Below are 243,793 nucleotides of genomic sequence, written 5' to 3'. Positions count from 1 at the left end.
TGTGTTAGCTGTCCGATGTCTTTTCTCAGTTTTTCTATTTTGATATGTAGCCTGTGTTGCCATGCTGGTTTTGTGGGTTTCTTCTGTGTGTTGGTTGGTTCTGATCTCTGCCTAGTGTGTATATTTAGTGTAGTGAGTGCTCCTATATATACCAGTAGTTGTAACTCTTCCATAGTTGTGTTTTCATTTATTTTGTTGTGTATGATTGTGTTGATAGTTTTTATTGTTGTTTCGACTTGTGGGGTTATTTGGTGGTCTATGCAAGAATGGTCTAATGTCTGTATTTGTGTCTTTGTATTCTATATATGTTAGCTGAAATTTTTCTTCTATATCTAACATGTGTGTCACTTCACGTTCTATTTGTACTTGTTCTGGTGGCTGCCTTAAGATTTCGTTTTCCTCTGATTGTTTAATTGGTGTGTGTTGTTCTTAGTTTGTTTGCTCTGGGATGTTTGAGTCCATTACTGTATTTTCTTCTTCTTCTGATTGCACATTATTTTGTTCGAGTATTTGTTGTACTTGTTGTTTGATGTTTTCTAATTCTGACTGGGGTATCCTGTTATTTTTTATTATTCCACGGATCTGATCAGCTAGTCGTTGTTCTGTTAAAAATTTTAATTCTGGGTATCTGGTAATAAATGTTGTGTATACTTGTGATCTGTATCCAGTTGTGTTGGTTCCTAGGTTTGTTGCTTGGTAATAACAGAACATGAGGTGTTGATTAACTTCATCTGACCATCTCATCCTCTGTCTTTGTTTTCCTTCTAGGGTGGTTGCAGGAAGCATATCCTGCAAAACACCTCTATTTGGATTTAAATCATTTTCCAGTTGGCTAGCAGTGTCGTTACCATTGTGGGCGGGCATAGGGTTCAAGCGTCGTCCCCGACCATGACGGCGCTTGTCCGAGGCTTCATTAGTTCTGTCCTGAACCAACTAATCACACTAGAAGGGGGGTTAGCCCTATTAGTGGTTTGTTCTTTTCGTCGCCTTTTACGACTGGCAGAACATACCGGAGGCCTATTCATTTCCCGGGCCTCCACGGGAATTATTATTATTATTATTATTATTATTATTATTATTATTATTACTTCATTCTGTCATAGTTTTGGAGAATTTTATTATTTTATAATAATTAAAGGTTGTAACTAAAGTTACAAGATATATAAAAAGGAACATCATCTTGTACAAAATATTTATTCTGTGTTTCGTATAAAATGTAAAGAAAATTTTAAGTAGCAAACATCATATATTCCAATCACTTTCTTACAATATTCACAAATTAATAAGGTCCCAAGTTTGAGTCTTGGTCCGGCACACAGTTTTAATCTGCCAGCAAGTTTCAATATTCACAATATTTCCACAAATTCAGAACTGCAATGAAATTGTGAAAATAAGTCAGAACCACATATCTAGACCAATCTCTGTTGACCCATAACAGAAAGTACATGGCACACTTACAACTTACAAGATGCAAAACTGCTTACAAGTAAAACTGTAGTAGAATAATACAGAATACAGTTTCATGATGTAAACAACACACAGCAATAAAGGATGACAACTGCCAAAAATCAGCTGTTTTGGGAAAAGGATGATATTTTCTAATTTTTAAACAAATAGTTGATATTTTCCTTTTTCTTTTACGTGTAAATATAGGTTATATTTATGGAAGTAAATTTTGACAGTGATCTGGCATTTTTATGGGAGCAGTTTCTTTTTGAATATGGAATTTATTAATGGAAGACCTTGTTCCTAAAATGCTGAATGATGAAACTGTTTTTGATTATCATTTGATGAAACTGTTTTTGATTATCCTTTTCCACAAACTCTGTTGTACATCAAAGTTTATGACACAGTAAACAAGTACTATTAACATGACAACAGCTTCACAGTCTACAATGATCTTATAAAATCACATTTACAGTTACCAAAATATAAAAGAAAATTTACAGGAAAATAAGAAAACAGTATGTACTTAGAAAAATATTTCAGGGATTGTCTCTTGACACAGTAATAACAGTAAGGAAAAATAGCCGCCAATATTTCCTGAGCTTCCTCTTCATTTTCTTCCAACACACAGCATAACCACAGTTGTCTTCTACGTCTTCAGGCACTTTGTAGTTGTTTCCTCACTCAGTTAGAGTACAAAATAAACATCTGACCACAAAGAAATAGTGTAACTAGTAATTACAAGTATACGAGCCCTTTGTGGCTGTGAGTCGAGTAGGAACTTTCCATGATGAAAGCATTATAAATGCCTTCAAATTTTTTCTTCAAATAAATAAATTACTTAATACTGGTAACACAAATTCCTCCCACAAAATGTGCCATTATTTCATGTCACACTTTCAGTCTGTTGTTGATCATATGCCTATTAGAAGAAAAAAATTAATAAGTTTCACTAAATTCATTGCAAATGAAAATATTGTTATGTACTTACAAATTTTACAACAGGTTACGTCTCATCAATGAATATGCATAATGGACAGAAACAGGACAGTATAATTTCAGCATTATAGGCCTTGCAAATTTAGTTCCTTAGCAATATATGACAACTGTCATGAAGTGTTACAAACAAAAATGAAATTCATGAGTGGAATAACTCATAAAATATTGAAAAGGCAACCACTGACGCATAGTGGACAGATGTGAGGTGCATAGAAACGTAGCAGGAAACAGTATTCATGCTAGCTTTGGAGCTTTTGCTCTAAGTGGGTTAGCTTTCCTTTATCTTACACATTAAACACACACGGAAGCATTTCTGGCTGTATATTGAATGAAAATCAAGACAAGGCTTATTTTTATTACTGAATGATACAATAATATTATTTTAATTTTCAATAAAATAGTAACTAAAAACACTGGATTTAACAACCTGAAGGTGGTACTGAGATGTAGAACAGTCCATTCAGTATTATACGCATTGAAATGAAAGGAATGTCAAGTAAGGCTAAGCAGATAGCGTTTAGAAGGCAAATAACTTAATTTTAGATCATCAGAAGAGAAATCTGTAAATTTGGTGAGTAAGGGTAGGTTTTATTCCCCCATTTCTTTCACCAGTTTCAAGTTTTGCATTGTGTAGCTCTTATTTTACTTCTACACCTCCTGATTTTTAACATTCTGTTTTCTCTTTATTCTCTTGTCTATTTATTTTGTTTTCTCTATCTTCATACAGTCTCACCCAAATGGGTGTCAAGGTTAAGATACCATAATATTTTGATGAATTTCATACTCATTATCTTTGGAAAGAGACACAGAGTTTAACATTCACTGAAATGCCCCCACATTGCCTCCTGGCTAGAAATTTGAGAACTTTTCATCAGTCCAATTTCTTGTTTTCAGTTTTGCTTATTTCATCATTTCTCACTTCTCTCTCTCTCTCTCTCTCTCTCTCTCTCTCTCTCTCTCTCTCTCTCTCTCTCATTTACAAATGTCTGCTTGTGTCTGTGTATGTGCGGATGGATATATGTGTGTATGCGAGTGTATACCTGTCCTTTTTTCCCCCTAAGGTAAGTCAGTTGGTAAGTCACGTGGGTGCTTTCACACGTGGCTCTGCCTTTGATTGTGTGCACCTTCCGGGTTACAGGACTGGAGTAGGTGGTGGTGGGAGGGTGCATAGGACAGGTTTTACACCGGGGGCGGTTACAAGGGTAGTAGCCAGAGGGTAGGGAAGGTGGTTTGGGGATTTCATAGGGATGAACTAAGAGGTTACGGAGGTTAGGTGGACGGCGGAAAGACACTCTTGGTGGCGTGGGGAGGATTTCATGAAGGATGGATCTCATTTCAGGGCAGGATTTGAGGAAGTCGTATCCCTGCTGGAGAGCCACATTCAGAGTCTGATCCAGTCCCAGAAAGTATCCTGTCACAAGTGGGGCACTTATGGGGTTCTTCAGTGGGAGGTTCTGGGTTTGAGGAGATGCGGAAGTGGCTCTGGTTATTTGCTTCTGTACCAGGTCGGGAGGGTAGTTGCGGGATGCGAAATCTGTTTTCAGGTTGTTGGTGTAATGGTTCAGGGATTCCGGACTGGAGCAGATTCGTTTGCCAGGAAGACCTAGGCTGTAGGGAAGGGACCGTTTGATGTGGAATGGGTGGCAGCTGTCATAATGGAGATACTGTTGCTTGTTGGTGGGTTTGATGTGGAAGGACGTGTGAAGCTGGCCATTGGACAGGTGGAGGTCAACGTCAAGGAAAGTGGCATGGGATTTGGAGTAGGACCAGGTGAATGTGATGGAACCGAAGGAGTTGAGGTTGGAGAGGAAATTCTGGAGTTGTTCTTCACTGTGAGTCCAGACCATGAAGATGTCATCAATAAATCTGTACCAAACTTTGGGTTGGCAGGCCTGGGTAACCAAGAAGGCTTCCTCTAAGCGACCCATGAATAGGTTGGCATACGAGGGGGCCATCCTGGTACCCATGGCTGTTCCCTTTAATTGTTGGTATGTCTGGCCATCGAAAGTCAAGAAGTTGTGGGTCAGGATGAAGCTGGCTCAGTGAGGCCCTGGACGTACCAACTGACCCGCCTACACTGTGAAGCTTTCTATGTGGGAATGACCAGCAACAAACTGTCCATTCGTATGAATGGACACAGGCAGACAGTGTTTGTTGGTAATGAGGATCACCCTGTGGCTAAACATGCCTTGGTGCACGGCCAGCACATCTTGGCAGAGTGTTACACCGTCCGGGTTATCTGGATACTTCCCACTAACACCAACCTATCTGAACTCTGGAGATGGGAACTTGCTCTTCAATATATCCTCTCTTCCCATTATCCACCAGGCCTCAATCTCCGCTAATTTCAAGTTGCCGCCACTCATACCTCACCTGTCATTCAACAACATCTTTGCCTCTGCACGTCCGCCTCGACTGACATTTCTGCCCAAACTCTTTGCCATTTAATATGTCTGCTTGTGTCGGTATATGTGTGGATGGATATGTGTGTGTGTGTATGCGTGTGTATACCCGTCCTTTTTCCCCCTAAGGTAAGTCTTTCCGCTCCCGGGATTGGAATGACTCCTTACCCTCTCCCTTGAAACCCACTTCCTTTCGTCTTTCCCTCTCCTTCCCTCTTTCCTGATGAGGCAACAGTTTGTTGCGAAAGCTTGAATTTTGTGTGTATGTATGTGTCTGTTTGTGTTTCTATCGACCTGCCAGCGCCTTCGTATGGTAAGTCACATCATCTTTGTTTTTAAATATATTTTTCCCACGTGGAATGTTTCCCTCTATTATATTGACATCTTTGTTTTTAGATATATATGCTTGGTCCCTCCCTCTCAGTAAGCAATATTTGTCTCTCTTTCTCTCTCACCCACACCCTTTTTAAATCTGAGTTATCACTTTAAGAGTACATCATTAGCTCTATTCTGTATATAGCTTTGCATGATTTCCATTAAAAACCTGTATGTCTCTGCCCATGGTTGAGCACAATATCTCTTTAATCTTCATGTTCTATGAATTTCATTGCTGGTTTGCAGTTGTTCCAATGACCTGCTTCAAGACTTTGAATAATTGGAAAACTCTAAAAAACTCTTAATGCTGGTATATCACTTGAAAAATAGGGCACACCAAATGAGATACATCACAGGGTATTTGGATATAAAGCAGAGATAATACTCAAGGAAATGTCATTCCTATAGGACTGCCAAAAAGAACATGTCTGGTTAAAATTGTGGAATATAATCATATGGCTCTGGACATTCCACTGAATGCAACCTGTATGGTGTCAAACTATGCATCTACATGTAGCAACATTCAGGCAAAATGCATGAACATCATTGTGTTAGCTGTGAGAATAACACACTAGAGGGAATAAAGTTCATTATAGTATTGACTGTCACTTGCAACCCATGTCCTTAATTATCTGCTGGATGTATTCTAATGTCTGTCTTCCTCCACAGTTTTTGCCCTCTGCAGCCTCCTCTAGTACCATTGAAGTCATTCCCTGATGTCTCTACAGATTTCCTATCATCCTATCCCTTCGTCTTGTCAGTGTTTTCCACATATTCCTTTCCTCTCCAATTCTGTGCAGAATCTCCTCATTCATTACCTTATCAATCCACCTAATTTTCAACATTTATCTGTAGCACCACAATTCAAATGCTTCAAGTCTTTTCTTTTCTGGTTTTCCCAAATGAAATTTCTTTCTCAGACTGAGGCCTGTGTTTGATACTAGTAGACTTCTCTTGGCCAGAATGCCCTTTTTGCCAGAGACAGTCTGCTTTTGATGTCCTCCTCGCTCCATCTGTCATTGGTTATTTTGCTGTCTATGTAGTAAAATTCCTTAACTTCGTCTACTTTGTGTCTATCAATCTGATGTTAAGTTTCTCATTGTTGTCATTTCTGCTACTTCTCATTACTTTTTTCTTTCTTCTATTTACTCTCAATGCATATTCTGTACTCATAAGACTGTTCATTCTGTTCAGCAGATCATGTAATTCTTCACTTTCACTTGGGATAGTAATGTCATCAGCAAATCGTATCCTGAATTTCAGTTCCACTCCTGAATCTTTCTTTTATTTCCATCATCACTTCTTTGATGTACAGATTGGACAGTAGGGGCAAAAGACTAGAACGCTGTCTTAAATAAATTTTTATTCGAGCACTTCGTTCTTGGTCATCCATTCTTATTATTCCCCCTTGGCTCTCGTACATATTGTATATTACCTCTCTCTCCCTATAGCTTGCCCCTATTTTTCTCAGAATTTCAAACCATTTTACATTGTTGAACACTTTTTTCAGGTCAACAAATCCTACGAACATATCTTGATTTTTATTTAGTCTTGCTTCCATTATCAGCCTCAACATCAGAATTGCCTCTCTGGTGCCTTTACCTGACCTAAAGCCAAACTGATCATCATCTACATATCCTCAATTATCTTTTCCATTCCTCTATGTATTATACTTGTCAGCAACTTGGATGCATGAGCTGTTATGCTGAGTGTGGGATAATTCTCACACTTGTCAGCTCTTGCAGTCTTTAGAATTGTTTTGATGATATTTTTCCAAATGACAGATGGTATGTCACCAGATGCACATCAGACTCAGAGTCTCACACCAACATGAAAGTTGCTTTGTTGCCACTGCCCCCAATGATTTTAAAAATTCTGATGGAATGTTATCTATCCCTTCTGTCTTATTTGATCTTGAGTCCTCCATAGCTCTCCTAAATTCTGATTCTAATACTGGATCCCCTATCTCTTCTAAATCGAGTCCTGTTTCTTCTTCTATTACATCAGACAAATCTTCCCCCTCATAGAGGTCTTTTCACCTATCTGCTCTCTCCTTTGCACGTAATACTGGAATTCCCCTTGTACTCTTAATGTTACCGCCCTTGCTTCTAATTTCACTGAAGGTTCTTTTGACTTTCCTATTTGCTGAGTCAGTCCTTCCGACAATTATTTCTTTTTCAATTTCTTCACATTTTTCATGCAGCCATTTCACCTTAGCTTCCCTGCGCTTCCTGTTTATTTCATTCCCCAGCGACTTGTATTTCTGTATTCCTGAATTTCCCTAAACATTTTTGTACTTCCTTCTTTCATCAATCAGCTGAAGTATTTCTTCTGCATCTGAAGTATCTCTTCTTTCTAAGCACACATCAAACACAACAACTTTCTTGCACAAAGTTTTCTTTCAGTTAAATCTCAATACAAAATCTGCATTAAAATTTTTTATGACATGCCTAATGCATCATCTGTTTCATGTACATTCAATTTCCAGTCACCCAGTTCCATATAGCAGCTTTTGGGATATCCTTCATGTGCATCATCTTGAAGAGAAGTACAGCCATATTGAATTTTCCTGCTAATGTCGTAACTCAGGAAAATGACGACCAGGCTCCATATAAATCTTCTCTAACTATACACGAATTTATGTTAATTGTAAACTGACCAAAAATAAAAGAATTTTGTGATGGCACAATATTCCGGCCTATTCATCTGAGACACATATATGTGAAACAGCAACTTCAGAAATTGAAAATTAAACTATTCCACAGGTAAAGTTTGCACTGACTGCCATTATTGGACAGCATGTTCCACCATTATAATAATAATAAAAAGAGGCTGTTGATGTAAATGCCATCTCTGTTCTATGCTGTTAACCTTTCTCATCCAATTTTGATTTGTGAATAATAAACAGCTAAAATGATGGTCGTTAACTTGGCTAATAGTTAAATATGATGGAATTTTTAAACAAAACTGGGTGTTAATTTTTGAAGAAGAATCTTAAAATGAAGTTGTATCAGTTCTTACCTCTTTTGCCACTTGTCTTAACTGTGCTTCCATTGACTTTCCTGTCTGTTCAACCATTTTAGTGAAGTGTCCATCTGGTATTTGGAGAAGCACATGTGGATGTGCATATTCCTTTAAGAATTAACAGTTGTGATTAGTAGTATGCCTTTTAACAACTGAATTATGATTTCAGTAATGCTAATGAAATGATCCCAATTTTTTTTAAAAAAATGGTGATAGCACAAATTTATTCTTCTCATTACTACAAGCTCCTGACCTGCTTTCATCACACAGATGTCTGTTGTCCATATCATTACCATTAGATTCTAATGTTATATGTTTATTTCTTCATGATCTGATCTATAATAATGAGAAGGACATACATTTATCTAGGTCTCTGAGTTACCCAAAGCTTCTAATCTGTTTGATATATACACCATAGGCCTTCAACTGGTGGTGTTTCAATAGACGTTGTTAAAGCTAGAAACAAAATATTGCAAAACAAACTAACAATGTTTTACAGAATGTCTGTAGTGGAATACAATTTCAAAAACAAGAACAAATCTGCAATTGCCTATTTTAGAAGGAAGGTGACAAACAAGATGTTAAAAAATCAGTCTCCTCTGCATAAAGCATGAGCCATTCACTAAATTTTCATCTAGTGCATGGGACGGGGGGATGACATTAGATTTTAATCAAATACAAGAAAATGCTTATATTATAAATGACTAAAGTGAAAGGTACTATTAGCAACTCATGAATAAAATTATAGAACAAAGTACAATAATGAGTATGAATTACCACTTGGTGTGGTATCATAAATTCTGGTGAAGCTTTTGACCCAGCTACGGAGAAATCTGTACTCAGAGGCCTTGTGAAATAATTCACTGATTCAACTTAGATTAGATTGTAGTACTGAAGAATATACAGATAAATATTACTGCTACCATTAAAATTCAGCAGGATACTGTTCTCAGCAGTACTGGAGGAAGTTTTCAGGTTTTTAAACTGCAAAAGTGGGAAAGAATATGTGTCAGTGGATCATACCTGAACATGTTAATTTATGTATGGTGCTGTCTCTAGTGCAGCCAAACTTCAACAATTGATGTAAATATTGAAAGAACGTCTGAAAATTACTTACAGTATGACAAATGTCAAATAATGTATGACCAACATATTGACAAGAAAGTAGTTCAATTTCACAATGAAGCCATGGCTCCTGCTAATGATGTTTTGTACTTAGAGATTAGATGTTCAAGGAAATAAGCAGAAGAGTAAAAAACAACCTGCAGCACCTTCAGTAAAATAAATAAGGTTTTCAAATCTAAGCTATTTGAAAACAAAGCTTTACAGTCCTTGTATATTGCCAGTCCTGACTAGTAGGAGTTAATGTGAAAACCATTCTATTACTGACAGTTACTGTGGGAGCAATGGACAGATTCTTGTTCAGAATTCATAGTAGAAACAGAGAAACCAACCAGTATACAACACAACAGACTGAACAGTAGAGACAATTACATTTGTAATGAAAATGTAGTGAAGAAGGGTGCATCGAAAAGTCTAGAAGAGTTTTATCCAGCAGCAACTGTCAAATGGACATTGAAAAAGATGGTATGATGACAAAATCTCCAATCAACATCTTATCATTTCTACTCTTGGCTGCTGATGAAAGTGGGATATTATTACTTATAGATATAAATAAAATAGAAAGAAACTTTCCACATTGGAAAAATATATTTAAAACAGAGATTCCATGACTTACCAAACGGGAAAGTGCTGGTAGATAGGCACAATAAAAAACACACAAACACACATGCAAAATTTCGAGCTTTCGCAACCCCTGGTTGCTTTGTCAGGAAAGAGGGAAGGAGAGGGAAAGATGAAATGATGTGGGTTTTCAGGGAGAGGGTAAGGAGTCATTCCAATCCTGGGAGTGGAAAGACTTACCTTAGGGGGAAAAAAGGACAGGTATACACTCGCACACACACACACATATCCATCCACACATATACAGACACAAGCAGACATATTTAAAGACCAAATATAAATAATAAATAAAAATGAAAATATAAATATAAATAAAAAATAATAAAGACCAAATATAAAATTTAAATATGTCTGCTTGTGTCTGTATATGTGTGTGTGTGAGTGTATATCTGTCCTTTTGTCCCCCTAAGGTAAGTCTTTCCGCTCCTGGGATTGGAATGACTCCTTACCCTCGCCCTTAAAACCCACATCCTTTCATCTTTCCCTCTCCTTCCCTCTTTCCTGACGAAGCAACCGAGGGTTGCGAAAGCTCGAAATTTTATGTGTGTGTTTGTGTGTTTTTTATTGTGCCTATCTACCAGCGCTTTCCCGTTTGGTAAGTCATGGAATCTCTGTTTTTAATATATTTACAGATATAGTTTTACATCAAGAAGATAAGAAGAAATCATATCAATATATAAGAAACATGAGCTCATAATCCAGATAAGAGTAGTATACAGTGGCTAAAATAATTCCACAATATTCTAAAAACAATCTTTGTTAGCACAGAAAGTGTTTGATGTAGGTTGGGAACAATTCCTACACTCTGAAGCTTCAATAAGTACTCTTAAACTGCAGCATTTAATGTATATGAGACTGCTCCATTCAACAACACAATATGATTTTCCTTGATCCATTCTGTTTGTTGACGAAATTAATTGAGTATCACTTTATGTGGAACTCTTAATTATATTGTCATACTGGCTATCAGAACTGATGTGGTAATCAGGGGCAGTAAATGAATTTCAATAGTAAGCATGTTTGCACAGTTTTTATTTAAATATATAATAGCTTATAGCTCAATGATGGACACACACAAGCTAAAACAAATTCCAAAAGTTAATATAAACCAAAGGAAGCAGTAGTTGCCACCTTAAAACAACATTAACATAATGTGACACTAACACCCACCCTCAGTGTTAACTATCAGTGTTACAAAAACTAGGTTAGAACATTTAAATAAGTCCCAGCTACACCATAAATTTTTTAAAATTTTATTTTATGTAGTGGCCTCACCAGAACATCAGCTAGTAGCTTATCTGTACTAATGTGCTTAAACACAACTTTCTCAGCAGAAACATTCATCCTAGCAAATAAAATTTTAACATCTATATGCTTAAGTGTATGATTGAACTGTGGGTTCTTGCAAAGGCTTATTATTAGCATATTATCTCCAAAAAATAAAAAACCTCTTTGACTGCCAGAAAGGCTACAATACAAACAATAGTGAAATTTTTAAAAGTCCTGATTTAATTGTCATCTAAATCAGGAAAAACAGAAATAACTTTTTATTTATGCCCAATAACAAAAAAATATTTATTCTATTAGAAGCTGGGTCACTTAAGAAAACTGCCATATCAGGTACCAACTCAGCAAAAATCACTGCTCTAGATACTGTGTGGGCTTGGTCACAAATCGTGTACTAGTTTCTTTTTAAATGAATGTGGCAACTATAATTTTCAGTATGTTCTCAGATTCCACAACTTGTCTGATCTCAATCTCTACCAGTCCCTGATTTTCAGTTGACTTTATTAGGTTCCCAGTCCCCTACATCTATATCTGTTTCTACCCCATTACAGCTCGGCATAATTGGTTTCATATTTCTCCTCATCCCTTATTTCAATGATATTTAATTTTAGTGACAGTATCACACTAACTGTCTTCCCTGTCCTACTCCATGCTGCTCCCCTTCTCTCCTGTGTGTCACCTGCTGCTGCTACTCTAGCTTTGCACGCCTGGGAACTATCCCTCTTCTCATATTTCTATTCCTTCTCACCTGCTGTTCTTCCTTACCCATTGTCTCTTCCCATTCACTATACCCATCCCGTACAGCTGAAATGCAGCATTCTGAGAGAGAATGGATATATGATGTGCTTGACTTTGATACTTGACCTATAGACAACACCACCTTATGCATTTGCTATCATTTGAAGAGCAGTTCTCTTTCCTCATATCCATGCATAGCTATCCCATACCACAATAGTTGTCTGTAATAATTTTTATGTTGATTTTATTTGACATTGGGTAGCATATATATGAAGATACTGAAAGAAAGGTTCTGTATATCACAACTGAAAAAAAAAAAAAAAAAAAAAAAAAAAAAAAAAAAAAAAAAAAAAAAAAAAAAAAAAAAAAAAAGATTAATTGAAAATATTGTGACTGACCATGTTAGAGCACTGAAGGACCTGAATATATCAGTAAGTTAACCCTTAAATACTATGGATGTTGACAGGAACACAATTGCTAAGGGGTCTCTCAGGCCACATTTTTATTTTTTATGTATAAAGTCTCAGTTTTGGTGGGTATATATTTTCTTGACTTTCTGTTGTTCGTTACACTTCTTGGAAACTGACTTTATGGAAATTTGCAATTTTTAAACAATACAGAACTTAAAACACTTTGAAAATTAAACGACAGCAAGATTTGCAGTTTATTTTCATTTTATATGTTACTAAAATAACAGCACACAGTTACCTCTCTAGCTAACTTGCGGATTATCATCAGGGAGATAGTATTACAGGTTCATAACATGACTGTATAAAAAGACACATTTCAGTTGTGACAAATTGTTTTTGGAATCAGCTTTGAGTTTACTACTCATTATTTCAGCCTTAGACCGAGTATTCCACCCCATAATTCTATCAAGGGAGAAATTTTGCCAAATTCTTAGCTTAAAAATCAAGAAGAAAGTATGTATTCTTCTGATGCCCTGAATCAAATTTTAATCACTTTCAGCTGCATGCCTTTCACGCAGACCCTCCTACAATTCTCCAACCAAATTGGAACACCACACTGTTGATGTGGATACTTTGTTTTCCACTTAAAACAAGGACAACAAAAGGCTGATGTTTTTCATTTATCAAAAAATTATTTCTGTATTTGAGACTAATATCTCCAAAACAGCAACTTTTCTCTGAAGCTTTTCAGTATCTGTTGCAGTCCAGGCAGCTGAAAGACAATGTTGAGTCACCTTGTTCTTACGTCACTTAGCGGCTTCTGTTTTCTCTATCGGAAACATTTGTCTGTTCTTACCGAAGATGCACACTTCTCCATCGTCATCATCTGTCACATCTTCATCACTTTCATTTTCCTTCTCCGAATTAGTATTGTGATCACTAAATATTCAAAATCAGGATCAGTATCACTGTCATCAAAGTCTTCATCTGAGAATTCATTGAGGTAATGTTGAAGCCCCACATCCATCTTGCATAGAAAACACTGCATAAAAGGTCTAGCTTTCCTCACCATGGAGGAAGGGTAACGTTCAGCAAAAATACAACATGCATACCCTATGGTTTGTCACAGGGGTGTGTGAAATACTGCAAGAGAAGAAACTGTAGCCATCTGAGAGACCACCCAGAGTAGTTAAAGGGTTAAAAACATAAAGCTTCTCCACACCAGCCCGAAGTTTTTCATTTCGATAATCGGTAATCTAAAGCTTGCTGAAAAAGACAAAAAATGTCCAGTATGACAAATTTCTGTAAGATTACTCACCACCATTCTCCCAGAATCCATCACTAGAACTTTATCTGAGTCCATTATAGTATTGAGCCTGTGCGCAATAGTAAGCACAGTGCAGTCCCTGAACTTTGTTCTGATGGTCTTTTGTATAAAGCTGTCAGTCCTAAAAAAAAATATTTCACACATTACTATTCATGGTACTCTACACAATGGCACAGCAAAAGAAGACATAAATACTGGCACAGGAAAAGCAGAGACAAATATTGGAAAAGTAGCTTTTGCCATTTTTTTGACATGGGCTCTTACTCATTTCTCATGTATAAGGGGTGGTCATAAAGCTACCTCAACCTCAAGCTATGATTATGAAACTTGGTGAAGGTGTTAGTCCTTCTCTACATATAAGGTTTTTTTTTTTTTTTTTTTTTTTTTTTTTTGGAATGATGAATGACTTAGAATAGACCTCCATTTTAGAAGTTTGCATTCTGGCTGTTGAGAAATTGTTCCATCTCACAAATTGCTTCTTTTCATCCTGTAAACACCTGTCAGGCAGTAATTCCTTCATCTGAAGGAAGAGGAAGAAAACATTGGACATGATGTCAGGAGAATACAGAGGTAAGGCAAAATTTTATAGCCGAGAGAAGCAGTAAGTGGGACATGTCCTGTACAGAATGACCTGGGGTGTTATCATGAAGCATAACCAACCCCTCAGACAGCTTCCTATGATGCTTAGTCTTGAGAGCTTCTCACAAACTTGATCAGGACATTTTGGTACTATGCTCTTGCGACTGTTTGCTATAAGCATTAGCTTTTAGTGCTACACCATGGCTGTCCAAAAAAACACTCAGCCATCATCTTGCCCAATTATGTCTGGGTCTTTGCCTTTTTCTGAAATAGTTAATCTATAAGTTCCCACCATTTGTTTTGTTTGTTTCTCTCATGGTCATAGTGATATACACAGCACACAGCCTTAGTGATTAGGTGGCTAAAGAAGTCATCTGAATTGGCCTGACACAACTAAAACATTTTTGCTGCTGCCTTACTTTGATGAGCATACTGTATGGATGCGTGCAGTCACAGAATCCAGCAGACAGTGAATTTTGTCATGTTCAAAATGCAAGGCATTGAAAACTGCCTCCATTGTGATAGACAGGTCTTTGAGCAGCAGGGTCTCCACATCTCTCAGAGACACGATCTGCCATTCGTTCTTAATCAGACTTATTTGACCAAAACGGAATCTCTCTGTACCACCTAATCACTCCGTCATATGATGGTACATTGTTGTTATATATTTCCACCAACACAACTTGGACTATTCCACAAAGTTTCCCTTTAAATGCAAGAAATGAATTATCACACAATACTCCACTTTATCAATGGGCTGCACCATTTTTTCTCACTCCTCTAGCACCATGCTATGGGACTTTGTCATGGGGATTTCAATGTTAACCAGACAAGAATTTGCAAATAAACAAAAATCAATTATGTAACTATTTAAGGTGATGATCAAAACTTCAACTCCTTTCCTATACCCAACTTCAAAGCGTAAAATCAGTAATAAAACATAGACCGTACATGGAAGAGATGAAGACTGTCTAATTAACAACTGGCAAGTTACAAGGAACCACAATAAAAATCAAAGAAGTAAAAGTAGTTTTTAGGAAAAAAAAAGATTGTGTGAGCGGTTGTGATATCATTTTCTGTTTTTATGTATGGCAACCCTGCAGCAGCTGCAGTTGTCACTAGTAAAGCAGGTCCTTGTTTCATTTCAAATTCATACTTTTCTCAGTTCAAGACATACTCATTATTCATAGTGAACAAACTGTTGTTCAGTACAAGGATGGCTTTAGTTTTCTATCTGTTTGGAAGTCTATACGTTTGATGAATTTATATGCAGCAAATTGAGAATCTTCAAGGATTCCTCCACAATGTGATATATTTAAAATGGCACTACAAAAGTTATGCGAGAGTGTACAATCCTTACATCACTTAACTTGAATTACACCGAGGTGACAAAAGTTATAGGATAGCGATGAGCACCTTTACAGGCGGCAGCAGTACCACACGTGCACGCGAGGTGTGAGAGGGCAGTGCATCGGCAGAGCTGTCATCTGCACTCAGGTGGTTCATGTGAAAAGGTTCCCAATATGGTTATGGCTGCACAATGGGAATTAACTGTCTTTGAACACGGATAGATAGTTTGAGCTAACCGCATGGGACATTCCATTTCAGAAAGCATAAGGGAATTCAATATTATGAGATCCACAGTATTAAGAATGTGCTGAGAATACCAAATACAGAAATCACCTCTCACCACAGGCAATGGAATGGTCGACAGCCCTCACTTAATGACTGGCAGCAGCAGTGTCTGTGCAGAGTTGTCAGTACTAACAGACAAGCAGCACTCTGTGAAACAGCCACAGAAATCAATGTGGGATGTACTACAAATGTATCTGTTACGACAGTGTGGCAAAATCTGATGCTAATGGATTATGGCAGCAGATGACTGGCACGAGTGGCTTTGCAAAAAGTACAACATCGCCTGCGGTGTCTCTCGTGGGCTCGTGACCGTATCGGTTGGACATCAGATGACAGGAAAACTGTGGCCTGGGCAGATGAGTCCTGATTTCAGTTGGTAAGAGCTGACGGTAGGGATGGAGTACAGTGCAAACCCCACAAAATCCTGAACACAATTTGTCAACAAGGGACTGTGCAAGCTGGTGCTGTCTCCATAATGGTGTGGACTACACGGAATGGAATGGGTCCTCTGGAGTTCGGCTACTTGGAGAACATTTGTGGTCATTCATGGACATCGTGTTCCCAAACAGTGACGGAACTGACAAAACGAGATTTTCACTCTGCAGTGGAGTGTCTGCCGATATGAAACTTCCTGGCAGATTAAAACTGTGTGCCAGACCGAGACCCAAACTCGGGACATTTGCCTTTTGCGGGCAAGTGCTCTACCGACTGAGGTTCGAAAGAGAGCTTCTGTAAAGTTTGGAAGGCAGGAGATGATGTACTGGCAGAAGTAAAGCTGTGAGGACGGGGTGTGAGTCGTGCTTGGGTAGGTCAGCTGGTAGATCACCTGCCCGCGAAAGGCAAACGTCCCGAGTTCGAGTCTCGGTCTGGCACACAGTTTTAATCTGCCAGGAAGTTTAAATGATGGAATTTTTATGGATGACAATGTGCCATGCCACAGTTGTTCATGACTGATTTGAAGAAAATTCTGGACAGTTTGAGCGAATAGTTTGGCCACCCAGATTGCCCGATGTGAATCCCACTGTACATCTATGGAACATAATCAAGAGACCAGTTCGTGCAGAAATCCTGCATCGGATTTTCAGTAACTTGATGAGTCCATGCCACGATGAGTTGCTGCACTATGCCAGGCAAAAGAGAGTCCGACACGAGATTAGGAGGTTTCCAACTTTTGTCACCTCAGTGTATTTGGTGATCATTACTCGTATTTATATTTATCTACTTGTTTGCCTACAGCACACCACAGAGGACTTGTTTTCTCATGAAGACAATGCACCAAACCCATTTCTCCCAGATTTTTTTGAATGGTTTGAGAAAACACCCCGGACTCCAAGATATTTGTGTGGCCTCACATCACCTGACTTCAGTCCAACTGAGCCCTGTCAAAAAAGATGAGAACGCATTACCAACCAATGATTTTTAAGGCATCACTTGTGTAGTCTGTGTCAGGATGACTCCCCAAAGCATTTGATGTTTAGTGGAGTCTATGCCATAACATATCATCATCGTCAAGGTGAAACGGGATGCTACACTTTACTATGGAAAAGTGTCTTTAAATCTGCTACACACATTTTTTTCTTCGAGTACCATCATATTTACATTTACTATAACTTCAGGATATACAATATCACCACTGATGGCCCCTCCAATACTGAATGCTTCATTTCCGTTGTAAATTGTATGCTGCATGACGAAAAATAAGGTTTTAGGAATTATTCTATGGCTTCTTTGCCTGTATTCATATGGCAACAGCATAGAAATACTTGAAAACACAGCCACTTTAGGATGGACTGGTCTTGTAAATGAAAATAAAAAGTCAATACATTCTGTACTAATCTTGTAGTATACATACTGTGGATCAACATTTGCTGTAGCTTCGTCAAGCACTAGTACTTTATTATTTCTAAGAATTGCTCTAGCAAGGCATATCAGTTGTCTCTGTCCAGCACTAAAGTTGCTTCCCCCTTCATTTACGTGGAACTCCAGTGTATCCACAGCATCTTTCAGTTCCACCTAAAACAAATAATCACGTTAGAATTGATAAACAACAATAAGCTTACATCTGAAATAAAACCGAAAATGTATTATTCCTATAGAGATACACACTGATGTGCAAAACTTAAGTAGAAAAGTGATGTTTTTATGATGTGTCACTGTCAAGTAACATAGCTCAGTGGAACTTGGACCACATAGGAAGAACTGCTACAGTATAGTAGAGAAGGTAACTGAAGATATACGCAATGAGATGAGCAGAAATGACATATCATTCAAAGACAATGATTACACTGAAGTCACTGTGATTTATGATGGTCCCCAGGACATTACAAAAGGTAGACACAATTATTAATAATGTGTGTGATAACCACAAGTGGCAGCTCCCATGCTGGCTGAAAGGTTGGTAAGAAGTTCCTGTGGAAGGGCATCCCATTCCTTCTCCATTGTGGTTGACAACCGCTGGCTGGTGATTGGTGGATGTGGATATGTTGCAGTACATCTCCCCAGTGCCTCCCACATGTGCTTGATGCGATTTAAGTTAGTGGACTGGGCAGGTCAGTGCAATCACCAAATATCCTTTTGTTCCATAAGCTTCTCCACCTGCAGTGCTTCATGTACTTGTGCACTGTCATCCATAAAAATGAAGTTAGAGATGAATGCAGCCCTGAAGAGGTGCACACAGGGAAGCAGTACAGTGTCACAACAATGTTGACTGATGAGTGTACAGTATTCACAGATTTGGATGTCACTAAGCCTTCGCAACATTATGCCTCCCAACATCATAATACCTGCACCACCAAAACGATCATGTTTGACAGTGTTCCTGGGTGCATTACATGTTCCAACCTTTCAGCGTATCTGGGTGCAAATGGACCCAGGAACATTTTTGAAAATTATCATTGTGGTGGTCCAGGTGTTATAGTTTGGGGACGCATACTACTGCATGTGTGTACTGACCTCCAAATCTTTGAAAACTGTACACTCACCACTCAACTTTATTGTGACACAATACTCCTTCCTCGTGTGCATCTTTTCAGTGGACACTGAGCCCTGACTTCATTTTTATAGATGTCAATGCATGACAACATCAAATAGTGCACGTGAAGGAGCCCTCGGTACAAAAGGATATTTGGCAAATGGCCTGGCCCGCACACTCCCCTGGCTTACACCTCATCGAGCACATGTCGTTTGCATTGGGGAGACGTATTGCAGCCTATCCACATGCACCAATGACCGTCCAGGGTTTGTCAACTTCATTGCTGGACGAGTGGAACGCCCTACCACAAGACCCTCACACCAGCCTTGCGGCCAGCATGGGAGTGCACTGCACGGAGCGGTCCACGTTTTATAAAAACTATTTTACTTGCCAGTGAAACATCATGAGAAAGTTACTTCTATCCTTATGGGTTTGTACACCAGTGTAATTACATACTGTGTTTTACCAATTAATGGAATCACACTGGTAGTAGAATATTGTAACTTTTGCATGTGTGATACATTAATACTGGCTTTGCTTTCATTTGATGCACCTTAAGTATAATATTACATGCACTGATAGAATATTATGCTTCCCTAACACTGACTAAAACAACAGAAAGTCCAGGATGAAATAACAAAATTCAAAATGATAGATTGCTACTCGCCATGTAGAGGAGGTGTTGAATGAAAGACAGGCACAGTGAGTCCTTTAGTGGCAACATTTAGTATTCAATTTCATTGAGTCTGTTTGTGATGCAATGCCTCCTCTATGTGATGAGTACCAATGTATCCCTTACACATTGTTGACTAACACTTTAACGAGACTTAGTATCTGTGAAATGTAAAACTACTGAAAACTAGGAAGAAGAATACAAAAACAAACTGCAGGGCTAAACCTACCTCTTCCAAAGCATTCCATATCTGGTGATCTGGAAATTCCTGAAATGGATCCAGATTGTATCGAATTGTTTCTGAGAACAACACTGGTTCCTGAGGAATAATCGAAATGCGTTTCCTAAGATCATGCAAACCGACAGATTTAGTATTTATGTCATCAATGTAAATGGCTCCTTCCAGTTTTGCTAAACGAAACAATGCTGCAATGAGTGAAGATTTTCCAGCTCCTGTTCTGCCAACAATGCCCACCTGTAAAAATATATACTGACATTGGTGCACAGTTAAACGATATCATACCAGTTACTCTTTGTCTCCTCTAGTTTCAGAAAGTGAGAATGATAATCAAAATGACAGACTCAGATTTTACCTTGTGCCCAGCTTGTATAGTGAAATCAAGATCTCTTAAGACTGGTGGTTCTGTCGGAACATACAAGAGACTTAGATTCTCAAAGCGAACTTCACCCTTTGTAGGCCAGTGGACTGACGGTTTCTTTCCTAGAATAACATATAAAATTATTTATGGAATACAGCAGTAAATATATTAGTTTCGTCTGCAAATGGAAATAATAATAAATTTTGCTGCTCTTGAAAAAACATATTCTACATGTTACATTCATTCTGCACCAATCTACAATGTTGGAAAACAAAACGTGCTATACACCCTCAAGGATAAGATCATTTTGTTGAAAAGTGAGGTAAGAATAAGTTCATCATTGTGGGAGCGAATGACAATAAATTCAGATCAAATGAAACACACATCACTGTCAAGGGCGCCCCAACAGTTGCATCAATATGCAATGTGCCACCCCCACCCCTTCCTGTGACAGCGATGCAGGCATTTATTCTCACAAGCAGGCATTTATTCTCACAAGCAAATGACCATAAAGATGCCAAATGCCATCATTAGGTAGATTGTCCCACGAGTCTTGTGCCGTATTTTGTAATTCAGCAGCGGTCCTTGCAGGCCACAGAGAATGAGTGCATTCCCACTTCATCATGTTCCATACTTGTTCAACAGGCATGAGATATTCCTATCTTGCTGGCCAGGGCAGTTGTTGCACACCATGAAGACCACATTGCACTGCAGCAGCCAGTTGTGGATGTGAACTGTCATGCTGAAAAAGCACGTCACCTTCCTGTTGAAGAAATGGTAGTAGCACAGGGCTAACAGTATTTGCAACACGGTGGGAACTGCACTTCACCCTGCAGAAACACCAGATGTGAACGTGAGTTGTAACTGAAGGTCCCCCACGCCACAAGGCCTCAGATGGGACCTGTGTGTCACGGGAAAATACAATCTGGAGTAGGCAACTCACCGGGTCTGTGCCATACATTTGTATGTCCATCAATTGCATATAGACGGAACCTACTCTAGTCACTGAAGTAAACTCTTTCACAACACGAGTTCCCATGATTGGTGGTGCTGTAATGTCAATGGTAACCCGACCAAAGGCACACATAGTCTTAACCCTGCTGCAAGTGAATATTTTCTACTGGTTCCTGATAACTTAGCAGGTGCAGCATGTGCCTATACTTTGTGATGTTCGGTCAGCCACAGCTGCTCGCACAATTCATTGATCTCAAATACGCCTATACTACACGGATATCCAGAACCTGGTCTACAGTTGTGAGAATGTTTCACATACCACTTTTGAAAGCAGCAACATCTCACCAACACACTGAGGTCAACATGTGCAGCAATGTCCATCCAGTTTCCTTAAGTGCACAATGTGAACCCATTCCAGTGGCCAAAGCTGTTCGACAGGAGTACACACTCATTTGAAAACACTGTCCACCTCTAAACTCAGCACAATTAATGTCTGCAGAGTCAAAACAGAGAGGCCTCCTGAGCACCATCTGCCGCCCAGTGACCGTGGTAAATGATTCACGAACCCTGCAACCCCTCAGTGTGGCCACATTTTACTGTGCTGCAACTGAACACAGTCCTTGAGGGTGCAGCATTTTTTTTCCAGCAGTGTATTTTTCCAGTGAGATACTAATTTAACACACATTTCATAGGGTAATGGTGAGTATATATTAATTGAAACAACCAAGTGATGTCAGTCTTAGCAGTCACTGATAGAAACACACACAATGACAGCAAGATTAATACCCAAAAATAAAACAGTATAAGAAAGATAAAGAAACAAGGTAACTAGATAAAGCACGAAGAAAGGAATGTAATTGACATGGATTAGCCACCAGGGATCCACAATTAATTGATGCAAGCAAGGAATCAGTATAAAATTTTTGTCTTTCTAGTTGACTGAGGTAATAAGAAACATCAGCCGTCTTGTGGGTCAGACTCATGAAGAGAAGTCTGAGAACTTCATCGGTTCAACTCAGTGAGAAAGTGGAGAGAGAGAGAGAGAGAGAGAGAGAGAGAGAGAGAGAGAGAAGGAGGGGAGGGAAGGGGGAGAGAGTTCAGTGACAGAAAGGTCTGAAATTTATTTTAAAAACATAGGGGATATGCTTTATACTCCAAAGATATAATTATAAAACCATAGGTGATATACTTCATTAAACCCAATGAGTCTATTTCAAAAACACAGGGAATATACTTTATTAAATCCAAAGATACATTCATTGTTGAAGAAAACTTTGTCCTTGAGTGTGCACATAATTATACATGTTCCAAATTTTTAATTGTCACAGTGACGACACACGATGCTTTGTCACACAACTGCTGCAGCTTCAGCATCAGCAGTGTGAAAACTCTTCATGCTCTCTCCTCCTATGCCCTCTTCTTGACCACTTTCACCAATACTCTTCTGCACACATCTGATTATTTCTTCATCTGTCACACAGTTTTGTTCATTCAGCCACTTATTAATGTCATCAGCATCAATTTCTCCTCCTCATGGAAGCTTGTGGAACACATCAGTACGCAAAGTATGCAACTGATGACTCCAAATTGAATGGCTCATCACTGTCTCTCAGTACTGGATCCAACTTTGCATCAATGGATGGCCACACTATTTTCCAGCTCTTCACTATGGTATCGTCCACCCCGATAGCTGAATAGTCGGTGTGACGGATTGCCGTCCTAGGAGCCTGGGTTCGATTCCCTGCTGGGTCGGGGATTTCCTCCGCTCAAGGACTGGGTGTTGTGCTTTCTTCGTCATCATTTCATCCCCATCTGGCGTGCAGGTCGCCCACTGTGGTGTCAAATGTAATAAGACCTCCACCGAGGTGGCCGGACCTGCCCCGCAAGGGGCCTCCCGGCCAATGACGCCAAACGCTCATTTCATATCAATATGGTATCACTCTCTACTTTATCCCGTGCTTCAGCTGCTTGGAAAACATCATCACTTAACTTGATTGTTTTCCACATCTTCAACATCTTGGTAGAGTCATCTTCACATTTTTTCATTAAGGAGACAAGAAACGCATGTTGATAATGATGTTTAATTTATTTCAGAATTCCCTGGTTGATGGGCTGAATCAGGGCTTTCACACTGGATGCAAGAAATAGTATTTGTGTACCATCAATATTTAGAGTCACATCAGAAGGACTACTGAGAGCATTGTCAAAAATAAGGATAGCTTTCAGTGGAAGATTTTTTTTCTTCTTCAACTTTTTCCTCACTACTGGTACGATTGTTTTGTGGAACCACCGAGAGAATGTTTCTCTGTCCATTTATACTTTCTTCTGAGTGCAATATTGCTGCAGTTGCAATGTGTTTATGTCAGTGTGTCAAAAACAATTTGAATGTTGGGATCTCCCTATCACCATGAGTGGCTGACAATGATTCCCATTTGTGTTACAACCTGCCATTAATGTTAAGTGTTGTTTCTGTTGCTTGTACCCATGAGCTTAGTTCTTGTTCTTGGTAGACAACATTATTGAAGGATGCATCTTGTAAAAGAGTCTGGTTTCATCAGCATTGTACAAGACATCAGCAGTTAAATCATCTTCCTCTATTATCTTGTTCACAAACTCATCTGCACATTTTCCATTAGCTGAGTGACTTTTCCTGGTGATTGTCAGCTGCCCAAATGCCATATCTTTTTTCCCAGTTGTTGGTCAGTTCTCACTTGCTGCAAACAACACCTACTGCCAAGATGTGTATTAAACACAGCAACTTTTCCTTTACTATCAGGCCACTGACTGGAATTGCTTTGCTACATTGTTGTATGAACCATGTAAAACAGCTACATCCAGTTCTTCATTCTCACTCTTTTGTATAACCTTCTGTTTTCACAAGCCACTATCCATTTGAACTGCATACTTGCATACTATCTTTTTGATGTCATAAATAGTTACTTGTCCAATATTGTGCTCAGCAGCAATGGCTTTCTGTGAAGAACCTTGGTTCAACTTATCTGAAATTTTAATTTTCTGCTTGAGGTCTAGTGTAATATCTTTCCTTTTAGAAGACACGACACTGAACAGTAAAGAACATCACAATTTCAAATACGTATAGCACTGTTTAACATTGTAATTTGCTAATAATACTGTTGTGTACAAAAATTCATTGTTCTGTGCCATTTCCAATGTGGTCCTGATTACTGAAATTCTGGACCACTGTAAGCCTGATTAGTGACAGCTTAATGTATTCAGATATTTAACAAATTCACTGTCTCGTCCAGTCATGGAGAGATTCTTAAAAAAACATATTAGTCATGGGAATGCAATACCAGTATCAACAATGTTACTTCAGCCGTTACCTGGTTCAGAATCAAATGGGCCTTCCCTTTCAATATTGTTATACTGCAGAACTCTTTCCACAGAAGTCATCTGACTAACAACTTCAGTCAGCTGCCGAATACCATACTGCAGCATTCCAGTGAGAATTAGTGACTGAGCAATAGCAAGTCCTACAAAACCACTCATAGCACCTGGAAAATAAAAAGTTTGAATAAATAACTTGTTTTATTTGAATAAGTCGACTGTAATTACAAATAAGGTAAAATGCAAGAAGTGAAGTACATTTATATTTCAGACTTCCCAAAAATTACATGTTGCAACTCGAATGTCATTGATCAGCCCTAAAATGCTGTAAATAGCACAAAATGAAAACTATACCTTGAAGGATTCACTGAACAGTAAGAAAGGTTTTGTATTAGAAGCCATAAAAAATTACATTTACATGAAAGCTTAGTTTCTACTACTACCAGTGAAGAAGAGGTATTATTTTCATTAGAGATGCGTATCATTCTACATCAGTACTCTGCAAACCACAGTAAAGTGTTACCAATACTTAAGTAAGTCTTCATTTACACCAAAGAGCATGTATAGTGTCTCTAAGAGCAAATATCTCAACTGAACCTGCATGAAACCTTAGTTTTTTGGTTGCCAGCTCTGTGTAACATAATTGTGACCTCTTGTTAATGACATGGAATTAGCCAGTTTTACGATTATAGTAAATCTTCTGAGTGGAAAATTTGACAACAAGCTGATCATTTATAAAATTACTTATGGGTTTTTTGTTTAGAAGCATGCAGTCTTTTACACTTAAGGCTGTTATAAGGCTATATGACAAGTAGTACTGTACTGTAAATCTGACTCTCTATTTACATATGTAAAAAATATTTTCTTTGAAAGATACCATTGTAATCATGTGATTATTAAACTAGTAATAAGAAATAAACAGCACTATATTGTGAAACTGAGGAGTTAGTAACTGTTTTGGAAATAGCAGCTTTCTCAATAACTTACTTAATTCAATTTGGATGACATAATCATGGATAACATTAAGTAGAACAATGATAGTTTATTGTTAATAAAGTATACAGATTAAGTTTCTATGATGTATACTTTGTTCCACATCCCTGAAGTTTCTCCTCCTTGATGTAATCTAGGGAACATGATGAATGGAAGAAAAATGCTGAAGCAATATTTAATTTTATGTTGAGATAAACCATGAGTGAAATTTGAGACCTCTTGGATACGAGACTTAATCATCAAGTTTCCATTTGAAATACATTTGCAGTAACTAAAACAATATTTCATGCTGAAGTAAATGGCAGCTTGTAACCACATAGTCACAATTGTCTTGCAGACAAGTTGTCTGCCGACTCTTTCTTACTGGAATAATTTTCCTTCTATTATCAAACATATTTACACTGGTGCCAGTTTTTCACTATTAATGGTTTGTGTTTGTCTTCTGTATAGCCTCTCTATATATAATTAAACATGACAAACTCATAAAACATGTTATTAAGCCACTTAATAAAGTTTCACTTTTGTAAGTAATTGAAAAGTTTCTTTCCCCCCCCCCCCCCCCCCCCCAGTAACCCATTTTGTTACTGAAAATAGAATGACTGACTTATTGTATGAAATGTTGCAAGTTCAGTTCTCTGACTGTCACACTTGCTAACACATGTATATAAAACTAGTTAAGTGGCAGTAGGCTGTATTAGTGTTACAAAATGGACTGTGGCTTTGAAAAAGAAGATAGGAGTGTTTCTGGATTTATTATTTTGGAAAATACTGAATTCAATTTATCTACACTGAGATGTGTTTGATGATTATGAGCGGGAGTGTTTTTCCCTGAATGAAAATCTAAAATCCATTATAACACTACAGGTATGTAGTGAAATCAGAAAAACTGGTTATCAAATGTGAATATTGAAATATTTGGTGAGCACAGGGTATACCACTGAAAACTAGTCAGTTTCTTTATTTTTGAAGAACCATCTAAAGTGATCCAGATTTATGCAAAACAGTCTTCCTTATTTGAGAATTTGTAAAATGCCAGCCATATATGATTGCTCTCACTGATCTTGGTAGCAACAGTAATCCTTGGACAGCTTGTTAACCAAAATAAACTGATAAAGGGAAATTTTCAATTCTATCTCCCCCCCCCCCCTCTCTCTCTCTCTCTCTCTCTCTCTCTCTCTCTCTCTCTCTCTCTCTCTCTGTGTGTGTGTGTGTGTGTGTGTGTGTGTGTGTGTGTGTATGTGAGTGTGTGAGGGGAGGGGGGGGGTGTTTTGTGTGTGTGTGAGGGGGGGGGGGGGGGGTGTTAAGTATGATCACTGGAAAGCAAGTAATCGAATTTTGTACTGCAGAATCAGCTATGTGATGTATGCTTGGCACTGCTACTAAATAAGCTACTATTCCATCCCTATAAAGAGACTGTGACATGACATCCCTGAGATAACATCTCTTACACTCTTATTGCTATAGTACAATATCAAGATAACTCATAAAATCCAGTAGTTGTCTTTTATTTAAAACAGCACATTAAGGCACAAAGCTACAAGGAACAGCCGACTTCATTTATTTTTAAAATAACAACCAACTCTTATTGCTAACAATGCACACCAACAGCGGCCTTGCATTAAATGGCACACACTGCTTTTGTTTACAGTTAACTTTTTCTTTCAGTCTAAACACACTCCCTTAAACAAAACACTATGGTGGTATCTCACAAAACATTTGTAACCATGTCTCTGCAAATGTATATATTAAACAAAAAAAAGATTTTAATTTCAATTAATCATCAAGTTTTCTTACAGCCTTTTAAAAGCAATACTTTGAAGGGGTTTAGTTAGAACGTCAGCCAGTTGTTCTCGAGTTCAACAGTACTGTACGATGAACCAGCCATATTTCAATTTATCACTGCTGAAATGATACTACACATTAATGTGTTTGCTTATTCAGGATTTTATCACTGCTATTCCACATTGCTTATCCACACAAAGTGTCACTTCCATATTTTTATTCAGCAACTATTCTTTGAAAGTCTTCCAAATTTTCATCTCTTGACAGCATTCAGTTACAGATATGTATTCTGCTTCAGTAGTAGATAATGCAACAACACATTTTTTCTTGTAGCACCGAGTGTTTAGAGCATTACTGAACAAAGATATATATCCTGAAGCACTTGTTTTATCTTTCTTGTCACCTGTGAAATCTGTATCACAATAAGCCAATATCTCTTGTTCTTGTTTCTCTGTTGAGTAGAATATTCCTCTACCTGTTGTTGAATTAAGGTATCTTCAAATTCTCTTCAGATTTTGGGTGTCTGCTTTCATAGCTCACTGCATATGCCAAGTCCTAGTCTGTTTTACACGCTAAATACAAAAAACTGCCAACCATTTTACAACGCGAAAATTGTGACTTTGCTGCACTGATTTCTTCAATTTCTCCTTGTGGTGAAATTGGAGCCATTACAATGTCACATTTTTCCATTCTTTATGTTTCCACACAACTTCCTTAGCTTTTATTTTTCTTGATGAATATTGATAGTTTGATTTGTTCTTTTGATTTCACATCCAAGATACAGTTTTGGTTCTTCAACAAGTAATGTCAATTCACTAATAGCAATGTCAACATTTTTCTTCAGTTTTTGCTGGAGATTTTTAATTCGACAGGTGTCTTTTCGAAAGAGAATCCCATCTTCAACATCTGCAGCAAGAAGCATTTTCTTCTGAGTATATGATTTTTAAACACAATGATCAGATTTCAGTTGAATGAGTTTTTTATTCCTAAGAAACTCGTTCATTTTCTTATTCCATTGCAAGGCTGTTTTGACATCAAATAACATAATTAGCAAACCTTCTTGAGCAGCAAGTGCAAATAGGAATCTCAGGAAATTAGTTTGTACAATGTAACTAAAAAATGTTTTTGCAGCTAGCCTAGCTTTGTGCTTTTCTTTTCCTTGAACATTCATTCTCCTGTAAATATTTCTTTTCCATAGGCAGTTTCTTATTCACAAGAGTCCATGTTTTATTTTTCTTCAATGATGGTTTTTCTTCATTTATAACCTTTATCCAGTTTTCCTTGCTTTCATCTTCAGTGCATTCCTTGTATGTAAGTATGATGTAATCTTCATTTATCTTTGATGAAATTATTTGGCTGCTTTGTTTATGATACTTTTTTATCTTCTTCTGGTCCACACCCGGTGGCTGAATGGTCAGCGTGGCAGATTTCAGTCCTCTGGGCCCAGATTTGATTCCTGGCTGGGTCGTGGAATTTTCTTCGCCCAGGGACTGGGTATTGTGCTGTCCTCATCCTCTTCCTATCATCCTCATCAACTGGAGGTCACCAAAGTGGCACCAAATTGAAAGACCAGTACCCGACAAATGGTCTGCCCGAATGGGGGCCCTAGCCTTACAATTAAATAAATCTTTTTCTGGCTTTTAGCTTCTTTCTCCATCTGATTCTTCATTAATTTCTTGTTCTTCAAATCCTTCTTTTCTCTCTTCTTCTTCTTCAAAGTCTTCTCTTTTTTCTTTGTCTTCAATTTCCCCCCCCCCCCCCCCCCCCAGTTAGATTTACTCCTTCTTTTTTGATTTCCTCTTTTTCATCTTCTTACTGATGTGAAAACTCAACATATCTTGCTTCAGAAAATTGTTCAGTCTTAGGATTCCGTATGGACATAGCCATTTCTGTATACAGGCTGCAGTCAAGTCCGTCTAGCACCACATTTTGCTTCAAACCTATGAATCAAACATCATGGTTCTTGCTTTGTTCATGAGAGCAAGATTTATTCTTTCTGTCTTACCATTCTGTCTGACGAGATTCTTTAATTGTGCAGCCACTCACAATACTTTGTTTTATACCATTCCTTAAAGTCAGTACTTCTGTATTCTCCTTCTGTGCCACATCTTACTTTTTTCTGTCTTCAGAATGAGCTTCCTTTCACTTACATGTTCCTTGTTGTGGTCTTCTGTTTCATTTTTTTTTTGTTCACAAAAGATACACTTTTAATAAATGTGTGTAACCATCAAGACAGGTTAAAATTTTTCCTTCACTGAGATCAGTTGCCTTGCATACCTTACTGCATAAATCAATGTGAATACTCTCAAGAGGCCTTGTTACTCTGTGCCACACAATATTGAATGGTTATCTTACTATTTTGCCATGATACATGTTTCACCACTAGACACGCCCTCTTCCGCAACAATTTTGTCTGTTCCATCACACAGTTCTCGTATTTTTTAAAAATAAGTAAAATTCAAATGTCCTAGTCTTTCTTGCCACTGAATGGTTTTCTTCTTTCATGCCATTAGTGCTGCTTTTTTATAGTCACTTTTCATGTTAACAAAATACAGTCCGTTTTCTGAATTGTTGTCTTTCAGAATAATGTCTCTATCTTTCAAAATCTTCACCTTTTTCGTCACTCTCTCTTTTACGGTAAGGTTATTTACTGACAGTAAATTTCTTGACAGTTCAGGGGGACATGTGACACATCTGTCAATGACACCTTTTATGAGTCATTCACAACAAGATGTGTTCTACATAAAGTTTTCATTTGCAGTCTTAATTTTTGTACCTTAACAGCTCTTCATATTTGACATAATTTCCCTTTCATGTGTCATGTGCTCATTACTTCCACTGTCTACATCACACTTGGTATCTATTTTATAAATTTTCTTTTCTCGCTTTTCTAGTACGTCTGAAAGAAAAACTGTCTTTGGTAATTTCTTCATATTCTGGTGTTTCTCTCTGTAGTGATATTTACCACATGTACAATATTGTGTTTTGTTCTTATTATCACTATGTTTGTTTTTGCACTCACTTACATAATGACCTGAAGCTCCACATCCAAAGCACTTCACTGATGTCTCAGTTTTTTACTCTAATCTGTCTTGTTGTAGGCAGCATCTCTGATCACAATACGTACTTCTTTTTCATTTTCCTTCACTTTATCTTCTTCTACTTGATTTCAGGTTTTCCAATGTTTTCTACTCCTTTGCTAGTAGAGTCTTTTGCACTTCCAAAATGTTTATATTCCTCAGGCAACTTAATTGATACCCTTTTGACTGATCGTATTTCGTTAATATTCTGCCCCAGGTGGTCCAATCTGAATGCTAGGATTTGCACTTTAGCAATATTGAACATCATATCTATATTTCTGTTCTATTCAAAGTTGTAGAATGCTCCAAGTGATTGTGTCTTCTACTCTCCATGTTCTTCTGATGTATCTTAATAAGTGTATCATACACTTCTTTAGTTGTTTCACAACTAAAGACATGTGTTTTAACATTAATATCTATGGTTCCCAAAACGTAGTAATTTATAAGTACGTTATTTTGGTCTCACTCAGATTTTTTATTGATACTGCCTGTAACATATCTGCCAAAGTACTTTGGCATGGACATCACATTTATTTCCAAATCCCATAACAGAAAACTTGCAACAACTTTTAATTTTGGCACACAGTTTACTGCTACATCTTCTACTGACGAAGCTGTATTTTATACACATGATACAGAAATCTTCGTGTGAGCAACTGTATCATGAGGTACAATCACAACAAATGGTTTTAATTATACACCATTAAATGGTAACTCATCTGGAAGAATTTTGCTGAATAGGACTCCAGCCATGAAATCATATAGTTATAAACAATATAAGAAATAATAATAAGACCAATAATCAATTCATAAGTATATCTTCAAGGAAAATGATGTTTACCTGTGTCTATTGTCAAGAAGCTGAGTATCACAAGTGAAACAAATATTGCACTTATCACGTCAAGGCAGAAACCAAAAGCTGTGTTAGCAGTAATAGTCATGTACCATGATGATGTGTGCAAATCCTATAAAACAAAATTCTACCATTAGTTGTTGCTATTTCCCATTCCTTCAGTTACTGATAAATGCTGTGAAATTTCAGTCTAACTGTCAATGGGACTATAAAATTTAAATTCAAGACAATAAAATTACATATATTATAGACATATGAACACTGTATGATGCCAACAGGAGCACAAAGAGAGCATTGTGAGAAGCATTTAATGAATTTGAAAGTGAAATTTGCCAAATGCTCTGACTAAAAATCCTATGAGTTATTGTCTTACATAAGGTCAGTGAATGGATTGAAATTGTCTATTCAGTCACTCGGTGATCCTACTGGCACCAAAACAGAACATAATAGAGACAGGACCAAAATGCTGAATTCTCTCTCCTAAAATATTTACACTGCAGATTGCAATGTGGTTCCTCCATTCAACTCCTGCATGAATGACAAAATCGCAGATGTTGAGAGAAGGCATCACAAAACATAAAATCATCTAAAATTACATGACAGTCGAAAGGGAACTTGACCTGATGACATCCCTATAGATACTATGTGAAATAACTATATACCTAAATATTTCTATTATCTATCCCATTCCCTTAAATGGCACAAAATGCATATATTATATCTCCAGATTTATTTACTCACATTCAAGAATTCATCTATGGTATAGAAGGAGTTGTCAAGGAGGTATTATTTCAATTTGTTTTTGAAACTATTACTGCTGTCTGTCAGACATTTTATTTCATCTGGTAATTTATCAAAAAGTTTTATAGCAGCATATTTTACCCCTTTCTGTGTCAAAGATAGGTTAAGTAAAGGATAGTGTAGGTCTTTCTGTTTTCTGGTATTGTAATCATGAATGTCGCTGTTGATTTTAAACTGGTCCATGTTGTTGAGAAAAAATGTACTGTGAAGCAGTTGTAAGAATTCCTAAGCTTTGAAACAGATGCCTACAAGATGGACGACTATGAATCCCACACATTATTCTAACTACTTTTTTTTGAGCAGTGAATACCTTGTGCCTAAGTGTGGAGTTGTCCCAGAATATTATTCTGTATGACATCAGAGAGTGGAAGTATGCAAAGTATGTTAGCTTACTAATTGCTACATCCTCAAAATTGGCAATTATTCTGATTGCAAAAGTTGCTGAACCTAGTCGCTTTAGGGGATCCAAAATATGAATTTTCCAATTAAGATTCTCATCTATATGTACACCCAAAAACATAGTATGCTCTACCCTGGCTACTGACTTTTTTTTGATGTGTTATGTTTATTGAAGGAATTATACTTTTTGCACCATAAGATTGGATGTACTGTGTTTTTTCAAAGTTCAGAGCAAGCCCATTCGCAGAAAACCAATTAATAACTTTTCCAAAGACCTTATTTGTATCATTTTCTATCGGACTTTCTTTTACTGGATTAATAATTATGCTTGTACCATCAGCAAACATTGTCAGTTCAGCATCTTGTTTCACATAAGAAGGGCGGTCATTCACATATATCAAGAACAGGAGGGGACCCATGATCGAATCTTGTGGAACACCTAATGTAATTTCACCCCAGATGAAGTGGCAAACTCCTTTGAATCACTTGAAGCATATAAAGAGACTTTTGCTTTCTGTTCTGTAGATGTGACTTAAACCACTCATATGCTGTTCCATTTATACTACAGAATTGTAATTTCTCTAACATAATGTCATGTTTCACACAATCAAAAGCTTTGGATAAGTCGCAGAATATTCCCACTGGCGATATTTTTCTATTTAAAGACTCTGTTATGTGGACAGTGAAATTTTATATTGCTGTCTCAGTGGAACAGCATTTCTGAAATCCGAACTGTGATTTACTAAGTATCCCACTACTGTTGAGATGGCTAACCACTCTTGAGTACATTACTTTCTCAAAGCTTTTGAAAATGCTGTAAGCAAGGATACTCGCTGGTAATTATTGACATCTGTGGTTTCCCCCTTTTTGTAGAGAGGCCTGACAACAGCATATTTTAACCTGTCTGGAAGAATACTTTGAGTCAGTGATGCACTACATATGTGACTCAAAATATCAGCTGTAATTGCTCCACATTGTTTAAACAACTTGTTAGAGATGTCATCTATTCCAACAGAACATTTATTTATCAAAGATTTAATAATTTTCATTATTTCACAAGAGGTTGTTAGATGAAACTTAATCTGACTAAAATTTTTCAAAACTCACACTTCCATGTACTGCTTGGCTTTTTCTTTTGAACTAATCTCATCAATTTTTTCTCCTACACTTAAGAAGTGATTGTTAAATGCATTGGCTACCTGTGTACTGTTGGTTAAGATGGTCTCATTCTCTTTTACAGTAATACTACCCACCCCAGTCATTACTTTTCGTATCTCCCTTCTAACAACATTCCATATTGATTTGATTTTATTGCCAGAGTTGTTAATTTCTTCTCTAACATACATATTTCTTGATTTCCTTACAACTTTTCTCAGTATGTTACAATAATTTTTATAGTCTAAAACTACTTCTGGATCTTTACTAGTTTTCTTTTTGTTTCTGAAGACACTTTAATACCTGTAGTAATCTAAGGTTTCTTTGAAAAGTTTGTGGTGTTACATTTAGTAATTTTCTTTGGAAAACAATGATCAAAAAGTGATATAAATTTATCAAGAAATATGCTGCATTTATCATTAGCATTTGGCTTATTATATACATCTTCCCAGTTTACATTTCCTAAACTTTCTCTGAAGTGACCTATAGATACCGGTTGAGCACCCTCACACTTTTATTTAATGGTTTCTGAAGTGCAGACCCTGAAGATTGATGCCATGTTCCTCAACTTCCAGAAAACATTTGATACAGTTTTTCACTGTGATTTGTAGAACAAAATACAAGATTATCAATTATCAGACCATATTTCTGACATGATTCAGGACCTTCTAGCAGAAAGGACTCTATTATGTTGCTCTTAATGGGACAAAGCTGACAGGCGTAAAGTTAATTATGGGGGTACCTCAAGGGAGTTATGGAGCAGTTAATATTTAAAATTTGTATCAGTGATCTAGAGAATAACACAATAGACTCTGTGGAGCTTTAATTGTCAATGCTGTTGCCTATAAGGAGGGCTGCAGTCCCAAAAGACTGTCATGAAATTCGGAACGCCCTAAAGAGGACTGATGAGTAATACACGGACCGGCAGCTGACCCTGAATGTAAATAAATGTAAGATATTATGCATAAGTAGACAAAAAGATCCACTACTGATTGTTTATACTATCAGCAACAAATCAATGGAAACACTTACTACTATAAAATACCTTTGAGCAACCATGCAGAGTGATCTAAAGTGGAATGACCACATAAAACTAATTGTATGAAAAGCACATCCCAGGCTGAAATTGACTGGAAGAATCTTAATAAAATGTAATTATCCACAAAAGAATTGGCTTATGGAACACTTGTTCGATTGATTACCAAGTACACTTCATCAGTCTCAGACCCCTCACAAGTAGAATTTATAGAAAAGATGTAACAAAGAGCAGTAGATATTGTCACAGAATCGTGTACTCAATGTGACACATTACAAAAGAGGCATTATGTATTATGGAGAAGTTTACTGTTGAAATTTCAAGAGTATACATTCCAAGAGCAGTAGAGCAACATATCACTTCTTCCCATGTAAGTATCACAACATGACCTTGATTAGGAAATCAAAGAAATTATAGCTCATATGGTGCTTTACTGACAACCATTCTTTGTACATGCCATTCAGGAAGAATTATGGAGGGTAAAAAGATAGTAGTAAAAGAAGTATCCTCCATCACATACCATAATGTGTCTTGTGGGTTACAGTAAACAGATATTGGTTGCCACACAAACTTCAGATGTAATATGAAACTAACTATATTCTTTTTCCATTTTACAGAAAAAAATTATCTGTAAATAGCAAACAGCAACTTTTGATATGAGGTTTCAAAAAAGTGACTTCTGCAGCTTCATCACTGAATTGTTATTGCTGTGAATTTATTAGTTAATTGGCAATGTTTGGTTAGTCTTTTCCTATCTCCAGCCACTTCTTTACATCTTCCTCTGCTAACTAATGGCACATGTGGCATTTCCTCCATAATAGCATGAACAATGCCTAAGAAAATGGTGCTTTACAGTTGAACAGGAGAAAATGGGATGTTGCAGTGGGGAAAAAAAGTGAGAATAATAAAAATATAACAATAGTAACATAAAAGTATAAAATTGGGACAAACACAATGCTAAAAAAAACAGATGCACAAGACTTTGCCCTACTGAAAGAAAGCACTGTTATTGCACTGGAGTACCTAAAGTTGATAATATGCCTAACTACTGATAGGGCACACAGCAACAAAAATGCACATTGTTTTTGGAATATTGTCGGACTAATCAAAACTTTGCAGAACAATGGTCTTTCAAAGCAGTGTTAGAATGATAAACTTTTCAGATATTCAGTCTGAGAAAATAATAATAAAAATGAGCTGTGTTAATGGATCAAATTTAGTTACTGAAGCTAATGAACAAATTAAAATACCAACAAGGTGGGAACCCTGCATTAAGATTGCAGTTTATTAGGTCTACACCTATAGATTATATAAAAGCCTTACCTGAAGGGTGTCAAATTCCTTCACAACCATTTTCTCAGCTTTTGAAGACCTAATAGTGGTAAGGCCATTTAAAGAAGCTGATATATACGAAAAAACAGGGCTCCGAGCTGTGAAAATGATTAATAGAAGCTTTACTAATAATGCTGCTGTTAACTATGTTTTAAACTAACAACAATGACACAAAATATGTTTAGAAAAAAAAAAGATCGGTAAAGATACAGTAACATGACTGTGGCACAACACAGAAGTCAAGACTCAAAATACTGAGCTACAGTGCAGAGAGACAAGAAATGTTTCTCTGGGTCTGTTAGTGAAAAATTCTTCGGGACTGAATATAAAAGCAGAGTGAGCTTCTTATAATAACACTACATCTTTAAGGAACTTCAACAGCACTAATCAATACACTTCTTATATATTTTTCATTATCGATGAAAAGCAAATTTCTGTTTTATAGCCTTCAAAATCTGTTTCCTCATTTCAGTTCCAATTTTGAATCTGTATTCATTTTTATTGTGTGTTTTTAACTTAAATGAAAGCGAATCCCATTTTGTCAGATAAATGTTCTTCAAGGATGGCTATGGCTTGCTATTTATGCCATATTTCAACTGATTTGAAATCTGTATCATGTTACTTGTTGATATGTTTCATTATTACATAGGGTTCAATAGGTGAGACTTTATTTGCTCTTGTTAAAGGCCTAACTATAGGAAAATGATTAAAAAAAGAGTGAAAGTAATATGTTTGAAAACTGTCCAAACTAGTTTTATTTTAATGATTGATATTTACAGCAGATGAAGAAGCATATGCACTGTTTTGTTATTTTACTTACTGGTTCCTTCAAGTCTTTTGATGTCCTGTGCTGTTCGTAGATAAATTTCACGCATTTTGTAAAACAGTGGACCAATAATTAAAATAATTACTAGGAAATAGTAATTCACAATCACAACCATAACAAGAATTCCAGTCATAACTAGGAAGATCTGCAAAGGAAAAAAAAGAAAAGAAATTAATGATCAGGATTCTATTTTACCTGAATACAGGGTTTGTAATTATGTGAATACTGCAGTGTAAAACTGCATTAGGATTGAAAATGTTTACTTACCAAATTACATTATATAAAAATGCACACAGTAATACAAGGAAACAAATTAAATTAAGCTTTCAAAGTAAAATATTTTATGAATATTTTGAACATAATGTACTTGTAATTAAACTAAATTTAAAATATTAAAATTAATTGTAGATCCACTAATTCAGGAACAACTGGTGTTTTTAGATATACATAATGACTGCTGTTCATCTCCAATTGTTAACTTAGTATCTAAATAACCAAAACACTATTTATCATATAACAAAATAAGTTATCCATGTGTCACAAGAACAGAGACCTCCTTACAATGAGGAATGCTACTTAACATGTTATTAATTTGGTTCTTCCGTACTTAAATCTACATAATCAAAGAGTTTATTTCTAAAAACAAAGATGATGTGACTTACCAAACGAAAGCGCTGGCAGGTCGATAGACACACAAACAAACACAAACATACACACAAAATTCAAGCTTTCGCAACAAACTGTTGCCTCATCAGGAAAGAGGGAAGGAGAGGGAAAGACGAAAGGAAGTTGGTTTTAAGGGAGAGGGTAAGAAGTCATTCCAATCCTGGGAGCGGAAAGACCCACCTTAGGGGGAAAAAAGGACAGGTATACACTCGCACACACACCCATATCCAACCGCACATACACAGACACAAGCAGACATTTGTAAAGGCAAAGAGTTTGGGCTGTCTGCTTGTGTCTGTGTATGTGTGGTTGGATATGAGTGTGTGTGCGAGTGTATATCTGTCCTTTTTTCCCCCTAAGGTAAGTCTTTCCGCTCCCGGGATTGGAATGACTCCTTACCCTCTCCCTTAAAACCCACATCCTTTTGTCTTTCCCTCTCCTTCCCTCTTTCCTGATGAAGCAACTGTTGGTTGCAAAAGCTTGAATTTTGTGTGTATGTTTGTGTGTCTATCAACCTGCCAGCGCTTTCGTTTGGTAAGTCACATCATCACCTTTGTTTTTAGATATATTTTTCCCACGTGGAATGTTTCCCTCTATTATATCCATAATCAAATAATTTGGTGATGGAGTAGCTAATAATGTATTTTTACTAATTTTCATCTGAAATTAATAGTCATTCTTAATTTCTTGATTTTAGTCTGATAGTATCTGGAAAAAATGTTTTAGATGAGACTACAGTACTCCACTCTAACCTGTGGACAAGGGAACTGCAGGAAACAAGGATGAGGGAAATGTGAATAATTCAAATGCATGTTTCCAAAAGGAGTGTAATTTAAAGACAATTTGTAAAATGCAGCACGCAACTGAATCCAATGTTGACTACACATATGGGATCCAGATAAACTTTCACTTCTCTTCATTATGTTTGCAAGGTGTCTTACTTCATTTACAAATAAGAAGAATGAAGAAGGAACCAGCAATTTTGAAAGTTAGACTGTCTCAACTTTTTATATTATTGTTGACCACAATGTGATATGTTAGTCTAATCTTTAAGTTTCATTATATATTTGAGGCACGCCCTCTCTAACATTCTAACGTTACTGTCTGATTCATTGCTTCAGTTGTGTGAAAGGATGGTACGTCATTTTTATCATTAAGCCAGAAAAATTTCCCACAACAAAACCATTAATATTTAATATGAAAGACTCTGAGAAGCATATCCAAGTATCACCAAACCTTAGTTGTATTTGTTGCTAATCAGCTTCAGCTCAGCTGTGTTATAAATGACTACAACTCGTAAATATGAACATAAAGTACATCATCTGAATGAACTGCAAAACAAAGGTATATAAATTGAATATTGGTGTGTTATATTACTGCTGAAAAGCATGCTGATGGGGGCTTTTAGGTAGTATTTATGATCCCAGTACAGTTTTTAACTACCTGGAATGCACTATTTAATTTACGCATTACAGTTTTAGACAAGCAATTTGGGCCCAGTAAAAGTGTCTTTGTAGATTCCTGGAATTTTAACAAGCTTCTCCAAACCTACAACACAGTAATACTGCATACACAGTATGTTTACAGTGTTACCTGTGTGGCATCAAGCATAGCTCTTGGCAGCAATTCATCAATGGCTCCCATGTCTTTGGAAAAACGATTCAGTACTCGACCTACAGAGAGAGTACAAGTACTTTAGACAACTCAAAACATTTGTTACTGCTTCAGTAATATTATTGTAAATAAAAGCATGCTAATAATACTAAAGGTACAAAAACTTTCAAAGCATTGTCTTCTTTTGTTCATGAGGTAATTTTCATTCCTATTTCTTGTTTCCCTACTGTCTTCCACTCCTCTTCTTTTTCTTCACTTCATTCTTCACTCAATTACATGTGTACAAACCAAAACTTTTACTCTCGAAAACAATCAATTATCGATGAAATTATTTAATTCGATTGATAAAAAATCTACTCACCATGCAGCGGCCAGAACACACACATAAAACAGTCTTTTATGTGTGTGTTCTGCTGCTGCTTGGTGACTAGATTTTTTATCTATCCAATTAAACAAAACTTTTACTCTGCAGAAGTATATAATAAAATGAATTTTCGTGAAAAATTGTGAGCCAAATCATTATCTGAAATCAGATCTTCGCTTATCATGGCATTTTCTTCGTGAATTTAACTCGTCTGAGCAGCCCTCTTGGTGAGGCTAAAGCCTTTAGCCTTTCTGTAGCATTGTATATACCTTTAATTTTCCAAGCAGGTTCAGACCGGTGCAATAGCTTTCTGTTTTTGATACATTCTATGGTTATGTCATTCTTTCATAGCATTCCTATCGTGGGTGCTAATTATGCAAGGCATATGGGAAAGCTTCTGTAGAATTAGCTATGTGGGGTACAGAGAGGTGGAAAAAGTGGGAAGGAAGGGAACGAAGAGTTAGTAAATTGGTCAACTGCAAGGACATCACCAAAACATGAACTCATCCCATGGGGAGAACTCTCTAGGGTGGAAAGAAGTGAGGGATGTAAATCTGATTTAATCCAAAATATTTCTCATGAAACACCTGTTTTGAAACTAAAACATATTGGTTTAGTATTTTTCCTACCTCTTGCTTCATTTCTTGCTTTATGATTTTGACAAATATTTAATACCAACCAAATACACTTACATTCAAAATTTTTTGTATATTCTTAGCCTTTATTCTGGACTGCATGGGCATCTGTATGGTATGTAAATACATGTCTTAAACCATTCACAGGTCATTATAATGAGTGAGACAGCTATTACAGCTTTGAAATGCAACAGAATATTCCTGTACTTTTTGAATTTACTACTGTGTATTGTTGTCACTTGTTTGTGTGACTGGATTTCTCATACACAATCATTCTTGTAATTTCACCATCTGTAAATAATTTCCTTTATAAGTACCTCTTTCTAATCATTATAATACATTTATATATCTCTGTTCTGCTCCTCTGTTATGTATTCCATATTATTATTATTATTCTATTATGATTATTAATTTCCTTTCTTGTTTTTCAACTACCCATTCCCCCAATTTCCCTCACAGTCTTATAGTGCATTATTTTGATGGACTGTTGATAAGTAAAAATTAATGTAAAGCTAGTAAACATAAAGGAACATAAAGGGGAGCTCAATGTACATAATTGTGAATATATTTATCTTTTGTCAGTCACATTTATTTGGGAATATTGCTGAGTGTTTACCTTCTGGCTATATTTCAGATCTGCAGACACACCTTGCAATTTGCTTTCTTTGCCTGATATGAAATTTTGTACTCAGTGTCACCATATCTCAGTATTTTAAAAGAAATAAAATATGTGACGCACACATCAAATTACATATTGCATAAGCAATGATAGATTAGTAATTTAAAAAAATAATTTCCTTACCTGATGGATTTGTGTCAAAAAATCTCATTGAACCCTTCAGTATGGCATTAAACATCCTGTTATGTAGCCCCTGTGATGAATTCATGGTGACTTTAAAGAAGACAAATGATCTATATGTTGTAATAAATACACTGCCCGCAATACATATAGTGTATATAATGATGTATTCATCTCTGGTGAAGGATGCAGGAGTCACATAATTTTTGTCATCTGTTTCATTCATATTCAATTCGGAAACTTTTAAATTTTCAAATGCCTCTGGCTTTTTTCCATCAGTTTCATTGTAGATTTGAGAGATGACCTCTGTAACACTGTCACCTCCTTCAGTATATACTGAAGCTGTCTGGTTCACTGTTTCAGCCATGTAAACAGGCTCATTTGCTTCTGTAGGATTAGTAAAGTTTTGATAGTCGGGTGGTGTTGACAGTCCCGAAAGAAATTTAGCAGGCAGATTTTCATTTGTGGTATTAATAACTTGTGCCAGTTCAAATGACATTCTCTTATTCATAATATCCATTTTTAGCTGCTCTTGGTTTGTCCTGAAAAGAAATACAGATCACAAATATTGGTCTTATAAATTAAGACTTGGAAAATAAAAATGGAAACTAGAGTGAGGTAAAAGGCAAACAAAATGCCAAGAGCAAAGCTTATAAATTACTGCTGTACTAATAATTTTTGGATGGATAAGAACATTTGATATGAGGAGCACACTGACAGATTTGAAATTATTATCTTAATTATCATTATTCAGTCTTGTTTGAAGTACTCTCCTTGAGTTCTATGCACTGCTGCATCAGTTTAAATCACTAAGTGAATTGTATGTTTACATTATTTTTAAATGCAAAAATAACTCCTTCTTGATGCTAAAATTGATGCTAGTTAATGGTTTCTTTTACTTTCTGAAAGAAAGTACAATAAACACTGTTGTGTTTTCCCTGTCATAAAGGAACTTGGTCTGTGAGTAGCTCTAATACCTTAACATATTTTGTCTTTCTATAAGGGCCAGTCAAATGAAAGAGTGATACACACAAAAAGTAAGTAAACTGTTTATTATTTCAAAAGTAACCACCATAACTATTCATTATTTATCCCACTGCGAGACATGTACAGCTGGGCACATGACCGTTAATCCATTAATTGTTAATTAACAAAGCTAACTTTTAGAGTAATGTATTAACTATTAAGTTAACTGTATAGAATGTTAATGGATTTTTTTAACTTATGCAAACTTTCTCTGTGTCCATTAATCATTAATGAGGTACCTACTATTTATGACAAAAATGATGCTGTAGAAACCATGTTCTAACAAGTTTGGGTCATGTAGGTGTGTGGCTATGTTGGGGTGTATGCAACTGATGTAAACAATTGAGTGCGAATGACGATAACTGGGTGCTGGGTCTCTGTTGTTGTTTTTTACTAAGTTTTGCATGAAGTACTACTTTTTGTTAGTGGACTGACAGTGGAAAATAAATCATGGAATTGGATTCTAGCTCTCACAACAACCTAAAGGGTGCCTAGTGGTAATACATCTGTAAAAAGTATAGCCCAAAATCTAGTCAAAATGTGTCTAGATATATCAAAAGACTCATTCACTGATGTAGTATTTCTTGGAGGACAGGTTTTAGTACATTTATTTATTAACCATAATATCCCTATACCCCTGATAGCTGTACTCAACTGACTTTTATCTCTGGGCAAAGACATTTGGTCTCTTAAACACGTTGATGTGAATGAAGTAAAATATGTACCTTATGTTACATACTATTTGATTTTCCTGTATTTCGATTCTTCTATGATTTAACATTGTTAACCAAATAGTTATAAAACTAAATGATAGAACTGTTTTTTTATCTGTCTTTGATGTGCTACCTACACTTCCCCAACCAAAACATTTTATTCAAGTTTAGGTAATATGTTGATTTCACTTAGTAATTTCACTACAGCCACAACATAAGCTTTTCTGTTATGACTTAATGACTAACAATTAACTTTAACTTCTGATAAATCTCCTATAAAGTAACATTTTAACATTTAAAAGTTAACTCTTTTAGTAATGGATTAATGATTAGCAAAGTTGACTTTTTGATTAACATCACCCAGCTATGGATACTAGATGGTCAATGCCTTCATGGAAAAATGTTTGTAGTTCTCTTGGAACTGTGATTGTACCTTGGAATCCACCTCTTCATCTGAAACAAATCGATGGCTTTGTGTGTCATCCTGTAGGTCTCCAAAAATTTGGACACTGCATGGGGCGAGACTGGGACTGTATGGAGGACGTGTAAGGTTTTCCAGTGAAACCTCTGCAGTTTAATAATAATAATAAAAAAAAACACATCAGCTCTAGAACAGTCATGATGATCTTTTTCTTTGACTGCAAGTACCTGATGATCTTTGACTTACAGGAACACAGTGGCACAATTGATGCACAGTGTTACGTGAACACTTTGCAAAAACTGATGTGCACCTTCAAGTCCAAACACACAGGAATTTTAACAGAGGACATCATTCTGTTGCAGAATAATGCCTGCTCACATGTTGCCGAAGTTATTCTGCGGGAAATCCCTTATGCATCCTCCATATAATTCCAACCTCTCGCCATATTTTTGGAGTCTTGAAAAAAGAAATTTGTGGACACCAATTTGCTTCAGACAAAGAGGTGCACACCTGGATCCAGTCATGGTTCTGCAGGGAACCGAAAACGTTTTCCCAAGGAGGCTTGTCTCAAACTAGGATAAACGAGTTAATAGTTATAGTGATTACATTTAAAATAAAAAAAAAATGGTTTATATATGGTTTTCCAACTCACTTTCATTGAATGCCCCTTACATATGTGCTGCTAATGCATTCCCACACAGCATTCATGCATTCCCACACAGCATTCTAGTAGTAAGTTGTCAACTGCATTTCATTTAACTGATTGATGCTGCCCATCCCACTTCTGTCAACTAATGCAAAAATACTTCTTCATTACCAAATAGTTTATGAAGATACTAACCAGTAAGTAACCCAGTAATCAGCACTATTGGATGCAAACTGCCCAACTGCAAGAACAAATACAAGCCAAGCAAGTAGCAAGTAGCTTGAGCCAGCCCTGAAATAATCTCTGTAGAGGGTCTTGTTCAATTTGCCTCTTTCTATCATCTCAGCAGTTTCTTCTGGTTCATCACCCTCTTCATCTTCATCAGGTACAGAACTCTTAAGAAGAAGAATAAAGCAATTAAAAAACTACAAATATGATTTTTGTTACATGTGGAACTGAAAGATAAAGTAAAAAATGTGTAAAGCAGTTACACAAAAATGGCAGAAATTAATAAATGTAGTCACCACAATTAGTTCAAGAACAATAAATAGAATTTGAATATGCAGAATGTTCTTTCCAGAACTGCTTTATTTACTCCATTCTTAACGCAGTGTTACTTTCCAGATACATAATTTCATTTTAAAACCCATACCATCATATTTTACCAAAGCCAAAAGAGTATGATAAACACTGAGACATAAGTCAGGAATAGTCACATACCTGTTCGCCATGTGTAGTAGAATCCAGAACACTGGTTTCAGTTTAATGGTCTTGAACAGAAAGGCACTATGCCACATAATGACAGACTCACCAAATTGGAAGATACTGTGCTCATAAGAGAGCTTCAGTGCCTAACTTGCTCTCTGATAACCATGTGAAATAACCAGCATGTAATTGCAACTTATACATACTTCAAACATGTGACAATGGTTCTCTTGCACCAGCACCTACATGTTATTTTGTTAGAAGATGATATATTTGGCACAATGGTTTTCTTGCACTGTAGCAAAATCATGTAAGTTAACATGTTTGATCATAGGTTGTTTTTGTTTACCACTGAAATGAGAAAAAGATAGTGGACTGTGCCCTATTTATCTGCAGCTATAACCTGAAACAGCTGAGAGTGACACAGTCATCTCATTGTTGTTGATATTTGAAGTTGATCATAGTGATGATAGTATTACTCAAACATAAGTATTTATTGTAGCCTCATGCTCTTACAGACAATAAACAGCTATTCTCTGAATGATTTTGCAAGGGTGTTCTCTGTTGTCCAATTCTGATGATATGATGATAATCAAATGCAGTGAGATCTTGTATTTTGCTTGTCCTCCTAGTGAATGTTATTCAGACTGCCAATGCTAAACCATGTGACATTAAGATCACTTTTCAGATTGCACTATTCCATTAGGTTAATCCCTCCAATATGAAAGCTGTCTCTTATTCATTTGCTCATCAATGTACAAATACCATTGCTGAGTATACATACAGTGATTTGAATGTTAAAGTACCGAAACATTCATACCTTCAGATGACTATATTTGGTGTTGTTAATGGTTTTCCACATTATAATTATGGCATAGTTGAGAAGGAGAAATATAATATTAATATCAGAAACATAATACCTGAGTATATTATATGCAACAAATGTCAAATTTCTTGTACAAGTATGATAAAGTATGACGCTGTTCACAGTGCAAAGCAAACTGAGTTCACATTTGTGAGCTGAGTCCCCTTTTCATCTAATTACCCAGCTCAATAACCAACCAGGAGCATTGCTACTGTTTACCTTTTGATGATCACTCTAATAATCTTGGATTTTGTGGGTTATATGTTTGTGAGAATGAAACAGAAACTGGCAGTTACTTACATAAGTTGATACAACTGACATTTGGTTTTTCAAAAGTTTGGCTGTTACTGCTTCCTTCAACTTCTCAGTCTCTTCTTGGCTGCTGACAAGCAAATTTGAAAAGTCAGATTTATTTGTCAGAAGCTCAGTGAATGTACCCTGATCTTCTATTCTGCCCTGAAAGAAAATCATAGTTCTATGTCAATTAAAGCTGTTGTTTTAAGTTTAGGCATTTATCAGCACAACAAAATATTGTGTTGAGAATAAACAATATGTTAAAGTAATCAAATTCTGTATTAATACTGTAATCATTAATTACTCATGGTTCATGGAATGCTGAAATTATAGTTTTTTAAAACTAAAATGGAAAAAGGATTATGTACGAATCTGGCAGTGTTCCCTCAATGAAAAATAATCAAGTTTTGCATGACTGATGATGATGATCATATTTTTGCAGGTAAATGTTCAGAGAGAAAAAAAAGCTCCTCAATGATACTGTCTCCTTAAGAGGCCACCCTGCTGACAATATCTATAAATTGGAATTATTAACATTTGGATATTGTTGTTGTGGTCTTCAGTCCTGAGACTGGTTTGATGCAGCTCTCCATGCTACTCTATCCTGTGCAAGCTTCTTCATCTCCCAGTAACTACTGCAACCTACATCCTTCTGAATATGCTTAGTGTATTCATCTCTTGGTTCCCTCTATGATTTTTACCCTCCACGCTGACTTCCAATTCTAAATTGGTGATCCCTTGATGCCTCAGAACATGTCCTACCAACCGATCCCTTCTTCTAGTCAAGTTGTGCCACAAACTTCTCTTCTCCCGAATCCTGTTCAATACCTCCTCATTAGTTATGTGATATACCCATCTAATCTTCAGCATTCTTCTGTAGCACCGCATTTCAAAAGCTTCTATTCTCTTCTTGTCTAAACTATTTATCGTCCATGTTTCACTTCCATACATGGCTACACTCCATACAAATACTTTCAGAAATGACTTCCTGACACTTAAATCTATACTCGATGTTAATAAATTTCTCTTCTTCAGAAATGCTTTCTTTGCCATTGCCAGTCTACATTTTATATCCCCTCTACTTCAACCATCATCAGTTACTTTGCTCCCCAAATAGCAAAACTCCTTTACTACTTTAAGTGTCTCATTTCCTAATCTAATTCCCTCAGCATCACCCAATTTAATTCGACTATATTCCATTATCCTCGTTCTGCTTTTGTTGATCTTCATCTTATATCCTTCTTTCAAGACACTATCCATTCCGTTCAACTGCTCTTCCAAGTCCTTTGCTGTCTCTGACAGAATTACAATGTCATCGGCGAACCTCAAAGTTTTTATTTCTACTCCAAATTTTTCTTTTGTTTCCTTCACTGCTTGCTCAATATACAGACTGAATAACATCGGGGAGAGGCTACAACCCTGTTTCATTCCCTTCCCAACCGCTGCTTCCCTTTCGTGTACCTCAACTCTTATAACCGCCATCTGGTTCCTGTACAAATTGTAAATAGCCTTTCGCTCCCTGCATTTTACCCCTGCCACCTTCAGAATTTGAAAGAGAGTGTTCCAGTCAACATTGTCAAAAGTTTTCTCTTGCCGTGGTCCATATGTAAAACTGCTTCTCCTTCCTGACGTTTCATTGCCTACTGCAGGCAACATCTTCTGAGGTGAGTCGCCGACTCACCTCAGAAGATGTTGCCCGCAGAAGGCAACGAAACGTCAGGAAGGAGAAGCAATTTTATATATGGACCGCGGTAATTCAGCCCGTAAGTTTTAATTAATGAAGACGCCGGCCGTGAAAGCTTACATGTTATGACTAGTCAAAACTGTTTGTGGCATTAGTCTTGTCAATATATAATTTGGAATGATCTTATCTAGGGCAGATTTAAACTGATATTCACCAGAGATACATCAATTGTGTGTTAGAGAATAGATTACATCAGAATTTAGACAAGAATGTCACAGCAAATAATTGAATAATGGTCAGTAATGTTGGGTAAAGAGATACAAACATTTATCAGGGGAATTTCATTCCATTCTTATTTAGTCATAAGTCACATAAACACCGCTGAAGCTGGCCAGAAATTAACAGTTTTCCAGATGCCACCTTGTTTTGCACACAAACACCTCTATGTTGTAGGACCACAAACGGTCAACGATATCTGCTCACAATAATGGATGATTTTACGCACTGGCCAGAGGCAGTGCCGGTGGACAATATCTTTGCAGGAATATCCCCGTCTGCATTCGCACTGGTATAGTTAGCTAAGTCCGGCTATCCGCTGCACATAGCTACCGACTGTGTCCAACAATTTGAATCAGATTTTTATGCCCATCAGACAAAGCTCTATGATTATGTACACTTCAAGACCACTAGCTATCATCCTACCAGCAATTGAGCGACTGAGCAATGGTATCATTCACTGAAGGTGACACTCATGTGCCATGGAAATTCCTGGATGTCTACCCTTCTTGTAATTCTCTACATCTACATGCTACTCTGCAAATCACACTTAAGTGCCTGGCAGAAGGTTCATCAAACTACCTTCACAATAATTCATTGTTGCTCCACTCCCATACAGTGTACAGAAAAAACTAACACTTATACCTTTCCGTATAAGTTCCGACTTCCCTTATTTTATTATGAGAATTGTTTCTCCCTATGTAGTTCAGCAGCAACAAAATATTTCCTCATTCAGAGGAGAAAGTTGTTGATCAAAATTTCATGAGAAGATCCCACTACAATGGGAAACACCTTTATTCTAATGATGTCCACCCCAAATCCTGTATCGTGTCCACAGCATTCTCTCCTCTATTTCTCGATAATACAAAACGCGATGCCCTTATTTGAACTTTCTCAATGCACTCTGTTAATCCTTTCTGGTAAGGATCCCACACCATGCAGCAGTACTCCAAAAGAGAATGGACAAGCATATTGTAGGCAGTCTCTTCAGTAGATCTATTGCATCTTCTAAGATTTCTGCCAATACATTGCAATCTTTGGTTCACCTTTTCCAGAACATTTTCTATGTGCTTATTCTAAATGAAGTTGATTTTAATTGTAATTCCTAGGTATTTAGTTGAATTTATGGCTTTTAGGTTTGATTGATTTATCATGTAAATGGAGTTTAATCAATTCCTTTTAGCACATGTGGATGGCCTCACACTTTTCATTATTTAGGGTCAATTGCCAATTTTTGCACCACACAGATATCTTAACTAAATCATTTTGCAATTGTTTTAATCTTGTAATGACTTTACTAGACAATAAAGGACAGCATAATCTGCAAACAATCTAAGACAGCTACTCAGACTGTCTCCTACATTATTTATACAGATAAGGAACAACAGAGGGTCTATAGCACTACCTTGGGGAATGCCAGAAATCACTTCTGTTTTACTCAATGAATTTCCATCAATTAGTATGAATTGTGGATTCCTTGATAGGAAATCAAGAGTCCAGTCACATAACTGAGACAATATTCCATAAGCACATAATTTGATTACAAGCTGCTTGTGAGGCATGGTGTCAAATGCTTTCTGGAAACATGAAAATAAGGAATAAATTTTGTATCCCTTGTCAATAGCACTCAACACTTTGTGTGAGTAAAGAGATAGTTGTGTTTCACAAGACTAATGTTTTCTAAATCTATAATGACCATGTGTCAATAGACTGTTCTCTTCGAGGTAATTCATAATGTTCAAACACAATAAATGTTCAAAAATCCTGCAGCATATTGACATTAATGATACGGGTGTGGTCTGTAATTTAGCAGATTACTCCTACTGTCCTTCTTGAATACTGGTGACACCTGTGCAACTTTCCAGCCTTTGGGTACAGATCTTTCATCACATGAACAGTTGTATATGAGTGTTAAGTCTGGAACTATTGTATGAGCATACTCTGAAAGAAACCTAATTGGTATACAATCTGGGCCAGACGACTTGTTTTCATTAAATGATTTAAGTTGCTTCACTACTACAAGGATATCTACTTCTGTGTCACTTAAGTTGGTAGCTGTTCTTCATTCGCATTCTGAAATATGTACTTCATCTTCTTTGGTGAAGGAAATTTGGAAGGCTGTGTCTAATAACTCTGCTTTAGCAGCACTGTCATCAATAGTATTTCCACTGCTACTGCACAGAGAAGGCATTGATTGTGCCATGCGTCTAGTATATTTCGCATTTGAATCTCTTTGGATTTTCTGCCATGTTTCAAGACAAAGTTTCACTGTGGAAACTATTATCAGCATCTCACATTCTCCTTGGCTTACAAACCACAAAGAAGCCAGATGTGGACTCTTCAGCTGTGGGACTGGTCTATGGTGAAACATCAAGTCTTGCTGGTGAATTTGTCAACACCAGTTCTCTAGAAACATCAACACAACACTGACCAGATTTCCTATGGTGGTTAAGAGCCCACATTAGTCATGTAATGCTCTGGGCAGACAGTGTCAAGCAACCATTGTAGCCCTCCTTGCACTGACCCATACTGTATCTTACGAAGAGGTACACAGATGCTGGACGTTATGGTAAATAGCAAGCCCACAACCATTTCATTCAAGTCTTCGAATGAAGCTCTTGGGAAATGGTTTTGAATTCATGACATCCAGGAACATACAGCAATGTATGACAATATCATTTATTTTTGAGAGATGCATATGTAGGTATAGTGGAATGCTGAAACTGGTACCGGTAGTCAGAATAAAATAAAATAACATCTCAATTGCACAGCTGTTGGCAAATGTCACTGTTAATTACCTGACCAGCTGACATACCCTGTACATCATGAATCAACAGACTGATTTCACTCAACTGTATCACGCTTTCGTACATTTTCCATCAAGTGCCACCATCCATAGCACCACCAAGACCTCAGCACCTTCCAGCACCAGTGCCACAATCTCCAACACAAGTGCAGCAACTACAGGCAAGCACCTGTACTTCCCTGCCCGTTTTCATGACGATGCTCCACTTCAACTGAGGAGATTGACATATCATATGCTATGCATGTTGCATGTTGTTATTGTGGCCGTCAATCAGGATTAATGCCAACCAAAGATGTTATTTGTATTCTGTGGTGTAGTTCTGTTAGTGCTTGATGACAACTGAATCGTCACTGGCAAGCAGCTTCTGCACCAACTGCCAGGGGTACTGTGTTATTATATGTCATTATGGTTTTTCTATGTGTTGTTTATTCTTTGGTGTGTGACTTTTAAATGCTTTTATACGTTAAATGACTTTTGTTCTGTTCTTGCTTACTCCCTCTCCTGGTTAAAGTAGTGGTTAGTTACTGCCGTATTGTCTATTTTCACACTCGGGAATGATTTTGCTATTGTGTTAAGCATTCTTGGCCAGCTATTCATCACTGTAATGGTTTGCTTGTTTGTCCTAGATAATCAAGCAACATTATTTGTAAATATAGAATTTCAATCAATTGCAGTCTCTAGTTTTAGAGTGAACACAGTATTCAGAAGTCAGTCAGCCAAAATTAAGGTGAACCTGACCCTTTAAATGAGCTAGGAGAAATTGAGTAACCAATTCAGTTCTGTTTTTTACACCATATACAGGGCTATTACAAATGATTGAAGAGATTTCATAAATTCACTGTAGCTCCATTCATTGACGTATGGTCACGACACACTACAGATACGTAGAAAAACTCATAAAGTTTTGTTCAGCTGAAGCTGCACTTCAGGTTTCTGCCGCCAGAGCGCTCGAAAGCGCAGTGAGACAAAATGATGACAGGAGCCGAGAAAGCGTATGTCGTGGTGAAATGCGCTCACATCAGTCAGTCATAACAGTGCAACAACACTTCAGGACGAAGTTCAACAAAGATCCACCAACTGCTAACTCCATTCGGCAATTGTATGTGCAGTTTAAAGCTTCTGGATGCCTCTGTAAGCGGAAATCAACAGGTCGGCCTGCAGTGAGCGAAGAAACGGTTGAACACGTGTATCTGGACATGCTGGAAAATTGGCTCATGCCACAACTGGAGACCGACAGCACCGACTTCATCTTTCAACAGGATGGTGCTCCACCGCACTTCCATCATGATGTTCCACATTTCTTAAACAGGAGATTGGAAAACCGATGGATCGGTCGTGGTGGAGATCATGATAAGCAATTCATGTCATGGCCTCCACGCTCTCCTGACTTAACCCCATGCGATTTCTTTCGGTGGGGTTATGTGAAAGATTCAGTGTTTAAACCTCCTCTACCAAGAAACGTGCCAGAACTGCGAGCTCGCATCAACGATGGTTTCGAACTCATTGATGGGGACATGCTGCGCCAAGTGTGGGAGGAACTTGATTATCGGCTTGATGTCTGCCGAATCACTAAAGGGGCACATATCGAACATTTGTGAATGCCTAAAAAAACTTTTTGAGTTTTTGTATGTGTGTGCAAAGCATTGTGAAAATATCTCAAATAATAAAGTTATTGTAGAGCTGTGAAATCGCTTCAATCATTTGTAATAACCCTGTACATGAATTTGCCAAGCCCAGAAAACTACAGTGACTGTCTCCATCACAATGTCAAATTACTGCACCCCTATCACACTGGCCTGACCATGTAAAGACATAGAACAGTGGATAACAAAGTGACTGCATCGATTTAAGAGCTTTTCTTAACTTCATATGTGTGGTCTTTGAGAAAGTTTGTTTATTAAGATTTGTGGCAATTCAATTAATTTGGTCATATGAATATATTAGTGTGTGAGATAATATGAGATTATAGATGCTATTTTTGCTAATGTGTTGTTATTGTACCACAAAGAACCCACAAGTTTTCTGTTGCATTGAGACTCATCTATCTACTGTTACAGTCTGACGTAGCTGATAAAGAGCCTTGTCCTCCACATTTTGTTTTTAAATGTAGACAACACTGGTGGCCGTGGGCCTGTACAAATCAAACCACTCACAGTGTATCCCTGAGCAAGTGATGCATGAAGTGCTCCTTACATCCATAATTTCAGAGGCTAAAGGCAGGCCACAGTAAAAGTGTACTGAGATCCGTATCTGTGTCCATGATGTGTGTAACTTTCACTCAAATAACTAGCAGCAGACATGGGCAATTTTAAACAGAAGATATACAACATCACAGTGCACAACATGCCAAACTGTTTATTTCACTACAATGGTGAGAATACTGTCTCTTCAATATGACAGCTACGTCTAATTCAATTTGTTATCAGTATAACACAACCTGAAGTGATCCACAAAGGTGCATTCTTTGTCCAATCCTGTACATGCTTCATGTGAGTGGCAGTCAACACTACTTAAAATGAATTAATTGTGCCTTCTATTATTACACAGCAGTAAACGATAAAATATCTCATCTTACTGTAGTCATATCTCCCTTGACTTTGTGAGCAGCAATTATATTTGTAAGCTTGTAGTCCCGATTCTATTTGTAAACTTCCATTCTTTATAATAGTTAAATATCTACATTTCTCCTAAAAGCAGTCTTGCATTCAGAGAATGGGTGGTGAGGAGCAGATGCAAGATTGCTGCATCATCATGCCAGGGAAGGTCCTAGTGGAGGTGGTTTGCCATAGCCTTCCTCCAATGTCTTATGAACTGTCAAGTACATATCAGTGACAAGTGCTTGTGCAGTGTAGTGTTGAGTTCATGTTCTTATGAATGAAAGAAAAGGAGAGGGTGAGTCCTGCTGCTGGCACATAGCCTACTTTTCTGAAATAACAACAAGGGAGCTGTCAAGCTTCACATCCCCATCTAATGAATGGATTACCTTCAACAGTGTCTCATGCCCTTGCTTTAAGAGACACTGCAGAAAGATTTCAAATGTAATCCACGACATTGGTACAAAGATTGTTGATCACAAACTTTATGGCAAACTCTCCTCCCCTGGTTAAATAGTGGTAATCAAAATTTTCACCAGCAGGATTCGAGCAGCTTACCTCCAAGTTGAGTGACAATGGACAATAATGTGTTAGTGACCTCAGCCATGGAGGTGCATACATTTCACTTATTGCAGCTTTAAATAAGTGTAACCCTACATCTAACAGTAAGAAACACAGATACATCCCATATCAGTCCCCATAATATGTGCATTCACTTTACTCATGAAACAAAATAATTAGTTTCAGCATAGCAACAATCATTCCACAGAAGTTGCAATTGCAATTCATTCTACAGGATTTAACTTATTCTGGATATTATTCCAGTTTCCTAGTGATAGATTTAACAGTGTGTTAGCCATTTGCCATGTTTGCTGCTACTAAAGTGTGCAGAATGGACAGTGGGCAGTTTGGTGAATGTGGAGAACTGCTGAACATTAGCAAACCATGTGGAAATAGCATCATGCAGATTTTTCAGTGGCATTTATAGTGCTCTTTAGCTCCTGAACAGTAATGAAGACCATATGGGCAAAACCACTGGTGAATTCAAGTTAGCCAAGAACAAAGAGTAGCCTGTAACAAATTGGTCTACGGAACAGCAACATGGGGAAGACCAACACCTGCTCAACACAGCTCATAAGCTCCCATGTGTATTGGTCAACAGGCAATTTCACCTACATACATTGGCAGCAGCCAGTCTGCAGCAACAGACAGTGTGTGTTGGTAGCAATGCTCAACCTATAGATAAGTGCCCAGTCAACATGACAGTTGCATGATGGTGATCATTTGTAGTGTTTGCAGAAAGCACAAATAAAAACATTGGTAGATTACATTCGACGGCACTCGACTAAATAATCAGACAGCACAGCAGTAATATATAAAAGCAGATACTGAACACTTTATCATATGGAAGGAAGAATGTTAAAATTGAGACTGCAAACGTTGCAACTGAAAATGCCATGATTAGCAATGAAGTGATCTCTCCAATACACTAGAAGCTTACATAACCAATTCTTTAACAACAATGTAAGGGACATGTTGCAAATTCAAATGCCATGGTTAGCAATGAAGTGATCTCTCCAATAAACTAGAAGCTTACATAACCAAGTCTTTAACAACACTGTAAGGGATAATGCACAATATTGACACTTCTCTATCAGAGGAGGAGATGCTACGAGTACTGGAGTGTAACATGGCAGCAATGCCAGTAAGGGGATATTATAAGAGGGCCATTCATGAGGATGCTGACATCAGGCCCCAACCAGTGTGTGCAGATACATTCAAATCACAGCAGAGGCCATGCTACATTAAATACACAGTGTATGGCACCTAACAGAGCCTTACATTTTCCCAGGGCTGCACTGCTATAACTATTTGCATTATGGACACTGTAGCAAGCAATGCAATAGCCAGACAAGAAGCAGTCAGTTGTTACTAGACATAGTGTTAACATATGTGAAAATAGGCATTTCCTGTACGAATACACAGAAAATGAGATCACAACTCCATGGATAAAAATTTCCTTGAGCACTTAGTGCAGAATGGCTCACAATAACATCGATTATCAAGAAGCTCATGCATCATATGAGAATAGGCAGTATACAAACATGACAGCAATGCTGATGACCAACATGAAAGACTCTACAATATTCCCTCCATTATCAGTGCTGGTAGCTGGCCAGCCACCTCACCACATTCAGCAACCATGGCCCCCTTCAGCAGCCCAGCAGCCGTGGTGACGCAGCATGCAGTGTCCCCACCAACTCCTCTACCACAAAGGAGGACAGCCTCTTGGCTGTCGATGACACATATTCAAGATGTGAAACCCTCAATTTGCACATGGCTATTTGAGGTTTTGTTACTTTTCCAGATTTTCTGATGATGATTAGGCCTATATTGGAATGCATCATTAAACTGGTTAGTCACCACAAAATCTGTGACTCCTATATATATTTTTTGTAGTGTCCATATTAGCACTGTTCTAACAGTTAAAAATTGTACCTTATAGCTTTGTTTCTGGACCTAAACAGTACCTATGATAACATAGAGCTCTCAGTGCTTGCCACAAAACTACGGGAACAATGCATATCCTACACACAATACCTTTTCTCAATGATTTGTTGCTACTAATCGTACATAAAGGGAGTATAGGAAGACCACAAACTACAAGTCTGTGATTGCTGCAAGGATCTGTTTTGACACCTCTTCTGTTTAATATCTACACACTGACTGACATAGAATATTCTTAGAGAAGGTGAAAGTTCAGCAACATGCAGATGATACCTGTATTTACATGGAAAGTACATCCGTCGAAGAATGTAAATCACAAATGACAACCACACTGCTTGTGCTTTGTGCTCCAACAGTAGCTGTGAAGAAATAGACAGGATATATCCACTGTTAAATCAAGGAAGGTGGACACAAAACATGTGGCTATGAAATGTCAGATGGCTATTAGTATATTCAGAGCTATGACAGAACCTTGGAGGGATTTGAACATCGGCACAGCACAAACATTTTAACGCACGACAGTATGTCCAATCATTGACTATGGGAGTGTCTGTTATGGATCTGCACCTGATACTTACCACAAGAGAATTAATAAATGCCAATATAGAGTGCTAAGACCTTGTTTGGGAGCAATATGCTCTGCCTATACCAACACACACTTGGTTGACCGCATGCCCTACTGTCCATCTATGCCAGCAGTACCTCTGCACCAAATTTATTCTTAAAAGGAATCAATATAAATCTAACAATATGAATCTGAAATCAATCATCTCAAAACTAACCATAGAGTGCTTAACTGGACACTTCTGGATCACTAGAACTCTTCCTCCCCTAGCCTAAGCATATTTAGATGCTGAGGAGACTTCAAGAAGATCATAAGAGCACCTAGACACAGTATTATTATCATTCCATTCCCATTGAAATTGTCTAAGGTGAATGTAATAACTGACCTTGACTTGAACAATGGGACTCATGGTAACAACGGAACTTTGGTGCAGTTTTTAAGATAGTAGCCGAGGCAACATATATTTGTACTGACTACCAACAGAAATAAGTATCATGACCACGAAACTTATTGTGATACTTGAAACACTTCATTTCTCCTCACAGATAACAGCACCTCTATATTCCCTAGTCAGTGACTATTAACTGCTCTAACAGTACTTCAAAATTTCAGCACCTGTTTGACTGAAAACCACATGGTATACAGGTTGGCCAAGTATTGGAATACACCACCTGGACTGCAATCCTAACTACAGATTACTGATATGTCCTACACAGAGGCATGACACAAGAGTTGCAGGGGGAATGGGAGGAAACGACAAGACACAAAAGGAAGGAATGTGCAACAATCTACCCTTCGGTCCCCTAGTCTACAAAATTTCAAACAAATTTAATGCCTAGGCATCTTGCTTCTCAAATGACCAGACTCAATTCAACCATGCATGTTTATGTAACCGTTTTCAAAGGCTTCCTACTCTTGTGGAGAAGAAGTGGATGCATATCACCTTTTCTTTGAGTGTCCCAGGCAACATGAATACACAACAATCCATTTACAACAACTTGTGAGGCTTTCTCATCCAGTTCCAACCTCTATGGTGGCTTTGTTAACAGCTCAGGATCACAGACTTTTTAAGGAAAAGTACAGATTCACTGTTGACATGGGAATCCACATCTAAGACCAACAAATCACTGACAGTGGACTGCACAACACTGTTCTATAATATTTGGTTTTACAACGATTATACAGTATTAGTCTATTTGTAATTATCTAAGTTCTGTCTGCAGTGTGTGTGTGTGCATGCAAACAAATAAATATTCTAACATTAATTTTCTATCAATATCCTGTATGAACAGACTGTATGGTGTAAGGTAAAGATCAATAAACAGTTGCATTGATTAACAATAATTAGAGGTGAAACATCTTACATTTCTGAGTATGACTATCTGCTCAGCATCCTTTAGATACTGCAGCTGGTGAGTGGCCAGAATACGTGTCTTTGTAGCCAAGTAACCATTGACACAATCCTGAAACAGTTGCTTCCCAACATGTGTGTCAACTGCTGACAGTGGATCATCCAGTAAATATATGTCAGCATCTCTGTACACAGCTCTGTAAGTATTAAGATATTGGTTTACAGCAGTGTGTTCTAACACAATACTTAAAAGTATTTCAAAAGAATTTATAAAAAATTTTTTTATTTCCGGTAAAATAAACAGTGATTCAGGCATCCTGTGCTTTATTTGTGAGAATACTTCCCTTTATCACTATCTCTGACATAGAACCTTACTTTTTAACAACACACTTAGGTCACAGTTCCAGAACCACTTTTTTCACAAATCAAATAATGTAGGTGTAGTTGACTGAATGGAATAGCTACAGACTGCACACAAACATGAAAAAGCACATATTTAGCATTGTAACTGGAACAAATGTATTATAAGTAACAGAAACAACACTAACATCGAAATTTTGAATAATAGAAGTTAAATGCAAGAGGTGGAGTGTAGCAATGGTAATATGAATCTATACATCTACGTACAACACAGAAACATTATAAGTTGATTAAAATAACTTAGTAATTGACAGACTGCATGGGCAGGGATATTGTTCCCAGCTTGAAGCCAGCCACATTTGATAATGCTCTGTAAGTTCCTGCAAAACAGGTGACACAGTGAGCATGTGGAGCTCGAGAAATAACTATGATTCACCGGCAGCTGGATTTTATCACTTGAATTTTTGAAACATCAATCACAAAGTTATTTTAATTGAGGTATAGCAAAAACAACTTCATCCACCAGGATTAACTAAAAACAAAGGAAGTTTCATAGCAGTACTCTGCTGATTACAAAGTGACATAAAAATAGATACAAATTTAATGGAGGTTGCACCAGGCACACACTTGGAGTCCTAGCTCAAGAGTGGCATGACAAACTCTAACTTTACACTTTGCTATAAATATGAAATGTGTCTGAAATTATTGATTGTGATGAGCTAGTTAATAAGGTTGCATGACAGAAACAAAGAAAACAGTTTATGGAATTTCTTCGCATATCTTGTCTATGTATCATTTTTGATCAAATTTCTGATTTCACTTGCATTACATTAACCCATTGATAAGCTTTTCATGAAGAAGAAATGAGGCTGTCGAAGTATTACATAAAAGTAAAATGAAGTTTTGTGTGTTGCACCAATTCTTCCATGAGTATTCTTTTGCCAGCTTGAAGGCTCTCATGTTCCTTTGTATCTGATCCTCAGTATTTTTGCATTTCCACACTAGAAAAATCGCTATGGCTTAACCATATCTCAAAAACCTGCTGGTACAGTCCGCTGAAAGCTGTGTGAGAAGAACTGGCACAAAATAATAAAGAACACCTACTCTTATTCTCCATAAGCTACCTTATGGTGTATGGTGGAGGGTACTTTGTGCTCCACTGTCACTTCCCCTCTTCCCTGTTCCAGTTGCTAATGGTGTGTGGGAAGAATGCCTGATCAGGTCTTCCATATGTACTTGCATATTAATGTCCCTTTTTTTTCAACTCATCAAGCTGCCTGCCACACATTCCCCTCTTGCACCAACATCTTCATGTCAGTGTAGCACTTGCATCCACCTTTATTTGTTGGATATATTAAAATTTCTGTCTTCACCTAGTTTACCCTCTTCATTTCCATCTAGTACCATGGAAGTTATTCCCTGATATCTTAACAGAGGTCCTATTATCCTGTCCCTTCTTCTAGTCAGTGCTTTCCGCATGTTCCTTTCCTCATTGATTCTGCAGAGGACCTCCTCACTTTTTATCTTATCAAATTTTGAACATCCTTCTGCAGCACCACACCTCAAATGCTTTGATTCTCTTCTTTTCCATTTTTCCAGTGACCATGAATCATGTCCATGCAATGTTATGTGCCAAACATACATAGTCAAAAAGGTTTTCCTTAAACTAAAGCTGGTGTTTGGTACTAAGAGATATCTTTTGGTAAGGGATGGCACTCTCTTGCCTGTGATAATCTGCTTTTTATGTCCTCCTTGCTTCATTTGTCATGTGTTATTTTGCTTCCAAGATAGCGAAATTCCTTCACTTCACATTCTTTGTAGTCTCCAATCTTTATATTAAATTTCTCGCTAAACTCATTTCTGCTACTTCTATTTACTTTCATATTTCTTCAGTTTATTCTCAATCCATGGTGTGCGCTCATTAAATTCTTCATTCCTTTCAAATGGTCCTGCGATTGTTCCTCACTTTTACTGAGGACAGCAATATCATCAGTGAATCTTATTGTCAATATCCTTTCACCCCAAATTTTTATTGTAGTCCTGAACCTTCCTTTTTTTGTCATCACTTCATCAATGTATGTACTAAACAGCAGAGGCTAAAGACCAGTCCCTGTCTTATAGCCTCCTCTTGCAATTTTTTAATGGTGTGTCTTCTATTACTAGCAAAAATTGGCCTTTCTTCTCTCTCAGTCCTACTACCAATGGCATTTCCTCCCACAACTCTGTCTTCTATTTCTTCACCTCTACAGCATTCCAGTCACCCATGATTATTAGATTTTCGTTTCCTTTTACACACTGAATTACATGTTCTTACACATTCAGTATCCTCATATACTTTTTTCTATCCTCCATCTACTGCTTGTAACATCAGAATTTACACCTGAACCGTCATGACTGGAAATTCATTTGTTATCAATTGTGATGACTATAACACTACCAACAAACTGCTCACAGTAACTCACTCTCTTCCACCTTCCTATGATGAATCCTACTCTAGTTGCACCATTGATATAACCCCATATCCATCTGGCCATAAATAATTATCTTCTTTCCATTTCATTTCACTGACACACAATATATCTAGACTGAATCTTTACATTTTCCTTTTCAGTTTTTCTAGCTTCTCTACCACATTCAGACTCCTGAGATTCTGTGTTCTGATTTGTAGAGTGTTACTGTTTCATTAGTTAGTCAATCCTCTCTCCCATTGGCAGTCCCCTCCCAGAGATCCAAATAGGCGACTGATCAGGACTCTTTTGCCAAATTCATGATGAAAGATGCTGTTCTGCTGTAAATCTTCTCTTTCCTTCCTCAGTCCTAGCTGGTAAGGTTCTTAGACTACAGAGGAATACCCTAGTACTGGTGAAACTACAATTTAATAACCCTCCGAAGGTGGACTCACTTCCTGATCTAGCATCTGCCTTTCATATCATCAGTTCTATGTAGTTGTTTTCTTTAAATTACTCTTTGCTCACAGTCCAGATATTTATTGGATGTGACTTTTACCAGTGATTGTCTGGTAGTTTAATCAAACAGTAATGGTTTTTTCTGTCTATTTTTCCAGAATGAAATACATTTGTTTACTTTTAGAGTCAACTGCTACTCTCTGCACCAAGTTTCAATCCTCTGTGTGCCTTCCCGCATTTTTATACAATTTTCTTACACTGCCACTTCTCTTTATACAGAGACATCACCACTGAACAACCTTGTGGAACTTCTCACATTAACCAGTAGACCATGCATGCATATTGTGAATAGTAATGGTCCTATAAAACTTCCTTGGAATATACATGAAATGCTTTTACATGTGAAGATTTATGTCAGTTAAGAGAGGCATTCTGTGTTTTGTTTGGTAGGAACTCTTCAATTAAATCAAAGAGATGAACTGACAGTACAAAAGCTCAAATTTGTTCATTGGGCTACTGTCTGGAACTGTGCCAAATTCCTCCTGGGACTGGTATCTACTGTCTTCTAGGTCTCATGGATGGGCAGAACGAGTGGTTTCACAATATTTTTGTCTGTGGATCCTTTTTGATTCCTACGTAGGAGATTATCCGTATCAAGAATGATTGTAACGTGTGAGCACAAAATATACAAGATTCTATGAAAGATGATGTCAACAATACAAGCCTATAGCTGTGTGCATCCTCAAAATTGGTAATGACATGCACATTTTTCTGGTCCATTTGCAAAGCTTTGTTCTGCCAGCAGCTTCTGACAGACTAGTTACCTCAGGAGTTCCCATTGCTTTACATCTACTGAGCAAATGTCACTGGTGTTCTCTCCACATTCATTGTCATTGTTGTTCTTTCCACAGTAACCTAACTTCATTTATTCTGGTGTTAGTGTGATGATTAAAATGAGGAGCAGTAATACAATTTTCTCAGTTAAACAATTTTGGAATAATGAATTTGATATTTTGGCCTTGTCTCCTCCATTTTTGTGCCACTATGCTCACTGAGTTACTAGATCTATGCCTTTGCTCTATTTACTGAGTTGTTGTAGGACCAAAACTTCTTAGGGTTTTTTCCCCCAAACTAGTAGATAGAGTTTTACTTCCAGGTTTGTAGAACACTCCATGCATGGCTCTCCTTATGCTTAGTTTGTCTTCACTCACTATTTGTTTGTCAACAAGGCTTTGGTTATGTTTAAATCTGGGGTAAGGTTCAAACTTCACATCCAAGTTCATTACAAAACTGTATGAATCTCCAAGCCACAGGACTGTGATTGATTCAGAGAGAAATGCTGCAAAACACCAGTCAGCTTCCACCCTATGTGGAAGCCGAGCGCCCACAGAAACCGAGGATGGCCTCTATACATAGGTGACAGCCAACATTTGTACCAACATGAGCCATAATTTGCAATTGACTGCACCCATTACAATCACTGGCAGAGCCGCCTCTACATCTTGAAAGACCCCATCCCTCGACCCCCTTTTCCTCTTGGAAATAATTTCTCAGCCCAGTCACAAATATCGTTTGATACTGATATGATTCTACTTCCACTTATAAGTGATGGTGTGATACCAAGTTAAATGCTTTTCAGAAGTCAAGAAATACTGTATCTTCATGACTGCCCTACTCCATGACTTCATGATGTCTCATGCAAAAAGTTGAGTTAAATATTCCTTGACTAACATTTTCCAAATCCATGGTGCTTATATGTACATTTGTATATGTATTTGATAAAAAGGAAATTGGTACTACATTTTAAAGTAAGATGAAAGTTCCAGTTCCTTAAATATAATTTAACTTAACTGTAATAGTAATAAAACCCAATATACATTTATTTATAAGACTTGTAAAAAGAAATATTTACATTAATAATAAGATGTTTTGCATATTAAATTACTGTTACCTTGCTAAGTTTATTCTTGCTCTTTGTCCACCACTGAGAGAAACTCCTCGTTCACCTACAATTGTCTTGTCTCCAAATGGAAAGAGTTCAAAGTCTCTTTTCAATGCACAGGCATTGACAACTTGTTGATATTTTTTGTGTTCATAAGGCTGTCCGAACAAAATATTCTGCCGTACAGAACCAACAAAAAGCCATGGTTCTTGAGAAGCATACGAGACGGTTCTGTCAAGTGCCAGTGAACCTGAGCTCAGAGGTAACTCTTGGAGAATTGCATGAATCAGTGAGCTCTAAAAATTATGAGATGAATGAGTAACAAATATATGAATATATTTTCAATTAAGAGACAGTTAAAAAGCATATACAACGCCTCTTCTATAGCCTTCATAAATATCATTCCGTGTATATTGTAAACAGAATGTAATATTAAAATTTTATCGGTAATTCTGATGTGGAAAAGGAAGCATTAAAGCCTGGCAGTTTCTAATGCACCTGGGGCCATGATCTCATGCATCCTAGAGGGAACACACACATCTCAGGGAGTGAAATATGCACACAAGTTATTAGACACAGTAAATTCAGTAAACGACGCATAAAATTAAATTCAACAAGGGAAAAAATGTCACATCAATTCTGTGTGAGCCATGGCTGAGATCATATTAGTTAAAAACACAGAAAACAGTACACTTTCATCCATTAATGGACAAATTATCATCGAGACACTACTTTTTTGAGTATATGGGTTTGCTGTGTTGCTTGTTTTATGAAGATACAAACAACAATGGGAGCATGACAATGGTAACATACTGTACTCTGTCTTGAAATGCTGCTTCCAAACTAAAGTTGCCAATCACAAAAATTTTGAATGGGGTTGAAAAGGAACAAAAACATCTGAGAGCTGCCATTTAATTTCTAACAAACAGATATGTTGAAAGTTGACTTTATACCTTTCCTGATCCAACTGGGCCCACAATTGCACATAACGTTCCTGGCTTTATATGCAGAGTGACATCTGTTAAAGTCTCTGTTATAGAAGCAGGGCTCCATTTAGCACATACTTTATTCATAACAACACCTACTTTACTTTCTTTTTCTTTCTCCTTCTCACTTCCATTGAGATTACTTGGTACTGGCATTTTTGGTATGTGTTCTTCTTGTAACAAGAAAAGCTAAGGAACAGAAAAATAAAATTAACCAGATGATATTACAATATCATGAATCACTCTGTCACTCATTTGAAAAGTTATATACAAAAAAAAGTTCTTTTGGATCAAAACAAAAACAACAAAAACTAATACTATAAACTGCACTAGCACAGAAAAACACACTGTGTTTCTCACTCCCAAAACAATGATGGGCTAACAATAGTTTATGCTAAACACTAAAAATACATAATTTTGTCATCACCAAGTACTCTCTCAGAACGTAAAGATAAAAAGTAACTAAAATTTGCAAGTATAGTTGTAATGGAATTTTGATGAATATTTAGTTGTTTGAACATTCTGTACTTTGTGTTTTCATTCTTACTCTGACATTAATGTTTTTGAGGTGGAGCCTGTGTCTCATTTTGGCATTGGCTATGGGGCAGTGCCTAAGTGATACTTGGGCTCCATCTTGAAAGGATTAAATTTGTGAACATAATTACAAAAATAATAGATTTTTCTATGAACACATGACTACATTAATTTTCAAGTGACTCTTCATCCAGATTTAAATTCATTAACTGAAACATGCACATTATATATTAAAAACTATTGTTTTATTGTTGTATTTCACTGGTAATGTAATTTTATGTGCAAGTCTTAAATGCAAAAGCAACAATACCTCAATTCTTGAAATGGATACTCTGGTTTCAGCTAAACTCTGAACTGCCTGTGGATAACATATGGCCATGCACAACTGCAGTAAGTTGAAAAATTGTGCCAATGAAAATACCTGCAACAATTTCCATTTAAATTATTTTCCGTTTTTTCTTACTACAATTGCTATAACGAACTGCCTATTTTCAGACATGTAGAAGACACATACCCTATCTGCTGTAATGGTGTTCCCCAGCAGAACGTATGCAATCACAGTAATGTACAATGATGTTCTTTCTGTAAACACCATGAAAGCCATGTAAACACCTCTTAAGTAAGAAGATCCTCTCAGAGCCTTGACTTCATTTCTGAAATATCACAAATATGTTACTCATAGGAAGAATGGAATGACAATAACAACAAACTTAGTTCTGTAATCAAGTTGATTTGGTTCAAAAGAATGGTATACTATTTGTTCGCAACACCCTGATACTCTTCTCAGCAGAATGATGGGAGTGGAGCAAGCAAGCAACTCTCACTAACAGCATGCAGACAGCTGTGGAGAGAGTTATAGTACAGGTTGAACCAGCTACACTTTCCTCACACTTTCTTACACATGTGCTCACTGGTTTGTATGGTGCACCTACAAAAGTAAGAACTATCAAAGGAACTGCTTTGTCATTCATCAGGAAATATGTTACTTTGTGAAACAGCACTACATGTCATGACAATCATTTCTTACTTTACACTCTGGTACTTTATTTTGAGACTGCTGATGTTGAGAGGGGATTGACACAAATTGCTTGTAGAATATTGCTATGCCTATGTTGTTCAGAAGTATGACAGAAATGTATTTGCAGTTGCTTGGGCAACCATTAGCTGTACAATGGAATGACAACAACGAAAATTTGTGCTGGCTCAGGACTCGAAACCAGATTTCCTGTTTATCACAAGTGGTCACTTTACCATTAGGCTACCCGAGCACTCTCCACGGCCAGACTCAAACTTCCACATGCCATAAACTGTGTACTTTTGGCCCAAGTTGAGTGACTTCTTCAAACTTTTACTGATTTGGAAGCAGAGAACCCTGGTTCAGGATCTTGTGAGCAAATAGTATATATGCCTAACCAACTACAACATTTATGAAGCTAACAGTGATTATCTGAACGAAACCTCTTGGTATTCATGCAATTTTGTTAGTCCTCTTTAGCAACTGGAATCCATGGTCAGAAATATCAACAGTCCAATGTGCAAAGAAGTCTATGTTGACTGGGAAATTTCCATTAACAGGAAGTTATTAGGTTTATAGCAGATATGATGGTCAGTGTGAGACATTCAGAAGAATATGCCAGAGGGAGAAGATTTTTTTTCTACTGCTGTTTACTGCCTGTATATACAATGTTTTATGAACCTTCCTATGCATCTTCCTATGCAAATAGGATCACATTTGAGGAAGTGGAGAAAATGGTCAATAGACTGCAGTGTAATAAAGCAGCTGGGGTGGATGAAAAAAGTCGGAACTCATCAAATACAGTGGAATGTCAGGTCTTAAATGGCTACACAGGATAACTGAAATGGCATGGGAGTCGGGACAGGTTCCATCAGACTGGACGAAAGCAGTAATCACACCAATCTTTAAACATGGAAACAGAAAAGATTGTAACAACTACAGAGGTATCTCTTTAAACAGCATTGTGGGTAAAATCTTCTCGGGTATTGTTGAAAGGAAAGTGCGAGTATTAGTTGAGGACCAATTGGATGAAAATCAGTGTGGGTTTAGGCCTCTTAGAGGTTGTCAGGACCAGATCTTTAGCTTGCGGCAAATAATGGAGAAGTGTTGTGAATGGAACAGGGAATTGTATCTATGCTTTATAGATCTAGAAAAGGCATATGACTGCTTTCCTAGGAGGAAGTTATTGTCTGTTCTATGAGATTATGGAATAGGAGGCAAACTTTTGCAAGCAATTAAAGGTCTTTACATAGATAGTCAGGCAGCAGTTAGAGTTGACAGTAAATTGAGTTCATGGTTCGGAGTAGTTTCAGGGGTAAGACAAGGCTGCAACCTGTCTCCACTGTTGTTCATATTATTTATGAATCATATGTTGAAAACAATAGACTGGCTGGGTGAGATTAAGATATGTGAACACAAAATAAGCAGTCTTGCATATGCAGATGACTTAGTTGTGATGGCAGATTCGATTGAAAGTTTGCAAAGTAATATTTCAGAGCTAGATCAGAAATGTAAGGACTATGGTATGAAGATTAGCATCTCCAAAACGAAAGTAATGTCAGTGGGAAAGAGATATAAATGGATTGAGTGCCAAATAGGAGTAACAAAGTTAGAACACGTGGATGGTTTCAAGTACTTAGGATGCATATTCTCACAGGATGGCAACATAGTGAAAGAACTGGAAGCGAGGTGTAGCAAAGCTAATGCAGTGACCACTCAGCTACGATCTATTCTCTCCTGCAAGAAGGAAGTCAGTACCAAGACTAAGTTATCTGTGCACCGTTCAATCTTTCGACCAACTTTGTTGTATGGGAGCGAAAGCTGGGTGGATTCAGGTTACCTTATCAATAAGGTTGAGGTTACGGATATGAAAGTAGCTAGGATGATTGCAGGTACTAGTAGATGGGAACAATGGCAGGAGGGTGTCCACAATGAGGAAATCAAAGAAAAACTGGGAATGAACTCTATAGATGTAGCAGTCAGGGCAAACAGGCTTAGATGGTGGGGTCATGTTACGCGCATGGGAGAAGCACGGTTACTCAAGAGACTCATGGGTTCAGCAGTAGAGGGTAGGAGGAGTCAGGGTAGACCAAGGAGAAGGTACCTGGATTCGGTTAAGAATGATTTTGAAGCAATAGGCTTAACATCTGAAGAGGCACCAATGTTAGCACTGAATAGGGGATCATGGAGGTATTTTATAAGGGTGGCTATGCTCCAGACTGAATGCTGAAAGGAATAATCAGTCTTAAATGATGATGATGATGATGCTGTTTACTGTCTGTATATACAATGTTTTATGAACCTTCCTATGCATCTTTAAGTTTGATCACTCAGTGTCCAAGAACAGGTTAAAAGTGCATCTGATTTGATTCACTACTGGAGTGACACACAACAGTTTTACCTTGTGAATGAAAGCGTGATGACTGACTTTAGCAACAGACCAATGCATTAACAGCCACTCTGTTTGTATGGAGAGAGGTAGTCTAGGGAATAAAAACTTTGTGGTCTACCGATTACATTGTAATACTGTCAGGGACAGCATAGGAAAGAATGGAATGGATAGTGTCTTGAAAGGAGGGTATAAGATAACATCAACAAAAGCAAAACAAGGATAATGGAATGCACTCAGATTAAATCTGGTGATGCTAATGGAAATAGATTAGGAAATGAGGCACTTAACATTGTAGATGAGTTTTGCTATTTGGGCAGCAAAATAACTGATAATAGCCAAAGTAGAGAGGACATAAAACATAGACTGGCAATGGCAAGAAAAGCATTTCTGAAGAAGAGAGTACTAGATTTGAGTGTTACAATGTCTTTGCTGCAGGTATTTGCTGGATTGTAGCCATGTATAGAAGTGAAACAGGGACAATAAACAGTTCAGGCAAAATGTGAACAGATGTGGTGCTATAGAAGAATGTTGGAGATTAGACCGGTAGATCATGTAACTAATGAGGAGGTAATGAACAGAATTGGGGAGACAAGAAATCTGTGGCACATTTTGACCAAAAGAAAGGATCAGTTCAAAGGACACATTATGAGACATCATGGTATCACCAATTCAATATTGGAGGGTAGTATGTGTGTGTGTGTGTGGGGGGGGGGGGGGGGGGGGGGGGCGGGGGGATTAAAATTCTAGAGCGGATCAATAGATGAATACAGTAAGCAGATTCAGAAGAGGTGGGTTGTAGTAATTATTCATAGACCAAGAGGCTCACATAGGATAGAGTAGCATGGATAGCTGCACCAAACCAATCTTCACACTGAAGACTACAACAACAACTGCCTAGGACAACTGAACATTGATCTCATGATGCATCAGAAATTCTACATAAATGCCATAAAACAGTGTTTACCTTTCAATGAACCATGGTAGAAAATCCTTCATTATTCATGCCTTACATTGGTCATCACATGTTTTGTTACTCTGAACACTTCTGAGCTACCAAAAGATTGATAAAAAATTATGGTTAGGAAATAAACTTGGAACTTAGGATAGTGGCAAGAAGTCATTATGCCTCACAAGAGTGTGAAGGTGATAACTATCTATTTTAAATGAAATGAGGAGAATTTCTGTTGTCTGCAAACTCTTCTATGTAAAACAGCTTCTGTCAAGAGCACCACAAACAAATTTGAAGATGTGCCTAGAAATTACTTTTAATGCATCACTGGATGAGTTATTATGGATTTTTGTTCTGCATAAACATTATTGCACATGCTGCTCAATACTGGAAATTAGTTTTGTATCCAGAAGAACTGAATTTCATGTACTTAATATATTCCCACTGAATTTGTACCAAGACAAAATGCTTTTGTTTGGTCTGTGGCCTTTTGCTCTGTAAACTGAGTTGCTGCACACCCAATGACAATAAGTTTTGAAAAGATGTGATAGAGAGTGCAGCTACTTGGGAGATGTACTGTTTTGAATTCAAGTAGTAACATCTGCCTGAGGTTAATGCCACACAGATCAAGTTGGCAGTCATGCAACAATCACATGGATGAGAAGATTCAGCATTGCCTTTGCTACCTTGTAGATTGGGCATGGCAAGCAATGACTGAGGTTTGTACATAACCTATGTTTTTAGGCTATTGTTGTTTATCAGGATAATGTTCCATCATCACAACACATGAACACACACAGAAAAAGAGTGTGTCTCTCCCTCCTTGTATATAAAATTGTGAGTACGATGACCTGCAATGATCTACCTTAGACCTTATTGACTTCATTACGAAAGGAGATCAAAATAGACCACTAAAAACGTGTTCCGGCTCCTGAATAAGATTTTTGTGTGAAAGTGCACCATCCTGATCGCCTCTCATTCCCTTACCGTCATGCTTTCATGCCAGTCTTTGGAAACCCATTCCTTCCCCCTTATGACACACAACTGTCCAGGTCACATGTGAAGAATTATAGTTTATCTACTGCAATGTGCTCAATCAATGGGTTTCGATACGATGACACCCCAGATTACATTACTTGGTGCCACAATTTCAGTGATGTTCATGAGTCAGAATGTGCATTACCTAAAATACTATGATTTCAACCTGAACAGACACAAACTTTGTTGCAGGAACTTAAATATCTACCAACAGCATTATCAAAGATGAGGTGAAAGATACTGCTTTGCTGCATAATATTGCGGACTATGTGTCTACCATCAGTGATCTCATTCTGTCACCCCCAACCACTTGCAAGTTAGAAATAGCACAGGTGGCATTAGTCTAGAGGTTGTGCAAATAACCAGGACATCAAATTTGTCAAGTGATTTATACAGAAAAATTGAGTGGCAGGACAGTTTCCTAGTTCTGGCATGAACTATTAGAATTAGTGGACATTAATCTTATGCCTGACAATGCATTGTGGGTGATTGGGTAATGGATGATTGGATAAGCAAGTTACCCCCACAGATGCAAGTTACTTTGATTATTAACTAGAGCAACACACACAATAATTAATAATAGATCATCGACTGAATTTTTGCCCTTTACGAGGGATGCCATTATTACCCAGGAGCTACTAGTGGTCGACAGCAGCAGCTGCCATATTACACCACGACACAGTGACTGGAGACCAGTAAGAGCCAAACACGTCTGGAGAAACACAACATGTTCGACAGAGTTCCATGCGAGTCAACTCCCTGGATGCCTCATGATCAGCTGTGCACAATTCAACTGCCCACTCCTGACTTTGACCAAGAGTTCCAGCAACAGCCAACAAAGTATGAGCTGGTGTTGATTTCATTTGTGTTCAGGGCAGTCACTGACAAATGTATCACCCAAAGTTTGAACCCATACACTGATTGTGACTCCTGTAGGCATCACAAGTCACATGAATAAGAAAGTACACATAAATATTATGTGCTTAAGCCAAACCAGTTTGCCTCGTGGGTCGAAGCATAGAAGGAGTTAGTATGTTCTTGATAGAAACATCTCATCAACTCAGGCTTTGAAATAAGCACAATCCTGAAAACAGTTGCCAGACCTCCAACTTTGGGATCCCTTCTACAGCTCTGCGTGATAGATGATTCACTTATTAAGATGTGTGGTACCACCATCTGCACTGTCAACTTAGGTCTCGGCACACAACCTGTATCTACAGTCATGGTGGCAGATATTAACAAACCACTGTTTGGTGCTGATTTGTTGGTCAGTTCAACCTTTTGCCTAATTAACAGGGCAAATACTCCACAAGAGAGATACTGGTGATTCCATTCTTGGTGTTATCAGCAAATCGCTGATTCATACTCCTATATTAACAGATCCCTCTTCATCTTCAGCTAAAAAACTCCAAGACTCATACAATTCACTAACTAAACATCTGGGTACAACAGAACTGATGTACAAGGACATGAAACTGGAATGTGCAAAATTAGAGGATGAAAATTTGATGTCAACGAAACTTTGTGTGACAATTGCAGTAAACTAGTCGAAGTCAAGCATTGGCTGTAACTGTTGAGGATTAATGCAATTTCTGACACCAAATATTCTCTGTCTCTCAGTCCTCAATGTTACACTATCTAACAAATCTTGGAGAAATTAAAGATTATGACAAACTACTTTAGTATGAATATGGGATGGGGGTAAGGAATGAAAGAGGAAGCCACCTGGTAGAATTTTGCACAGAGCATAACTTAATCATAGCTAACACTTGTTTCAAGAATCATGAAAGAAGGTTGTATACATGGAAGAAGTTTGGAAATACTGACAGGTTTCAGATAGATTATATAATGGTAAGACAGAGATTTAGGAACCAGTTTTTGAATTGTAAGACATTTCGAGGGACAGATGTGTACTCTGCCCACAATCTATTGGTTATGAACTGTAGATTAAACTAAAGAAACAGCAAAAAGGTGGGAATTTAAGGAGATGGGACCTGAATAAACTGACAGAACCATAGTGAAGGCAGCAGAGGATCAAGTAGGTAAAAAGACGATGGCTAATAGAAGAAATACTGAATTTAATTGATGAAAGGAGAAAATACAAAAATGCAGTAAATGAAGCAGGCAAAAAGGAATACAAATGTCTCAAAAATGGGATTGACAGGAAGTGCAAAATGGCTAGTCAGAGATGGCTAGAAGACAAATGTAAGGATGTAGAGGCTTATATCACTAGGGGTAAGATAGATACTGCTACAGGAAAATTAAAGAGACCTTTGGAGAAAAGAGAACCACTTGCATCAATATCAAGAGGTCAGATGGAAACCCAGTTCTAAGCAAAGAAGGGAAAGCAGAAAGGTGGAAGGAACATATAGAGGGTCTATACAACTGCAATTTTCTTGAGGACAATATTATGGAAATGGAAGAGGATGTATATGAAGGTGAAATGGGAGATATGATACTGTGTGAAGAGTTTGACAGAGCACCGAAGGACCTAAGTCGAAACAAGGCCCCGGGAGTAGACAACATTCCATTAGAACTACTGATAGCCTTGGGAGAGCCATCCCTGACAAAACTCTACCATCTGGTGAGAAAGATGTACGAGACAGGTGAAATATCCTCAGACTTCAAGAAAAATATATTAATTCCAATCCCAAAGAAAAGCGTGTTGATAGATGTGAAAATTACTGAACTATCAGTTTAATAAACCATGGCTGCAAAATACTAAAACGAATTCTTTACAGACGAATGGAAAAACTGGTAGAAGCTGACCTTGGGGAAGATCAGTTTGGATTCTGTAGAAATGTTGGGACATGTGAGGCAATACTGACCCTACGACTTATCTTAGAAGCTAGATTAAGGAAAGGCAAACCTACATTTCTAGCATTTGTAGACTTAGAGAAAGCTTTTGACAATGTTGACTAGAATACTCTCTTTCAAATTCTGAAGGTGGCAGGGGTAAAATACAGGGAGCCAAAGGCCATTTACAATTTGTACAGAAACCAGATGGCAGTTATAAGAGTCAAGGGGCATGAAAGGGAAGCAGTGGTTGGGAAGGGAGTGAGACGGGGTTGTAGCCTATCCCTGATGTTATTCAATCTGTATATTGAGCAAGCAGTACAGGGAAACAAAAGAAAAATTAAGAGTAGGAATTAAAATCCATGGAGAAGAAATTAAAACTTTGAAGTTCACCGATGACATTGTAATTCTGTCAGAGACAGCAAAGGACCTGGAAGAGCAGTTGAACAGAATGGACAGTGTCTTGAAAGGAGGATATAAGATGAACATCAACAAAAGCAAAACAAGGATAATGGAATGTAGTCAAATTAAGTCAGGTGATGCTGTGGGAATTAGAGTAGGAAATGAGACACTAAAGTAGTAAAGGAGTTTTTGTATTTGGGGAGCAAAGTAACTGATGATGGTCGAAGTAGAGAGGATATAAAATGTAGACTGGCAATGGCAGGGAAGGGATTTCTGAAGATTTGTGAACATCGAGTATAGATTTAAGTGTCAGGAAGTCGTTTCTGAAAGTATTTGTATGGAGTGTAGCCATGTATGGAACTGAAACATGGACAAAAAATAGTTTGGAGAAGAAGAGAATAGAAGCTTTCGAAATGTGGTGCTACAGAAGAATGCTGAAGATTAGATGGGTAGATCACATAACTAATGAGGAGGTACTGAATAGAATTGGGGAGAAGAGAAATTTGTGGCACAACTTGACTAGAAGAAGGGATTAATTGGTAGGACATATTCTGAGACATCAAGGGATCACCAGTTTAGTATTGGAGGGCACTGTGGAGGGTAAAAATCATAGAGGCAGACCAAGAGATGAATACACTAAACAGATTCAGAAAGATGTAGGTTGCAGTAGGTACTGGGAGATGAAGGAGCTTGCACAGGATAGAGTAGCATGGAGAGCTGCATCAAACCAGTCTCTGGACTGAAGACCACAACAACAACAACTCTAGTGGATCCTCCAAGGAAGATAAGGAATATAAATACCTGGAAGACAAGCTCACTCAGACTGAACCAAGTTAGATGGTTTGTGATTTCCACTGGGATCAACTGATTGGTTTGTCTTCACAGAATGTCTTCAGTGATATGGATAGAGCCTGAGAGGTCAGTGAAAGACAGGGTGTGTGCGGGCATGACTCTCCAGGCGCAAGAAGAGTTTGCAAGTGTAACAGCTAGTGAGCGGGCAGATCTGGTGAGGCTGTTGGGAGCAGAGGAGCATGTGTGTGTAAAGGAAGGCACATGCTCAGACTTTCACAAATTCAGAGGAAGAAGATGGTATGCCATGGTATCCATCTTGCGTAGAATGATGGTATATTGCTTTTGGAACTTTTGGTCACTGAGAATGAGGGGACAGGTTTGGGTTTCACCTTATGACGTGATCTTGTCTAGAACCTCGTAGAACTGTGTTGTGAAGGTGATCTTCTAAGAGGGGGAGAAATATGAACAGCACCAGTAATGAATAAGTTGATTCAGTTTGGTGTAAATATGGCACGAACTGCAACCTGCTGTATTGGCCAAGAGGGACCTGTTGTTCTGGTAGTCAGGCTTGAGAATGTGGTACGAGTAGTACAAAGACATGACCGGTCCAAGGGGTGGGTAGATGTTAAATACTTTTAAGTGAGGTTAGTCTGTACACAGTACTTTGATAAAAAGTTGTCTTTTCTGTTATTGTAACATCTCACTGTGTATGATCTATAGTAAACTGGAATTTTTCTTGTATGAGGTCTGTGTGTACTGGCACAGTGTAGTAATTACAAGTGACCTCTGGAATTGTTAACTTATAGATTATAGTAAAAAACCTGTCTTCTGGTATTGTCTGAGTACTTTTAAATGCAACTTTGTTCAATGGAGATTTTTTTTTTAATGATGTTGTTTAAATTTTTGGGGGGTAGGGTGTTGTCTTTGTATAAAATCTTGTAAGTGAATGTTAGAAAACAAAACAGAAGGATTTCAGTGATAGATGGAACTGATTAACTACTGATTGTTGGATCTTAAATAGAGGAATAGACTAACATTTGCCTTTAGCAAAATGAATGAAATGGTTGGACACAGTGATGACTGTTCAGTCAATGTATAAAGAAGGTTGATGGCTTACTGGAAATTGATAAACTTTTGTAATAAGGAGTGTTTGACTTTTAACTGTGCAACCAGTCTGCTCACTTCCCCACTAAATCCGTGTCTCTGCCTTTCACAAACTTTGTTGGAGTTGGATGCTGTGAACACTGGGGATAAAGAGGATGTAAAACAGTTATGTAAAGAGGCAGTATGTAACATTCACAAACGTATCACCCAGCTGGAACTGTCAGTCTCTACACCTACTCTCCCCACCAGAGAAGTTCATGCAGTAGGCAGGGAGTATATTCAGGTCTGTGACTGTGACATCAGCGAATCTTCTCATCCTCCTTGTATGTTGTCTGGTGTTTCTACACTCCCCAGAACAGCATGGCACTAGGGACAGAGCTGTCCACAGAATACACACTTCTGAAGGACCTCCAGCCTTCCAGAAAGCACAATGTCTAACTGCAGCTAAGTTAAATGTCATGAAAGCAGCTGCCAGTGGACTATTAAATAAGGATATCGTACAACCACCAGATAGTGCGTGGGCCTCACCCATCCACTTAGTGCCGACAAGCAATGGCACATTTATGACTTGCAGGGGCTACAGGGCATTAAATGCCAGAATGGTACTAGACAGGTATCCAATCCCTAATACAAAGAGCTTTTCTCACTCAATGACTGTCACTGCCATATTCAGTGTTACTGACTGTGAAAAGGCATACCTCGGAATTCAAATGGCAACGCAAGACATTCTCATGGCCAAACATCAATATAGATTTTGGATTATTTGAATTCTTGCACATCCCTTTTGGGCTAAAAATGCTGCCCAAACTTGTCATTGTTTTATTGATAGCACTCTCAGACACCTTCTGTTCTGTTTTCTGTACCTAGATGATGCACTGATTTTTTTCTTCTCTACCTGAGCAACACAAGGAACACTTGCAACTGGTCTCCCACTCACTGGATGAATTTGGAATAGTTGTAAACAAGGTCAAATACCAGTTACGCATGAAAAGATTACATTCTTGGGACACATGGTGATGGGTGATGGTGGGTAAAAATATTTGGGATAAAAAGCCGCTACTGTGGACCTGTGAGATGCAGTTTGCATTTGACACTATCAAAAAGTGCCTTCACAATGCAATCACTTTTGCACACCCAGTAACTTAGGTGCAACTGTCCATAATTGTGGCTGCTACTAAATTAGCAATCGGGGCACCTTTGCAACAAATTGTAGATGACAACAATAATGTCTAAGTTTGTTCTCATGACAACTTACTGAATTACAGCAACTCTGATTGACTTACAACCAAGAAATTTTGGCCTTTTATGAAGCCATCAAGTATTTCTGAGAGGATGCTGAGTGATGGCCACTCCTCATTGCTTCTGTCATCTGGATTACATTGGGCAGTTCACTACCTACATCTACCATGTCAACTGAGTGGACAATGTAATCGCCAATGATCTATCACACATTAGTGCACATAGTGCCTTGATAGATTTCAGTGAAACAGCAAAGGAACAAAGACAGGTGAACAGATAATGATGCTCTTACAAGACAGCACCCCTGGATTAACAGTGGAACAAGTAGTGATCCATAGCATGGACTTGCACCTGTTGTGCATTGTATCACAAGGCAAATTATGTCCACTGGTTCCAGATAAGTTCTGCAGAGCTATTTTCGACAACTTACATAACTTGTCACACTGTGCCATCCACCACAAAGTTAGTGATGGAGCATTTCTTGAGGCCCAACGTTAAGGCCAACTTCAGGAAGTGAACCCTCCCTTGCCTTGACTGCCAGCACAGAGAGATCGAGCGTTTCTACCACACGGAAAATTGGGCCTACCGAAAGGGATAGTAATACATCCTCTTGGATCTGATGGGGCCATTACCAAAATCACATGGTTTCCTCTATGAATGATTAGCAATTAACAGAGTGACACACTGGATGGAACTAGTTCCACTGATGGACAAGACAGCCAAATCAAACACTGCTTCTTTGATAACTGCTGATCAGGGCTGACAGTTCAAGTCCCATCTGTTTGAACAGTTGTGCAGACTGTGTGGTATCCAAAATTTATGACATACAGAAAATCATCCACAAAGTAATGAAGTACTGTATCAACCACAAAGTAATGGACTAGTCGAATGTTGGCACCACATGCTCAGAGCTGTTCAGATACACCATTCCTCATAGTGTACAGAGTCCCACCGTGGATATCGCTGGGTGCGCATATCACCTATGAGGGCATGCTGAAAAGTATCATCTCCAAATTTTTTATTCTGTTCTCAATATTGGTTGAAGCATTACATATCATGCATATTACTCAGTTGATTATCCCACTTCACTGATGTAAATTGTAACTGCCTGCTGCCACATACCTCCAAATTGTTTCTTTTAACATGGCTGTGTTTAATGTTACAATGTGAGATAATGAATAACAGCATGCTGTAATTAAGTTTCTAACAACAGAAAATGTGCCTCCAATTGAAATCGATAGAACAATTAAAACTGTGTAAAGTGATGATTGTATCAACATCAGCAATGTGCAGCAGTGTGTTGCTCGTGTGTAACAGAGCTCTGAGCAGACAACTGCATATGGCAATTGACGAGACTCATGCTGATGAATTCACCAGCTTTCAGGTAAGTGTGGCGTACCATGAGAGCATGTACAGGTCACCATTGCACAACTGCAGTACAAAAAACTGTGCATTGTGGGTGCCTCGAATGCTTATTCCTGACATGAAACAGTGGAGATTGGACATCTTTCAACAAAATTTTTGAAAATTCGATCTTAAAAACAGTCTGAAACTTGCATTAGTTTTACAAAACACTGAGATTCATAATGAACCCACACTGGTATTATTTGACATTGGGAACTTATATAGTAACAGCCCCCTTTCAGGAATGCTTAAAAATTATGAAGAAAAATTTATTAACACATGAACAATTGAGCCAGACTGATGTTGCAGAATTGAGAGAATTACTGGAACTGCCACTATCCGATAATTATTTTACAGTCTATGAGAAAAATTATCATTTAATAGTTTAGAAAATATTTTGTTTATAACATAAGTTGTAATGATGGGACTGTATAGTGTAGAACATTTGTAGATGACATGGTTACCCTCTTTAAGGGTGACAAACAGACAGTGCTAGATTGCTTAACAGCTTTAAATTGGATGCATAAGAATATTCAAGTTAGCACACAAACAGAAAAAGAAAAAAAATACATTACCTAGATGTCACTATTGAAAAAGTAAATGGCAAACATAAGTTCAGCATTTTCCTCAAGCTAATGTGTACAGTTTCCATTATAATGACAGACTCCTGTGATATACATATGCATCTTTTAACTTCGTGTTTCATAGAATCCTTAAATTACCACTAAAACCAGACTTTATGGTCACTGAATCATTTTTATGAAGAAGGTTGTTTTAAACAATAGATTTGATAGCCAGTTAGTTGAGAAATTATATAAAAGATTGATAAGGCAACTGAACAACAGCAATAGCAGTAAGCCTCCCAAAAATAAAATTAAATAAAAATACATAGAGGATTTTTGTTTTTGACAAACATTGAATGGCAATTCTATAAATCTGATATTTCAATAACTTTTCAAACTGTCAATAATTTTAAGATTTCAATTATGGCACACAATCAGAGAAAATAGTGACAAATATAAAGAGCTTAGTGCATATAAGCTAGAATTTGACCAGTGTAAAGGTGAAATTTGTGATGTGTGTAATGTGTTTTATTCATCTCATAACATACATAATTTCAGAACATATGTCTGATGTACAGCAGACACATCAAGGTTACAATTTGCTTGTTTAAAATTTTGTATCAGTTCATCCTTCACGAAATCTTCCACAGAGTAGTAGCATTGTTTAATTAGAAAATCATTCAATTTGCTTTTTAAAGTATTTATCTTCATATTCATTATGTCACACACTTTTATTGTGTTGTGAATTTTCACAGCTATATACTGAGGAGTCTGCACATGTAGTTTTAAGCGATGAGAGGTGAGCATAAAGTTTTCTTTATGTCTTGTGTCGTATGAGTGTTCAAAATGATTTTTTTTAAATAGATCAGCTCTGCTGCATAGGAAAAGAACCACCTCAAGGATGTATAAAGAGGGAACAGTTAATATTTTTAGGTCTTAAATAATGGTTAACACGATGCCCTCGGATGTGCAGAGTACATGTTGTGAATGATGCTTTTCTGCAACTTTAAAATTCTTGTAACGTTTCCTGAGTTTCCCTAAAAAATAATGCCATATCAAATAACTGAATCTATATATGTCAAACTGGTCAATCGTTTTTTGCCAGGTATAGAGAACATACTGGAAAACATAATAACACAGCAATCGGTGATCATCTACGAGACTCAAAGCACTTACCAGCATCAACCACAACATGTAATTTCTTCACAATGCCCCTTGAGGCAAGAAGTTAGATATTCTGGGAGTTTTACAAGTATGTAGTCATAAGAAGTGATATAGCAATAATGTTCTTAATAACTAGTTAGATTTTACAGATAATAACTTTTTAAAAATATTTCACAATGCATTGTAATTGCAATTTCTTCAGAATCAACTCTTTTTGTTAGGTTTCACAGATAATATTTTTAAATAATGTGTAATTAAATGCCATTGTCTCCTTGGTGGCCTTTTTGGTTTTCAAATGTCACCACACACAGACCCTGAGCTATGGATTGCACTGTATACTTGACATTCCAAGTCCCCATGGAGCCGAATGTCACCTTGATTCACCTGCCTTAAGCTGGAGTACACATGGACTACAAATTGATTAAGGAGATTGAAGAGAGAACTAAAATTTAACATAATTGTTAAACAATTTGTACTACAAAGTCAGAGATTGTTTGGATAACACAGAATAGAGAACAGCAAAAATTAACGTTATTTAATAATAAACAACTGTCATTCTGCAGTATACTGTCATAGCTTAATCAATCCTATACCCACGTTCTGTGAGGGGAAAATTCTAACCTCCTGCCGTTTTCTTGAGGTTAACATCCCATTCACTGTGGTGCTGTTTCCTGTCTCAGTTGTTTCATATGGGCCAAGGGAACAACATGAATGTGATAGAATGGCTCATATACTGGGTCCTGAGGTCAATTGAAGGAGGAGGGAGAGAGGTAGGGAGAGAGAAAGAAAATGAGAGAGAGAGAGAGAGAGAGAGAGAGAGAGATGGAGAGAGAGAGAGAGAAAGACAGACAGAGAGAGAGAGAGAATGCACAGATGTAACGGTGCGATGTACTGATGTCTGTGTGTGTGTGTGTGTGTGTGTGTGTGTGTGTGTGTGTGTATGTATTTAGTGAAATAGAAATGAGCGTTTGGCGTCATTGGCCAGGAGGCCCCTTGTGGGGCAGGTCCAGCTGCATTGATGCAGGTCTTATTACATTTGATGCCACATTGGGCGACCTACGAGCTTGATGGGGATGAAATGATGATGAAGACAACACAACGCCCAGTCCCTGAGTGGAAAAAATCCCCGACCCAGCCGGGAATCGAACCCGGACTCGTAGGAAGGCAATCCTTCTTGCTGACCACTCAGCTGTCGGGGCAGACTGTGTGTGCAGTGTAGTGTAGAGAGTGATCAGTGATAATCAAATGGCGTATTTATTAATAAGGTAATATTACTGTATGCATGCATTAGCCATTTTTTAAAAAAAATGTTGCCTTTTTCAATTAAGATGAAATATCTCATATCATCATGTAAATTATAATGAGTGAACAAAAAACTAACTAACTAACTAGCTGATCTCACTAGTCTTCAGAATGAACCTGCACATTTAAAATGAAAAGTGCAATGTTGTGGATCAGAGCATATCTGAGACTTATTTTTCTTTTTAGCACTATTTTGATAAATAGAAAACAGAGTATTCCATATAATTATACAGTGACTTCAACAAAATTATATTTTTTTAGTTTTTTCTGGTATCATATTTCACAATAATGCTTACCTTCGAGCCAATTCGACCATTTTTTCAAAAGGCTTTTCCCAGGCATACATTTTTATCACTTGAATTCCTGTGATTATTTCATTCATCAGCCTTATTCTATTATCTGCCCTCACAGCAACTTTCAAACGAAACCTTGTAGTCAGTTTGGTCATGTATGCTGAAAGAAAATTTTATGGTTCAAAAGTGTTTGGCCCCTATAAATAATTAAATGACAGATAATTATACTAAGCAAACTTCAGTGTAACAACTAAATGAACTCGAATAATGAAATATAGATACTGCGATGCTATGTGCCAATCAGCTCTGGATGAAAGCATCTTATGGTCATTAACATTTGAGACATAATGGCAAAAGTGTTCAAATATCACGAAATACATGTAATTTCCAGACCAAGTCGTTTAGTATTGTGAAATACAAGCACTCTAGGGTAATAATGAATTAAAACCCAATGGATAAATATGAATTTATGCACAATAAGGGTGGATGAGCCCTGTGGCTGTAAATTAATGAAGTTATACACTAATGAGCCAAAACAGAGCCGAAACATTATAACCATCTGCTTAATAGCATGTTGATCCACCTTTTTAACAGAATACAGCAGCCGTTCACAACCAATGGATTTAAAAAGTTCTTGGTAGTTATCTGGCCCATGACCCTTATGCACACACAGGTCACGCAATTCTCTTAAATAATGTGCTGGTGGTTTGATGGCACAGAGCTGGCACAAGTAATATCCCAGATGTGTTCCATCAGGTTAAGGTCACAGTTTGTGAATAAGACATTGTCACTACTACATTCCTCAAACAATTTTAGCGTAATTTCAGCCATGTGACGAGAACCATTGTCCTCCTGGAAGATGCCATCACCATCAGGAAAGACATCAAGCATAAAGGAATCAGGTGGTCAGGTGGTCTGCAGCAGTTTTCAGTTCGTCCACAGCTATTATGATAGTTGCAACAGGTTCCATGGAAGCAAAGTTGAATGCCCCCCCCATACCATAGTACTGCCACCACCAGGCTGCACTTGCGGCACACTGCATGTTTTGAGCAGCAATTCACCAAGATGATGGCATATCCAGACACAATCACTGATCTGCTTTACCAAGAAACATGATTCATCTGACCAGGTGACATGTTTCTCTTGATTCCTGGCCCAATCTTGATGATCCTGTGTTGCCTGCAATCATAACTGACAATGTCACTTGATCAGCATGGAAACCTGTACGGTCATTGGCTGTGGATCCTCATGTTCAAAAATGTGTGCTCTGATACACTTGTGCTTGCATCAGCACCATACCCTGTCTAGGGCAGCTATTCAAAGTTGGGGGGAAAATCCATGAGAATTCCAGGTGTGAGGAGGAAGATGGTGTCACAAAGCTCCTGATAAATAATGGTTAAAGGGTGGGGGGGGGGGGGGGGGGGGGAATATCATCCATAAGCAGTAGTTTAACCACAGATTTTAAACATCAATAATTTATCCGGAAAAATATATAACTGACACGTTTTGAAATATGAAATATTTTAAAATACATCATTTGTAAAACTCAATAAAATTCAATTTCAGTGCTAGGTTGAAAACACAGAATTCCCTGAGAATTTCAGGTTTTACAGAAGAATTGCCACCCTGAAATCATCAAATCTGCCACACACTGGTCCCTCTCTTGCATTACAGAGCAGGCAAACCTCTAACCTCCCTCTTCACTTGTGAGGAACAAATCCTGTCACCTACTTGTGGTTTGACCATCTTTCAATGATTTCCCATAGATGCTCTCGATAGTAGCATGTGAACAGCCGACAAGCTTCACCTTTTCCGAGATGGTCTTTCCTAGCCGGGTAATAACAATCTACGTTAAGTTAAAGTCGATAAAGTTTGTAGAGTTTCCCATTTTTGGCTCACATCGTAACTAGGATGGTTCCCCTTTCAGCTCTGCTCCTCTTATGTATTTTTTATTACCGTGTGCTTAATGAGAGTTGGGTACACAGAACAATGATGGGACAACATTTTTGATTATCAGATTTTATTCAAATATTTTGAATGAAAAAACAAATCTTTCTGCAATGCTGGGAGATGAGCAAACATGGGAGATTTGTGGTAATGGTTTGTCCATCCGTTTGTGGTGCTAACTTCAGTAATAGTTTAGATAAATTTTTTTATTTCAGTCTATGAGCACAAAGTTTTTTTTGCCCTCAGTGTACCTGTTTTCATCAGATCAGTGGTGAAATACCAAAAACAACTAACTGGTGGTCTATATATTAAAATAGTAAACCATGCCACAACGAAAATGTAGAACCCATGTGCTTAAGATATGATGAAGCATATTTGTTTTAGTATATGTCCTAATATAACAAAGCCACAGCAGCATCATCATGCACACAAAGTCTGCTTAGCATTGCTGCACATAATTAAATATAGTGAGAAATAGGCTACAGTGGCGACAGAGTCATCATATGAATGGTGCTACTCTTCAAAACAAATTGAGGTACACTTGCCCCAAAAATATGTTTGTGTTATTAGTTTATTAGGTGTCACTACTGCAGGCCTATGCAAATTGACCAACATACAATTATACAAAATGCAGTAAAATGAAGACATCCCATTAGGTAAAAACTATATGGGATTATAAGATGTATATGTTTTAGAGTTTTGAAATCCATATAAGTTTTTGCAAACATTTCCCTATATTTGAATTTGGCAGTGCAACTATTACAATAATCTTAGAACTCCTGATTTAAGTCATCTTCCTCCAGAACACAATATACCGAAGGAGGAAATAGAATATCTTCATCAATATGAAGTTATATTAATTGCTCATTGCATTACCATGACTAACATGAAGTTTGGAAAACATATATACCGGTAACATATTTTTGTAGACTTAGTATGCAAAAACAAACTTACTTTGTACAGGAACAGTCTGCAAAAACAAACCAACAACTCCAATAATTGATGCCCAGTTCACTGCTTGCCACAGAAAGTATGTAACAATCACTGTTTCAATTGGAGTCATCCATATATAATGTAAGAATTGCGGTAGTACATCAAACCGGTTCACATCGTTTGAAAGAAGATTTACCATCTGACCTGCCGCTGTCTGGCCCAGAGCTGTTTTACTCAGACGTATTATCTGAAAACAATATATTCTTGTGATGCAAAATTTCAGTCAGAATATCATACTATGAAGAGTACTAAGTCGAGAACAATGCACTACTGTATGTAGTCACAGTATACTCACTATCACATCCAAAGTATCTGGACACCTATTAGTGGACACTGATGTCGGGTGTACGCTCCTTTAACCTTTATGATGGCTTGAACTCTGCTGGGGGCTTTTTCGGTAGGGTATCTGAATGTCTTTGGAGGAATGGGAATCTATTCTTCCTCAAGAGCTGAATCCAAAGAAGATAGTGGGGGTCTGCAGCAAAATCAATTTTTAACTCAATCCAATGGCATTCCATTGGGTTCAGGTCAGGACTATGGGCAGGCCATTCCATTTCAGGAATGTTACGGTTCTCAAACCACTGCCTCACAATTGCTGTTTTATGACAGAGTGCACTGTCATGCTGATACGATCACTATCTCCAAACTGTTCCTCTAATGTATTCAGTACATAATGCTGTAAAATGTGTTCATAACCTTCCACATTTAATGTTTTCTTAACTGTAATAAGGGAAATATGCCCTAGCCACAAAAAACACCCCCATACTGGAAAACCACCTACTCCGTACTTCACTTTTGGCACTACACATGATGGCAGGTAATGTTCTCCAGACATTTGGCACATCCAAACCCTTCCATTGGATTGCTAGAAGGTATAGCATGATCCATCACTCCAAATCGGTTGTTTCCAGTCATCCAACATCCAGTAGCATTGCACTTTACAACACCTCAAGCATCATTTAGCACAGTTTACAGAAATGTGTGACTTATGAGCAGTGGTTTGACCACTGTACCTTATTCTTTCTGTTGGCAGCATTTTGGAACTCTTGAGTGGTTCCTTCCGCTGATTATACACAAAACATCTGATATCTTGGTAAATGAAAAACTTTAAAGGAAATGAAAAGGTTAGAATTTTTGCAAACTATGTCTGTTCAACTAGTACTGTGATGTTATTGCAAGAGAAGAAAAACTCATTGGAGAATATGAAATATTGGAAAACTTAGAAATAATGAAAAATATATTTCTTACTTTAGAACACTTGTATCATTATTATGAATGGAATATACAAGTTACTTTCAGAGTATTTTCTATTTGGGGATATAGTACTGAGATATATAGTACTATGATGGTATTTTAATAATGTTTATAGAGATTCTGCTATGTTCAAGGTTCTATAGCATGTAATCTGCTGTAGTCTTGTTTCTGATGATATACTGCACATGATTCTGAGAAAAGATTAAGGTAATCTCACAGTACATATTGATGTAACATACAATGTTGGTCTCGACTGATAATGTTTATGAAGCAAACGTAACACAACACTGTGAAGGTATATGAATTTTATGTAAGAACTTTGTGATGATGCAGTCTTGACATTAGAAAAATTACTTAAGTGTTCTATGTCAAGTACCAAGTATAACGAGAAGACTGACTCTAAAATGTTAATACCTCATGGAAATCTTTAAAACTGACTGTCATTTTTAATGCATAGCTGCACACAATAAAGGACTGGGGGGCTGTTCAGTGTGAATCAAAATGGGAATTACTGAAGCAAAAGATGAAGAAATTTTTCATAATTTTTGAAATGTATTATCTTATATAGAATATTTGTATCCTATATTTAATGGGGAATCGTACAGAACTTAATAATTATTCAAATATTATTGTAAATAACTGATACTTTTTTATGTATTTGAAAATTTAATTGGGCTATCTATCAACGCTCAAGTCAAGCAAAATGACTTACTTTATAGCAAATCATTGTAAACTTGGTCATGTAATAAAAGTCCATTTTCTAAATATCTATGTATTGTGTGCTTTATTTTATGTAACATACAATTTCTTCATATTTGAAATTGATTTGCTACTTACATTCATTATCTGAGCAAGAGATATAAATGTCATGATGTACTACTATTTTTATAATGTCAGTATTGAAAAAGAGGGCCATCATAAATAAGACTTCAAGAACATTCAATTTCCATTAAAAAAATTATTTTTGTCCATCTCTTGTGAGATCTAGCTGTCAGTTCCGCATCACATATGACTGTCTCGATACTTTTCATCAGAGAGTGAATACTAAATCAAAAAGATTACTCTTATACTGTTAATTATTATTTTTTGACTTAATCCACTTCTTTAATTAATATTGACAACTCATAACTGGTTAAGAAACTTAATATTAATTTTAATCAGAAGACGTTAAACAAACAGAAAAAGAACTAAATAATTTGTCAAACATCCAGATGCCAGTCTTTTGATTTAATACACAGAGTTTTAAAAAAGTATTCTATATTTTGGTAATATAGTCCAAAACAAGGCAAAAATGTTCAGTAAATAAGGGCTCTAAAATGCAAACCTTATGAGTTACAAGCACTTGTTCATCTTTGCTACTGTGAAACACTTCCCTTCTACTGCAAGCTCTTTGCAAATTTGGATGACCTACAGAATGCAGTAAACAAATGAGGACATATTTGTCTATGAAATACAGTGTGCACTAAGCATCTGTTAGAGTTGTTAATGTAAACCATATCCACAGTTCTGGGTAAGTGCAGCACATATTAGAAAAAGACCCTGGAATTAGTGTATGCAGAATAGCAGCATCTATCACGTTAGTCATCCTATAGTCTGGACAATCCTGTGTGAACAATTGTTATACCCATGTGTACAGCATGTACAAGTCCTTTGATCATAAGATACATCTGCCAGAATGCAATTTCACCAATTATCATCAAAAAGGTGTGATGAGTTTTCACAGTAGAGGTGGGATTGTCAATTTTCACAGCCAGCACATGCGTCCTCTATGCCTGCCAGAATAACCATGACAAGACTAGAGTTTTTAAGAGAGTATGATCTCCTTAAACACTGAACAGAAGCATGCCTTGCTATGAATGGGTATCATACTGAGCACCTCCTTTAGTGATGGCTGACAAGAATCAGTCATATGTAATAGCAGATAGATTACATTAGAAGTTCTGCTGTTTCACAGTAACAGAATAATGTTTTTTTTTTCAATTGTTTGCTTCATTTTGTAGGTGGTTTGTAATAGCAAAGAGGATGAACAAGTGCTCATTGCTCATACAAAGTCCATTTTAGAGCCCTCCTTTACTGGATTTTTGGTCTTGTTTTGATCCATATTATCACCTCTCAAAATATGGAACACACTCTGTATGGTGACCTTGATGGCAGTACGTCACTAATACAGGGTGGTTCAGGGAAGTATCCCTAATTTCAAGATGATACTGTGAAGGGAGGGGACCTATTGAAGGGTGGGAATGGACTCTAATGACACAGTGGCAGTGGAAGTTTCCTCTAGTGCCATTGTCAGTAGTGAACATGGCTTGGATGAATGAGCAATACACTTTTGCCATCAATACATTCTTTTCACAGAACTGGTCTAGCACATAAATACAGCATGCAGTGCACCTATGCCCTCATTATGAAATTCCCCTTGCTGACTGGAAATTGATTTCAACGAAAAGATAGATAGTTACTTACCATAAAGATGACACATTGAGTTGCAGACAGGCACAATGAAAAGACACTTACACATCAGCTTTTGACCAAAGCCTTTGTCAGAAAATGAAAAATACACACACATTCATTCACACAAGCAAGCAGCCCTCAGTCACCAATGACCACCATCTCTAGCAGCTCAGACCAGAATGCAACTGCCACATAGAATGGAAACAGCAATCTGGGGGGGAGGGGGGGCAGGGAAGGGGAAGGGGAGGGGTTGCAAGGTACGGGTGGAAGGCGAGAAGAGTGCTGCCTGGAGGAGCAATCTATCTTTTACTTATTGTTGACACTATTATGAAAAGGATAGAAGCTGCACTCATCATGTAGCACAACAAGAAGACTATCAAACAAAGCTTTCAGCCAAACTGGCCATCATCAGACTAGACAAAAAAAAACCACACACACACACACACACACACACACACACACACACACACACACCCTCTCTCTCTCTCTCTCTCTCTCTCTCTCTCTCTCTCTCTCTCTCTCTCTCTCTCACTCACTCACTCACTCACACACACACACACACACACACACACACACACACACACACACACATACACGGCAACATGAACACTGTCTCTGGCTGCCAAATCTAGCCTTGGCTGCCAGATACTGTGGTCATGTCTGTGTGAGTTGTGATTTGTGTTTGTTGTCTATCAGGTGAAGGCCTGTTTTGCTGAAAGCTTTGTTTGAGTCTTTTTGTTGTGCCTATCTGTGACTGAGTCGAGGGGCATGAAAGGGAAGCAGTGGTTGGGAAGGGAGTGAGGCAGGGTTGTAGCCTATCCCCAATGTTATTCAATCTGTATATTGAGCAAGCAGTAAAGGAAACAAAAGAAAAATTTGGAGTAGGTATTAAAATCCATGGAGAAGAAATAAAAACTTTGGGGTTCGCCGATGACATTGTAATTCTGTCAGAGACAGCAAAGGACTTGGAAGAGCAGTTGAACAGAGTGGACAGTGTCTTGAAAGGAGGATATAAGACGAACAACAACAAAAGCAAAATGAGGATAATGGAATGTAGTAGAATTAAGTCGGGTGATGCTGAGGGAATTAGATTAGGAAATGAGGCACTTAAAGTAGTAAAGGAGTTTTGCTATTTGGGGAGCAAAATAACTGATGATGGTCAAAGTAGAGAGGATATAAAATGTAGACTGGCGATGGCAAGGAAAGCGTTTTTGAAGAAGAGAAATTTTTTAACATCGAGTATAGATTTAAGTGCCAGCAAGTCATTTCTGAAAGTATTTGTATGTGGTGTACCCATGTATGGAAGTCAAACGTGGACGATAAATAGTTTGGACAAGAAAAGAATAGAAGCTTTCAAAATGTGGTGCTACAGAAGAATGCTGAAGATTAGATGGGTAGATCGCATAACTAATGAAGAGGTATTTAATAGAATTGGGGAGAAGAGGAGTTTGTGGCACAACTTGACAAGAAGAAGGGATTGGTTGGTAGGACATGTTCTGAGGCATCAAGGGATCACAAATTTAGCATTGGAGGGCAGTGTGGAGGGTAAAAATCATAGAGGGAGACCAAGAGATGAATACACTAAGCAGATTCAGAAGGATGTAGGTTGCAGTATGTACTGGGAGATCAAGAAGGTTGTACAGAACAGAGTAGCATGGAGAGCTGCATCAAACCAGTCTCAGGATTGAAGACCACAACAACAACATCTGTGACTTAGCGTCTCCTCTATTTGGTGAGCAGCAACTATCCTTTTCATAAAATTGTCATTACTCCATCCTGGATTTTCCATTGTTTGATTTTTCCTTATTGTTGATATTCCAACCTGGAGTTTGAATTGTTTGGAAATAAGTTTTGCTAAGGGTGGAGAACTTTTGTGCATGTGGTTAGTGTTGTAAAAAAGTGACACTTTTGTGTGCAATCAATAGTGATGGCATCATTGGACCTTTTTTCCCCCAAAGAGAATGAGCATATTTTTATCATCAGTTCCGAGAAGTACATCAACATGATCCAATAATTTCTTGAACCACAGTTTCAAAAAATGAATTTCCTACTCATGGTCTCTGTAAGATGTACCATGGCCCATCCTGCTAGAAATTTAATTACTGTTTTGAAGGAAATCTTCCACATGTCCTTGATCTCCTGGTGCACTGACATTCCACAGCCCTATGCTCTCAGGATTTAACCCTATGTGACTACTTTTTATGGGGCTACTTCAAGATTGAGGTGTATAAACCATGGCCCAGGACCCTATGAACCTTGAAGAATACATTTACAACAGATGCTTCACAAAGTTATGCAGAACTTCTTTAAAACCTCGTGAATTTAACTTCCAGTTGAACCTTACTGATGAAAAAATATATTTATTTATTTCTTAGATTAACCTTCAAAGTTAGGGATACTTTCCTGCCCCACCATGCATAATGAGGCATGAAATGCAGCAAAGGTAGGAATGAAAACATAATGATCTAGTAACTATATTTCTGTTTGAGATAGCATGTCATTATCTTCCTCCAACTCGCATACCACTTGAACAATACAGTTGTGGGAGTACCTGAAATTTAATATGTCATCCAAATCACTTGATATTTTCTGTGCAACAGAACGAGCATTATCAAATTTAAAATTAAAGCAAAAGTCAAGGAATAACTAGATGTCAAATCTAAAAATCTCAGACCTCATTGGATAGATTTTGAGTAATAGATAATTATAGATAGAAGAATGAAGTAAATTATGTGTTTCTTGAACTATTTCAGGTTTTAAATGATTTATGCGTATACATTTCAGAGATCTGGTCTCCTAATTTCACCAACAGCGCAACAGGCAAATATGAGCAGCTTATACTACTGAATACATATAGAGTTTTAATTTGGAATTTTAATTTTTGAGTCAATAAACATTAATTCACTTCATGAAATTAAACTGAGAATCTCTTCATTTCATGTCTTTGTTATTCTGCCCCCCCCACGAACGAATCATAACCTTGTAAAACATATAGTCAGGGAGAACAATTTATGAGTCTCTTTTTCCCTAGAACCTCCAATTCATCAACTTTTATCTTCCATATCAATACTAGTTGATTTTGCTTAGAGTGACTGTCTGCTGCAATAACTGCAGTGGTACTTTAGTGCTTGACACAAAGATAGCTGCCATGCCTTCTGCTTGAAGAACCCAGTATCTGTTCATTGAGGGGAGATGAGGTGGTGGCATATAGCACCTGAACCTATATCATGGATTAAATACCATGTGTCTTCAACATTTCTCCTGGAGTGAAGACAGTGACAAGTGAAATTGCTGATCTGTCCGTCAAATCTGGACATTAAGTCAAAAGCCTCCTCAGTGTTATTCAAAGGGAATGGGCAATGCGACAATCTTCCCCATTTTTCATCAACAAGACTAACAAGATGAACACGATACTGCTCTCTATGCACACATGTTGCATACATTAAAACACCAACATACTGCACAGGAAGGATGCCAAAATGTGCAAAGAAAGAAAACCTTTCTGATTAAGCAGCTAAACCTACTCCTTGGAAGGTCCAACCAATAATGTTGTACAAGCTTTCTAAAGTTAGCTTCGTTCCTGCTTCTTGTGATAGTAGTTGTCTGCCCCAAACCTAACTTGTATTCCTCAGTTAATTCATTCTGTATTGCATGGAAGTGGTAAAGAGTAAAGCACACACAAATAATAGTGCAAATCTAGATTCAATTCACTGTGTGGTCATCTTCAGTGCAACAATGCAAGTTGAAACCTTACAACCACTTATATATACACATAATGTGGACTCAACCTCTGAGATGTATAGTCCAGTTGGAACTATGTGTATGTATAAGTGGTTGTAATATTTTAACTTAGATTTGCTGCACTGAGGGTAGCGACATAGTGACCGAAACCTGGATTTGCAGTAAACATTATTTGTGACTGGTTTCTGTACTCTTTAACTTGAAATAAATGCAGTTGCTGGGCACATCTGTTTCCATATGGAAACAAACTTGATATATTTTATTCATGTATGAAACAACATAATACATCTGACAATGATAAAGATGTTCCTTTAGTTGAATTAACCAGTTTTGTATTGGAATACACTGTTCACGTTATCAGCCACCATTTATTTAATATCTACTTTTTTTTCTGGATATCACAACTTGCATTGTGGAAGTTGACTATAATGACAGCTAGCTTACAAAAGCTCTGTGAGCCTGAAGATGCAGAGGCTGCTGTGAAAGTGCATCTCTGAGATTGTTGTTGTTGTTGTGGTCTTCAGTCCTGAGACTGGTTTGATGCAGCTCTCCATGCTACTCTATCCTGTGCAAGCTTTTTCATCTCCCAGTACCTACTGCAACCTACATCCTTCTGATTCTGCTTAGTGTATTCATCTCTTGGTCTCCCTCTACGATTTTTACCCTCCACGCTGCCCTCCAATACTAAATTGGTGATCCCTTGATGCCTCAGAACATGTCCTACCAACCGATCCCTTCTTCTGGTCAAGTTGTGCCACAAACTTCTCTTCTCCCCAAGCCTATTCAATACTTCCTCATTAGTTATGTGATCTACCCATCTAATCTTCAGCATTCTTCTGTAGCACCACATTTCGAAAGCTTCTATTCTCTTCTTGTCCAAACTATTTATCGTCCATGTTTCACTTCCATACATGGCTACACTCCATACGAATACTTTCAGAAATGACTTCCTGACACTTAAATCAATACTGGATGTTAACAAATTTCTCTTCTTTAGAAACGCTTTCCTTGCCATTGCCAGCCTACATTTTATATCCTCTCTACTTCGACCATCATCAGTTATTTTGCTCCCCAAATAGCAAAACTCCTTTACTACTTTAAGTGCCTCATTTCCTAATCTAATTCCCTCAGCATCACCCAATTTAATTAGACTACATTCCATTATCCTTGTTTTGCTTTTGTTGATGTTCATCTTATATCCTCCTTTCAAGACACTGTCCATTGCATTCAACTGCTCTTCCAAGTCCTTTGCTGTCTCCGACAGAATTACAATGTCATCGGCGAACCTCAAAGTTTTTATTCCTTCTCCATGAATTTTAATACCTACTCCGAATTTTTCTTTTGTTTCCTCTACCGCTTGCTCAATATACAGATTGAACAACATCGGTGAGAGGCTACGACCCTGTCTCACTCCCTTCCCAACCACTGCTTCCCTTTCATGCCCCTTGACTCTTATAACTGCCATCTGGTTTCTGTACAAATTGTAAATAGCCTTTCGCTCCCTGTATTTTACCCCTGTCACATTTAGAATTTGAAAGAGAGTATTCCAGTCAACATTGTCAAAAGCTTTCTCTAAGTCTACAAATGCTAGAAACGTAGGTTTGCCTTTCCTTAATCTTTCTTCTAAGATAAGTCATAAGGTCAGTATTGCCTCACGTGTTCCAGTGTTTCTACGGAATCCAAACTGATCTTCCCCAAGGTTGGCTTCTACTTGTTTTTCCATTCGTCTGTAAAGAATTCGTGTTAGTATTTTGCAGCTGTGACTTATTAAACTGATAGTTCGGTAATTTTCACATCTGTCAACACCTGCTTTCTTTGGGATTGGAATTATTATATTCTTCTTGAAGTCCGAGGGTATTTCGCCTGTTTCATACATCTTGCTCACCAGATGGTAGAGTTTTGCCAGGACTGGCTCTCCCAAGGCCGTCAGTAGTTCCAATGGAATGTTGTCTACTCCGGGGGCCTTGTTTTGACTCAGGTCTTTCAGTGCTCTGTCAAACTCTTCACGCAGTATCATATCTCCCATTTCATCTTCATCTACATCCTCTTCCATTTCCATAATATTGTCCTCAATATCTCCGAGATACATGTTACAAAATATTGTGGAATCCGGAGTGTCTTATGAGCTAAAAAGTTCAAAAACTTACAAATTATTGAGTAACTACTATTTATAAAACTAAAAGGAAAAGTAGGCCTAAATATTTTCTTTACCTTTCTGTAGATAACTGAACAACAAGCAATTCTTGCTCTCATTCCAATACGCTGTCCCAACAGATTAACTTGGTGCCACAGTGTCATGTTCACAAACAGAACAGCTATGAGGGCTCCTGCATACCAAAAGGCCTCTTCCCTTGTGACTGTTGATCCAGGATTAAAATGCTTCAGTAGATAACCCAAAAGCACTGGTTTTGCTGTGCTGCATAAGACAGGAATTATTAATTAAACAGTTTAATAGTAACAAATGTGAATGATATTAACATATTATGTGTTTCATTAACATAGCATCAAATATTTTGCTGTTCATTTAAAAAAATAAATAGATTACTTCACTGATGTTCTGAGCTGAAACAAAGAAAACCATTTTCATCTACTATGAACTATTTACAGGAGTTGCTTCAGTGTAAGTTAACTTTTCAGGAAAATTTTGTGGGAGTGACAGAATCAGTAATTGACACTGTACTGAGTGTAGTGGATCTTCATAAAACTACATTCTTTGACTCTTGTTTCCACTGATGTTTGCTAATGTCTCACATGTACTTTTGTATAGGTTGTGCCCATAAACTTGTTTCTGCTGTACAATATCTATATACATGTCATTTATCTGGTACAAGTGCTCCTATGTAAGTGGTGAACCCAGAACTAAAGTGTTGTGGTAGAGGACATATTATTAATCTGTAACTCACTTCATCACGTATCGGTGTGTTGTCTGTGCATAAACTATTGTATGTGCCACTGATGGAGCAATTCATGACGCCAAGAATTAGATCGAGGTTCTACAGCTCCTTTCTATGTTACTGCTGTCATGGTATTCTGCACCTCAAGCCAGTATCAACAGAGACATAATGGGATCACCAATACAGATCGTGCCATGACATTCAGTTCCACTGCCACGGGACATTGTTTCACACAATCAGACAGCATGACAGTGTGATATCAAATCAAGTGTGAACATACTCCCCATTCAATCACCTGCGACGATGAGGCTCATACGAGCTACAAACTTTCCAAATGACAGCTCTTGCGGACCACACACATCACAATTACAAACTCAGACTCCACTGTTTACACCCAAATAGCTAGATATGTGGTTCGCTACTACCGAGAACATTTTCATGCAACAGCAGATGTATGATGCATTTAAACAATTTATGTTTGTGATCTGCAACTTCAACCAATGTGTTTTTTCAGTAGTGTTGCACATTATTTTACACTTCCCTTCACAGAAAGCCTACAGCACCTCAACATGGCATTGCTATCTCGATGCAAGAAAGCAACAGATCACCGCCTAACACAGCTTCTTTATCATGAGGCAAAAGGTCGCCTTCTGACTTATGGAGCCGCTTATGCACTATGGTCAACTCTAGTGTTCTTTTGGATGCTCTGTTGTTACACATTTGGCAGCAACAGTTACCTCCACAGCTGCATTTAACCTTAACTGTGCACATAAGTCGACCATTATGCTGAAAGTGGTCGACAGAATGCATGTCCTGCTTGCCAGACAATCAGAGGTGCACAACCACTGTTGTTCAGGAAGGGTACAGTACATTACCAGAGCCCGCCAACATGGCGCCACTGATCTGACTGACCAACACTCACCAAACATCACCGAGGATCTCCAATTTCTCTGCTCTGTCTTCAAGCAGCTAACTAAACAACTGCAGAAGTTGCAGCTGCAGAACACAGTGGCAGATGGCTCAGTCAAGCAAACTAACTACTCGCAAAATCTCAGACATCATGAACCTAACTGGTCAGGATTTTGCTGGTTCCATAGGCATTTCAGTTTTCAAGCTATGAAGTGCAAAACACCATGCTCCCATCCAGATGCCTCTCACAATCTGTTTAAGTATGAAGATTGTAGCAACCGTAAGCGGCTACAGTAAGGGAATGCTAGAATATGTGAGTCAACTTCCCTGACAACAGTCACAAACACTACATCTCAAAGACTTTTCATTTCTGATCATTCTACAGGTCTGACATTTTTAGTTAACACCAGGTCAGATGTCAGCACATTGCCTTTTAGTGCCTTTCCCAATGTGTAATGCACTGATGCAGCTTCCCTGAAAGCAGTCAATGACTCTACCATACAATCAGACAAAAACAATGGGGTTTGACACTGGACTTTCTACCAATTACGGGTGAAATTTAGTGCTCCTAACATTGACCAAGCCATTCCAGGCACCAATTTCGTTATGAAAAATGTGTTAACTGTGAACTTGTATAAATTATGCCTCATTCTTACAGCCAATGGATGCATTATTTTCTCGGTCAAGGGTCAACTGACATCTTGCTTATACTGCAGGGTGGACAACATCAGCATGCCTACTTGGATGGTGACAGGTGCTGGTGGGTTTACTATCACAGCAGAATCATTCTGGACAGATATCCTGTCCAGGATTTCACAAATTCACTGGCCAGGTGTTAGATTGTCGTAAAGCTTATAATCAGATACCTGACGCAAAGCTAGACATATAAAGACTGCAGTGACTGCCCTGTTAAGGCTTCTTGAATTTTTGGTTACACTATTTGAACTTAAAACTCCTGCCCATACTTTGTAGCATTTTCTGGACTGTGTGTTGAGTGGGACTACATTACTGCCTTGCTTATCTTGATGACATTTTGGTATTTTATGAAAACACCCAGGACCATGAGAAACATTTGAATGAAGTATCCATGGCGTCACAATGAGTAAAGATAAGTGAGTGTTCGGTGAACCAGTGATAATTTTTCTTGGCTTCCAAATGTCAGCCCAAGGCATCTCTTCTTTGCTGGAAAAGTTGAAGGTGTTACCTTCTCTCCCTCAACCTCAGAACTACAAAGACCTCAGGAGGTTTCTCACAATTGTAAATTCCTATTGTTGACATTTTCCCGGAACTGCTGTCCTTAATGGACCCCCACCCTGGAGCACGTTTGGCCTTAGTAGTGGACATCTGCCAGGTTGTGTTCAGTGAAGCACTACATCAAAGAGTGAAAGAGTGCTTACGACAGGAATATCCTCACAATGTACGAGAGCATGGAACAGTTCCACCCCTGCATAGAGGCCAGGTGTGTCAGTACTTTCGCTGACCATAAGCCCATCACGGTGGCTTTCTGGAAAGTCAGTGATAAGTGCCCCCCTCATCAGTTACACCATATTGAGTACATACAGGTATGCAAGTTTACTATCCATGTTTACACATGCATGGAACTGACAATATCGTAACAAGCAAGGTGATGCAGTGATTAGTGCACTGGGCTCCCATTTAGGAGGACAATGGTTCAAACCCACATATGGCCATCCTGATTTAGGTTTTTCATGATTTCCCTAAATTGTTCCAGGTGAATGCCAGGATGATTCCTTTGGAAGAACACGGCCAATTTCCTTCTCTATCCTTGGATTAATGCAAGCTTCTGCTCCTTCTCTGCAGACTCTAATGTTCCGGAATGTTAAACCCTAGTAATTTTTTTTTTTTTTTTTCGTACAGTATCATGGTAGACTATTTCTCATGCATTAGCAGACTATCCCCATTGTTGACCTATACAGAACTTGCCTAACCTGGTACCTGCAGAACCAGTGCCATGGAGAAACGAGTGGTAGATCATTCTGCATGGGTTTTGATCAAGAAAGATTAATGGGCCTGCACTTTTACCCAGTGCCGATGCACCACAGTGGCATGTCATGTGCATGTTCCAGTTAGCCAATTCCTGACATCTACAATGCAGATTTGGTTACATTGATCAGTTCAGACCCCTTTCCACGTGTGATAGCTATAGGTGCTTATTGACAGTGGTGGACCATTGCACTAGGTGGACAGAGGCCATCCCAATCAAAGACATTTCCGCCAAGGCAATGGTACAGGCATTCACTGAAATTTAGATGGTGCAGTTTTGGTGCCCCTTTCTCATTACAACCAACAAGGGACAACAAATTAACCATCACATTTCCAGATTATGTGGGTTCTAGAGCAATCGAACCACAAGCTACCATACAACAAGCAGTGGCATGGTGGAAAGGTGGCAATGCAACTTAAAGCCAGATTAATGAGCCAACAAGATTCCTGTTAGGTCTATTTATCACACTGAACACTGACACTGGTTGCTCGTCAGTGTAGTTGGCATACTGAGAACCACCACATGTACTAGTGGAATTTCTAGCACCAGTTCCACTAGCTGATGGTTGCAGTTATCCAACTTGGGTAACAGCTCTGGAAAAAATCGCAAAACCTCATGCTAATGCAGTAGTGAAACAGTTCTCACCCAGTTTTCATCCACAGGTGTCTCAAAAACTGTTCCCATGTCAAGCTCCTCCCTACAGTCTCAATACACTGGCCCGTCCCCTGTTTTCTGATGTGACACATACACTATTAATATTCGTCTCCAGTGAAAAACAGCCATGGTTTCCATAGAGTTGGTCAAACCCGTTTGGGTGCTTCCAACATCTTTCAACACTTTCCCAACACCTTCACCTGTGCCTGTAACAGTAACTATGACCCCAGTGTCACTGGTCAGTTGTGCTATGCCTGGGGGGGGGGGGCAATGACGCAGTCCAAAATTGATAATTGACAGTGTACTGAGTGCAGTGAATCTTTATAAAATTGCATTCTCTGATTCTTGTTTCTTTTGGTTTTCACTGATGATACACATGTGCTTTTGTATCAGTTGTGCTCATAAAGTCAAATATTGCTGTAAAGTATCTATGTGTGCATTGTTTATGTAGAACAGGAGATCCTACAAATTTAACTGTTTCTGAAATCGTATTTAGTTTCACGTGGTTTCTAAATATGTACAGTTGATGTATAAAGAAACACAAGTGAAACAAACAGTGAAGATTAATTCAAATGAAAAAGAACTTGATTTCTGTATATGTCTGGACATTTATTTATTGAATTTGGACTACAGATGGAACACATTATTTAAATTGCAAATAATGGAAGGAGTAATGGTACGTACCTATTCACTCTACAGTCAAGGCGAATTGTGACTGCCAGGCATATAACAAGATTGAAAATATTACTGAGCTTTTGGACAATGACACACACACACACACACACACACACACACACACACCGATCCACATGCACAGCTACATTCTCCCAGTCAACAACATTGTCCCATCACTGCAGCCCAACTTTGTTAAGTTGTGGTGTAGAGTGAAGTGTTTGAGAAGAGCAAGGAAATGCAGAAGTGTGCTGAGAAGGGTGGCTGATAGTTGGGAGGCAGAGACAGGAGAGGAATGTGACAGAAGTGTGGCACCAGTCAACATACCCTGTTGAAGGTGGTTGAAGTTACATGTAGCACAAAGTGAAGCGGTGGGTTGGTTTATGAAGGACGGGAAGAGACATCAGTGGAAGATTGAAAATTTGGACAGCAAAGCGTAGAATAAAGGTCAGAAGTGGGAGCCATGGGAACAGGTGTGGATGTGGCATAGGGGCTAGTGGAGGCTGAGGTCAGGAGTATTGTGGAATCAAAGAAGTGTTTTATGAAAAAAAGAGATTATGGAATTTGGGAGGACCCAGATGGCAAAGGTTGTGAAGAACCTACTGAAGTCAAACAATCTGCTCTCAGTAACACATTCTGCCACAGGGTGGCCTACGTTTTTGTCGGCCACAATTTGTTGGTTGTCATTAATTAAGGTGGACAGTCAGCTGGTAGCCAAGCTGAAAGTTGATGCTTATGCTAACAAGCTGTCACTGGGACAGCGTCAATGGAATCTTACATTTTGGCACAGCTGGGGATGGGCAGGGCCAGAATGGCATTTGGCCAGCAGTCAAGAGGCAAGCAAGTGGTCTTCACAGGTAAAGGAGTGGATTTTTTTCTGGAGTAGGGTGCAAGGCAGTTAACGTACATCAGGAGGAGCTGTAATGGTTGATGCACCAAAGGTGGTGGATTCCACAATATGGAAGATGATGGCAACATATAATACTTGAAATTACATATTAAATCACAGAATAATTGTATTGTAAATCTAAGCATATCAGCATAATCATAGCACTGAGATGCATGTATTGTTACTTTAACAACAATTTTATTGTAAAAACTACACAAGCTACATTGGCGCTGTACATGAACAGTATTATGCAAATGCTTATAAATTATCAACTCTTGAATGTTTTGAATGATCTTTACAATAAAGGTGCTGGATGAATGCTGAGGACACTAGCTAATGTCACTGAATGTCATTATTTGATGTCTATTTCGTTTACTAAATTACATCATGTTTTATTTATTGTTAGTATGCAAATGTTCAGAACATCAATTCCTCCACATTTACACATAGACTGAATGCAGCATGACACTCCTTCAACCTTTCCCTATTTATCTGTGTGTTATATTTATATGAAATTTACATTCTGACGGATTTCACTTGGCTCTGGAGCTTTGTTCAGTTTTAATTAATACAGCTGTTTCTCAATGCCAGTGACACTAATATCTATTTCAGTCAAATTTGGAGAGCTATGAGAATTTAATACACCTGGATTTTCATTTGTAAAGGAACATTTGAAAACTGAGTTAAAAATTTCTGCTTTTTTTCCACCCTGAGTTTTAATACCTGGCTCATCCATGTGTGTCTGCACCCTAACTTTGGTACCACTAACAGCCTTTAGAAATGATCACAATTTCCTTGGGTTTGTGAGAGATCTCTCAATAATATACTGTTACAGTAATTGTAGAAGGATTCATGAATTGCTCTCTTGACATCCTAACATATTTCATTCAGTATCTATCTATTGCCCAATGATTTGTTTATACCTATTATCCAGTAGCTTTTGTCTTCTTAGTCTGCCTCCATTGCTATGTGGTCAGTGTATCTGGCTATTGTGTAGAGGACCCGGGTTCAACTCCTGGTATTACCAGGGGTTCTTCCTTGGTTGAAGGACTGGCACAGGGTGTGTTTAGGTTTGTGAAGTGAATTGAGGAGCTATGTGAAAGAGAAGTAGCAGCTCACAGGTCTAGAAAGCCAACAGCGGCAGGGAGAGTCATGCTGAGGCCATGCTCCTCCACAGTACATCCAAAAGATGACTATGACAGATGATGGTACGCCAGTTGGTCAGTTCCAAGTGATCCATCTAGGCCAGAACATGGAATATATCTGTTTCTTTGGAAGTTTCCTTGCAGTGACTGTATATCTTGAATGGTCCCTACCATTACGAACTGTTCTACTTGGTACATATTTACCCAGTGCATGGTCAACTATTCTTTTGCACTTGAATCGCACTTCTTTCACATACTCCAGTTCAGAACTAAATGTTCGAAATTTCTCACTGAGATATAACACTACTACCTCTTTATCTAGTTTACTGAACAGACATACTTTCTGCTTGTTTTAGTTTACTTTCATACTATGGTAGTCATTGTTGCTAGAACTGCCTCATGGTCACTGATTGCATCAGATCTACGATATTTCCAAACCAGGGCAAAAATTTGATAGTGCCCCTCAAGCGTTTAAGGTAGGACGTCAAAATTGTTTTTAAAAAATCGATCTTTCAAAACTATGTTCATTTTATAGTGCACATCTTTCTGAACTGTTTGATATATTGCCTCATCAAAGTTTGTAAAACATTTTGCTCTGTGAAAAATCAAAATGTCATTGTCTAATACTGAAAAAACTGTTAATACAAATAGTTGATAATTAATTGAAATCCTCAGCTGCCGACAGGTGTTGTTGACAAACCTTGATGGGGACAGCTGAAAATGTGTGCCCTGACCAGGACTCGAACCCGGGATCCCCTGCTTACATGGCAGATGCAGGAGATCCTGGGTTCGAGTCCCGGTCAGGGCACACATTTTCAGCTGTCCCCAATCAAGGTATGTCAAAAACACCTGTCGGCAGCTGAGATTTTCAGTTAATTATCATTTATTCTAGAGAAGTTTCACTATCATCAATGGTATCTGTTCTTTTGAGAACAGTTACTATCTTCATAAGCACAAACAGTATCCAAGACTGGTGTGATTTCTTGACTTCATTACATCTATTTTGCCACTGTCTGCTACATGACATGAAAGAGGCCTTTCTAATGTTGCAGCAACTGTTAACATGAGCCAAACAAGCGAGACTGTTTTGGCACAAATGGTCATTTATATCTATCTCATTTACATAAATAACACGACAATATAATTCACGAAGTACCAATATCAAATGCCTATTAGGCCTACTAAAAACAGAAAGTTTTGTTAGGAAATAGTTTCACATTTCATTCAAACACTCCAGATTCTCAAGCACGAGATCGAAAATCAGTTGTAGTATGAAATTTCTAAAAAGATTTGGAATCATCATATTCTTCCATATAATTTGTGTGATGTCCCCATTTCTTGTACAACATGTTTTCCGCGTTATTCCAAGATCTTAAGCAGCTGCTACCGGGGACTGCATTTACTACTAGCCCTTAGTACTGTAGCAATCTGGCAAAAAATTTCTGTCAAAACTTCATTTTATTGACTACACTGAGAAGATAATATGTAATCTTTCTTAAGTGTTATTCCTGTTAGTCGTTTATTTCCACTCTGGAAGATTTTGCTAATAATTACAACAAAGCTGATCATTTGCACACCCAATCAACCACATAAACAAACAGCGATTTGCATTACACGTTCCGGTTTGTTCTGTTCAGCTATTATAGTCAGATCCCCTTTTGTCTGTGGTTAAGTTTTTTTTTTTTAATTTCTAGACGCTACGGGGATTCCCCTGGCGGAGACATCACGCACACTATGCACACATTCAGATATCAACTTATGATTCATTCAGAAATCAACTTAGAATGTGTTCAAAAACCAACAGGGAAGCGTTTCAAAATAATATGAATAATTGATAGACCAAAGTGCGCTGGTGCTAGGCACTTTGTGAAACAAGGCTTTTTTCTTCGAGAATATGAATTTGCGCCCACTGAAATTTCCGCTAGGGGCAGATACCCCCCGTTACCCCGTGCCCCCCAAGATCCGGGCCTGTCATTGATATCAGATACAGCGGACATCCTCAAAGCAAACAGGGACTGCCAAGAGATCTAACTTATTTCAATCACGAGGGGATTCCAAAGTATCTGTTCTACGTGGATTTCAGAGAAGTAATTTAAAATATTTCGCGGAATGTCTTTAGTCATGCCAACCAACAACAAAACTATCACTATTCCAATTGATAGTTGGGTGATTGGGTGATTTAAATTACAAATGATGACAGGATGAGTGGGGAACTTTTAGGTTTTCTATAAAGTTGTGTTGCCCAAACAATTACGCATGCAGCTGTAGTTATTATCCTGATAAATTTAAAGTGTGAAAAACAGACCATCTCCATGTAGCACTTGCCTATCCTTTTGTTATATGCTTAAATTTCCCCAGAAATCTTACTGCTATCAATGGTGGATTTTAACCAGCTTTCAGTACCTAGCATTATGTGAGTTCCACTGCTTTCCAGGAGTGCTTCATACTCTGGCATTTCATTGCAGATCAAATAAACACAAACCAGAGATTTTAGAAGAAATTCATTACTCAAATATCCTTTATTACTTATATTGGCATTTAATGATACATCTAAGTTCACTCACCTAAGTACAAATATAGCTATGCCTGAGAGTATTCCTTGGTATAATAATTGACCAGCAAATGTATGATAAATTGCTCTCAAAAGACTTGGTTTCCTTTTCTCCTTTCTATTTGCTGCAGCCAGTTCTTTCTGCCAGTTCCTGAAAAACAGATCATATTAACATTATAAACGGTTTTCATTAATTTATATATATATATATATATAAATATATATACAGGGTGTTACAAAAAGGTACGGCCAAACTTTCAGGAAATATTCCTCACACACAAATAAAGAAAAGATGTTATGTGGACATGTGTCCGAAAACGCTTAATTTCCATGTTAGAGCTCATTTTAGTTTCTTCAACCTACGCTCAATGGAGCACGTTATCATGATTTCATACGGGATAAAATGGTTCAAATGGCTCTGAGCACTATGGGACTCAACATCCATGGTCATCAGTCCCCTAGAACTTAGAACTACTTAAACCTAACTAACCTAAGGACAGCACACAACACCCAGCCATCACGAGGCAGGGAAAATACCTGACCCCGCCGGGAATCGAACCCGGGAACCCGGGCGTGGGAAGCGAGAACGCTACCGCACGACCTCATACGGGATACTCTACCTGTGCTGTTAGAGCATGTGCCTTTACAAGTACGACGCAACATGTGGTTCATGCACGATGGAGCTCCTGCACATTTCAGTCGAAGTGTTCGTACGCTGCTCAACGACAGATTCGGTGACCGATGGATTGGTAGAGGCGGACCAATTGCATGGCCTCCACGCTCTCCTGACCTCTACCCTCTTGACTTTCATTTATGGGGCATTTGAAAGCTCTTGTCTACGCAACCCCAGTACCAAATGTAGAGACTCTTCGTGCTCGCCACGCGACTGCTATGGTCGCAGGTTCGAATCCTGCCTCGGGCATGGATGTGTGTGATGTCCTTAGGTCAGTTAGGTTTAAGTAGTTCTAAGTTCTAGGGGACTTATGACCTCAGCAGTTGAGTCCCATAGTGCTCAGAGCCATTTTTTTTTTCTTCGTGCTCGTATTGTGGGCGGCTGTGATACATACGCCATTCTCCAGGGCTGCATCAGGGCATCAGAGATTCCATGCGACGGAGGGTGGATGCATGTATCCTCGCTAACGGAGGAAATTTTGAACATTTCCTGTAACAAAGTGTTTGAAGTCACGCTGGTACATTCTGTTGCTGTGTGTTTCCATTCCATGATTAATGTGATTTGAAGAGAAGTAATAAAATGAGCTCTAACATGGCAAGTAAGTGTTTCCGGACACATGTCCACATAACATATTTTCTTTCTTTGTGTGTGAGGAATGTTTCCTGAAAGTTTGGCCGTACCTTTTAGTAACTCCCTGTATATATATATATATATGTTTATGAAATTTTCTGACAAATAAACCAAAAAAGAGACTGAGAAAAACAATTTTTGTTTTCTGCCACATACCAGTGTATGAAGTACACACAGAAATATTATTGACAAATAGGAAGAAATGTCAATATGTGCTATGTCAGTAAAAGGCAGGTGCTCAAACTGGTGGAACATGATCCTAGGCCCTTCAACTTTGCCAGTACCTCATTAAAGAGTAACAGACTTTCTGTCCATCAGCTCTAGCAGTATTCCCAGGTCGTGTTTGCAAATAAGGGCCCCGTCATTTACGCCTCATGAATGAGATATACAGTTTGCAATAATGGATAACATTTTTGCCCAGCAACAAATTTATAATGACCTCGAGCAGTTCACTTTAGTGGTCAGTAGCCTCGATCAACGAGTCACTTCCAATGATGGTTGCACTATTCCCGTGTAAATGACCGTTTGACTACACACACCACTCACAGGATGTAAAACTTAAGTGCTTCTACGCTGGACGACGTAGGGGCCAGTGAGAGTCCTGTCACTGAACTTGGATCTGAACTCCACAGCATTTAAAATGACTGTGTGACACAACAGGATGAAACTACTGTGTTACCGGCACCTAAGGAGAATAGTGTACTGGGAGATACTCTGATGGTAACAGAATGTGAAATACGAGCAGCCTGCAAAACATTAGAGTGGCTTAGACATCGCCCAGTGCAACCGTCTTTTCTCAGACAGCAGCATCCTCAGAAGCCCAGCAGACCGTGAAGCCGTGGGGTGTGTCCACATACATAACACTGCATCACATTCACACCACCCCCTTTCCACCGTTTTCATCAGGTATCTGTTGGATTACACTGGAATGACTACATGAGACCAACGTCGCCACTGAGAGGGTTAATCCCACAAGGACTTAACGACCAACTTCAAAGGGCATCGTGAAAACACCAGAGGAACCGAGACTTCACACAGCTGCCCTGTTGTCTGCTGCTGCTGCTCCTTTCAACCTCAACTCCCTGGGACCAGCTGTGTCAACTACTTCAGTTATATGCCCACCACACCCAGCTGCCCACACACCAGCTGACTGCATAGTCAAGTTCAGATTCCCCTTTGTCCCTGGTGCTTTGCACTTTGATATGGGGTGGAGGGGGGGGGAGGGCTGTATGGGAATGATATAATCAACAAATCAATGTGACAAATGAAATGCAGTGTCTCTTCAGCTTCTCATATTCTTTGTTGTTTCCTGTTCTCTGTACTTCTTTAACGTCTGTTTTGTTGTTATGGTGGTCTTCAGTCCTGAGACTGGTTTGATGCAGCTCTCCATGCTACTCTATCCTGTGCATGCTTCTTCATCTTCCAGTACCTACTGCAACCTACATCCTTCTGAATCTGCTTAGTGTATTCATTTCTTGGTTCCCCTCTACGATTTTTACCCTCCGCACTGCTTCCAATACTAAATTGCTGATCCCTTTATGCCTCAGAATATATCCTACCAACCGATCCCTTCTTCTAGTCAAGTTGTGCCACAAATTTCTCTTGTCCCCAATTCTATTCAATACCTCTTCATTAGTTATGTGATCTACCCATCTAATCTTCAGCATTCTTCTGTAGCACCACATTTCGAAAGCTTATATTCTCTTCTTGTCTAAACTACACTCCTGGAAATGGAAAAAAGAACACGTTGACACCGGTGTGTCAGACCCACCATACTTGCTCCGGACACTGCGAGAGGGCTGTACAAGCAATGATCACACGCACGGCACAGCGGACACACCAGGAACCGCGGTGTTGGCCGTCGAATGGCGCTAGCTGCGCAGCATTTGTGCACCGCCGCCGTCAGTGTCAGCCAGTTTGCCGTGGCATACAGAGCTCCATCGCAGTCTTTAACACTGGTAGCATGCCGCGACAGCCTGGACGTGAACCGTATGTGCAGTTGACGGACTTTGAGCGAGGGCGTATAGTGGGCATGCGGGAGGCCGGGTGGACGTACCGCCGAATTGCTCAACACGTGGGGCGTGAGGTCTCCACAGTACATCGATGTTGTCGCCAGTGGTCGGCGGAAGGTGCACGTGCCCGTCGACCTGGGACTGGACCGCAGCGACGCACGGATGCACGCCACCAAGACCGTAGGATCCTACGCAGTGCCGTAGGGGACCGCACCGCAACTTCCCAGCAAATTAGGGACACTGTTGCTCCTGGGGTATCGGCGAGGACCATTCGCAACCGTCTCCATGAAGCTGGGCTACGGTCCCGCACACCGTTAGGCCGTCTTCCGCTCACGCCCCAACATCGTGCAGCCCGCCTCCAGTGGTGTCGCGACAGGCGTGAATGGAGGGACGAATGGAGACGTGTCGTCTTCAGCGATGAGAGTCGCTTCTGCCTTGGTGCCAATGATGGTCGTATGCGTGTTTGGCGCCGTGCAGGTGAGCGCCACAATCAGGACTGCATACGACCGAGGCACACAGGGCCAACACCCGGCATCATGGTGTGGGGAGCGATCTCCTACACTGGCCGTACACCTCTGGTGATCGTCGAGGGGACACTGAATAGTGCACCGTACATCCAAACCGTCATCGAACCCATCGTTCTACCATTCCTAGACCGGCAAGGGAACTTGCTGTTCCAACAGGACAATGCACGTCCGCATGTATCCCGTGCCACCCAACGTGTTCTAGAAGGTGTAAGTCAACTACCCTGGCCAGCAAGATCTCCGGATCTGTCCCCCATTGAGCATGTTTGGGACTGGATGAAGCGTCGTCTCACGCGGTCTGCACGTCCAGCACGAACGCTGGTCCAACTGAGGCGCCAGGTGGAAATGGCATGGCAAGCCGTTCCACAGGACTACATCCAGCATCTCTACGATCGTCTCCATGGGAGAATAGCAGCCTGCATTGCTGCGAAAGGTGGATATACACTGTACTAGTGCCGACATTGTGCACGCTCTGTTGCCTGTGTCTATGTGCCTGTGGTTCTGTCAGTGTGATCATGTGATGTATCTGACCCCAGGAATGTGTCAATAAAGTTTCCCCTTCCTGGGACAATGAATTCACGGTGTTCTTATTTCAATTTCCAGGAGTGTATTTATCGTCCACGTTTCACTTCCATACATGTCTACACTCCAAACAAATAGTTTCAGAAACGAATTTCTAACACTTAAATCTATACTCAATTTTAACAAATTTCTCTTCTTCAGAAACGCTTTCCTTGCCATTGGAAGTCTACATGTTATATCCTCTCTACTTCGACCATCATCTGTTGTTTTGCTCCCCAAACAGCATAACTCACCTACTATCTTAAGTGTCTCATTTCCTAATCTAATTCCCTTAGCATCACCTGATTTAAGTCGACTAAATTGCATTATCCTCGTTTTGCTTTTGTTGATGTTCATCTCATATCGTGTCCGCCCCCGGTAGCTGTGTGGTCAGCGCGACAGAAGGTCAATCCTTTGGGTCCGGCTTCAATTCCCGGTTCGGTCGAAGATTTTCTCCGCTCATGGACTGGGTGTTGTGTTGTCCTAATCACCATCATTTCATTCCCATCGACGCGCAAGTCGTCGAAGTGGCGTCAAATCGAAACACTTGCACCCGGCGAACGGTCTACCCGACGGGAGGCCCTAGTCACACGACGTTTTATGTATCTTATATCCTCCTTTAACGTCTACACATATCTGTTTTGTGGCTGTGCGTAATAAATTGTAATCAACATACCGATAGTCCACGTATTTTTTATGTAGACACTAGTGTCTCTACAAAGCCATTTAATAAATTCTATGAGGCTGTGATCCCACAACAGAGAGAACTTTGTGAAATACAATGATCACAAATCGTAGTGGTTTAACATCGATTTCGGGATTTTGAAAATTCGATATCATAGCATGTCACCCCTATCAGCAGGATGAAATGAGATGCTGCACACTATTACATAGGGATGTTTAATTCGATTGTTCATGGGAGTAGAATTCCGAAATAAAAGGAAAATAACGGAAGCCAGCACCAACTTCACTGAAATGGCAAGTGTTATTTCCTTAAAGGAGGTGAAATTTTAACAGATGAAATGTGAAAAGTCTACCACGAAATGACATAGTCGCTGAACAGCTGAGCAGTTTTGATTCAAGAGCAAAGAAAATGCGAAAGAGCAATTCGAAGACAAAAGTAACACTTAAGGACACCACACACCATCGACTGATCGCAGCGACCCATCACATGGCCTACTGGCGGCTTCATAGATCGCACATCTTCTTGTGTGAGCAAATTGCACTAATCAGTCTCTCATCGCTGATCGCACGGATATCCCAGGAAATCTGATGGATCACAGCTGCAGTTCATGCTGCCTAGCTGGTTAACAGCGATGTGTGACAATATGCACAGGACACCAAATAATAAGAAGTGCAAGGCCCATATTACGATACAGGAACACAGAATGACAGTAGCGCTCGTAGTGGCCTGGCAGTGAACTTCAAATACGGGGTAAATTTGACGCAAAAATCCATATTCTTGACCTGAGAAATAGGACTACTGGACGTAATGTTTTTCATTTATACTTTATCGGTGGGCCTCATAGTGCATTACTTGTAAATGTGTCTGTGGCCTTACAAAGTACTTTACTGAGATGACAAAAGTCAACGGGATAGCAATATGCACATATACAGATGGCGGTAATATTGTGTGCACAAGCTATAAAACGGCAGTGCACTGGGGAGCTGTCATTTGTACTTAAGTGATTTGTGTGAAAAGGTATTTGGGGTGATTACGGTCGCACGACAGGAATTAGCAGACTTTGAATGCGGGCGCACGGAACATTCCGTTTCGGAAGTCATTAGGAATTCGGTATTCCGAGATCCACAATGTCAAGAGTTTGCCGAGAATACCAACTTCTGACCACAGCCAACCCAGTGGCCGACGTCCTTCTCTTAACGACTGAGAGCATTGCGTTTATGTAGAGTTGTCAGTGCTGACAAGCAACACTGCTTGAATTGACCACAGAAATCAATGTCGGATGTATGATGAACATATGTTTGAGGACAGTGCGGGGAAATTTGGCGTTAATGGGCTACGGCAGCAGATGACTGATACGATTGCCTTTCCTAATAGCGTGACATCAGCTGCAATGCCTTTCCTGGGCACATGACCTTATCAGATGGACCCTTGACGAATGGAAAACCGTGGACTGGATAGACGAGTGTCGATTTCAGTTGGTAAGAGCTGATGGTAGGGTTTGGGTGTGGTACAGACCAACTGAAGGCATGCAGCCATGTTGTCAACAGGGCTCTGTGCACGCTGGTGGTGGCTCCATAATATTATCAGCTGTGTTTCTATGGAACAGTCGGCGTCCTCCGGGCCAACTGAACCGATCAGAAATTGGAAATGATTATGTTCGGCTACATGGAGACCGTTTGCAGCCATTCGTGGACTTTATCTTCCCAAAGAATGATGGAATTTTTTTATGGATGACAATGCGCCACGCCACCAGGGCACAACTGTTCACGATTGGTTTGAAGAACATTCTGGGCAGTTGGAGCGAATGATTTGACCACCCAGACTGCCCGACACGTATTCCATCGAACATTTACGGGACATGATCGAGAGCTCAGTTCGTGCACAATACCCCGTACCGGCAACACTTTCCCAGTTACGAACAGCTATAGAGGTAGCGTGGCTCAATACTGCTGCTGCAGACTTTCAATACTTGTTGAGTCCTTATCACATCGAGTTGCTGCAAAAGGAAGTCCGACTTGACATCAGGAAGTATCCCATGACTTTTGTCACCTCAGTGTATACTGCTACTCGAGAAATCTCAATCAAAAACTAATATTAACTTGTCGTTGCTGGGGTTGACAGTCACGTAAAATTTTGTAAGTGGCATTGTGGCCACCTTCTGACTGTAAAAGTACCTTCTTGTGAAACTCAATATTGCATTTTCGACTGCGTGGCTTGCATCAGGTGGAAATAATTGGGCTTTAGCACCTGTCAGAACCAAAAAATCATCTTACATTACATGACACAGAAGCCGGTTCCTTCGCGTTCTGTTCCTTATTACGATCTTCTTGTATGTATTGCATTATTTGTATTGCATTGTAAATATCTTGCTCGTATTCCGCTTACCCCTTGCTTGCACCCATAGTGCAGTATTGGGAGGATAAACGACTCCATTTTTTTCCACATAAAACGCTAGTTTGGTTTGTTGTATGGTGTTTTGGGACCTTGTGTTTATTTGTACTGCTTATGAATCAGTTTGGATTTTCGAAAACTTATGATAAAAAATAGAATGAGAAATCATTTTAAAAAAATACGAGTACTGTTCTCAAACTCAGGTAGTTCAAACATAATTTCCTATTGTCAAAACAATAAAACCACGAGACTTAATATAAACAACAAATGCTACCGTCTGTCTCCGTAGCAGTGTCACTTCGCTCCCTATGACTATGACGTCATGTTTTCAAAATGCTGCTAGCCGCAACGTGCAAATAGCTGCTTGGTGAACGTGTGTTCAGTATTAAATGATCAAACATTTAGCGATGAATGACGATGAAGACACTCCTGACCCTCCGGTGTCACGTACAATTCGGACTTCTTGAAGACTTAGGAAAAACGAAACACACATACGGAATTATGACAGTTCCTCGCCCCATAAACCTGCACATCGCATCACGTTGGTTACCCACTGTCGCGTTCACTAGTGCCGGCATAGCGACAGATCACAGTTACGTTGCGATTTAATACACGTTTACTGTATTAAATCTACGGTACCAACGCGTTCCAGTGACTCCAAAATACACTCCTGGAAATGGAAAAAAGAACACGTTGACACCGGTGTGTCAGACCCACCATACTTGCTCCGGACACTGCGAGAGGGCTGTACAAGCAATGATCACACGCACGGCACAGCGGACACACCAGGAACCGCGGTGTTGGCCGTCGAATGGCGCTAGCTGCGCAGCATTTGTGCACCGCCGCCGTCAGTGTCAGCCAGTTTGCCGTGGCATACGGAGCTCCATCGCAGTCTTTAACACTGGTAGCATGCCGCGACAGCCTGGACGTGAACCGTATGTGCAGTTGACGGACTTTGAGCGAGGGCGTATAGTGGGCATGCGGGAGGCCGGGTGGACGTACCGCCGAATTGCTCAACACGTGGGGCGTGAGGTCTCCACAGTACATCGATGTTGTCGCCAGTGGTCGGCGGAAGGTGCACGTGCCCGCCGACCTGGGACCGGACCGCAGCGACGCACGGATGCACGCCACCAAGACCGTAGGATCCTACGCAGTGCCGTAGGGGACCGCACCGCCACTTCCCAGCAAATTAGGGACACTGTTGCTCCTGGGGTATCGGCGAGGACCATTCGCAACCGTCTCCATGAAGCTGGGCTACAGTCCCGCACACCGTTAGGCCGTCTTCCGCTCACGCCCCAACATCGTGCAGCCCGCCTCCAGTGGTGTCGCGACAGGCGTGAATGGAGGGACGAATGGAGACGTGTCGTCTTCAGCGATGAGAGTCGCTTCTGCCTTGGTGCCAATGATGGTCGTATGCGTGTTTGGCGCCGTGCAGGTGAGCGCCACAATCAGGACTGCATACGACCGAGGCACACAGGGCCAACACCCGGCATCATGGTGTGGGGAGCGATCTCCTACACTGGCCGTACACCACTGGTGATCGTCGAGGGGACACTGAATAGTGCACGGTACATCCAAACCGTCATCGAACCCATCGTTCTACCATTCCTAGACCGGCAAGGGAACTTGCTGTTCCAACAGGACAATGCACGTCCGCATGTATCCCGTGCCACCCAACGTGCTCTAGAAGGTGTAAGTCAACTACCCTGGCCAGCAAGATCTCCGGATCTGTCCCCCATTGAGCATGTTTGGGACTGGATGAAGCGTCGTCTCACGCGGTCTGCACGTCCAGCACGAACGCTGGTCCAACTGAGGCGCCAGGTGGAAATGGCATGGCAAGCCGTTCCACAGGACTACATCCAGCATCTCTACGATCGTCTCCATGGGAGAATAGCAGCCTGCATTGCTGCGAAAGGTGGATATACACTGTACTAGTGCCGACATTGTGCATGCTCTGTTGCCTGTGTCTATGTGCCTGTGGTTCTGTCAGTGTGATCATGTGATGTATCTGACCCCAGGAATGTGTCAATAAAGTTTCCCCTTCCTGGGACAATGAATTCACGGTGTTCTTATTTCAATTTCCAGGAGTGTAAGTTACCTGGGAAGTGCCGGACGTCGAACCTGCCGTAATTAAGACCTGGACGTAGGCTCTTTTCTAATTGAATCGCAAATTGTTGAAACCAAATAAGTCAAAATTTTCAGTTTTCGTTTTTTCACTGCGTAGTACATTTAAGAGTATAGTTAATCGTTTGGTGCTGGAATGAAACGCGTCGTGCTACTGCAAATGGCGGAAAAGGATCTGCCTTTTACGCTGTTTGTTGTTGAAGCCAAACAAGTTACTGACTTACTTCGCTTCAACAGATGCTGCTCGTTCCCGCACAGAATCTGTTTTCCTCCGATACTACACAATGTTGATAAAATTATCAACTTCCTTTGTTGCAGCCGGCCGCGGTGGTCTAGCGGTTATAGGCGCTCAGTCCGGCACCGCGGGACTGCTACGGTCGCATGTCCGAATCCTGCCTCGGGCATGGATGTGTGTGATGTCCTTAGGTTAGTTAGGTTTAAGTAGTTCTAAGTGCTAGGGGACTGATGACCTCAGATGTTAAGTCCCATAGTGCTCAGAGCCTTTGTTGTAGCACTAACAGTCACTGTTGATGTTCACTGAGCGGCAGTTGGTTGTATTACTATGGCTCCAAAAAGGAAGAATAGTAGTGCAGATTGTGTTAGAAACAAAGTCAAGACAGCTCGTACCAGAGGACTGCCTTATCGAAACAGAGGAGGTTATGTTCCACGGAAAGCAGCTAGAGAATCTTGCTGGTAAATATATCTTTCTTGGAGCAACCGTAGGAAACTGTACAGATGTAAATAAAATCAATATTACCAGCAATGCCAATCTTAGGCCTACATTATTAATTTATTTAAGCTGCAGAATGAAATGTTGTGACTCTATAGCCATAGTTTTTCGTTACACGCAGAACTTTCCGCTTCCACATATCCCTATCCAACAGATGTTCTATCTGCGCCAACAGTGGCAGTACTGTTTCAGCGTTCACGATTTGAAAACTGAACGCTCCACTGTGTGCTTGTACCATGAAGGTTTAGGAAAGAAAGGTGCGAACGAAGTAGCATCTTCCGTTTCTGATTACATAAAAAGCGATCTCAGTAAAAATGTGACTGATCTTCTTTTGTTTCCAGATGGCTGTGTCGGCCAGAACAAAAGCCACACATTTATACTCATATGTATGGGCATGGTTCAAGCTGGAATACTCAAGAGCATAATACACAAATTTCCAGAGGGAGGCCACTCATTCCGCCTGTGTGATCGCGATTTTTTGGACAATGTATGACGAAAATGAAAACTCATGACCTGATTTACACCCCTTATGAAACATGGAACTGATAATAAGCAGTAAAAGGAATGTGACAGTAAAATTAGTTAATGGAGAGGGAATACTAGATTTCGACAAATGTGGCCAAAATATTTTAGAAAAAGCGATGTTTTCCGCGAGACACTGACAGAACACTGCAATAAAAACATGTCCTTCGCTCCGTGTAGCTTAAAAGAAATACACTACCGGCCATTAAAATTCCTACACCAAGAAGAGATGAAGATGATAAACGGGTATTCATTGGACAAATATATTATACTAGAACTGACTTGTGATTACATTTTCACGCAATTTAGGTGCATAGATGCTGAGAAATCAGTACCCAGAACAACCACCTCTGGCTGTAATAACGGCCTTGATACGCCTGGGCATTGAGTCAAACTCAGCTTGGATGGCGTGTACAGGTACAGCTGCCCATGCAGCTTCAACACGATACCACAGTTCATCAAGAGCAGTGACTGGTGTATTGTGACGAGCCAGTTTGCTCGGCCACCATTGACCAGACGTTTTCAGTTGGTGAGAGATCTGGAGAATGTGCTGACCAGGGCACCAGTCGAACATTTTCTGTATCCAGAAAGGCCCGTACAGGACCTGCAACATGCGGTCGTGCATTATCCTGCTGAAATGTCGGGTTTCGCAGGGATCGAATGAGGGGTAGAGCCACAGATCGTAACACATCTGAAATGTTACGTCCATTGTTCAAAGCGTCGTCAATGCGAACAAGAGGTGACCGACACTTGTAACCATTGGCACCCCATACCACGCCGGGTGATACGCCAGTATGGCGTTGACGAATACACGCTTCCAATGTGCGTTCACCGTGATGTCGCCAAACACGGATGTGACCATCATGATGCTGTAAACAGATCCTGGATTCATCCGAAAGAATGACGATTTGCCATTCGTGCACCCAGGTTCGTCGTTGAGTACACCATGGCAGGCGCTCCTGTCTGTGATGCAGATCTAATAGTCCATGCTGCCGCAAACGTCGTCGAACCGTTCGTGCAGATAGTTGTCTTGCAAACGTCCCATCTGTTGACTCAGGGATCGAGACGTGGCTACACGATCCGTTACAGCCATGCGGATAAGATGCCTGTAATCTCGACTGCTGGTGATACGAGGCCGTTGGGATCCAGCACGACGTTCCGTATTATCATCCTGAACCCACCGATTCCATATTCTGCTAACAGTCATTGAATCTTGACCAACGCGAGCAGCAATGTCGCGATACGATAAACCGCAGTCGCGATAGGCTACAATCGGACATTTATCGAAGTCGGAAACGTGCTGGTAGGCAGTTCTCCTCCTTACACGAGGCATCACAACAACGTTTCACCAGGCAACGCCGGTCAACTGCTGTTTGTGTATGAGAAATCGGTTGGAAACTTTCCTCATGTCAGCACGTTGTAGGTGTCGCCACCGGTGCCAACCTTATGTTAATGCTCTGAAAAGCTAATCATTTGCATATCATAGCACCTTCTTCCTGTCGGTTAAATTTCGCGTCCGTAGCACGTCATCTTCGTGGTATAGCAATTTTAATGGCCAGTAATGAACAATATCTTGAGACAGGAGAGGTGGTTGGCTTTCCGTATATCGATGGATGAGTAAGACATACTTTTCACTTAAGAAAATTACATGAGCCCATCATTCCAGGATTAATGGGCAGCATTCCAATGGCCTACCCAACATACCAAGTACCTATTTCCAGAATGAAGATGTAAGATGTGAAGAAAGTCATTGAATATGCGCCTGCTGCAAAGAGATCATTCTATGAAGTGCTTTCTTGGCCAGTGAGTGACTAAAATTATAGCTAATGCACAGTTACTCGTCATTTTCATCTTCTCTTCAGGTATTAGGCAGGAATTACCTGTTACAGTACCCATTTCTATTGGGGTCTTCCTGAGTCTCTTCTCCCATGACACTTATAATTTCTTGCCTTTAAGGGAAGTCACTCACCATTCTTTGTAGATGTTCGTTCCATTTTCTTCTGTAATCTCGAATTTTATCACTGAGGCTAAAGATTTGCAGTTATTCTCTAATATCTTGATTCCTTAGCCTGTATTCTCTTGTGCAACCTTTAACACCTCTAAGGAATTTTATTTCTTGTGCCTAACTCCAGCTTTCTTGCTTCTTGGTAATCACCCAAGTCTCACTTCCATAGAGCAGTGTGGGAACTGCAGCAGTTTTGTAAAATTTAATTTGAGTGTCTTTCCTTGTTTTGCTTTTTAGGTTTCTGTTAATTGTTTCGCATACCTGACTGAATTTACTAATCTTAATTTCATAGCCATATGTCATTTCACATCCGAGGTAATTGAAATGGTTTACTTGCTCTAAAATCTTCTGTTCTATCACTATTTTGGTTCTGATTGGTTCTTTCCCTATGAAGGCCACTGTTTTAGTTTTTTCTTTTGAAATTTCCATGTTAAATTTCGCACTTATTTCTTTTAGCACGTAGATTCCTTTCTGAAGGTCATCTTCCTTATCTGCTAGGATCACTGCATCATCGGCATATAGTAAATTATTTAAAAGAATGTTCCTGTCTAGGTGGGTACCTTTCTGAAATTCTGATTTCCATATATGTATTATTTCATTAATGTAGATGTTGAGTAAAGTTGGAAAGATTCAGTAGCCTTGTCGTACCCCTTTGTTGGTTGGTATCTCATTAGTTGTTTACCACTGAGATCTAGAGTGACATTTGTGTCTTGATATAAACTTTTTATCGCATTTACTAGATGTTTTGGATATCCACGATTCGTCATTATTTCCCATAGTTTCTATCTATTGACATTGTCAAAAGCTTTTTTAAAGTCATTAAAAGCAATGTGTTTCTTTATTATGCTCTCTCCATTTTTCCATTATTTGCTGTAGAATAAAAACTGCACCTATTGTCCACTGTCCTTTCCTAAACCCATTGTTCCTCATGCAGTACTGCTTCATCTATGTTTTTAAAGGCCCGTCCACACGCAACGATCTGTCTGTGCAAATGTCTGCGCACATCACATCTGCGCAGACAGATCGTTGCGTGTGGACAGAAGATTTGCACCAACCTGAGGTGTGTGCAAACCTGGAAGTTGGAGTTGGAGGTTTGAGCGAAACCTCTCAAATCTGTGGGGTCAAATCACATCTGCGGAGCGTGTGGACAGGAGATCGCCACAAATCTGGCGCGAAACAGCTGTTTGCTTAGTCTAGTGTTTGTATTTGTGCGTACAGGGCATTAAAATGGCTGATACTCGTCAGTGTTCTCGAGAGTTTGTAAGTGAATTCATTGAAATATACAGAAACCACCCATGTTTGTGGAAGATTAAAGTAAAGAATATAGTGACACAGGCAAAAAGACAGCAGCATACAGTGCTCTAATTGAAAAATTGCGGGTATTATTTCACTCAACTCTTGTTTCGATATTGCAGTTGAAAATTCCAAATCCTTGTAGCTCCTTCCTGTTGCTAGGAATCTTAATGTTACCGCCAGCCGTTCATGAGGAGAAATTGCCCTTCTCTATACAAGTATTTTTTCTCATAATATGAGGGGTTACAAGCTTTAAGAGATAATTATAAGTTTCGACATCCATCCGCAAATAATTTCGCCAGTCGCTAGGTTCGCCCTGCAACTCCCGCAGTAAATTTACGTGAGAAAACTGCTTTCGCTTTAGCACCCACTGTCTACACCATTTTGACCGCTTTCTCTGTTTCCTGCGGTTGGTCTGGACGTTTTTTGCAAAATAAGTTGCGAACACAGACCACAACAGAACTTCCTCCGTTTCTATATTTCAAAATAACTGAATTAAATTTTTGACGTTCACGTCGAGCGTAGTCGCTTGCCACTGATATTTCTTTTCTATACCGACAGATGGCGGGCGAGTAGTAGATTGGGGTTTGTGTCGTGTGAACACACCACATTTGCAGCGATCTTTTGCATGTACAGACATCTGCGCCGATGTCTGCGCAGACAGATCGTTGCGTGTGGACCGGGCTTTAGTCTTGTATTAAAAATCTTAGCATACACCTTGTATGCTGAGTCCAGTAAACTTATTCCTCTGTCATTACTGCATAGGCTTTTATCTCCTTTTCAAAAAAAATTGATATCACTCTAGCTGTTTTCCAGTCTTTGGGAATACTCTTCTTCTCCCAACATTCATTGAAAAGATATAGCAGTCGTTGGTGTAGCACCATTCCTCCATATTTTAATAATTCAGCATTAATACCGTCTTGTCCTGTTGCTTTTCTGTTCTTAAGTGATGTTAGTGCAGATGTTAATTCGTCAGACTGTATTTCATCTAATCCTTTCTCGTCTAGTTGTTCAATTTCAGTTTCTTGTGCTGTGTGATCATACCACAATTTGCTGTAATGATTTGTCCACTGTTCTTCTTCAATGCTATTTATTGGTATCTTCTCTCTTTCTGTTGTGTTTAAGGTTTATGACATTTGTTGCCTTCCGTGGATATCATGTTCGGTATCTGAGATAAACATATCCCAGTGTTCCTGATGTGCTTCCCTTACTACACATTTAGCGTTATTTTTTTTCTCCTTATAGTACTGTTTGTTCTCAACAGTGGGGTTGCTTAAGTATTTTATATATGCATCCTGTTTTTCTTTGACAGCTTTCATTATATCCTCATTCCAAATTTTTAGGCCTTTTCTTTCTCGTATTCTTTTCTTTTTACCGAGAGCTTCTCCAGCTACTCTGGATGCAGTATTCTTCAGAGTTTGTCACTCTTCTTCTATATAGTCTTTAGTTTGTAAGTTTGCTAGTTCTTCATTTAATCTCCTTTGGGTACAGGTGTCTGATACTGTCCTCTTCAAGCAAGTATATCTTACAAACGGTTTGATCTTGTTGGTTTGTTATTTGTTTGGTTATTTTCTTCCATGTTGCAAAAAAGATCTATTCTGGAGATGGGTAAGAAATGATCTGATCGTATATCTTGTCCTCTATGAACTCTTGTATCCATTACTTGGCCCGCTAGCTTATCATTTACTAAGATGTACTCAATTATCGATTTAAGACCTCTGCTCGCCCAAGTATACTTGTGTGTATCCTTTTTCTTAAAAAGTGAATTTGTGATTTTTAAGTTGTTGTAAGTAGCAAAATCTCTTAGTAATTTTCCGTTTTGATTATATATTGGTTCTCCAAACGGACCTATAACGTTTGTTACTGGGATATTTCCTATTCCGGCATTAAAATCACCCATCATAATAATCCGATCAGTAGCACTGTATTTACTCAGAGTCTTCTGTAGTTCTTCATAGAAGTTTTCAGACTCATCTTTTTTTCCTTTCTTCAGGTACTTATACACTTATAAAGGTAGCGTTACCCTTTATCAGTTTCAGCCTGAGTGTAAGTATTCTTTCGCTTATGTATGTACAATCTTGACCGTCTTTTTCCCATTTTTTATGCAGGAGTAGTGCTACACCTTTGCTTGCTCTTTTATGTTGTTCAATACCACTATAGAACATAATGTAATATCCCACATATTTATTTCCTCTTAATTTCTTTTTAGTTTCTGTGAGTGCTACAGCATCAATGTTCATGTCGCTTAGTATATTTACTTGTTCTACCTCCTTTTGGGAAATTCCTCTCACATTCCAGGTTGCTACTTTGATGTGTCTATTTATCCATTTTCGTTTGTCCTTTTTCAGAGCCTTGTCATTTACCTTTGAGACCGTCTTGTTTCCGAGGCTCATTTGGGTACTGGAAGTAGTCTGTGTTTTCTGAGAGTTGGTTACCAGCCATCTGCTCAACCCCCTTCTAGGAGGACCAGGATTTTCTTTCGGGAGTTTTCTCCCTTAGCCGATATGTTCCGGCTATTTAAATGCGCCGGAAATAAGTTCACCTTTCATCCTCTCCCATTGCGTTTGTAGACTGTATCCACTGTGTGTCATACACTGTCTAGGGGTCTCCCGACTCATGCCTTCAAGGACGTGAGAGCGGTTTTTTAGCAGAGCTGGATTGAAATCCTTGAGGCCTGATTGATTTCTCAATTTTCAGTGGACGTTTCACAGAGTTTTGTTCCTGCAAACAGGTATAGGCAGCTGAGCAGACTCCAGGGTCCTTTGCCAATCTTTGGTTGTTGGAGAATAGAAAAGAGAAATGAAAGACACCCTCAGGCCTCGAAACCTGATACCATTGGGGTCGAAAGAGTAAGAGTTGGCCAAGGGAGGACGATAGGAAAGAAAACAGAAGCAGCCTGACAGAAGTAAGTGGAAGTAATGTCAGACTCATTATTGCTGGTAAAATAATTCATTTTGTTCTATTTCGTCAGAGCATGTTAATGTATTATGAAATGTTCACACAATTAAATCCTAAAAAAGCAAAAAAAAAATTTTGTAAAGTGTTGAAACCAAAAGGTCAAAAAACTTTGAAATCATTAAATATCGAAATGATGTACTCTAAGTTCAGTATTTCTCTCCCAATAAAAGCAGAACGAAGTCACTTTCAGTTCTGAAAAATTCCAGTAATGTAGCAATAATACATATGGCAGTATTTATCTTTGTTTCTCCTGAAACGGGTAAAAAATTTACTCAATTGACGATTCAGTTGCAAATTACGCTACTGATAGATTGTTCCACAAATTAAGTAGCCAGCGCTCGAAAACAAGCAACAGTGTTACGAGAGCGTCTTCGACCATACAGAGATTTAGATGAAGTTTTAGATGTATTCATACACCACAAATAAAACTTCATTCCTTCTGACAGGTTTGGTCGATATGAAAGCATAAATTCTGGTACTCACGCTTCAAGTTTCAGTCCGAGGTCTTCTGACAGGTCACCTTCAAGTGTGTCAAACAGGTCATCTACCTCGAGGTCCTTTTTAGCGCCGAGAATAAAGAGGTCCTTCATCCACCTGAAACAAAACGAAACACTGAAAGAAGGCAAAAAATATTTCATGCATAGACTACAGTTATTAAAATTTCCCGAGCTCTTAAACTGTGGTTGCTTGGATTTATTTTGTAAACACAAATTGTCCCCTCTGCACATGTAATTTTTAGGATGGTTGGAGGGGGATGGGGGCGTGGCTACAGTCTCAAGTGATATTTCGTTGCGGGGACACCGGTGGCGGATTGTCACGGAACTTGTTTTCGAAAATGGAGCGCAGTTACTGCCACCACTGTCTCACGGCAATAACTGGTATATCTGCCAACCTTACGTTCGAGTGAGTAGAGAAAATACAAATCTGATAATTGTCAAAATTTCCCTTAGAACTTCAAAGTAAAAGACTGTAAAACTGGGTGAAAACCCGACGACAACTTACAGTAAGCTTCAGAAGGCTTTTGGACAGGAGGTTATGTCAAGAACTCAAGTTTTTCGTTGGCATAAAATGTTTAGTGAAGGCAGAACGAATGTTGAAGATGAAGACCGCAGTGGACGACCATCAACCTCACGGACGGATGTCAACTTGGCCAGGGTGCGTGAACTCGTACGATCTGATCGAAGATTATCCGCGAAAATGATTGCAGAAGAACTGAACATCAATCGAGAAACGGTTCGTCTAATAATAAATGAAGATCTTGGTATGATAAAAATTTGTGTGAAAATGGTCCCCAAAAATCTCACACCACAACAGCGAGAAACACGTAAAAATGTGGCAGCAGATCTGTTAGAGCAAACGGAAATCAATCCAGGATTGTTGAGCCGTGTTATCACTGGTGATGAAAGTTGTTTTCTTCAGTACGATCCAGAGACAAAACGCCAGAGTTCGCAATGCTGCTCAAAGGGATCACCCAGACCAAAAAAAGCTCACATGTCAAAGTGAAACGTGAAATGCATGCTTATGTGCATCTTTGATTCCAAGGGAATTGTTCATAAAGAGTGGGTGCCTCCTGGACAAACAGTTAACCAATATTACTACAAATAAATTTTAGAAAGACTTCGTAAAAGAGTTCTTCGTGTCCGTACCAACATTGCTGATAATTGGTTTCTGCATCACAATAATGTGCCATCCCATACTGCTCTGTCAGTACAGCAATTTTTAAACTCAAAACAAATTTCAGCACTACCACACCCACCTTATTCACCAGATACCGCTCCATCCGACTTTTTTCTATTTCCAAGAGTCAAAACGGCGGTCAAGGGACACCATTTTCAAACAACACAAGATGTCCAAAAAGCTGTGACTTGGGTCTTGGAGGATATTACAGAAAATGAGTTCCAGAAACGTTACCATGAATGGCAGAAGCGCTGGAAAAAGTGTGTGCAATCAGAAGGGAACTATTTTGAAGGAGACAACACTAAACTTGACTAAAACGGTAAGCAACATTTTTTTCACATCAGTCTCTTTACTTTACTGTCGCACCTCGTACCTCATTATGTTTGAGCTCAGGGTATGTTCTAAGACTCTACAACAAATGGATTCAAGGATATTGGAATGTAGTTTTGCGGATCACTTCTGCTATCCTTCTTGTAGACAGATTTGACCTGGGTTTTCTTCCAGCTACTGGACACGGCTTTTCGTTCGAGGAATCTACCATAGATGATAGTTAACAGGGATGTGAAACTTGGACAACAGAAAAACAAGAGGAGACGCTAGAAGGCCCGAAGTTTTGGTGCTACAAAAGGATGGTGAAGATCAGCTGCAAACACAGAGTTACAAACGAAGAGGTGTTTAGAAGAGTACAGGAAACTAGATCTCTGCAGAGACACATCCAAATACGATGAGACAAACTCGTTGGACAAATTTTGAGACACTATAACATCATTGGAACTACAGTAGAAGGAGCTATTAAGGGAAAGAATCGCCAGGGATGGTTAATGCTACTCACCTGTGTTTGTACTTCAGTCAATGTTGTTCTCAAATATGTAACACAGTATTCTGTAAATACTAGTAAAATTAAACAGTACAGATTCATATGGAGTGTCAAGGATTTACCTTCTACGAGGAGAAACAAAGACTCTGATCTAACGTAGCTCTATTCAGTGGCAGACATTTTAAAACTAGATCGACAGCAGTTAAGGTTTACACACTAGGAGTGCCACTAGTCAAATTTAAATATTTTGCGGGAGAAGTGTTTCGTTTCACTGTGCTCCATGTGCTTCTAGTCCACGTCCTTCTTTATGGTTTTGTTGGAACACCTTGAGGCTACACTCATTATATCTACAAAGATAGTTATTAGGATAGACCACAAATCTGAGAATGATCGTAGATTGTCCAACATGTAAATGTTCGGTTATAAAATGAAAGGTTTTTAATTAATTTCTCAACAAGTCAGCTTTTATATAGTACAAACAATGTCTACAATATATTGTTACTAAGAAAGCTTTTTAACCGTAGAACTTCAAAATAAGCTCTGAAAACGAAATAGGGTCACTAGAAGGAACATCGATTGCTGACTGATACAACATGGCATTGCGTAAGATCGTGTCGAAAGCTTATTGTTATCAGTCGCACGCTAATCATCACCCATGTTATCAGTGTTACGAGTCGATATACCAGTGTTTCTCCCGTTATCTCAATATCTGCGGATTTTGCAGTGAGACTTATAGTTTGAAGGACATTGTTAGTCGCAGCTCTGCAAAACTCAATGAAAAACAATATTCTACATCTACGTCTATACTCTGAAAGCCACCTTACGGTGTGTAGCAGAGGGTACGTCTGGTAACACTATTATTTGCCTGTTTCCCGTTACAGTCGCGAATGGTGCACGCTAAGAACGACTCTCGGTTGTTTCCGCTTGAGCAATAACTTGTCTGATTTCCTCATCGTGGTTTTTCCGCGCAACATATGAGGAAGGAGGTGGCATTGTAGCGTCTGCCTTTGGAGTCTGGTTCACACTCTCGTGTTTACTAAACGATTCGGTGACGAAACGTACAACTCTTCCCATTATCTGCGCCACATATACTATTATTCTTGCAACTAGCTCAAAAAGACTCGCTTCGCTTGGTCATCATTTTAATTCATTTTCTGAGAACAGTCCAGATCACTCGAGAACATTCGAGGTGACGATTAGTGTGCGAGCCATAATAATAAGCTGTCAACACGATCTTACGAAATGTGTTGTTGTATTAAACAAAAAAATCGTAAAACGTATTAGTATTTCACTATCAAAAATACTCTCGAATGCCCAAGATAGTTTTAACCCAAAATACGGGATTGAATTGGTGTTCTTCACTGCTCATGAATGTACGCCCTCATACTTTGTAGAAAATGTTTTGGTTCTGGAGTTTCTCGAGTCATGTAATGAAATACTTGTAGTGGAGGCACTTCGACTAGTGTTAATCGAATTTTTCCACTACTGTAACACATTCTTGGTGTGTCTCTAGTGAATTTCTTGGCACTGTAGAACTGACACGCGCAATCTATTTTTCCAATGAGTTGTCTTTATGTTTCTTGTACTCTTTAGTGGGACCATAATCGAATGCTTCATCTCCCAAGCAGCAATGTATAATTTTTTTGCTTGGCATTTCTCGTACACTAATGTTTTTTGTTCGTGCCCTTGTCATCTTTGTTTTTTACGAACTTCACTAGTTACCAAATCTCCTCTTCTTAACTTTCGACACGCCGTTAAATGTTAATGTTATATAACACGTTAAAATTTCACTTAATACACTCTCCACTACCTTAAGCATTTCACTTTCATTTAATTTTGTTTTACTTTCTATCACTTCCTTTTATCCTCGATCCGCTCTGATCTATTTCCAAAAATATGCTGACATCTCACCATCTCCTATATCCAGTATACCCCTATGAGCTGGAACGTACCTCCACAAAAAGAGGAGGCATTACAAGAGGAGACATTCTCGAGCCTCCTGAAAATTCTAGAACATTACGGAAAATCCTAGAACATTCTCGAACTTTCTGGAAAATTTTAGAACTTTCTTGAACCTTCTGGCAGATTCTAAAACATTTTAGGGCATTCTGCAACATTCTGCAGCTTTCTCGAGCGTTCTACAAGGAACCTTCTGGCCAGTCTCTATCACTTTGGCTCTCTATTCCCAGCTGCTTCACCAACTTTCCCTAAGGAGAGTGCGATGCCCTCTTTTGATACCCACATCTTCGAACCGAACACCTGCAGTTCCAAGCCGAAATCTTCGTCATAGATAGGGAATAGAGGACTACCATTGACTGTCCCGACAAATTGTGAAAAGTTGGCAGAACCAGATAAACGTCTCTCGCAGTCGAAAAAGTTTCAAGCACTGGCATCGAGGTTGCTATGTTGTAATCTGGCACTGATTTATCTTTCGGCGGTCTCCAGAAGGGCAATTTCCGCACATAGAACGAGCTCCGCTTCCCTGCCGTCAGACGGGCCAGTCGGTACCGACCGACCACCGTGTCATCCTCAGCCTAAGACGTCATTTGGATACACTATGGAGGGGTGCGGGGTCAGCACGCCGGTATCCCGTAAAAATTTCCGCTATATACCGAGGACTGAACCCGGGATCTCCAGTGGCGGGGCGCAGTGCTTTATGCACTAGACCACAGGGCCCCCGTTCACAGAGAGCAAACCCTGGAGTAAATGCACGAAGTCTTTCTTTCTCAGCCTTTATTTATAGTTAAAAATAAATCTATTCGCCCCCTAAAATCTGACTTCCAGCTATTGCCAGTGTCGTTACTAATCCACCGTATCTTATAGTGTCGTCACTGAAAACTATTTATTTTGACACGTGGGAGTTACTCCATTGCGATGTCATACACAAGAGAAATCAATAAAATTTACAGAAACTCGTTTCTAGCATCCTGCATAGCAACAGATTGCCCTGATGCCAAAGCTGTGGATGTTCTTGAAAACAAAATAACCATACTGTGAGAAGACAAGCGACTAATTGTTCAAGAATAATAACTGTGACTGCCATAAAATACATTGCTTTAATTTTGAAGTTTCGGTTGTTCCTGAAATGAAAAGCATGTATCTTTCACTCAAAATGTTTATTTTCTTTTAAGCTTTTGTATTTAAAATTATAATATACGCCTTTCGCAGAAATGTAGTAGGCTAATAATATTAAAAACACGAGCAGAGTAACAAGGTAATGTATAAACACATTTACACGAATAGAATGTTCTTGGGTTTCCAACCACATCAATTGCTTAAAACTACACGAGCTTTCGGCCAAGCACTCCTTGGCCATTGTCAGTCATACCACTTGACAATGGCCAAGGAGTGCTTGGCCAAAAGCTCGTGTAATTTTAAGCAGTTGACGCGGTTGGAAACCCGAGAACGTTTTATTCAATGTTATCGCCGCGAGACGCTGCATTCATACACGTTTACACGAATGCTGCGAACGGTTGGAACTCAACGTTATATGGATTACCAGATAAGCCACATATATTTAGTATAAATTCCCACGACTCAATACTTCTAAAATTGTGGCAACAACACTGTTCAATGTCTCTTTTATTTCAGAGTTTAAAAACGTTTACTTTGTAAGACCTATCCTGAGTACCTGTTTTCGTTCAAATTAGGTTACAACAAGGCTACACTGTCTTACAAATACGAAACAGAATAGCGGTTCTACATCGCGAAGTCTAAACAGTACTGAAAATAGTAGTCATTAGCTTTGGAGTCAAATTTGTGAAAAACATATATCAAAAGCAATCTCAAATCAGACAAACTCAGAAAACAAAGTTAACCGTTTTTTTCCGTACTACAGAACGGGAGACTAACACTACGGGCGAAACGTCCCCTTAGAAAATTTATGTATTACTGTGCTGGTAAACCTCTTACATTATTTGCTTTTCAAACAGCTGAGCAAAACTGAACGTACTCAGACATTTCTCTCTTTACTTATCTGATCATCACTAAACTGACACATAATATTTTTAGCGCAACGCAATCTGACTTTCAATAATCCCCACGAAAGAATGGCCCTGACTAACCAAAACCTATACCTTTCATGAATCACTTACCTCAGAAACATCTTCGTTACTCGAACTACTGAATACAGTGAGCGCCAATACTGCCAGCTAAATAAAAGATTCTAACTACTGAAGGCACTAACTATTGATAGGCATAGTTAGCAAACGAAAGATTTTGATAGAGAACAAACGATGTATTTACCTTAATAGCGTTCAAAAGTCATCATATATATATCTATCAAATCATGACATCCATCATTACAAATTTCCTTTTTGTGGCGGACACACGTCCAGATCGTCCGTTCTCAAAACTCTGCCATCTCTCTCTCCACATCCACCACTGCTGGTGGCTCACCTCCAACTGTGTAACGCTACGCGCTGTTCACATCCAACTGCCCAACACTACACAAGCGAATATTCCAACAATGAGTCCAACCAACCACAGACTGCACACAGCACAGTCAGTGATTTTCATATAGAGTGCTACGTGGCGCTACCAACATAAAAACCTAAACAACCTACTTACACGGGTTACTTTTGTAGTCTTTATTTCTCTGTTTGAGCGGCCAATAACAACAATTACGAGTAAGTCTCATATGAGATACGCATTGAAATACGTGTTTCATGCGAGTAACATATGCGTTAGGTTGATGTTCAGTAAGTTTGCGCCGAAGCTACACCCATAGGTGTAATAAACAGGGACGTGATAATCTCAAATATGACATGTGTGCGCTACAGATAAGATATGAGTAAGCCAACAAAATAAACTGACGGGCAGCGTCAGCTTCTATAACGGCTTTGTTATCCCAGACTCACCGTTGTGGTCTAGGTCACGCATTACTCATGCGTTGTCGTTGGTTGTACATACCGAAATTTGGTCTGTAAAGAATAGAGCGTTGTCGGCGTATCGTTCACTATCACAAAATATTGTGAATCAATGCCCCAGTTATTCCGGAGATCACCGCCGTGTGTTAGTAATAGATCGCAAAAGGCACTGTCGATGACGGCCCATGAGTTCCCCAGATTTCATATTCTTCCTTATTCAAACAGAAACAAGGCACACTTCACAATTTAACTTCGCAATCACTTGCAATCACGTACAAATCACAGTGGTCCAACACGACTCTCTACAGCAAACCTGTCAAGATAAATTTTTCTTTTAAACAGTAAAAACATTGCTAATTAAATATTTCATAAGATCGTGACGACATGAATTGACTTATGACATACTGGTGTGATATAATGAGGCCTCCTGGTAACTATACGACAGGAATTATGACGAATAACTGTGTAGATAACTTAATGTGTTTTGTGTTTATCACATAAGTGACTGTTTAGGCTACTTGTGCAGTAATGGGACGTCAGTTTACAGAAGTGTTAATGCTTGCCAAGTGGCTGCAGCAATGAACACAGTGTGGCCAAAACTCTCTCAAAATCCATTTCAGTTTGTTACAAGGATAGTGTGCTGATACTCTTTCACTATGAACAGTGTGTTTTACCTTCAGGGAATACTTTCCACCAAAGTGTTCTCCTACATAAAAGGAGAAATTTATTTCCATTCTTCCTAAAGTACAGTAAGTAATTGTTACCAGCTTTCTTGTGTATTCGTCCCCAAGTGTTCCTATGGAATCCGGCGAATATGATTTCTTCGCAGCCCCCAAGTAAATACTGTGTATGAAACACAGAAACACACATATCTCAGAGCACAACATCACACTATAACACCGCCGCCCGATGCTGCAGAGAGCAATGGCATTGTTGTCATTATTCTCGGCGATGTCGGCCTCTCGTTATCTGCCTCTGGGCAGCGGAAGTTTCTTGTAATAATTGAAACGAGTGTATGACTATTAGTTTGTGTCGTAAGATATAGAATGTGGTATCCCGATGAGTTTAATTTGTTAGGCGTAACGGAAAGTTGTGTGGGTTCAATATTTTTCTGATGTACACTCCTGGAAATTGAAATAAGAACACCGTGAATTCATTGTCCCAGGAAGGGGAAACTTTATTGACACATTCCTGGGGTCAGATACATCACATGATCACACTGACAGAACCACAGGCACATAGACACAGGCAACAGAGCATGCACAATGTCGGCACTAGTACAGTGTATATCCACCTTTCGCAGCAATGCAGGCTGCTATTCTCCCATGGAGACGATCGTAGAGATGCTGGATGTAGTCCTGTGGAACGGCTTGCCATGCCATTTCCACCTGGCGCCTCAGTTGGACCAGCGTTCGTGCTGGACGTGCAGACCGCGTGAGACGACGCTTCATCCAGTCCCAAACATGCTCAATGGGGGACAGATCCGGAGATCTTGCTGGCCAGGGTAGTTGACTTACACCTTCTAGAGCACGTTAGGTGGCACGGGATGCATGCGGACGTGCACTGTCCTGTTGGAACAGCAAGTTCCCTTGCCGGTCTAGGAATGGTAGAACGATGGGTTCGATGACGGTTTGGATGTACCGTGCACTATTCAGTGTCCCCTCGACGATCACCAGTGGTGTACGGCCAGTGTAGGAGATCGCTCCCCACACCATGATGCCGGGTGTTGGCCCTGTGTGCCTCGGTCGTATGCAGTCCTGATTGTGGCGCTCACCTGCACGGCGCCAAACACGCATACGACCATCATTGGCACCAAGGCAGAAGCGACTCTCATCGCTGAAGACGACACGTCTCCATTCGTCCCTCCATTCACGCCTGTCGCGACACCACTGGAGGCGGGCTGCACGATGTTGGGGCGTGAGCGGAAGACGGCCTAACGGTGTGCGGGACTGTAGCCCAGCTTCATGGAGACGGTTGCGAATGGTCCTCGCCGATACCCCAGGAGCAACAGTGTCCCTAATTTGCTGGGAAGTGGCGGTGCGGTCCCCTACGGCACTGCGTAGGATCCTACGGTCTTGGCGTGCATCCGTGCGTCGCTGCGGTCCGGTCCCAGGTCGACGGGCACGTGCACCTTCCGCCGACCACTGGCGACAACATCGATGTACTGTGGAGACCTCACGCCCCACGTGTTGAGCAATTCGGCGGTACGTCCACCCGGCCTCCCGCATGCCCACTATACGCCCTCGCTCAAAGTCCGTCAACTGCACATACGGTTCACGTCCACGCTGTCGCGGCATGCTACCAGTGTTAAAGACTGCGATGGAGCTCCGTATGCCACGGCAAACTGGCTGACACTGACGGCGGCGGTGCACAAATGCTGCGCAGCTAGCGCCATTCGACGGCCAACACCGCGGTTCCTGGTGTGTCCGCTGTGCCGTGCGTGTGATCATTGCTTGTACAGCCCTCTCGCAGTGTCCGGAGCAAGTATGGTGGGTCTGACACACCGGTGTCAATGTGTTCTTTTTTCCATTTCCAGGAGTGTATGTTGCATAAATGCTCTGTGAGATGTAGCGGTTATTTAGTTGCATTACAATAACACCATTTGTCTTGACCATGGTATTTTATTGGCTGTATTACACTTCACGCGTTTCGGTCACGCCTTTTCAAAAAAAAATAAGCAGTAATAACGTCACTAAAATCTTTTGGTCACGGCAAATAGTGTTGTTGTAGTGCAAATTTTTTTGGTAAATACATTACCGAACCATCAGTTTTAATAAACCTTGGCTGCAAGATACTGACTTGAATTATTTACAGAAGAATGGTTTAAGCCGCCCTCGGGGAAGATCAGTTTGGATTCCATACAAGCAACTTATTTTAGAAATCAGACTGAAGAAGGCAGATCTGTTTATAGCATTTGTAGATTTAGAGGAAGCTTTTGACAACGTTACCTGGAATACGTTCTCTTAAATCTGAAGGCAGCAGAGATACAACAGAGCGAGCGAAAGATTGAGTTGCACAGACAGCACAGCGCAGTACCTGGAGTCAAATGGTGTGAAGGAGAAGCATTAGTTGAGAAGGGAATGGAGAGTGCTATAGGCTGTCGCTCACGTCATTCTATCTTTACACTGAGCAAGCAGTAAAGAAAACCAAGGAGAAAATTTGGAAGGGAATTGTAGTTCGTGGGAAGAAATACAGCCACCTGAGACTGGTAATAGCAAGAAAAGCGTTTCTGACAAATTTATCTTAATTTGTTAATGTCGAATATAAATTTAGAAGGTAGAACATGTTTTCTGAAGGTGTTTGTAGGAAGATTTGCCTTGTACAGAAGTGGCACCAGGACGATACATAGTTCAGACACAAAGAGAGTAAAAGCATTTGAAATGTAGTACTACAAGATAATTCTGAAAACTGGATGATTACATCAGATTACTGATAAGGAGGTGCTGAATAGAATATGGGAGAAATGAAATTCATGGCACAACTTTATTAAAAGAAGAGATGGGCTCTTAGGACACATCCTAAGGTAAGAAGGAATCGTCGGTTTGGTGGTGTTGGTGGTGGAAACTGCAGGGGGAGACCAAGGTTTGGGATGAAATCATTGGACTCTTCGTGAAGTTGAGGAAACAAGAACTTTGCAGCTTGTCCAGGTATGATCTTCCTGCCACGGTTTCCTTCGCCAAAAAGAAAGGTCCATAAACTTGGTGAACAAGCACATTCTGTTTCGATACATCTCCTTACGTTCGATGACGATGGCAGGATTTTGTGACCCCCAAATTCTTAAATCAAGGAGGTTTATTTTACCCGATAGATGAAACGTCGATTCGTCCAAAAAGATGAGTCGTTCGGCAAAAATGTGCTCTGCCATGTCCTTGAGAAATAGGAAAGTTTGTACCTTATGTGATAGTCGCCCGGACGCAATTGCTGCTGCAGTAACTACAACTTACAAGGCTTCTCATGCAGGCGTCGTTTCAAAACACGCCACACCGTTGTTTGAGTAGGTTGAAATTGCTGGCCTGCCCGTCTTTTGGACTTCCAAGGGCTCCGTGTGAAAGCACCTCGGATACGCTAGACATTTTCGTCAGCCCTGTGTGGCCGATCAGTGCTCTTTACCTACCACACGCAACCATCTTCTAAGAATTTTGTGTCTGATTCTTGTTGAATCGACGGCGGAATGCACGCTACACTTAAACAACGGGCTGACTTCGCGAAAATTCCAACACCAAAATGTTTTATCTTGTGGTGTGGTCACCATGTTGGTACAAACAAGCAACAGCGCAGCTGTGTCAGAACTTTGAACCTCCCTCTATCCAGTGAGAGGCGCAAATGGTTTGTCTGTGATACTCACCCGGCACTTCTTAACCAGTAGACTATGAAAGCATTTAAAATTTTTAAACTCGGTCAATAATTACGCTAAGTAGTGAAATCCAAATTTTTGTTGATTTTGGAAACCATTAGAGAGGCAACCCGCAAGTGATACCAGATTCTGGGTTTCGGGATAATCGCTTATTAATATAGATCATCTGTTGTAACATTAAGGATTACAGTATCGAAGCGGAAGAAATCATCCCATCGAAGGTTCTAGGTAGGTAACAGTATCATTTATTCATAAAATCGTATGCTCAACGACAGTCCAACACTCCTTGACATCTTGTTGAAACGTCCCCTTAGAAAAATTAGGAATGACTGTGCTGGAAAACTTCTACGTTATTTGATTTTCAAACAGCTGAGCAAAACTGAACGTACTCAGACATTTCTCTCTTTACATATTCTGATCATCACTAAACTGACACACAATATTTTTAGCGCAACGCAGTCTGACTTTCGATAATCCCTACAAAAGAATGGCCCTGACTAACAATAACCTACACCTTTCAGGAATCACTTACCGCACAAAAAATCTTCGTTACTCGAACTACTGCAATACAACGAGCGCCAATACTGTCAGCTAAATAAAAGATTCAAACTACTGAAGGCACTAACTACTGATAGGCATAGTTAGCAAATGAAAGATTTTGATGGAGAACAAACAATGTATTTACCTTAATAGTGTTGAAAAGTCATCATATATATATATATATATATATATATATATATATATATGACATCCATCTTTACAAATTTCCTTTTCCTGGCGGACACACGTCCAGATCGTCGGCTTACAAGTGACGTCTGAAAACTCTGCCATCTCTCTCTCCACATCCACCACTGCTGGCGGCTCACCTCCAACTGCACCACGCTACGCGCTGTTCACATCCAACTGCCCAACACTACAATAGCGAATACTGCAACAATGCCAACCAGCCACAGACTGCACACAGCACAGTCAGTCATTTTCATACAGAGCGCTACGTGGCGTTACCAACATAAAAACCTAAACAGCCTTCTTACAAAGTTCGTAAAAGACGGATCACTAGCTCATGATGTGGTGACTGCAGACGGCGTCTAAACTTTTCAAAGGAAACATCTTGGCGGTTGCCTTTTATGATTTAGGAGAACCACGTAAAATTCAAATGGGTGGCTGGAAGAGAATATGAAATCGCCTCGTGACTGAGCGTCCAGTGACGTAGTAACTGCGTAATGTCGCCCGGCGATGTGGATGGGTGAGCCGCCAACATGAAGTATGCAGTTTTAGCAAGTAGGGTGTGTATGTTTGGAACCACACGCAGTCGCGGATTTGAGAAGGCAGGATAGAGAGAAGCCCTGCGTGTATTTTTAGCCTGACGCACGTCCTCGGCCACCCACTACGCCGGCTTCCCAGGGAACGCACGCCACGCCGCTGTCACTCTAGCGGAATAGAGAAGAGCCCACGTGTGTCGCTGCGTGTCACGGCTACACTTTCAGCTTGCCGCAGACTGACTGGGCAGTTGCTGCACCTCAGCTCCAGCTTTTAGAATGTTTACACCGAGGTACCCGTAGTCTAGGGATTGCCGCGCGGGATTAGCCGAGCGGTGTAAGGCGCTGCAGTCACGGACTGTACGGCTGATCCCGGCGGAGGTTCGAGTTCTCCCTCGGGCATGGGTGTGTCTGTTTGTCCTTAGGATAATTTAGGTTAAGTAGTGTGTAAGCTTAGGGACTGATAATCTTAGCAGTTAAGTCCCGTAAGATTTCACACACATTTGAACGTTTTATAGCCGGCACGGTAGCTCAGCGTGTTCGGTCAAGAGAGCCGGTTGGCCTCTGTAATAAAAAAACTGAGTGGAAGGATCAACCACCGAACTTGAACAGGATGTCTTGCGACGACCGCAACGACCAAACACAACAATCAATAACGAACAAAATGCAAAAAAAAGGGGGTAGCGTCTTTGATTCATAATCAAAAAACGTCTTCGGTCCCGGGTTCGATCCCCGCCACTGCCTAAATTTTGTTAAATAATCAGCATTGGCGGCCGAAGACTTCCGGCATAAGAAGTCAGCCTCATTCTGCCAACGGCCTTGTCAAAGAGGGCGGAGGAGCGGATAGAGGTTCAGGGCACTCTCTTGTCCTAGGGGTGGGAAATTGCCCCTAAAGGCGGAAGAATCAGCAATGATCAACGACATGAGGATGCAGAAGGCAATGGAAACCACTGCATTAAAGACACGTAACGTGTATCCAAGGACATGTGGCCTGTAATTGAAGAAGTGTCATGATGATCTCTCCATTGGCAAAAGATTCCGGAATAGTCCCCCATTCGGATCTCCGGGAGGGGACTGCCAAGGGGGAGGTTACCATGAGAAAAAGACTGAATAATCTACGAAAGGATAACGTTCTACGAGTCGGGGCGCGGAATGTCAGAAGCTTGAACGTGGTAGGGAAACTAGAAAATCTGAAAAGGGAAATGCAAAGGCTCAATCTAGATATAGTAGGGGTCAGTGAAGTGAGGTGGAAGGAAGACAAGGATTTCTGGTCAGATGAGTATCGGGTAATATCAACAGCAGCAGAAAATGGTATAACAGGTGTAGGATTCGTTATGAATAGGAAGGTAGGGCAGAGGGTGTGTTACTGTGAACAGTTCAGTGACCGGGTTGTTGTAATCAGAATCGACAGCAGACCAAAAACCGACAACGATAGTTCAGCTATACATGCCGACGTCGCAAGCTGAAGATGAACAGATAGAGAAAGTGTATGAGGATATTAAAAGGGTAATGCAGTATGTAAAGGGGGACGAAAATCTAATAGTCATGGGTGACTGCAATGCAGTTGTAGGGGAAGGAGTAGAAGAAAAGGTTACAGGAGAATATGGGCTTGGGACAAAGAATGAAAGAGGAGAAAGACTAATTGAGTTCTGTAACAAGTTTCAGCTAGTAATAGCGAATACCCTGTTCAAGAATCACAACAGGAGGAGGTATACTTGGAAAAGGCCGGGAGATACGGGAAGATTTCAATTAGATTACATCATGGTCAGACAGAGATTCCGAAATCAGATACTGGATTGTAAGGCGTACCCAGGAGCAGATATAGACTCAGATCACAATATAGTAGTGATGAAGAGTAGGCTGAAGTTCAAGACATTAGTCAGGAAGAATCAATACGCAAAGAAGTGGGATACGGAAGTACTAGGGAATGACGAGATACGATTGAACTTCTCTAACGCTATAGATACAGCAATAAGGAATAGCGCAGTAGGCAGTACAGTTGAAGAGGAATGGACATCTCTAAAAAGGGCCATCACAGAAGTTGGGAAGAAAAACATAGGTATAAAGAAGGTAGCTGCGAAGAAACCATGGGTAACAGAAGAAATACTTCAGTTGATTGATGAAAGGAGGAAGTACAAACATGTTCCGGGAAAATCAGGAATACAGAAATACAAGTCGCTGAGGAATGAAATAAATAGGAAGTGCAGGGATGCTAAGACGAAATGGCTGCAGGAAAAATGTGAAGACATCGAAAAAGATATGATTGTCGGAAGGACAGACTCAGCATACAGGAAAGTCAAAACAACCTTTGGTGACATTAAAAGCAACGGTGGTAACATTAAGAGTGCAACGGGAATTCCACTGTTAAATGCAGAGGAGAGAGCAAATAGGTGGAAAGAATACATAGAAAGCCTCTATGAGGGTGAAGATTTGTCTGATGTGATAGAAGAAGAAACAGGAATCGATTTAGAAGAGATAGGGGATCCAGTATTAGAATCGGAATTTAAAAGAGCTTTGGAGGACTTACGGGCAAATAAGGCAGAAGGGATAGATAACATTCCATCAGAATTTCTAAAATCATTGGGGGAAGTGGCAACAAAACGACTATTCACGTTGGTGTGTAGAATATATGAGTCTGGCGATATACCATCTGACTTTCGGAAAAGCATCATCCACACAATTCTGCAGACAGCAAGAGCTGACGAGTGCGAGAATTATCGCACAGTCAGCTTAACAGCTCATGCATCGAAGCTGCTTACAAGAATAATATACAGAAGAATGGAAAAGAAAATTGAGAATGCGTTAGGTGACGATCAGTTTGGCTTTAGGAAAAGTAAAGGGACGAGAGAGGCAATTCTGACATTACGGCTAATAATGGAAGCAAGGCTAAAGAAAAATCAAGACACTTTCATAGGATTTGTCGACCTGGAAAAAGCGTTCGACAATATAAAATGGTGCAAGCTGTTCGAGATTCTGTAAAAAGTAGGGGTAAGCTATAGGGAGAGACGGGTCATATACAATATGTACAACAACCAAGAGGGAATAATAAGAGTGGACGATCAAGAACGAAGTGCTCGTATTGAGAAGAGTGTAAGACAAGGCTGTAGCCTTTCGCCCCTACTCTTCAATCTGTACATCGAGGAAGCAATGATGGAAATAAAAGAAAGGTTCAGGAATGGAATTAAAATACAAGGTGAAAGGATATCAATGATACGATTCGCTGATGACATTGCTATCCTGAGTGAATGTGAAGATGAAGTAAATGATCTGCTGAACGGAATGAACAGTCTAATGAGTACACAGTATGGTTTGAAAGTAAATCGGAGAAAGACGAAGGTAATGAGAAGTAGTAGAAATGAGAACAGCGAGAAAGTTAACATCAGGATTGATGGTCACGAAGTCAATGAAGTTAAGGAATTCTGCTACCTAGGCAGTAAAATAACCAATGACGGACGGAGCAAGGAGGACATCAAAAGCAGACTCGCTATGGCAAAAAAGGCATTTCTGGCCAAGAGAAGTCTACTAATATCAAATACCGGCCTTAATTTGAGGAAGAAATTTCTGAGGATGTACGTCTGGAGTACAGCATTGTATGGTAGTGAAACATGGACTGTGGGAAAACCGGAACAGAAGAGAATCGAAGCATTTGAGATGTGGTGCTATAGACGAATGTTGAAAATTAGGTGGACTGATAAGGTAAGGAATGAGGAGGTTCTACGCAGAATCGGAGAGGAAAGGAATATGTGGAAAACACTGATAAGGAGAAAGGACAGGATGATAGGACATCTAAGACATGAGGGAATGACTTCCATGGTACTAGAGGGAGCTGTAGAGGGCAAAAACTGTAGAGGAAGACAGAGATTGGAATAACTCAAGCAAGTAATTGAGGACGTAGGATGCAAGTGCTACTCTGAGATGAAGAGGTTAGCACAGAAAAGGAATTCGTGGCGGGTCGCATCAAACTAGTCAGTAGAGGTGACGAAAGTCGTCAGATACCCCCTAATGTGGTGCTAGGTCTCCCTCTGCAGCAACTCGACGTGGTCTCGACTCAACAAGTCGTTGCAGAAACATTGAGCTGTGCAGCCCCTATTGCCGTCTAGAACTGCAAAAGTGTTGCCAGGGCAGGATTTTGTGCACCAACAGACTTGTCGATTGTGTCCCACAAATATTCGACGGGATTCATGTCGGCCGATCTGGGTGGCGAAATAATTCGCTCGAATTGTCCAAAATGTCCTTCAAACCAGTTGCGAACAACTAAACTATGGCCCGGTGACATGGCGCATTGTCATCCATAAAAATTCCATCCACGAACATTTGCATATGGTCTCTAAGTAGCCGACCACAACCATTCCCAGTCAATCATCGGTTCAGTTGGACCAGAGGACCCAGTCCATTCCACAGTAACACAGCCCACACCATTACAGAGCCACCACCGGCTTGCACAGTGCCTCGCTGACAACTTAGGTCCACGGTTGCGTGGGGCTACGCCACACTCGAAGCCTCCTCTCAACAGAAATCGGGACTCATCTGGCCGGGCCAAGGTTTTTCTGTCGTCCAGGGTGCAACGGATGTGGTCACAAACCCATGGCAGGCGCTGCGTGTGATGTCATGCTGCTAGCAAAGGCCCCCGCGTCGGTCGTCTGCTGCCATAGCCCCATTAACGTCAAAATTCGCCGCACTGTTCTATCGTATACGTTCGTCGTATGTCCCACGCCGATTTCTGCGGTCATTTCAGGCAGTGTTACTCGTCTGTCAGCACTGACAACTCTACGCAAACACTGGTGCTGTCGGTCATTAAGTGCGGCCTCTTGACCACTGCTTTGTCCATGTTGAGAAGCGATGTCTGCATTTGGTATTCTCAGCACATTCTTAACACTGTGGATTTCGGAATATTGAATTCCCTTTTGTTTTCCGAAATGAAATGCCCCATGCGTTTAGACCAAGACAGTTAACTGCCATCGTGTGGCCATCATCAAGTCGGACACCCTATCACACGAGTCACCTGAGTACAAATGAGACCTCTACCAATGCACTGCCCTTTTATACCTTGTGTACGCGATACTGCCGCAATCTGTCTGTATGCATATTGCTATGCCATGACTTTTTTTCACTTCGGTGCATGTGGGCATTATCAATGTACTAACGTGTAAATGCGAATCTGGGCTACATTAAACAGTGTACACAGTCCGTCCCATAGGAAAGGGCCGGTCGCGGTGGCCGAGCGGTTCTAGGCCCTTCAGTCCGGAACCGCGCGACTGCTACGGTCGCAGGTTCGAATCCTGCCTCGGGCATGGATGTGTGTGATGTCCTTAGGTTAGTTAGGTTTAAGTAGTTCTAAGTTCTAGGGGACTGATGACCTCAGAAGTTAAGTCCCATAGTGCTCAGAGCCATTTGAACCTTAGGAAAGGTGACTGATTTTATATTGGCGTAAATATTAACGACATCTGTGAACGTATTCACGAATTAACAAGCGTGGTGTATGGATTGGATTAAAAGTAGTGACAGTACGGTTATAATAATTCATACATGGTTTATGTATTATATGCCCTCAATATAATCGCCCCGCATCTCAAGTCAGTTTCCCCAACAGAGATAGAAGGCGCCGTACACCGCCAACGCGTCCATCCCCGTCGATATCTCTCAAGGACCGCCCTATGGCTTGGATGATGTCCTGACAGGTGGTAATCTCACGGACTCATATCGTGTGAATACGGTGGATGTTCCTTTATCTTACACAGAAAAAACACACAGACGCACACACACACACACACACACACACACACACACACACACACACAAAGATAAAATTCAAATTTGGTGCCGAACTCTCTGATGAACAAATGAACACTGACTGGGCGGGGACACATAACAAACCACAATCACACTGTGTTCTGGTGTAGTGAAAAGTGTTTTACTACGTTATTTGTGGAAAATACTTGTTATAGTTACGTGTGCATCACAACGTATCAGCATGATGCGGAGAATGGAAGTGCTTGCCAAACGAAAACGTAAGTAAATACGAAAATAGGCGCGACAACATCGCGAAAAACTAAATTACGTTCTAGAAGGCAGGTTAACTCCCAGCAAAAAACTTTCTCATCAACATCGTTTGGTTGCAGTCAGTGGCATCATGGGAAAATCTTTGCAGTTGCCTATGGCTAGGGTGACCAGACGTCAGGATTAATCCGGACATGTCCTCCTTTTTAGCTCTTTGTCCGGGGTCCGAACGGATTTTTACAGTGTCCCGTTTTTTCGCAAAGTTGAGTGTAATACAGTTAAATTTACAATTCGTCCCGTTCTATTGCTCTTTTCTTAAATACTTTAACTATTGGTACAGACGTAGTGATAAACACGCACGAAGGCGGTGTTAGTAGGTGGCACCAGGATCGGCCATGTTATCGTTGATCGACCTACAAGCGAATGCTAATATCGATTATTTAAAATTTTCGTTCCGTGTCTTCGCTTTGTATTGGCTTGGCTTCTTGTAGTGCACGTGTGATTTGTGAGTGTAATTTTTAACCGAGTGAGTTACGTAAAATATTTGTCTTTGCCTAAACGAAAGTGTACATTTTCTGATGTCCTTTCCCGCAAATATCCGGCTTTCAAGAAAGGGAGAAACGAATTTGAAGCGGAATCTAGGATATGTGGAGCTCGAACGTACGTCTCAGTGACCAATAAAGGTAAGAAATAACTCGACAGATTAACTGTCATGGTTTTATTTCATTGTTTCATAGTCATTGAATTTATTTGTATTCGGAAGATTAAAGTGCAGTTTACATGTCGTCAGTTGCTGGTTGAATTGTAGATGTTGGTAGCGGTGCGTCGAATGACGGGAAGTGAATGGTTTTAGGTTTTTCGCTTTGTAAACAATTCCGTGTTGTTGACATAACAAATCAATTGACGCCACACTCTCACCACAATCATTGTTTTTAATTTTTTATTATATTGCTCAGTTAACCACCAACTGACCCATCAGTAACAATTAACTACTAGTTTTACCGGTAATTCCCGGCAGTCACGTGACTTGGCCAAATCTGACAGGTGGTACCCGCATTTGCAATTGATCCGTTTGATGCGTCCTCTTTTTTCTTCCTTTGTCCTCCTTTTTGAAGCTGTTTGCCCTCCTTTTTAAGCAATTGCATCTGGTCACCCTACCTATGGCTCCATGTTATGTCCAACAGTGCACGCCTTTGCCCGAAGCAAATCGGCGACTACGAATATCTTTCTTCAGGGCTCTGATACTCACACTGCTATTTCTCCTTCCTACTAACATCTCTGTAACTTTCCTACAGCCTGTATGCATCTAACAGTATCCTTAGCCTTGCAAGTGGTCTGTTCTACTGGTTGTTTTCTGAACGAAGATATATCAGGAGATTTGGATCCTCAGCTTTTCACTTCTTCAGACAAGACATTCAAATTGTCTAGCAATGAAAAGTCACAGGACACGTGTCAGTATGTATCATAGAATCGTTGTCAGTACGTTGAACAACCGTTACATAATGCTGGTGTTTGGTGCGCAATTTTCGTGTCAGTAACATTTTGTCGACTCACAGGCGGAATATATCGAACTGGAAAGTTTCTTCAGAAGTGACTCAGCTCTGTATTAGGACTGCATTTGACGTACATATCTCGTAGATATAGCAAAACATACTGACGCGATTTGCTTCTGCGTCTCACGGGATACCGGTTAGCAGCTCACTAGCCTGCCAGGCTGTTTTACACACTGGTTTGCGTGGATGCTGGCTTTTTTCCAAATTCTGATGCTGCTGCAAACAAACAGGATAATTGCGTAATATTCACGGGAGTAGCACTGTTCCTCATTCCAAGAAAATACCATGTGGGAACGGCGAATATATCATTCTTCTTCTTCTTCTTCTGACAGTCCAGGATTAGGCCTCATGGCCTGTTCCAGCCTCACCATTTCTTCCTCGACCTTCCCAAACCCTTTCTTCCAGTAGGATTGTATTCCGTAGCTTGTCAAACTGTTCTCTGAAGCGACATACGCAACATATGCTCTTTCCAATCCTACTTTCGTTAGGTTACTTTTTCAGTTGCTGTACCCCCACTTCTTGTACAGTCCTTCATTTCTTATTCTGTCTTCTCCGGCGCAGCCTTTTACACATCTAAGGAACTTAATTTCTGATGTTCCAAGTTATCTTAGGCCTTTTGATCTTAATGACCAACTTTCTGCTCCATGTAGTACTGTGGGTAATGCCTTGACTTCATAAAATTTCATTTGGGTTTCTCTTCTACCCTTCAGTGTTCTTCATATCGCGCAGCGTATGCGTTAATAGGTGTTAATTTTCTTATTTATGACTATTTCTTCTTCAATAGTTGTGTCACATCGTAGATACCGCAGATGTGACACAGAAGACCCAACGGAACAGAAAGCAGAGGAAGGGACAGATCTAATAGATTTGACAAAATGAAAACAGGCATTCAAGGAAACAAAAAATAAAAAAGGACCTGAATTAGATGGAATTAATTTAGAGCTGAACATTTCTAGGAGAGATCGCAGCCTGCGCTGACCGTGCTAGTGGTTCCGGAGGAGATTTTGGTATTAATCGAGGATTTTTTGGTAATTTGCCTTTTTTGCTGCACGTAGTTGTAGCTTGCACTGGAGGGATTCTGTCAGATTTGTGTATGCATACGCTGAGAGTAATATTCGTATTTTTTGTTGTGAGCAATACGTAATTAGTGATTAAGGACATTGTGCAATAATTAAAGTTTTCAAATTGTTCAAAGAAAGTAAGGGATGAGTAAAGTTTGTCAATATATATGAATCTTCAGTTTCAGAATATAGTAAATTAAAAGTTTTTGTTGGTTCCTCTCATATTTTTACACCGCTTCAAGGCTTGCTGACCAAACCCCTCCTGATCATTCAATTTCTATATAAAACGATAGGAGTAGTTGCATCAGCAGTTGTAACCATACATTGCACTCTGCATGGATTGTGGTATTTCTTTTGAATTATTTTACCATGTTGCTGATCACGCATGCGCAGCGCCAAGACGAGGTATGTTTTCTGTTGCGTACATGAACATTGCAGTACAACTGTTAGGAGAATATTTTAAAATTCGCAATCAGATACTAGAGGATTGATATTTCATGATTTGTAGCAAGAGTAATTAATTTCTGTTTCTCTTCTCTATCAGAAGACCGGCATGTCCGATAGTAGGAGATTCCAGAAAAACGGCTGCATATCAAATTTTATTATAAAGATATTAATGTTTCACTAGATTTCCTTGCAATTTTAACGAAAAGTATAGATAACGATGATATTGTCAGATGTGGAGCTTTTCACATCTCCGTAGGTCTTTGACCGGACTAATAATAATTACTCCTGTAATTTGATAGCTAAAACTAACAACTTTCAAGTCTTCCGAACGCTTCTTACAAAACTACAGCAAAATAATTGATGAAAGGCTTCAAAACATCTCTGACTCGATTTCGCTAGAACGGCAAGCAGGGTCTGTAGTAAGGAAGATTTTGTATCAACGATTTTTTCACTCTGAAACAAATTATACAGAAAAGACGAGAATGCAGTTTGGGGACACATTTATGAAGGACACAGTAAAGCTATTATCAATGGAGAAAAGCGGTTTCCCCGGACACCTGATAAAAGTATTCCAAGGTTTACACAAAAACACCAAAATAAGAATAGACACTGGCAATGTTCTGACGTCAGAAATGGAGATACACCAGGGGGTGAGGCGAGGCTGTACTGTGTCACCAACATTTTTCAACATCTACATCGACAACCTGGTCAGGGATGATGGACAGAATAGTTCAAGGTATAAGAATTAGGCCAGACAAATTTCTAAATACAATGCATTTCGAAAACGACGAGGTAATTATACAGCACAATGAAGAATAACTACAAATAGCGGTACACAGATTAAACAATATAAGCCTAAATTACAATCTAGAGATATCAAAAATAAAAATAAAAAATTGGCATTTTTAGGTAAGTGCTCAATAAGGACTAAGACAGTCATCAATAACATGATAATAGAAGAGGTCTTCCATTTTCAGTATCTAGAGCTGTATCATTACGTGAAATATTCTAGATTTTCTTCCGCATTAAATAAGAATAACAATCTCGATCTTCTGGCAATTGCCTTCGACGTCTTAGTCAGGAGTGACTGATTGTTGTGACCGCTTCCGTGGCCTGCCTCTGGTCAACCAGTGCTCTCGCTACCTCTGAGTGGTGCACAGAAGCCGGTTTTTGGTACGGATGCACTACACGGAAACTCGCCGCGTTCCTTACGTCCCAATGGGAGCGGCGGTTCCACTAGCGTCCTCCATGGCAGACACAGTTGAAACCTTGTCAGCATGACGTCACGACGAGGTAGGACACCCTGTCACATTCAGTTTATTGCTTCTAAAAGGCTACCATAGCAGCCATCAACGATTGTTTGTTACTACCTACTAAAATGGAGATAACAATCGGAAGTTCCGGTTTGTAGTCTCATTTGACATGGCAAGAGGATAGTGAATGTTTGATTGTTTCAAAATCATTTCCACCACGCTAATTACATTCTATACTTCAAACCATCAGTTAGTTCAAGTTTTCACGCCTATCGATCGGAATCTTCGGGAGGTATTTATCTGTATGAAACGGGGAATTCTGCCGAACGTATCTAGAAGAAGGAAAGGCCGCATCGGGCAAATCACGGCATGTTCGGCAGAACAGACACCAATCGTATCTATAATTCTGTAGGCGCGACGACTGTTTGATGAAAAAATTTCAATTCAGATGTTAAGCCAATGCACGAACTCCTACGAGAATCAGAAAGATACGAGTAGGGGGAGAATTGATGGGGCTCGTCGCGGTTAGGTGAGTGGGAAGTTGCGAATTTGCGCCTGACCGGACGCACAGTCCCATAGTGCTCAGAGCCACTTGACCCATTTGAATACGCATACATGTGAAAACTGACATTACACACTGTACTTTAAATATATTACTTTAAAATCGAAACTAGGAGGAAAATTCAGTTGAGATAACGAATAACTTCTAGCAGTACGTATCTCAGATACTTGTACAGCACTATGAAGTCTTCCTCTACCAGCAAAGCACTGTTCAGGTCATGGAAAATTCCGGATTCTGCCTCACGATTTTCTCCGCTGCTCTTCGACCGCCGTTAACAAAGCCCTCGCAGCTATTTCACGCGCGTCCGTTGTCACAAAGAAACTGTGTGGTTTGCGAGCTAAACACAAATGTGTGAGGACGGCCTTAGGGGTAGTACCCATGCGTTCTGAAGCCCCCCCCCCCCCCCCTCAGATGACAGGTTAGCAAGGTTTTCTTTTACTAGCGTGTTGCTCCGTTGAAAGTAGTAGCTGTCAAGTTGATGTCTTGAAAGGGCCACTTAGCTTATCAGCTTATCCATTTTCAGCTTATCTTATCGCAGTAGGTTGTTCATTAACATACGAATTAAGTGACTCCATGATTCTGACATGCTTTGCTTGCTACCATGCTTCACTTTTTAGCGTCATACCAAGAAAATGGCAAGCTTTGACGTTATCGAAAAATTCGACTGTTGTAAATAGTGGTTTCTATCAAACACTACTTACTGGTAAACTGTGAGCGTTCGTCCAGAACGTTCTACGAGCCATCACCAAACTAAACACTACACAGTTGTATCTTGCTTGGAGCGACCAAACGTCTGGACGTTGCACAACACATCTTCCCAGGTACAGGCGATTAAAAACGAAGAGTGAGAAACACGTGGCAATTATGCTGACAGCCGGCCGCGGTGGCCAAGCGGTTCTAGGCGCCTCAGTCCGGAACCGCGCGACTGCTACGGTCGCAGGTTCGAATCCTTCCTCGGGCATGGATGTATGTGATGTCCTTAGGTTAGTTAGGTTTAAGTAGTTCTAAGTTCTAGAGGACTGATGACCTCGGATGTTGGGTCCCATAGTGCTCAGAGCCATTTGAACCAATTATGCTGACAGGACGCCCTAGAAATTGGCAATCACGATAAGCTGACTTCCTAACAAACCGGATATCAACTCGTCGCATATGAGATATCTTGATGAAAAATGTCTTATTTCAGCTGCACTACTTTGTGTGAATCGGCGACTAATTTGGTAATTTTGAAACTATGAATGCAAAGGTACGAGATCAATTCTGAATCGCTCCACGGGTTTTCTTCCGCCACTTATCTCTTCTGTCACCTCTGATAATTAATCATACAAGTGAAAAATATCATGTTGCACGTGAAAAATATCATGTTGCCACGTGGTTCGGAGTCCACAAAATGAAGGGAAGTTCGGTCAAGAATGTGCGTCGTCTACATGTGCGTAATGGCTAAGCTTCCTTTGTTGGCTGCACTTGGAGGGATACAGACATTGGCTAGCCATTGTAGCAGTGCACAGTGGCATAAAGAGCAGACATTTACTATAGCTCCTTTTTTTGTTAGACTCTAAGGTGACATACGCAATTCGTACATAAAGCGGTTTCAACCAGGCAGTCACTGCAGTTTAATTTATTGTATTAGCTATTAAATCTACGTAGTATCCTCCCTTGTCAACGCAGTAGCAACAGACTGTCATGTGTTGGGATCTAACTATGCACTTGTCATCTAGTGAACTTTCGAGCAAGGGTACTCATGATTGCGGCAGATCATCAGAAGTGCCTACTACCGGACAGCAACAGTATGGGAGATAGTAAAAGCATGCCTAATATTTACTCGGTGGAGGAGTTTCTTCCTTCTCGGGTAACGGCTAGACACAAAACTGCAGTCCAGATCACCAAGTACAAAACACAGCTGGGGTCATTGGTCGAATGAAGGGAATCCAGTCAGGAAACTACGGGAGTGCCTGAATTCAGTGCCGTCAGCGTGCAAGCGCATACGGCCATTTATGAGTTCTGACCGCTGCCGAATCTGTCGAAAGGTGACAGAAGGAAATGTAGGACCCAAAAAATTGGAAACCGCCATCTTATTTATCACCGCTGAAAAATGCTCTCGAACAGAAACAGAAGGATAATGATGAGAATTAAAACCGAAGCGAAGAGAGAAAAATAAAACGAGACGTCGTAGGAAAAAAAATTCGTCCTGTAAAAACTTATTCCGCAGTCAAAATGGTTTTGCCCAGGGTGCGGATGTGATTTTGATGACGAATGGACGAAGTGTGATAAACATGAAGAACGGTGACATAACAACTGTAGGACGCTATGGCTATGAGCATTGCGTGCGAATTCTTGGCTGACTGAAAGCTTACTCTTACTCACTTGTGCGGGTTAGAGCACGCAATTAACACTTTCATACTCCTCGCTCGTGTTATGTGCGTGCGTAAAAATGCACTTACCTTTACAACGATTTATATGTAGGAACTTGAATGACATATTATAATTTCTGATGTCATAGCAGAAGCACACCGATCGTATTTAGTAGTATAACAAAAAAGACAGTTTCGAGCGCAATAATTACGTATTTAGTAACTGACAAACCCGGCATTTCCCGCGTCTTCATTGAGCCAATTTTCTATTACAGACAGAAACAAAAAAATGAATTTTGCTTGTAGTGTAAATTATAAAAAATTGCTTTCCATGTATTAGTGAAAATACCTTTGAAATTATGAAACAGTCGTACAAAGAAATACGTATAACGCTCAAATGTAAAAGTACAATATCACGGACAGTTTGTGTACGCTGGTCGCAGCTGCTTCGTGTCTACAACGCAAATTTACACGTCTCTATGGCAACGCCTACGCATAGCTGTACAGCTCGTTTTCGCCTGCAGCCGTTCGCTCTTCGCTGTTGAAAACTGTCAAAATCGGTGCCACGAGTCAAAGATATTCCTTGAGTCGACTGTAGGAATGTGTTAGTAGTAAAGGGTACATGTGTTCAAACTCCCCGCATGATGCGACAATTTTTCACGCAATTAAGTGTTTATGACGTCATATCTCTTGAATTATGTGTCGCACAATGATGTATTTGTGTAGGCACAGTCATCAGCATATGTCAATACTGTATGTGAAATATGCTGCGAATAGCGTTAGTAGCAAAGAAATAATAAATTTAAACGTCATGAATGATGCGGCTGTTTTTCATGCATTTTACTGTTTGTTTCGTCATATCTCCTGATTTATGTGTTATATAACTATATCATTTTGTGGGTACATTGAGCAGGATATGTGGATGTTGTTGTTGTGGTCTTCAGTCCAGAGACTGGTTTGATGCAGCTCTCCAAACTACTCAATCCTGTCCAAGCTTCTTCATCTCCCAGTACCTACTGCAACCTATATCCTTCTGAATCTGCTAAGTGTATTCATCTCTTGGTCTCCCTCTACGATTTTTACCCTCCACGCTGCCCTCCAATACTAAACTGGTGATCCCTTGATGCCTCAGAACATGTCCTACCAACCGGTCCCTTCTTCTAGTCAAGTTGTGCCACAAACTCCTCTTCTCCCGAATCCTATTCAACACTTCCTCATTAGTTATGTGAGCTACCCATCTAATCTTCAGCATTCTTCTGTAGCACCACATTTCGAAACATTCTATTCTCTTCTTGTCGAAACTATTTATTGTCCATGTTTCAGTTCCATACATGGCTACACTCCATACAAATACTTTCAGAAACTACTTCCTGACACTTAAATCTATACTCGATGTTAACAAATTTCTCTTCTTCAGAAACGCTTTCCTTGCCATTGCCAGTCTACGTTTTATATCCTCTCTACTTCGACCATCATCAGTTATTTTGCTCCCCAAATAGCAAAACTCCTTTACTACTTTAAGTGTCTCATTTCCTAATCTAATTCCCTCAGCATCACCCGACTTAATTCGGCTACATTCCATTATCCTCGTTTTGCTTTTGTTCGTGTTCATCTTATACCCTCCTTTCATGACCCTGTCCATTCCGTTCAACAGCTCTTCCAAGTCCTTTGCTGTCTCTGACAGAATTACAATGTCATCGGCGAACCTCAAAGTTTTTATTTCTTCTCCATGGATTTTAATACCTACTCCGAATTTTTCTTTTGTTTCCTTCACTGCTTGCTCAATATACAGATTGAATAACATCGGGGAGAGGCTACAACCCTGTCTCACTCCCTTCCCAACCACTGCTTCCCTTTCATGTCCCTCGACTCTTACAACTGCCATCTGGTTTCTGTGGATACTGTCTGGAAAATGTGTAACGAACAGAACTAGTAGCAAATAACTGGTAAATTTAACCTCCATCCATAATGCGGCAGTTTTTGACGCTTCTCATTGTTTATGACGTCATATCTCATGAACTATGAGTGGTACCAGGATATAATTCTGTAGTAGACTAGCGGCATAAGTGGATACTGTCTGCGAAATGCACTGCGAATAGAGTTAGTGGCACAAAAGCAATAAATTTAAACGCCATGCATGATGTGCAGTTTTTCACGCACCTCGTTGTTAATGATAGTATTGTACCTCCTGAACTATGGTAAGTAGGTGGTTCTTATCCTCAAAGTGATCGTTGCCTGATGGCAGGGGAAATGTGTATCGAGTTTGGTTGAAATCGGTCCAGTGGTTTAGGAGGAGATGTGGAAAATACACACACATACATATACCCATTTTCATCATATGTATGGATTAATTCTGGTGACCGGTTTCCGTCTAAGCGATTATCTTCAGACCAGAAGTTGAAATGTGTAACAAAATGGGCCATGTGTGATACAGCTATTCGCCTTATAAACTTACGTACAATAAAATTATGTGTATACCCTTGATGACGTGTGGGGCAAGTACAAGGCGCTGTTGTGCGTACCAGTCACCAGTCGCTGACTAGCTTCTTAACGCGTAGCGTTCACTAGTTGCAGTTATGCAGCTGTATCATTCTGAAGCTTCAATAATTTCGTTGCGCTTCACGGTATGGTTAATGTGTCGTGTAAGTGCTTGACACCAGATCGGCAGCCGTGATTTGAACAAAACACGCGTCACGTACGGTCCTAACTGCCGCTGCGTCGTATCTAGTAGGTAGCGCGCAGTGGTCACATCCTGCTGCCGCTTTGCACACCTCACTGCGCGGCCTTGGAGGACACCTGTACGCCGCGGCGGGAAGGAGCCGATTCACATCTACATGTCGCCGTGAGTGCTGGAGGGGGGGGGGGGTCTGCACGTGGTGTTGTGTCCCTCTGCTGCGGCCGATGCGCGCTGAATTGGGAAGGTGGAACCGACAACAGAAAACACTCGTGCGTAGCTCGTGTTTCTTTGTTAACGGCGTTTTGAGACACGGGAAGCTATTATAGGAAGGAAGACTTGTTAGAAGTGCCATCGAAAAACTAGGCCGGGCCTTGCCGGACCACTCGTCGCAGTATTCAGCCGAACTGTTCTTTGACAAATCGTGGAAAATCTACACTACTCGCCATTAAAATTGCTACACCAACAAGAAATGCAGATCATAAACGGGTATTCATTGGACAAATATATTATACTAGAACTGACATGTGATTACATTTTCACGCAATTTGGGTGCATAGATCCTGAGAAATCAGTGCCCAGGACAACCACCTCTGGCCGTAATAACGGCCTTGATACGCCTGGGCATTGAGTCAAACAGAGCTTGGATGGCGTGTACAGGTACAGCTACCCATGCAGCTTCAACACAATACCACAGTTCATAAAGAGTAGTGACTGGCGTATTGTGACGAGCCAGTTGCTCGGGCACCATTGACCAGACGTTTTCAATTAGTGAGAGATCTGGAGAATGTGCTGGCCAGGGCAGCAGTCTAACATTTTATGTATCCAGAAAGGCGCGTACAGGACCTGCAACATGTGGTCGTGCATTATCCTGCTGAAATGTAGGGTTTCGCAAGGATCGAATGAAGTGTAGAGCCACGGGTCGTAACACATCTGAAATGTAACGTCCACTGTTCAAAGTGCCATCAATGCGAACAACAGGTGACCGAGACGTGTAACTAGTGGCACCCCATACCATCACGCCGGGTGATACGCCAGTATGGCGATGACGAATACACGCTTCCAATGTGCGTTCATCGCGATGTCGCCAAAGACGGATGCGACCATTATGATGCTGTAAACAGAACCTGGATTCATCCGAAAAAATGACGTTTTGCCATTCGTGCACTCAGGTTCGTCGTCGAGTACACCATCGCAGTCGCTCCTGTCTGTGATGCAGCGTCAAGGGTAACCGCAGCCACGGTCTCCGAGATGATAGTCCATGCTGCTGCAAACGTCGTCGAACTGTTCCTGCAGATGGTTGTTGTCTTGCAAACGTCCCCATCTGTTGACTCAGGGATCGAGACGTGGCTGCACCATCCGTTACAGCTATTCGGATAAGATGCCTGTCATCTCGACTGCTAGTGATACGAGGCCGTTGGAATCCAGCACGGCGTTGCGTATAACCATCCTGAACCCACCGATTCCATATTCTGCTGACAGTCATTGGATCTCGACCAACGCGAGCAGCAATGTCGTGATACGATGAACCACAATCGCGATAGGCTACAATCCGACCTTTATCAAAGTCGGAAACGTGATGGTACGCATTTCTCCTCCAAACACGAGGCATCACAACAACGTTTCACCAGGCAACGCCGATCAACTGCTGTTTGTGTATGAGAAATCGGTTGGAAACTTTCCTCACGTCAGCACGTTGTAGGTGTCGTCACCGGCGCCAACCTTGTGTGAATGCTCTGAAACGCTGATCATTTGCAAATCACAGCATCTTCTTCCTGTCGGTTAAATTTAGCGTCTGTAGCACGTCATCTTCGTGGTGTAGCAATTTTAATGGCCAGTAGTGTATACTACTGGTCATTAAAATTGAAACACCAGAAAGGACAGCAAGTGAAGGGCGTTTACTTTGTTACAATTACGGTCTTGAATCGCAGATGTCGCTACTCACGTTACTTAGGTCTCCACGACTGTCAGGAGGATGTAGAGCCGGTGGATTGAGGAGAGTCATACTCAGCACCACGCCGGACCTCAACGGTCCCACGCGACTATACAGGGTGAGGAAGCCGAGGCATAACACCCCTTGTATCTCCCCAACCGGAATAGATATAAGGATGCCGTTTGGACAGTGAACTGTAGGGACAGGGGCTACTTGAATATATCACATTTCATGTTTGTGCTATATTGTATTACAGACATATGAGGCCATCTTTGGTTTCTTTAAATGGAACCCTATGTTAAATTTTAGCGTAACATGATGGGCTTAAACAGACGGTTTGAAATATGTGTATATCATAATATACAAATGATTCCAGTTTTATCACAAAAAACATGCTATCTTTATTAACACTTTCGCAAACTACCATAGACGAATAACGTTAACAAAATCTACCAACTGTCGCTACACGCGCTTTTAATCATTTGGCAGGTACAACAAATGTAAAGGCGAAATTGGAGAGGGAAAGAAATTAGGATGTGTGTGAACCAAAACAGTATATATAGTAAACTAAGCTAAGTTCTATCTAAGATTCACAACAGTACCCTGGTCCCAATGAACGTTCCAATCTGTTATATCTAGTTATCGGATACTTTGGTGTTGTTTGCTTCATTGTTTGCCACGACAATATTTTCGCGGCGCTGTAATCAAGAGCGACGTGATTTTAACCGTAAATGGACTCACTCGTGAAAATATTTTCGCAGCGAAGCTCTTTAAAATGTTAAGCCTGTGTTCGGAAAACTAAAAGCTGCGCTAAGACACGACAAAGTAATTTTACTGCTTACAGAAAATTAGACGCAACTACCTTTACTGCAAAACTAGATATATGGAAAAGTTGGTGTACCAGGGGATAGAGTAGTACGTAGATGTTTAGTTGAAATGTGTAGTAGAGTGAAATTGAAACCACAATGGCGAAAAACCAACTCAGTAGATAGGAGTCGTAGAAGAAAAGGTTGCTCGTTGAAGGTTCCATTCTATTATGCACTTTTAATGAGGCAGAAAGCTTATAACAGATTATGTATACTCTTGTGCTGATTTTAAAAAACTGATCTTGTAGACGAGAGCTATATTGTGTGGAGGATGATGCATCGGCAGTGTAAAAACGGAACACTTCTAGGAACACGTAGCTGGTTTCTCTCTTCGCTTTCATGGTACGCTGTAAGTACAAGGGGACATCAAAAAGTAAATTACGTGTTATTACGACAGGTAAAAAGGTGAAGATTCGTGTCGTGGCCCTGATGGGCCAATTGGGTCCAAACGACCGCCGTGTCATCCTCTACCAATGACGTCATCGGTCACCGCTCTCTCGGTCGTTGTCGGGTTCCGTGACCTTGACTTCGCGTGTTGCAAGGTCTCGACTTCCTTATCGGCACCACGCACTTCCGTGCGGCCTTGGTCAATACACTGTTGGCACCGTTTCACTACAGTTGGACGCGACATTGCATTTGGTCAGTATACCGCCAGAATTGCACGGCGAATCTGTGCGCAATTTAGACGTTTTGCCCACAAGAATCGTACTGTCCTGCCTACTTGAACTTTAGAGTATGTACCCAGTGCCTCGTCATTTCCCTCGCACTCTGGGATGCGCCCATTTGCCTCGCGCTCTGGGATGCGCTAGCCACCCATCTCGTAGCAGAGGTATGTCTGCAGAAACACGTGGCGTGTTCTCTCTCTGACAATGCGCCACTCCTGTTGCGCACAGGTTCTCTATTTAGTCCCTACTTAAAATCCTCACTGGTCTCCACTGGATCGTTAACTGGTGCTGGTGCTAGTCTATTCACACTACAGGGAACGTGAACGTGACGCGTTGTCACTCATCACAGTGCAGTGAAAGTGACGCTGTGAGGGAGCGCCCGCTGCACAAGAATCGGGAATACATTTTATCAGTTTTAAAGAATTAGCAAAGGAAGTACAGTTTATTAATAGCAGTAGCCAAGTTCATAACTATTTTTTTTTTACAAAGATCATGGTAAGTTCTACACACGCCGTTATTGGAAACTGAAAGAAAAAAATATACATACGATCGCCGGTTTACATATTACCTGTTGCTTTATCCTTTGTGTTTTTATTTCGAAATTAGAAAGAAAGAAAGTCAAAAATCTTTCTTTCTCGACAGAGCAGACTGTTTCATTGTTCAAAAAGTTTTCATTGTAAATCTCATTATCTACACTTTTATTTAAGCACTGTGTTTTTGTGATGGTGGTTGCCGCTGAACAACCGGTTTTCAGTTACAGCGGTTTTTCCAACGCCAGTTTAACCGCACAGTTTAAACAGCAGAAAATAACCGGTTTGTGAAATGAGCGATTTTCGGTTTTTTATTCCTATAACTTTGCTGTATAAACGTAGAAATCGAACAAGGATTACAAATGTTTGACTCAGTTTCAAGATAAATAGAGTCAAAATATTGAATTAAATAGGCAAATAAAAAAAGTTAATCCGTCCACTGTTCTCTGCTTTTCTCAAAAAGTGGTAAGCGATTGACTACTACAGAAACCACCAGTATCGCCTACCGATTTTAATGTTTTGAAAATTTGTTCAAAAATCACGTTGTAATCGGGGAAACGTGCCACTATCTGGACAGTACGAGTAGTCAGGGTGAAAACTGAGGCAGAAGAATGTTTCTCGTGTTAATTTGTCCGCTCCAAAGTGTTAAAAGCAGATAAATGCACGTTATGTAGACACAGGCACCAGATCAGCTGCACTCTGTTTCTATTGTAAACTATGAATGACCCGTTACGTTTTAAGTTTTCCCTTACATTATGTCGCAAGTTTGTTGCGGCTCCTCCCGTTTTTAATCTTTTAAAGCAAATGGAGCACTGTCCTTTAATGCTATCGCATTCTGCAAAATACTTCCAGACCGTAATACAACTGTGATGTCCGGCGACGACACAGTGAAACTACCACGTAGACCACATGGGGAGACTCTTGCACACTGCAGGTACACACGTACCGTCTGTTACGCCACATGATGAACGTACATTACTGGCTCAGCAATGCTGCACCAATTCTTATGCCACAGTTTTGTTGCTCGTTTCTGTCGGCATTGTTATTAAAACAGAACTGATCGCTTTTTATATTTGCTATAAAATCGCAAAATTTCAAAACAATACAAATTTTACGAATAAAAATTACTCCTCCATAAAAAAAGGTTCATTTAGAAAAAAAACCACTTCGTAGTTATTAGCAAAAAATGAAAGCACCTAGTTTAAGCCTAGAGCAAACAAATACCGAAAAATACTGGTTATTCAGAGCTAAAATAGCGGTGCTGCTTTTAACCGTTCGGTTTTTCCCATTCCTAATGTGTTTCTTTTCCTTTGTCCAGGTACTGTAAAACCGAAATCATTTTTCGCCTCCTGTTTTGAGGGAGAACACTTACAAAGCATTAAATCTTGATGCAACCTCCGCAATCTGCCACGAAGAAAAGTAATGAATAAAACAAAGCTCAAGGAGACACAAAATGTTCTATTGTAACGTGACTTTATGCGACGAAAATCAAGCCGACTTGAGGATGTTAGAAGAGCTGCCACCGTCAATGTCAGTCAAACCATCGTTTCCGAGAGTTCTTGACGTTGCGCGTACGTTCCGCGACGCCCAGCGAGAGTCGACCGCAACAAACACGTGTTTCCCGAAATCGCCAGTAGTGTCGCTCGAAGCGGGAAAGTGTGAGCATCGCACGCTCTGTGGCCGCCAGCAAGTGCTTCCTTTGTAGATAGCGAGGCAACATCTGAGCGTCTCTGTATCAGACTGCGAGCGTTTGTGATACTGAAAATATACTTCTGTTGCACCGTGTCAACCTCAGGTTGCTTCTGAGAACGTCTTCCGGTTTCCAGTAATCGGTCAAGGTCTATGCTGCAACAGGCCTGCCTGGACACAACAGCACTTGGGCAGCGCCCCTGCCCGGCGACCCGAGCACACACGCTATTCTGCCAAACTACTGGCTGAATTTTTTGGAGTTTCCACAGGTACCTTCAGCACAGATCGGGACACCGCACAGGCTTTATTCCACAAAAATCGTATCACGAAAAACAGATATCAGTATTTAACCTTTTATCAAAAACCGTTGTATTCTGCGTTTTCGTGTTTGAACTTGCTAATCTCCAAAGCTGCTAGATCATTTTTCATGGGGTTACCACAGGTAACTTAAGAATCGTTTCGAGCACCGTTTGTTGTTGTGGTCTTCAGTCCTGAGACTGGTTTGAAGCAGCTCTCCATGCTACTCTATCCTGTGCAAGCTTCTTCATCTCCCAGTACTTGCTGCAACCTACGTCCTTCTGAATTTGCTTAGTGTATTCATCTCTTGGTCGCCCTCTATGATTTTTACCCTCCACACTGCCCTCCAATGCTAAATTTGTGATCCCTTGATGCCTCAGAACATGCCCTACCAACCGGTCCCTTCTTCTTGTCAAGTTGTGCCACAAACTCCTCCCCAATTCTATTCAATACCTGCTCATTAGTTATGTGATCTACCCATCTAATCTACCAATCTAATTTTGTAGCACCACATTTCGAAAGCTTCTATTCTCTTCTTGTCCAAACTGGTTATCGTCCATGTTACACTTCCATACATGGCTACACTCCATACAAATACTTTCAGAAACGACTTCCTGGCACTTAAATCTATACTCGATGTTAACAAATTTATCTTCTTCAGAAACGCTTTTCTTGCCATTGCCAGTCTACCTTTTATATCCTCTCTACTTCGACCATCATCAGTTATTTTGCTCCCCAAATAGCAAAACTCCTTTACTACTTTAAGTATCTCATTTCCTAATCTAATTCCCTCAGCATCACCCGACTTTATTCGACTACATTCCATTATCCTCGTTTTGCTTTTGTTGATGTTCATCTTATATCCTCCTTTCAAGACTCTGTCCATTCCGTTCAACTGCTCTTCCAAGTCCTTTGCTGTCTCTGACAGAATTACAATGTCATCGGCGAACCTCAAAGTTTTTATTTCTTCTCCATGGATTTTAATACCTACTCCGAATTTTTCTTTTGTTTCCTTCACTGCTTGCTCAATATAGAGATTGAATAACATCGGAGATATGCTACAACCCTGTCTCATTCCCTTCCCAACCGCTGCTTCCCTTCCATGTCCCTCGACTCTTATAACTGCCATCTGGTTTCTGTACAAATTGTAAATAGCCTTTCGCTCCTTGTATTTTACCCCTGCCACCTTTAGAATTTGAAAGAGAGTATTCCAGTCAACATTGTCAAAAGCTTTCTGTAAGTCTACAAATGCTAGAAACGTAGGTTTGCCTTTCTTTATTCTTTCTTCTAAGATAAGTCGTAAGGTCAGTATTGCCTCACGTGTTCCAATATTTCTACGGAATCCAAACTGATCTTCCCCAAGGTTGGCTTCTACTAGTTTTTCCATTCGTCTGTAAAGATTTCGCGTTAGTATTTTGCAGCTGTGGCTCATTAAACTGATTGTTCGGTAGTTTTCACATCTGTCAACACCTGCTTTCTTTGGGATTGCAATTATTATATTCTTCTTGAAGTCTGAGGGTATTTCGCCTGTCTCATACATCTTGCTCTCCAGATGGTAGAGTTTTGTCAGGACTGGCCCTCCCAAGGCCGTCAGTAGTTCTAATGAAATATTGTGTACTCCCGGGGCCTTGTTTCGACTCAGGTCTTTCACTGCTCTGTCAAACTCTTCACGCAGTATTATATCTCCCATTTCGTCTTCATCTACATTCTCCTCCATTTCCAGAATATTTTCCTCAAGTATGTCGCCCTTGTATAGACCCTCTATGTACTCCTTCCACCTTTCTGCTTTCCCTTCTTTGCTTAGAACTGGGTTTCCATCTGAGCTCTTGATATTCATACAAGTGGTTCTCTTTTCTCGAAAGGTCTCTTTAATTTTCCTGTAGGCAGTATCTATCTTACCCCTAGTGAGATAAGCCTCTACATCCTTACATTTGTCCTCTAGCCATCCCTGCTTAGCCATTTTGCACTTCCTGTCGATCTCATTTTTGAGACTTTGTATTCCTTTTTGCCTGCTTCATTTACTGCATTTTTATATTTTCTCCTTTCATCAATTAAATTCAATATTTCTTCTGTTACCCAAGGATTTCTACTAGCCCTCGTCTTCTTACCTACTTGATCCTCTACTGCCTTCACTACTTCATCCCTCAGAGCTACCCATTCTTCTTCTACTGTATTTCTTTCCCCCATTTGTGACAATTGTTCCCTTATGCTCTCCCTGAAACTCTGTACAACCTCTGGTTCTTTCAGTTTATCCAGGTCCCATCTCCTTAAACTCCCACCTTTTTGCACCGTACATGCTTTATTTCATCAAATAGTATCACGGAAAAAAAGATATCTAAATACGAAATTTTGTCCATATTAATATTATAAATCGGAAAGCAACTCTATTACGTTTTCACAACAAATCCACAAAATCGATTTCGATGAAATTTGGTGCGGAGATAGCTTGAAACCTGTGGAAGAACATAGGCTGCTTTAGAAATTATGTAGCACAAGAGGTTTACTGATTTCAAGAATATTACGCGAATGGGGACAAATATTTACTATTTGGAAAAGCTGTTTGCTCTTTAGCTTTTGATCTTTATGATGTTTGGTAAATGCTTTTATTGGTTGATATGTTTTACATGATAAGATTCAAAGTCTCCGATGATTTTAATCCATACTTCACACTACTTGTTGATGTACACATGTGGCTACTTCATTAGCACAGTGCACACACATGGTCGCACCCCCGTGTACGCACTGCCCTGCGGCGACATCGCTCGTGCCGACGCATCGTGCGTTGGGGCAGTTTGGCAGGGAGCAGAGTGGGGGCGCACATCACGAGCTATGCTGACCTCAACACGCAGACACACGCGACCAGCCGATGCTATTGCACGTACAGTAGCTTATTTACTATCACACAAAACAGTGCAGCTACGGGTTAACAGCTAGTATTGCATTATTTTAAAATCTAAATGTGTACAAATTTGTAAACAACCCCAGTTAATGTTAAATGCGTGTATTTCATGCTTTTTCAGTTCTGCTGACCGTATTAGCTTACACCGTAAGCCCGATATAGTTTGGACGCCATGGTTACTTTGACCCCTCATACACCGAAGGTTTTACAAATGGCTCAAATGGCTCTGAGCACTATGGGACTTAACATCTATGGTCATCAGTCCCCTAGAACTTAGAACTACTTAAACCTAACTAACCTAAGGACATCACACACATCAATGCCCGAGGCAGGATTCGAACCGACCGTAACGGTCGCTCGGTTCCGGATTGTAGCGCCTAGAACCGCTCAGCCACTCTGGCCGGCCAATGACAGTATGGAAGTACATTATCCATAGGGATGTAGACGAAAGCTCATTTGTAATACTTAATGTGCCTACAACTAAAAAACAAAAATGTTAGTCAAATAATGCGCAAATTGCAACCTGTTGTGGTTCAGGCATTGATTCAGGTACAACATGTAACGTCAAATATTTCCTGAAACGAGGAAAGAAGTTTGTTTGAACACAAGTGCCAGATGTTTTCTCGATAAATGAAGAAAAGATAACCTTAATTCTAACTGCAGTGGATGTTTTGAAACGAGGATTTAGGTCTAAGTTGGATGAAACTGAAGGTATTATAAGTAACTATATTGGGAACTATTTGTGTGGTACCCTGTTTTAGTACCTTTCATTATATTAGTAAATTTGATGATGGCTCACACCGATTTATGTACCATACTAGGTTATTTCTTTTATGAGGCTTAATAAAGCACTTGAGAAAACTTTGGATCAATGTATTTATTTCTGGGCGGTCAACATTTCTCTGTGTTTTTGAAATATTGAACACAAATGGAATGGTAGCTGACAGTTGTGGTGGAAGTATAGCCTGGACAATGTATCCCGAAATCGATGTAAACTTTAACCACCTACATTTTTTTTATTACTTCCTCTGTATTTTAGAAAACGTTTCGTGCTAATTAGTATGTAATCCTTCCGCACAGACGCCTATGTTCACTGACATAAATATCACAGAAGTTAAAAACAGTCCTGATAATCACATTTGAATCTGAAAATCGGTGAAAGTGTACCCGGTTTACGGTACTTATTTAATTAAATAATAAAGTCATTGGTTTGCAAGAAAAATAAAAAGTTGCAAATAAACAGTGAAATTTCTACTTAAAGAAGCACGCTGCAACATTCGCTTCTTAGAAGTTGTCGCACTGCGTCGCAAACACGTTTTCCTACGTTTCCCGCTGGAGTAGCCTTCAGCTCACAGCCGCCTCATTCACACACACGCTCGGAATAGCGCAGTGCTGGGGGCAGCCGCAGCGTCGAGAGCGCTCTCAGGAGAGTAAAAGGCCAGCCCTACTGTCGTCTCAGCTTTGCCACGACAAATTCCCTGCCCTCTGAAGAGTCCGCGCACCGCCAGATTCAGTCGGGTAGTCCAGCCTCGTTCAGGTCGAGACACGGAGGAAGCAGTTCCAGGTGGATTGTTGCACGGCGCGCAGAGGCAGCAGAGGGGAGGCGGCGGCGGCTTACCAGAAGGTGAGCACGGACAGCGGGTTGGCGGTGGCGCGCGGGTTCGGGTTCGACTTTCGCTTGGAGGCGTCCATGGCGGCTGGGCTGGGCTGGGCTGCGTCCTGCGGCCACCGACTCACTCACTGGACTGCCGGCTGCGGACCTCCGCCAGATGAAGGCGCCAGATCCCCCCCTCCCCCTCCTCCCTACTACCGCCGCAGAGCCATGACTTGCGGCGCGCCGCTTATCGCCTTCCGATACGTAACGCCGGCCTTCGACCGTCGCGAATTGATACTTGCGGTGGGTAGCGCGGGCAGTCCGCCGTCAGATAACGAACATCTCAGTATTTGGCGGCGCCAGTGGGATCAAAGGGCACCGTTACTCTGTTACTTCACAGTGTGACGAGTTAAAGCCATTGGTAATTCGTAATCAGAGTAGCAGTTTCCATTTTTTAGAGCATAAAATTTTGTGGCTGGCTCGCGGCACCAGATGTTTAATGAAGTCCAGTTTCACTTCGTCCATCCTTGCTAGGAGAGACGATATACAGGGTGGTCCATTGATAGTGACCGAGCCAAATATCACACAAAATAAGCATCAAACGAAAAAACTACGAAGAACGAAACTCGTCTGGCTTGAAGGGGGAAACCAGATGGCGCTATGGTTGGCCCGCTAGATGGCGTTGCCATATGTCAAATGGATATCAACTGCGTTTTTTTAAATAGGAACCCCCATTTTTTATTACATATTCCTGTACTACGTAAAGAAATATGAGTGTTTTAGTTGGACCACTTTTTTCGCTTTGTGATAGATGGCGCTGTAATAGTCACAAAAGTATAATTACGTGGTATCACGTAACATTCCGCCAGTGCGGATGGTATTTGCTTCGTGATACATCACCCGTGTTAAAATGGACCGTTTACCAATTCCGGAAAAGGTCGATATTGTATTAATGTATGCCTATTGATCAAAATGCCCAACGGGCGTGTGCTATGTATGCTGCTCGGTATCCTGGGCGACGTCATCCAAGAGTCCGGACCGTTCGCCGGATAGTTACGTTACTTAAGGAAACAGGAAGTGTTCAGCCAGATGTGGAGCGTCAACCACGACCTTCAGCAAATGATCATGCCCAATTAGGTGTTTTAGGTGCTGTCGTGGCTAATCCGCACATCAGTAGTAGACAAATTTCGCGAGAATCGGCAATCTCAAAAAACGACGGTGTTGAGAATGCTACATCAACATCGATTGCACCCGTACCATATTTCTATGCACCAGGAATTGCCGACGACTTTGAACGTCGTGTACAGTTCTGCCACTGGGCAGAAGAGAAATTACGGGACGATGACAGATTTTTTGCACGCGTTCTATTTAGCGACGAAGCGTCATTCACCAACAGCGGTAACCTAAACCGGCATAATATGCACTATTGGGCAACGGAATATCCACTATGGCTGCGGCAAGTGGAACATCAGCGACCTTGGCGGGTTAATGTATGATGCGGCATTATGGGAGGAAGGATAATTGGCCCCCATTTTATCGATGGCAATCTAAATAGTGCAATGTATGCTGATTTCCTACGTAATGTTCTACCGATGTTACTACAAGATGTTTCACTGCATGACAGAATAGCGATGTACTTCCAGCATGATGGATGTGCGGCGCATAGCTCGCGTGCGGTTGAAGCGGTATTGAACAGCATATTTGATGACAGGTGGATTGGTCGTCGAAGCACCGTACCATGGCCCCCACGTTCACCGGATCTGACGTCCACGGATTTCTTTCTGCGGGGAAAGTTGAAGGATATTTGCCATCGTGATCCACCGACAACGCCTGACAACATGCGTCAGCGCATTGTCAATGCACGTGCGAACATTACGGAAGGCGAACTACTCGCTGTTGAGAGGAATGTCGTTACACGTATTGCCAAATGCATTGATGCTGACGGACATCATTTTGAGCAATTGTTGCATTAATGTGGTATTTACAGGTAATCACGCTGAAACCACATGGGTTCTCAGAAACGATAAGTTCATAAAGGTACATGTATCACATTGGAGCAACCGAAATAGCCGGCCGGAGTGGCCAAGCGGTTCTAGGCGCTTCAGTCAGGAACCGCGTGACCGCTACGGTCGCAGGTTCGAATCCTGCCTCGGGCATGAATGTGTGTGAGGTCCTTAGGTTAGTCAGGTTTAAGTAGTTCTAAGTTCTAGGGGACTGATGACCTCAGATGTTAAGTCCCATAGTGCACAGAGCCATTTGAACAACCGAAATAAAATGTTCAAACGTACCTACGTTATGTATTTTAATTTAAAAAACTTACCTGTTACCAACTGTTCGTCTAAAATTGTGAGCTATATGTTTGTGACTAGTACAGCGCCATCTATCACAAAGCGAAAAAATTGGTCCAACTGAAACATTCATATTTCTTTACGTAGTACACGAATATGTAATAAAAATGTGGGTTCCTATTTTAAGAAACGCAGTTGATATCCGTTTGACCTATGGCAGCGCCATCTAGCGGGCTAACCATAGCGTCATCTGGTTTCCCCCTTCAAGCTAGACAAGTTTCGTTCTTTCTAGTTTTTTCGTTTGACGCTTATTTCGTGAGATCTTTGGCCCGGTCACGATCAATGGACCACCCTGTATATGAGGGTGGTCAGTGCATGGTACGTGACAGCAACTGTCGACACGTCCGATAGAACGGGTGGTGTGGTACCCCGTCGTGTTTTGTGTGCAGAGCGGGCTAGACTGAATGCCGCGACAACTCGATGCTCATTGCAAATTGGACGTGTTTGCAGCGATCAGGTTTCTATGGGCTAAACGGCTGAACTGCAGGGACATTCATCGTGAAATCTCTGCTGTATATGGTGAGCGTACAGTCTCCCATCCAGGTGTTAAGTGGTGTAAGCAAATTCACTCCGGACCCGAAGATCCGACTGACCAATATCGCGGAGGCAGGTCCGCAACGTCGGGTACTGTTGCCAATGATGGCCGTGTGGATGTCACCATTAGAGATTATCGGCGTATAAGGCTGCAGGAAGTTGCCGGCATGCTGAACATTCCGTATGGCAGTGTGTTCTCCACTGATCACCAGCATTTTGGATACCGTAAACTGCGTTGCAAGATGCGTCGCGCGTCTGGTCACCGATGTTTACAAGGGACATCATTTCCAGTTGTCTCTGGCACTTTTGGAACGGTATTCTCTGGACGGCTACGACTTTCTGCGGCGAATCGTCACAGGTAATGAGACGTGGGTACAACACTTCATCCCCGAAACAAAGAGAACTTCAAAAAAATGTTCAAATGTGTGTGAAATCTTATGGGACTTAACTGCTTAGGTCGTCAGTCCCTAAGCTTACACACTACTTAACCTAAATTATCCTAAGGACAAACACACACACCCATGCCCGAGGGAGGACTCGAACCTGCGCCGGGACCAGCCGCACAGTCCATGACTGCAGCGCCTGAGACCGCTCGGCTAATCCCGCGCGGCAAAGAGAACTTCGATGGAATAAGTGCACACCACATCACCATAACGAAATAACGCCAAGGTCCATCCTTCAACACGAAACGTGATGGCGATGGTGTTCTTCGATATGGAGGGTGTGGTGCACGCGAAATTTATGCCGAAAGGTACCACAGTCAAGTCTGCTTCGTATTGTCATATTTTACACAGGTTGTGTACGGCAGTTAAAGACAAGCGCCGGGGAAAATTAAGCGCCGGTGTGATTTTGCTGCGCGATAACCCAACATCGCTCTCGGCGTGCCAGACGTCGGAACTGCTGCAGGGATTCTAGGGGGAGGTACGGCAACATCCTCCACACACTCCAGACCTAGCGCCAGGCGATTATCGTGTGTGCGGCAAGATCGAAGAGGATCTCGGTGGACGTCGAGTCCGGAACGATGAGGAGGTGAAAGCAGCTATCTCCCGGTGTTTACATAGCGCTCAAGGTGGTTTTTACGCTTCCGCAACCGAAAAGTTGGTTACCAGTTCCGTGAAATGTTTACAGTCTCTTGGGGACTACCTGGAAAAGTCAACTCACATTATATATATTGTCATAGTCGTGTTGCATATGTGTATGTGGTTTCATAAATGGCTATAACTTGGGAGTGTGACTTCGTTTTTGATTCGCCCTCGTGTGTGTACATGGTGAACATTAATAAAACCGACAAACTTAAGGGACGGATTCCCGGCCGGAGCAAAAACGGTCCCATGAACGTGTGTCCGGAACTGCATCATTGCCACGGTAAGATGGCGCTGAAGAATGAAAGTTTTTACAGTACGCTGCATCAATGACATGGGCTGCAACACAAAAGGAACACACGACACGTGGTCAGAGGAACTTTTAACTGCAAACTACATTTAACATTAGGTAAATAAGAGCAGATACATAACTGACTACTTCACAGAAATTCACAAAAAAATACGATCCTGGCCGGCTCTCGACAAGCGTAACCTCCCAACAGTTTAAATTCCGTAACCTCCCAATAAAAATGGGTGACTAACCTCTCGATAAAAATGTGACTCATATATAACCTTTCAATGCTTAACTGACCGTGAATCCAAACTAGTAAATCTGGACGTCAGCAATGCTGCGTAATGGCCCTGAAAAGTTATTCTGAATAAACTGAAAATTCTTACCTCAATTATGACGCCGGATAACGCGTATATATATATATATATATATATATATATATATATATATATATATATATATATATATATATATATATATATATATATCTGCTCCTGTTAGAAATTTTTCCTGGCACAGCCCAGTGCAATGCTGGCCACTAGATTTGTTATGTACAAAAAGAAACAACTGATTTTTCTTTACGATAATCGGGATGACCATGGATAGGAGAAATTAGTAAAATCTTTAAATTCAGATGAATGATTGTCAAAAGTTATTTTTATAACAAAGATTGTGTGGTGTCACCGCCAGACACCACACTTGCTAGGTGGTAGCCTTTAAATCGGCCGCGGTCCGCTAGTATACGTCGGACCCGCGTGTCGCCACTGTCAGTGATTGCAGACCGAGCGCCGCCACACGGCAGGTCTAGAGAGACTTTCTAGCACTCGCCCAGTTGTACAGCCGACGTTCATAGCAAGGGTTCACTGACAAATACGCTCTCATTTGCCGAGACGATAGTTAGCATAGCCTTCAGCTACGTCATTTGCTACGACCTAGCAAGGCTCCATTACCAGTTATATTGAACTTAATATACTTTTGAATCATCAAGAGCGATGTACTCCAATTATGGATTAAAGTTAAGTATTACATCATGTACGTACTTTATTTGCAATTCTCAAGACATTGTCCTGTTCCAGACCTCACGCCAGTCTGCGTGTAATTAAACGCGTGCATTTCGGCCTCCTCTAGCAACACGGTGTTGGCTCTTCTGCCAACACTTCAGATTGTTATTAAAAGATTTTTAAAAAACATTTACATGGGACTTGATGTAACAATAGTACAAAATCAGTTGTTACAAATTACATATGCGCGCGGCCATAAATAATAATAACTGTTGCTTTTACCTGATACTACATCGCTCAGGCACCGCCATTGTCCTCTACGACCGGCCTTGGTAATTCCATATAGGACACAAGTGCTCTCTGTGAGCCGTACAACTAGACAACTGCTCTCTAAGAGCGACCTGACCCAGCCGCCCCACTGCGAGCTGCTACCACTGCTACTGCCGACACTGCTCTCTGGTCTGAGATTCTACGTATTGTAGAATACATATCGCAGGCAGCGCGTGAGCATTCCGTCGAAGTTACATCTGCTCGAGTGCGCTAGCAATAAATTCCTTATTCGTGGACCTCTTACAGCAGGGTGAACATTAATAAAACCAACAAACTTAAGGGACGGATTCCCGGCCGGAGGAAAAAAGGTCCTATGAACGTGTGTCCGGAACTGCATCGTTGCCACGGTAAGATGGCGCTGAAGAATGAAAGTTCCTCTGACCACGTGTTGTGTGCTCCTTTTGTGTTGCAACCCTTTGTCACTGATTCAGCGTACTGTAAGCAGCAGGATGGTCCGATATTCATATCAGGAACAAGCCGAGATGGTGCTCGTGTAGAGCCAAGCAGACGGAAAAGGTCGAAAAGGCATGGCGGCTATACCAAAACAAGTATCCTCACAGACAGCAACCGCATCGCACAACATTTGGAGTCCTTTTTGGGCGTTGGTGTATTTGTGAGTCTTTTTAGACAGACGAACGTCCAGGGAGGCGGCAGACTGCGCGTGCACCAGATTTGGAGGGCCGAGCTATACAAATGTTCAAATGTGTGTGAAATCTTACGGGACTTAACTGCTAAGGTCATCAGTCCCAAAGCTTACACACTACTTAACCTAAATATCCTAAGGACAAACACACACACCCATGCCCGAGGGAGGGCTGGAACCTCCGCCGGGACCAGCCGCACAGTCCATGACTGCATCGCCTGAGACCGCTCGGCTAATCCCGCGCGGCCCGAGCTCCACGGATCATGCTTCCTCTCGACCGTTTCCATCTGCTCGGCCGTACTCAAACACCACCTCGGCCTGTTCCCGACACGAGTATCGGACCTTTCTGTTGCTTACAGCACGCTGCGTCAGTTACTCAAGTCGCACAGCCTGCAAGACACAAGAAACATACGGCACGTGGTCGGAGGTGGCTTCCATTCGTCAGAGTCATCTACCGTGGCAATGATGCATTTCCGGACACACGTTCACGGGACCTTTTTTCCTTCATTTCTAGTCACGAATCCGCCCCTGCATTTTGTCTGTTTTATTAATGTTCACCCTGTTTAGCATTCGGTTTCGGCATTCCATCACGTCATCATCAGCATCTCTATGGTAACATAGTGGAGTATATTGCCAAACAAAATATCACGCAGAAGCGTTACATACTCTTGTGCAGATACTGGTTCGCTTTTTGCATGTTTTTTTTTGTCTGCCAATGAAAGCTCAGCCGCTATCTTACCATAGAGGGCCTGATGTTGGCATATTGGAATGCCGAAACCGGTTGCCTCTGGAATAAATAAGAGATGAAAATACACCTGTTGGTTTATTTATTGGTGATTACAATGGTACTGTTGTAGGTGGCTTCCATCAGATGAGGACCTACAGCTTTCTCATCGTGATGCTCTCGCTCACCCAGAAGTTTATTTAGTCACTCCAGTAGTAAAATTCTGCAGTCATAACAATGCTTCTTTTTCTGTTGCAGTCTACAGTCTGAAGACTGGTTACGCTTCTCTATTGGTTCTCAGCACTATGCGAATTAACGTCTGAGGTCATCAGTCCCTTAGAACTTACAATTACTTAAACCTAACTAAGGACATCACACACATCCATGTCCGAGGCAGGATTCGAACCTGCGACTGTAGCGGTTGCGCGGTTCCAAACTGTAGCGCCTAGAACCGCTCGACCACTCCGGCCGGCCACAATTAATACACAGCATTTAATAAAAATAGAAACTAGCTGATTTGCTGCATGTGTCTACATAGTATGACTTTCTGTTTGTAACTCTTGTAAAAGAACAATTTAACACAATTTTTCAGTTTCTGTTCGATGTCTACGTCTGTTATTGCAACTAACAGCGATAAAAAACCGAAAAGCGGTTATTTCAGAAATCGGTTATTTCGTGTGGTTTTAACAGTCGCGTTCAACTCGAAAAGAAAAAAATTGGTGTAATCGAAAATCGATTGTCTCAGCGGTATTCGCCATCCTTACTTGTAAGCGCCCGCTTTGTTATTTGAAAGATTTCTAGGCTCATGGACAATTGAGAGAAGAGGGTTGGTGATTCCATCCAGTTGTTGAATTCTACCGTACGCCTCAAACTGAAGTTCAAATGGCTCTGAGCACTATGGGACTTAACATCTGAGGTCATCAGTCCCTTAGAACTTAGAATTACTTAAACCTAACTAACCTTAGGACATCACACACATCAATGCCCGAGGCAGGATTCGAACCTGCGGCCGTAGCGGTCGCGCGGTTCCGAACTGAAGCACCAAGAACCGCTTGGCCACCGCGGCCGGCTCAAACTGAAGTATTTATATTATTGCGTGTAGAAAGAAAGAAACGATTTTCGTCACAAGGAAAATGAATATTGTAAAGAAATAAAATAATTTTTTATAATTGTCTTTCAAGATGTATTTAAGACTTCTCGCTGTATTTTCATTCGTCGCGTAACTACAATCATAACTGGCGTCCAATAAATATTCCCTTTTTATTAAAAGTTTTCCTTTTCTCGGGAGGTGGTCGATTTTGCCGCTCTTCTAATGATGTGCAATTCTAATGGAGGCCGATCGGATTTTTTGGCTGTGCTTTCTTCTCTTCCATCGCTGAATAACATTCGCATACCGGTTCTTAAATAACTAAAAGAGACAATATTTCAACCTCTCTTGAAGTGTATTTCAGTAAAATATACAAATTTAGTCAGGCGTTCAGACAGACACTACTTACCGTGCAGCTCATACGAGTACACAGAGAAGGTAACAGAAGACCAAAGAAGATCGAAAATGTTCGTTTTAATGAAGATTCCTTTGACCTCTTCAGGAATATTATACCTTCACTTTCCTGTACATGTTTATACAATATAATTACAAGTTGTCAATAAAAAATTTGTTGTCATCATCAGTGCATGTACCGTTTGTCATTAAAAATTATCATCTGTTTTTTCTCGCACATACGTTACATTACATATGGGCCCACTGTCTGCTCGCAGCGAAAACCTCAGTACCTTCAATGACAGCAGACAGTTGTTTGACATCTCATTGAAAACATGAAACTAAACTTTTTTGTATGTACAGTCACAAGGCATAAAACACTGATATAAGTTTCATATGACATTCTACTTCTGTAAGGAACGTTTCCGACTTTCTTATGTCATTGAAAAGCACTGGATTAGGATCGTGGTCCGGGGATATAATACGTTTATTGCTGGATAAGAATAGTTATGTGAGTGCCAGGAACTGTTTTATTCCTTTTCTTTATTACTGTCATGTGTCTCACCTCAGTAAAAACTAAAATTTAAATTCTACAGAACCAGAAAAATTACAAACAAAAATTATAAAATAGTTAAAACTGCACAAAGGTTATTGTTTTTGAACAGCTTTTTTACTTTATGCTTTACAGGAGGGCAATTCCCGTATAGAAATGTCTTTTAGTTATTCCTTAGGGAGTGACCTCCCAAATTTTCATCAGTTCTTGTCAGTCAACATGCATTCAGCGTTACGGCTGCGTTGTTACTAACATCATTTCCTTATCGAGTAGCATTATTTGGACCGATTGTTGGAACGCACAGTGTTGTCGGTATTTTAGTTCGAGTGAGCGGCTCAAGCACACTGTGCCGTACATCGACGTTGGTATGCCTTATGCCTTCATGACAATACACTGCGGTGAAAGTACTCACGGAGTACCTCCTAACACGGTGTCGGACCTCCTTTTTCACTGCGTCGCGCAACAACTCCACGTGTCGTTGGATGTCCCCTGCAGAAATGTTGAGCCGTGCTGCGTGTTTAGTCGCCCGTAACTGAGAAAGTGTTGGCGGTGTAGGATTTTGTCCACGAACTGACCTCTCGACTCTGTCCCTTTAATGTTCGATGGGATTCAAGCAGGGCGATACGGGTGGCGAGATCATTCGCTCGAACTGTCCAGTATGTTCTTCAAACCAATCGCGAGCAGTTGTGGCCCAGTGAAATGGAGCATTGTAATCCATAAAAATTCCGTCGTTATTTGGGAACGTGATGTCCATCAATGGCTGCAAATGGTTTCCAAGTAGCCGAACATCCGGAGGACGCAGTCCGTTTAATCTCAACATGGCCCGCACCATTATGAAGCCAGCAATTCGGATCCACGGCCTCGTGCGGTCAGCGAAAGACTTGAACCCTTCCGTCAGCTATTACCCAGTGAAACTGGCTGTCGTATGACCGAGCCAAAGTTTTCCAGTCGTCTGGGTTCCAACCGATGTGGTGACGAGTCCAGGAGAGGCGCTGCTGGCGATGTCGTGCCCGTCTGCTGCCATAGCCCATTAACGCCAGATTTCGCCACAGTGTTGTAACAGATACATTCGTCGTTCCATACTAGCTCCACTACTGTTTCTTGTGTATATTAATGACATGTCATCTGTTACATTACCAGATGCCAAGTTTGTCTTAATTGCAAATGATACAAACATTGCAATAAATAGTAAATCAAATATAAATTTAGGAAGGGCAGCTAATCAAATTTTTACTGACATTAATAAGTGGTTCATAGCCATTTCACTGTCATTAAACTTTGAAAAGACCCACTATATGCAGTTCAGAACTTCCAAGAGATTCCCCTCTGGTGTGTGTATAAAATATGATGACATGGAAATAGGAGAAGTTGAGAGTGTAAAATACTTGGGATTACAACTTGATAATAAATTCAGTTGGGAGCAACATACTAACGAACTGCTAAAGCGCCTAAACAAGTCTGTGTTTGCAATACGAATGATGTCAGAAATAGGAGATATAAATTTAAAAAACTGGCATATTTCGCTTATTTTCACTCCATTATGTTATATGGTATCATATTTGGGGGTAACTACACAAACAGAAAAAACATTTTTAGAGTACAGAAGCGTATAATAAGAATAATGAGTAGTGTAAGTCCAACAACATCATGTCGAAACCTATTCAAAGAACTCGCATATTAGCCACAGCTTCTCAGTATATTTATTCCTTAATGAAGTTAGTTGTAAATAATGCACCACTTTTTCCAGCTAACTGCTTAGTACACAGTATCAATACTAAGAACAATATACATAAAGATTTAAAATCACTTACTCTTGCCCAGAAAGGAGTCCAGTATTCATCAACGCATATTTTCAATAAGTTACCACCAACCATTAAGAGTTTTAGTTTCAGACAAGGCACAATTTAAACATAATCTAAAAGAATTTTTGGTGGCCAACTCCTGTTCCATCCATGTGTTTCTCAACAAGTGCAGTAGATCATTTTAATGAAAATTTATTATACTTTAATTTTTGACAATACTTGGTTGCAACAGCCAAGTAACTACCTACTGTGTGAATGATGGATGTATGGAAAGCAGATGTAAGTCTCAAGTCTGTAAATAGTGCAAGTTTAATTTTAAATCTTGTACATAATGTGACTGTTCTTAACTGAGGATCACTGAAATGAATAATTTACTTTAATTTTTGACCGTACTCGGTTGTAATAGCCAAGAAACTAGCAAATGTCTGAATAATGGATTTAATGAAAGCAGATGTAAGTATTAAACATGTAAATATTAGAAGTTTAAATTTAATTCATGTTCTTAATTTTACTGTTCATTGACTGAGGATCATTAAAGTTAATGAAACTCGAGTTTTTCTAATTACATTTTTGTAACGTATTTTTCTGACATGTTCCACACCCAGGAGGATTCCCTCATTTATGGGTGTATGGAATGAATAATTAATCTAATCTAATCTAAATTTAATCTCCCATATTGATTCCTGCGATTATTTCACGCAGTGTTGCTTGTCTGCAACTCTAAACAAACGCTGCTGCTCTCGGTCGTTAAGCAAAGGTTGTCGACCGTTGTGTTGTGAGGTAATGCCTGAAATGTGCATTCTTGGCACACTCTTGACGCTGTGAATCTCGGAATATTGAATTCTCTAACGATTTCCGAAATGGAACGTCTATTAATTGCCGTCGTGCAGCCATAATCACGCCGAAAAGCTTTTCACGTGAATCACCCAAGTTACAGCTCCGCTAAAGCAGGGCCATTTTATGCTTCGTGTGTGCGACACTCCCGCCATCTGTATACTGTATGTGTGCATGTCGCCATACCACAACTTCTGTCACCTCATTGTATCTCCGGGACATTAGGATGCTTCACCTGTGGCCTGGTGGAAACGGAATGTACAGCCAAGACACCAGTTCTGCACGTCTGCCACTTACCTGTTGTTTACTTTAATGTAGTCCACCTCACAAGGCCGGTTGCCGTTCCGTTGGCATACACCGCACGCTTAACTGCACTCATACCGATATTCTGCTTCGAAGCCTACACTTCACTTTATCATTTTAACTGAAAACCATTTACCATTATTCGTCGTAAAATTGTATCATTTTTTTCTTTTCTACAAACTTCACTTTATCAGGGTGTATACGGTCCGGGAGATCCGGGAAAAACCCGGGAATTTTTTCATCCGGGACAAATCCGGGAAAAACCCGGGAATTTTTTTAGAATTCCGGGATTTTTCATTGTTTTAGATTTCAGTTAAAGTTTTGTAGGTTTGACGTGTAAGATCTGATACGCTGACAAAGAACTTTAGTCCACTACTGCTGAATAATACTGCAGCAATGAAACATAAATCAGAGAATAACACCAAAATAAAAGTTTAGTTGCATAGAAAATGGGTAATTTACACAATGCACAGTCCAGTTTGCCGACACCGAAAAGTGTCAAAGGATTTAGGTCGAAGATTATGCAGCACGTCCGTAACAACTAACGTGCATTCCATGTGCGTGACGTCACAATTGTTTACATTTCTAACAGATCACCAGAAAATATTACGAATAGTGGCTTGAGATGCGTTACTTTCCAAGTAAATTTCCATGCAAGATGATTTATGTTACGTGTGAGAATGTGCAGTGAATTTCTTAAATCACAGGGCGTTATAACTCTCATTCAAAACGTAACACTTTGAGGATCAGCCATTTGAAAAATGTCGGGCCCAGAAGATAAGTCATTTATACCACTATTTAAAATTTTACCGGCACATTTGTATTTGATGTGACTTAACGTGTAACACACGCTAAAAAAAGACCGAGCTTCAAGTTAAAAAAAATGGCTCTGAGCACTATGGGACTCAACTGCTGAGGTCATTAGTCCCCTAGAACTTAGAACTAGTTAAACCTAACTAACCTAAGGACATCACAAACATCCATGCCCGAGGCAGGATTCGAACCTGCGACCGTAGCGGTCTTGCGGTTCCAGACTGCAGCGCCTTTAACCGCACGGCCACTTCGGCCGGCCTTCAAGTTAGTTTTCATATTTAATGTTGTTCTTTCATAGATAAAAAATTATGCAATCGATGACAAAAAGTGTAAGTGTCCTTCAAAAAAATGTGCATAATGTGTTACTGAGCAGTGTCACAAGTCTCCTCATGCCAGAACACTTCGACTTTTCTACGTAACTGATAATCATTATGGCACGATTTTAATTGCCATATTTAGAGCCTCTTAGTAGGCCTACGGACTTCCTATCATTGTAGGACTAATAACAGTGGATGCCAATAGACGATGCAATTCTCGTTCGTACCTACTCATCTACTTACGAGTTAACCGGTGTAGAAACGCACTTTGCTGAGTTGAGCGAGCTCGGCCTACCTTCGTAACGTACGCACCGCGGCCTGTCTTTCTCGTGGGCCTCGTGCTCTGAATAACTGCCGTCATTCGCTAGCGAGATCAAGCGGCATGAGCTATGACTGGCTAACTATGCACCGCTCAACGCAATCTCTATTTTAGAGTTTCGGAAGGTACCGTGCAGTAATTTGTGGAATTTGTGTATATAGTTTCGCAATACGAAAATAAACTCTGTGTGTATTGTCTCGCATCAAACAACTTTCCAAACGCATTGTTTTTCCGGGATTTCGTTTCCTAAAGTGCTGGGACGTCCTCCGCCGGTATAAGACTAAGATTCAGAGGACTGATAGGTTTTACAGTTCCGAGGGAAAGCATACTGTTACTTAGCACAGATGTATCTTCACCCGCTTTATACGTAATTTCATCCGGGAGAAATTGTGTTTTTAACCGGGAAATCCGGGAAAAATCCGGGAATTTTTTTTCTTGTCCACGTAGACACCCTGTTTATCTAAGTCTCATTTATCTCTCCCTCGATGTTGTGATAACAGTCACAGTTAACATTTCATATCTATAGTTTTACATTGCTCTTTATATATAAACGTATATTGAAGTTCAGTTTCGTACATCTGTGTTAAAACGAAAATTTTCCTGTATAGTAATTAGATTATTTAGTTTGCCTTTATTATTTATTATGGGATTTTCATGTGACCTGCTGATTCATAGCGTACCGTATGACGTAATTTTCTCAAGGAAAAGTAGGCCAATTCATGATTTCTCATTTTATAGGCGAATGGACACATCACGTAGTATCAGATCACATTGGTTATCGAAAAATCTTAACCGAAAATGCATAACCCACATACCTGCAACTAGATTCAACAGCATCTGAGGGAGGAAGAATTTACTACTGTATCTACTCAGAAGCCGTCTTTATGTTGCAGAAATCCAGATAAGACTCAACACATACACTGAAGCACCAAAGAACCTGGTATAGGCATGCGTATTCAAATACGGCAACGTCTATTTAAGAAACGTGTCTGGTGCTGCTGTTAGATTAGTTACTGCTGCTACAATGGCAGGTTTTCAAGATTTACGTCAGTTTGAATGTGACGTTAGGTGCACGAGCTATGGGACACAGCAAAAAAATGTTGAAATGTGTGTGAAATCTTATGGGACTTAACTGCTAAAGTCATCAGTCCCTAAGCTTACACACTACTTAACCTAAATTATCCTAAGGTACAAATACACACACCCATGCCCGAGGGAGGACTCGAACCTCCGCCGGGACCAGCCACACAGTCCATGAATGCGGGACACAGCACCTTCGAGGTAGCGATCAAGTGGGGATTTTCCCGTACAACCATTTCACGAGTGTACCGTGAATATCAGGAATCTGGTAAAACATCAAATCTCCGACATAGCTTTGGCCTGAAAAAGATCCTGCAAGAACGGAACCAACGCCGACTGAAGATAATCGTTCAAAGTGATAGAAGTGCAACCCTTCCGCAAATTGCTGCAGATTTCAGTGTTGGGCCATCAACAACTGTCAGTGTGCTAACCATTCAACGAAGCATCATCGATATGTGCTTTCGGAGGCGAAGTCCCACTCGTGTACCCTTGATGACTGCACGACACAAAGCTTTAAGCCTCGCCTGGGCCAGTCTACACCGACATTGGACTGTTGATGACTGGAAACATATTGCCTGGTCGGACGACTCTCGTTTCAAATTGTATCGAGCGGACGGACGTGTACGGGTACGGAGACAACCTCATGAATCCATAGACCCTGCATGTCAGCAGGGGACTCTTACAGCTGGTGAAGGCTTTGTAATGGTGTGGGGCGTGTGCAGTTGGAGTGATACGGGACCCCTGACACGTCTAGATACGACTCTGATAGGTGACACGTACGTAAGCAACCTGTCTGATCACATGCACCCATCCAAGTCCATTGTGCATTCCGACGGACTTGGGCAACTACAGCAGGACAATGCGACACATGTCCAGAATTGCTACAGAGTGGCTCCAGGAACACTCTTCTGAGTGTAAACACTTTCGTTCGCCACCAAGCTCCCCAGGCATGAACATTATTAAGTGTATCTGGGATGCCTTGCAACGAGCTGTTCAGAAGAGATCGCCACTTTCTCGTACTCTTACAGATTTATGCACAGCCCTGCAGGATTAATGGATTCAGTTCCCTCCAGCACTACTACAAACATTAGTCGAGTCCACGCGACGGCGTGTTACGGCACTTCTGCGTTCTCGCGAGGGCCCACGATATTAGCCAAGTGTACCAGTTTGTTTGGCTCTTCAATATATGAACCATGGAGCTTGCCGTTGGTGGGGAGGCTTGCATGCCTCAGCGGTACAGATAGCCGTGCCGTAGGTGCAACCGCAATGGAGGGGTATCTGTTGAGAGGCCAGACAAACGTGTGGTTCCTGAAGAGGGGCAGCAGCCTTTTCAGTAGTTGCAGGGGCAACAGTCTGGATGATTGACTCATCTGGCCTTGTAACAATAACCAAAACGGCCTTGCTGTGCTGGTACTGCGAATGGCTGAAAGCAAGGGAAACTACAGCCCTAATTCTTCCCGAGGGCATGCAGCTTTACTGTGTGGTTAAATGATGATGGCGTCCTCTTGGGTAAAATATTACGGAGGTAAAATAGCCCCCCATACGGATCTCCGGCCGGGGACTACTCAAGAGGACGTCGTTATCAGGACAAAGAAAACTGCCGTTCTACGGATCGGAGCGTGGAATGTCAGATCCCTTAATCGGGCAGGTAGGTTAGAAAATTTAAAAAGGGAAATGGATAGGTTGAAGTTAGATATAGTAGGAATTAGTGAAGTTTGGTGGAACGAGGAACAAGACTTGTGATCAGGCGAATGCAGGGTTATAAATACAAAATCAAATAGGGGTAATGCAGGAGTAGGTTTTATAATGAATAAAACAATAGGAATGGAGGTAAGGTACTAGAAACAGCATACTGAACGCATTATTGTGGCCAAGATAGACACGAAGCCCACGCCTACTACAGTAGTACAAGTTTATATGCCAACTAGCTCTGGAGATGACGAAGAGATTGATGAAATGTATGATGAGATAAAAGAAACTCTTCAGATAGTGAAGGGAGACGAAAATTTAAAAGTCATGGGTGACTGGAACTCGATAGTAGGAAAAGGAAGAGAAAGAAACATAGTAGGTGAATATGGAAGGGGGGTAAGTAATGAAAGAGGAAGCTGCCTGGTATAATTTTGCAAAGAGCATAACTTAATCATAGCTAACACTTGGTTCAAGAGCCATAAAAGAAGGTTGTATACATGGAAGAGGCCTGGAGATACTGACAGGTTTCAGATAGATTATACACTACTGGCCATTAAAATTACTACACCAAGAAGAACTGCAGATGATAAACGGGTATTCATTGGACAAATATATTATACTAGAACTGACATGTGATCACATTTTCACGCAATTTGGGTGCATAGATCCTGAGAAATCAGTACCCAGAACAACCACCTCTGACTATAATAACGCCCTTGATACGCCTGGGAATTGAGTCAAAAAGAGCTTGGATGGCGTGTACAGGTACAGCTGCCCATGCAGCTTCAACACGATACCACGGTTCATCAAGAGTAGTGACTGGCGTATTGTGACGAGCCAGTTGCTCGGGCACCATTGACAAGACGTTTTCAATTGGTGAGAGATCTGGAGAATGTGCTGGCTCGGGCAGCAGTCGAACATTTTCTGTATCTAGAAAGGCCCGTACAGGACCTGCAACATGCGGTCGTGCATTATCCTGCTGAAATGTAGGGTTTCGCAGGGATCGAATGAAGGGTAGAGCCACGGGTCGTAACACATCTGAAATGTAACGTCCACTGTTCAAGATGTCGTCAATGCGAACAAGAGGTGACCGAGACGTGTAACCAATGGTATCGCATACCATCACCCTGGGTGATACGCCAGTATGGCGATGACGAATACACGCTTCCAATGTGCGTTCACCGCGATGTCGCCAAACAGGGATGCGACCATCATGATGCTGTAAACAGAACCTGGATTCATCCGAAAAAATGACGTTTTGCCATTTGTGCCATACAGGACCCTAGAGCGACCTATTCTTGAGTAGAACTCGATTGTTTGGGATCCGTACCAGGTCGGATTAAAGGAAGACATAGTAGCTATTCAGATGCGGGCTGCTGGATTTGTTACCAGGGGGTTCGGATAATTGCAAGTGTTAAAGAGATGCTTCAGGAACTATAGGGAAGGAGACGTTCTTTTCGAGGAACACTACTGACGAAACGCAGAGGACCGGCATTTGAAGCTGACTGCAGAAGGCTTCCACTGCCTGCAACATAATTGCGAGAACGGACCATGAACGTAAGATACGAGAAATTAGGGCTTATGCGGAAGCGTATAGACAGTCGTTTCCCCCTCGCTGTATTTGCCAGTGGAACAGGACAGGAAATTACTAGTATCGGTACAGAGTACCCTCCACCTCTCACCGTGCGGTAGCTTGCGCAGTATTGTGTAGATGCAAATGTAGACATTGTTACATGGCGCCCGCACTGCGGAATTGCCGCACACAACAGCCTGCAAGATTCAGAGTCCCATTGTTCTTCACTGACAAATACATGGCCCACAACGTGTCAACACAATCAATAAGGAGGATGCATCTTACGCTTTCAGGGAGCAGCGCTACTTAAAAAGCTCGGAATGGTACAAATCCCACATCCACTGATGGCCAATGTAACAGAAGTTTTTGTGGCGAAATTGAAACAAATTTGAGACAAAGGACAGACGGTACAAATTGATTAGGTCAGTGATTCCACAGTTACGTACAAGATGCTTAAAAAAGTTCATTTGATTTCACAAGACTGTTTCTTCTACGTGAGTGAAGATACAATCTTGGGGGTGAATTTTAACCTTTGCTTGGGATTCTCAAGTTTTCATTTCGAAAATGACCATCCGATTATACAAGGATATATCTTTCACATACCTCGGGGTATATTTAAATTATGTTTGTAAGTATTCATTTATCTCCCCCAGTTATGGGGCCATATGAATAAAGAGCAAAAACGCTTTTCCTTCGAATTTCGAAACTTAAGCTTCTGAATTTACGAATAAGATGTGAATCTCGAGCTTCTGTTTTAGGGAACAAAACACAGACAAAAGCTATACCTTCACCTTGACTTCCGGCTTCGGCATTAGATAAACTGTATGAAGAAAGAGAATCTCTGACCTCACTCTGGAAGCAACAGTTTCTTAAATGTGAAGGCTGGACAGTAGTAGACTTACATTTGCAGAGCGCAGATATGGCTCAATTAGCAGCATGTGTGCGTCTTGAAAATGCTACAGGCCACGTCGATTGGAGAACATTAAAAAAATTCCATATCGTTTCCCTGAAACAAATTTTAAGTGAATTCGAATAATTTTCTGACATACATGGGGAAAAAAGAGATGGAGCAGAATCATTCTAATTGAGGACCGTTTTCCTTCGGTGTGCAGCTGATCTAAGATTCCAGTCTGGTATTGCAGCAGACAATGGGATTTTTCAAAGTACAATGAGAAAAGGATGAATAGAGTTTCTCGGAAGGTAATGGAAAAAGCTAACTTGCGAATCAGATTTCCGTCGTCGTTTCGCCAAATGGTGATTGTGGCAAAAAATAAAAATAATTTGGCTACAGAAATTTAAATTTGCAAGTGCAATAGGTGTAATTGACCGCACGCAACTGTGAATTCCGAAAGTTATGCAGTATGGCGACGAATATATGAATGAAAAGTGTTAACGTTGGTATAAAAGTGTAGTCTGTGTGCAGTGTAAACAACAGTTAGCCATTGTTGCGCCTAGCTGGAAAGGGTCAGTAAATGACAATCGAATACAGAGAAATTCAAGTGTAGATATGTTGACTTAATTTAAGAACACTGTACTTATGGATGATGAGGGCTATGGCCCTAGAACCCTACCGCAGTCCAACAGAGGAGGGTTACAAATCATTGAACAGGCTTTTTTTAAAAAAAGAGGGTTGTGATAGAGAGTAGTTTTGGTCAGTCTATGTGTAGAGTTTCCTTATGAAATGTTTCAGTAATTATACACTACTGGCCATTAAAATTGCTACACCACGAAGATGACGTGCTACAGACGGGAAATTTAACCGACAGGAAGAAGATGCTGTGATATGCAAATGATTAGCGCTTCAGAGCATTCACACAAGGTTGGCGCCGGTGGCGACACCTACAACGTCCTGACATGAGGAAAGTTTCCGACCGAGTTCTCATACACCAACAGCAGTTGACCGGCGTTGCCTGGTGAAACGACGTTGTGATGCCTCGTGTAAGGAGGAGAAATGCGTACCATCACGTTTCCGACTTTGATAAAGGTCGAATTGTAGCCTTCCGCGATTGCGGTTTATCGTATCGCGACATTGCTGCTCGCGTTGGTCGAGATCCAATGACTGTTAGCAGAATATGGAATCGGTGGGTTCAAGAGGGTAATACGGAACGCCGTGCTGGATCCCAAAGGCCTCGTATCACTAGCAGTCGAGATGACAGGCATCTTATCCGCATGGCTGTAAAGGATAGTGCAGCCACGTCTCGATCCCTGAGTCAACATATGAGACGTTTGCAAGACAACAACCATCTGCACGAACGGTTCGACGACGTTTTGCGGCAGCATGGACTATCAGCTCGGAGACCATGGCTGCGGTTACCCTTGACGCTGCATCACAGACAGGAGCACCTGCGATGGTGTACTCAACGATGAACCTAGGTGCACGAATGGCAAAAAGTAATTTTTTCGGATGAATCTAGGTTCTGTTTACAGCATCATGATGGTCGCATCCGTGTTTGGCGACATCGCGGTGAACGCACACTGGAAGCGTGTATTCGTCATCGCCATACTCGCGTACCACCCGGCGTGAAGGTATGGGGTGCCATTGGTTACACGTCGCGGTCACCTCTTGTTCGCATTGACAGGACTTTGAACAATGGGCGTTACATTTGAGATGTGTTACGACCCGTGGCTCCACCCTTCATTCGATCCCTGCGCAACCCTACATTTCAGCAGGATAATGCACGACCGCATATTGCAGGTCCTGTACGGGTCTTTCTAGATACAGAAAATGTTCGACTGCTGCCCCAGCCAGCACATTCTCCAGATCTCTCACCAATTGAAAACGTCTTGTCAATGGTGCCCGAGCAACTGGCTCGTCACAATACGCCAGTCACTACTCTTGTTGAACTGTGGTATCGTGTTGAAGCTGCATGGGCAGCTGTACCTGTACACGCCATCCAAGCTCTGTTTGACTCAATGCCCAGGCGTATCAAGGGCGTTATTATAGTCAGAGGTGGTTGTTCTGGGTACTGATTTCTCGGGATCTATGCACCCAAATTGCGTGAAAATGTAATCACTTGTCAGTTCTAGTATAATATATTTGTCCAATGAATACCCGTTTATCATCTGCATTTGTTCTTGGTGCAGAAATTTTAATGGCCAGTAGTGTAGCTTGCTGCTTTGTACTGCATAATGTTGCGAAATTTCTACAGGATGAAAATTTGAACATACTGCGCTGGATTTCCATGATGCTGGTGATAATAAACAGGAACCTGTAACTGAGAGGGAAATTCTTAGGACAGGATATGAAACAAATTGCAGCTCTGATGCAGGTTTTTGATTTATTTTACTTATGAAAACATACAAAATTGCTTATCGTGTACAACAACCTATTGGTAACGAGATCCAAAGAACAGTATGTACATTACAAGTATTTTCATTTTCCTACTCTTCAGTGTTATTTTCGTTGTTCGCCTTTGCTTTAAGGAAGTTTATTACCATAGCTCCTTTTTCCATTTGCATCATTGTCAAGTTCAGTTGCTCCAGCCCGTGTAATTCCGTGGCACTGAGCACCATTGTCTGGTCTGTTTCTGGAAAACATTTTTCTTTCTTCAACGATGGTGGCCTGTCATATGAACTTGCTGTAGACGAGCAGTTGCAGCCTGTCTCTTTCTTTTTGCTTCAGGAAGTTGTGATGCTGTAACAATTGAGGATAAGTTTCTAATACCATGATTAGGAACACTATTGTACTTTCAGTACACACCGAACTTTCAGCTAAATCTGATGAGGACATTTTTAGGTGACAAGTCACATGAGGACACTTAGATCAAATCAAGAAGAAGGAAGTCTTACGGTCAATAAAACAGCGAAATCAGATGCCCATGTTTACTCAAGAAAGGTTCCTGACAATTCAGACGAAGCAGACCACTAGAAGCTTTTGCTTTTGTGTTAGAAGTTAAAGAAAGGAGGCGAAGATAAAGGTTATTCAAACAGTCTGAAGTACAAGTATCACTCCTTTTTTTGCTTGTAAGTAAATGCTCTGACTTTTGTCTTTATCTTTGAAGCTTTTCTTTTAGGCGAGTTTGGAGACCAACGGAGAAATGCTTCTTATCCATCGCTGAGACAGCCCGTTATTAACGAATGTTCTCACATGCAGATTCAAGTGCGATGGTGCTCTGTCCTGTCTACAAATGAAATTTTCGGCATGTTCTCGCTATGTGGAAAAGGTTAGAGGTTCAACATGTGCAGGTAGTGACTCGTGTAAACGAGCGAACTTGCTAGCTGCACCAGGAGACAACTACGTGAACTGTCCACCTGCAGCTGGCGCTAAGGTCAACTTCTATTTTTGATACCAAATTTCCACCTTCATTCGTGTTGTGATATCGGATGAATCTTTTTGAAACACCCTCTACATAGTCATATAATGATATGTGAATATCGTCAATGGTGTACGAGATTAGCAAGAGGAAATAAAACAATCTGACAAGGTTTCTGCTCTACGAGAGAACAGACGTAGCAGCTCTTTCCTGTTTCTCTTCCATAGATAACTCACGAAATATTAAATTTAACTGATGCAAGAAAAAAATACATTATGTGATCAAAAGTATGTGGAAAACTCCAAAAACATACGTTTTTCATATTAGGTGCAATGTGCTGCCACCTACTGCCAAGTTCTCCATATCAGCGACCTCAGTAGTCATTAGACATCGTGAGAGAGCAGAGTGGGGCGCTCCAAGGAACTCACGGACTTCGAACGTCGTCAGGTGATTGGGTGTCACTTCTGTCATACTCCTGTACGCGAGATTTCCGCACTCCTAAACACCCCTAGGTCCACTGTTTCCGATGTGATAGTGAAGTGGAAACGTGAAGGGACACGTACAGCACAAAAGCGTACAGGCCGACCTCGTATTTTGATTGACAGAGACCGCCGACAGTTGAAGAGGGTCGTAGAGTGTAATAGTCAGACACCTATCCAGACCATCGCACAGGAATTCCAAACTGCATCAGGATCCACTGCAAGCACTATGACAGTTAGGCGGCAGGTGAGAAAACTTGGATTTTGTGGTCGAGCGGCTACTCATAAGCCACACATCACGCCGGTAAATGCCAGACGACGCCTCGCTTGGTGTGAGGAGCGTAAACATTGAACGATTAAACAGTGTAAAAACGTTGTGTGGAGTGACGAATCACGGAACGCAATGTCGTGATCCGATGGCAGAGTGTGGGTATGGCGAATGCCCGGTGAACGTCATCTGCCAGCGTGTGTAGTACCAACAGTAAAATTCGGAAGCGGTGGTGCTATGGTGTGGTCGTGTTTTTCGTGGAGGCGGCTTGCATCCCTTGTCGTTTTGCGTGGCACTATCACAGCACAGGCCTACACTGATGTTTTGAGCACCTTCTTGCTTCCCACAGTTGAAGAGCAATTCGGGGATGGCGACTGCAACTTTCAACACGATCGAGTACCTGTTCATGGCTCTGAGCACTATGGGACTTAACATCTATGGTCATCAGCCCCCTAGAACTTAGAACTACTTAAACCTAACTAACCTAAGGACATCACACAACACCCAGCCATCACGAGGCAGAGAAAATCCCTGACCCCGCCGGGAATCGAACCCGGGAACCCGGGCGTGGGAAGCGAGAACGCTACCGCACGACCACGAGATGCGGGCACCTGTTCATAATGCACGGCCTGTGGTGGTGTAGTTACACGACAATAACATCCCTGTAATGGACTGGCCTTCAGAGTCCTGACCTGAATCCTATAGAACGCATTTGGGATGTTTTGGAACACCGACTTCGTGCCAGGCCTCGCCGACCGGCATCGATACCTCTCCTCAGTACAGCACTCCGCGAAGAATGGGGTGCCATTCCCCAAGAAACCTTCCAGCACCTGACTGAAAGTATGCCTGCGAGAGTGGAAGCTGTCATCAAGGTAAAGGGGGGCGGGGGGGGGGGGGGCAGCACCATACTGAATTCCAGCATTACTGATGGAGGGCGCCACAACTTTTAAGTCATTTTCAGTCATGTGCCGGGTTACTTTTGATCACATAGTGTATACTGAAATGCATCAAATGAAGCAAGCCGTAGGGAATATAGATGTCTAAAAAATAATACTGCAGAAAGTGCAATACTTGAAAGGAGGAATGGCTAGAGGAGACAAGCAAAGCTGTAGAAGCATGCATGACTATAAAATGCCACATAAAAGAAAGTTGAAGAAACTTTTAGAGAAAAGAGGACCCAAGTGTGTAAAAAAATAAGAACTCAGATGGCAAGCTAATACTGACGTGAAGGTATCACGTCTCTCTTATCCATAATAGATGTTTAATATTCTTCCTTGGTAAGTGAGCGAGACCGTCACGTCTGCCGAAGGAACGTTAGTTGAACCTGACGATTCAGTTGTACGGATATACGAAATCTACGGTTTCTCGTCGATACGCAAAGCAAGAAAGGCAACACTTTCTCTAAAACCAAGTGTGACATACACTCCTGGAAATTGAAATAAGAACACCGTGAATTCATTGTCCCAGGAAGGGGAAACTTTATTGACACATTCCTGGGGTCAGATACATCACATGATCACACTGACAGAACCACAGGCACATAGACACAGGCAACAGAGCATGCACAATGTCGGCACTAGTACAGTGTATATCCACCTTTCGCAGCAATGCAGGCTGCTATTCTCCCATGGAGAAGATCGTAGAGATGCTGGATGTAGTCCTGTGGAACGGCTTGCCATGCCATTTCCACCTGGCGCCTCAGTTGGACCAGCGTTCGTGCTGGACATGCAGAACGCGTGAGACGACGCTTCATCCAGTCCCAAACATGCTCAATGGGGGACAGATCCGGAGATCTTGCTGGCCAGGGTAGCTGACTCACACCTTCTAGAGCACGTTGGGTGGCACGGGATACATGCGGACGTGCATTGTCCTGTTGGAACAGCAAGTTCCCTTGCCGGTCTAGGAATGGTAGAACGATGGGTTCGATGACGGTTTGGATGTACCGTGCACTATTCAGTGTCCCCTCGACGATCACCAGTGGTGTACGGCCAGTGTAGGAGATCGCTCCCCACACCATGATGCCGGGTGTTGGCCCTGTGTGCCTCGGTCGTATGCAGTCCTGATTGTGGCGCTCACCTGCACGGCGCCAAACACGCATACGACCATCATTGGCACCAAGGCAGAAGCGACTCTCATCGCTGAAGACGACACGTCTCCATTCGTCCCTCCATTCACGCCTGTCGCGACACCACTAGAGGCGGGCTGCACGATGTTGGGGCGTGAGCGGAAGACGGCCTAACGGTGTGCGGGACCGTAGCCCAGGTTCATGGAGACGGTTGCGAATGGTCCTCGCCGATACCCCAGGAGCAACAGTGTCCCTAATTTGCTGGGAAGTGGCGGTGCGGTCCCCTACGGCACTGCGTAAGATCCTACGGTCTTGGCGTGCATCCGTGCGTCGCTGCGGTCCGGTCCCAGGTCGACGGGCACGTGCACCTTCCGCCGACCACTGGCGACAACATCGATGTACTGTGGAGACCTCGCGCCCGACGTGTTGAGCAATTCGGCGGTACGTCCACCCGGCCTCCCGCATGCCCACTATACGCCCTCGCTCAGAGTCCGTCAACTGCACATACGGTTCACGTCCACGCTGTCGCGTCATGCTACCAGTGTTAAAGACTGCGATGGAGCTCCGTATGCCACGGCAAACTGGCTGACACTGACGGCGGCGGTGCACAAATGCTGCGCAGCTAGCGCCATTCGACGGCCAACACCGCGGTTCCTGGTGTGTCCGCTGTGCCGTGCGTGTGATCATTGCTTGTACAGCCCTCTCGCAGTGTCCGGAGCAAGTATGGTGGGTCTGACACACCGGTGTCAATGTGTTCTTTTTTCCATTTCCAGGAGTGTATATATTTACGAGTGTACTTCAGATTGCTGTTGGCATTTCACAACAGAATTATTCATTTACACTGAAGCGCGAAAGAAGCTAATATAGGCATGCGTATTCAAATACAGAGATATGTATACAGGTAGAATAAGGCGCTGCGGTCGGCAACGCCTGTATAAGACAAGAAGTGTCTGGCTCAATTGTTAGATCGGTTGCTGCTGCTACAGTGATAGGTCATGAAGATTTAAGTAAGTTTGGACCTGGTGTTATAGTCGGCGCACGAGCGATGGGACACGGCATCCCCGAGGCAGCAATGAAGTAGGGATTTTCCCGTACGAACATTTCACCATCTGCATCTGTACTATATTCCACTGAGAGAATTTTTTTGTACTCAGTGCTGACCCTTTATTTCAAGATGAAATGATTTTTGACGTTAAATGAAAATAACGTTGAAGAATTACTTGCTAAAATGCAATACTAAAAAAGTAGAGAGTGAAACATCCCCTTAGAAAAATTAATGAATTACTGTGCTGATAAACCCCTTACGTTATTTGCTTTTCAAACACCTGAGCAGAACTGAACGTACTCAGACATTTCGCTCTTTACTTATTCTGATCAACACTAAACTGACACACAATATTTTTAGCGCAACGCAATCTGACTTTAAATAATCCCTACAAAAGAATGGCCCTGACTAATAATAACCTATACCTTTCATGAATCACTTACTTCACAAAAGTCTTCGTTACTCGAACTACTGCAATACTGCGAGCGCCAATACTGCCAGCTAAATAAAAGATTCTAACTACTGAAGGCACTAACCACTGATAGGCATAGTTAGCAAATGAAAGATTTTGATAGAGAACAAACAATGTATTTACCTTAATAATGTTCAAAAGTCATCATATATATATATATATATATATATATATATATATATATATATATATATATAAAATCAGTTCATGATATCCAGTCTTTCAAATTTATTCTTTCAGATGGACACATGTCCAGATCATCCGCTCTCAAAACTCCGCCACATCCACCACTGCTGGCGGCTCACCTCCAACTGCGCAACGCTACGCGCTGTTCAAATCCAGCTGCCTAACACTACAATAGCAAACATTCCAACAATGCAAACCAGCCACAGATTTCACACAGCACAGTCAGTGATTTTCATATAGAGGGCTACGAGGCGTTACCAACATAAAAACTTGAACAGCCTACTTAGAAGAGACAAAAGTGACTATAATAGATCGCTTTCCACATGCAATGAATACTCTGAGAAATTGTCGCAAAGTATTCTTTGAGAATAAACGAAGTCATTTAGATGAGGTATACAGCCGACTACAAGGGAATTTAACTGATGTATTCCTTCTACGACAAACGAAATTACAACAAGAAAAGTACTGTATTACATTCCAAATCCTGAAAAGTAATGCGTTCTACATACTGGTGGGTATTGTTGTTCCAAGCACGGTCAAACTGGCGAACTAAATCTTCGGATCCCAGGCGTAACGCCGCACTTCATGGAGTAATAGATCTGTAGCTCCCAAGTAACAAATGATACAGGCGTTGTGATTTGACAGCCGTAGCTGAATGAAGTGAAAAATGAAATTACGACGCTCTGATAGTAGTTTCATCATTTTTGTTAAAAAAAAATAAAAATGACACCGGGCCGAGAACTAGACTTAACTGGAGTACATACTGCAAACTGGTATTAACCTGTTCTAATGACACGTTCGAGCACTCGTTTCAGTCTGAACTGTCGTCAGCATCAAATGCTCGATGTGTCAAGATTTGGCTCCTTGTAGCTAGTGCAGCTGCTGACTTTATGTTCCCGGCCATGTGGCATCTGGTACACAGCTATCTAGCCACTATACACAATTCGCACTTCGTCCACGTCGAGTTACGTACCAAGGCGGCTCTGCATTTACGTTTACAAATATTTACCGATGAACAGAAATTTATGGTGCTTGTACAACCCAGCTGTACGCTCTGTAAGATACACGCTGTTGTAAGATACTTACAAGGCTGTCTCTCTACAACATTCACGCATGATATTTGTAAGATGTACTGTCACCCGCGTTATCGGAACAGTCTGACAATGGAAGCGTCGCATTTTGATCATTGTCGAACCTGCAAATTCTGAATAAACTCACCTAATTTCATGCTAGTTCTCTCTGCTTTGATTTGATGGTTAAAAATATTCACGAATTGTCGTCATAATGCTTCAGTTTATTTAACTTCTCATAGCCTTGTAGTGAACTATAATACTGAAATATAGCACCGCGCATGTTGTAGTAAGGAACTGTTTCCAAAGAAACAGCATGTGAAACTCTGTTAAATGTAACTGCATTACAGATGAGCATTTCTTGAATAGGGAATGAAAGGAAAATATATCACATCGGCGGAATACACAGTGCAGCATCTTTTCCTAAGCTCCGAAATTCAGTGCTTAGGGATATCGTTTTATTGACTGTCGGCCATCAATCTTTAGATAATGCTGTCAGTTATATGATTCATTTGTGCGAGTGATACTGTATGGAGTTTACTTCAGTCTGCTTATGTAAAAGAATCGACCGTTATCAGGAAGTATTATATCTAATTATAAACTTTGTCAGCAATCATTTAGTATTCCTTACAGCAATATAAAAGTTGTAGCCAAAATTTTTTTGATTTTTCGTTTAGTTTCTGTTTTATCCACCACAGTAATTTTATTGATGCTTTCAATGGAAAACAGTTTTAAAACAGTTACATTTTCCTCGTCAGTTACTTTTATGTGCGAACCACGGTACGTTTCCGGATCATTCAGATTATTAACTACTGTGGGATCCAGACGTGCATGAATTTGATGTTTTCCTGTGTGGGGGGTGGCTGGCGTTGCTGCCTCTGGTTCTCGGAGTCCCGGGTTCCATTCCCGGCCGGGTTGGGGATTTTCTCTGCCCGGCGACTGGGTGTTTGTGTTGTCATTTCATCATCATCATTTGTTAGAGTGAGTAGATTGGGTTGTGAAAAGAAAATGGACTGTGTAAAAAGTTGGGACTTTGTACGGGCGATGATCGCTGCGCAGTTGAGATCCCCACCAACCAGACATCATCATCATCACTTTGTGTGGAAAGTAACCAAATATCGGTCTAGTTTCTCTGAGACGAAGCAGCTGAATACCAATTCTTTTCTCCATTGACGTCCAGTTCGAGCTAATGTTCAAACCCTATTGACCTCGATGTCGCCGGCAAGTACAATTTTAGCGTTCTTTTTTTCACGAATACTAGGAGTATCAACAAAATATATGGTATAAAACTTGAAATGAGGTATCGCTATATGTCTAATGACATCCATGTCGACTGAATTTTGAACACTCTATTTCTTCTTGTTTGGTTGTATGTTTTTTAATAGACGAGGTAGTTTTATGTTACACGTCAGTTAGTTCCCCATATAAACCGAGATATAAACAAGAAGACTTATTTTATCTGAGCGACGACACGTTTCAAGAATTCATCCGTATCCCAAGTGCTTTGGGATCCATGCCTGCATGGTACTGGTGTTCGCATCGTGAGCTGTTCCTCTTTGCTACAGTCATGGGGATGCGAAGGACTGAATCGAAAGTAGTTTATTAGTTTGGGAACTGGAAAGAAACTGAATAACATTAATGGCAGTATCATGCGGTATTCACTGAATAGTGCTTTGGTACGTATGTGTCATATGTGTTCCACGTCGCCTCCTAAACCAGTGGACAGATTTCAACCAAATTTGGTACGCATATCCCTTACTGTGAGGCAGGAAACGCTATGCGGTAAGAACCACCTACCTACCATGACTCAAGAGATATGACGTCATAAACAATGAGATGCATGGAAAACTGCCGCATCATGCGTGAAATTTTAATACATTTATTCTTTACTACTAAGACAGTCGTACAGTCGAGTGAACGTTAGGAAATCCCTGACACGTGGCAGCGCTTTCGACAACTTCCATCTGTGAAGCGCAAACGGCTGCAGTGGTAACCAGTGGCCGCCTAAAAGAGCTGTGAAGAGGCGTAGCCACGGAGACGTTGTAGTCGAACCAGGCAGCTGCGCCCAGCGTGCAGAAACGGTCGAGGTCATCTGACACAGAGTCTTCTGCAGGAGTGCGTATAAGGTTTCGTTTCTAATAGAAAATAGGTAAGATGAAGGCCCGGGCATTGCATGGTTTGGCACCTAATACACTGTATTTGGATTAGCAACAAACTGAGATCAAATCGCTGTTTGAAGACCATTTATTCATGTTGTTGAGTGCATGACGCAAGATCCCTGGAGCTCTTCATCTACATCTACAGAGCGTTAAGAAAATTGTTCCATGTTTTGAGAGGTGGTAGTATGGACCAAAACAAAACATGGTCTCTTAAATGCGTACATTAAGAGTGTAACTAACCTGTTTCTACGGGTTATTACGTTAAGAGTGGAAATGGAAATGCTTATTGATTGTGAAATTAACGTGAGAAGATTAGGGTCGCCACCGACTCTAACCATACAACTAATCAAAGGTTTGGCCGAGTCGGAAAATAAATTAATTTGATCACAGACCAAAAACTCATAAAAATAAGTACGTCGTGATATCGCTCATAGGAGATGCGATGTAATTAATAGTATTTCCCGTGCACTGTCCACGAGAATCAACCATTCAAAATAAAATAGCACATGCAAGAACACTGTGCAGAAGATCAGCTCCCAGTAACACACCTGAAAATAAGACTTAATCTAAAACATTTGTTTTAAAATAAAAGGGGAAACTAATCACTGGACCTGTGCGTAAGGAAACGCGTTGGACGTGCTAACAGGAAAGCTGCGAGGTGAGTGGCTTAAGTGCAAAAACGTAACCTCGGAATGCAAGAGAAAATTGTGTCTAAAATCATTTATTCCTAAGATATGGATGTGAGGCATGTACAGAATTCCTGATAACATTAATTCCTAAAACATTAAAGAAAAGCATCGATACATACACCGTTATAATCTACACCTAAAATCATTGGTGTGAATCATTCATACAACTTCTGTTGCCTGATAACTGATCGCAATAACTCGTGAAACAGTACAAGTTTCGCAGTACACCCGCGTGCCCACGTGGTTTGTGGAGATGCAATTTCTAGGTATCGTGGCCAAGTTGCAACAATATCACATCACACAATCACGAACAGTTAACATTCTTTGAAACAAACATGAGACCGGACAGTTAGAGATGACGGTAGCCCAAGAAACTTTAATGTTCAACCACGTGGTCGGCTCCCCACGGAAGAAAGATACATAAAGCAAGGAAAATTTACGAGAAGGCAAAGCTATTAATATTTAGAAAAATGAAAGCTTATACAGACTAAAAGAAAAATCTGCCAAAGTTTTGCATTCCTTGGTGCGACAAGGCAAAGCAACCTTTCAGAGTTGAAAAGCGGGACCAAAAGCTAACAGCTCTCCCCTCGCCAAGTAACAACGCGCCACGCGGTCAGTCTAACTCACCCTTCTTCGACTGGAGCACAGCTGTGGACGCTTCCCGTGCCGGCGGCAGACTGCCTCCCGCTTCTCCAGCCTCTTCCACGCTCCGCGTGGCCCGGAAAACCCAAAGATGCCATTTCCGCCACCATCCTAACGCAGGTGGATTTCTCACAAGGAGCGCAAACCTCTTTGCCTACTTGACCACTACGAGAGTTGGCTATTCTGTACAACTGCTGCTGAATCTGTACGACTATCGCAGACTTTCTGCAGCAGACTACGCCACTGTCTAGCAACGTGACACACAACCACATTCATTCAATCACACCACTATGAGAGTTATGAGGAAAGAGAAATGCTGGTGAAAATGGGCTACCGGTCTAATGAAAGGTGGCTACAGGATCCTTTCAAGAGCTGTGAGCAGTTCCTCATCTTCGGTACTGCGAAACACTTCTCTTCTGCTGTAAGCTGTTTGCTATTACGTGCGACCTACAGAATGCAGTGAACAAATGAGGGCACGTTCCGTGGATACAGCAAGCAGTAAAAATTGTTAGTGTACTTACCGTAAACTGTATTCACAGTTGTGGGGAGTGCAGTGCACACCTAGTTCTTACGGAACCAACTTGTCTTGTGGTAAGCTTGTGAAATGCCTTTGCATTGTAGTCTTATCTTTGCGCTTACCATCATAATGAAAGTCCATTACTCCACACGGGAACCGGGGGGACATGATCTCCTGTTACGGTCTGGCAAATGGAAGCAGCCGTCGAGGCCTTATCCTGTGCGCTGAAAAATGTCCAGAACGCAGGGCACCATCTGATCGATTATTCAGCTGTCTTTCCAGGGACTAGCAGATTCTGGCTCCGTAGCTCCAACAACGGCGGATCGTGGCAGACCTCACACAATTTGTACTCCTACTGTGGAGAAGCAAATATTTCATTGGGCGAAACAGGTAGTTTACGTAGAATTTCAGTATCTATCAGTTTAGTGATCCTCTAGCGTGGACGGTCCAGCACGAACAGTTGCTATGCCCATAACATATACAGCGGGTCCAGGCCATTCGGTCACGAGATTAGCTTGCCAGAATGCAACGCTGCCATCGGCTGTTGCAAAGATGTGGTGGAGATCCACTTCTCGTAACAAAGATGCCGTTCGCAGACGAGGCTGGTTTCACGTGAGAAAGTATTGTCAATTTCCACATCTGTTATGTGCGAACTGATGCAAATCCATACACAGTTAAAGAAAAAGGCATCAGCGCCGATTTTCAGTTAATGTAGGGGCACGAATTATTGGCGATGACTGACAGCACTTTACATATTACCAAACAGGTTGACTGCTGCCAGTTGTCGTCAGTTCCTATTAAGCGACATGCCTGTTCTGCTAGAGGATGTACAAACTCAGCTGTTTTACAGTAACAGAGTGTGTGTTCTCTTTTGTTTTCTCATTCGCTCATTGCATTCTGTGGGTCGTCAGTAACAGCAGAGGGTTTACAAGAAAAGGTAAGTGTTTCACAGTAGCGAAGATAAAGAACCTCAGACAGCTGTTTATGTAAGCTACCGCTCATTTTTACTGGATATTTTTCTTTATTTGGTCGATACTATCACCTCACAAATTATGGAACAATTTTTTTTTAACACTCTGTATAATACGGAAGCCGTGTTATGGTATGTGGCCTGCTTTGTGTACCTCTAGTCACCTCCCTTCCGCCCCTCTTTTTTCTCTATTTTTAGCACCATTGGCTATTAGTTTTCTTAATCTTACACTCCAATAAGTTTTGTATCATCCAACCCTAGTCCTCCTTTCCTCTATTTACTAACCCGTAGGTACTTTGTCCATCAATCGGAACCGGAAATCAAGATAATGAATATAGTGTTCCAGGCTATTTTCTTTCACGTCCCAGTGGCTCTTCCAGATTTAAAAAGGTTTAAAAAGAGTTCATTGTGCGGTTAGTTAGGCCTTCTAAGACTGAGCTTCCTGATGCTTATTGCAACATCTAATATTCCATTTAGTATACGAGTCGCTTATGTAGCTTTCCACTAATATGACTGTACACTGCAAAGTTCGCGGACTTTGTGTTACCTTCCCGTGTCAGTACGCGACGTGTAATTTTAATTCCTTCAATGGAAAGCCCGGCACCGTTGCTGACCGGCCAGCACGACTCTCTGTCATGCTGGGAAACCGGCTTCAGTTCTTGGTAATGCCAGAGGCTTTTCCTCGGCGAGAAGATATGCCCACGGCATCCACGTGCCAACCTAACTCCGCCTACCTGCTAATGCCTGCCCTGAGGGTCGTGTTAAGCCTCTCTGCCTTCCAGCCTAAGCTGTCACTGTTGGCAAGACTGCACTAGCAGGCAGATACTGGCTGGTCTCACGGAAACACACATTCGCTCATACCAGTGGTACGCAGCGACTTGAATTATACAACATGGGTATGAGAAGGACACAGCTGAACTATTACCAATGACAATACAGAGAATAAAACATCTCACTTCCTTTCGAGAGGCTTCCTACTTTCGCGAACAGGTAGCGAGTGGTAAAGAGTCAGAAACTGTAGCAATATACGTGAGGTCGACCTGACGGATCCCTCTCAGAGTGATGGTGCGACGGGTTGGTTGCGGCTCCGCCTTTCTCCGAGCTGCCTCGCCAAGGCCGGCCAGACTCAACGGAGGCCGTCTGACCTACTGCACACGCCATGTGTTTGTTTACACTGTCCGGCGCGCCAAGCATGGCTGCGGTGGCTGACACGTTTTTCAGGCCGCGTGACCTTACAAGAGCGGCTGTCGAGGACTTCCTAGAAGCAGCTCGTTTCCCAGTCCATCAACATATTTACGTATTGTTACGGATACAGGATACTTTAACCAGAATATCATTATTATATTAATTTCTGACGATCGTCATAGTTGTTGCACGATTACAACATGTTTAAAGCGTATAGCTGGAACTATTACAGAATTTATATATATATATATATATATATATATATATATATATATATATATATATATATGTTTAATTTTGAGGAGGCAGACTGTGAAAGGGATTTTTACGTCCATGCATCTGCCACTTGCAGTTGCCAGTTCTTTACAGTTGATGCTGATATGAGATTTTGATGCAGACGAATGCTGTGATTCGATCATATAAACAGCCGACCAGTTGCAATGGATAAAGAAATTCTTTACCTAGGTTTTGACAAATATAAATCTGTCTTCTTCAGAAGGTAACAATTTTACGTTAGTAAGAACTAATGTACCATCGCCGTTTTTACAATTGTCGGCGTAGATCCATGTGTCAAAAATAAAATATAGCCCTAGAATTAGGGTTTGTCAGTCGGTTGTGAGCTCTGCAAGATCCATGAGCCATTTTGTATTTACGTGACAAACCCTAATTCTAGGGCTATATTTTATTTTGACACATGGATCTATGCCGACAATTGTAAAAACGGCGATGGTACATTAGTTCTTACTAACGTAAAATTGTTACCTTCTGAAGAAGACAGATTTATATTTGTCAAAACCTAGGTAAAGAATTTCTTTATCCATTGCAACTGGTCGGCTGTTTATATGATCGAATCACAGCATTCGTCTGCATCAAAATCTCATATCAGCATCAACTGTAAAGAACTGGCAACTGCAAGTGGCAGATGCATGGACGTAAAAATCCCTTTCACAGTCTGCCTCCTCAAAATTAAACATATATATATATATATATATATATATATATTGTAAAATTGTTTCCTTCTGAAGAAGACAGATTTATATTTGTCGAAACTTAGGTAAAGAATTTCTTTATCCATTGCAACTGGTCGGCTGTTTATAAATTTATTACGTGAAACCGTTGCTGTTGTGCAGCTATGTTTAAAACATATATATTCCCGTTTGGATGTTTATGGGTACCTTAAGCCTTAAACCTGGTTATGGCGGCTTATAGAGTACTGGATGGATTTCAAAGAACTCGAATGGTGAAAAGCTGTAGAACCAAACATTTAGCTCTGTTTCTCTCATGTCATTTGGACTGAAAGAGGACGTAATTTAAATCGCTCATCATATTATTATTAGGGTGATTCCATTACGACTGTTTCAGGAAAAACGGTAGAGGATAGATAGGTGACAGGAGAATTCGCACAACTGATGTTACCACTTTCCTCATTTCTTTGAGCTTTTCAATGCAACACTGTTTTGGTATGAGTGGCTGTAGACCTGCTTAGTTCTGTCTCACGTTCTTTTTCTTTTCTTTATTTTTCGTATCACTGTCTGTGCCATCGCGGAATGGGTTTCCTGTTTAATTTTGAGGAGGCAGACTGCGAAAGGGATTTTTACGTCCATGCATCTGCCACTTGCAGTTGCCAGTTCTTTGCAGTTGATGCTGATATGAGATTTTGATGCAGACGAATGCTGTGATTCGATCATTTTTCTTTGACTGGCATTACTCGTTGTTTTCTGAACGCTATGTAAATCTGTGATTATTATCGTACGAGGGATATTGACAAAAATTATAGATTTGATAGCCTCCATAAGTACGAATGTTCCGCCTTATTGGAAGAATATTCTGGTAGGTGTAGTGATAGTCATAAAGAATCATCGGAGAGTGCATTTTAATTTGCAAATGTTTCCAGCTGTTGTTGCTTTTGTACATTGTTTGATATCATCTCGCAGTTATCGACGTCTCGTTTTGTTAGAGTATTTCGCGTTTTTTCATCAGTGTGGAGAGTGCGTAGCTTGTTCTGGCGAAGTGTAGTGGCTTTTTTGTAGTAAATAAAAGTATAGCTCTTAAGTAGATACGAAGATTTTCAGTCCAGTAGCGGTAGCTGCGTTTAGGCACGCTGTAGCGGACTATGCATTCTGAAGTTACACGTGGACGTATCACTGCACGTTTTATAGTGGGAGCAATGCAAGGGAAGGCTCCCTTCCAGACTCTTGTCGCTGATGTCACAATGTTCCAATCTTACTAACAGGCACTGAAGAAATTCGAATAAAATCTCTTTTGTAATTCTAGCGACATTTTACAACTGGAAGGCCTTACCCACCTCAGAGATCCTTTAATAGTTTGCTTTGTGAAAAGAACTTTAAACATTTTTTCTGGAGAAATCTGTATAGCTTTACATCGTAATACACATACGATCTATCAGTTCTGGCTCCGATGCTGTTTGGCAGAAGCTGCCCGCTTACACACAAATACAAATATTGTCAGCACACTGGAGGATTTTCTCAGCCTCGGAACTAATTTGGTCCGTCTCGTAAGTAAGGAGTCGAAAAAGTATTGAACTGACATTTCCTCGTAGGGGAATACCTGTGGTAATAATACGAGGTTAAATAAATTTATTGCAGGAACGGAGCTATACGTTTTTCTTCGTGAGATGGATTTTAACGTCGTAAATCATTATTATTGGCAATCCGACGTATCTGCCTTCACTAGTAACATTTATGCGAGAACGTTATTGTACGATCAACGTCAAGAAAGGTAGTCGTAGCGTTTCTTTTCTTTTTGTTGTGCCACAGATGTTGGTTAAAATGTTTAAATTATTACATACCGCTTTATCTTTTCTGAACCCAGACAGACACAACGGAATATTTTGTTCCCGAACATCATTCCGAATGATTGTACAGCCTATGTCCCATTGATTTCAAGTATCTCGATAGTAGTTACCGGTAAACCCTCAATATAAAACAATGCAGCTGCAGTAGAAAGTTCAGATGCCACATTTCAAAACGTAGAAAATCCAGGGAAGAAACTGATCAAACAACACTTTTTACAAAAACATGATATCGGCACGTAAATCATGTGTAAAAGGACAGAATGCTGCAAAACGAACTTCATAATTGAGTCCCAGACCTAAAATTTTTTTCAGCGCATGGCGACAGTGATACATGTCTGTACGAAGCGACTTTACTTTTTTATTCATAAATGCCTTGATCGAATTACGTAGACGTATCTGCAGCAAGAACAAGGCGTTTTCCGGGAAGAGGGTTGCCAGGCTAGGTGCAGAATGCAGGCCTACGTTTTAAAGGTTGGAGGGAACGTATGCATGCCTCAGACAAAGTAAAAGAGACGCAAAATGTTTAGCGGTTAAATAATGTCCCCGCTTTGGAGGATAAACTAAACGTGACAGTCCTTCACTAAAAATGGTTGTAGTCCAGTCACATTTCCACTTTGTGACACGGGAATACCCTCAGTAAGGTGTTTGTTTGTGAGGTTGATATCCGATATAGAACAACATGTAGTGATGCACCTGTTCTTAGAATTTTCACATGCCGGCCGCGGTGGCGGAGCGGTTCTAGGCGCTTCACTCGGGAACCGCGTTACTGCTACAGTCGCAGGTTCGAATCCTGCCTCGGGCATGGATGTGTGTGATATCCTTAGGTTAGCTAGGTTTAAGTAGTTCTAAGTTCTAGGGTACTTATGACCTCAGATGTTAAATCCCATAGTGCTTAGAGCCATTTGAACCATTTGAACTCTTGTTGTTAAAATTCGGGTAACTACAGACCAGATCCATACAGCAAACTTTGATTCAGATTCCTACATATTTTTCTGCCAAGTTTCTGGATCCGCTTCAAGCAGGTTCATTTCGCGTTATGGTTTCCAGGATTCCTTCGCCCATCCCGATGGAAGTACTAGTATCGTTCTTCTTGCTGACGCGGAAGTCGAATGTACTGATGTCAGGAGTTTTACTCTTCCACCTGAAGTTGATTATAATTTCCTTAAGGAAATTGCTCCCATAAGGGGATATGGCTTGGCTCTGAGCACTATGTGACTTAACTACTGAGGTCATCAATCGCCTAGAACTTAGAACTAATGAAACCTAACTAACCTAAGGACATCACACACATCCGTGCCCGAGGCAGGATTCGAACCTGCGAACGTAGCGGTCGCCCGGTTCCAGACTGTAGCGCCTAGAACCGCACGGCCACTCCGGCCGGCCATAAGGGGATATAAGGAGTATACAACAGCATCGGTTGCAGTCCTGGAGCGGTGTTCGTTCGGTGTAAAATGGAATATCCCCTCTCGATCACAGGTGTGTGTGTGTGTTGGTTCATTGGGTGATAAGAAGGAACCTGCTGTTTTTAGTAATGTAAGCGACCACCCCCGAACAAATTGCCTGTGTCGTGTGATTCTCTGAAAATCAACTTATGGACGACGTCTTAAGTTGACATTAGCAGACTTCGTTCCACAACAGACGGACGCCAAACTTCGCAAGCTACTAAGGAACAACGGGAGGCACTGCCTGGCAACTCTCCAGATCTTCCAGTGTTGTATTATCGTCTTGGCATTGCAGCTGCACTCGCCATACTGCCGGAACTTGGAATTCAGCACAAACGTCGCCGGACTCAGGAGGATGATGACTCAGACGAATCCGCCCACGCCTCTCCTGAAACGATTCAGTCAGAGGGCACTTGTTACCACCCCTAGTCTCGGTCTTCTGATAGAATGAGTGACGCTGCACAGGATTCCAGTATTCTCCCCTGCGATTCCACTGGAATCGAGAACATTCCTTCGGAACCGCCTGAGCATGGGCATGATGTACGGCCCCATAACGTCTCTGCGAATTTGCCGGCTATGCCATCGTTCCCACGCTTCTCCCTCCACCCAGCTACCTTCTCGAGGAAACTTTGGAAAATGGTATCTAATGATAATTTAACAGGTGACACTGCAGTGCAGGCAAAACTGGTTAATACCTCAAATGTTTTGGTGCCCGCTTCGTCCTCAGTCAGTCAACTGGATTCACAATGCCCACATCCAGTCCGGTGGGGCACCAGACCTGAATGCCAGATGTCGTGGCTTGGCAAGACAGCCAAGCCACTATGAGGAAGCCGAAAGGCACGCGTTTAAGCTCACGCAGGCTGGCGTGAGGTCTGGAACAGTTAAAGGAGTTGAGACTAGTAAAAAAAAGTACGGAGCTGCTGGAATACTTAACTTTAATCCATAATTGGTGAACATCGGTCTGACGGTACATGCATCACAAGATAAATAGCAAATGATAATGGCGCCTTGCTAGGTCGTAGCAAATGACGTAGCTGAAGGCTATGCCAACTATCGTCTCGGCAAATGAGAGCGTAATTTGTCAGTGAACCATCGCTAGCAAAGTCGGCTGTACAACTGGGGCGAGTGCTAGGAAGTCTCTCTAGACCTGCCGTGTGGCGGCGCTCGGTCTGCAATCACTGATAGTGGCGACACGCGGGTCCGACGTATACTAACGGACCGCGGCCGATTTAAAGGCTACCACCTAGCAAGTGTGGTGTCTGGCGGTGACACCACACTAGATATGACCCACCACGTCACCCCAAGCAGAGACGTTTTCAGCTGGAGCGTGCAGCGACACGCAAAAAGAGGAAGCACAAAGAATCTGAAGAATCTGTTACCCTCAGATTCGCTTGATCCATGTCGATAACAGATTCAGGCATATATTTTTCTTAAATTAAGAGCAAGTTCAGCGTTGGCCGTAATATTGATGGTTTATCGATAGCGAAATCGATTTTCAACCACTTAGTGATCATCGTCAGTGCTGTGGTGTACAAATTAAACTCATAGGCACTGGCGTCAAGTTATCAGTAACCAAAACTATGAAACGATCACAGTAACTCAGCTGTGATCGTTTCATAGTTTTGGTTACTGGTGATAACTTGACACCAGTGCCTATGAGTTTAATTTGTACACCACAGCACTGACGATGATCACTAAGTGGTTGAAAATCGATTTCGCTATCGATAAACCATCAATATTACGGCCAACGCTGAACTTGCTCTTAATTTAACATACATGGTCGTTGTGCACATACCACTCCATGGAGTCTCGAATCAATATATTTTTCTTACTCTCAATGTAAACCACGCACATTGATTCGAGAATAGTTAACCTCCTCTTACCAACTTATTTGTTTTCGAGTGCGCTTTAAACGCCTGTGTATCACGACCATTACTGACAAAGGTTGGCGAGTTGCTTCCTACTGACCTGCCAGCAGTACAAATGTTCGCTCTGGTATTTCTTGCTCTCATGGAAGTCGAATGGTCGTGCAATATTTTGTGGACAGACGAAGCCCATTTCCATCTCCGAGAACGTGTCTACACGAAGAATTGCAGAATATGCGCGACGGAAAGTCCCCACACATATCAACCGGTACTGATTAATTCTGCAGAGGCGACAGTGTGGTGCCGGTTGACGGCTTCGTTCATTGCAGGCCCGTATTTTTTCGAGGAAATGTGTTCTGCGGGTCCTGTTACCTGTACCATCACTGGTAAAGGCTGTGAGAGTCTTTTGGCCACCAAAGTCACCCCAACCCTTCAGCCGTTTCGAAGTCCGAATAAGATCACTTCTATCCAAGATGCCTCCTCTCCGGACATTGCACAACTAGTGAAGCGGCTGCTGCAGAGGCATTTCGGAAACGCTATGATTATCAGTCTTTATCTCTCTCTACAGCCTGACCGTCCAGACCACCTGCTCTTCATCCGTGTGAGTTCTGGCTGTAGGGTTATCTATAAGATGTTGTGTTCAGTGCTCCAATTAATGCGTGTGACCTCTGGCTGTGGGGTTATCTGAAAAATTTTGCCTTCAGTGCTCCAGTTATGAACGTAGCTGAACTGAAGGCACGCACTCCGCGACACATTCCGAAGTTCACTCCCGAGACACTCCGCCATGTTGGGGAACACGTCGTTTGTAGATTTCAGCTTGTGGCAGAAAACGGTGCGCAGTATATTGAACATGTCTTGCGGCAGTATCACGACAATTAGAAACCGATGTCATTTTGGTTTTTGTATGGGTTTTGGCTCCATAACGATTTAAAATAGATGTCATTTTGCTTTTTATGCGGTTTTTGGGCCCAGGACAATTACAAACCGATATTTCCGATTAGATGTGGTACAACCTTGCCGTGGTGATGGGCTTACCTAACTAACAGTGCCACAACTGTTGACTACCAAGCTAGTACAGCTCAGACCATAGCTGTCGTATTGCGATTCATCTGTCATTTGCGGCCGACCTCATTTACGTGAAGACGCTTACTGTGTCATCTATTGGTAAATTTTGTTGTATTTTTTGTTCCATGACGTTACGTCTTGCGTCAATAATGTGCTGTTCAAATTTGACGTCGTTCTGAGCTGTGCTTCTCTTTCGACAGGGTTTTCAAACGGGATCTTTAACTATGGACACCATTTACGTTAAAAACGGTAGCCTGTGTCAGTCCGAACGTTTATTAGAGTATCGTGTAAAAATCTGAAGTAAACCGGTCAAGAACTTTTCAAGATTTTTTGTAAAAACGTTAAACTACAACTTATCTTTATATAGTAGTATAGTCCGCCCCAGTAGCTGAGTGGTCAGCGTGACGGATTGCCGTCCTCTGGGCCCGGGTTCGATTCCCGGCTGGGTCGGAGATTTTCTCCGCTCAGGGACTGGGTGTTGTGTTGTGTTCATCATCATTTCATCCCCATCCGGCGTGCAGGTCGCCCAATGTGGCGCCGAATGTAATAAGACCTGCGATATGGCGGCCGGACCTGCCCCGCGAGGGGCCTCCCGGCCAATGACGCCAAACGCTCATTTCCATTTCCATAGTAGTATAGATATAGGTATGTCATTAGGGAATGGAAGTATCCATGATAAACTGCTTTCATTGTGTTTAAGTTCCCAGTCTCAGAGAAACAAATGTGACAAAAATCGATGAGCTGAGCTTCTTACGAAGACTTATTATTATTACCACTAGTAGTAGTAGCAGCTTTATTCATCCGTAGATCTCTTTTGACAAGGGTATACGACATGTCGAAGTATTTACAAGTTTAGACCAATTTAAAATAAGATAGTTCGTATACACATACATTTTGTAAGGGGTCCGTAGGCCCTTACTATAAGTTTGCACTCGGCACAGGTCGACAGGGCAAACAATCGATAGTGTGTCGTGTTGCGAGAGCGAGTGTAGAGTTGAGTCAGTCAGTTCCCAGGTTGCGGGCCGAGCCGTGCGGAGGCCGGTTGCTGTGATACAAGGCTGACCGACAAAGGGAGTGGCCATCGCCGCGGTTTAACCCCTTTGTGTTAGAATAATACGGAAAAGTGAAGAAGTATAATTACTAGAGTGATCAGTGATATTTCTGTGCCGATATTTTTGGTTTCGCGTCTACCGCGCCGGCATCATTTGGATTGCAGTGATTGAATTTGCGTGTGACAATAATGAATAACGAAGAGGCCTGTGCTGAGATTAGACGTAATTAATTATGTATGACGAAGGCAGTGGCTGTCTCCTTTTTCTTGTGTTTTTGAGACGAATATAGGTCTTGATTAGTGAAGCTGTGTTGGCGTTCTTCTTGTCACCAGACATTTCATTATTACAGCATTAGAGAAGGGCAAAATGGAATGTAACAACTCCGCAGCAGTCCATTCCGATTGCCAGCCCCATTAGGTACACGGTCACATTAATTAATTATTATTTGGGCTGCTATCAGATCCCGATCGAGCGGGACACGTAAATCGGAGGTGTTACAATTTACAGACTTCTAGTTAAAGAGAATCATTAGATTTACTCCTGGTATACAATACTTTTTTTTTTTTTACAAATAACTTATTAAATAATGTAGTGCTACATTGTTCACTCATACCTCACTATCAGTCACTGCACGCGCTGTACACACATTGTTTCATGGCACTTCACTCACTGCGCCCGCACACACACACACACACACACACACACACACACACACACACACGCGTGATCTCTGGGCCATTTTCTGTACCACAACTTCCCATTTGCTAACGTGAAAAACTGAGTCAGCATCCCTGTATAATGAGTGAGATGTTGAGCTCAGAAAGGGTAAGAAGTGTTACATTTCTGCTATGCATGGCTTTGGGGTAAGTACTTCTAGAAAGGAAAAAAGAAGGAAAAAAAACATAATGTGAAGATGTTATGTGGAATGTTGGATGTTTTATAATCATCATTGTAATTTATTTGTATAACATTTTTTATCAAACCACTACTCTGTTTTATCTAAGTAAACCTTCAATGTATAGAATGTATTGCATAACGGGTTTTTTTAAGCTGCCTTTTTATATAAGTGTATTTTTGCAATTTCTTAAATCTCTTTTGGTAATTTATTGTAGAGTTTTATTCCTTGGTAGAAAACGCTGTTTTGACTTTTATGTTTATTTTTTATTGGTAAATGTAAGTTGAGTCTATCTCTTGTTACATGGTCATGGACAGAACTGTTTGTGCAGTAATTACCAATGTTATTTTTGATGTGTACAACTGACTAGTAAATGTATTCAGAGGGAGCAGTTAAAATCCCCAGTGTTTTGAACAGATCTTTACAATGAGCTCGACTACCATTTTTGGTTATGATTCTTATCGCTCTTTTCTGGAGTTTGAAAATTTTGTTCATATTTTGTGCGTTTGTTCCCCAAAAAAGAATGCCATAGCTAAGAATTGAGTGTACATATGAATAATATGTAACTAAAAGACACTGCATGTTACACACTGATGATAGGATTCTAAGGGCATAACATGCTAATGACATCCGTTTGCAAGTACCTTTGTGTGTTCACATCACTTCAACTGAGAATTAATATTCATTCCTAGAAATTTAGCATTTGTTACACAGTCTATGAAGTGCTATCTACATTCAATGTAACATTGCCATTTTTCCTCTTCAAACTGAAATTCATTGCATTAGTTTTCTTCATGTTCAATGTCACTTTATTGTTTATTGACCAATCATAAAGTTCCTTGAGGGTTGCATTTGCTGTCTCTGCAAGGAGTTCTCTTGTTTTCTCAGTGACTATAATATTGGTGTCATCAACGAAAAGAATTTTTTCATCATGAGTAACACTACTGGGAAAATCATTGATGTATGTCAGGAATAGTATTGGTCCTAATATGCTACCTTGCGGAATCCCTATATTAATGTATTTTGGTTCTGATAAGCGACCAGTTTACTCTGCAGTCAGTCGTAACATCCAGGAACTTTGATGCTTCAACTCTTTCAGTTCACTGTTGGCACACTTGACTGTTATCTCTTCCTGAGTTTTGCAGTTTCAGTGAATTGCATACAGTTAATTATATTAACGTTTATAGAGTGTCTATTGTCATTAAACCAGTTTATTAAGGCAATGAAAATTTTGTCATTTACAACCATATTTTATAATGTTGCTGTCGTCTGCAAAAACGGAGAAATTATACTGTAGCTTTGTACAAGGTGGTAAGTCATTTATAAATATTAGGAACGGTAAAAATTAGTAGGAATGAGAGAAGAGAAAGACTAATTGAGCTCTGCCACATATTTAAACTAGTGCTAGCGAGTATTCTTTTCAAGAATCACTTGAGGCAGAGGTATGTACTTGGAAAAGGCCAGGAGATACGGGAAGATTCCATCTAGATTACATCATGGTCAGGCAGAGAATCCGAAATCAGATATTGGATTGTAAGGCGTAACCAGGAGCAGACGTCGACTCAGATCACGATTTGGTAATAATGAAGACAAGGCTGAAGTTTAAGAGACTAGTCAGAAAATAACAATGAGTAAAGAAGTGGGATACGAAAGTAGTAAGGAATGAACAGTTACGCTAGAAATTCTCTGAGGCTATAGATAATAAACAGTTCAGTAGGCAGTTCAGTTGAACAGGAATTTGTAAAAGGGCAATCACATAAGTTGGAAAGAGAAACATACACTGAGGGGACAAAAGTCACGGGACAGCTCCCAGTATGGTGTCAGACCTCCTTCTTGAGACAGTAGTGCGGCAGCTCGACGTGCTGTGGACTCAACAAGTGGTTGGGAGTCCCCTGCAGAAATACTGAACCATGCTGTCCCCGGTAGGCGTACATAGTTGCGAAAGTTTTGCCGGTGCAGGATTTTACTTACGACCTGACCTCTCGATTATGCCCCATTAATTTTCGACGGGATTTATGTCGGGCGATCTGGGTTGCCAACTGATTCGCTGGAACTGTCCAGAATGTTTTCCGGTTGTCTAGGGCCCAACCAATACGGTCACGAGCCCACGAGAAGCGCTGCACGCCATGTCGTGCTGTTGGCAGAGGCACTCGCGTCGGTCGTCTGCCGCCACAGCCAATTAACGACAGATTCCGCAGCATTGTCATATCGGACACGTTCGTCGTACATTCCACATTCATTTCTGCGGTTATCTCACGCATTGTTGCTTGTTTTGTTAGCACTGACAATTCTACGTAAACGAAGCTGCTGTCGGTCGTTAAGTGAAGGCCGTCGGCCACTACTTTGTCCGCGGTGAGAGGTCATCCCTGAAATTTGATGTCCTCGGCACGTTGTTGACGCTGTGGATCTCGGAATATTGAATTCCCTAACGATTTGCGAAATGGTATGCACCATGCGTCTAGCTCCAACTACCAGTCTGCGTTCGAAGTCTGTTAATTGCGTCATGCGGCCGTAATCATGTCGGAAACCGTTTCGCATGAATCACTTGATTAAATGGGAGCTCTGCCAATGCACTGCGCTTTTATACACTGTGATCGAGGAAAGAGAGAAATACAAAAACGTTCCGGGAAATTCAGGAATACAGAAATACAAGTCACTTAGGAATGAAACATAGTGCAGGGAAGCTAAGGCAAAATGAATGCATGAAAAATGTGAAGAAACCGAAAAAGAAATAACTGGTGAAAGGACTGACTCAGAAAAATGTTCAAATGCGTGTGAAATATTATGGGACTTAACTGCTAAGGGCATCAGTCCCTAAGCTTACACACTACTTAACCTAAATTATCCTAAGGACAGACACACACACCCATGCCCGAGAGAGGACTCGAACCTCCGTCCGTCCATGACTGCATCGCCTCAGACTGCTCGGCTAATGCCGCGCGGCGACTGACCCAGCATACAGGAAAGTCAAGACAAACTTTGATGAAATTAAAAGCAAGAGCGGTAACATCTAGAGTGCAATGGGAATTCCGCTGTGAAATGCAGAGGAGAATGTTTACAGATACGAGTAGAAAGAATATATTGAAGACCTCTATGAGGGGGACGATATGCCTGATGACATGGTGGAAGACAAAACATGAGTTGACAGGGAAGAGATAGGGAATCCAGTATTAGAATCACAATTTGAAGGGAGTTTCGACGACTTAAGATCAGTTGAGGGAGAAGGGATAAATAACATTCCATCGGCATTTCTAAAATCTTTGGGGGAAGTAACAACAAAACGACTGTCCCCGTTGGTGTGTAGAATATACGAGACTAGCGATATACTATCAGACTTCTGGAAAAATATCACCCACACAATTCCGAAAATTGAAAGAGCCGAAAAGTGCGAGAATTATCGCACAATCAGCATAATAGATGAGGCACCCAATCTGTAGACAAGAATAGTATACGGACGAATGCAAAAGGAAGATGAGGATCTGTTAGATGACGATCCGGTTGGCTTTAGGGAAGCTAGAGGCACGAGGGAGGCAGTTCTGACCCTTCGATTGATAATGGAAGCAAGACGAGAGAAAACTCAAAACACGGTCATAGGATACGCCGACCTAGAAAAAGCATTTTACAGTGTCAAATGGTGCAAGAAATTCTGAGAAAAGTAGCGGTAAGCCATAGGAAAAAACGAGTAATATACAATATCGGCAAGAACCAGAGGGAAGAATAAAATGGGAAGAAGAACGAAGTGCTCCGATTAAAAAGGGTGTAAGACAGATATAGTTTTTCATTTATAATTTAAATGGCTCTGAGCACTATGCGACTTATCGTCTGAGGTCATCAGTCTCCTAGAACTTACAAATAATTAAAGCTAACTAACCTAAGGACATCACACACATCCATGCCCGAGGCAGGATTCGAACCTGCGACCGTAGCTGTCGCCCGGTTCCAGACTGAAGCGCCTAGAACCGCACGGCCACTCCGGCCGACACAGATGTAGTCTTCCAACCGTATTATTCAATCTACACATCAACGAAGCTATGACGAAAATAAAAGGAAGATTGAAGAGTAGGATTGAAATTCAAGGCGATAAGATATTAGTGACAATATTCGCTGATGACATTGCTATCCTCAGCGAAAGTGAAGAAGAATTACAGTATCTGTTGAATGGAATGAACACTCGAATGAGAACAGAATATTGATTGAGAATAAATCGAAGAAAGAACAATGTAACGAGAAGTAGCAGAAGTGAGAACAGCGAGAAACTTAGCATCAGAATTGAGGATCACGAAGTAGAAGTTAAAGAACTCTGCTACCTAGGCAGCAAAATAACTCGTGATGAACAAAGCAGATGGGACATAAAAAGTAGGCTAGCACTGGCTAGAAGGCATTCCTAGCCAAGGAAAGTCTACTAGTAACATATATATATATATATATATATATATATATATATATATATATATATATAGACCTTAATATGAGGAAGAAATTCCGGACAACGTACGTTTGGGGCACAGAATTGTATGGTAGTGAGACATGGACTGAGGGAAAACCGGAAAGCAAGAGAATCGAAGCATTTAAGATGTGATGCTACACAAGAATGATAAATGTAGATGGACTGACAAGGTAAGAAATGAGATGGTTCTCTGGAGAAACAGCGAGAAAAAGAATATACGGAAAACAGTGGCAAGAAGAAGGGACAGAATGGTAGAACGACTGTTAAGAGAGCAGGGAATAACTTTCATGGTCCTAGAGGGCGCTGTAGAGGATAAAAAACTGTACAGGAAGGCAGTGGGTGGAATACATCCAGCAAATAATGAAGGACGTAGGTTGCAAGTGCTGCTCTGAGGTGAAAAGGCTGGCACAGGAGAGAAATTCATGGCGTGCCGCATCAAACCAGTCGGAAGGCTGAGCACTCAGCGCTGCCTCCTGCGTAAATTCTTTAGACGCTCTTCCTTGCCTTCACCTTTCATAATAACATCGTACGGATAGTTGGCACAACAGGCAGTGAAAGCTATATGCTGTTCTAGACATCGCTGACAATTTTTCAGTTCATTCGCTACTCTAAATGGAAGGCTTCACTGATAAATATTTGTCACAATGATATGACAGCAGTTCATCTGGCCTAGATTTTGGGTAAGGATCTACCACTCATTGAGCGTAATCATAGATCTAAAGTTGCCTTAGGGTTGAAGCCAATAACCTTGCTGATGTGGTGCCTTTGCTTGCAGTTACAAGGTCGATGAAGCACAAAGCTTGAAGTCGACACATCTCTTGTCCGATAGATGACTTCACCGCAGCGGGTACTGATACAGTACACAATAACTCTTGAATTACGGGGGTCTTTATCGTGATATGCACCTAAAAGTTACTGACACAGTTTGGACCGAGTGCAAAACAGCAATGAAACTTCTCGGCGCACGGCTTCTAACGCACGGAATATCATGCTCGATTAGATTTACCGTATCTTGGACGTAGGATCCGAATTTGCCAAAGGCGTCTTGGCCGAAAATAATCAAATCCACCTGTTGTGACACTGCTACATCAAGAATTTCACCGGCGCCTTGCGTATTCGTTTTTACAGCAGTGAACGTGGCTTTGGCACAAATATGCTACTAGTCAGAAGATACCAACTGATGGCTTACGCTGAAGGCGACAGAAGGCACAGGAAACATAGCGGTTATGGCGGTCACGCGGTTCGTGGACGCGAGACACTGGGGACGAGGCGGAAGCGGTTGTCGGCGCCTCAGGGAACAACGTGTTGTCGACTGGCTGCGGCGTAGCTGCGTCACCGACGCTGACGTTTCCGGGACTGCTGTTGTCACGCAAGTGAGACAGACCCCTGACTTATCGGCGAGAACCATTCAACTGTGCTACAACCATCTGTTGATGCATTCGTGAATTGCCCGTTCGACGAATCAATAAATTTGCGTTAAATGTAGGATACCTTCTAAAGAGACGTTTAATAGTTACGAGGGCGCACAGAAAAGCAAGGCCTCTGATTTTTTATGCGAAAGCTCTTAAAGCTTTTTAAATAAAACAAACGTTATTACACTACTGGCCATTAAACTTGCCACACCACGAAGATGACATGCTACAGACGCGAAATTTAACCGACAGGAAGAAGGTGCTGTGCTATGGAAATGATTAGCTTTTCAAAGCATTCACACAAGGTTGGCGCAGGTGGCGACACCTACAGCGTTCTGACTTGAGGAAAGTTTCCAACCGATTTCTCATACACAAACAGGAGTTGACCGGCGTTGCCTGCTGAAACGTTGTTGTGATGCCTCGTGTAAGGAGGAGAAATACGTACCATCACGTTTCCGACTTTTATAAATGTCGGATTGTAGCGTATCGCGATTGCGGTTTATCGCATCGCGACATTGCTGCTCGCGTTGGTCGAGATCCAAAGACTGTTAGCAGGATATGGAATCGGTGGGTTCAGGAGGGTAATACGGAACGCCGTGCTGGATCCCAACGGCCTCGTATCACAAGCAGTCGAGATGACAGGCATCTTGTCCGCATGGCTGTAACGGATCGTGCAGCCACGTCTCGATCCCTGGGTCATCAGATGGGGACGTTTGCAAGAGAACCATATGCACAAACAGTTCGACGACGTTTGCAGCAGCATGGACTATCAGCTCGGAGGCCATGGCTGCGGTTACCCTTGGCGCTGCATCACAGACAGGAGCGCCTGCGATGGTGTACGAACCTGGGTGCACGAATGGCAAAACGCCTTTTTTCGGATGAATCCAGGTTCTGTTTACAGCATCATGATGGTCGCATCCGCGCTTGGCGACATCGCTGTGAACGCACATTGGAAGCGTGTATTCGTCATCGCCATACTGGCGTATCGCCCGGCGTGATGGTATGTGGTGACATTGGTTACACGTCTCGGTCACCTCTTGTTCTCATTGACGGCACTTTGAACAGTGGACGTTACATTTCAGATGTGTTACGACCTGTGGCTCTACCCTTCATTCGATCCCTGCGAAACGCTACATTTCAGCAGGATAATTCACGACCGCATGTTGCAGGTCCTGTACGGGCCTTTCTGGATACAGAAAATGTTCGACTGCTGCCCTGGCCAGCACATTCTCCAGATCTCTCACCAACTGAAAACGTCTGGTCAAAGGTGGGAGAGCAACTGGCTCGTCGCAATACGCCAGTCACTACTCTTGATGAACTATGGTACCGTGTTGAAGCTGCTTGGGCAGCTGTACCTGTACGCGCCATCCAAGCTCTGTTTGACTCAATGTCCAGGCGTATCAAGGCCGTCATTACGGCCAGAGGTGGTTGTTCTGGGTACTGATTTCTCAGGATCTATGCACCGAAATTGCGTGAAAATGTAATCACATGTCAGTTCTAGTGTAATATATTTGTCCGATGAATACCCGTTTATCATCTGCATTTATTCTTGGTGTAGCAATTTTAATGGCCATTAGTGTAACATCGTACATCTTCATTCCTCATGTCAACATATTTGCAGCCCTGTCTCACTAGAGAGCTCTGGATTGTAGCGTATCACATGGAGGTGTGTAACATGACAATGTCGGTGCGCGAGAAAAAGATGGTTCAAATGGCTGTGAGCACTATTGGACTTACCGTCTGAGGTCATCAGTGCCCTAGACTTGGAACTGCTTAAACCTAACTAACCTAAGCACATCACACACACATCCATGCCCGAGGTAGGATTCGAACCTGCGACCGTAGCGGTCACGCGGTTCCTCACTGAAGCGCCTAGAACCGCTCGGCCACAGCGGCCGGCTGCGCGAGAAACAGCATGCTGTAATCGAGTTTCGAATTCGAAGAGTTCGTCCACACACGGAGTAGCCTCTCCTCCAGCATGACATCCGCTGCGACATCTGCGACAGTCCGACGCCCCTTGGGTTTACTGCCATCGATCATTCTCCTTGCAGTCTCGACTTGGCGCCATCCGATTTTCATCTGTTTCCAATACTTAAAGAACGCCTTCGAGTACTTCACTACGATAGTGGCGAAGCGGTCCTGTCAGAGGTGACGTACTGACTGTTACCAAAGTCAAACATTCTACAATCATGGTATCAACGAACTGCTCTCTCGTTGGGAGAAATGTCTTCTTCGCCACACCGATTATGTTGAGAAATAAATGTATACACGCGAAGAACAAAGATGTAAAATATTAAATAACGTCTGTTTTATTTAAAATGTTTTAAGAAGTTTCACCTAAGTATTACTTGCCTGCAGGCCCTCGTACAAAGTATCATGAAATAAAATCTTCTCAGGCTTTCAGCCGCGTTAAGTGGTTATACATCCAGTATCTTTCAGCAGGTTGCTCCTCGGCCAGATGCCGTGCGGTTGCTGCCCTCGCCCTTTCGTAGCCGTGGCGCTGGCTGTGACGTCACTGGTGCTCAGGTAGTGTTGATTTCCCGCGCTTGGCGCACCTGCTTCATCCTCGCGATGGCTGTGTTTCACGCTGCAAACCGCTGTGTTTATTGATCTTAACATCAGATTATTGCATCTCTATAGCTTCTTTAATTATTCTATCCGAAAACACTTCAGATTGAGGTGTAGGTGAATGCAATTTTATGTCCATTTCTAAATGCATTTGTGGCCGAGCGGTTCTTGGTGCTACAGTCTGGAACCGCACGACCGCTACGGTCGCAGGTTCGAATCCTGCCTCGGGCGTGGATGTGTGTGATGTCCTTAGGTTACTAAGGTTTAAGTAGTTCTAAGTCTAGTGGACTGATGACCTCAGATGTTAAGTCCCATAGTGCTCAGAGCCATTTGAACCATTTCTGAATGCATTTTGGACTAACATCGACTCTTTCATGTTCACGCCGGCGTTAATGTGTCGTGTGCGTGGTCTGCCCGACACCTCCGTAAAAATGTCCGCACTCACATGTTATTCTGGGTTATTTTGCAAACACCAGAATTTCTGAGACTTGTTTTCTCTTTCACAGACATCAGTAGTTGATGACTGGGGGTCTGAAGACTGACTTGATGCCATGTAGCTACAGGAGCCTGTCCCTGAATGACAGAATGACAAAAATGCAAATTTTTACTCGTCGCCTTGCGGTTATTCTGCTTGCGGACACTTGCTGAAATTACTTGCTATACTTGGTTGTTGTTACAGAGTTTCTCACGGAAGACATACCAAAAGTTCAGTTATTTATGGCAAGTTTTCGGCATCAGGGACTGCTGCCGCTAGGTGAATCAGGGCCCTTAGAGCAGTGCACTTTTGAGTTGGATGACGATTACTGAAAGCGTGGACCAGTATTGCTGGTCAAATCTGTCACACTCTTTGACGTAATCCTCCCGGTATAATCCATTGTGTAAGGAGAGTGTGTTGAATTGTCGGTCCGTGTACAATCCTTCACACGATGCTGAGCCAGATCTCCAGCTTGGCCCATCACTCAGTTCTTGATGGCGTCCATATCTTGGGGCTGCCCGATGGCGGGCAGTCTGGGTGCAGTATTTGGTTTTCGTTCCTTTTTCTCTCGTCCAACAGTCTAGACGTTATGCTTTGGGTTCGTTTGACTATTAGGCAGTCTCCTCTTTTTTTCTCGCTCCGCCTAAGAAGCAGTGGCCTGGAGCTCATGCACTGACTGGCCCGACAGTATGATATGCATGGCCAAGTACAGTTAAGTGCGTCGCCTTGTTTCATTAGTCTACTCTTCTGCTTTTTCCAGATTTGTTATACAGGGTGAGTCAAAAAGGACTTTACAGTTTTGGAATGATACTGAAATTTATTGACATAACTTACAGAATTAAGTCCAGGAGAGTTGGACCAGTTTGTGAGACGGACCAGTGGCGTATTTCACAAATGCGCCGCTAGAGAGCAGTTCCCACTATTCGTGAGGAAGCTCTTTTGTGAACAAACGTGGTGTAAAAGTGCTGCTGTTATTTTGTTGTTAGTTCCGGGGAAAAACTCTCATCTCTGTTCTGGTTTTATCGTGTAGTTGCGTAAGTTTAGTATTAAGTGTTAGTTAGCACAATATTGATGCAATTTTTTTACTCCTAGTTTGATATGTACGTAACCTTGAAAATAACGGAAAGTGGCCACCGAGTTCGCTACCTGCAGATACAAGTCAGGGTGGTCCATCTTTCCAAGACAATCGGAAGAGATGGACCAGTGTTGTTTGGGACAGATGGACCACGTGCTTTAATGTGGGAGGAATGGAGCACAATTACATTTAGCTTCAGAACATGTACAACAATCCCACTCGATACGGATGGAGTTTAATACTATGCTTATTTGTCGGAAGATACGTCTGTGCCAACAAATGGAAGAGCAGATACTCACACACAGGCCAACCAACAACTTCAAAGCTCTTCAAAAGTCCTACAGATGCCGAGAACATCAAAAGAACAGAATTATCTGAACAAGTAAAAGTCCTTCACTGACACATCTGCAGACTGCACTTCTACTAAACCTGAAACTTCCAAAATTACCACTTCAAAACAGGCCACTTGGAAGAAGTATCATGTGTTCCTTCTACCCATACGTCCAAGAATGTTAAGAGGAAGACAGCGACTGTATCCTAAGTGCTAACCTCTGCTGAAAACATTGAAACTGGAAATAAAAAGAGGGATAAGAAAGGAAATAGAAAAAAGACACAAACAGATCAATACTAGCGAAGAGAAAAAACAGACATGAAGACATTGTAGAGGATTAAGAAAGTAGCTTTGATGAACGGTATGAAGATGAATGTGCTGTGTGTGGTGAAATCTATTGCGAAACTAATAAAAAAGATGGCTGGATTTCCTGTTCGCGATGGTTACAAGAACGTTGTTCGAAATTTGGTAATAAGTGTAATTTCTGTGGCGAGAGAAAAGACTAACACTTGCACAAAACAAACAACTCATTAGAAAAGCCAACGTTCAATCAAGATTTACAATAAACTGACACAATTGTTTTGGACTAAACTATTTAATAGTATAATTCAGTATTTATTACGTCTTCCAACTAAAAGTATGTGATTTTATTTGACTCATTTCTTCATGAACAGCCATTTTTTGTGTCGTCCACCTCTTCCAGCACAACGGCCCATCTTACCGCACGCCTGTGGGTGTGATGGACCACTCGATTGCGTTTTCATTTCATCATACCTCTTGTATTTTAAGTGGCAGTGCCTCAGTAATGTATTGCACGTACGTTTATTTGACACTCTATACAAACGTGCTGCCAGAAGTCAAAATTAGTTGAAAAACACACAAACTTTAAGATGCGGAAAAAAAGTTGTCCAGGTCACCCGGACTTAGCCTAGATTATTGGTACAATTGAAGCGAATCTTTCTAAAATAATTAATTTAATTTTAAAATAACTTTTAGCAGTTTCATAAGCTGAGTCGAAGAACGTGTAAATGATCAACAATATAGATAAATCAAGTGCAATTTCGCGTGCATGCCCCTATATGATAATCAAACAGTTTCTCACACAAAACGTGAAATATAAACATTCACTGCAACCATATCGAGCCGGCCGCGGTGGTCTCGCGGTTCTAGGCGCGCAGTCCGGAACCGTGCGACCGCTACGGTCGCAGGTTCGAATCCTGCCTCGGGCATGGATGTGTGTGATGTCCTTAGGTTAGTTAGGTTTAAGTAGGTCTAAGTTCTAGGGGACTGATGACCACAGCTGTTAAGTCCCATAGTGCTCAGAGCCATTTGAACCATTTTTTTGAACCATATCGAGCATGATAACGTAAGTAGCAAGCAGTCTTCGAGTCTCCACACTGCCACTTACCTTCCAAGTCGTAGAAAAGAAAAAGGTTTCTGCTGATGGCAGTTCTGAAAAACGCTTATGCTGACTGCATATTTCCCACACGTTGACTAACATATGTGCTGAAGGCTCATTGTGGATTACAGATCGTACCCGAAATGAAGTGAAGGCGTGTTCTTAAACATGAGCTCATAGGTAATATGAGAATGGAAATAAATCGTGGAAGCTTCAGTTAAACGTATGGTCATTGTCTTGTGACAGCCAGAGCGAGAGCACCAGCAGCAGCGAGTACTGTTTGTATAAAGCGTTTATTTTGCATTTTGTTTACGACCTTCCACTAAGGAAGGGATTCTATTTGTGTTTATCTGCTCTGCATAGTAACTAACAGTTCTTTATAAAACTTTACGTAGTTTTCGTGTTAGATTTCTTAGTGTTTTCTTGATCGTTTAGAACAGAAAGCGCCCTAAAACCGTCTTTTGTTTGTTTCGCGGCCGTTAGCCACTAGTCACTTGAATCAGCAGTTGTCTTGTGACAGCCAGAGCGAGAGCACCAGCAGCAGCGAGTACTGTTTGTATAAAGCGTTTATTTTGCATTTTGTTTACGACCTTCCACTAAGGAAGGGATTCTATTTGTGTTTATCTGCTCTGCATAGTAACTAACAGTTCTTGATAAAACTTTACGTAGTTTTCGTGTTAGATTTCTTAGTGTTTTCTTGATCGTTTAGAACAGAAAGCGCCCTAAAACCGTCTTTTGTTTGTTTCGCGGCCGTTAGCCACTAGTCACTTGAATCAGCAGTTGTCTTGTGACAGCCAGAGCGAGAGCACCAGCAGCAGCGAGTACTGTTTGTATAAAGCGTTTTTGTACTTATTTGCTGCGCTTAGCTTTTAAATAGTTTTTCTGGGAAAACCTAGCGTAGTTTTCGCGTCTCGTATTTCAGTGAGTGTTTCTTGATTATCAGAGTAGCTCATCAGAAGATTATCTTGGGAATTTGTCACCGTATAGAGTAGGGTAAACATAGTCATGTGTAGGGACTGTGGTTGTTGTGAGCGGACGCAAGGAGAATTGGCCACTCTTCGGGGGCAGGTGGAGGCTTTGTCTGTTAGGCTCATCGAGCTCGAGGCGCAGGCGTCGGCTCGTAGTGGCGTTGGGGCAACTGTGGTGAGACCTATGCCTACTTCGGTGGCCTTGGAATCACATGGAACCCCTGATGTCGCTGCGTCTTCCGGCAGTGAGCATCTTACCGGTCAGCCATCACTCCAGGGTGAATGGCGGACAGTGGTGGGCTCGCGCGTGCCTGGCCGAAAGACGAAGGTGGGATCTGGCCGCGTGGCAGCTGCCTTACCCCTTTCCAACAGGTACGGGGTGCTTCCTAGTGGTGATGACATCGTTTCCGAGCCACCACAGGATGCCTCGCCTGTTGGGCCAGTGGCCGATTCTCCGGCAAGGTCCCGACAGTCACAGAGGGCGGGCCTATTAGTTATAGGGAGCTCCAACGTTAGGCGGGTTATGGAGCCCCTTAGGAAAATAGCGGGTAGGTCGGGGAAGAATGCCAGTGTGCACTCGGTGTGCTTGCCGGGGGGTCTCGTCCGTAATGTGAAGGAGGCCCTTCCGGCAGCTATTGAACGCACTGGGTGTGACCGGCTGCAGATAGTAGCACATGTCGGAACGAATGACGCCTGCCGCTTGGGTTCTGAGGCCATCCTTGGTTCCTTCCGGCGGCTGGCTGATTTGGTGAAGACAACCAGCATCGCACGCGGAGTGCAAGCTGAGCTTAATATCTGCAGCATAGTGCCCAGAGTCGATCGCGGTCCTCTGGTTTGGAGCCGTGTGGAGGGTCTAAACCAGAGGCTCAGACGACTCTGCGACTATAATGGTTGCAAATTCATCGACCTCCGTTATTGGGTGGAGAACTGTAGGGCCCCCCTAGACAGGTCAGGCGTGCACTACACACCGGAAGCAGCTACTAGGGTAGCAGAGTACGTGTGGCGTGGCACACGGGGGTTTTTTTAGGTTAGAGGGACCCCCCCTTGGGCGAAACGATAAAATACCTGACGGCTTACCAGAGAGGATATTATCATCGTTGATAAAGAACGTCCGTCCTCAGAGACCAAAAACAGGAAAAGTTAACGTAATATTGGTAAACTGCAGGAGTATCCAGGGCAAGGTTCCTGAATTAGTATCTCTTATTGAAGGAAATAGTGCGCATATAGTATTAGGAACGGAAAGTTGGTTAAAACCGGAAGTGAACAGTAACGAAATCCTAGACACAGAATGGAATATATACCGCAAGGATAGGATAAACGCCAATGGTGGAGGAGTATTTATAGCAGTAAAGAATTCTATAATATCCAGTGAAGTTATTAGCGAATGCGAATGTGAAATAATCTGGGTTAAGTTAAGTATCAAAGGTGGGTCAGATATGATAGTCGGATGCTTCTATAGACCACCTGCATCAGCAACCGTAGTAGTTGAGCGCCTCAGAGAGAACCTGCAGAACGTCGTGAAGAAGTTTCGTGATTATACTATTGTAATAGGGGGAGACTTCAATCTACCAGGTATAGAATGGGATAGTCACACAATCAGAACTGGAGCCAGGGACAGAGACTCTTGTGACATTATCCTGACTGCCTTGTCCGAGAATTACTTCGAGCAGATAGTTAGAGAACCAACTCGTGAAGCTAACGTTTTAGACCTCATAGCAACAAATAGACCGGAACTTTTCGACTCCGTGAATGTAGAAGAGGGTATCAGTGATCATAAGTCAGTGGTTGCATCAATGACTACAAGTGTAATAAGAAATGCCAAGAAAGGAAGGAAAATATATTTGCTTAACAAGAGTGATAGGGCACAAATCGCAGAATATCTGAGTGACCACCATCAAACGTTCATTTCTGAGGAAGAGGATGTGGAACAAAAATGGAAAAAATTCAGAAACATCGTCCAGTACGCCTTAGATAAGTTCGTACCGACTAAGGTCCAAAGCGAGGGGAAAGATCCACCGTGGTATAATAATCATGTACGAAAGGTACTACGGAAACAAAGAAAGCTTCATCATAGGTTTAAGAGTAGTCGAATCATAGCTGATAAGGAAAAGCTGAACGAAGCGAAAAAGAGCGTAAAGAGAGCAATGAGAGAAGCATTCAACGAATTCGAACATAAAACATTGGCAAACAATCTAAACAAGAACCCTAAAAAGTTTTGGTCATATGTAAAATCGGTAAGCGGATCTAAATCCCCTATTCAGTCACTCGTTGACCACGATGGCACCGAAACAGAGGACGACCGAAGAAAGGCAGAAATACTGAATTCAGTGTTCCGAAACTGTTTCACTGCGGAAAATCGTAACACGGTCCCTGACTTCAGCCGTCGCACGGACGCCAAAATGGAAAATATTGAAATAAACGATATCGGAATTGAAAAACAACTGCTATCACTTAGTAGCGGAAAAGCATCCGGACCAGACGAGATACCCTTAAGATTCTACAGTGATTATGCTAAAGAACTTGCCCCCTTTCTATCAGCAATTTATCGTAGATCGCTGGAAGAACGTAAAGTACCTAGCGACTGGAAGAAAGCGCAGGTCGTTCCCATTTTCAAGAAGGGTCATAAATCAGATGCGAATAATTATAGGCCTATTTCGCTTACGTCAATCTGTTGTAGAATAATGGAACATGTTTTGTGTTCTCGTATTATGACGTTCTTAGATAATACAAATCTCCTTCATCATAACCAACATGGATTCCGCAAACAGAGATCATGTGAAACTCAGCTCGCCCTATTTGCCCAAGAAATTCACAGTGCCGTAGACACTGGCGAGCAGATTGATGCCGTATTCCTGGACTTCAGGAAGGCATTTGATACGGTTCCGCACTTACGTTTAGTGAAAAAAATACGAGCTTACGGAATATCGGACCAGGTTTGTGATTGGATTCAGGATTTCCTAGAAGAAAGAACACAACATGTCATTCTTAACGGTTCAAAATCTGCAGATGTAGAGGTAATTTCGGGAGTACCGCAGGGAAGCGTGATAGGACCTTTATTGTTTACAATATACATAAATGACTTAGTTGACAATATCGGTAGCTCCGTGAGGCTATTTGCAGATGACACGGTTGTCTACAAGAAAGTAGCAACATCAGAAGACTCGTACGTACTCCAGGAGGACCTGCAGAGGATTAATGCATGGTGCGACAGCTGGCAGCTTTCCCTAAACGTAGATAAATGTAATATAATGCGCATACATAGGGGCAGAAATCCATTCCAGTACGATTATGCCATAGGTGGTAAATCATTGGAAGCGGTAACGACCGTAAAATACTTAGGAGTTACTATCCGGAGCGATCTGAAGTGGAATGATCACATAAAACAAATAGTGGGAAAAGCAGGCGCCAGGTTGAGATTCATAGGAAGAATTCTAAGAAAATGTGACTCATCGACGAAAGAAGTAGCTTACAAAACGCTTGTTCGTCCGATTCTTGAGTATTGCTCATCAGTATGGGACCCTTACCAGGTTGGATTAATAGAAGAGATAGACATGATCCAGCGAAAAGCAGCGCGATTCGTCATGGGGACATTTAGTCAGCGCGAGAGCGTTACGGAGATGCTGAACAAGCTCCAGTGGCGGACACTTCAAGAAAGGCGTTACGCAATACGGAGAGGTTTATTATCGAAATTACGAGAGAGCACATTCCGGGAAGAGATGGGCAACATATTACTACCGCCCACATATATCTCGCGTAATGATCACAACGAAAAGATCCGAGAAATTAGAGCAAATACGGAGACTTACAAGCAGTCGTTCTTCCCACGCACAATTCGTGAATGGAACAGGGAAGGGGGGATCAGATAGTGGTACAATAAGTACCCTCCGCCACACACCGCAAGGTGGCTCGCGGAGTATAGATGTAGATGATGTAGATGTAGATACATTCCACAATCGCTGATACAAGAAACCGTACAATCGTGTGCACGTGGGGTCCGTGGTTCAGAGGACCACGGTATAAGAAAGAACTGAACAAAAAATTTCTATATACATTAGTAAATCCTTGTAATATTTAAATAAACGAGAGTCAAGAATGTTTAATCCCAACAAGAGAGACCACTCTCGCTTATCGACAATACCGCGAAAGGTTGCACAACAGAGTGAAGTACAGATAAGTTACAGCACGTGTTTATCAAGAACCAGTATACAGCTTTCAGATATTTTGCCAGGAACTGTGCTGTTGACCCGTAACAGGCGCCTCACATGTCGACGTATTTATTTTATTGTCTACATGAATGGAGAGATAGTGATAGAAGAGACAGTACGTTAATTCTGATGGATGTAGTATATCGTATGCTGTATGCAATTTTCCCACGATTCAAGATTTCGACTATGAGGTCTAGAATAAAAATATATGTGACATGGGAGTCTCCAGCTTGTTATACTGATAGCTTAACTCCTCGTGCGGTGGTGAAACAGCCATCTTTGAAGTGACTGAGTTCCAGTATTAAATGTATGAAGGACCGGCTGAGAGTAATGCCAGTACACAGCGGTACTCCTCCCGCACCGACTGACAGCACTCGCCTCTAGAAAATCGATGTTTACGAAATGAAAGAGTACTTGTGAGAAATAACTAGCCGTTGTGCCATTTTTTGTAACCGAAAGACACGTAATAGAATAATATCAATAAAATATAATTCCAGTTTGTGATGAATGTGCCTCTCTGGTCAAGTTGTGTACAGTTGGATGCAGTGGTGTACTACTGCCGTGTCTGTTGGAACATCGACATAAAAAAGAATTAAACTTGTTTCTACGTCGAGGGGCTCGTTTTCAGAGACCGAGGGAAGGTAGACAATTTGTACGTTATCACTACAGGAATCTCATTCCTCATCTGTTTTTTATTCGATCTTAGTTCTCTGTCTTCTCAAGTTGGCATTGGAGCGAACTGCACAGATTCTGACATTGGCTTGCCCCATACAGCTACGTGATGGTACGGGAATCTGATTCGAATCGCTTTCTGGTTAGGTCAGGACTACAGCCATTGGTGTAGAAGACTCTATTGTGTAGCGAAATGTATTCTGAGAAGCAAGATTAAAAAAATAAATTGAGAGAGTAATATCGCTGTGTAATTGATTTCTAGATACTTAATATCTGAGTGTACTCACTATTGTCTGTCTGAGTAAATGTTTAAGATTACCTGTGTATATGTCGTGGCTGTTCGCGTCTAGCTGCAAAAGTGGAATGCAGGCGTCTGGAAAGATACAGTCACAAAAAACACGCATTTACACGAAGTCATCTTTTATTATCATATTTAGAGAGAGCCGTATATGCGATCTTCAATGAAGGTAGTATGTGGTATGAGATGTAAATACGTTTCAGTTATTCACTCTTTGCAAATAACTTATCACAATCTAACATTATTGTTCTACTGAATTGCATTACTACAATCTTTTATGTTCATTAACGGGAACGCTACATTGACGAGCGTATATGAAGACTCCATTATTGTGTGCTAATGCATGCGTTGCTTTCCTTTTTTCATGCAGGGAATCATGAACCCAGCCACACTGACTGGACGCGGCTGTACCAACACACAAGGAAGTCAGAATATTGCAGACGAGCCACACGGTAACTTCCGTCACTGGATTTACAAAAGTCAGAATTTTCCTTTTATCACTAGTCACTTTTCCAATTTTTTTCAAATCGCAAACATCTGACGGTCTCAGCATTTTTGCTTGCTAGCAGCAGCACCGCACGCAATGGCGGCGTTCCCGTGCGCGAAGCTCTTAACGAAAGAAGCACAACCACACTAATTTGTCGCATTTTATGAGCGGGCTTAGTAACGTGGTACTTGGATACAATCAGATTTCTCACATGCAGCAACAAGTAATGTGATTTAGGGTTCTTGTGTAGTTAGAAAATTACTTATTATTACTATGTGCAACTTTTTTAAATTTTATTTTTAATTTATCATTCTTTTTACGCCTGATTGTGAAGATCAGCACCAAGTTAGCACTTCCGAAGTCAGTGTGACAAGGTGCTGAGAAAGCTCGAAAGATTGACACTAGCCATGAGTGCTGTTCTTCAAACGCAAGAACAGACTGAAACCGAACTAGTAAGAAAAATTGCCGAATTTTTCATGCTCAGCAATAAACTGCACATGTGAAGGACCAATCGCCCACAACGCGAGGGAATTGAGCAACCCAAATGAGCGAAATTGCCCGTGTCAGGACAAATCTTTCAAAATGCAAGCGAATAAGGTAAAAAGAAAATTATTAAATTGCAGACGCACAATAACAGATCAAACGCAAAATTCAAAGGCGCAGTAGTAGGAAAATCAGGAAGTCTCGTCCCAGATCTGGAGAAACTAATGCCTGAACAGTTTAATCACCATCAGAAGTCGATGAAAGAAGAAATAATCAACTGGTTGCAAAAGACAGTACAACAAATAGGTAAGACAATCAACAATAAGTTCTCCTAATGGGCAAGAAGTGAAACTGCTCTACGTACATTTATGCGGAGACCGACAAGTTGTAATTTAGCAAATTATTACGAGTTGTCATCTTTCATTGAAAAGGCAGCTTGTCGTGCAGACGGCTACTGGGCCAAACGAACCGTGTACTGGCCTAATGCCGCGTGCAGCACGTCACACATATTCTCTATGAGTCTGAAGAAGCACTATTAAACATTAATCGATATTTTTCACACTTTGTATTCCAAATTTTTCGATAACACAACCATACTGTTAAAATTTCAAATCAACAACTTCATTACTTTCAGAGGTATAAATTTTTACCTAAAAGACAGATGACAGTAGGAGAGGAAATTTTAGTTTTGATATGTCCCGAATTTATGACAGTGGTTATCCAAATTCAGCACCTTATACTTGTGGGTTAATTAATGAGCAAAACACGGTGGAAGCTGGTGTTAAGTTGGCATCAGGTCTTGTGTAGGAAACAAAAGGGAAGTTAGATTTTGAAGTTGATGAAAAAAATATAAGTACTCCTATCGAAGAAATAAGTAGGGAACAGACTTCTAGTCCTAATGAAATTATAATTATATTAATACCGTCAGCTGCTGACGGGCGTTCATATAGATCAACGGGACGGGTGAAAATGTGTGCCCCCAGTGGGACTCGAACCCGGGATCTCCTCCTTATATGGCAGACGCTCTATCCATCTTTTTTTTAATCTTATTTTGTTCGTTTCTGTTCGTTGCATCTGCTCGTGGCGGACGTCGTAAGACACCCGTTTCAGTTCGTCGTTGAGTCATTAACTCCGTTTTTTTATTACAGAGGCAGCTAGCCCTCTGACCAAACACTCTGAGTTACCGTTCCAGCTCCATCTAAGCCACCGAGGGCACAGTGGATGGACGACTGCAGGGACTATCTCGCGCACGCCTCCCGCGAGACCCACATTCTCACCTTATAAGTTCACACACTACATTCGTAGTGTCCCACCCCAGCGCACTCATTACTCGTGGAAGACATTCTTACCAAGAGTTAGGGGAATATGTGAGCATCTGCACAGAAGAAGAAGGTCATGGCCGGTATTGCCAGAACTATATACTTATATGGTGTCTGTTCTTTCGGACATGGTATAATTCGTTGTAGACGGCTGCAGGTCATCAATGGTGTCTGTTCTTTCGGACATGTCCGAAAGAACAGATACGATATCCATATAAGTATGTAGTCCTAATGTTTAATTAGTACTATTTACTGTCACTGAAGCGAAAATAGAGACAGCATTGGAGGCTGGCGAGCAGAAAGTTAGCATTGCAACCATGTTCCGAAACATCTTGTATCAGATGGATGGTATTAGTAATAGTATTATGGAGTAAGATCTGAAATAGATGGATTAAGTAATGAAATGAATAGTAAAATAAGTGTACTAGGTAATGAAATGGATAGTAAAATAAGTGGATTAGTCTATGAAATTGATCAGGTGTTTCTAAAACAGTCAGAACAATTTGATATTAATTTGTAAAAATTTAAAGACGAAAATCGGAGAGAAATGGAACACAGAATTTCAGGCTTAATTGATTCTGTGAAAAAATGAAATATCACAGCTTAATGAAAGCGTGGAAGGACAGATTTGTCATGCGAAACAAGAATGCAAAAATGACACTGTAACAGTAAAAAGTGAGCTAACTACCCGTATAAAGCAAGTTGCTAAAGGTAGTAAACAGCTAGGTGAACAGTTAAGTACTGAAGTACAGGCCCAAGTAGATCGTGTTGAAAAACAATGTAATGGGGATCATAAAATTCTGGCTGGTAAAATTAAGCAGGAAAGTGACAAATCTAAACTATTTGGAGGGCATGTGTGTGCAAGAATAACTGATTTAGAAACTAACTTGTCAGAATATAGTACAGCAGTAAACGGTAACCTAAAAGACTATGACAGAAGTCTAACAAATGTCGAACAGAAAATTAATAATAGTGGTGGTCATGTAATAATACATTGTTGCAGAATCCTCTGAAATTGCCTATGTTTACCACAGACAGTCTTTGAGATTTGATCCCATTAAAAGTGTGCCTTCCATAGAGTTCTGGAGTGATCTTGACGATGCGTTGCCTAGGACATGGAATGAAAAACAAAATAGACTTTGTGATACGGTATCTAATCCTATGGGAGAAGCTGGTGTTCGGGGAAACTTAGCTGTAGACAAGCATGACAGCACAGAAAGTTTTAAACAGGCTTTCTTTGAGGAATACTGGAGGAAAAGAAAACAGATTTAAGTATTAAATAGGTTTTGATCAGGTGAAAAGTTTAACAGAAAGGAAGATATTATTACGAGGTTTGTGCTGGAGTAGGTACTTCCTTTGTCTTACATGACTACCAAATTATAAATAGAACAAATTACAATGGAATTTGAAAACAAGTTGCCTTGTTACTGGCGAAATAAAATAATTTGTGCACTCAGAGATAACATTAACGAGTTCATTGGTTACTTGGAAAGGGTAGAGATTCTTTTGAAAGAAGAAGAAAATAACAATATAGATTACAGGGCTCCTACTAGGCAAGTAAACAGAATACATGTACAGATATCTAACAGTCACAGTGGAAGCTCAAGAGGACTAGGGGCTTTTAATGGAAATAGAAATTACGACAGGAACAGGAATGGCGGTTATCTAAATTATCAGTCATCTCAGAGAGCAGAACAGCATTCCAGATAGCCGAATGAACGGAACGTTACGGTTAATCGCAGAGTAGACGATAAGGAAATCTGATAGCAGTCTGTAAGGTTGCTAGCGTTTGCCTACAGCCAAAATGTAAGTTAAAATCCACTAGCGAAGCACTTTGTAAGCCAGCAGCAAATAGAACAACACAATAGTGGTCCACCTACTAGAGAGGAAGTGAGAAAATTTACTTTTCAGGAAAACGTGACAGAATTTTGTGAAAGATTAGATGAAAATCACAAATCTGAAAACCAGGTTAGCAGGGAACAGTAGTTACCTGATGAGATTGTGAAGCAGAATGTTAGTCTAACTGAGCACTGCAGTACTAAAGAGAATCCTGTAGAAACGTGGAAGAAAGCACTGTATATGGAGAATGTGTAGCACAGAAGGAAGGTATACCGCCAGATGAAGTTTTAGCTAGAATGGAGGAGATTGTATGTGATAGTGATGGAGCAGTTTCAAATGTCGAAGAAAGTGTATGTAGAGTGGAAGAAAGCTCATCGGATAGTGATGCAGCTACAGAACTAGATGAAGGTGGGGGCTGTTTTGAAAATTCTGACACCGTGGAAGAAATTTTACAGAATCTGAGATGATTGCAGAAGGTGAATTTTTGGAGAAATGTTTCGACTTTTCATTGGTAGACAGATGAATTAATGTTGCCTCAATTAAAGAGGAAGAAAACACCATAAATACGTGTGTTATTTCCGCAGAAGGTGTGAGATTCGTGAGATAGTGTGGGGACTTACTGAAATAACCAGATCCCGAAACTGCTGAAGGATCATCAGGACAACCGATAACAGAGGTTGCAGTTTTCTATGAAAAAGTTCTTTGCTTACTTGATAGTGGCTTAGATGTATTTGCAGCATCAAAAAATTTTGTAGATGCTATTCCACACTGGAAAAAAATAGTTATTATGCCCGTCTCCAGAATAAGCATTTCAGTAGCTACAGGTAAAACTAAGAAAGCAGTAACTCATGAGGTCATGTTACTTGCAAAAAAGATTCAGGGTGAGCAACTGTACCAGAATGGAGACATTGGTTGGGGCAGATTTTTTGCAAAAATACAAAGGGGAGCTCGATTCTGGGAATAACGAAGCTATCATTAACGTAGATTGGAAGCGGTTAACGGTGCAATTTTCAAGAAGAAAGCGATATCCGTCAGGTGAGCAATGTGATGTACATATAAGTTTCTGCAGTAAAAAAGAGGATATCGTGGGGTACGGTGAATGTGGAGAAAAGAAGGAAATAGGTCTCGATGAAATAGGAAACATCAGGATCAGAACTGAAGAAAAAGTAGAGGAGTTATCAGATTTGAGAGAAACCCAAAAAAAATGAGATAAAACGGGTTGTAAGTAAACAACAGGACGTATTTTCGGACCAGCCATGACTTGTCAAAGGTTACGAACGTTATCTAATGGTAAAAGGTGACGTACACTTTTTCAAAAAAACCTTTGTGGTTGCGGATGTGCATAAAGAAGAGGTAAAGGAAATGGTTCAGAAAATTGTTTAATGGAACGTAATCGAAAAGGGAATTAGTGTAAATAATAATCCCTTAGTTGTGGTCCCCAAGAAAGACGGATCGATTAGGCTCGTGTTGGATGCAAAAGCTTTGAACAAAATAATATTGCCAGAAAGTGACAGGTCCGAAAATATACAGGAAATTTAAAGGCGCGAAATTTTTCACATCTATGGATGTAACTTGTGGTTACTGGAATCTTCCGTTTGCGATAGAATCACGGAAGTACACATCTTTGCTATTTGAGAGATATTAAGTAGTTCCCTGTCGTTTGAATATCAATACTTGTGCGTTCGTCAGCGCGATGTCCCAAACATTAGGTGACGAATTGGTGAAGCGAATATCTGTGTATGTGGACAATGTCTACATGTTACTGTATAGAGGTGGTGGAATGAAGTTGAAATTAGACAAGACCGAGTTTATGGAGATATAAATAAAATTCTTGGGGCATATTGTCAGTGGAGAAGGGATAATGCCAGATCCTGACAAGATAAGAACTGTCAAGGAGTCGATAGCGCCTACATATAGAAAAGTCTTAAAGGGAATGTTCAGACTATTTAGGTTTTACCTAAAATTCGTGTAGTTGACGAAAAAAGACTAAAGTGTTGAGTATTTTGTGAAAGTTTGAGCGTTGCGAGTGGTTTATTTCAGGAGCTGTCCGCATGTGAACATTTCATGTCGTACATGAACTCCGCGTGGCGTCTTTAGTGCAGGTAACGTGACATTGTGGTGATCACTTCTTTACAAGAAGCCTACTGAACGACTGACTGTGTTAACTCGCAAATGGTCGTGGGTCAATGACTCCTTAGGATGTTTAAAACATCAGGTTTGACTAAATATCTTCTGGCTGCTTTCGGGTGTGAACCGATAACAGAGACGATAGGTAACATTGTATAATTGATCTCAGGTTATTAAATAAGGACTTGATATCTATTTCTGTGTCTTAAAGACAATAAACCAACTTAAAGGAAATTTTCAACATTTTTTCAAACGAGTCTTCCAAGACTCCCGAACGCTCGATAATTTAACTCAATTTCAGCTACTGCCCATGGACTGGAGTTCTGTGGCGTCTGCGTGGTAGGTATTTTTCGTCAACGCTATTTTTGCCGGCTAAACCAGTACCTACGACTGCAGAGTGAAGGGGCAGACAACCTGAAACGTATCCAGGTAGGTGGACTGATTGTTTAATGGGTACTGAGAGACCAACCCGCCCGGCCGCAAAGTGGAGTCGGCGAAATTAGCTCCCATCAACTTAAATCTACGAGAAGGAAGCGTAAGATATGGGTGGAAAACTTCTCAGGTAAAGTGAAAGATGTGAAAGATTACGTGCCGAAAGAGGTGAAAGAATCGCTTGAATATGCGGTAAAAAAAAAGTTATCACCATAAAACAAAACATACAGAAACAGTCGGTTATAGAGATTGACGACTTGTCCATTATTTCAGTTAACATTGTATCTAAACCCACCGGTATTTCTATTTTGCGTGCTGGACCAAGGACAGGGAAGCAATCTGACTTTGCTACTGACACGCTGTACGGATTAGATACTGTCTCTCATTGCCAACGCCAATCAGAAGAAAAGCTGTTTCAGCATTGGCAGTTTAACATGTTTTCACCAGACAAGAAATCTCTTACCCCGTGGTATTTATATGGTCATTTAGTGGCATGTTATCCTGCTCATGCAGTGACATGCAAAAGATGAAAATCGTGGAAGGATTTGTGCAAAATGATGCTGATCTCTGGGCCTTTCAAGAATGCTTGCGAAAGGAAGCATTTAATCTGAAACCTTGAAACTAATGACAAGGAAGTCTCCACCAACACATCGAAGAACACAGTATGTAAATAAAACAAAGTACTGGAACGAGGTGACAGTATCGGTCTAATAGCTGAAGATAGGAGAGCGGCACAGAAAGTGTGTCCTCCGCAGTCAGATAAGTGTGTGATTGCGTACTGTTAAAAATCACTTGGACCACTCAGAAAACCATCACCACAGGAGCGAGTGGCATACCTGAAATAAAAGCTCTAGATCACACAACTGAAGTCCATAGCATCACAGGAGCGATGAAAATAGTGACGCTAACAATCAAAGGACTAGGTATAATCGAAATGCCGGCCGGAGTGGCCGTGCGGTTCTAGGCGTTCATATCTGGAACCGAGCGATCGCTACGGTCGCAGGTTCGAATCCTGCCTCGGGCATGGATGTGTGTGATGTCCTTAGGTTAGTTAGGTTTAATTAGTTGTAAGTTCTAGGCGGCTGATGACCTCAGTCGCATAGTGCTCAGAGCCATTTGAACCATTTGTAATCGAAATCACGATTTTAGATGGCCAGACCGTTGGTAACACGACCGCTGTTTGGACAGACGGGAAGATTGGTCATGTAGGGGCGAAAATTACAGAGTTCACATTACTAACGTCTACACTAAATTGACGAACCAAAGAAGACCGACAATAGCCCTGCTGGTTGGTCTTGCTGAAATGTAGGGGCAAGGAACGCGATTTTCATCCTTTAAGATTAAGGTTCAAATGGCTCTGAGCACTATGCGACTTAACTTCTGAGGTCATCAGTCGCCTAGAACTTAGAACTAATTAAACCTAACTAACCTAAGGACATCACACACATCCATGCCCGAGGCAGGATTCGAACCTGCGACCGTAGCGATCGCTCGGTTCCAGACTGTAGCGCCTAGAAACGCACGGCCACTCCGGCCGGCTTTAAGATTAAGGATGTGTATGATGGAGTAGATGTTCCAGGACCACAATGGAAGTAGAAGCCCTTCGAAATGTGATGTACGGGCTGCCAGGATATGATTTACCTGTAAGTATCATCCTAGCTAGATTTTAAGTGGCGTATTGGCCAGTTTGTGTCATAGAATTACTGAATCTGACAAGTTCCAATACTCTGTAAGATAAGTGGATGCAAGATTCTTGGAGCCGTGAGCCCAAACTCTAAACCCACCAACTCCAGGCATTGCTGCAAGTCAAGCTGGGGGAGAATGAATTGTGTACACTCATTCCTCATCATAAAAGGAACTAACAGCCAAATGCATTGGGGGCACGCAGTAGCGGTGACAAACAGCATGCTCGAACAGTCTGTAATAATGTCGACTTGGACTACAGTCTAGGCCATGCTAAATTCTGCCAAGGAATAGAAATGCTCTTTGTCAACAAGCTCACCAATTCTGTACACCCATGCAATGAAAGTTAGCAGACTCATGTACAGGAATTTATCAGTCCAAAAATCATGTTACTCTCATGCCACTCAGCAAGGTTGGAGCATGTACTAATCGCCTAAATCACAGTTTTTGATGAGAGCGCCAGAATTATCTGAGGCTATGAATATAAATGTGATGTTTGTCTCACAATCATACTGCTACAAATCATACAGTGTTAACAGGGCCAAGAGGCCAGCTGTTACTAAAAAATACGCACGATGATTGATTGGCGAGTAATGGAGACTTAAGAAAGTCTACACAGCAGTCCACTCTTAGCTGTGACGAAGCCTGGAGGCAATGCATGTCTAGTACTCGATGTCAGGGCCGTAAAACAAATACTAGTCCAGGTCAGAAGCCAAACAGAAAATCTAGAAGAGAACATCCAGTGCTTTCATGGAGTTTGATATCTTTCTAGTATAGTCCTTGGTAGGTCATACTGGCAAATTCCTCTTGCCAAATGATTGTGCAAAATGCTGCATTTATATTTGCAATTCACAGTTATCAGTTTACAGTGCAGCCTTTTGCCGTTATATTGAGCTCTTGAGCATTTATTCTGCCCAGAACACAGTAATAGAAGTGGAATTCCTAGAGAGACTAACTATATTCATTGTCGATTTGCTGATTTCCACTTCCACATGTGAGGGGCACATTGACATCTTGCAACAAGTGCTACAAAAGTTCAAAGACCTGGCAACACAGCAAATTTATAAAAATCAAAATTCAGACACAGAAGCACCGAATTCCCATTACATATAATCACACCAGAAGTGACTAGACAAGACACAATAAAATTAAGCACAGTGGGGAATTTTTCTGTACCATGATTGTAAAGAAACTAAACTCATTCTTGTGATTGGTATCATTCTACTGTCACTTCATACCTCACCGGCTACGGAACAGTAAATTACCAACACAACTGCTGAAAAAGTGCACACAGTGATACTGGTCAGGCGAGTGCCAGTGAGTTGTCGAGACATAAAGCAAGGACTTTGTCAAGCCAATATTTTATACTACCCAGATTTCTTCTTGTATACTGACACTTCCAATTTTTGCATGGTGGCAGTCTTCTCCAAATGTGCGCTATAAATGTTAAACTTAATATTTACACCATTGAATTTGCAATTAGGGCGTTCACAAATTGTGTATGTGTATAGCCACCACACTAAAGTTTGTGATCACCAGGCACTCAGTTGGAAGTTGTTACACACAAGGCTTGCAAGAAGGTTCTTGTCCTTGCAGGAGCAGACTTTCGAAATTATACATGTCAGAGGCTAAGACGATGGTGTGGCCAATGCTTTGTCTCAGCTACCTGAAGAGTCAGGAGATGTACCTCATATCAACAATCACAAATGTGATATTAATATTTAGCCAATGGAAGAGAGACGGTACTGCGGGAATTTGTTACAGATTCCGCTGCTGATTAAACTGGTCACGAGTTAGCAGAACAGCTCAACTGCAAAGTTTGATGGTCCACTGTGCGGGGTAGCCGCGAAGTCTGAGGCGACGCGACACGGTTCGTGCGGCTCCCCGTGCTGGAGGTTCGACTCCTCCCTCGGTCGTGGGTGTGTGTCTTGTCCTTTGCGTAAGTTGTTTAAGTTAGATTAAGTACTGTGTAAGCCTAGGGACCGATGACCTCAGCAGTTTGGTCCCTTAGGACCTTACCACCACCATTTCATGACTATTACAAACTGGACAATAGAGTGCTATTCTACCGAAGGCATCTTAACTCAGATCCATGGCTTGTGTGCATACCTAATAAAGCTACTGAAAAACTTGCGAGTACTGCTGCTTCAGCAGTCTGAGGCAGAAGATTCAGCAGATGATATGAGCTCGTATGCTTTGCAAAACGGCAACACCCTCAAACTATCCACAAAAGGTGAACTACATCCAATTCTATTGACTAAACAACTGTACATCATTGTGATTGATCAGGAATGTACCTATCAATATGGTGCCATCCCACGTCATCACTCCTGACAAAACGATATAAGAAATGGCAGTTGCAGTATTCTTGGCCTTACATCATGGCTGGTATACCAAATCCTTGCTGCTATTTGCTTGCCTATCCTACATCAGGAAGGAAGAAGGGGCCATAGTCCTTCCAAGATTAGAACTGCTCCACTAATATATATATATATATATATATATATATATATATATATATATATATATATATATATATATATATGGCCCCTTCTTCCTTCCTGATATAGGATAGGCAAGCAAATAGCAGCAAGGATTTGGTATACCAGCCATGACATAAGGCCAAGAATACTGCAACTGCCATTTCTTATATCGTTTTGTCAGGAGTGATGACCTGGGATGACACCATATTGATAGGTACATTCCTGATCAATCAGAATGATGTACAGTTGTTTAGTCAATAGAATTGGATGTAGTTCACCTTTTGTGGATAGTTTAACTGTGTTCTGTATATGTAAATACTTTTGCTCTATGAGTATAGTTTAACATATTTCTCTTTTAATACAATCATACAATCCAGCAATGTAATAGCTGATCCAATGAGATTTGCATCCATGAAATCTCTCCTCTTTCCAAAAACCACAAACTTTTTCATCACTTTGATGTAATTCTCTTCTGATAGATGATATTAGCTTTATGTAGAGGTTTGATGAGTTGATGAAGGAAAAGTGTCATGTTCTATTTTTTTGTTCAGGTCATGCATGTGTTGAGTGCATGTATGAGTCAGCTATGGTGATGGAGTGAGCATTCATTTGTAATTTTATGCAACTAACATTTGAGTAAACAGAGGTGCATAGTTAAGTATTACTGTCTCACATTCGACGCAATGAACCCTCTCAGGGTGTTTAGTGACAAACTGTGTGCAGACAAATTGTGCGAAGTTGAAGAAACCCTTGTGCTCTGTTTGGTGTTTGTCTAAATAAACTATGAACAATGCCAGAATGACTAGTAGACTTTGTTTTAACGATGTGCTGGGTGCAAATTTCACACTGCTGCAAGTGAAACATCTATGGAACACTATCCAAGTTCTAAAGTGTTGTGGAATCATATGAACTTATGCACTGGATGCCACACACCAGGAAATTACAATTGAACCAAATGTTTCACTGTGTAACCGTTATTGTGCAATTCAAATGTTGGCATGATAGCGACACTAATACTGCATAGCTTGATGTGAAATCTGTGTACTATTTGGAGTGAGAAACTTTAAGCAGCTGATGTCATGTCTTGCCTGCACAACTAATATCAATGCTACAGGGGCAGAATGAGAAATACATACATCCTTTGCTACTGCAGACCGATTGAACTTCGCTATGGTCAACTTTGAATGTTAGGGAACTTAGTGCCGCTCTTGGAACGTGATGATGTGTCACAAATGACAGTGACAATCAAATAATCTGAATACAATACTGTTGCTAATAGCGAACAACTTCTTTTTTGCTAAATACGCTGTTTGAAAATTGCTAAGGAACAGAGACATTTCTGGACAGGAATAATCACAGAAATGATGAATGACATTAAATACAGTACATACGTAATAGAGGTGGAGAGGTATAACGAAAAATGGTATGGATTTCATGACATGAGAAAGCAGGAAAAGAGATAAGAATAAGTTCATGTTTGACACAGGCAGACTCCCAGCATGAAGGTTGATAACAGACTCAGTGAGAAATATACCCTTCTACGGCACTAATGCACATTTTGCACCTGTTATTCATCTAGGTGCCAAACTGTTGAGAGGTCCTTGGGTGATATTGTCCCATTCCTTTTTCAAGGTCATTTTCAGTTCTTGCATGGTTCAGGGCGGGAGTGTTTGTTGAGGAACACGTCTGCCAAGAGCATACCAGCCATGCTGTGTAGCAGTTAGGACCAGGGAGTATGCAGGCCATTCCATACGTTCAATATTTTCAACTTCCAGTGTGTCTCACACCTGAGCAGTCCTGTGTCGTCTGTAAACAGAAAGTTGGGACCCACTGCACCCCGAAACAGACTGACACAATCCAGAATAATCTTCCTGCAATACCACTGTGCTGTAATGGTATCACATGCAAAGATATTCAGTAGTGTCTGGCCGTTGTGTATATTGTCTGCACACACCAGAAACATACGCATACTGATGATCTTCATGAACGTTCAGTGGTGTGTAACGTGTTCCCCTCTCTCCCCACACTAACTAGGGGCCAGAATCACTTCCCCACAGTGACGTGGGGTTTATCAGAGAACATCACTCTGAACTGGTGCTCTTGAAACCAATCAACATCCTCCATGCACCAACTAACTTTATCTCGACCATGCGATTGAATTAGGATGAATTTAACAGGCTTTCTAGGATACAAATCAACCTGATTTAATCGCCGCAAAATGGTCCTGGAAAAGACACATGTACCAGTAGCCGTTGCGAGGTGAGCAGCAATCTACCTAGTAGTGAGATTGATCCTTCTCACCACTAGGGCCACGTGTCGAACCTCTTGGGGTGTGCTGGTCCACCTACAACCGCCGGAGTGCTTTAAAATAGCATTTCCACATTCAGCGGCTATTTTAATCGCCAGATGGCACTTTTAGACATACCCATTACTGTGGCCACAGCAGCAACACTTTGAGCCGTCCAACTGTCCGTTCGCAATCGTGTGCACTCTTAAAATGACGGCTTGCAGACGTGTTGCCGTACGTCGCACTAATTGGTTCCACAGGAACTTTCGTCAAATATCGTACTGCATCAACTGTCAAATGCATAGAGAGCGTTTGTGCACAGGCTTCCGTGCAGCTAACACGTCCCAACCTCTACTTTCCTTCTACTATTACTGGTTGGGCATTCCGTTGCAATTGTCAGTTGTTCTGTAGCAGTTGGCAGTTGTTCCTTAGCAAGTGTCAGTTGTTCCTTAGCAATTGTCAAACCGTGTATCATGTGGTTAATGTTTCACCAGTTTGGACGGATAGTTATGTATCTATATGTATTGCATTTTCCTACTTTGCGTACCTATTTTTATAAAATAAGGTGTTCTAAGAAAATCAGCCTTCTTTTCAGAAAGAACACTTGATTTCGTATGTCTGATCTTTGTTGTATGATTGTTCTTACGTTTCAAGTTGCATCAGGCCTGAACTAATGCTCATTTGTAGGCGACTGGGAGGTGACGTCACTCCGGCAACTCTGTCACTGACGAGTGCTGGCGCATCTCCCGACGGACGCCACTGTTCCAGCACTTCAGTGGGTACACAGAGGTGGACCGCCCTCCCCGTGTTTCAGTTGGTTCCCTGTGAGACTCGGGCAAACGCTGGGATGTAGCTACTTCAGCCACCATTTCAGGGCATTCCCACCATTTTGTAACCTCCAGGTCGCCTCGGTTTAGATGTAATACAAACAAAAAACTAATTTTTATCTGTGGCTCCTGAGGTGTTGTAAGAGACATTTCATTGATACTCACCTTTATAACAAAAGTAAGGCTATTTTAAATGATCAAAAAGAAATGTGTAAATACCTACTCATATTTCTAATTATTGCACACTATTCAAGCTGCTTTTATGTTTTAAAAGTGTAAGTGTTTTCCGAATATATTATACTTTTCTCTTCATGCATGTTTAGCAATTATGACAGGTTCACAGTGTGATTACACTACTTACTGCAGTGGTGCAGCTTTTGCAAGAGGTCGCTTGCTCTATCATAAACACATATCTGTGTGATGCTAAATGTTATTATCTTTATGTATAGAAAAGTGTTATCCTCTCAACAATCTCCAGTCGTGAGCTACACCCTTAATCTTTACATATGAAATTAGTGAATTCGCTGACGGCACATTTGTTGCCTTAGTCTGTGATCACTTTCAGAACTCAAATTAATCATCAAATTAACTATTATAGTACGATTGCATTCTGAATTGCTGGTGCATCCACCTATCACCACAATAAAATAAAACCAGTGAATGGCCGGGGGAGTATGAATGACAATAGTGGCGTATTTAAGTTTCCAAAAATAATGACAAGTTTTTATTCATCCTTTTATAACTACAATCAAGCTGATAAATGTTACAAAAATTTACAAACATAAATTAGGAAAGAATGGAGCTTGATTATCAAAGCATTCCTTGGGGTGGAAATTACGCAAGTTCTCCCCTGAATTAATCCCTTTTACAACGCAATCAGACTTCTTTTACATGAATTCATGGTGAGGCCAAATTCTGATCAAATGGAATCAACTACGGCCAGATACACCGCAAACTATGGTTCATGGAGAATACGGAGCCGTGAATACTATTTAATAACCCTACGCCGGTGCAGCAATACTTAACCCTCTCAACTTCATTCAGGCGGCACCAAAGAACCGCACGCTGTGGGCGATGGGTGGAGTGTGGCGGCAGCTGCAATGAAGCTCACGTGTCCGCGAAAACTTACAAACTACGCGAACTGGCGTTGTGATTATTTTCAAACGTCAGACGGCCGACTCTGGGCAAATAAGTTCACCCTCTTGACACACGATATGTCCGAAATGATATGCAGTTTCGCTGTCGGTACAGAAAAATATCAAATCATACACACAACACAAACAAAAGACGACAGATAAACACACAGCGACGGATGACAACACTACACACCGTAAACACAGACTTGTCGATCACAAATGCAAAGTGCAAGGGATGTAAGCGATGTGTTAAAACAAACGTGGGTGAAATAACACCGGTAATCGGTCAACTGGAGCATGCAGACTAACGAGCACATCTCCAGGACCACACATATGGGGGTAACGGCGCTGAAAACCGTAAGTAACACCAAATGGTCAATTCACATCACGAAATTTGTGCTACAGAAGTTGATTCTAAGCTGAAAAAAAACACCAAGAGAGAAACATGACAATATGTAACATAGTAACATATTGTAACTACCTCGTGATACATTTATTATCTGTATAAAAAGAAACATCTATTACGTGCCACTGAAGATGCTTCACAAATAAAAGAAGCGAAACGCTTATGGCAATAAAAAAAACTGCCTTCAATTAGTTGTCTAGCCGGAACACATCTTCAAGAATTTTGAAGTAACTAAGGAACGACTGAAAACAGAAAAAAATGATGAATTACATTACTTGATTTTTTAAGTTCATTAATGCGGACGCACTGTATGGCGTTGCTTAGCAAGTTTATAATCAAATTTCGATAGTTTTTCTTGCAATGAACTTCCTTTTTTCTTTTTTTTTGTGGAGATATGTAGCAAATGTCTGCAAACGAAGGCCTCAGTCTCTTACAACGGATGTAAGTTTTAAACTGAAAAATAACAGAGTACAAGGTCATCTCATTTAATCAGCAGAAGAGTGTGAGTTACATATTTCTTTTTAGTATAAAGTGTTGAAGATTATTCATGCACGGCAGAGTTATTGTTGCTCAACGGCTTTGGGAACACTGCTCTCCGAGAAAAATGTTTCTCTTTCTTGCGCAACAAACATCCTTTGCTATCATCCAGCGTCTGCAGCTGGTGCTAAGGAGTTGCGCAACCTACGCTAACTCTGGCGCATGCGTCCTGCAGACTCATCCCGACAGTGAATTTGCAGCATCTGACACACTGGCGTAGCAAGCTTCTCACCAGAAGACTCTCGTCCATATTATCCCCTCTTTTTATTTATTGACTTCATACTTACGTTGTACAAGTGAAACTGTGATGAACACTTCCAGCAATACTCTCGAAGCACATTGACCAGTGGCTGCCGTCGTTATCTTTCCTTTGCTGAATATCGCACTAACCTTTCGAACCGTCTCTGTCCCAGTGACAAATCAGAAAGTTTTTTGCCAATTTGACAACAGCCTGACATGACTTCAAGATACCACACAAGCCACGGGCGCTACAAGGATAACTGCAGCATCACTGTCATCTCCAAAACTGGCATCGTCGCCATGACACTGCAAAATTTTGATATCATTTACCGTATTTAGAATCTGACTATAAACAAGGATATAAATCCGAATGCAGCAGACCTCTCTATTTGTGAATGCAAAGTCCCCAACGATAGTGCTTTTCACTGTTCGAGTCATGAATGTCAGTTTGTAAATGAATTAATACAGACTCAGATATTTTAGATTATTATGAAGTAGTTTAGCAGTCAATATGAACCCATAATTATGTTTGTTTGAAAAAAGATAAAAGAAGGGTAATTGTGATATTTTTGTAGTGTATCTTAGATGTCTAAATCACTAGTATCTGACGGACAAAAAAATTGTGGAATTCAACAAAACAGGAGGTTTCAAGGTAAGGCACAATTAGAAAAGGAACAAGACACTGTGAATGTACAGTAGAGCGTCGATTATCCGAACGTCGGTCAACCGAACGGCCGCTTAACCGAACTGTGCACTCGCTCGCCTCGCACCTGTTACTCTCCGTCATCCCCCTCACTCCCAAACCAAGTTTCCCACAGCAGTCGCCGCACTGGGCCACCGCTGGCGGAACATTGCTTCTAATGGGGCCTTCACAAGGCGCTGCTGACCGGCCGAGCCGCCAGTCGCTGTGTTTCAACAGTCAGCACACTTCTGTCGGCTCGGCACTGGCAGTAGAAGTAGCGGCAGTATCAAAGCTGTTCCCAACAACTGCTGCGACAGCTTAGAGTTGAGGCGTGTCGCTCCGCGCAGTTTGAAGGATTGCGCGCCCCCAAGTAGAGCTTCTTACGGTGCAAACAGTCACCTTCTGTTCTCTGCTACGACCACTTGTGTGCTGCTGCGTGAAGAAGTGAACTTGACGATACAAAATGCTTAAACGTAAACGTGTTGTCCTTTCTGTGAGGGACAAGTACGAGATTATTAAAAGGTTAGAAGAACGTGAATCTGCAACCACTTTATCCAATGAGTACAAGGTGGGGAAGTCGACAATTGTTGTTGTTGTTGTGGTCTTTAGTCCTGAGACTGGTTTGATGCAGCTCTCCATGCTACTCTATCCTGTGCAAGCTTCTTCATCTCCCAGTACCTACTGCAACCTACATCCTTCTGAATCTGCTTAGTGTATTCATCTCTTGGTCTCCCTCTACGATTTTTACCCTCCACGCTGCCCTCCAATACTAAATTGGCGATCCCTTGATGCCTCAGGACATGTCCTACCAACCGATCCCTTCTTCTGGTCAAGTTGTGCCACAAACTTCTCTTCTCCCCAATCCTATTCAATACTTCCTCATTAGTTATTTGATCTACCCATCTAATCTTCAGCATTCTTCTGTAGCACCACATTTCGAAAGCTTCTATTCTCTTCTTGTCCAAACTATTTATTGTCCATGTTTCACTTCCATACATGGTTACACTCCATACAAATACTTTCAGAAATGACTTCCTGACACTTAAATCTATACTCGATGTTAACAAATCTCCCTTCTTCAGAAACGCTTTCCTTGCCATTGCCAGTCTACATTTTATATCCTCTCTACTTCGACCATCATCAGTTATTTTGCTCCCCAAATAGCAAAACTCCTTTACTACTTTAAGTGTCTCATTTCCTAATCTAATTCCCTCAGCATCACCCGACTTAATTAGACTACATTCCATTATCGTCGTTTTGCTTTTGTTGATGTTCATCTTATATCCCCCTTTCAAGACGCTATCCATTCCATTCAACTGCTCTTCCAAGTCCTTTGCTGTCTCTGACAGAATTACAATGTCATCGGCGAACCTCAAAGTTTTTATTTCTTCTCCATGGATTTTAATACCTACTCCAAATTTTTCTTTTGTTTCCTTTACTGCTTGTTCAGTATAGAGACTGAATAACATCGGGGAGAGGCTACAACCCTGTCTTAATCCCTTCCCAACAACTGCTTCCCTTTCATGTCCCTCGACTCTTATAACTACCATCTGGTTTCTGTACAAATTGTAAATAGCCTTTCGCTCCCTGTATTTTACCCCTGCCACCTTTACAATTTGAAAGAGAGTATTCCGGTCAACATTGTCAAAAGCTTTCTCTAAGTCTACAAATGCTAGAAACGTAGGTTTGCCTTTCCTTAACCTTTCTTCTAAGATAAGTCGTAAGGTCAGTATTGCCTCATGTGTTCCAGTATTTCTACGGAATCCAAACTGATCTTCCCCGAGGTCGGCTTCTACCAGTTTTTCCATTCGTCTGTAAAGAATTCGTGTTAGTATTTTGCAGCTGTGGCTTATTAAACTGTCAACACCTGCTTTCTTTGGGATTGGAATTATTATATTCTTGAAGTCTGAGGGTATTTCGCCTGTTTCATACATCTTGCTCACCAGATGGTAGGGTTTTGTCAGGAGTGGCTCTCCCAAGGCCGCCAGTAGTTCCAATGGAATGTTGTCTACTCCCGGGGCCTTGTTTCGACTCATGTCTTTCTGTGCTCTGTCAAACTCTTCACGCAGTATCACATCTCCCATTTCATCTTCATCTACATCCTCTTCCATTTCCATAATATTGTCCTCAAGTACATCGCCCTTGTATGTATAGACCCTCTATATACTCCTTCCACCTTTCTGCTTTCCCTTCTTTGCTTAGAACTGGGTTTCCATCTGAGCTCTTGATGTTCATACAAGTGGTTCTCTTATCTCCAAAGGTCTCTTTAATTTTCCTGTAGGCAGTATCTATCGTACCCCTAGTGAGATAAGCCTCTACATCTTTACATTTGTCCTCTAGCCATTCCTGCTTAGCCATTTTGCACTTCCTGTCGATCTCATTTTTGAGACGTTTGTATTCCTTTTTGCCTGCTTCATTTACTGCATTTTTATATTTTCTCCTTTCATCAATTAAATTCAATGTTTTTTCTGTTACCCAATGATTTCTACCAGCCCTTGTCTTTTTACCTACTTGATACTCTGCTGCCTTCACTACTTCATCCCTCAAAGCTACCCATTCTTCTTCTACTGTATTTCTTTCCCCCATTCCTGTCAATTGTTCCCTTATGCTCTCCCTGAAACTCTGTACACCTCTGGTTCTTTCAGTCTATCTAGGTCCCATCTCCTTAAGTTCCCACCTTTTTGCAGTTTCTTCAGTTTTAATCTACAGGTCATAACCAATAGATTGTGGTCAGAGTCCACATCTGCCCCTGGAAATGTCTTACAATTTAAAACCTGGTTCCTAAATCTCTGTCTTACCATTATATAATCTATCTGATACCTTTTAGTATCTCCAGGGTTCTTCCACGTATACAACCTTCTTTCATGACTGTTAAACCAAGTGTTAGCTATGATTAAGTTGTGCTCTGTGCAATATTCTACCAGGCGGCTTCCTCTTTCACTTCTTAGCCCCAATCCATATTCAACTACTACGTTTCCTTCTCTCCCTTTTCCTACTACCGAATTCCAGTCACCCATGACTATTAAATTTTCGTCACCCTTCACTATCTGAATAATTTCTTTTATTTCATCATACGTTTCTTCAATTTCTTCGTCATCTGCAGAGCTAGTTGGCATATAAACTTGTACTACTGTAGTAGGTGTGGGCTTCGTATCTATCTTGGCCACAATAATGCGTTCACTATGCTGTTTGTAGTAGCTTACCCGCATTCCTATTTTCCTATTCATTATTAAACCTACTCCTGCGTTTCCCCTATTTGATTTTGTGTTTATAACCCTGTAGTCACCCGACCAGAAGTCTTGTTCCTCCTGCCACCGAACTTCACTAATTCCCACTATATCTAACTTTAACCTATCCATTTCCCTTTTTAAATTTTCTAACCTACCTGCCCGATTAAGTGATCTGACATTCCACGCTCCGATCCGTAGAACGCCAGTTTTCTTTCTCCTGATAACGACGCCCTCTTGAGTAGTCCCCGCCCGGAGATCCGAATGGGGGACTATTTTACCTCCGGAATATTTTACCCAAGAGGACGCCATCATCATTTAATCGTACAGTAAAGCTGCATGCCCTCGGGAAGAATTACGGCCGTAGTTTCCCCTTGCTTTCAGCCGTTCGCAGTACCAGCACAGCAAGGCTGTTTTGGTTATTGTTACAAGGCCAGATCAGTCAATCATCCAGACTGTTGCCCTTGCAACTACTGAAAAGGCTGCTGCCCCTCTTCAGGAACCACAAGTTTGTCTGGCCTCTCAACAGATACCCCTCCGTTGTGGTTGCACCTACAGTACGGCCATCTGTATCGCTGAGGCACGCAAGCCTCCCCACCAATGGCAAGGTCCATGGTTCATGGGGGGAGGTCGACAATTACGGATATAAAAAAACAAAATACGAGCATAGCAAATTTTATAGCTACGCTTGATTCTACTGATGGATCAACAAGCCGTAAAACTATGAGGCTCGCCACTAACACAGGTCTAGACGATGCTGCTTAAAAGTGGTTTACACTAAAGAGATCGGAAGGAGAACCTATCTCCGGTACCATTCTGTGTGAGAAGGCAATGCAGTTCAACGAAAAACTTGGAGGGCCTTCAAACTTTAAAGCGAGCACGGGCTGATTAAAACGCTTCAAGTCAAGACACGGCATTTGTGAGCTTACAATACAGGGAGAAAAACTGTCGGCTGATTCTTCAGCAGATGATTCTTTCAAAGTCAAACTAAGGGACGTATTAAGGGAAGAAGATTAGGCTCTCGAAAACGTTTACAATGCTGACGGAACTGGACGTAACTGGAAAGCTTTACTGAGAAAAACTCTTGTTTCATGTCATGAATTAGCAGCACCTGGTCCAAAAACAAGCAAGGACCGTATTACAGCTTTGGCTTGTGCTAATGCTACTGGAAGTCACCGACTGCCTATGTTCGTCATTGGTAAAAGTAAAAAACCGCGTTGTTTCGAGCACGTTAATATGTCAGCCTTGCCTGTTGTGTACATCTCAAAAAGGGGCCCTGGATGGATGGTACGATTTTTATGAAATGGTTTCTGGACGTTTTCGTACCCTCTGTAAAAGCTCATCGGCTAAAGAATGGGAAGAGGGAGAAAAGACTACTTCTCCTTGACAATGCACCAACTCACCCGTCATGTGATATTTTAAACGAAAAAGACTATTCATAAAGGTAATATTTCTTCCACCTAACGTAACCTCCTTATTACAGCCCATGGATCAAGGCGTTATTGGGACTTTCAAACGATATTACAGGAAAGAATTGTTGCGTAAGTTATTGTTAGAAAGAGAAGAGGATGGAGAAGAAAGTCTCTTAAGAAATCATAAGAATATTGACTTGAAAGACGCGTCCTACATGATCAGCGCAGCATGGAATAGTGTAAGGGAAGAGAATTTGAAGAAAGCCTGGAATAAAATTTTGGACACAGAAGAAAATTCACAAGGTATGATTTAAAATGACGAACAGAATGATATGTCCGAAATTCTCGGTATGCTAAAAGAAATAGATTGCCACGAATGTGATGAAGAAGACGTTCACGAATGGATGAATATCGATGATGCAGATCCAGCGAGATTGTAAACGTCGTCCCTGATACAGATGGCGCCGCCAGCATCTCGTCAGTCAGTGCTCCAGAAGGTGAAGATGAAAGTATACCAACAGCTTCTGAGGCGTTCACTTGTTTAGATACTGCCTTGCGATGGTTTGAACCCCAAGATGAAAGTGACCGGTTTCAGATATCTGTAATGAAAAAAGTACGTGACTTAGCTGCTCGTAAGCGTGTAGGCTTGCTTAGACAGGCCAAAATAAAGGATTTTTTTAAACGTTAAATTTGTATACTGTGTGTTTTGTTCATGCAAAATGCGTATGTAATATGTCTATATTTTTGTCTACTAAACTGTGCCACATACTATATATTCCTACTGAAGTTGCCTTTGTATGTTACTTTGTAATACTAAAAGAGATGCCTGTTTTTATGAATAAATTTACTGTACAGTACTTCTTTTTGGCAAATAAACATGCACAGTTCGATTATCCGAACAAACCAGTTTCCCGAACACCCGTGTCCCCCAATTACTTCGGATAATCGACGCTCTACTGTACTACCAAATCCACCAACACCATCGTCACCAGCAGTTCGACGGCCACAGTTGTCATGCGTTGTGGCCTTCTTGCACAGGCATCCAGACAGCTCCCGTATGTTTTCTAACGTCGCCCATCCACCTACAATTAGCTCACTCTCTCTCTGTTTTTTATATCCTGGAATCCAGAAAACAACTTCTTTGGTGCATCTACCGTCCGCTCACCTATCTGTATGTTCCACCTGTCTTCATTTCATTTTCATTACAGTCATCATTATGTCTTCCACATCAGTCTGTTCCCTGATCAATTTGTTTTCCTGTTTCTCCTAATAATTTCAACAGGCAAATCTTCCTATATCTCAGAACAACTCCCAGGTTTCCCTGATATTCATATTAACCCACGTCTCACTACCGTATGTCGCAAGTGATAATACACACTGCTTGTATGCTTTCATTTTTACACACCTGGGAAGCCATGTTTTGGAAACCCTGTGCAGTTTAACATTCCAAGTAATTTTTAGTCTTCTGTTTATTTATTTTGCTATCTTAAACTACTTTTTACTGTAACAATATCTCGTCACCTGATGTTATCATTTGGTCAACATTTTATTTTTGAAACGCTGCTTGCACAGTAGTTCAGTACAATTGTTACTGACTTTCAGGCCGACTTTCAAGCTTGCTCTGTTGACTTCTTCCATTAGTTTTGGAAGTTTATCTGTACTCGAGGCAGACAGGACAGTGTTGTTAGTAAAACGAAGGTGAGTCAGTAACTGGACAGCAAGACGTGTTAGAATTTTCCTTGCCTGAATTCTAAATTTCCCACAGTTCTGATTACGTCGAATGGAATGTGTTTCACTGGCGTACATAATTTTTAGAGGTAGCGTTAATGGAACTTAAGTGGCTGTTCATGAGCATTAATCTTCAAAAGTCCTAATCGGTTCTTTTATTTAATTTCTTGTTCCCTGTCTCGGTTAGATTGTCTTCAGATAAGAAGGCATCGCTGGCAGCAGTGACGAAGTAGTAACCTGTATTGGCCCTCAGTGAAGTAGATCTGTTTGCACGAGTTAGCAGTACCCACTGCCGTTGCTCATCACTTTCTGATGTGGAGATAGTTCAGCTGAAAAGCGTAACCAGACATAAAATAAAAAAAGAAACTTGGCCCATTTCAAAATTAAAACATGTATCATATATCCTACAACATACTAATATATGCTATTTTGTTGAATATAAACATCTATGTGACCGAAATACTTAGGTGGGGGTGGGGGTGGGGGGAGGGAGGGTACTCTATAACATCCATGTGTTCAAAGTTCATAAAATCTGGCCTGATACTAAGTGAAATATACTCTCCTTGAAAGTAACCAACAATACAATAAAACATATAGAATTTCGATATAAGGTAGACAAAACTGAAACAGTAATTATCGTAGGAAGTTCTGTACGTTGTTAAAACCCATTGTTAGGTTATTTTACTACAAAATAGCTACCAGAAAGGATGTGAGGATTCTG

At 40.9% G+C, this 243,793-nt stretch overlaps 1 protein-coding gene across 1 annotated transcript; it reads right to left on the bottom strand.

Annotated features, from left to right (window-relative positions):
* Positions 1 to 1,248: 1,248 nt before the first annotated feature.
* LOC124776263 (ATP-binding cassette sub-family C member 4-like) lies at positions 1,249 to 159,174 on the bottom strand. Its single transcript, XM_047251158.1, has 25 exons — positions 159,061 to 159,174; positions 120,177 to 120,287; positions 102,599 to 102,736; positions 93,078 to 93,282; positions 83,382 to 83,607; positions 80,484 to 80,640; positions 64,542 to 64,680; positions 64,338 to 64,448; positions 63,461 to 63,682; positions 62,517 to 62,803; positions 57,313 to 57,496; positions 45,522 to 45,677; positions 43,847 to 44,046; positions 40,849 to 41,387; positions 39,027 to 39,106; positions 36,762 to 36,912; positions 35,933 to 36,039; positions 31,207 to 31,330; positions 24,507 to 24,677; positions 20,203 to 20,330; positions 19,839 to 20,084; positions 17,818 to 17,978; positions 13,743 to 13,872; positions 8,244 to 8,354; positions 1,249 to 2,368 (listed from the first exon to the last, which is right to left on the bottom strand). The coding sequence occupies exons 1-25, from the start codon at positions 159,132 to 159,134 to the stop codon at positions 2,333 to 2,335; spliced, it is 4,194 nt and encodes a 1,397-aa protein (XP_047107114.1). The 5' UTR covers positions 159,135 to 159,174; the 3' UTR covers positions 1,249 to 2,332.
* Between the last annotated feature and the right edge of the window lie 84,619 nt (positions 159,175 to 243,793).

The sequence above is a fragment of the Schistocerca piceifrons genome, chromosome 2 (assembly GCF_021461385.2).
Source record: "Schistocerca piceifrons isolate TAMUIC-IGC-003096 chromosome 2, iqSchPice1.1, whole genome shotgun sequence".
NCBI classification, from domain to species: domain Eukaryota; kingdom Metazoa; phylum Arthropoda; class Insecta; order Orthoptera; family Acrididae; genus Schistocerca; species Schistocerca piceifrons.
The sequence above is the reverse complement of the archived record's forward strand: the minus strand, read 5'-3'. Positions and strand labels throughout refer to the sequence as shown.

Excerpts from the sequence above, each read along its gene's own strand:
- LOC124776263 (XM_047251158.1), bottom strand. The coding sequence starts at position 159,134 with ATGGACGCCTCCAAGCGAAAGTCGAACCCGAACCCGCGCGCCACCGCC. Across the intron at positions 80,641-83,381 it reads GCAGACTGTTCCTGTACAAA|CATACATGACCAAACTGACT; the intron begins GTAAGTTTGTTT and ends ATTTTCTTTCAG. Across the intron at positions 20,085-20,202 it reads CTATACAAGCTGGGCACAAG|GTGGGCATTGTTGGCAGAAC; the intron begins GTAAAATCTGAG and ends ATATTTTTACAG.